Here is a 276,339-nt window from a genome sequence, read left to right as displayed (position 1 = left end):
ACTGTCGTACGTCTATGTTACAGTATGGGAGTTACGACTGTCGCACGTCTATGTTACAGTATGAGAGTTACGACTGTAGTAGGAACGGGTCCCTCACATTTAATTGCAACAAGTTGACTAACGTGTGCCCTTGCTAACGCGTGACCTTGGCACCGTGTGACCTGTGTTGCTGTATGGCATGGTCAACTGTGTGTCATAGAGGTTCAGCAGGGTGGACATCCACCCAGACAATCATGGACATGCCCAGCCATCACTTACCTATACGGCGATGTTTTTATACAACATCCCGGAGCGATGGCCTCCAGAACTACCCGTGAAGATAAGGGTTAAAATGGGCCTGCAACAACCCATGCTTGTCGTAAGTGGCTGCTAACGAGATCGGGTGGTCAGACTTAGTTGACGCATGTTATTGTATCTCAATCGATCCTCAAGCTGTTGATCACGGGAATGTCTGGTCCAAATAGATAATTTAGAGACCGCTGTCATAGAGCGGACTCCGGCGTTAAATAGCTGACCGACCAACCGACAGACAGACAGACAGACAGACCGACCGTCATAATAACCAGGATGTCTCAGTAAAAGAGTCAAAAGTCAGAAGGTTACTACAAGTTTTCATTTCCATCATGCATGGTTAGATAAACAAATATTGCTTAAGCTGTGGAGCTGATTAACTTAGTAAGATAAAAACAAACTGCATAATTCTACATATACAATCTTCAAACTAGTCCTGCATAAGAATGTGGAGGGAACAAATGGACAACAATCTTTGTTTTTGTAAGGCATGAATTGTGCCTAAACCTTAGGTTTAGGGTGAACCTTTGATCTTTCCCCCTCGTAAAACACCTCCACGTCCTGCGACACACCGAACCGGAAGTTCAGCGACCCAGACACATCCCATTTGACTTTTCTGTTTTCGGTGTCAACATTGACTCCAGGGGGTTTCTGAAATTTTTGTTCATCCAAGATGGTGGCCAGGTCATTCTCCATGACACGCTGAACAGTTCCGTTGTCATCCATGATTCGTACCAGAACCCGTCCTTTCATGACGACCGTGGCCTTGAAGGTAAACTTCTGCTTCTTCTCAATAATGTTCAGGACAGCTACAGTTGTCTGGCCTGGAGGAGCACTCACCTTGGAGTTGATGGACCAGCTGACGACGTGTTTCACGGTGTTCTCGTCCTCGGTCTCCACGCTCACGCTCGACCCAAAGCTGCCGGTAGCATTGGAGACGTCATCAGGAACCCTTATCTGTATTCCAACGTTGCCATTTCTAGTGAAGCCGTTTGTCAAAGAGGTCGTGACCGTTGCCTCTGTTTGCCTCTCCATCATGAAGGTGTGCTCTTGGGTGGTGCCTGTACTGTTCTTGTATTTGGACTTGAACAAGACGCTGGATGGGGAATCGGATCCTGTAGCCTCCTTGACAGGATTGGTTGAGGGCTTGATGGTGGTGATACGCAGTCTGTGGGTGTCAACCTCCAACCTGACAGTTTCGTCAAGGTCGCCTCGCCTCCTGGCCCAGTCTTCGATAGGTGTGTGGAGATCGTGAACTGGCATGGTCTGGATAAAATATACAATGTGTAAAAATGCCCAAACGTATTCCTTTTTGTTATTACACCTTAACTTTCAGCACACACAATAAACGAGCTATCTGAGAAATTATTAATATTATATATAAAGAAACACTTTATCTGAGGCACCTAAGAGATTGATTGCTTAAAATGAACCTTGTGCGAAGTGAACATTTGACGTCATTCAGAGACAACAGGTGATTATGTAAATATCATTAGATTTCCATTCAATGTCCATGTAAGTTTGTGATTACTCCAAAGTGATGCTTGAACAGGGGCATGAAGCCTTACACTGAAAACACCTTCTTTAAAACAATGGATGAGAAACACAGTACTGGTCAACAAATACTTACAGGGTGTTGAAAGTCTGTTCTTTGTGGACTCAAGAAGTGAGCGACCTTACAGCTGTCTGCTGAATGGAGTCCCGGCTGTTGTGCCCGCCTTTAATACCACGGTTACGTTTGGAAATAGTGACAACAAACACGCAGCTGTCTGCTGGGTTGAATCCCGACTTATGTGTCCTAGTTTAATACCACGGGTCTGTTCGGGAATAGCGACAACAACGCCCCCGGTGTCTGCAAGAACTTCCCACCCTTGTCTCCACACACACCAGGAGCAAGGGATGGAAATGAATATTTCCGGAAATTCACACAACGTCTAATTTAGACAGGTACATGACGTGGATCCATGCACAATACACACAATAAAGCGAATAACCTGATTAGGGAGACTAGGGAGAGGTGAGAAGTCTGTGCTCTCTGCGTTTGTCTCAAACTGAAACTCATGTCAGTATATTACATCAGGGAGACTATATAAAGATTATCCCTTATTACATCAATGTCGGAGAAATGTCAGTCTCAATTATAAGTATTGGGTATGAAAGAGACTGTGGATTGTAACAGTATTATCGTAGTAGGTGCAAATGTACAGTAAAAATGGGCAGGATAAGGTAACCATTTTCACAAAATATTTTTCTAGCACGCCTGAAAGTTAAAATGGTTAAAATTATTTACATGTGGTGACAGAAATGGAAGAAAACCGTGAGTGAGTGTTTTGTATACCTTGTATCAATAGCGGTCCTCCTGGTTGTAGAAGCTGCTCAGCCACAGCTTCTCTTCGCCTCATTACGTTTATAAACAATCATATATATCAGAGTAGATCGTTGTTCGTCTTAGCAATATTAATGCCTTCGTGGATCAGCACTAGGTCTGACAATAAACAGTGTTTGTCTTAGTAGGATCCATACGGATCAGCACCAGGTTTTTCACTAAACAGTGTTTGTCTTATGAGAGTCCATGTGGATCAGCACAAGGGCTGACAGTAAACAGAAGGAGATTCGTACCTGGGCCCGCAACTGACAATAAATAGGGAAGTATAAGAACCCATACATGTACTGATATGGCGGATCAGATTAACTAAATATGGTGGTTCGAAGCTCACAGAATTCATAAATTTGTCCTTATTGGCTCAGATCGACGGTGCACTGTCTGATGTAGCATAGATGCTGTAGTGGCCATTGGCCACCCAGCTCAGTAATGTCGTCCAGTGGCCGCCCGGATCAGTAATGTCGTCCAGTGGCCGCCCAGCTCAGTAATGTCGTCCAGTGGCCGCCCGGATCAGTAATGTCGTCCAGTGGCCGCCCGGATCAGTAATGTCGTCCAGTGGCCGCCCAGCTCAGTAATGTCGTCCAGTGGCCGTCCGGCTCAGTAATGTCGTCCAGTGGCCGCCCAGCTCAGTAATGTCGTCCAGTGGCCGTCCGGCTCAGTAATGTCGTCCAGTGGCCGCCCAGCTCAGTAATGTCGTCCAGTGGCCGCCCAGCTCAGTAATGTCGTCCAGTGGCCGCCCAGCTCAGTAATGTCGTCCAGTGGCCGTCCAGCTCAGTAATGTCGTCCAGTGGCCGCCCAGCTCAGTAATGTCGTCCAGTGGCCGCCCAGCTCAGTAATGTCGTCCAGTGGCCGCCCGGATCAGTAATGTCGTCCAGTGGCCGCCCAGCTCAGTAATGTCGTCCAGTGGCCGTCCGGCTCAGTAATGTCGTCCAGTGGCCGCCCAGCTCAGTAATGTCGTCCAGTGGCCGCCCAGCTCAGTAATGTCGTCCAGTGGCCGTCCAGCTCAGTAATGTCGTCCAGTGGCCGCCCAGCTCAGTAATGTCGTCCAGTGGCCGCCCAGCTCAGTAATGTCGTCCAGTGGCCGCCCAGCTCAGTAATGTCGTCCAGTGGCCGTCCGGCTCAGTAATGTCGTCCAGTGGCCGTCCGGCTCAGTAATGTCGTCATCTTACGTTTACATATTACAGATAACCTGATATATATGACAAAAAATATCAGTCTGTGTTTGTAGTTTGGACAATCATTGCATATCACAGGTGTTCATAGCTTGGCCAGTCATTATGTATTACAAATAGATCTGTTCGTGTTCATAGTTTGGCCAGTCATTATGTATTACAAATAGATCTGTTCGTGTTCATAGTTTGGCCAGTCATTATGTAATACAAATAGTCTGAACTAAATGACAATGGCATGCGATGATTACATCGTCATATCGCACGTGAGCCGTGCCAATTTACACTTATCTTACCTCACACATATTTGTTGCTTTCTGTTTGGCTGAGCGCTCTTCTATTATTTTCAGTGTACCCTGTTTACAAGCACGTTGCAATGCAAAGCACGCCGTTGCCAATGGCAATTCATTCGGTACTTCTTTATCTCGAAAGTTATCTCTTAATCTCGAATATAATGTACGGAAATTAACTGAAGTCGATGGAAGGGTGATAACTCTAAATCTGTTTTCTTTTGCGCCGTCTGCAGTATCTAGCGGTGGCTACGAAAAGATTTACCTCGCTTTCCAATGAATGAATTTCGACGAAACGTTCAATACAGAGAAGAGAAATTACACCCTACGACTTTACTCAGACGATACCTTAGGGAAAAACAGCAAGATGCAAGATTCGACTTGTTTTATTCTTACAAGTTGAAGTGAACGATCCGATACGCGTGCTTAAAACAGTTCAAAATTAACATTGAGGTGTTCAGTACGATACGTACGTTGTTCACTGGTTGCTCGGGGCCCGTGGGTTGGTGTACATCGAGGATACATCAACCCATGGTCCCCTCGTGACCAGTGAACAACTTATATTATCAGATGGGTACACAATGTACGCTGTCTAGACTACCAGTTATCAGACTACCATTTTTGAAGAAGTCGCGGTAACTGACGTTAGGCGGCTGACTTTGTGTGCTGACGATTAGGTACTTGACTTTGAAGGTGTGGGTTCAAATCCCGGATGGGACTCGACCAAAACAAGTAATTGAGTTTGTACTTTACCAAGAAAGTGTAATCCCAAATATGACATATGTTACCACGGACATGCACGTCTGTACTAAATGACAGTGAAATATATCTCTCTGTTTTTGTAGTTTGGCTAATCACTGGTAGCTAAAGAAAAAAAACCACACACATTCTCATAGTCCGAGGAAACGTATTTCATGTAAATATGTCTGCTGAGTCATTTGAGAAAATATGCGCATTAACCAGACAGAGAGTTCTACGTTTGTTCCCAAAATACCGAAGTCCCCTGACAATGGGAGACAGGTGTGTTTGAAAGACCGTGAAATTCCGAATGGGCATGCAGCGTGTCAGGCGTGCACATCAAAGCTTAGTAACAATCCACTTGTTTGTCCACGTCATACCGTATCTGAAAATAGAACTGACATGCAAGCACATTGCATTATGCCTACACGAGCCACGTGGCACTATAGCTGGCGGTGACCTCTTGAACTGTACCATATGTTGTAATGGGGATTATGCTTTCTCAGTAAAGTACAGGTTCTAGTACTTATCTTGGGTTGAGTCTGATCCGGGATTAGAACAAACCTAATCAAGAACAAACCTAATCAGAGTTCGAATTCCCGATGGAACAAACTCGAATCTACAAGAATCTGTACTTTACTGAGAACGTGCAATCCCAAACAACATGTGTTGCGTTTGTCCACTTTCAGAATGACATTCTGCAGTTAGCTCTTGAACCGTTTGGTCTCATGTGGTCCAGAGAGTCGGTCCAGGGTGTTTGAATTTTCAGAATAATGTCTGATTTGATTTGTAAAGACAACAATATGAAAATTCAAGGCTCATTAGATAACATTAAACTCCCACTTGCAGAAACATAAGTATCAGTTAGGATAAGATAAATCTCCCTGTAAAAAGTATGAGTTAGGATTAGATACACCTCACTATAATGAAGTATGAGTTAGGATTAGATACACCTCACTATAATGAACTATGAGTTAGGATTAGATACACCTCACTATAATGAAGTATGAGTTAGGATTAAATACACCTCACTATAATGAAGTATGAGTTAGGATTAAATACACCTCACTATAATGAAGTATGAGTTAGGATAAGATACACCTCACTTTAATGAAGTATGAGTTAGGATTAGATACACCTCACTGTAATGAAGTATGAGTTAGGATTAGATACACCTCACTGAAATGAAGTATGAGTTAGGATTAGATACACCTCACTGAAATGAAGTATGAGTTAGGATTAGATACACCTCACTGAAATGAAGTATGAGTTAGGGAAAGATACACCTCACAATAATGAAGTATGAGTTACGATAAAATACACCTCACTATAATGAAGTATGAGTTAGGACTAGATAAACCTCCCTATAACGAAGTACAAGTGAGGATGACATCAACCTGACTATTACGAAATCGCCTTGTTTTCCTGTGTCAACCTGTTGCTACAATGTTCGCCGTAGATGGTATATTAGCAGTTCGTCGTCTCTCGACTATTTTGTATTTGCTGATGTGTGTGTACAGCTATCTCATGACAATGTAACTGTCACTTGCTGGATGGATGGTTATGTTATGTGACGCTGTACTCTTATGTCATATCTGTCAAATGAATGTGGTACAGTCTGGCCATTTTCAACACATTCCATATCCTGACACATCGCCTTATAAAGGGGTTAAGGTTTACGCCACACTCAACAATTTTCCAGCTATATGGCGGCGATGTGTAAATAATCGAGTCTGGACCAGACAATCCAGTGATCAACAGCATGAGCATCGATCTGCGCAATTTGGGAAGCGATGACATGTATCAACCAAGTCGGCTAACCTGACCACCCGATCCCGTTAGTCGCCTCTCACGACAGGCATGGTTACTGAAGACCAATTTTAACCTTGATCTTCACGATCCTCGTATGAAAGAGGAACGCTGCGGTGCACATGGTATATGAATACTCAATGATCAGTTTACACGAAGAGTGACTAAGTATATGCATACAGAGGTACATAACATAGGTGGGATTCGATATTCAAAACTGTTTCCAAAATGAAGACAAAGCAGGGACCAGCATTTTCACTGCAAAGTACGACATAAAGTACAGACAAAAACAGTTTATTAAACGTTTCTAACAATATCATAAAAAACATTATCTTTTGAAACGAACCAATCAGACAATACTCAGTGTAATTTGAATTCAATTTCTTGTGTTGTGGGGAAACTGATCTACAGCTTACCGCTGGCTTGGTTCAGCACAGAGTATTCTGAGACAACAGCTATATGTCTTTTTGCCGTTGACGCAAGTCTAAATGTAGGTGTGTATTTTAGCATTCACTAAATGCTTTTTCTTTTTCGTTATTTTTTCACGAACAAAGAGTTACTTGCATCTTCTTCTAATTTGTCACATAAACAATGTCACATGTACAAGATACTTTTGAGTAGAACCTGACGTCTCCTGTACTGGTGTGGTCGTTCTCTGTTTCAGAGTATTAGCAGTAAACGCACTCATGTTTGTTCATATCCGTTGCCACTCGAAGCATCCGCCCATTCAGTAATAGTCATTTTGTAACTGGAAGATTCTATTTTTCCAAGGGGCACACCTCACAGTCCTGAGACACACCGAATCGGAAGTGAAGTGTACCTGATACGTCCCAGGTCACTTGTCCAGTCTCCATTTTGATATAGACACCAGACATCAGGGATACAGTCTCGTCGTTAGACAGGATGGTTGCAAGCGTTGACTCCATCACTTTTGGATGTTTTCTTTCGGCCCTGTACACGCGGGCAATAACCCGACCCTTCATGACGACAGTCCAGTCAAACTTAACTTTATATTTCGTTTCCTTGATCCTGACCTCTGCCACTACCGTCTCCCGCGGTGCAACAATCACTTTGGTCTGGGACGACCAATCCACCAAGTGTTTAACAATGCTCATGTCGTCTGTTGCGATGGTCACTTCTGTGCCGAAGCTGCTGGTGGCGTTGGTGACGACATCTGGAACCTTCACCTTTATACCAACTTTGCCATCAGCGGTGAAGCCTTTGGTCAAGGTGCTGATCAATGTGGCTTCTGTCTGCTTCTCCATGATGAATGTGTGTTCCTGGGGGACATTTGTTTTGTTAGTGTACTTCGATTTGAACACGACCCCCGAATGCAGGTCATCTTCGTTTACTTCTTCCTTATCTTCGCCATGTCCTCCTTCTTTATCTTTCTTGTCTGATGGCTTGTCCTCAGTGATCACTCGGAGTTTTGTTGTATCGATTTCAAACCAAACCAGGCCCTCTTTCAAGTCATCTTCGGAAAAACCGCCATATTTTTTTACCCAGTTTTCCAGTGATTTGTTGAGATCATGAAGTGACATTTTCTGAAAAGAAAGAAACAAAATGTGTACAGCTACCACCAGACACACGTCAATTCAATGTAATACCAGAAAGATAGTTAACAGAATTTCTCATCATCATATTCCAAGATTTAACTTTTTTAATCGGTCACTGAAACATACTACGCTCCCTATACACATCGTGCTAACACTGGGAGGGGAGGTTCCAGGTAGACTATTCTCCCTTGAAGTACCGGTAAGAACCTTTGTTTGGCAAAGGAGGCAGTTTACTGATACATTGAACGAGTATATATATATATAAATAACTGCCTCAACAGATCACTATCACTCACCAGGTAGGTTTTCCGATGTCGGTGTAACAGTCGTAGACGTAAGAGGGGTGTTATAAACTTGGCAGTAGTCTGAAGACTAACGTGTAGACAACAGTTCAACAGTTTATACCTATACAGTTGCTTAAATATAGAACCAACGTTTGTAGATGGTCATGGAAAATGGTAAACTAAAATACATCCACGCCAGGAATCGCCCGTGGTTTGTTCAGAATGACCAGCTGATACATGTCCTTAGCCCAATCTCTCTGACCACGTGACTACAGTATTGACGGCGAGAATAGTTATTGAACAGATCGAAATGACATCTACACGCTGTTCCCTGCTCACCGGAGCCCCGATATTTTTACTATAGTTTTTGTCTATGTAGACAGGTTTGTGCTGGTAACGTACTCTTTGGAAACGTTTCTTTACTTGGTCTGCCCTCTCACAGTCTCTTCAACACTCGCAAGAACATCCCAAAGTCAATATTTCTGACTTTTACGTCAGTATCTGATCACCTTATCGATATCTTTGTGCCGTTCAGATTGACTTCCAAGGATCGAGGTAAAACAGTTCAGCAAGCATTAGCTGCGCGGATATATGCGCTATGTAAATATCCTGTAAACACTTTAACACTGTTTAGTGGTTTGTAAATCTATCCTAGATTTGGAGTCGTCAAAGAGAACGATATCTTTGCGAGCGGTTGCATATCCGACATCTACTCTAGTTATTGGAGCTTATACCTTCTTAACGTTTACATTATATGACTTGATCGTTAATATATTGGTCACCAAAATTGGTTCAGATTAATCAAAACCGGACAAAGGGCATGGAATGTATCATCTGCTTCTGTTGCGTTTTTCGAATAATCAATGAATAATGAAAAACGTAAACTATTTTGGTAAAACATCCCATCATAAAAATGTGAGTAAAACCACTCGGTTTCCCGTCTATATGACTTCGAAAAATTCCAAAGTAAAGGTCCGTTTTCTTTCATGAGCAGGTGATGTGTATTGCATCCATGACTGATCTCAACTTGAGAGACGTTCAGCCTGGTGATAAACACCGTACTGCCTGGCGTGCTGAGCCCCGCGGGGTGCCTTGGGTGTGATACAGATGGGGACAGCCCGTGTTCACATTGCTCAGGCCTTTCAGTTGCTCTTATGTCACTGTAAATCAAAAGATGCAGAGTCACAGAAAAGCAAACATCAGAGAGGCCAGGGAGCAGGACAAAGCTAACTATGTCCAAACAGTGACTGGTTGTCGCGTATCTTACATTTAAGTAGTTGATTCCTGAACGACCACAGTCAACTGTTGGTGGCAAGAATGTGACTGACAGAAGGTCACGTGCACTGATGAGACCTGGATGTAGTTGATGCCTAGAGTAGACAGAGATCAGACGTCATCGTGTTGCTTTCGGCAGGCCATACTTCATGAGGCAGTTTTATAGTGTAGGGAGGAATGTATTGGCAGGAGAAAACAGAAGTGGTCATCGTTCATTGATATGTGACAGCTCTACATTTACATTACGTGGATGATATTCTTCACCCCAGTGCCACCAGTGTCCTTCATTATCATGACAGCGCAAAACCTATGTAGAACTTCCTTGCAGGCGTGTTCCTGCAAACCTGAAGAGACTTAGCAGACGTTTTTAGCAACAATCAGGTGTAAGCCAAGGCTTTTTAACAATCGTAGGTACATAGCTGTTTGGAAATACTGGACGTGTGTGTTCTATATTCTTAATTACCTAAATGAGGGGAACTTGCTGAGGGACCATCACTGCAAATAGTTTTGAGACAGTCCCTGCTACTTAACAAACACTGTAGGGAATACCTTTCTGCGGGGTGTTGATACTTGATTCCTTGGACAAATACGAAGTCACCACCTAGCCGGCATGACTGTGCCATGATCACCCAAACTCGCTCCTCTGCTTTATTTAGGGTGTATTCAGTAGTGACAGTGTAGAGATATAGAGAGGAGATCGTGTGTACCGACTAGTATACACGAGATATGACTTTCATAAAGCTGTATACTCTCCTGATCTGGTATCAAGTGAGGTGATTTCACAAGAGGCGGGATGTGGGTTCCGGGTTGTTTCAACCCAGGCATTTTCACTCGGGTCGTTTTGTTGTTTCATCCATTTTTCATAATATACTAACTGCCAAAAGAAACGCCATCAACTAAAAAAAACCGACTGTAAATTGTCACAATAATTGTCATGGTGTTTGAAAATAGCTAAATGACGTGTCTCGAACACATGGTGTCTATTCCCTAGGTACAGTTGCACTTGCATTTTGTCAAATACACGAATAAAACGGAAACTGTGCTCAAGGATACCCGTATCACAGTAGGTCATAAAAGCTAACCAGGTTTATTTTCTTGCATTATTTTAATCGATTGACAACCAGGAACATGCCTCGGAGCAGAGTACTGCAGTACTGCAAACAGGCCAAAGAGTGACAGGCTGAAGGTCTCTACCCAACATGAAGACCGGTATTTACGGATGTTGAGCATGAGGAACCGATACGTCACTATGACGTCATCAAGCGCGAACAGTATTGGACATCCATTCAGCAGACAGAGTGTGACCAGACAGCTCCGCATTCATGGTCTCTAATCCGATCGACCTTTCAAGGGCATGACTTTGACGTTCCAACACCGACGTGCCAGACTGAGATGAACCAGGACTGTACCACACTGGCAGCAGCGAAACTGGTGAAGAGTAACGAAACGAAGTTCCAGCTCTTCAAGATCTTCCCTAATTGAGCACCTTTGGGAATAACTGGGACGTCGTATTCGAAAATGCCCAAATCTGCCTTACCGATCTCCTGACACTTCCCCAGATCGGTGCCTAGATCTCCCAGAGACAACTCCTGGTCAAATACAGTACACGGGTGCTCTAATTCCATGTCAAATGGTTGCAGCAGTCCAGTGATGAACTCATCTTTGGCTTTATTTGTTATTATGTATGTATGTATTTTTGTGTTTGTGTTATGTATTGCAAGTATCATTTCAGTATGGCTGTTTCCTGAGAAAAGAAATAACCTAAAAATAAAACATGTGATACGAATATTAAGATTTAGAGCCAGTTTTACGTTGGTTAACATCGTCACGTAGTTTGCAGATTACTGCATAGTGTCATTAACGGTCATAACTGCATTACACATCTCTGAATAATAGGTTTGCTCAACTCCGCTTGGAATGTTTGTATAAACTTGACGTAAGAACCCCCTCCCTATAGCTGGAACATTGCTGAGTGCGGCGTAACACGATATGATACAGGTCTATGACGTCAAGCACTTTGGTGAAAAGTACGAGCATCGGTTTTGCGATGACTTGCCGCAAAACCGATAGCTATTTCTGTTTTCTAACCCCTCTCTTATTGCGTATGCATAACAGATAAAACCTAGACTTGCGTAATAAGTGGACACACAGTTAAAAGGGGCCGTATGAACTGGTTTGAAAATGGATCCAATCGTTCGCCTATTTGCTCACGACAATGCTTCAAATCTGTGGTTATGAAATTTTATTGAAATAAAACGCCGTGAAATTATTACGAACTTGAAATGAATGTACATGAGGTTCTCTAGTAGCCTGACATACTGCGCATAAGCTAGAATAGAAAATAGCTCTTGGGTGTATTGATTGTCATGTTCGATATGGTGGGAATTCCCCTGTCTATATTTACCGGCAGACTCAGGGACATAGGTATTGAAAAGAATGCTGAATACAGGGATCGACAGGTATAACTGGAACAGTGTCGTGTAGGTCTCGAGGTGACCTTGTTACGTGCAGGTATTTCGGGTAGCTTGTGTGCAATGACAAAGATAAAATGTCCAAACAAAAACAATTTGATTCTGTTATGGCTTCATGTAACAAACACCTCGCCCCTTACAACTCTGATATCCAGCCAGAAGCATGCAGATATCAGTCGAGGTGGAAAGCTGTTCGGGTGGTCGGGTGGTCGGGTGGTCGGGTGGTCGATTGATCGGGTGGTCGGGTTATCTAGTGAGGTATGGTGTTATTGGGGCAGTGGGGTAGCCTAGTGGTTAAAGCGTTGCTCATCACGCCGAAGATCCAGATTCGATTCCCTACTTGCGCACGATGTGTGAAGCTCGTTAAAGTGGCACATACAATACACGCTCACATGAAAGTTAGTAAACGAGTGCATTTAGTCCGGACACAACCACAAATGTATCTATCTGACGTTGCTGCCTACAGCGAGATATTTGGAACTGATTCATGAACACATAATATAGTTTGAATCTTACATTGGGCTCTAAGTAGTCTCAGTATGATATCTTAGTTAGCAGAAAAAAAATTACATCCAAGTGATTGTATGCATATTACCACACTCAACGTATATGCTGGCGAACTGGCTTAACCGCTAAGTTTAAATCCACCTTTAAGCGTCACTACTTCAGTCTGTATATTGGTTATTGTATTAAGGCAATACTGAAACTGAAACAGGTAAGTCAGTAAATTCCTTCTCGTCATTGAGACATGGAACAAAGATATCGTGCACATAGAATAAAAGACTGGACGTCAGGTTCCGAGATATCTTGTCCAAAAGAGCCAATGACAAAAAGACACGAGTGTGGACTTGCAGAACAAAGAATATCAAATCTATATTTAGCCATGAGGGTACGAGCCATGAGTGACACGGCGGTCTATTAGAAATGAAGCTTTTAACAGTGATCTCCTATGTAACAGTTTTATAAACTTCAACTCCACTGAGGAGCTAATAACTGTGATGCAGTGCCCTGAAATACAACATAATCAAGCCAACTTTTCCATAGGATGTTCCAGGATGGACGTCAGGTTCCGAGATATCTTGTCCAAAAGAGCCAATGACAAAAAGACACGAGTGTGGACTTGCAGAACAAAGAATATCAAATCTATATTTAGCCATGAGGGTACGAGCCATGAGTGACACGGCGGTCTATTAGAAATGAAGCTTTTAACAGTGATCTCCTATGTAACAGCTTTATAAACTTCAACTCCACTGAAGAGCTAATAACTGTGATGCAGTGCCCTGAAATACAACATAATCAAGCCAACTTTTCCATAGGATGTTCCAGGGAATTAAATATGTTAACACTATATGTTGCTATATTTAGCATAATTACTTATTCAATACAATATGTATACGTAATGCGCGCGTGTGTGTAAATGTGTGGCTGGGTTATAAGGGTGTGTGTTTCTGTTAGCGGCAATAGTATGGATGCGAAGATGTGTACTTGTATGTATTGGTATGAATGTGGCTGTAAGTATGTGTTTGTAAATGTGGGTTTGACTGTGATGCGGGTGTATCTGTACATGTGAGTAAAACTGGTTGTGGGTGTATGTATATTCGTTACATATGAGTATAACTGTGGTTGTGTGTATTTGTATTGGCATGTATGACTGTGGAATGTGGGTTTCACTGTGTTGTGCGTGTATTTGTAAATATGGGTTTGACTGTGTTGTGGGTGTATGTATTTGTAAATGTGGGTTTGACTGTGTTGTGCGTGTGTTTGCAAATGTGGGTTTGGCTGTGTTGTTGGTGTATGTATTTGTAAATGTGGGTTTGACTGTGTTGTTGGTGTATGTGTTTGTAAATGATGGTGTAACTATGTTGTGCGTGTATTTGTAAATGTGGGTTTGGCTGTGTTGTTGGTGTATGTATTTGTAAATGTGGGTTTGGCTGTGTTGTTGGTGTATGTGTTTGTAAATGTGGGTGTAACTAGGTTGTGCGTGTATTTGTAAATATGGGTTTGACTGTGTTGTTGGTGTATGTATTTGTAAATGTGGGTTTGACTGTGTTGTTGGTGTATGTATTTGTAAATGTGGGTTTGACTGTGTTGTTGGTGTATGTGTTTGTAAATGATGGTGTAACTATGTTGTGCGTGTATTTGTAAATGTGGGTTTGGCTGTGTTGTTGGTGTATGTATTTGTAAATGTGGGTTTGGCTGTGTTGTTGGTGTATGTGTTTGTAAATGTGGGTGTAACTAGGTTGTGCGTGTATTTGTAAATATGGGTTTGACTGTGTTGTTGGTGTATGTATTTGTAAATGTGGGTTTGACTGTGTTGTTGGTGTATGTGTTTGTAAATGTGGGTGTAACTAGGTTGTGCGTGTATTTGTAAATATGGGTTTGACTGTGTTGTTGGTGTATGTATTTGTAAATGTGGGTTTGACTGTGTTGTTGGTGTATGTGTTTGTAAATGTGGGTGTAACTAGGTTGTGCGTGTATTTGTAAATGTGGGTTTGACTGTGTTGTTGGTGTATGTATTTGTAAATGTGGGTTTGGCTGTGTTGTTGGTGTATGTGTTTGTAAATGTGGGTTTGATTGTGTTTTGTGGTTAAGTATTTGTAAATCTGAGGCTGTTTTGTGCGTATTTATTTGTAAGTGTGGGTTTGAATGTGTTGTGGGTGTATATATGTGTACATGTGAGTATAACTGTGGTTGTGGGTGTGTATATTTGTATTGGCAAGTATGAGTGTGGAATGTGCAAACGAATGCATGTAGATACTACCTGTGCATGTTTATCTATATGTGAGTTCTTGTGATTAATACTAATACTATGTATGTGCCTTGTGTTATTGCAGCTTATAATTTCATGTAACGTATTTAATCATTTTATCCATCCCAATGCTGTAATGCTCTTTAAGTCTCTAACAGCCCTGTAAGACATGTGTTTCATACATTTATGTATACATTATATGTTTGTACAGCATGAGGCATTTATCAACAACAGCTCTCTCTACAAAACTGAATATAACCCCACCAAGGCGCGGAAATCAACGAAGCGTAAGAAAAAGCATTTGAGGGACTGCACATGCGCGAGACATTTGTAAAGAAATACATGGATACTGTTCATTTCCACAAAGGGAACGTTTCAGCACCCAAGGCGCATTCAAGAGTGTGTCTTACTAATTGTTTGATATTGCGAAAAAAGCCTCAGCCCTTCCTGGGACGATGGCGCCTTAACAACAACGTCATTGGCAATTGAATACATGCTATCGCCTCGGATGAAGTATTTAGGTGTAAAAATCTTATGTATAATATAATAATCTTGCATAATTCAATGTAGATTTTCGAAGTCGGTAAAATGTGATATGGTTGTAACTTATAAACGTTAGATATACCTTGACAGTATTGTAACTATGGAGAAATTATCTGAGGAAAATGCAAATATCACAGGCAAGGTATGAAACGTTAAAGTAAGAAAAAAAGTTGTCCTCAAGCTGACTCCAGAGAACACAAATGTGAAAACTGTCAGGAGTAGACTGCTGACTGTTACTGGTGGCATCAGGTGATCGCGGATAGGACAGGCATTGTTATATGACGGCATCAGCCATTCACGGAGGTTTCATAAGAAAGTGAGTGTTTGTAGCCTGCCTTGGCTGTACATCTGACATGGGATGATGCATGGAAACAAACCAGACAATCAACGAGCGAACTTCCCCATTTTGTTGATATACATCATTATTTTGAATTTTGTGCGTCGTGTACAATTGCTGTCATAATCTCACGAAAAGTGTTTCAGAAACCCAACAATCAACATCACGTTTCATTTATCGACCCAAACAGTTATCAGATGAAGATGAATTGATGATTGTCTGTTGTCACTGCCATGAGAAGTTCTACAGACACACCGTGAACGGTTCCCCTACATTAAAACATTCTACATACTGCAGTGATGAGAAAGTATATAAAGGCGTCCTTCTCAGTAGCGCTGATATGTCCGTGGTGACAGTGGTCTGTATACACCATGACACGTCGCCCATATATGCCATGGACCAGGGAAAATTGGGTCTTTCCCTTTATCGACGTAAAACTTGGTATCTACAGTTCTGACAAATTCTGCCTTGAAAACAATATTTCAGGTACATTTTAAGCTTGTGGATTGTTGAAAATCTTCTTATGTTTACCACACTCCGAACTCCTGGATATAGAATTGTGGCCACAGATACAAATTTATATGTGTCATGTCTCTTGGTCACCATGTAGCAGTAGTTTTTATCTATTTTTATGATGTCATTGTCAATTTGGTGTGCCAAGATATCCCAACTAAGTGTATACTGAAACGTTGAAATGAAGCAATACTTTTTGTAATTCATGGATTACATCGGTCTCCTCTATAATTTCATTGTCATGTACATAAACGCAGAGAGTGGAAAATGAAATATAATCTGTGGTCTTAGAAACAGATAAACAAAAAGCACACCCATTCAGACTAGCATGTGTTGTCACAGGTAATAAAGAAAGCCGTACACAATGAACAATAGTTACTACGTCAAGTTCCAAAATATCTTGTACGGTGGTCCAATGAGAAACTGGCAACTGTTGTATAAATTGCTGATTGGACATTACTGCTTGGAGAGAGGTAGAAAAAAATGGAATTTCCAGGTCTATATTTAGCCCCTGGCTCACATGACTGTTATGTACCTGTATACGTACATGAGTTTGATCGCTGATTGTTTCAATGTAGGTGACATGGAGAAAGCGCTGTTACTGCAGCAAACTGACAAGCTGTGCTACAGTCAGAATAACTGACAAATATCAACACGTCAATACGAACATGACTTGAAATATGGTTTTTATTTGTCAACGTCATTGACTGACAGATTACTGTTATGTTACCAGTTTGTATTATTAACTACCTTTCATCCACTGAACATGTATGATGTTGGGTTATGAAATATGTCCATAGTTTAAAAGATATAATATAAACATTACAACATACGTCATGAACGTGAAATTTCCTATCAACTGGTATTGCTGGTATAAACGTGTATGCACACGTGCAAATACGAGGGGTTATCACGATGTGGTAACCCTAGCTTTATTCTCGATGTCCAGTGTCTTAAAAGCTTCAGTGTTTTTTCAAGGGATCATTAGCAAAGCCATATCCAACATTTAACATAAGTTGGTAATGTGGTTTAAGTCATCACAACACACTGGGGTAGGATGTTTGCAAAGCGACTGCACGAAATGAAAACGATCATGTGTCAATTGGTACCTCTTGAATAATGGCTTGCCTCAGATAATATCCTATGAAATATGTTCATTATAGTATTAGATGACTTCCCGTCATTATCAACAGTCAAAACATTTGGATTGCTTGATTTAGATTTAGTTACGAAGACAAAAGTCAATCAAAATGGAGACTGTGAGGCTAGGAGTTTGTTATTTGATGATTACACATGTATTGTATGTAATGGATGTAGTGTCGTATGTAGCATACAGTGAGTTTGTTATTTGATGACCACGCATGTGTGGTAAGTAAAGGATGTAGTGTCGTATGTAGCATACAGTGAGTTTGTTATTTGATGATTACACATGTGTGGTAAGTAAAGGATGTAGTGTCGTATGTAGCATACAGTGAGTCTCTTATTTGATGATTACACATGTGTTGTATGTAAAGGATGTAGTGTCGTATGTAGCAAACAGTGAGTCTGTTATTTGATGATCACGCATGTATTGTATGTAAAGGATGTAGTGTCGTATGTAGCATACAGTGAGTCTGTTATTTGATGATTATGCATGTATTGTATGTAAAGGATGTAGTGTCGTATGTAGCATACAGTGAGTCTGTTATTTGATGACCACGCATGTGTTGTATGTAAAGGATGTAGTGTCGTATGTAGCATACAGTGAGTCTGTTATTTGATGATCACGCATGTGTTGTAAGTAAAGGATGTAGTGTCGTATGTAGCATACAGTGAGTCTGTTATTTGATGATTATGCATGTATTGTATGTAAAGTATGTAGTGTCGTATGTAGCATACAGTGAGTCTGTTATTTGATGATTACACATGTGTGGTAAGTAAAGGATGTAGTGTCGTATGTAGCATACAGTGAGTCTGTTATTTGATGATTACACATGTGTGGTAAGTAAAGGATGTAGTGTCGTATGTAGCATACAGTGAGTCTGTTATTTGATGATTACACATGTGTTGTATGTAAAGGATGTAGTGTCGTATGTAGCAAACAGTGAGTCTGTTATTTGATGATCACGCATGTATTGTATGTAAAGGATGTAGTGTCGTATGTGGCATACAGTGAGTCTGTTATTTGATGATTACACATGTGTGGTAAGTAAAGGATGTAGTGTCGTGTGTAGCATACAGTGAGTCTGTTATTTGATGATCACGCATGTGTTGTATGTAAAGGATGTAGTGTCGTATGTAGCATACAGTGAGACTGTTATTTGATGATTATGCATGTATTGTATGTAAAGGATGCAGTGCCGTATGTAGCATACAGTGAATCTGTTATTTGATGATTACACATGTGTTGTATGTAAAGGATGTAGTGCCGTATGTAGCATACAGTGAGTCTGTTATTTGATGATTACACATGTGTTGTATGTAAAGGATGTAGTGCCGTATGTAGCATACAGTGAGTCTGTTATTTGATGATCACGCATGTGTTGTATGTAAAGGATGTAGTGTCGTATGTAGCATACAGTGAGTCTGTTATTTGATGATTACACATGTGTTGTATGTAAAGGATGTAGTGCCGTATGTAGCATACAGTGAGTCTGTTATTTGATGATTACACATGTGTTGTATGTAAAGAATGTAGTGTCGTATGTAGCATACAGTAAGTCTGTTATTTGATGATTACACATGTGTTGTATGTAAAGGATGTAGTGCCGTATGTAGCATACAGTGAGTCTGTTATTTGATGATTACACATGTGTTGTATGTAAAGTATGTAGTGTCGTATGTAGCATACAGTGAGTCTGTTATTTGATGATTACACATGTGTTGTATGTAAAGGATGTAGTGCCGTATGTAGCATACAGTGAGTCTGTTATTTGATGATTACACATGTGTGGTAAGTAAAGGATGTAGTGTCGTATGTAGCATACAGTGAGTCTGTTATTTGATGATTACACATGTGTTGTATGTAAAGGATGTAGTGCCGTATGTAGCATACAGTGAGTCTGTTATTTGATGATTACACATGTGTTGTATGTAAAGAATGTAGTGTCGTATGTAGCATACAGTAAGTCTGTTATTTGATGATTACACATGTGTTGTATGTAAAGGATGTAGTGCCGTATGTAGCATACAGTGAGTCTGTTATTTGATGATTACACATGTGTTGTATGTAAAGAATGTAGTGTCGTATGTAGCATACAGTAAGTCTGTTATTTGATGATTACACATGTGTTGTATGTAAAGTATGTAGTGTCGTATGTAGCATACAGTGAGTCTGTTATTTGATGATTACACATGTGTTGTATGTAAAGTATGTAGTGTCGTATGTAGCATACAGTGAGTCTGTTATTTGATGATTACACATGTGTTGTATGTAAAGGATGTAGTGCCGTATGTAGCATACAGTGAGTCTGTTATTTGATGATTACACATGTGTGGTAAGTAAAGGATGTAGTGTCGTATGTAGCATACAGTGAGTCTGTTATTTGATGATTACACATGTGTTGTATGTAAAGGATGTAGTGCCGTATGTAGCATACAGTGAGTCTGTTATTTGATGATTACACATGTGTTGTATGTAAAGAATGTAGTGTCGTATGTAGCAAACAGTGAGTCTGTTATTTGATGATCACGCACGTGTGGTAAGTAAAGGATCTAGTTCTTTGTTTAAAGTAAGTACGAGAGGAGAGATCTTTGAAGTTGACCCCTCGCTAATATAATTCTGAATTATATTTATTTTGCCGCATCCGTCGCTCTTATAAGCACACTTTAGAACTAAAATGGACTCTATAACTGCACTCCTCTAAAAGAAAAAACAAACAATTATCTGTCTGTCTATCAGCATCTCTGCCATGTCATCTAGTTATGTCGTCTATAGTTAGGAGTCGGAAATCCCGCAAGTTACAATACTGTCGATATCTCTTTGTTCATCTCTGGCGATCATGCCCCAATGACGCGTGTGAGCTGGGGCTATATTTATATCTCGCACCCAGAGCCACACGTCAGCACCCGAATCGACGGCTGTTGCTAGAATGGACATGTACGCAGCGAGAAAAGTGTAAACACATGCATTATTTTGGATGAGATACGTACAATATACAGTATGCCACTTTCACCAAGAGAAACCATTCATGTGATCTTTAACTGCGGGTCACCTGTGACTTTACTGCAAGCTCCTATTGGGAATCAGACAAATTCTAACATGCAGATATAAAGGAGTGCACTTCACTCATCAACTTGTAGTTTTACTTGCTTGTAATGAATTAAAGTGACAACCTATTAAAAACTTTAAGGAATAATAACAAATAGATATTGTTGCAAACATTACTTGAAGACTGACCACTTACGTTGTAAATGCTTGGCACTCATATACTGGACAAAATAGTTAGGGGTATAGGTAAATTTTGAAATTATGAATAATGATACATTTACCCATTGACATACTGTTGAAATATCAATCATAAAAATACCAAAGTTCTAAACATAATTTGTCCAGTAGAGTTCAAACGTCACCTCTTGAAATATAGCATTGTTGTAATGTATTACATTTGAGTTTAATTGGCGTATAGCCCAAAACAACTCAGCTCAATTATGGAAATTCGTTGGATTAATGAAGAGAGAGAGAGGGGGGGGGGTTGGAGGGAGACAGACTGAGACGGAGAGGGAGTTAGACACAGAGAAGGGGAGGGGGAGTAGGGCGAGGGGCGCAAGGGAGACGGAGCTTTATTCCACCTAAAACCGAGCCAACGTACGCATGTAGTAACAACACATATTTTGTGGATACGGTCCCATTTGTCCTGTCACGCTTTACTTTGTGAACTGGCCATCAGGTGCCCGACTCTGACGGCATGGGTTCTAAGCCAGGACAGGACTCAACGCAACAAGGCACAAGAATATCTTCTCTACTGAGAAAGTGTAACATCCAAATGAACAGTTCAGTCCAAATGACTTGATTACAACTGAACTTTCATACACGAGAGACCTTTCATAATTCACAAGGAAAGGGGTGATCGTGAATGTCATGGAGAAGAATTTATGATGTGAATGACTCCCTCCCTCACATACAAAACAACCCCCGCCATTCCCCAGCCCAACCTCCTCCGTAATTAAGTGTAACGTTTTGATATTTTTATGTGCAAAATAGATGACACCCTAGCACGTGTGTGCAAAAGTGATGACACCCCCTAAATTAATGACCCAAGCCTTCTCCCAAGTCTAAGAAGAGGCAAGTAATTGAATTCCTTTGCTTTCGACAGAACGATACAGATATATGAATAAAGAAGATTGTGCACAACGAACAATAGATGACACGTCAGGTTCCAATATATCGTGTTCTGACGGCCAATCTGAAACAGTCAAAACTGTATACAGATTCTGGTTGGACAAACCTCAGAACTGATATTGTTGGGACTTCACATGTCTGTATTTAACTCATACAGACCTACATGCACCGCTGAACATGTGAACTCTGTGTTGTCTGAATACATCCTGGGTTAGCTAGATCTGACAGCCGCCAGAATGTTATGTTTCAAATATACCAACTTAAATTCGGTGTTCTTAACCACCACTAAATGGTAGCCTAGTGGTTAAAGCGGTCGCTCGTCACACCAAACACCCGGTTTTGATTCCCCACATGGGTACAATGTATAAAGAACATTTCTTTATATTCATATTACTGGATAAAAACGTCATAAACCTAAACTCACTCACTCACTCAAACGAGACACGTATTGACTTCATAGTTGAGACATGGAGTGTGTAATGTATTGCGTGCGTGACGTCACGCCGGGAGGTGGACAGTGGAGTGTGGAAAGAGTTTCACATTAATTCACTATTTATTCCCTTGTTCGACTTTCCCTCCATAGATGAAACTGATACACAGTGCCCCCACTTGCGCATGGTGATAACAGCGTTTATTTACTTTCTCCTCCATCTCTCATCATTCACGTAGTCGGAGAAACTAGCTCTGATGCCCAGTGAGCATAACATCGCCAACACTTATCGAGCAGGACGCAGCCTCACAACGCTCTCGTAAGCCTAAGATCTCGTAACTAAACCTCCTATGTTACAATATAGGAGGTGCGAATGCTGCGAGACATCTTAGGCTTACAAGAGCTTTGTGAACTGGGCCCTGGTATGCTATAACTCTGTATATACATATACTCCCTTGTGGTACATATATCGGTCACATGTCGCCCGTCTGTTGGAGAACTGCCTGATATTACCAGTATATTACAATGTGCTATTCAAACGATAAATATTGCTTTATTTCTTACTGAGAACAAATATACTGGCTACATATACGAAGTATGTGCATCTTTTAAATAAACTCTACACACTTTCATTCACACCGAACATTTTCCTTCGTTATTCGGTTACAAAAGGGTACACTGTAGTGTAATAATGTGTATAGAAAACAACATAGGATCCATGACTATGTAACTTAATTTTGAGATTGCTGTCGTCAGAACCATGACATGCATGGTTAGGGACTGATAATATAGAAAATAGGATCGACATGTACGATTAGTGTCATGTACTGTGGAAGTCCCCCAATACATCGCAATACGTATCGCAATACGGGTAGCTGAATCACAAATAAATTGAAATGCGGTGTATTTGACAATACGTAGCTCTGGCCTACTGAACCCGTCTGCCTAACTAGTGGCAACAGATTGCAGGTTGTTCTATCTAGGACTATAGTTACACGTCGGTACATACTTCAACACAGGAAGATGAGATTACACACGGGTATGAAGGACTGTCACTTCTATTTTTAGCCTGCACTATATCGCAGTGTCAATGACTTATATTATGCGCTCAAGCATGGAGTGAAGGTAGATGGGAGAAGTCTATATTTACACGGGACTTTCCAGGATCACCTGACGTAACTTGTCACATCAGTAATAAAGATACAGTTGTATCTATGTGTCCCTTCATCTCCGACCTACACCTGTTTACTTTCCCCTTGTCGACTCTATTTTCTACGTTTGTCCCTAAACATATATTTATGGTTCTGATAACAGCAATCTCAAAATTAAGTTGCATGGTCAGGGATTGTATCTTCTCTTTTCATACAAATCATAGTATTATAGTATGCCGTTCTGTTTTTGAGCAACAAAGGAAATATATGTTGTGAATGGATAATTATTTCACAACATAAAGATAATAACAAAAAGGCATTATATGTTACTTGTCCAATATACCAGAAGTAACATTGCAATATGTATCGTTTGAAAAGTGTATTGCGACGTACCGCTATACCAGTAAAAAAATGCAACCCTACTCGGTTACCTCCCCTTTGTTTGCTTCCGGTGTTGTCGACAGGATGCTGTAGGTTGTGAGATAATTCCATTATGTTTCTAATTGATAGTTGTGTGCTGAATCTTTGGCTAAAATTCACTAGTACTGTACACTAGGTATGTGAGTGATGGCTGCTGAGATGTAGGAGGGGATTACTTCGGATCAGGGAGCCTATATAGAGGGGGAGAAGAAACTCCTCGAAAAGCCGCCGAACTTATGTCTCGGGTCCTTACGTAACCAGTGTAGCCAATATGGTGGCATCGTAGTATTTAAGATTGAGCCCGGTTTATTTTCAAAAGCTGATTAAATTCCCTGAGTGTTGTAACAACTGAAATCCTAAATGTAGAAGATAGGTTAACTATTTTGTCACTTCAGTTTAAGTCAAATAATTGGTAGTGACCGTATTAGAGTTAAGTTTCAAGTCGGAATGTTATAGTTCACTGGCTTCTATTCTCGATTTACCGCGAAGATAGACTAAATTGTGCCGATAAAAATTCTTTCACACTTTTAAATTTTAGAAGGAAAACATACCTTTAGCTGAGACGTATTTCCAAGTAATAGTGACAGTTTTATGACTTAAAAATTGTTAGGGTGTAATTGAAGTGTGTGAAAAATATGACATTTCGCCGATCTGCCATTGAAATGCTACAAGCCATTGTTTGAGTGTTTCTAGTTATTTTTTCAAAAACATCTTTCACATACACCTGTAATTCATATGAGGGGAATATACTATCAGGTAAAATGTGTTTGCAAGTAATAGTGATAGATTCATAATCTAAGAAAGAATGTTAGGTGTATTTGAGGTGTGTGGAAAATATTCGCATAGTTCTTGCTCTTAATTCTTACCATAATTCATTCATTCATTCATTGTAAAATTCCGACTGATACAATAAACTGGCTGAAGTTCTGTTAAACGCAACTGAAGTTGCGCTGGGAACGAGCCAAGTCACTGTGTGCGTTGGAGCATGACAAGGCACACGTTAAAGGGGCACTGATGCGGAGCGAATAATGTTTCTCGCCAACGGTCTATTTACGAAATCAAACCGCAAATTGGTCAGCGCCCGCTCCTTCGACCATGACGGACAAAGGAACTGGGCTCCTGTCCATATTAGCAGAATTTCTTCACCTAAACAGTCGGGAGGCCGGATGCCCATCATATGCCACTTGTTTAAAAATATCCATGGTATTCCTTGTCTGATCGTAACCAAATATCCCAGCAGTGTAGTTCTTTTCGGATGCTTGGATGGTATAGTTACTGATCCAATTTGATCCTATTTCAGTGTTTTTAACCTGATATTTAATCATGTTACATGAAAATATGATGTCTACAGGCACGTAGCAAGCCATTTGTTTCAGTACGGAAGATTGCAAGGCTTTATATTTAGGTAATTCTGAGTGTTGGTTCAGCTGTGATAGCAAATATCATACGAAAATTTTGGTAGCTATGGTAGCTACAATGGTTTATTATTTATGATAATAAAAACACACAGTTGATATGCCTTTGGTAGAGAAATCTGAAAATTTTCTTACGTAAAAAACCCTTATTTCACCTATTTACCCAAGTACACAGCAAATGCCCGTGTGTATTCCTTATGTAACGAAATTCCGTTGGTATCCTCAAAACAGTTTCGCCCAATAGTGTTTTCAGGCTGCATGCGACACAGAGATTACATCTTCCTTGCTGTAACTCGCGTTTGATGGTGTAAACCTACACGTGTTATTTGTCATCATTCTCTGGATGGTCAATTAATGAATTTATAACAGGTATAATTAGTAGTAACACAACTTCGGTTACTCAACAAAGGTTCCCATTTGGCATTTCTCATGTCTGGAGTAAATACTCAACATTATAAATTAAGGTCTGTAATGGCAAATGTATTGTATGTTATGTAATATGTGCATGTAAGTGATGCAAGAGGGTTTATCAACTAAGTTACAAAAACAAACATCGATCAAAGGATTAACCGATAACTCACTGATTGATTAATTACTTTTATCTTCTAGCGGATTTGTCAAAAGGCAGTGTGTGTAGATGACTACACCTTGTCGTAAAGTGTAAGTGCAAAAACAACATCCTCCCTTCAAAGAATTAACCACCCTTGCGTTGATTGATTGATTGCTCATTATTATTTAACGAAATTACTTAGAATAGTGGACATCATACAATTAGTTGCCAGGTGTGCTATCTTGGGAGACCAATCAGAGGTTTATCTGGTTTTCACCAACGAAAGACGTGAAACGATGTGTTACTTTTTCGCAAATGAGACAGTTGTAAGACACGCGACACAGAGCAGGATTATTTACCAGCTGCAGCTGAATGGAATACGATTTCTTTTACGTGGATATTGATGGATACATTCCTGAACAAGGTAGTAGCCTGACATTGTTGCTATAAAATTAGTCTGTTTTACATTCATTTTTTGCATTTTGTTTTAATTCATTTGTTGTAGCATTCAGCAGAATCTGTATGACAGAAAACACACACTAGATCGCGTATGTGTGTGAAATAAGATCCACATTGGCATTCTATACAATGTATAAATGTTGCTGTTATGTTAGAAATTTACTATGAGTATAAGCAGATCGTGCGTTCTTTTATTAATTTTCAGAATCATACAAGTATGACAATAAACTAACTAAGGTTATGAGACAAAATATAGAGACGTTTTCCGTCCTAATAGTTTTTTACCATTTCTGCCACGGGCAGATGATTAACCTTCAAAGTGTTTCATTTGTTTTCATAATACATTTGGAAAGAAGTAAAAATGACTTCACCTCAGTTGATCTGTCTATAATTAAACTATCAATTGCGCTTACGGACTGCGCAGCAGAGGTCACGAACCAGTCACGAATTCTGGGATATCATCCGGGTACTCACGAGAGAAAAACAATAACAAAAGTTTACACCAGTCCACGGAAATTGCTCCGCATCAGTGCCCCTTTAATCAGTACAAATGGTAAAGAAGGCAAGCGAGTGACCTATCCCTGTTGTAGAGTATCCCTGACAAGATTGAGATCTGGTTTACTAAGGGCAGGGATACTCTACATATATATACTCTATATAGGTTCCCTGCTAAGGGTAAAAGTGAATGAAGGCAGATTGCCGAATTTTGATTTTTGTTTAAAGGTCACATGCAACGTAAAACACAACTTTGCAGATTCTGATACCTTTCGGTGGTCGAAAACAAATCATCAAAAATGCCAATTCAGCCTGTAAACTTGAAAAAAACGCGATGAAAAAACGATTCACTAAATTTGCCCCAGCGCCGGGGAAAAACGTGGTTTCAACTGCTGTGCTGCGCTGCACCCATAACGCATGCGCAGTGAATAGGTTTGCAGAGCTTGAAACAGTATGCATTCCCGGAGTATGAGGTCATGACCCGTTGTCTAATCTTGGTTGTGGACACAAACAAGTAAATAATCTACTCGTTACATAAAAAAACATTGATTGTGGTAAGTAGCCTTTGTCACAGAGAAAGTTCAATATCTGGTTTATTGACACCTATATGTCTGCCTGTCTGCTAAAGGCAATATGCAATACACAGCTGCAATATTAATTATTGACCACATGCAATTGGAACTTCAGGCTATCAGGCTATACGCCATAAACAAAATGAATTTATTTATGACTCGTGCACCCGACTCCTGTCTCTGCTACATTATGTAATTAGGCAGGGGTTATACTTGTACGCATGACATGTGTTTTTGTCTGTGGGTTGCAAACAAACTACATACATTTTTGTCGGATGACTGGATCAGACGGAAACTGGTGCAAACTCTTGTCAGTTTCAAGTCATGCTTTGTACTTGGACGAATGAGTTTCCAGCCACGCAGTAGTTCACCGCAGTGGTAGTTCATTGGATCGAACGCAAATTCAGAGAACATGTATTTACAAAACCCAACATCTCTATGAACATTCTTTATGGATAACAACTTCTTCTAGTGTATATGATTTTGTTTGACAACGGTAAATGAATCCATACTGAAACGACGCATCAAGTACAATAAACAGTTGTTATCCATAAAGAATCTTACTTTCTTGTGACTCGTCATACTTCTAAAATGCCCATCAGACAGATCATCTTTCTGTACACACAATGAACCCTCAGCGTATCAGCAAATGAACCGGCCAATCGGAAGCCGTCGTTACACTTGAGTGCACCCCCACTCGCTATGACTGGGTTCGGTCTCCCGAGGGCATCGATATCGTTTCGAGAGAAGTAAGCCCAAGTGTTTATTTATTTTTCTTACAAGCAGCAATGCATACTATATGTAATGATTAAGTGATAATTGTGTTTTAATCATGTTCGATATTTTGGTTGCATGTGACCTTTTAGAATTATTGTGAATAAGACGTTTTATCATTTTCTTCTTGTGTGTCCATAAGGTTAAGCTCCTCATGACGATACACATACGTTTCATAGCTTTAAACAGAAGGCAAACAACATTGAACGTATAACTATTGCAAATATTATGGGTGAATTATTATGCATTGTCAGACTATCCAGCTTTTCTAATGCTGGTTTACACCGACTATCCAACTATTCCGATGCTGGCTTACACAGACTATCCAGTGATTTCGATGTTAGTTTATACAGACTATACAACTATTCCAATGTTGGTTTACACAGACTATCCAACTATTCCAATGTTGGTTTGCACAGACTATCAGAATGTTGGTTTACACAGACTATCAGACTACTCTGGTGTTGGTTTACACAGACTATCAGACTGCTCAGATGTCGTTTTGTCATTATTGCCACAATCACTGTTCTCGCATTTGTACATCATCTTTATCTGTATTGACACTGTAATACCTTTGTGGAGACCTTGTAATCATTTGTAATCTTATTCATTTAAGATAACGTTTGTTAATCAAATACCATCGTTTTGTGTATGCATTGTTTTCATACCAAGTTCCTGTGCGGGATGATTTCCGGTTCACTTTCGGCCTCAACATGGGTTCCATGGCGTAGTGCCATATGTGGAAAACATGGGGCACGTTGACCACCGACATGTGTCGACCTGACATCAGTTTGACGTGCCCTGGCTGGTGAGTGCATGCCACACGTGGTGCAGCAACGAGAACATTGGGCAGCCTCATCGACGTCACTGACTTCCGTATGCGGTGCTCGCTCCTACGTCAGAGACCACTTAAAGCAGGCAACCGTACACCATCAGAGGACAGATAGCCATCTACTAGGTCAGGTAGCTCCTTGTATGCCCTGTGCAGTATCCTAGCATTACCATGCATCCACGTGTGGTAGAGTACTGGCTTCATGTTGTGTATATTACAGCATGGCTGTTGCAAACATATATATAGATGACCAGGAGTTGCCTACATCACACCTGTCAGTAAAACAGGATACCAACGAACGCCCAGTACCCGCACGGCGATGAAGAGTAGATGGATGGGTAGGATGTTCCTAACATACCCCACTATCCCACTCCCGCAATCCCACCACACACACACACACACACACACACACACACACACACACACACCAAGCACACACACCAAGCACACACACACACCAAGCACACACACACACCAAGCACACACACACACACCAAGCACACACACACACACACCAAGCACACACATTGTATGTGATACCCTTCAACACCAGTTCACGCAAGAGAGGAATCTCATGCTTGAAAGGAGTGTATGTTCACTGTCCTTACATTTAACGGAACAGTTCCGTATAAAGTATTCCAAATGTCAGTTTGAGTTAATGTTCGTGACAAACGCACCTTCTACTTGCAAATCTCCTACCACATCGTTACAGTGACACTGTTAGCCGTTTACCATGTAAATATTCACACATGTAACAGTTCAGTCAGCACTCCTGTTCATGTTTTCACATATGGTCATTGTGACAATCTACGTAATATCTTGCTGCCTTCATATAAACAAAAACACGGCGACTGCGAATTGACCCGATGTAAGAGCCGGATGCAATAACTAGGTTTATAAGGACACAAGTTAGCCGGACTTGACTCGGTCGTCGCCATGCTCACACTGCAACAGTTGTTTGTCTGTGTTTTGATGACATGTTTACCAAGAGTTGGGCAGTCCTTGGTGTCCATCCAGTTGGACGAGCTCATCAAAACCAACGGATTACCAAGCTGTCGTGAGTACCCGAGATCCGGCGCGTCCAACCACAAGACGGTGTGGCTGTTCCTTAGCGACTCTCTGTCCTTTGACTTTTGTCTTAAGAAGATCCAAGAAGTGTTGGTTAGTGACGTCACGATGTCCAACGACGGCGGGAAAGACCGGATATTGGTGGACATTGACGGCGAAAAGATCGGCGACGTGGTGTCCAAGTCTGGGTCCATGTTTGGGATGTACTGGAACGTGTTCTCCAAGTCCGGCCCTGTAGGCGGGCCAACACGTCTGTCTTCCGGCCAACACACGCTGACTCTCACAGTGGAAGACGCAGACATACATGGAGTCGAACTGGATAATGTTCAACTTGGATTCGGCGGAGGTTTGACAGCAGATGACATTCGCTGTCCCAAATCGAATGATCGAAGCATGAAACGACCGTCAAGCCAAGAGTGTCGACCTGAACTGACTGATCCAAACAGGATCACGACCAAACAGACTACACTGAAAGCAGGTTTGTTTAGAATAAGAAAGACGTTATCACCAGGTGAATAATATGTTAATGGCGTACATTACATCTTTCCTCCTGACTGTAGTATAATGTAATGCCACTACACACCAACCGATGTACGTGACTGTGGTATAATGTAATGCTGCTATATACCAACCGGTGTACGTGACTGTGGTATAATGTAATGTTACTACATACCAACTGGTGTACGTGACTGTGGTGTAATGTAATGCTACTACATACCAACCGGTGTACGTGACTGTGCTATAATGTAATGCTACTACATATCAACCGATGTACGTGACTGTGGTGTAATGTAATGCTGCTATATACCAACCGATGTACGTGACTGTGGTGTAATGTAATGCTACTACATACTAACTGATGTACGTTACTGTAGCATAATGTAATGCTACTACATACCAACCGGTGTACGTGACTGTGGTAAAATGTAATGCTACTACATACCAACCGATGTACGTGACTGTGGTATAATGTAATGCTACTACATACCAACCGGTGTACGTGACTGTGGTATAATGTAATGTTGCTATATACCAACCGATGTACGTGACTCAGGTGTAATGTAATGCTACTACACACCAACCGATGTACGTGACTGTGGTGTAATGTAATGCTACTACATACCAACTGGTGTACGTGACTGTGGTATAATGTAATGCTACTACATACCAATCGATGTACGTGACTGTGGTGTAATGTAATGCTACTACATACCAACCAGTGTACGTGACTTTGGTGTAATGTAATGCTACTACATACCAACCGATGTACGTGACTGAGGTGTAATGTAATGCTACTACATACCAACCGATGTAGGTGACTGAGGTGTAATGTAATGCTACTACACACCAACCGATGTACGTGACTGTGGTGTAATGTAATGCTACTACATACCAACCGGTGTACGTGACTGTGGTGTAATGTAATGCTACTACATACCAACCGATGTACGTGACTGAGGTGTAATGTAATGCTACTACACACCAACCGATGTACGTGACTGTGGTGTAATGTAATGCTACTACATACCAACCGGTGTACGTGACTGTGGTGTAATGTAATGCTACTACATACCAACCGATGTACGTGACTGTGGTATAATGTAATGCTACTACACACCAACCGATGTACGTGACTGTGGTGTAATGTAATGCTACTACACACCAACCGATGTACGTGACTGTGGTATAATGTAATGTTGGTATATACCAACCGGTGTATGTGACCGTGGTGTAATGTAATGCTACTACATACCAACCGGTGTACGTGACTGTGGTATAATGTAATGTTGGTATATACCAACCGGTGTACGTGACTGTGGTATAATGTAATGCTACTACACACAAACCGATGTACGTGACTGTGGTATAATGTAATGCTGCTATATACCAACCGGTGTACGTGACTGTGGTATAATGTAATGCCACTACATACCAACCGGTGTACGTGGCTGTGGTGTAATGTAATGCTACTACATTCCAACCGATGTACGTGACTGTGGTGTAATGTAATGCTACTACACACCAACCGATGTACGTGACTGTGGTGTAATGTAGTGTTACTACATACCAACCGGTGTACGTGACTGTGGTATAATGTAATGCTACTACATACCAACCGGTGTACGTGACTGTAGCATAATGTAATGCTACTACATACCAACCGATGTACGTGACTGTGGTGTAATGTAATGCTACTACATACCAACCGGTGTACGTGACTGTGGTATAATGTAATGCTACTACATACCAACCGATGTACGTGACTGTGGTGTAATGTAATGCTACTACATACCAACCGATGTACGTGACTTTGGTATAATGTAATGCTACTACATACCAACCAGTGTATGTGACTGTGGTATAATGTAATGCTACTACACACCAACCGATGTACGTGACTGTGGTGTAATGTAATGCTACTACATACCAACCGATGTATGTGACTGTGGTGTAATGTAATGCTATTACATACTAACCGGTGTACGTGACTGTAGCATAATGTAATGCTTCTACATACCAACCAGTGTATGTGACTGTGGTGTAATGTAATGTTACTACACACCAACCGATATACGTGACTGTGGTGTAATGTAATGTTACTACATACCAACCGATGTATGTGACTGTGGTGTAATGTAATGCTACTACATACTAACCGGTGTACGTGACTGTAGCATAATGTAATGCTACTACATACCAACCGGTGTACGTGACTGTGGTATAATGTATTGTTGCTATATACCAACCGGTGTACGTGACTGTGGTATAATGTAATGCTACTACACACCAACCGATGTACGTGACTGTGGTATAATGTAATGCTGCTATATACCAACCGGTGTACGTGACTGTGGTATAATGTAATGCTACTACATACCAACCGGTGTACGTGACTGTGGTATAATGTAATGCTACTACATACCAACCCATGTACGTGACTGTGGTATAATGTAATGCTTCTACACACCAACCGATGTACGTGACTGTGGTGTAATGTAATGCTACTACATACCAAACGGTATGCTGTTTTTTTCCCCAAAGTTACTGTCTAAGTAAAGTCGACGCGGGGTCAAAATGTATTTAATGGAATGCGAGGCAGATTTTTCCGTAGCCATCAATAGATTTTGCAGACACAAGAAACACAGATTTAGAGTTATCTCCCTTTCATCGATTTGCTTTCATAAAACATCGGCAATTTCCGTGCATCATGCGTGATTCAATGTTATTCGAGATAATGAAGTACTACCACGAAGTTCCGAATGAGTTGCCTTTGGCAGCGGAGTAAATTGAAGTGTACCTAGCTTGTAAGTGGGTTACACTAAAAATAGTAGAAGAGCGCTTTGCCAATGAGAAAACGACATTTATGTGTGAAGTAAGATAAAGTGTATGCTACTACATACCAACAAGTGTACGAAACAGTGTGTTATAATGTAATGCCTGCATATGTCATGGGTTATGTCATCTTAGGAGATGTATTTAAAGTGGTTGTCCTTTTCCAGATCCAACAACAGTTACATCAACCACTACAACAACACAAGCCGCAACTACCCCGGGAACAACTCACAGACAAACATCTGCAGATGGAAACTTCAAATTAACAACGTCAAGTACATTTTCGCCAATCATTGTCACGATTGATGTCTTCTACCCCATTCCCCCGGAGTCTTCAACCACGTCAGCACCGACATCATCAAACACTCCTCGTCAAGTGGAATCGACCACGGATTTCACAGGACCGTTAACGTCATCAGAAACGACTCTGTCAGATTCTACAGATACAAGGGTAACGGCTGTGTCAGATTCTACAGATACAACATTAACGACTGTGTCAGATTCTAAAGATGCAACATTAACGACTGTGTCAGATTCAACAGATACATGGGTAACGGCTGTGTCAGATTCTACAGATACAACAGTAACGACTGTGTCAGATTCTACAGATACAACAGAAACGGCTGTGTCAGATTCTACAGAAACAACAGAAACGGCTGTCTCAGATTCTACAGATACAAGAGAAACGGCTGTGTCAGATTCTACAGATACAACATTAACGGAAGTGTCAGATTTTACAGATACAACAGAAGCGGCTGTCTCAGATTCTACAGATACAACAGAAACGGTTGTGTCAAATTCTAAAGATACAACAGAAACGAATGTGTCAGATTCTACAGATACAACAGAAACGGCTCTGTCAGATTCTACAGATACAACAGAAACGACTGTGTCAGATTCTACAGATACAACAGTAACGTCTGTGTCAGATTCTACAGATACAACAGAAACGACTCTGTCAGATTCTACAGATACAACAGTAACGACCGTGTCGGACTCTACAGACACAACTGAACTGACTGTGTCAGATTTTACAGATACAACAGAAGCGGCTGTGTCAGATTCTACACATACATCAGAAACGACTGTGTCAGATTCTACAGATACAACAGTAACGACTGTGTCAGACCCTACAGATACAACAATAACGACTGTATCAGATTCTACAGATACAACAGAAACGGCTGTCTCAGATTCTTCAGGTACAACAGTAACAGCTGTGTCAGATTTTGCAGATGCAACTGTAACGACTGTGTCAGACCCTACAGATACAACAGTAACAGCTGTGTCAGATTCTAGAGATACCACTGAACGGACTGTGTCAGATTCTAACGATACAACAGACGCGACTGTGTCAGATTTTTCAGCTACAACAGCAGCGACGGTGTCAGATTCTACAGATACAACAGTAACGGCTGTGTCAGATTCTACAGTTAGAGCCGAACTGACAGTGTCAGATTCTGCAGATGCAACTAAACTGGCTATATCCGATTCTATAGACACAACAATAACAGCTGTGTCAGATTCTACAGATACAACAATAACGGCTGTGTCAGATTCTACAGGTAGAACAGAATCGACTATTTCTGATGCTACAGATACAATAGAATTGACTACATTAGGTTCTATAGATACAACAAAAACGACTGTGTCATATTCTACAGATACAACAGTAACAGCTGTGTCAGATTCCACAAATACAACTGAACTGACTTTGTCAGATTCTACAGATACAATAGTAACGGCTGTGTCAGATTCTAAAGATACAACAGTAACGACTACGTCAGATTCTACGGATACAACAGAAACGACTGTGTCAGATTCTAAAGATACAACTGAACTGACTTTGTCAGATTCTAAAGATACAACTGAACTGACTTTGTCAGATTCTAAAGATACAATAGTAACGGTTGTGTCAGATTCTAAAGATACAACAGTAACGACTATGTCAGATTCTACGGATACGACAGAAACGACTGTGTCAGATTCTAAAGATACAACAGAAACGACTGTGTCAGATTCTAAAGATACAACAGAAACGACTGTGTCAGAGTCTACAGACACAACAGTATCGACTGTGTCCGATTTTACAGATACAACTGAACTGATTGTGTTAGATCCTACAGATCCAACAGTACAAGCTGTGTCATATTCTACAGACACAACTGAACTGACTGTGTCAGATTCTACAGATACAACAGAAACGACTGTGTCAGATTTTACAGATACGACAGTAACGGCTCTGCCAGATTCTACAGACACAACAGTATCGACTGTGTCCGATTTTACAGGTACAACTGAACTGATTGTGTTAGATCCTACAGATCCAACAGTACAAGCTGTGTCTTATTCTACAGACACAACTGAACTGACTGTGTCAGATTCTACAGATACAACAGTAATGACTGTGTCAGATTCTACAGATACAACAGTAACGACTGTGTCAGATTTTACAGATACAACAGTAACGGCTCTGCCAGATTCTACAGACACAACAGTATCGACTGTGTCCGACTTTACAGATACAACTGAACTGATTGTGTTAGATCCTACAGATCCAACAGTACAAGCTGTGTCATATTCTACAGACACAACTGAACTGACTGTGTCAGATTCTACAGATACAAGAGTAACGGCTGTGTCAGATTCAACTGATACAAGAGTAACGGCTGTGTCAGATTCTGCAGATGAAACAACGGCTGTGTCAGATTCTTCAGATACAACAATAACGGCTGTGTCAGATCCTAAGGATACAACAGTAACGGCTATGTCAGCTTTTTCAGATACAACTGAACTGAATGTGTCAGATTCTACGCATACAACTATAACGGCTGTGTCTACAGGTAGAACAGAAACGACTATTTCTGATGCCACAGATACAACAGAATTGACTGCATTAGGTTCTATAGATACAACAGAAACGACAGTGTCATATTCTACTGAGACAACAGAAACAACTGTATCAGATTCTACAGACACAAAAGAAACGGCTATTTCTGATTGTGCAGATACAACAGAATTGACTGTGTCTGATGCTACAGATACAACAGAAACGACAGTTTCAGATTCTACGGATACAACAGAATTGACTATGTCTGATTCTACAGATGCAACAGAAATGGCCGTTTCAGATTCTACAGATACAATAGAACCGCACGTGTCTGATTCCACAGAAATGGCTGGTTTAGATTCTACAAATACAACAGCACCGCCTGTCTCAGATTCTTCAGATGAAATAGAAGCGACTGTCATAGATCCTACAGACACAACAGAAATGACTGTTTTAAATAGTTCAGATACAACTGAACTGACTGTGTCCGATTCTATAGATACAACAAAAACGAATGTGTCAGATTCTATACATACACCAGAAACGACTGTGGCAGATTCTGCTGATACAACAGAAACGACAGTATCTGATTCTGTAAATGCAACAGAAAGGATTGTGTCAGATTCCAAAGAGAAAATAGAAAAGACTGTCCTAGATTCTACAGACACAACAGAAACGATTGTTTTAAGTTCTTCATATACAACACAAACATCAGTGTCACATGCCACAAATACAACAGAATCGACTGTCTCGGATTTTACAGATACATCGGCAATGACGTCAGATTTTAAAGATACAACAAAAACGGATGTGTCAGATTCTACACATACATCAGAAACGACTTTATCGGATTCTACAGATTCAACAGAACTTACTCTTCTGTTTTCTTCAGATGCAAGGAAACCACCCGTGTCAGATGCTACAGATACAGCGAAAACGGCTGTATCAGATTCTATAGACACACCAGAAACGACCTTGTCAGACTTTACTGATACAACAGAAACGACAGTCCCAGATACTACAAATACAACAGAAGTGTCTGTCTCATATTCTGCAGATGCCATAGAAACGGACGTCTCCGATTTTATAGATACAACAGAAACGACTATGTCTGCTGTAGATTCTTCAGATACACCAGAAACTGTTATGTCAGATTCTACAGATCTGACTGTGTCAGACTCAACTTATGCAACAGGAACGACTGTCTCAGAATCTTTAACTACAGCAGGAACGACTGTTTCAGAATCTTCAACTACACTAGGAACGACTGTTTCAGAATCTTCAACTACAAAAGGAACGACTGTTTCAGAATCTTCAACTACAACAGGAACGACTGTTTCAGAATCTACGACTACACCAGGAACGACTGTTTCTGAAGCTTCAACTACACCAGGAACGACTGTTTCAGAATCTACGACTACACCAGGAACGACTGTTTCTGAAGCTTCAACTACAACAGGAACGACTGTTTCTGAAGCTTCAACTACACCAGGAACGACTGTTTCAGAATCTACGACTACACCAGGAACGACTGTTTCAGAATCTTCAACTACACCAGGAACGACTGTTTCAGAATCTTCAACTACACCAGGAACGACGGTTTCTGAAGCTTCAACTACACCAGGAACGAGGACTGTTTCAGAATCTACGACTACACCAGGAACGAGTGTTTCAGAATCTACGACTACACCAGGAACGACTGTTTCAGAATCTTCAAGTACACTAGGAACGACTGTTTCAAAATCTTCAACGTCACCAGGAACGTCTGAAGCTTTAACTACATCAGAAACGACTGGGTCAGAATTTTCAGGTAATATAGAAACAACAATACGAGAGCGTGATGAATCAGAATCCACAGAGGCAGCGGGGATTGGCATAACAGAAAGTGTTTTTCTAGAATCTTCAAAAACTACGGAAGCGACTGTGTCTGGTTTCCCGAGTACAAGTAAAACGATTCTGTCAGAATCTTCAGTTAGAACATATACTTCATTCTCAGAGTTTGATGAAGAAACAATATCTACTGTCACAGCAGCCACAGACGCTGAAGAAACATTAGCTACTGTCACAGAACCACCAGGTGATGCAGAAACAATAGTTACTGTCACAGCAGCCACAGGCGATGAAGCATCAACAGCTACTGTCACAGAACCTACGCGTGATGAAAAAACAATAGCTACCGCCACAGCACCTACAAGTGATGAAGAAACAATAGCTACTGTCACAACAATCACAGGTGCTGAAAAAACAATATCTACTGCCACAGCACCTACAGGTGATGAGGAAATAACAGCTACTGTCACAACGGTCACAGATGATGAAGAAACAATAGCTACCGCTAGGGCAGTCACAGGTGACATAGAAACAATAGTTACTGTTACAGCAGACACGGCAATATCCACACTGACAGCAAACCCCACTCCAAAACCCACAATCACAGCAAAACCCACTTTAAAACCTACAATCACAGCAAGACCCACTCCAAAACCCACACTAAAAGTAAGACCCACTCCAAAAACCACATTCACCACCAAACCCACTTTCAAACCCACCCCCACAACAAAATCCACCCCAAAACCCACACTCACGGCAAGACCTACATCCACGCCACTACCCCTGACGGAAACCGTGCCAAGAAACCCGACACCTCCCCCTGGTGTCACCCAGTCTGTCATCCTACGCTGCCCCCGACGCCAACGTATGATAATAGAACGGCGTTACGACTACATCTGCAGGAGGGGCTTGTCTCACTACAACATAATGTCCCACGACGTCAGAGAACTAACATTCTCAACGACCCTTCCAGAGACAACTTCTCGCTGGTATAGACAGTACAGAGCCCCTGTTCACTACTCACTGAATCTAGGTTCCAACCTGGGCCCTTTGTATGGCGACCGCAACCATGTTACCATAAGGACCTTCAGAAGTCGAGGCAAGCAGATGGCTGTCCAGATAGGTCAGATGCGTATTGCATGCACGTCCATAGTGTTTTATGCACCTGTGACTAGATCCAGCCGTCCTATGGGGAGATTCGTCCTGAGACAGGATGGACGCATGTACTTCTTTGCGTCCAGGCCCTTGAGATCGCAACCGTGGTACTACGTCCCGACTCTGCAAAAACATGGACCACTGGAAGTCATGATCAGCTACGTCAACGTTGTGGCCCTGGAGTCTGGGTTCGAACTCTCGGTAGTAACAGCGCACGGCTTAGTGAGCTTGAAGATAGGATTCCATGGACGTGATACCTCGATGACAATACGGACACCTGGCTCTGACGTGTACTCTGGTAATGTTTTGTTGTCTCTTGTTTATCCGTGTTGGACCAGACGGAGAAGGAGGAGCAGAGTGTATGTGACGACTGACGGCAGAGGTTATGTGTCCCTGTTTTACTGGTGGAGACGTCTGATTGGCAGGCAGGTTGTCCTCGTGCAGGTGCTTCAGGACTAGAGTCTCAAAGTCTGTGACTACATTATCTGAAGCTACCAGAGACGTTGTCAACGTCAAAGAGCCACACTACTGTATCACTGGTTCACAATAGGTCTACCTGACCCCCTCACATAGGTCTAACCTATTGTCTGACAAGTCTATCGAGTTGAGTGATAACTGCAGTTTTATCTGCCCTGCTGTTTTCATCGTGCCAAGGAATTGTATATGATATAAGACGATTCTCTACTCAGTCAGTAAACTGGAGTTGCAGTGCATAACAGGAACCAGTCACTGAGTCAGCATGACTGTACCCATTTCTTTCATCACAAGAAGACATCAACACGAGATTTGGCCTATATTATTATATCGCATAATGTATTCGATGCTTACAGTGTTAGTACACAACTATCAGGAAGCCGCTGGAAAAAGTTCTGAATGCTACGTTGATAGAAAACTTGAATAAACTTGTGAGTTAGAGATATTTCGTTGATATTTGTAATTTCATGAATCTTTGCATCACCGGTATTACGCATCATGTGAAGGTTAATCATTATATCTATATTACGATGATTGCAACGTGAGACAGTATATAAGTGTGTTCCACCATGAATGGCTGTAGAAAACTTTCAGCAAAGATGCATCTTCTTGCCACCACATGAGTTCTGGCAGGAAGTGGGTTCAGGGTGTGTTTCAGAGTATTAAATCTCCCTAATGTCTGTGAAACGTTAGCCTGAAAGCCAGTGTAAAGTTGATAAGCTGTAGTTCAGTACTCCCGTATCCTTCTGGATAATTGTTTTTGGATTAATGAGAGTGAATGAGTAAGTGACGGAGAGACTGTGGCACGCCATCAACATAGGTCCCAGGACATTTGAAATTCAAAACGAAGACTACTATGAAACCACTGAAACTTCAAACAGGACATTTACATTGCCAACCGATGGCACTGCTTTCTGTCGTTCATATTTGCCTCGCTGCGAGCATGAAAATTTTTGTTTTCGAATCACTGTTCTTGAGACTTTGTAAAATATACTGTTCGGCACCTTGAATCTTTAGAACAAGATGCACTTCTATGAATTTGTGAATTTGTAAACCTAAGCACGAATCGTGTCCTAAGTAAGACTGTTTCCAAAGGAAAATCTGACCAGAAGGGCAGCTAGTGTACTGTGAACACAGACTATAAACCGACTCTGTATCATTCCGAGGTTTACTGGTCGTGGAATAACGATGACCTTTGTGTCCAGTGTAATAACTCCGCCATGTCACGTGGACAAGTTTGCCATTGTCAGTGTATCAGATATACACAAATTCCCACGTTAGAATGCACGAAAACCACATACAGCTGTGCCATATATCATACCCGTACACCCTCCCCATTAATGTATACCGTGCATTATGTATATTCCCGTATATCCTACCCCTAAATGTGGTGTAGGTTATGTACCATACCCGTATACCCTACCAATTAATGTGTTGCACGTTCATGATATCCCAAGTTGCTCATCAGAAGAGCTAATTCTCCGAGCAAGCATTAATCTACATGTCTTCCATGTAACATAGATAAGCAGATTATATCTGATATACACCTGCTTTACAGAACCTTTCATTGTTTTACCAGAAGCAACTCTGTGTCGTGCCAAAAAAACTGGTTATGTGTTCGAATCCCTTGTATTGATTCTGGTATCTGGTTGACTGTCAGGAGTATGATTATACTCTGTTCCACAAGAATTACTTCATTGCTATACAAAGATAACGAAAATTGAACATGTGAAGTAAACAATTGTATTTTAGCTTTATGGAAAGATTAATTTAGCAGTCTTGGACAGAAAAACAACAGCAACAAAAAAAACAACAACATGGAACAACATCTCAGTGAGAGAAATAAGAAGTAAGTAGGAAATATGTGTGGACAACTGTGTTAGTGGTCTCGGTGAGTTGACAGTTATTTCATTTGCAGGGGGAGAGCCGTTTTCGACACATCCACATTCTGTGAGATCCCATAGTTGAAACGAACGCGCCCCTTCACTGGCCAAGTAACTGAGTACTTGTCAATGTCTAAGTTAGACTTGCACTTGGCAGATAAACGGTCGCCGAGAATAGTGCCAATTGGGTTTTGAACCATCTTTACAAACTCGCCATCTCTTGAGATTCTGACCTTCACTTTTCCTGCCAAAGTGACCTCCACCTTGAAGTCACTTTCAAACATCTGCTCCTTGACCTCTAGCCTCGCTATGGTTCTAGAGCCCTTTGGGGCCAGCACGTTGGTGTCGATAGACCATGACAGCTCATTCTGCTCGGTATGGGTCTTCTTAGACCGGATGATTATTTGGCGTCCAACCGGCGGTTGCCTTACGGACTGGTTCCGGAATGTCGATGCTGAAGCCGACGTCATTGCCGCTGGTGAATCCTTCCGTTAACTCTACTTCAGCAGTTGCGTGCGTCACCTTCTGGGCAGTGAACCTGTGCTGTTGGTCATGCTCCATTCGGTTGTCATAGTTCGACGTAAACACTATTTGGGTGGAAGATTCTTGAGGCCCAATCTGGCCTTTAGGGACGTATTTCAGATCGCTGGTTGTACATGTGACCTCATCCATGAGGACGTCGAGATCGGCGTCTTCGAAGTCTATTTGATCATTGTCATCTGTTGTTAAGACATAGGCATCCCAACCGAATGTCTTTAGAGGTCCCAAAATGTCGGTTAGTTTAGAGCTGCTCATCCTGAAACAAACAAACAACATACAGTATATTCTTCATAATCAGAAAACATGAGCATTAATATTCTACAGCGTAAGACAGGTTGGGCTGTATAATTCCCATGAAGCTGAGAATGACAGTCCCGTGTCAACAGATCCCGTTGAAGAGTGTTAATGTAAACATGTTTCAGCATCCTTGTGGGAATAGACTACTTGCGAAGTACGAGGACTTCTGGCCTAGAGGTATGGCTGTACGAGCAAGGGTAGAGGGCAGTGATGACCGCATCAAACCTTTGCTTAGTGAAAGAATGAAAAAAACACTTTACCTGCCAAAGTAACCACATAACACCTAGTCCAGTACAACAGACATTCTATACATTCTATATATAACATATACGACATCAATAATCTAGAATTTACCGCGAAACTATAATCCTAAATACATAATACTAATTTAAAGATTTGCTTAAAAATATAGGTTGTTTCATAAAAGTTTAATTGGTTTAAAATCTCACGTTATACTAAAATACTCCGGTCACTAATTCACCGTTCAGTCATTGTCGGACATAAGCCTGTCCCTGTTCTACAGGTGCACACATGAAGCCGCAATATTAAAGTGAGTGAGTGAGTTTAGTTCTACGCCGCTCTTAGCAATATTCCAGCAATATCGCGGCGGGGGACACCAGAAAATGGGCTTCATACATTGTACCTGTGTGAGGAATCGAAACCGGGTCTTCGGCGTGACGAACCAAAGCTTTAACCACTAGGCTACCCCACCGCCCCCGCAATATTAAACCACACAAGAAGATAACTGAGCAAGTGCTGATTCTACGGAGGTGCCAGTGTACATATGTGCTAACAAACCTGTAAACAACATATCCAAATATACAAGCAAGGACACATCACTTACCTTGCTCTGTATGTTGCGTTCTTTGCCTTGTGTCCGTGAACGATTCTGGCTTAAGGAAACACTGAGCGAAATCGACGTATTTATGCCCTCTGCTCATTCCTTTTTTCAACAGATTCCTTTAAACTGCAGTCACGCAAAATCCCGAAAGTCAGGGAATACCCACACTTGTCGACTGCCATTGGTCAAAGCATGTTCGAAGTTTCATGGTGGGCGTGTCTTTCATTCCCATGATTCATAGTCAAGATGTCGTGGTTCTATTTATAGTCACTCAGTTTGGGTTGCGCATGACACACGGCAGTGTACCTGTTGGTTGCACATTCACGTTTTGGCACAAGGCAGCTGTATTGATATTATTGTTTTATTTGTTTCACCAGTCATCTTCGTTAAACCGGACTCTTTCAACATTTCGTATGCTGCTTACACATAGTGAACCTCTGTCATCACGGACACCCCACTGTTGCATAACTTGTGTTGCTCATATGAAGCGAGCCCTCCTTAATAACATCTATATTCTTACATAGTGAGTATTACACATATACATAGCGAGCCCCTGTCTTCCGAACACCTTACATAGCGAGTCTCGTGATGATTTAGACAGAACACTCGCTACTCCGCACTGACTCAGTATTGACAACTGTGTTATATCTTTTTCAGTCAAATGTACATGTAACGTAACGCCAGACCGTTAAACACACACACATTCCTATAAATAATTACAGCATGTCGAGAACCTTCAACGAAAACATAATCTAAACAGCAGCAAGATACAATAGCTTTAGTGAGTGAGTTGGTTTTATGCCGCACACAGCAACATTCCATCTATATGGCAGCTGTCTGTAAGTAATGGAGTTTTTACCGGACGATCCCGCTAGTCGCCAAACATGATTTACTGAAGATCGATGCTAACCCGGACTTTCACGGGTTACAGTCGCCTTAACGGTCGGTATGATGATTCGTCAAAGAATACTTCGCGATACTCTGTCGCTAAATGGCGCGTGGAAACACGTGTTATTATAAGCGTAGGTAAGATCTTAGTATTTGCCAGCGACATAACAGGCAATAACTGCCATGCTCTTGTAGCTAGCTGTGTATATACCTCTGACCACACATACCGTCATGTTGTAGGCGGGGTCACTGATCACTGGTCAGTAAGTGGTCACTGAATGGTCACTGTGTGTATCAGTTGGTCAGTAAGTGGTCACTGTATGGTCACTGTGTGTATCAGCTGGTCACTACGTGGTCACTGTACGATCACAATGTGTATCTTGAGGTCATTACATGATCAGAGCACGGTCGCTCTGTGTATCAACTGGTCACTAAGTGGTCACTATGGTCACTGTGTATCAACTGGTCACTAAGTGGTCACTATGGTCACTGTGTATCAACTGGTTACTAAGTGGTCACTATGGTCACTGTGTATCAACTGGTTACTAAGTGGTCACTATGGTCACTATGTGTATCGCGGGGTCACTAAGGCAGAGAATATCCAGATTGTGAAAATCACGCACAATGCTGGACTTGTTGCGACGAAATGTAAGCTGAGGAACAATAGTCACCTCCATGGATGTGGTACAAAATGCCTTTACAGTTCTTCAATATTCTCAGGGTCACTGCAGATGACAAAATGGTTGTAGCATAGGTCTGAACATAGCACACAATTGCCTCATACTGACAATGTACGGTGCTGATCCACAGCAACATTGCTGAACAAAGGTTTGACAACTTCAAACATTTTGTTCCTCGGCTGTCTGTCACGCCACTAGCTCACACAGCGTCATTTTCACAATATCATCGTAAGCGTCCAGAAAACCCCGTTGAATGAAGGTTTATGCAAACTGTGTGACAGGACACTAGAGACAATTTCCACAGTTTATTCAAATGTAAATATATATTCACTGAACAAAGCGAAATGCACACTGCCAGTCTAAACTACTATTCAAGGTGACAAAACACATTACACAGGCAAATGATTTCTGTCAATTACCACATTATGGCGAAACACATAAGAACTCCCGGCCAACGTCCCTTTACATGCATGATAGATATTGTTTGTAGTGCATCGGCCGATGTCTGACATACAGCGCCATTCCATTAACGGGATCGGGTGGTCGGGCCCGCTGACTTGGCTGACACTTGTCACAGGTTCAAAATTGCGCAGGTTGTCTGATCCTACAGACGGCCGCCATATACCTGGTATATTACTGGGTGCGACGTGAAACTATAGTCCTTCACACACTCTTGTTCAAGAAAATGTCACAAGATGTTTCAAAGGACATATCTGTGGTTGTAATTGTTGATATACAAAGAAAATATGTAAACCACAGATTTGACCTTTTAGGTTTATATTCATTTACATTATATAGTGATACAAAGACTACCAGTGTCACTCTGTACACACAGGTGCGCTAGGAGTCACGCTGGTGTTTTCATTACTTCCATACCTCGGGGACAGATTGTTTGATAGCACCTGACGACGAGGGGACCTGTCTGGTACTCAGGTCACCCTGTATTTTGATGTGCCATGTGATGGAGAGGGAATGAGCGTGTGAACAGACAGGTCAGATAACAGGTACAAGAGTAGTACTCAAATGTATAAGTCACGCCATTCTAGAAAACAATGTGTGTGTATATATGTGTAAGATAAATATGTATCAATACTCATTAAATATTTATAGCAGTCACACTAGTTGGTCCACAGTGACTGACTGAGTGAGTTTAGTTTTACACCGCACGCAGCAATATTCCAGCTATATGGAGGCGGAGTTGGTCTACAAGTGACCACTCTACTGTCACACTAGCTGGTCCACAAGTGACCACTCTACTGTCACACTAGTTGGTCCACAGGTGACCACTCTACTGTCACACCAGCTGGTTCACAAGTGACCACTCTACTGTCACACTATAGCCGGTCCACAGGTGACCACTCTACTGTCACACTAGTTGGTCAACAAGTGACCACTCTACTATCACACTAGTTGGTCCAAAAGTGACCGCTCTACTGTCACACTAGCTGGTCCACAAGTGACCACTCTACTGTCACGCTAGTTGGTCCACATGTGACCACTATACTGTCACATTAGTTAACGCGTAAACTGGGCAGGTCGGGAGGTGTCAAACTGACATTTGAACACACAAACTTAGTGGTTACAGCGTTCGCCCGTCACGCTAAGACCCTGGTTTGATTCCCGTCATGGGCACAATGCGTGAAGCTCATCATTTTTTGCATGCTAGCAGTGATATTGTTGGAATATAGCTAAAAGCGGCGTAAAACTAAACTAACTCATTAATGACCACAAAGGACAAAACAGTAAGAAAACACTGGATGATCATATACCTTTTCAGGCCTCAAGTTACTGCTATACTGTTTTGTGACAAGCCTCGGCAAAGATCCGAGCATTCTTAGAGATTATCTCATGTGACTGAGCGCGAGACACACTGGACACAAGGGGGTATGAACCACATTTACTGCTCTGTAGAGCAACACTGGGCTACGCAGTGCCTCATCGGAATTCGCATTGATGCTGATGCTTGCATTTAGTACATATGCTTATTTGTGAACTCCTCACATACTACTGTGGAGCGACCCGTGAAGGTCCAGGTTAGAATAGGCCTTCAGCAACCCATGCTTTCCATAAGAGGCGATTATGCTTGTGGTAAGAGGCAACTAACGGGATCGGGTGGTCAGGCTCGCTGACTTGGTTGATACATGTCATCGGTTCCCAATTGCGCAATTGATGACTGGATTGTCTGGTCCAAACTCGATTATTTACAGACGGCCGCCATATAGCTGGAATATTGCTGAGAGCGGCGTACAACTAAACTCGCTCGCTCGTACTGGGAGCCTGCATCTTGTGCATGGAGTGAGTGAGGGAGTCTCATCAATGTAACATAAGAAAACAACGATATGAATATTGTTGTTGTTTATTGAGTGATCATAATTCTGTTTAACCACAAAAACAGACTGTTTCTACACAGGGCACGGCAAGTCATAAATGGGAAATGCTTTATGTATGGTCTACTGAGCGACATATGTGACGCCTTTGTTTGTAATCATGCACAACATTTGTCTTGAAATGCGGCAGGTATGACGCTGTTGATGTTTGGGCTGACTCTGTTCCAAGACGGCTATTGACGTGGCAGGTTTGTGCTCCTCACGCTGACGTCCTGGGACACCCCAAACCGGAAGCGAAGTCCACCCATCACCTTCCAGGTGACTTTCCTGCCCTGAATAGACATCAGGCCATCGTTGCGTGCGGCAGCTTCGTGGAGGACATCACCCAGTATCGTTGCAATGTCGCCCTCAATCACCTGAGTGGAGACGCCATTGCTGACCCTGACGATGACGCGACCGCGGATGTGAACCTCTGCCTCAAAGGTACAGTTATAGCCAGTCTCGGTGATCCTCAGTTCAGCAACTGTCCTCTTCTTGGGCTGAGCTTTTACTGTGGAGTTCAACCCCCACGAGACGGTATGCTTCACCGTGTTCTCATCTTCACTGGCCACCACGATGTCGCTCCCAAAGCCGCCCGTCAGCTCAGACACTGACGGAGGCACATCAATAGTAATACCAACGTTCCCGTTCTTGGAGAAGCCCTTTGTAACGAACGTCTTGACCGTGGCTTCCGTAGATCGGTCCATCTGGAACGTGTGGTCCTGCACTTCGTCGGTGTTGTTGTCGTAGTTGGAGGTGAAGACTACCTGAGATCTAGGAACATGCGACTGAAGATGGTTGGAGCTTGTAAAGCTGGTACTGGCAGTGGACTGCCTCACCTTGCTCCAGTCTATCTCCATTTGGATCTTTTGAGAGGCACGATAATTGTTGCCAACTGCTCGAGCCTGTTGCTCAGCCCACTCTCTGATAACAAGATCCAAGTCAGTCATCCCCATCCTGTATCTGAAACAAACACGGCGTCTTTAACATGGGATCATACGATGTGTTTAAAACAACTGTGCAGAACTGTGTAATTCCGTCCATCTTGCAAGGTTCAAGCGGGTGGCCGTGGTGGCTGTGTCTGCAAGAGGGTGTCGAGGTTTGCTGGGCAGCTCTGTGGGCGAGAGTCGAGGTACTAGCGAATGTCAAGATTACTAAACGGGCAAGTGTCGCGATTTGCTGAGTGGGGTATGGGAGGGTCGAGATTTGCTGGGCAGGACTACGGACGGAAGTCGAGATGTGGTGAGCGGGGTAGGGGCGAATGTTGAGGTTTGCTGGGCAGGACTAGGGACGGAAGTCGAGATGTGGTGAGCGGGATAGGGGCTAATGTTGAGGTTTGCTGGGCAGGGCTACGGACGGAAGTCGAGATGTGGTGAGCGGGGTAGGGGCGAATGTTGAGGTTTGCTGGGCAGGGCTACGGACGGAAGTCGAGATGTGGTGAGCGGGGTAGGGGCGAATGTTGAGGTTTGCTGGGCAGGACTAGGGACGGAAGTCGAGATGTGGTGAGCGGGGTAGGGGCGAATGTTGAGGTTTGCTGGGCAGCGCTACGGACGGAAGTCGAGATGTGGTGAGCGGGGTAGGGGCGAATGTTGAGGTTTGCTGGGCAGCGCTACGGACGGAAGTCGAGATGTGGTGAGCGGGGTAGGGGCGAATGTTGAGGTTTGCTGGGCAGCGCTACGGACGGAAGTCGAGATGTGGTGAGCGGGGTAGGGGCGAATGTTGAGGTTTGCTGGGCAGGGCTACGGACGGAAGTCGAGATGTGGTGAGCGGGGTAGGGGCGAATGTCGAGGTTTGCTGGGCAGCGCTACGGACGGAAGTCGAGATGTGGTGAGCGGGGTAGGGGCGAATGTTGAGGTTTGCTGGGCAGGGCTACGGACGGAAGTCGAGATGTGGTGAGCGGGGTAGGGGCGAATGTTGAGGTTTGCTGGGCAGGGCTACGGACGGAAGTCGAGATGTGGTGAGCGGGGTAGGGGCGAATGTTGAGGTTTGCTGGGTTGGACTACGTGCTCGTGACGAGGGCAGGGTGGGGTGGGGGGGGGGGGGGGCAGAGGGGAACACAGTTGTTGGAGTCAGTGAATTACGGAGTGGGACCTAACGACCAAAGACTAATGAACACACAAAATAACAAATGAACACCGATACATACTCTCATCATGGCATCCTGTAAGCATGTAGCTAAAATCATAAACAGTACCCACACTTTAATTGCAACTGAAACTGGTAACCATAGTAACCATCAAACATAGTTTGAATATCTTGCGTCAAACCGAAGTACTAGTGCCATTCATCTGTGTGTAACATGCACATACACAGACTAAATTGCAAAAACAATAGTGCATTCAAATGATAACATTACATTTGTAGTACGTAGATAATTAACCAGAGGAAATACACAGATAGTGGGTGCATTCAGCAGTCTGGGATGTTTTAAAACAATTCGTACATTGTTACATTGTTGAAGAATCTACATTAAACATCCGCAAATCTTGACCCTTACCTTAGTTGGAGTGTGTAGGATAGCTATGTAGAATGTACCCGGACTTGATTCCAAACGCCCACCGTTAAACATTGAAGAAAGTAGCTCTATTTATACTCTAGGTATTGTCTAAAAATTAACCTTGAGTCAATGTGCCATAGATTTTTCTATTACGCTCCCATCCAATGGTAGTCGCGAAACTACCGAAAGTTTGGGAGAACCCTGGAATGTCGCATACTGTTGTTCAGAGAATATTCGACGACCTCTGAAAGGGGTGGAGCTTCGTGGTGGGCGTAGCAAGTTTCAGGTGGTGTAATGTCGGTTTTCCACAATCACTGCTGCAATGAGGTGGCTCTATTTATAGCCACTATACCTGTAGATCAGTAATGTACTGCTGCAGACTGTTGCAGCTATAACTCCATAGACTCCCTTATCAAGACTACCAAATGCTCATATCTCTGGATGATAACAATAAACCTACCTGGGTTTTACACATAAGACATTTTCAGTATGGTTTTGGGCTTGTATGGATCTCACAAGAAATTGGCTGCATTAAAAGATTTATATCTATCTTCAAGCAGCGATATTATGACTGCTTCCTTCAATATTGACGCTCCGCACGTGACTCTTCATGTAAATATGTAAATGTAAATACTATTCAAACTTTAAATCTTTGCTTAATGTTAAACTTGCACATACACAGACTAAATTGCAAAAACAATAGTGCATTCAAATGATAACATTACATTTGTAGTACATAGATAATTAACCAGAGGAAATACACAGATAGTGGGTGCATTCAGCAGTCTGGGATGTTTTAAAACAATTCGTCACTTCCGAGTCTTGTCCTGTGACCTCTTACTGTGTGAAAGGAAAGTTCTATTTATATTTCGCTGTAATAAACTGAGATTAGCAGTTGAAACCGGACAAATACACCATATGACCAATGCCCCTGCCTTTACTTTCTGAGGGTTTAAACTATGTTGAAGATGAGCTCCGTGTCCTATTTGACTGTGGTAAATATTCTGAAATAAAACAAAACCAATGTTTTACAACCCAGCAGACTCATCCTCCTAGAGCTGAAACCTTTGTGCGTTTAATTACCTGTAACAACATACACTATCTAAATGCATGAACTGTATTCCTCTCCACTGTATTGAAACTAAGAAGTAAACCCACTACTACAACAAATTGACCTTGTTCTTCTTTCGTTATTCTATATCCAGCATGTGTGTATTCTTTATATTTGCATTATGTTGCATTATCGTCCTTTAGTGAAATAAACTGTCTGCCTGTCTGTCATTGTGAGTTAAGCGTGTCAAAAATCAGTACACCTGCTTTGTATAGATTAGCCTGTCGAAACCAACCCAACAACGTCTTACCGACACTGATTTCTGTTTAATGGCGCCCTGTCGATATTCCACTTCAATAATCGAGACTGGACCAGACAATAAATTTTACATAAAAGATCGAAATGGTACATGCTCACTGTGATTTGGCTAATTGATCAATTAATTATTATAATACGTGTATTAATAAGAGCATCATATTGCAGTGTGGTGTGATTAGTGTGATGTCAGTGTGGGGTGGGTGGGTTTTCGGTGGTGTGTGTGCGGTGTCAGAGTGAGGTGGGTGGGTTTTCAGTGGTGTGTGTGTGTGTAATGTGCGTGTGTATGCGTGCGTGTGGTCAGTGTAGGGTGTGTGGATGTGGTCAGTGTGAAGATGTGTGTGTGTGTGTAGTTAATGTGGGGAGTGTGGGTGTGTTCAGTCTGTGCATGTGGTCAGTGTGGGGTGTGTGGGTTTTCAGTGGTGTGTCTGTGGTGTACATGCGTGGTCATTGTAGGGTGTGTGGGTGTAGTTAATGTGGGGTGTGTGGTCAGCGTGGGATTTGTGAATGTGGTCAGTGTGTGGGTATGGTCAGTTTAGGGTGTGTGGGCGTGGTCAGTGTTCTGTGTGTATTCAGTGCGGTGTGTGTGTGTGATAAATGTGGGTGTGTGGTCAGTGTAGGGGGTGTGGATGTGATCAATGCGTAGTGTGTGGGTGTGAGTGGGTGAGATTTTAGCAATATTTCGGCAATTTCATGGCGGGGAACACCAGCAGTGGGCCTCACACATCGAACATAAGTGGGGAATCGAACCTGGGTCGTCGGCGTGACAAGTGAACGTTTTAAATACCCCACGGCGACCCGAAGTTGTGTTGTCACTGCGGGTATTGTTTCTTCTGTAAGGTTTGACTGTGAACCTGGTAAAACATGACAACCAATAAGCCATCTTGGATTCACTCTAACGTACACAGTGACGTGTTGCCGTGACGTTGTTCTTCTCCAATCTGTTTATACACTTCATGTATTGAAAGTAAAAAATAGTGACACGTCTCACGTGGTGCTATAAATAGATACTGGGATTAACCAAAACACATAGGTAATGTATGTGTGTTCGACTAATATCACTTTTCACACAGAGAGACCGTGAGTGAGACGCATACCGATGTAAGTAGCATTTTTTTGTTTTGTAATATTTTCTATGACACGAGCTACAAAGTTAATATCTATCACATTTTCACTGAAACCAACAGCGCCGTACATACCTTGACTAAAGTCAGTATTTACTGAATGGTAATCTAGTCATCAGCGGTAAACGTCGCCCATTGTTAGTGTCAGTTGCAACTGTCAAAGCGCGCTGTGGGTAAAGCGTCGATTTGGCATGACGTGTTCTCACGCACACATGCACGTGGCCTTGGGTGCGCGCGCGTGTGTGTTTTGAGTTCGGCTTGAAACCCACTCACTGCATCACTCGGTGATGAAGCAATAGCGAGGTTAACAACCGTTATAAGAAGAACCAAACCACCCGATTCCCAGTTTAAACGTCGGTTGCGACACGTTACAGCTTCGAGATCAGCATAACAATAGAAATGAGGATGTTTGTCCAGGAACAGGGTGCTACATTTGTTCCAATCGCTTTTCATTTTTCACTCCAAGTCTGAGTCCTAAACCTAACGCGTTATTCCATTTTCACGACTGGAAGACAACGGATTTAACGGTTTCAACTCTCTTCCTTTTTCAGACATAGAGGATACGGAATGGGAGCATCGGAATCCGCCCCAGAAGACCCGTCAGTGGTGCCACCTCCAGTTGTAGAGCTGGACGCTGAGCTGAAGAAGTGGGCTTGGAGACAATACTCACTCACGGCCAGTGACTCACTTACCAAAAAAGACCTTGAGTTCAAGATCATCTGGGACAGCGTCCACTTCGAAACGAGGGATGTCTCTTATAGGGATAAACAGGGTCCTTCACCATCGCAGACGACGATGGTGTTCAAGTGCGACTACACCAACAACACCAAGGAAACGCAGGAACACAACTTCACCACACAGCGGACCACAGAGGCAACCTCCACGACCGCCTTGATGAACGGTTTCACCAGAGGCGTGAAGAATGGCATCACTATTCCCGTTCCACCGGAAGTCACAAATGTCACTTCCGGTTTTGGAAACGCCGTTGACGTGGAAACTGAGAACAAAAATTCGGTAAAACACTCTATGACGTGGACCGCCAATTCTATCATACGAGTACCCGCAATGTCTCGAACAGTTGCCACTCTACAAGTCAACCAGGAAACCTTCAACTGCTCATTTACTGCAATCGTAGTCTTCAGAGGTCGTGTCAAGATCAGAATCAGCAACATGAAAACCGGGGCCTTCTTGATGACCGTTGAGAATGTGATTGGACAAATTGTTAAGGATGTGTTTGAGGAAAATGGCTATGCTTACGATAGCAGCGACACATCCAGCGTCAACACAGATGGCAGAATGGTGTTTTGGCCTGTCAGCGGCACTCTCGGTTTCAAGTATGGCGTTTCACAGAAGGTGGAAGTTTGCCACGTTGGTAGTCACAGAAAATAATCTGCAACGGATAGGCAACAAATACCGTAAATGTATACTACGGTATACTGTGTGCATACTGTCACTGAGTGCATTTCAATCAGAAACCATACTTTGTTCTTAGCAGACCACTGCTTGTCTCCTATATTAGAAACTAGTACCACCCTAAAGGTTGTGATGGTGATACACGTCACTGCCAAGAGTAAACTGTTCTAAAACAGAACTGTCCCAGTGACAAAATGTGTACCTTTTTCATATTTTAATATCAAGTATTTTAGAGTATTTTACTGTAATATTTTAATATAATTTGTGTATATATTTATATTGTCCACTTTCATTGTCATAACTTTCAAGCTTGGCAGACGTTAATCCGTTAATCTCTTGTAACAACATCTAGTTGCCAGGTAAAGATCTTGTAATTCATATAGCTAACCAAGTCAACCGTCAATTCAATTAATTAGTCTTGTTTCATAGTTCACCATGCCATTGTTTAACAAAAGCATGTAGTTAGGTTTAATTGTTAAGTTAAAAGTCTGAATTATAAATAACTTCATTGAGTCTGGTGACGTAGTCTCCTTTGCTGCGAGGACTTATAAAAGTCGGGTCTGTGTGCATCCTATGTCACACTTCCAGAATAAACTGTGGAAACTACATGAGCGACTCCTCATCTTTAACTATTATTTTATTATGTTTTAAGCTAAGCAACTATGTTTTATTTCGTAACTTAGTCTATTTCAATCATCAATTACGTTTTTTTTACATATTGTTAAGTAAGACAGGATAAATTTATATTAAAGTATAATGTTAATGTTTTATGTTCAGTCTTTGTTGTTTGTGTGAAGCGTTATTTATGTATATATGTTTTATTTATTAAGGGACGAATCATTATAATAATTATCTTTCCTGTCTCCCTTAGTAAATATTCCAACTAACTGTGAATATTGATATGGCTACTGTGTATAAAACTATTATTGTCTTTACATTGAAATACCAATGCAAGGTGAACTAAATATTATAGATAATTGTTCATTCTTTCGTATTTGCAGGTGTGTTGTGATGAATATATTCCTGCCATTAACTGTATTATATTGAATAACACAAAGTGAATGTTTAAAATGAAATGTTGTCTTTAAATTATATTTGATATTGAATATGGGAAGTAATTGTTAATGATTTGTGTATCTGGTAAATGTATATGATAATGAAGAGACTTGAGTTTGTGATGTGTATTATGTATTGTGTTGTAATGGTCACACTTCCAGAATAAACTGTGGAAACTACATCAGCGACTCCTCATCTTTAACTATTATTTTATTACGTTTTAAGGGTTCTTAGTGGTGAGAAAGAGCACTTTCTCACTTCACAGGACACAATGCCTTCTGGACACAACGTTGCTTTCTTTGAATACATCCTTGAGTGCAAACACATTGTATCCTTTGATACATCACATCCTAGATATTGTATCCTCTTAAGTACTCATGCAGTCGTTGTATTCTGTTAATACGTTACATCCTTAAGTGCTCAGCTGCATTATGTTAATACACCGCATCCTCAAGTGCTCAGTTGTTCTATTCTGTTAATACATCACATCCTTTAGTGGACAGTTGTATCCTGTTACGACATCCTTTGATTCCTATGAAACACAACATGCATACCTTTTGGTCATGTGTATAGCAACTGTAGAAAAATAAAATATATAAGCCATGATTGATTTTATAGATTTATTAATTATTTCTATGAACATCGAATTATTTGAAAAAGGCACATGAATTGCGAACTATTACAGGAACCTAATGACATCATTGCAGTGATATGAGAGGGTTTATGGTCTATGATAAACGCAATCAAAGTATGGTGGTGGTATGACGGGGTCCATAGCAAATTTGTTAACGTATTTGTTTGTATTTCAATACTTGCATAAAACATGATATTTCTGTGGTTGCAGTATCATGTCTAGTTCATAAAAAATTAGAATGTAGAAAAATTAGAGAATAACCCCTGAGATACGAGTGATTATACATGTTACCTTCCACGTTATCGCTGCCTTCTTCAACGTTCCTTCAATCAGTTCCTTCAAAGATTTGTGGGTTGGGGTTTTGAGGTTTTTTATTTTGTTTTCATGAAAAATCTGCAACGCGCGATTAAGGAAGGGGTGTCATTTGCGTGCAGTAACCAGTTCCACGTTTTCTTTGCGCTGCATGCTATGCGCACTTGAAGACAACTGTAGACAGGCGTCGAGTTTAAGAAATTTCTACCTCCAACGTCGAAGAGTTCGATCTTAGTTAAGATCGCGATCTTAAATCCGTGCTGTCTTAAGATCATCTTTGTGCATGTGGATTAGGGCAATTGTATGGTGATTGTAAAGTTGATTGTAGGGGCCTAAGATTGATTGTAACTAAGACTGCTCTGTGCAAGCGGGCCCAGGGCCTCGGTCCTGAAAGCGTAAGTCGTAAGTCTATGATACGACCCGTGATGTTTCGGGTTAGAATACTGGGCCCGCTTGCACAGAGCAATCTTAGTTACAATCAATCTTAGGCCCCTACAATCAACTTTACAATCACCATACAATTGCCCTAATCCACTTGCACAAAGACGATCTTAAGACAGCATGGATTTAAGATCGCAATCTTAACTAAGGTCGAACTCTTCAACGTTGGACGTAGAAATTTCTTAAACTCGACTCCTGTCTACAGTGGTCTTCAAGTGCGCATAGCATGCAGCGCAAATACAACGTGGAACTGGTTACTGCACACAGATGACATTCCTTCTTTAATCGCACCTTGCAGATTTTTCATGACAACAAATCTAAAAAACAAACAAGCAAAAGAAAAACCCAAACAACCCCAACCCACAATTCTTTGAAGTAAATAATAACGTTGAAGGAAGCGATAACGTAGAAGGTAACATGTATAATCACTCGTACCTCAGGGGTTATTCTCTAATTTTTCTACATTCTAATTTTTTTATGAACTAAACATGTGATACTGCAACCACAGAAATATCATGTTTTATGCAAATACTGAAATACAAACAAATACATTAACAGATTGGGTCTTGAGTTATCGACCTAATAATCATGAAATTAAAAGATAACACATAAATAAAATTTCCTTATGACATAACACCTAAATGTACCATGATTTGTCACTGACTGTCAGTTGAACATAGTTTGACATCGGTGTTATTTGGAGTAAAATCCCATATATATCCCACAAGCATTAGCTTGCATTAGCTGCATTAAAGATATGAAAGTGTGACATGACTGTGGGAGTGTTTCTTGATAATTATTTTTTCGCTTTGTTAAAAAAAAAATTCACATACCCCAGCTAGTGTATTTTTCCGTTTGAAAAATACCTGTATTATATTTAAAATACATAGATTAAAACTCTTGTCTCTCGTCAGATTCAATTTTCACAAGTAGAAAAAAAACATAATTTTGTACTTTATCCAACTGTAGATTATGTCAATGATAAACTAAGAGAAAATCATTAACCGAAAAGAAATATGTGGATATCTGTTCTGTCACTACAGAACATGCATTGTATTTGGGCATGGCAGATTTTACGGCAACGGCATAATCTGCAAAGGGAAACCACTCCCATCTTGCGTAAAAACTAAAATTAGCTGCCCTTGAGTTATTGAAAAGGTCATGGCCACTGCTAATCGCATGCAGACACCTTTCGTTACTATCCTTTCCTTGTTTATCAAAAAGGAATGGTGCTCATAGTTTTTCCAACACTGAATCGGGTGAGAATTGTACTCTATGATTTCGACTCGATAGTGATGTTGTTCACTACCGCTAACAACGATATTTCTGACGTAAATCGATGTTGCATTCTCCGTGTCGCTGAAGTGTCAAGGCGAATCATACAGTTTTATGTAATATGAAAGCAATCCCCAAACGTAAAGCTAATTATTTGCGTGAAATCGACACCAACTTGGACGTCATTTTGCTACTGACTACAATGATCTTAGCTCCTTACAATTGGTTCCAACCAATTGTAAGTTTTGATTGTAACTTACAATGATCTTAGCCTACAATCGCTTTGTGCAAGTGGATGGCGATTGTAGCCGAAGCCTAAGATCGGGATCTTAAGGATTTACAATAATTATAGCTCCAAGATCGTTTTGTGCAAGTGGGCCCTGGTCTTCAGTAACCCATGCCAGTCTTAAGGTACGACTAACGGGATCGGGTGGTCAGGCTCGCTGATTTGGTGGGTGTACGTCATCGGTTCCCGATTGTGCAGATCGATGTTCATGGTTTTGATCACTGGATCAGGTCTAGACTCGATTATTTACAGAACGCCGAAATTTAGCTGGAATAATGCTGAATGCGGCGTAAAACTAAATTCACTCACTACTTCAGAGTATGGAGTTACGATCATCTTAACGTTATGCTCGCACTGAGGAACAATCCCCATCTCTTATACACAACCTCAATGATTTGAGACACATATACTGTTTATATAGTGTATAAAATTCTCGATCCCGGGACCTTGAGCTCGCAAGATCGCTAGCCTGGCGCCTTAGACAGCTGACGACTGTGTTCCTGTAGCCAGTCATGGGAACGATCAATCAATGATGTTTTGTTGTTATATATAAATTTATATTGACATTACAAAGTCAAACGGACTAGGCTATCATAAATAGAAGACAGAATGACAATGATAATAATAATGAAACTATTAATGCAAGATGCACCTCATATATGTGAAAAGTAAATAGTTTCTTTCCATAACGATATTACATACATTGCAATTGCTGGAAGTAAATACAGGGATACTCTATAACACTCTCTATATAGGCTCCCTGGTAAATATCACAAGAACGAAGCTCCCGTCATGGGGAAATCCCAAATCACAGCTCTTATATGACATTACATGATTGTACAGCAGTTTTACATAATGATGGTTCATAAAGTGCGCCAACAAGACATTCGTGTAATTCAATTTGTCAGTTAAGTCAACTGAACTATGACAGTCATAATCATAACAATTATCTCTATACATTTAGTCAACGAAGATAGAAGAGTATATTGTTATACACATGTATATCACAGATTATTTATTGTCTGAACGTCAGACTCTATTGACAAATAGATGGATATATCTTCTAATTGACAGTTCTGTCCTGCTTTGACATCAGACGGAAATAGTAACAAGCTGGAAGACGTGCTTCGTAAGCTTAACAAATATTTGATTCGAACACATGAGCATGCGCACGAGCACTAGTTATACGTCGATCCTTCTACAGGGTCCAGAAGCACATCCTGTGTGATGCCATATTTAAAACGGAGTTCCCCTGAGATTGGCCACTGAACTGTTTTGCCATTGAGCGTAATGGCTTCTGGGTTGGAGGTGTTGTATTTGATGTTCCGTCTTTTAAGTTCATCCTTCACAATGGTACAAATGTCGTTCTGAACTGTTCGTAACAACGCCTGAGTTGTTCTGTCCTTGATAGGCAGCACAGCAGTTCCTTTGAATGTAACATATGCGGAAAAATCACATTGAAATTGTTGTGCGCTAACCTGTAATTGGGCCAGCATTTTGGACTTTGGTGGAAGTCGAATGTTCGAGTTAGTTGTCCAGGTCAGGGTGTGTTCGACAGTATTCACCTCGTCCGTTTTGATGCTCACCGTGTTCCCAAAACCGGATGTTGCATACGCGACTTCCGGGGGGACTGAAATCTTAATGTCAGTGTGGATGCCTCGAGTAAATCCTCGTGTTAGTAAAGTTGTTGCCTTGGCAACTGTTGTTCTTGAAGTTGAGAAGTTCTGTTCTTGAAATTCAGAAGTTTTGTTGTTGTAATGCGCCTTGAAGACGATCTGGGACTCGACAGGGAACGGTCCTTGCTTTGATCCAAACGCAGGTTCGCTGGTGGAGAAATGTACCCTGTTCCATACTATGTCAATATCGACATCGGACAAACGAAGTGTGCCTTTCTCTTTGTAAGTGTCAGTTTTGACAAATGCATTCCATGCATACGTTTTCAAGACCTCTTCCAAGTCGACGACAGGGGACTTTGAACTATTTGCACCCATTATTAGTCTGTAAATAGACATTGTTAGAGTTAACAGAGTTTCAATACGTAGTTTCACACAAACGCAAACACGCACGCACGCACGCACACCAGTTAAATCATTTTCAAGTTAAAGAATCCAGCAAAGTAAGAAAGGTACTTCGTGCTAGACATCATACATGTGTGTGTAATGTGGAAAAGAAGTTGTTATAATGCATGTGTAATATATGCATAACAAGTCGTAATATAAGTGCTATATAATAAAGAAGTTGTCATCCATAAAATATATTATCTTTCTTATTATTCATCAGCTTCATAAATGCCAATCACGTAGATCGTCTGACAAAGTAATCTGAGAATACTGACTCAAAGCAATATATATCTAACTCACAGTGCATTTATATGGTCTGGTGTGAACACTTACCTGCAACGAGGTACTCGGAGGCTAACTATCTCTGTTGGCCAATGCTTTTCTATTCTTTAATTGTAACTGCCCTGAGTAGACAGCTGTTTTATGTATACTTTACGACGTATTAATAGATCGGAAATTCCATCCACTAGCATGGTGCAACTAAAGCTAATTATAAGCATGACAGTCGCATTTTCCCCACACTAACACTGGCACTGATACGATGAGATAACAGTTACCAGTAACAGAATACTACGTCATGGATGTGACAGTTTATCGTATGGTGTCTGTAATTCAGGTAAAAACAATTACAGTTATCATATGGTTCACTGAAGGTCTCGGGGGTCAAATTCCTTTCTCTTACAATGCAATTGTTTTCTTAGCACCATTTTATGTGCGCCTCACTCACTTAAATGATTTTTGCCCGGGTTTTACTGAGCTCCTTACAGTGATACAAGAAAGCGCATACAAGTTAGGAATAAAGGCAGACACATAATATGGAGTTCTGCATGGGGATTTGTACACAGATTACCACGTGGGGTTTCGTTTGGTGAAATGCACTTCGGATGACGGCATGGCATCCCCAGGGAAAAAAACAACAACGCATTCCGAAGACAGCGTTAAACGTAAACCAACAAAACAGAGAAAAGATGTATTTACTGAAGTCGAATTTAAGTTCCAACTGCGCGATGCAAACACAGCATTTTCAGGTAGAATGTTCACTGAATTGTTGTTTAACTTGAGACCGTTTAATCAAATTTTTTACTTCAACCAAAGTCGCACTCTCAAACTTACCAAGTAAAATATGTATGTTTTCTTGTATCCCATGTGTTGAGATTCTAAACAAAGTCGGAGAACATGGCGAAGAGCCATAGGTACAGTGTTTGATCCATATTGTTGTTCGTGCTGTCATCCACTAGTCGGTGCTCCCAAATGTACATATATAGTCTCCAGTGAATACCATACCATATTTTAGCTCTGGAGAAATTCGTGGAAGCCGCTGAGAAGTACCCAGATCAAGTGAAGTATGACATTGTGGGCAAGTACGTGGACACGTCCGAGGAGTGCGGAGAAATCTTCAGGTTGTTTGAAGAATCACTAAGGAAACCAGGCGAGGTAAACACCAGGAGCTGAACTATCAACAGGTTTTAACTAGCTACACTCATACATCATGCACAACCTTTCTTTATAGGTTGCTGTGGAAACTGTATGGACACTGTATATGTTAAAGGGGCACTGATGCGGAGCAATTTCCGTGGACTGGTGTAAACTTTTGTTATTGTTTTTCTCCAGTGAGTACCCGGATGATATCCCAGAATTCGTGACTGGTTCGTGACCTCTGCTGCGCAGTCCATATGCGCAACTAATAGTTTAATTACAGACAGATCAAATGAGGTGAAGTCATTTTTACTTCATTACAAATGTATTATGAAAACAAATGAAACACTTTGAAGGTTAATCATCTGCCAGTAGTAGAAATGGTAAAAAACTATTAGGACGGGAAAATACCGAACCCTAATTAGTTTATTGTCATATTTGTATGATTTTGAAAATTAATAAAAGAACACACAGTCTGCTTATACTCATAGTAAATTTCTAACTTAACAGCAACATTTATACATTGTATAGACTGCCAATGTGGATCCTATTTCACACACATACGCGATCTAGTGTGTGTTTTCTGTCATATCGATTCTGCTGAATCCTACAACAAATAAATTAAAACAAAATGCAAATAATGAATGTAAAACAGACTAATTTTATAGCAACAATGTCAGAATACTACCTTGTTCAGGAATGTATTCATCAATATCCACGTAAAAGACATCGTATTCCATTCATCTGCAGCTGGTAAATAATCCTGCTCTGTGCCGTGTGTCTTACAACTGTCTCATTTGCGAAAAAGTAACACATCGTTTCACGTCTTTCGTTGGTGAAAACCTGATAAACCTCTCACCGGTCACCCAAGATAGCACACCTGGCAACTAATTGTATGAGATCCGCTATTCTAAGTAATTTAGTTAACCAATAATGAGCAATCAATCAATCAACGCAAGGGTGGTCAATTCTTTGAAGGGAGGATGTTGTTTTTACAATCGCACTTTACGACAGGGTGTAGTCATCTACACACACTGCCTTTTGACAAAAGTATTTAATCAATCACTGTGTTATCGGTTAATCCTTTGATCGATGTTTGTTTTTGTAACTCAGCTGATAAACCCTCTTGCATCACTTACATGCACATATTACATAACATGCAATACATTTGCTGCTACAGACCTTAATTTATAATGTTGAGTATTTACTCCAGACAGGAGAAATGCCAAATGGGAACCTTTGTTGAGTAACCGAAGTGGTGTTACTACTAATTATACCTGTTAAAAATTCATTAATTGACCATCCAGAGAATGATGACAAATAACACGTGTAGGTTTACACCATCAAACGGGAGTTACAGCAAGGAAGATGTAATCTGTGTGTCTCATACAGCCTGAAAACACTTATGGGCCGAAACTGTTTTGAGGATACCAACGGAATTTCGTTACATAAGGAATACATACAGGCATTTGCTATGTACTTGGGTAAATAGGTGAAATAAAGGCGGGGGGGTTACGTAAGAAAATTGTCAGATTTCTCTACCAAAGGCAAAGTCGTCGTTTATTGTTTAGGAATTCAAATAAATCAACTGTGTGTTTTTATTATCATAAATAATAAACCATTGTGGCTACCATAGCTACCAAAATTTACGTATGATATTTGCTATCACAGCTGAACCAACACTCAAAATTACCTAAATATAAAGCTTTGCAATCTTCCGGAGTGAAACAAATGGCTTGCTACGTGCCTGTAGACATCATATTTTCATGTAACATGATTAAATATCGAGGTTAAAAACACAGAAATAGGATCAAATTGAGTAACTATACCATCCAAGCATCATATTTTCATGTAACATGATTAAATATCGAGGTTAAAAACACAAAAATAGGATCAAATGGAGTAACTATACCATCCAAGCATCCGAAAAAAACTACACTGCTGGGATATTTTGTTACGATCAGACAAGGAATACCATGGATATTTTTAGATAATGGCATATGACGGGCATCTGGCTTCCTGACTCTTATGGGTGAAGAAACTCTGCTAATATGGACAGGAGCCCAGTTCCTTTGTCCGTCACGGAGAAACATTATTCGCTCCGCATCAGTGCCCCTTTAAGTTATGAACTTACCCATTTGTGGCAATGACTGAACAAAACAGAAGCATGAGATAAGCATTTTATGTTAGTCATTATTTACACAAAATTACAGATGTATGTGTGGAGGTATCCCGACTGACCCTCTGGGTTAGATCAAGTATCCAACCTGTATTAGTCACAACAGGTGACAAAACACCTCCGAGAGTATGGAGTGTTGATTGCAGCAATGACTGGATTGTCTGATCGAGTCCTCATTTACAAGCAAATGTTCTAAAGCTGTAATTAATAATACTGAGTCTACATGTAGCTAATGTAGACATTATGAAAGTCTAGCAGATATATACGTAGTCTCTGTTTGTACATGTATGCTTGTAGCAATGCTTGTTATTTTGATTTTGTGTCTTGCTTTCCTTTGCCAGATACTAACACTCTTCAGTGTATTGGAGTGTGTCTTCATTCGACTGGCTGATGCCAGTGAGAAGCTCCAGCTTATTGGTGAGAACATCGTACAGCGGATCCTCGCATCCCACATGCGAGTTATCTACTTCAGTCTCAGCCTCAACAACAAGAATCAGCTAATCAAGAAGACGTTACGTTTGCTGACACGTATGGTTGCATTCTCCCCACTGTCAGCCAGAGCTGTACAGACACAGTTTGACTTCACCCATGTCAACATACAACCACTGTGTCAACGACGGGACATCAAGGTATGACAGACAGCCTCACAGTAAAACATTAAAGGCAACCATTCATAAAATGTGACAATCTGCTTGTATGCCATATATACTGATACAATCAGGAAATGACAACGTGTTTGTATACCACGTGTAGTGACATGTATCAAACATAGTCTGAATAATCTTAAACTAAATAGCAATTAATGCTATGTATTTGAGAAGTGACTATGATAAAAGATAATTTACATTGTCCAAACTGAATCAGATTGTTTTCTGTCACTGGTGGTGACTTAATTAATCCAAACAACAGCTCTCTGCACATGATACTGAAACAGCCCATGAATAATGCCAGGTCTTTGGCATGACGAACAAGAGCTGTAACCAACAGTCTATCCCCACTGCCCCAACACTGCTGAGAGGAAATTGAGTTCACTCACTCACTCACTCACTCACTCACTCACTCACTCTCACTCACTCTCACTCTCTCTCACTCTCACTCACACTCACTCACTCACTCGTTTGTATGATATATGGAAAACAGTCAGAATCGATAATTGTTGCTAATTCTTCTCATCAACAATATTTTGTGGCCTGCCATGTCATATAAAGATGTCTGTAGTCATTCAGTCGGATGTGATTTCAAAGTTCCAACAGGTGATTCTGATTTCTCTATCACTGATACTAATGAGGGTCACAAGAATTCAGTTGACAAGTGATTACTCGTCTTTCGCTTCTCTTGTCAGGATTCCCAGGACGTGCGGACATGCTTCATCCATTTCATCATGGCGTTCCTCCTGATCGGTGACGATAATGTAGTTAGGCAGATGGTAGAACAGAGAGGTAGGTTGACTTACTATGTGACAGTGGAAGAACACCAGCGATTGTTGTGTAAAGTTCAGTTTGGGAACCTCCTGGAAATATATGTCTGTGTTAGTAGCAATGTAGCCTCTCTCACCTTCATGATGCTGGTCTACACCATGCAGGGAAATATGTGTCTGTGTTAGTAGCAATGTAGCTTATCTCTCACCTTCATGACGCTGGTCTACACCATGCAGGGAAATATGTGTCTGTGTTAGTAGCAATGTAGCCTCTCTCTCACCTTCATGATGCTGGTCTACACCATGCAGGGAAATATGTGTCTGTGTTAGTAGCAATGTAGCCTCTCTCTCACCTTCATGATGCTGGTCTACACCATGCAGGGAAATATGTGTCTGTGTTAGTAGCAATGTAGCCTCTCTCTCACCTTCATGACGCTGGTCTACACCATGCAGGGAAATATGTGTCTGTGTTAGTAGCAATGTAGCCTCTCTCTCACCTTCATGACGCTGGTCTACACCATGCAGGGAAATATGTGTCTGTGTTAGTAGCAATGTAGCTTCTCTCTCACCTTCATGATGCTGGTCTACACCATGCAGGGAAATATGTGTCTGTGTTAGTAGCAATGTAGCCTCTCTCTCACCTTCATGACGCTGGTCTACACCATGCAGGGAAATATGTGTCTGTGTTAGTAGCAATGTAGCCTCTCTCTCACCTTCATGACGCTGGTCTACACCATGCAGGGAAATATGTGTCTGTGTTAGTAGCAATGTAGCCTCTCTCTCACCTTCATGACGCTGGTCTACACCATGCAGGGAAATATGTGTCTGTGTTAGTAGCAATGTAGCCTCTCTCTCACCTTCATGATGCTGGTCTACACCATGCAGGGAAATATGTGTCTGTGTTAGTAGCAATGTAGCCTCTCTCTCACCTTCATGATGCTGGTCTACACCATGCAGGGAAATATGTGTCTGTGTTAGTAGCAATGTAGCCTCTCTCACCTTCATGATGCTGGTCTACACCATGCAGGGAAATATGTGTCTGTGTTAGTAGCAATGTAGCCTCTCTCTCACCTTCATGACGCTGGTCTACACCATGCAGGGAAATATGTGTCTGTGTTAGTAGCAATGTAGCCTCTCTCTCACCTTCATGATGCTGGTCTACACCATGCAGGGAAATATGTGTCTGTGTTAGTAGCAATGTAGCCTCTCTCTCACCTTCATGATGCTGGTCTACACCATGCAGGGAAATATGTGTCTGTGTTAGTAGCAATGTAGCCTCTCTCTCACCTTCATGATGCTGGTCTACACCATGCAGGGAAATATGTGTCTGTGTTAGTAGCAATGTAGCCTCTCTCTCACCTTCATGATGCTGGTCTACACCATGCAGGGAAATATGTGTCTGTGTTAGTAGCAATGTAGCCTCTCTCTCACCTTCATGATGCTGGTCTACACCATGCAGGGAAATATGTGTCTGTGTTAGTAGCAATGTAGCCTCTCTCTCACCTTCATGACGCTGGTCTACACCATGCAGGGAAATATGTGTCTGTGTTAGTAGCAATGTAGCCTCTCTCTCACCTTCATGATGCTGGTCTACACCATGCAGGGAAATATGTGTCTGTGTTAGTAGCAATGTAGCCTCTCTCACCTTCATGATGCTGGTCTACACCATGCAGGGAAATATGTGTCTGTGTTAGTAGCAATGTAGCCTCTCTCTCACCTTCATGACGCTGGTCTACACCATGCAGGGAAATATGTGTCTGTGTTAGTAGCAATGTAGCCTCTCTCTCACCTTCATGACGCTGGTCTACACCTTGCAGGGAAATATGTGTCTGTGTTAGTAGCAATGTAGCCTCTCTCTCACCTTCATGATGCTGGTCTACACCATGCAGGGAAATATGTGTCTGTGTTAGTAGCAATGTAGCCTCTCTCTCACCTTCATGATGCTGGTCTACACCATGCAGGGAAATATGTGTCTGTGTTAGTAGCAATGTAGCCTCTCTCTCACCTTCATGATGCTGGTCTACACCATGCAGGGAAATATGTGTCTGTGTTAGTAGCAATGTAGCCTCTCTCTCACCTTCATGACGCTGGTCTACACCATGCAGGGAAATATGTGTCTGTGTTAGTAGCAATGTAGCTTCTCTCTCACCTTCATGATGCTGGTCTACACCATGCAGGGAAATACGTGTCTGTGTTAGTAGCAATGTAGCCTCTCTCACCTTCATGATGCTGGTCTACACCATGCAGGGAAATATGTGTCTGTGTTAGTAGCAATGTAGCCTCTCTCTCACCTTCATGACGCTGGTCTACACCATGCAGGGAAATATGTGTCTGTGTTAGTAGCAATGTAGCCTCTCTCACCTTCATGATGCTGGTCTACACCTTGCAGGGAAATATGTGTCTGTGTTAGTAGCAATGTAGCCTCTCTCTCACCTTCATGATGCTGGTCTACACCATGCAGGGAAATATGTGTCTGTGTTAGTAGCAATGTAGCCTCTCTCTCTCACCTTCATGACGCTGGTCTACACCATGCAGGGAAATACGTGTCTGTGTTAGTAGCAATGTAGCCTCTCTCACCTTCATGATGCTGGTCTACACCATGCAGGGAAATATGTGTCTGTGTTAGTAGCAATGTAGCCTCTCTCTCACCTTCATGACGCTGGTCTACACCATGCAGGGAAATATGTGTCTGTGTTAGTAGCAATGTAGCTTCTCTCTCACCTTCATGATGCTGGTCTACACCATGCAGGGAAATACGTGTCTGTGTTAGTAGCAATGTAGCCTCTCTCTCACCTTCATGATGCTGGTCTACACCATGCAGGGAAATATGTGTCTGTGTTAGTAGTAATGTAGCCTCTCTCTCACCTTCATGATGCTGGTCTACACCATGCAGGGAAATATGTGTCTGTGTTAGTAGCAATGTAGCCTCTCTCTCACCTTCATGATGCTGGTCTACACCATGCAGGGAAATATGTGTCTGTGTTAGTAGCAATGTAGCCTCTCTCTCACCTTCATGATGCTGGTCTACACCATGCAGGGAAATATGTGTCTGTGTTAGTAGCAATGTAGCCTCTCTCTCACCTTCATGATGCTGGTCTACACCATGCAGGGAAATATGTGTCTGTGTTAGTAGCAATGTAGCCTCTCTCTCACCTTCATGATGCTGGTCTACACCATGCAGGGAAATACGTGTCTGTGTTAGTAGCAATGTAGCCTCTCTCTCACCTTCATGATGCTGGTCTACACCATGCAGGGAAATATGTGTCTGTGTTAGTAGCAATGTAGCCTCTCTCACCTTCATGATGCTGGTCTACACCATGCAGGGAAATATGTGTCTGTGTTAGTAGCAATGTAGCCTCTCTCACCTTCATGATGCTGGTCTACACCATGCAGGGAAATATGTGTCTGTGTTAGTAGCAATGTAGCCTCTCTCTCACCTTCATGACGCTGGTCTACACCATGCAGGGAAATATGTGTCTGTGTTAGTAGCAATGTAGCCTCTCTCTCACCTTCATGATGCTGGTCTACACCATGCAGGGAAATATGTGTCTGTGTTAGTAGCAATGTAGCCTCTCTCACCTTCATGATGCTGGTCTACACCATGCAGGGAAATATGTGTCTGTGTTAGTAGCAATGTAGCCTCTCTCTCACCTTCATGATGCTGGTCTACACCATGCAGGGAAATATGTGTCTGTGTTAGTAGCAATGTAGCCTCTCTCACCTTCATGACGCTGGTCTACACCATGCAGGGAAATATGTGTCTGTGTTAGTAGCAATGTAGCCTCTCTCTCACCTTCATGATGCTGGTCTACACCATGCAGGGAAATATCTTCATGTCCAATAACACACAAGTATTGACTGACAAAATTTTACTCCTGATTCTAGAAGTACTCGCTGTTTTTTCGCAACAGATATCGCAACAGATATCGCAACAGATATCGCATGTTCCAAAGAGACGCTGTGAGAAGATACATAATACAAGTAATGGGAATCAGGTGGTACACAGTTTTTAGTGAGGTGGAAATGTGCATCAGTATGTATGGAATGAACACAGAGAACATCACAGATGCACTACAATATCCATGACAAGAAATATGTAAATACTTTACAAAGAATGGCAGTGAGGTTATACCAGCTGCTTGTCGTTTTTTCAGTCATGCTTCAGAAAATTATCAACGGCCTTGTGACAGACAAAGTGGAAAATGTTCAAATCGTTCTGACAACCTTGTTAGATAAGGTAAGCTTCTCACCAAATCTCACTCTGGTTTGGCTAGTGTTCTTGGAATTCTTGTAATTAATTGTTTCAGAGTTACCTCCCTTTCTTTGTCAACATCCTGCCTACAGTCAATGTGGGTTGAGTGGCCCTTAGAAGGCTGACGTGGTAACTTGACTGCTCAGCAGCTCATAGAGTTAGGCGATTACTATGAATCACAGTAAACAAAATCATGTGTCAGGATGCTTCACAGAGTGCTTGTAGTTCATGATGTTTACACAATCTCTGATGTCAGCAGCCTGTCCAGTGTTGTCAACATGTTGTTTGAAGGTGTCTCCAAATTGACTTATGATGTCAACAACAGGACAATGTTGTCAACATGTTGTGTAGTGGTGTCTTCAAATTGACTAATGCTGTTTACAGGTTGTCCACAGTTCAACCATCACCAAGACAGCCAAGATCCACCTGTTTCCTGAGAACATACTCAAACAGCTGAGTCAGCTGTATTGGTGGCAGGGCCCCCAGCACTGGAAGGGTGTCAAGGACAAGAGGGAGACAGCCAAGGTCAGAATAGGCCTAATAACAGTAATAATGCTTGATTTGATCAGTGGATACAGGATGTGTTCCCTTGTGTAATTTATGGCTTGACAGACTTAAATTGATTTTATGAATATTTGCAGGGTTAAGATGCCTACAGGGTGTTACAATTAGTGAAAGTTCCTAACGAGAAGAAGAGGCATCCATGCAAAGTGACTTTGTTGAATGTTTGTCACCATACCAAGACCGTGCTGACAATATGAATCACTTGATTGTCCAGTCCACACTTGTACTAGGCTGCCATCCAATTAATGTGATGTTGCAACGTGTGAAGTGAAACAAATATGTGTGTCTCAGGTAACTGGAAATCCGGTAACTAATGGGAGTTACCCAGTTCAAAGTTTGAACAAGTCTGTGTCAAACTTCGTTTTATTTTTGAGCTAACATAGTTTAATATGTTGAAATTACTCTTGTCTCTTTGATATATAATATTATTAATAAAACAATTCTGTTTGAGGTCAGTATAACTTTTCAGACCCCAGTGAACCCAGAGGAGAGGGAGGCAGTACGTCAGGTTGTGCACACCTTCCTCACAGACCTCTGCTGCTCCTTCAAGACAGGTATCAACTTTTACGACAGCTCCCTCGGGACGTCAGGAAAGTAAGTCCCATTTATACCCCCTTCTAACCCCCCACCCCATCCCCTTTCCTTCTTACTTATTATTGAACATAAGGGCAGTAGGGTAGCCCAGCAGATCAAGTGTTTATTTATCATGCCTGAATGCCGAAGACCTGGGTTTGATTTCCCACATATGTACAGTGTGTTAAATCCATTTTTGTTGGTATGTTACCAAAAGGTTTGTCAAAACCAGTTGTATCACCAAAACAGATCAACAAAATTACACAGAGCAACACGGACCCATGAAGATCAGGATTAAAATTGGTCTTCAGTAACCTTGCTTTTTGTAAGAGCTGACTAACAGGATTGGGTGGTCAGACTCGCTGATTTGGTTGACACATGTCATTGTATCCCAGCTGCGTAGATTGATGCTCATGTTGTTGATCACTGGATTGTCTGGCTCAGACTCCATTGTTTATTTCCCACCACATATAGCTGTAGTGAGACGTAACACTAAACTCACTCATGGTCAGTCAGAACAACACAATGTTCAGGAAGCATGTGGTGAGTACATGACATGCACATAGACGGCCATGTTCCTCCCAGAGAAATACTTTACAAGCATCACCACCAAAAGACACTAACACATTCTCCAACCGACTTTATGCTTAACTCTATGTTAACATGTTTGAGGATATAGCCATTCTGTTCTCTTGTGTTGAACATGAAAGTCACTTGGCTCTTCACTTTGGCTAAGATCATGACCAGACCATCCAGTTATTAGCAATGTTACATATATCAGTCTTTGCTGATTTCAAGGAAGCAATGTATAATCATTGATTTGCTTTAACTAATTGCTTTTTATCACCAACAATCACCTTGAGTCTCAACCAGTTACGGTATGAGTCTTCATTACATGACATTCTAGATTAACTCTTCATATTGTGATTGTCTTCAAGGAATCAGAACCACATCCTGACTGGGTTCCTGTCCTCACTACAGAGAGCCTCCACTGACTCCTTGTCTGCAGACCTTGTCATCAGTGTGCTGCGAGCCTGTCCTGACCAGCTGCATCACTTCCTGTCGTCACTGGCGCCAACACTCAATCCCAGACCTTCAGCTGCCTGGGTCTCAAGCATGGACTTGCTCATACAGGTACAGAAACATGTGATACACAGTAAAAACAGTGCAGTAAAAAAGTAGAAAGTATGTGGAAACAGTTAAAAATCAAGTAGAAAGTATGTGGAAACTGCAGAAAGCAAGTTAAAATTGGGTGGAAACAGTTTTAAAATCAAGCAGAATGTATGTTGAAACACAGCAGAAAGAAAGTAGTGCAGAAACATTGTACGAAGAGAATATGTTGCCAAAAAATTGTTAAAACAGTGTGGGAACAATTTTTAAAAAAAATAGAAACAATACAGGTACAACAGGGAGGTAGTGTGAAAATAGTGTACTATACAGAAGAGTAAACACAATGAGAAACTAGATGGAATCTGTGTGGAATCATTGCACAAATTTTTATATGCAGTATCAAAAGGGCATAAATGATGCAGAAATGAAATGATGCAGAATTAGTATAAAAATGGACTGAACAAAGCAGAAACAGTACACAAACATTATGTAGAAGCAGTGCAGAAACAGTGCAGAAGAGAAGCACAAACAGCCTAGAAACAGTGCAGAAGAGAAGCACAAACAGCCTAGAAACAGTGTGGATACAGTACAGTAAAGGCCTCTGTATACAGTTAGACAGTGAATATACATGATGGAAATGAATAAACAGTATTGAAATAGGGTTGAAACAGTTCAGGTACAGTGTACAGTCAGTATGTGCAGTGTTGTGAAGAAACAGTGTAGAAACAATGCAGTAGCATTACATTATCATTGCAAGACTTGGTGAGATATTTATCTGAATAAGCACTGTGCTATCAATGTCAACCTTGCACCCTCTTCGTAGTTCCAACTTGACACTTCAATCATCTGTTTGAAGCAGTATGAAGCACTTGAGGGAATGGTAATGAATATATCAGAAAGGAGACATCCCCACTTTGCTTCACAGTGTCTGAATTTTACAGATTTATGAGGCCCAGCCTACTGAGCTCAGCTTCCTGAGCTCAAAACTCCCGAGTGCAGACCTGAACCCCATCACGATGTCCTTGGTGTTGGTCCTGCCACCAGACAAGGTCATGTCGACCTTCAGCTGGGGTCTCAAGGTCAGTACTGCTAATATAGATATTGTTGTCTTTGTGTTGCTATTTATGTCATTCTGTAGGAATAAGTAAGAAGTCTTTAGATGCACTGAAGTTTAAACCTAGGGTCTGTTGTCACCTTTACAAGCAGTATGTATGGTGGCAAAGAATAGATGTCCGAGTTCATTTTATGTGAAGCCAAAAGGAGAGATGTGGCTGAAAATACACAGGAGTGTGATAAAATGGTATACATTAAGTCATTGAATTGCTGGTATTGTTTTGGTGCTCATACATTGTAATATGCAGTATATTGTGTTACCACAGCAATCCCCTCAGCCTGTCAGGCACAAGATCTTGGACTTCCTGAAGGTGGCACTGCAGAGGGCGCTGCTTATCCTGACCAATGTCAGGAGTCTGGAGGATTCTTCTGACTCCTCCCTTGCACAGCTGGGCCCTCGACTCAGGGAGTCTCTATTAAAGGTCAGTTGAAGGTGATGCAGAGAACAAGCTGCTTTCTATCTGTCTGTCTAACTATCTGTCTAATATATTGCTGTACACACTGACCCTGCAAACTGATTGCAGAAGCTCCCAGATGCTGCCACCCTGCTGGGCTGCTGGACGAAGATGATGGCTGAGAGACCCCAGGCCAACGAAGAAGCATGGAATGAGGGTGTGTAGTTAGTGCAAGTCTGAAATAACCATTGTCTTTGTGTGTTTGGTACATTATTACTAGTCACAGTCAGGCTGCTACTTTCCAGTGTTGAGGCCTATGACTGATTTTGAATACATCACAAATGCCAGGTAGTACTTTGTGTCGCTGAAGACGTTACTTCTTATCATTGTTGACGGCATATTGACCATATTAAGTTCAGTACTAGTGGTTGCACTTCTTCCTGATAATACCATGTATGAGAGGGACTCTTTTTCAGAAGAAGTCCTCCTTGGGGTACATATAAGCATTTTTATGTCCATTAAAAATCCCTACGAAGGTTGTAACTATTTTGATAATAAAATATTTTCAAAACAAAAAAATCGTTTTTGTCTTGTGGGACCACCTTTACAGGGCCCCCCAGGCCCCCTACAGCCAAGAGCAGGTAACTCTGGCTGTCTACCTCGCACCTCACTTTTCATGCTGTCATTCCAGTGAACGGTCACGTCCATTCAGAGTAGCGTCAAATCCTACAAACCCGAAAAGATGAGTGAAAAAGAGTCAGCAACTGTATGTATGGTTCCTTTCATTTCGCAAGGGCGTTAGTTGGAATTTGATGGCTGAAATTTTTCATTCATAAATTGTTGTAACTTTTACCAGATAGGTCCTGTCTTCCTGCCGTGTGGCTGGCAAGATGGCCGTCTTTATGGCTTCTCTTTTTTATAGGAAGTGTTTCGCCTGCGTCACATTTTCCTGTATGTTGCGTGTTAGTATGTTCTTACATGCTGGGATGTTTTAACCCATTTTTTGCGTGTTTCAGTCAAAATGGGTACTTGAGTTTACGACTTTTTGTCTTCTATCATGGTGTCACACAATTATATGTACACGCCTGTAGATTGCATTTAGCCACTTATACAATGTGTTAAGCTGGGTTAAATGTACTTTATTTTGGGCTTAGCAATTTATTATCGCCCGTGCGTTTATATTTTGCATATAATATGTTTAATTGTGTATGTTTTCTGTACATCAGTTACCATTGGGTTGGTTCTGATTGTTACAGTTCCGCCCCTGCACTTCGTGTGGGAATACACTTCCACCTCAAGATCCACATCTAATTTGTCTGAGGTGCTTAGCGGAGGAACATCATGACGATCAAGTCTGTGAAAAATGCAGGGCTTATTCACCACACACAATCAAGAGCCGGGCGGCCGACTTCTTGTTTTATAACAACCTGTTACAGACGGGGGGTGATATTTGGGCTCAGGACCCGCCCTCCAAAAAGGGCAAGGGTAAGGGTAAAAAGAGCTCTAGCTCCTCTTCAGAAGGCCCCGGGGTCAAGCGGGCTAAGTCGGGGGATGTTCCCTCCTCTTCTCCTCTCCCCTCTACCTCTAAAGTTCCACCCCCCGCACCACTCACGTTATCAGATATTTCGTCTCTTTTACAGCAACAGATGTCATCTGTCCGGTCCCTCATCACGGATGCGATGTCCGATCTCCGGCAGGACATCGGCATCCGTCCCTCTGATCTTGGGGGGCCGGGGTTGTCTATGGGGGGTACCCAAACCTCGGGCCTAGGCTCGGGCACAGGTACTGTCCCTGGAGGAGTGTCTGATCCAAGCTCAGGCTCCGGTGACGGCCTCCTCGCTGGGTGTTCTGCACCGAGCTCCGGCTTGGGTGCAGTTCCGCCTCCCGGCGCTGGTCCATCAGGTCTCGTATCGTTGGTTACCGGTAACCTCACTAGTGGTTCCCGAGCACCAGCTTTGCCGCCTGCCTCGGTTCCACTCGGTGCACCAGGGGTCCCTGCTTCGGCAGCCGATCCCACGGGGTCTCGGCACCTGGGTTCGTCGGTAACCCATGGGTCAGTTGGTTCGGGCAACTCGGCTCTTCTAGATCCGTTGTCCTTGTCGGCGGGCTCCTCGTGCGTTTCTTCGGAGGTATCCCTCGGTACGGGGGAGTCCTTTGTAGAGATGCGTAGCAAGGTGGCCATCGACGAGGGTGGCGGTCTGGAGCAGTCAAGGGAAGCTCACAGCTTCTCGCTCGGATCGTCCCTGCGGCAAGTGCGCGAGCGTATCGGGGTTGTTTTGCCGCAGGTGGTCGTCCCTTCGGACGCACCCGATCCCGCTGAGTTTTGCCTTCCTGGGGAAGCGTTTGCTCCGTGTAGGGTGGCTGAGACCCAATTGCATATTTTACCTTCACTTATCAGTGAGGTAATTAATCCTCTCCTGTCGGGTAGTCGCTCACAGTTCGATCTTCCGGAGCTTAACCGCCGCTACTCGATGGGGGAGGATGCGCTGTTTGACCCTCCCGTTGTCGACGAGTGCGTGTACGCGTGTCGCGCTTGGGGGGTCATCTGGCCACAGCCAGGCGTCGGCTCGTCAAGGTCGCCACTTGCCACCTTTTACCTCATCGAACCAGGTGTTGCGCTCAGTTTACCACTCCTTGAAGAGCAATATCGGAACGCCGTGCTGCAACTTAAGGTTGCGGTGCACTCAGCCTCCCTCTCTGTCCTGCAGAGGCAACTGGTGTCACAGGAGGACGGGGAAACATCCTCGTCCACGTTAGAGCGGCAACTTACGGAGGTGCATTCACATTTGGCTCGCGACTTGATGCGCTCTCGCGCGAGTCAAATGATGTGTGCTGTGATGGGCCTTCGTAGGCTATGGCTGTCTGTCGCCAGGTATTCACCGGATACACAGCAGGCACTGCTGTCTCTGCCTTTCCGGCTGGGCTCGACTCTGTTCCCGGGGGCTTTGACAGTAGTTAGGGAGGCCGCTGAGGCAGTTAGTCAATTCAAGGACTCTAAGCCCTTGCTTGAACAACCCTCCACCTCTCGCGCGCGGCCTTCGGTCCTGAGCTCAAGCTATCCTGCGGCTCAGGCTAAGGATGCGCCAAAGTGGACTGCTCCACTGCAGGCACGCAAGAGCAAGGGCAAGGGTAAAGGCAAGGGCAAGGCAGCTTCTCAGCCGCCTTTCCAGAGGAAGGGGAAGTCGGCCCCGGCTTCCCAGTAAGCGTACCTCCGGAGCCCTTGGTTGTCCCGTTGCAAGCGGCAATCTCTCTGCCGTCGGCCGGGACACTTTGCCTTCTACCCGAAATTCCTGTGGGTGGTCGCCTTCCTTTATTCCTCCGGGAATGGGAGAGAGTCACGTCCAATCCCTGGGTCCTGTTCACACTCAGGGATGGCCACATGCCACATTGGAAGCGAGAGCCTCCTTTTACTGGGATTTGCTGCACTCCGGTGCCGAAATCGCCAGAAAAGGTGGCAATCCTCTGTGCCGAAATTCAGTCTTTACTGGACAAGGCAGCCATAGAGATGGTTCCATCGGGACAGGAGAATACAGGGTTCTACTCCACTTATTTCCTGGTGACCTAAAAGGACGGAGGGTTCAGACCCATTTTAAATCTCAAGGGTTTGAACAATCTGATAGAGGTGCCGTCTTTCAAGATGGAGACACTGAGGTCAGTGATCTCGCCTGTGGAGGCAGGGGATTGGCTTACGTCAATCGACCTCAAAGACGCCTACCTCCATGTACCGATGCATCCCGAGTACAGGAAATACCTTCGGTTTTCCTTCGACAGGGTTTGCTACCAGTTTCGCGTGCTCCCCTTCGGCATCTTCACAGTGCCAAGGGTGTTCACCAAACTCATGCTAGTACCAGCTCAGGTCGCCAGGGCGCAGGGCAACTTTTGTTTCCCGTACCTGGATGACTGGATCCTCAGAGCGCTCTCCCAACACCTAAGTCGAGAATCCACACAGTCAGTGATGGATATTCTCACCAGGCTAGGTTGGGTTATCAATCTAAAAAAATCTGGTGCCGACGCAGGATCTGGTTTTCTTGGGGGCGAGGTTCGAGACAACCCAAGGGGTGGTTTCTCTGTCCCAAGAGCGTATTATCAAGGTACAGGGCATAGTGTTAAGGTACCTACAGTCCCTTATTGCCTCGGCACGAACGTGGCTTCAGTTGCTAGGCAACATGGCGGCGATGGTGGACTTAGTCTGGCATGCACGTCGGAGAATGCGTTCCATTCAGCAGGTGTTAACACAACAGTGGTCCCTCTCGGAGAGCTACGAGAAGAATCTGGCTGTTCCCCAGTGGTTGATACGTCACTTGCGGTGGTGGACAGATACCGGGAATCTATTCAAAGGTTTACCTCTGATGACCCCAGTACCGTCGCTCACAGTTCAGACGGATGCCTCCCTCACAAGGTTGGGGGGGATGCGTCCTGGGTCACCTCACAGTGTCGGGACTACAGTCCGACCACGAGGCGACCTTGCACATCAGTGTGCTAGAGTTGAGAGCTGTGATGTTGGTGTTCGAACGCTTTGTGGATCAGGTTCGAAGCCAAGTGGTTTGTCTAGAGATGGACAACCAGACAGCGATGTCCTACATTCTGAAGCAAGGCGGCACTGTGTCTCTGTCGCTCCTTCAGGAGGCGTGGCAGTTTCTACTATGGTGCGATCAGTTCAGCATACGGGTTATGCCTGTCTATCTCCCAGGGGTCGACAACGTGCGTGCAGATGCGCTCTCACGATGTGTTCTAGCTCCCCACGAGTGGTTGCTCGATCGGGAGATATTCGGGATTATCTCCCAGTTGTTCGGGTCGTTCTAGATGGATCTGTTTGCCTCTTGAGTGACGAACCAGATTCCGGGTTTTGCTTCTTGGATTCCTGATTTGAGAGCGATTGCCGCCGCCGCCTTCCAGCTGGACTGGACAGACAGGGTGTTGTCAGTGTTTCTGCCAATTCCCCTGATTTCCAAAGTTCTGTCTCAGCTTGCCACCCAACCAGCGCGGTTACTAGTGCTTCTTGCACCTCTGTGGCCGTCTCAACCCTGGTTTCCGGTAATACTCAGGTCGCTAGTGTAGCCGCCTGTACTATTACCGCTGCGACCGAACCTACTATCCCAGGACGGCCAGCCTCACCCCAATCCCAGGATTCAGTGGGTGGCCTGTCCACTGTCCGGAATCGTCTCCAAAAGAGCGGAATTCCTGCATGAGTTGCAGACACAATTCTGACTTCGTGGAGGGATTCCACAAATGTACAGTATGAGGATAGATGAGCCTGTTATGCGTGCTGGTGTGGAAATAAAGGGATTCTCGATCCCTTTTCTTCGACTGTAGTTGAAGTATTGGAGTTCTTACAGTCTCATTTAGAATCTGGCTTAGCCGCTTCTACGATTCGAGGCTACTCCATGGCTATTTCAGCCTTCCACAGACCCGTTGATGGTGCCTTGTTGGGACAATACCCCCCGGGTACAGCGTTTTCTTGCAGGCGTGGACAGACTGCGTCTGGTCATGAAATTTGTCTGGAGTATTTGAATGGTTACCCACTCCTCTCGTTTATGACCTGGACAACCTGTCGTTACAACTGTTAAGTTGGAAAACGACTTTTTAGTGGCGGTTACGTCTGGTAGACATGTTAGCGACTTACACATCAAGTTTTCAGACCTGGAACTATGTTCCATAAGGATCGAGTTAGCATTCGCTTACTGGATTCATACCTCCCAAAAATTTGATCATTCGCTTCAAATGACCGCACCTATCGATCTAACTGGGTGCATGCTGCCTGCGTGGTCTGATAATACATACCGTAAGGTTCATGTATTAGACGTTATGAAACATCTTAAAGTTATATTAAGAGAATAGCCTTGCTCCGTAAGGAGAAACAGCTATTTTGCTGTTGTGGTGGCGAAATGGCTGGCTACCCAACTGATACACAGACGGTATCCCGATGGATTGTATCGGCAGGCTGCAAGATCTATATACATAAAGGCTTATCTCCCCAAAAGGGGTTGTCAGCTCACTCAGTGAGAGCAGTGGCCACGTCAGAACTGTCATTACCAACTGAAAAGACACTCACGAGAGTGTGCTCGGTTCGGTCAGTCAGTTCCCTGCAGTAGACAGAATAGTTCTGCTCAAGCTGATTAAGCTTTGTTAGATAACTATATCTGTTTGCACTCGGTGGTGGGTAACTATCCATTCCCATTTGGCGGTGGCATTTGGTGATGGTTTTTTGGTCCCCCCCCTTTGGCTGGATGCCTTACTTTCCTTTCCATTTCCCTGCTTAGCTTGCTTGTGCGGTATGGACAAGGTTCAGTTTGGTGAGTTTCCCGTACGTCCAGGTCTCCAAACTTTGATTTGTGTGGGCGGGGTTTGTCATTTGGGATTTCCCAACTTCTAGCCAATGGGCATGTAAGCTTTGACAAGCGGGTCCTCAGCTTTGTCACATCCCCGCCTTGATTGACATCAGCAGTCAGGTGACCAGTTTGGTGCCTTTTCTATTTCCGTGTGGTTGTAGATTTGCACTTCGATCGAATGGACTGTGCTGTCAGACAGAATACCACTGCCAATTGCTTCTCTTCGGGAGTCTGTTTAATGCTTATATGTACCCCAAGGAGGACTTCTTCTGAAAAAGAATTATACAAACCTGTAGAGGTTATGAATTCTTTGAAGAATGTCCTCCTTGGGGTACGGCCACCCGCCTCCCGTTATTCTGTCTGATACGTTCAGCATAAAAAGTGAGGTGCGAGGTAGACGGCCAGAGTTACCTGCTCTTGGCTGTAGGGGGCAAAAACAAGTTTTTTGTTTTGTAAATATTTTATTATCAAAATAGTTACAACTGTCATAGGGATTTTTAATGGACATGAAAATGCTTATACATACCACAAGGAGGATATTCTTCAAAGAATTCATAACCTCTACAGGTTTTTATAAGTTTATATTAAGAGAACAGCCTTATTTCTAAGGAGGAACAGCTATTTTGCTGTTGTGGTGGCGGCAAAGCTGGGTATCCGGCTAACACACAGACGATATCCCAATAGATTGTATCAGCAGGCTGCATGGCCTGTATGCATAAAGGCTTATCTCCCCAAGAGGGGTTGAAATCTCACTCATTGAGAGCAGTGGCCACTTCAAAATAGTATGCCACAGCTCTGCCCATCGAGGGGATCTGGTCAGTGACTATTTGGAGTCGATCACGATCATCCATCATTACCAACTGGACAGACACTGCTCAGTTCAGTCAGTCAGTTCTATGCAGTGGACAGAACAGCTTTACTCAAACTGATTAAGCTTTGTCAGATGACTATACTTATTTGCACTCAGTCATTCCCATTTTGTCGGTGGTGGTATTTGGTGATGGTTTTTTAGTCCCACCCACCCCCTTTGGCTGGATGCCTTACTTGCCTTTCCATTTCCCTGCTTTGCTTGCTAATGCGGTATGGACAGGGTTCAGTTTGACGAGTTTCCCATACGTCCAGGTCTCCAAACTTTGATTTGGGTGGGTGGGGCTTGTCATTTGGGATTTCCCAACTTCTGGCCAGGGGGCATATAAGGTTTGACAGATGGGTCGTCAGCTTTGTCACACCCCCTGCCTTGATTGACATCAGCGGTCAGGTGACCAGGTTGGTGCCTTTTCTGTTTCTCTGTGCTTGTAGATTTGCACTTCAATCAAATGGACTGTGCTGTCAGACAGAATACCACTCCCAATTGTTTACATTCAGGGGTGTTTAATGCTTATATGTACCCCAAGCAGGACTTCTTCTTAAAAGAATTATACAAACCTGTAGAGGTTATGAATTCTTTGAAGAATGTCTTCCTTGGGGTAGGGCTACCCGCCTCCCCTCATTCTGTCTAATACGTTCAGCATGAAAAGTGAGGTGAGAGGTAGACGGCCAGAGTTACCTGCTCTTGGCTGCTGGGGGCCCTGTAAAGGTGGTCCCACAAGACAAAAACAAGTTTTTTGTTTTTTAAATATTGTATTATCAAAATAGTTACAAGTGTCATAGGGATTTTTAATGGACATGAAAATGTTTATCAAGTACTAATGTAACATAACCTCACCATCATCTGTGTCAGATGCTCCTAGTGTGGCCAGTATCAAGTACTAATGTAACATAACCTCACCATCATCTGTGTCAGATATTCCCTGCGTGATCAGCATCAAGTACTAATGTAACATAACCTCACCATCATGTGTGTTAGATATTCCCATTGTGGCCAGTATCAAGTACTAATGTAACATACCCACACCATCGTCTGTGTCAGATATTCCCTGCGTGGCCAGTATCAAGCACATTGTGAGGCTACAACAGGTGATGTGCCTCTACCAGGAGATGATCCCCACCCTGTTGTCTGACAGCCCTAACCATGTCAGCAGTCTCCTGGAGGGGGTCAGGGAGGTCACTGACAGAGGAGAAGACGAGGACAGGATGCTGCCCCAGTTGTACCTTTTGAAGCTGCTTGCAGGAACCAATGCCAGGCAGCTGCCTTGGGCTAAAGAGGTATCTGACTGTCTGGACAGCCCCCTGTGAACCATGTAGTTATTTGAGGGAGGTTGTGATATACATGTCAGTGTTTGACCTGAAACCAGATGACTACTGGTTGAGACATTTTAGACAATTCATCAAGAATAGGTGTGTGAGGATGTAGGATTTCTTGCCAAATCACTGAATGAAGTATCAACCGCCATCAGTAAAAACGCGTATATGTGAGAAAAACTGCAATGATGATTCAGTGTGATATGGCTGTTGGTGGTTGGTCATCTTTGACATGTGATGATGTTCCAGAATGCCGCGCGGCACAGTCTGATGTATCTGCTGCTGGAGATGACCACCAAGGTGTCCGCCAGCCGGAAGCTGAAGGAAGTCACACAACACCTGGTGGGAGAGGTAGGTGCTCTACAGTGTTATTTAGAGTTATCACCCTTGTCTTCTTAAAGCCCTTTGTCAAGAACATTTGTTATATACAATTTAGGTTCTTGGTTTGTAGGTTTGGTTTGTGTTTTGTTTAATGTCACATTGAGCGATATTTCAGCTGTATGGTGGCAGTCTGTAAAAAATCAAATCTGGCCAGACAAACCAGTGATCCACAACACGAGCATCGATCTACGCAATTACAGAGATGCCAACCCTTACACTTGTCGTGTGATTATTACAATTTTGACCAGTTAATCATGCCATGACACTTCACATGCAAAAATTACGCTTTTCTACTGGTTCTAGAAAAATGAATAATGTGGATAAAATTTCTCAAAAAAGTGTAACGCACTAATGTATGGGTTACAAAATGGCCTTACACAGATAGAAATCACTTATTCTTAGAATCAAGCTCATTCCAATTAATTTGTAAGGAATTAAAGTATCTTGAGTCACCTGACCAATAATATTTGATGCTTGGAGTTTGATAATGATGGGTGTCATGTATTTCTGTCTAGAATATTCGTTTTGTGAAAACTTGCACTATATCAAAGCAACTGGAAAACAAGTATTACACTTTTGGGGGTTAAAATACACTTTTTGACATCCAGTATTATACTTAAACCCAAAATAGGGTGGGCATCTATGCAATTAGCATAGGATGACAGGTGTCACCAAGTTGGCTGCGTGACCAGACAATCTCGTTAGCCAGCTTTTACAACAGGAATAGGATACTGAAGATCAATTCTAACCCGGATCTTCATGGGTCTACAATTGAGAAAGTGAGCTACGCTGTACTCTGTGATGTCATGTGAAGTATTTGACTCTGTCTTTAGCTGCTGCAGAGTACTGGACTCTTCCAAGACCAGGACCAGGAACTGGCCATATGGCTGCGTCATCTTGCCATTACCATGGAAACAGATGTAGTGGACTTCACTGCCAGAATGATGACCATGTTTGTAAGCAACCCCTACCCCTACATGGACCGAGTGACAGACATCATGGCCGGGGTCGCTGTAGATTACCTACAGCAAGCAGACCCCGGAATCCAGACGGAGGAGAAGACAATCACAGGTGAGAATTGTAATGTCAGGTGTCCATGCTGTGAAGGTGATCAGACTTGGCTAGCCTGATGGATCATGTGTTTGTGTATCATTCGAAGTGTCAAGTTTGAATCCCAAGTTTGGTACAGTGTGTGAAACTATGGTTTTCATCTCAAGTCCCCTTGTGTATATGAGTAGCTCAGTGGTGAAGGTCGATCTTTTATATTGGAAGACCTGATGAAATACAAGCAATGCTCATGGCATATGTTCAGGCTTTGTGTTGTTTGCTATGGACATATATTTATTCCATTGTTTACTCAGTCCAAGATTATATGGTCTCTAATGGTTTTAAAGTCATTGTCTTGAGTGAGCAAACATGGCAGTTTAAGAAAGATTACCTTCACATCATATAAACATATTGGTTGTGGTATAACTGTGGTGTGTTCCCTGTGCCGACTGCCGGAAAGACGGGTTACTAACAAATGTAGTATCTTCATTTCAGAGATCTTAGCTATGGATTTGGGAGAAGATTGGGACTCGTCAACAAACAAAGATGTGGAAATAGAGAAGTCTGATAAGCGACCAACTCAAAATAGGTATGTCACTGATAATGTAGGAGGAATTTAGAAGCATCCCATGCCCATGAGATGACAGGATCTAGCTGCTGACATACTGCAGTCTACAACTTGAGACATATACATGATGTGTACATTACATGCTTGTATCCTACAGCCTTGTGCCAGCAGGGTTGACAAGAATTGTGAGATATGACTGCCCCTTTAAGCTTCATGATAAATGAATCCAGAGACTTGGAAATTTGATGTGTCCAAGACAAGTTATGATGTGTTAGGTTATTTTCGGCACATCCTGGTGATACTTGAAGTAATTATCCAATGGATAGCATTCTCAGGAGGATAAAGCCAACAGATATTTTAGGTATCCGTTTGGGTCATATATGGATATCATTGCATATGCAACGAGGGGTCATATGCAAATTTTAGGAACTAATTTCACAGTGTATACAAACATGGCATCAAGGTTCGCCGATCATGTCTGGAATGATGGCCATGGTTACAGTACTGTCAATGTTTGGATCCCAGATGGGTGGATTAGATTACAAAGCAAAGATAGAAATTCCAAAGGTTAATTGAAGGTTTCTGAAGTTCCACACACATTTGTTGTTATATTTCAAAGGTAAGCAAAGACTGACAACATTGTTGACAACAATACATCTTTTAAAGGGGCACTGATGCGGAGCGAATAATGTTTCTCGCCAACAGTCTATTCACGAAACCAAACAGCAAATTGGTCAGCACCCGCTCCTTCGACCGTGACGGACAAAGGAACTGGGCTCCTGTCCATATTAGCAGAATTTCTTCACCTAAACAGTCAGGAGGCCGGATGCCCATCATATGCCATTATTTAAAAATATCCATGGTACTCCTTGTCTGATCGTAGCCAAATATCTCAGCAGTGTAGTTCTTTTCGGATGCTTGGATGGTATAGTTACTGATCCAATTTGATCCTATTTCTGTGTTTTTAACCTCGATATTTAATCATGTTACATGAAAATATTATGTCTACAGGCACGTAGCAAGCCATAAGCCATTTGTTTCAGTACGGAAGATTGCAAAGCTTTATATTTAGGTAGTTTTGAGTGTTGGTTCAGCTGTGATAGCAAATATCATACGTAAATTTTGGTAGCTATGGTAGCTACAATGGTTTATTATTTATGATAATAAAAACACACAGTTGATTTATTTGAATTCGTAAACAATAAACGACGACTTTGCCTTTGGTAGAGAAATCTGACAATTTTCTTACGTAAAAAAAACCCCCTTATTTCACCTATTTACCCAAGTACACAGCAAATGCCTGTATGTATTACTTATGTAACGAAATTCCGCTGGGATCCTCAAAACAGTTTCGGCCCATAAGTGTTTTCAGGCTGCATGCGACACACAGATTACATCTTCCTTGCTGTAACTCGCGTTTGATGGTGTAAACCTACACGTGTTATTTGTCATCATTCTCTGGATGGTCAATTAATTAATTTATAACAGGTATAATTAGTAGTAACACCACTTCGGTTACTCAACAAAGGTTCCCATTTGGCATTTCTCCTGTCTGGAGTAAATACTCAACATTATAAATTAAGGTCTGTAATGGCAAATGTATTGTATGTTATGTAATATGTGTATGTAAGTGATGCAAGAGGGTTTATCAGCTGAGATACAAAAACAAACATCGATCAAAGGATTAACCGATAACACACTGATTGATTAATTACTTTTATTTTCTAGCGGATTTGTCAAAAGGCAGTGTGTGTAGATGACTACACCCTGTCGTAAAGTTATCTTTTACGTGGATATTGATGGATACATTCCTGAACAAGGTAGTAGCCTGACATTGTTGCTATAAAATTAGTCTGTTTTACATTCATTATTTGCATTTTGTTTTAATTTATTTGTTGTAGCATTCAGCAGAATCTGTATGACAGAAAACACAAACTAGGTCGCGTACGTGTGTGAAATAGGATCCACATTGGCAATCTATACAATGTATAAATGTTGCTGTTAAGTTAGAAATTTACTATGAGTATAAGCAGATCGTGTGTTCTTTTATTAATTTTCAGAATCATACAAATATGACAATAAACTAATAAGGGTTATGAGACAAAATATAGAGACGTACATTGGCTTCGTTATTTTTCCGTCCTAATAGTTTTTTACCATTTCTACCACTGGCAGATGATTAACCTTCAAAGTGTTTTATTTGTTTTCATAATACATTTGTAATGAAGTAAAAATAACTTCACCTAAGTTGATCTGTCCATAATTAAACTATCAATTGTGCTTACGGACTGCGCAGCAGAGGTCACGAACCAGTCACGAATGCTGGGATATCATCCGGGTACTCACGGGAGAAAAACAATAACAAAAGTTTACACCAGTCCACGGAAACTGCTCCGCATCAGTGCCCCTTTAACCTAAGACTTACTGGGAACTGAATGACCTAGCACAGTCATCCGAGTGATCAGGAGAAAATTATGTCACAAGGCTTGTGACTCAAGGCATTACTGCATTAGGAATAAACACTACGTATTTGGCTTGTCAAGACTTGCTAAATGGACAGATTATTCCTAATGCAGAATATTAACCATCCTGAAAGACACACACTTGATAATCTATATGTCCTCTGAATGGCAGGTTCCCCTTCAGTCCACTCACACTGATTGGCTTGGAAATGTTGAACACAGATGCCCAATACATCAACAACAAAGGAGGTCAGTGACAGATGTGTGTCAGTGACAGATGTGTGTGTGTGTCAGTGACAGATGTGTGCGAGTCTGTGATAGATGTGTGTCAGTGAGAGACGTGTTTGATTCAGTAAAAGATACGTATGACTCTGTGACAGATGTTTGTGAGTCTGACATGGGTGAATCAGTGACAGATGTATGTGTGTGTCACTGACAGATGTGTCATTCAGTGACAGATGAGAGTCATTGACAGATATTTGTCAGTAACAGATATGTTATTGACAGTTGTTAGTCAGTGACATATATGTGCATCAGTGACAGATATGTGTGAGTCAGTGACAGATGTGAGTCAGTGAAAGTTGTGTTAGTGACAGATATGTAAGGGACAGCTGTGTGTGTCAGTGAAAGTTGCTTTAAATCATGTACATATCAAAGAGGCACATGACCTCTGTCACAATATGTAGGATATGTGTTTTTCATACCTGCAATCTTGCATCAGTTTTGGACTACTTCTCTGCTGCCATGTTGGATATCTTCCACACTCAAGTGGACCCAACTGCTTACGCCACCCTAGTGAACAGACAGAAGCCAGCCAGCTCCAGACACACTCAGTACATCACTTCCTGGATACACAGTTCCAAGGTATGATGGAAATAAGGAAGGCACCTTTTTTCATGAATAGTAAGAACTGGTCCCCACAGCATAGAGCTTGTCTATGTGGATCGAATGGTTGGGCTCAGTATCTTGGCGATCAGCATATCAGTGAATTCTAATGAAGTGAATCATGGTCCACACTCGACAGCCTATATCACTGTCAGTATTTATTTTCGTAGAGCTTAATTTGTCTTTCCTATTAAATAGTTGATATTCCAGTAGTGCCATTTGATAGTAAATTTCACCTACCAATTGACATAGTACATTCACTCCTATCAACATGATCCCCATGGTACCATTTTCAAACAACTTATAATCAGAGCAGTAGTGAAAGTGCTGGGATGTAGCCACAGTGAAGACCATTTATCTGGTTGAATGTGTATTCTTGGTCAAGCCATTCATTAATGACAATGTTGGCTTGAGATATTAGCAGGTAATGTCCCAGTTAAATATGTGTATTCCATAGGCAGATCCAGAGTGCAACCTCTTTCTCAAAAAGCTATTTCCACCCCTGTAGTTTGAATATTAAGGAGAATGAGGACCTTGATCATTTGTATCAGCCTTGGAAGCCACTGAAGTCTGACAGAAGTTCATCCAACCCCGCTGTGCTGGTGCAGGTGCTGTGGAGTGACCCCCATGTGGCTGACAAGTTGACAGACTCCCTGGTGTCCGCTGTGGAGAGTGTTGGTGTGAGCGAGTTAGTACTGCTGGCTCAACAACTACTTCTGTGTGTCAGGCACACTGTGCACAACTTGCAGCAGGTAGAACATTTACGCTAGTGATAGATCTCAGCTGGTGGGAGGAAATCCTAAAACGAAATATAACGACTTAGTTCAAACTAATAACCAGTAATGTTCACTCTGATAAAAAGACTTAAGTAACTTTTAAGAGTCACTGTCATTGTAATAGCATTTAAGTCATGTTAAAATGTTCAAGGAAAATTTCATGATCTGTTTCTTCTGACACTTCATGGAACATGTTCTTTGGGTGTTAAAAACTCTATTGTTTTAATTTTCAATTATGAGAATGAATATTAGCCTTTCAGTTTCAGTTCACAAAATGATCATAGCATTTCTTCTTCCAAAGATGGAGAGCTCTGCCGAGACATCACTCATCACATACTTCAACCTTCTGAAAGTTGTTGTGAGGAAGATGCTCTTGTATTCCCAAGATACCAAGTCCAAAGAAAGTGGGGAAATATCAGCTGAGTTTGAGATACTTGAGGCCAGTCATAAGTCTGGCCAGGACATGTTGACCAGTGTCCTCCAGACAATATTCCAACACCCAACACTGAAAGCAGCCTTCCTTGGGTCCAGCTCCACCCAAATATTGGATGTTGACTCTCTCATTACCGAGCAGATGATGGCGCTGCTGATGAACCTGAAGGATATTGCGGGAGACCCTGCCTTGAGGAACATTTTCAGTGTGTATGCAGAACAGGTTTTAAAGTCATTACAGGCTGTTCTTACAGAATCCAGCACAGAATCTCGACAGCTTCTGTTCCGGTGTGTGGAAGCTCTCATACCATTCTTAGACCCTGCTGGCTATTTCAGCAGATTCTTGGAACAGCTGCTGGAGTTTCCATCCAGTGTTCTTGTATCAAAGGGTAAATCAAAGAAACTTTCCAAAGCTGGTGAGCTTGTGATAAATCTGGCCACAAAATCACTTGCTGAATTGCAAGAGAGGTCTAAAGGGAGACAACTCCTGCCATTTGCAAAAGTATCAACCTTGATGGATTTGATGACCGCATCCAGAGATGAATTTTTGGAGGATTTTTGTCGTAATTTATTGAAAATCCAACCTGCTTATTGTCTGGCTGTGAGTAGTGAGCTGTGGAACTATATGCTTGATAACTTAACCAGTGGTCGAGTTGCTATGGTTACAAGAATATTGTGCCAGAACATGGTGCTGAGGATGGAGTTTGAGGACTGGCTGCTGAGATCTGCAGATCGAGTGAGGGAGGACAGGGGACTCTATGGTGAGGTCATCGCGACCTACCTGCGTCTGGTAGGAAGGAAGGAGTCAGGTACTGTTTTGCTTAATTCCTCTGACATAGTTCCAGATTAGTGTGATGGGTCAGGAAAGACTAGGGGACACTTTAGGCATGTATACAGGAATCTTTTATGTTATTAAAGCTTGAGAGTAGCAGCTGGAAGAACAGAACTCTTGCCTTAGACATTTGCAGTGAAAGTGCCCATAGCCCATCCTTAAAGGGAATGTCTGTTTCACATTCTGTCTTATGTGGTAAGGCATATGTATGTCCTGAATTTCTCATCAAACAAATCCTTGGTGTTTATGGATTAGCATGAGTGAAATTGTATCTGTTATTCCATCACATTCCAGACCAGAGCCCTAGTAGCCTTCAGTGTGAGAAAACAGTGGAGAAGATGTACCTGACCAGCACTGCAGACCTTCTCACCGAGACAGATGCTGCTGTCATTAACGTTGTCTGTACTCTTATCCAGGAGAACTGTATTGGTGAGTCTGTGCGGGAACACTTAAGATCCACCATTCCTTCCAGGTTCAGTCTTTGATCTCTCTCCTTGACGTTCAAGTGTCACCACAAATCACACTGTTTTCTGTTAGTTTCCACTGTTGTTTACAGTGGTCTTGGCCTACAAGTGATTTCTGCAAGTGGATGGTGATTGTAGCCAAAACATGAAATCATGATCTTAAGCATTTACAGTAATTGTACTGCAATGAACTTTTTTTTTTAAGTGGGAATGTTTTGTAATGCAAGTAGTGTGATAGATGGCATCTGTTTGACCAATTGGAAGGAATGTTGGTTTTACGAAAATTCCAGGCTTCTTTGTCAGTTCTCTTTCTTGCGTGATGATAATGCCATTTATCATACCTCACACATAAATGTCATTTTCTGATTGGCTAAGCGCTCTTCTATTTTAAGTGAGGTATATTGCAGTGTACCCCGCTGCCAATGACAACTTATTTGGTACTTCTTGGTAGTTCTTCTTTTTCTCAAATAACATTGAATTAAGCATGATTTATGGAAATTACCAGTATTTTCCGAATACAAATTGATGGAAGGCAGATAACTCTAAATCTGTTTTGCTTCTGTCGTCTGCAAAATGTAGCGATGACTATGAAAAGATTTGGCTCACATTCCAATAAATAATTCTTTTTCGTAGAGATCCTCCTTGGGGTACTTATAAGCATTTAAATGTTCTTTAAATTCTTGCGACAGTTGTAACCATATTTTTGAAATAAAAATATGTACAAAACAAAAAACATCGTTTTTGTCTTGTGAGACCACCCCTACAGGGCCCCTGGTCCCATGACAGCCAAGACCAAGTAACCCATAGGCTATAGCCTCAAGCCAAACACTTAAGCTTCCTTTTCTGTCGCACGCCTGTGAAGACATGCTCAGACGTTCTCCGAAGTTCTTGCATATTTAGCAAAAGACAAGTTCAAGGATGAGTACCTCAGAGACTCAAACTGTATATATGGTTTCTTTATTAGACATATGGGCGCTCTATGAATCATTTTTTACAGTATACTTGTCTAAAATGTTGTGACTTTTTCTGTCCCTGTCGGTTAGACTTGGCTGGCAAGATGGAGGACGGTAAGCTTTTTCCCGTCAAAACTTTTAAGTTTTTCTGGTGGTCTTTTTAAGTAAGCGTTTGTTCAGCTATACTGTTTCATTCGTTTTACTATATATTATACACATATTTACTTCACCTTTGTGTTTGTTGTAAATTATGGTGTAGTGACACGTAGCTTTTAACTTTTCTACGTAGGTAGTACTAGTTAGTTAGCTTTGCACCCATGCATGTTTTGTTTCATCATTGTTACATTACACAACACTAGGGGTTATTTGTTGTCTTGCAGTTTAAACCCTGCTCAACATGCATATCATCCATTCCTGCCAAAGACCTCCATGATGCATGCTTGAGGTGTCTTGTCGAGTGTCACCATGATGACCAGACATGTGACGTTTGTGCAGGATTTACTCCCCTAACTAGAAAGTCAAGCCATGCAGACTTTTTGTTCTACTCCAACCTGCTTAAGGCGGGGTGGGATATTTGGGCTCAGGATCCTCCTTCTAAGCGTTTGCACAAGAAAAAGAGTGCAGCTTCCTCCTCGGAGGGGTCAGCCAAGAAGACCAGGGTTGCTAGCGCTGCCCAGCCACTGGGGGCATCGGCACCCCATCCTATCCCTGGGCTGTCGAGTAACCCTCCGGTGGGGGGGCTCTTTTCAGGTGCCCAGGCGACCAAGTTCGGGCTCCAGCAGGGGCTTTCCAAGTGTCTCGACCCTTCTTACTCCCTTTGTTCCCTCATGTTCGGTTTCGGTAACGCCCTCGGCAGGTTCGCTTTATGGCAAGAGTCCCCTGTCCGAGTAGCGTGATAGGATTTCCCAGTTGTTCGGGTCGTTCCAGGTAGATCTGTTTGCCTCTGGGGCAATGAATCAGATTCCTGTGTTTTGCTCAAGGATATCGGATCCGAGAGCGATAGCCAACGACTCCTTTCTGCTTGATTGGACGGAGTGCTGTGGGCGTTCCCACCAGTTCCTCTGATCTCACGAGACCTCTCGCAGCTGGCCGCATAACCAGCTTGGCTACTTGTGCTTCTGGCATTGCTTTGGTCGGCTCAAAGCTGGTTTCCGGTAATTCTCAGGTTTCTGGCTCGGCCTCCTGTACTATTACCCTTTTGACCGGACTTGCTATCACAGAACGGAGCGCCGCACCCGAATCCCAGGATTCAGTGGATGGCCTGGCCGCTGTCCGGAATCACCTCCATGCGAGAGGAATTCCTGCACCAGTTGCAGACACAATTCTGGCTTCACGGAGGGATTCGACAAACGTTCAGTATGAGGATAGATGGACCTGTTATGCGCGCTGGTGTGTCGACAGGGGGATTCTCGATCCCTTTTCTGCAGATCTAGTATCTGTGTTGGAGAATCTGGCCGCTTCTACAGTTAGAGATTACTCCACGGCAATATCTACCTTCCACATTCCTGTTGACGGTGCATTATTGGGGCAGCACCCTCTAGTTCAGTGCTTCCATGCAGGCGTGGACAGAATCCGTCTGTCTGTCCAGCAGATTAGTCCCCCGTGGGACTTGCCAGTCATTCTTGATCGGTTGTCCGGTCCTCTTCTTCACAACCTGTCGGCTCTTTCCCTCCAGCTGTTGACATGGAAGACTGCTTTTCTTGTGGCGGTAACTTCTGGCAGGTTGGTGGGCGACATACATGCTTTGTTCGCCAACCCAGAATTAACAGTGTTTCACAAAGACAGAGTGAGCATCCAATTGCCAGATACTTACCGTCCTAAGAGAGATGGCACCTTTCATGTAACGGTGCCTATTGAGCTCCCTGCTTTCACGCAGACTTCGCCACCTGGTACCTCTCTTTGACGTGCTCACGTCTTAGATGTTAAGGCTTATATCAAACGAACAAAGAACATTAGGAAGAATGATCAATTGTTCTGCTGTTATGGTGGTGGCAAGGCTGGCCTTCCGGCAAGCAAGCAGATCATATCTAGGTGGCTTGTCTCTGCCATTTGTATGGGATACACCTCGGAAGGTCGTATACCCCCCGAGGGTTTGAAAGCTTATTCGTTTAGGGCTGTGGCGACGTCTAAGGCATATGCGTCTGCCTGGCCCATTGAGGAGATCTGCTCCGCGGCTATTTGGAGCCGACCGAGCACGTTTTTAAATTTAAAGAACATTTAAATGCTTATAAGTACCCCAAGGAGGACTCTATTCACAAGAATCTGCAACCTCTACAGGTTTGTTCGAATTTTGACAAAATGTTCTAATGTAGTCACTGTAAATATTAAGAAGAGAATTATACTGCAGTGACGGTACTAAGACAGTACCTGCGGGAAAAACAGCAAGTGGCAAGTTTTGAATCTTTTGATTCACAGAGGTTGGCTGAAGTGTGCGGTTTGATACCCATGCTTCAAACGGTTCAAAATTGACATTGAGGTGTTTAGTAAGATATATACTTGGGGCCCATAATGTGATGTACCGTCAATGTTTGTTTATGATCCTCTCGCCTTTTGGGCTCAGGAAACATAAACAAACATTGACGGTACATCAACCCATGCTTACATTGTTTCCCTGGTCCTGACTCAATAAAAGAAGAACTGAAGAACTCGTTGCACTGTTAAACAATGCTTGTTGATCAACTTGCTTAAGAAACTGACGGGGATTGCAACAGGTACAAACCATGGATGCTGATATCAAACAAAGGAAACTATCGTAATCACATCAATATGTTTACAGAGGAGAAGAAGGCAACCAAGATTTTGTCTGAGTTGTCATCAGGTCTGTATGGCTATGAGGACACCCAGAGAGGCCATCTGGAGGTGTTGGTGTGCTTGTACCGCCGGCAGATGTCAACTGTCAAGGTGAAGGGGGACACATGGACAGGGGATCTCCTTGGACTCCTGACGAGGACACTTGTACTGAGTGCAGGGAGGAAACATGGGAGGGACCAAAAAGTAGAGGATTACATGCTCCAGGTCATGGCCCAGGTTATACAGGTGAGAAGACTCTCAAGGTCGTAGCTCAAATGATACAGGTAAGCACACTCTCAAGGTCAAGGCTCAGGTGATACAGGCTAGCACATTTTCAAGGTCAGAGGTCAGGTGATACAGATGACAGGTGACTTCACTCTCAAGGTTGTAGCTCAGGTAATACATGTTAACACACTCTCAAGGTCACAGCTCAGGTGGTACAGGTGAATACATTTTCAAGGTCAGAGCTCAGGTGGTACAGGTGAGTACACTCACAAAGTCAGAGCTCAGGTGATACAGGTATTGACTTTATCACATGTCAATACAGCATCTTATAATCTTGATGCTTGAAATTTTTTATCAAAGTCATGATGTGGTTATTTTTCAGAATGCTAAAAGTGTGGCAAACACAGACAAGATTCTGGTTGAGTGGTTGGACTTTGTCAAAGTTGGTCTCAAGTAAGTGGAGAAATTACTTACTGGAGCTCTAGATTCATTATTGTACAGTCAAACTGAAAATTATCAATGTTCTGATCTGATGTATGAGTCAGTCCCAAATACTTTATGATCCAAGTTTTACACTTGGATTTAGTATGGCCTCTGATTCTAGAAATATCTGGATTCGGTTTTATCAGCTCCCAAAATGTAATTAACCCTCTCTGACCTTCATAGATTCTCACAGATTATGCCAGCACACCATAAAAGACAAATAAATTGTAATTTGTTTTAAGAACTAATGTTAATCCATCCCTAGATACATTCATCAGTGAAAATACACTATTGTTGCCTGCATGACACTATATACGACACTGCAGAATATATATATTATACAACAACTCATACCATATGACAGAATATGCAGCAACATGCATCATATACCACAACATATGTACAGCAACATATATACAGCAACATATATACAGCGACATATGTACAGCAACATATGTACAGCAACATATATACAGCGACATATATACAGCGACATATATACAGCAACATATGTACAGCAACATATATACAGCGACATATATACAGCGACATATATACAACGACATATATACAGCAACATATGTACAGCAACATATATACAGCAACATATATACAGCAACATATATACAGCAACATATTACCATAACATATTCCAGTCATGTGGTGTCAGTCTCGAAATAATGATCAATCCAGTGATCAACAGCATGAGCATTGATCTATGCAACTTGGATCCAATGACCTGTCAACTACAGCATATAGAATAACATATACTACAACATATAGAATTATGCTACAACATACAGAATAACATATACTACAACATATATATGACTTGTACTACAACATATAGAATAACATACAGTGCAACATGTACTTTAAGAACCTCCACAATATATATATGTGTTTGTGAGTGAGTGAAATTGTAAAGAGTATAGCACTGTTCCAATCTTCTCCCCACACCTGGTTCCCCAAGGGGAATCTGAACCCAGATATGCCAACACTGTCACCTCTGGGCTACTACTGCTGATGCTGTATCAGTCTCCCTGCAGTTACTACATCAGGTTGAAAATGTTTGTCTGTCAGCGTTTGCAGTGGCTGTTGGTTGTATGTTAACTGTGTGAACTTTGACCTATATTTTGCAGAGTTCTATTTTGTGAACCCAAGCTACTGAAGGTGATTGACAGGCTGGTTCCACTGGTGTATGTAGAGTCATATGATGTGTCTCCACCAATCACAATGCTGTATGAAATGCTTATGAGCCACTCACACTTCATGCTGGTCATGCTTGGGGAGAAAGGTCAAGAGGTCAAAGGTAATAACAATATCCTTCAGACTGATGTGATACTTCCGACGTGGCCATGAAGTGATGCTGTAAGTTTCACGGTAGTTTATGTAATTCCAGACTACGCTGTTTTTATGAAGTAGAGACTTTTTTTCTGCTGAACAAAAACAGTAAACCAATGTAATAACTATCAGATGTTAGTTGTCACTGAGACTGCACAAAGGTATGAGGACATCCATCTGCAGTGCACATGGGTACTTGTCAAAGGTGGGCTGACAAACAAGATACTTGAAGCTTGAAAATCAATTCAAATTGGTAACTTCCGTCCTACCCACACTTTGAAAAGATCAATCTGAAATGTTCAAAGTGACCAGAGGACAATTCTGGAATGTGTTATGGATGGTGGACATTGTATGGCAGTCAGTCTCATGAGTTACTTTTGAGATGTGTGTCCCCTAAACAGACAGGTTGAGACTGAGATTGACATACTGTATGGGTATTTATATAGTTCTGTTGATAATCTCATCTACATGAATGCTCAATGTGCTTTGATTTTCCACGGTCATCGAATGTCAATCTCAAGGAACATTGTATTTTCAATTTCCACTCTCCAGGGGATTATTCAACTTGTGCAGTCACTAGGCACATCAATTCGACATGGCTTTCCCATTCTTATGAGGTACCCAGTTGGGTGGACTGGGACACATAGTCACAATACTTTATCCATGTTTTACTGCATGCTTCCGTACCTACAACTATGTGTCTCCATGTGTTCAGACCTGTGAAGGTACCAGGGTAGAATAGGCCTTCAGCAACCCATGCTTGCCATAAAAGGCGACTATGCTTGTCATAAGAGGTGACTAACGGGATCGGGTGATCAGACTCGCTGACTTGTTTGACACATGTCATCGGCTCCCAATTGCGCAGGTCGATGCTCATGTTGTTGATCACTGGATTGTCTGGTCCAGACTCGATTATTTACAGACCGCCGCCATATAGTTGGAATATTGCTGAGTGCGGCTTAAAACTAAACTCACTCACTCCATGTGTTCATGCAGCCAACATTCAGTCATTAACCAACAGACAAGCCTATTTCAGTGCGTCACCCAAGTTAAAGTGATGGTTTAATTATCTGAAAAACCTTCCTGAAATCAGTATATTATTTAAGGTGTATGGATTATATATGTCAAGTAATACCTGGACTGTAATCACCATTATTGGATCTAATAAGATTTAATCTAAAAAGAAATACCATTCTTCAGACCAGATGGTGAATCTTCTGTTGACTCTGGTTGAAACCAACTCAGAATGCTGTGACCCCAGCCACTACACTGTCTTACAAGGGGCATATGGAGCGACACTGTCACATACAGGTAACTGTTGTATACATCTGTGACCCCAGCCTCTACATCATGTTACAAGGGGCATATGGAGCGACACTGTCACATACAGGTAACTGTTGTATACATCTGTGACCCCAGCCTCTACATCATGTTACAAGGGGCATATGAAGCCACACTGTCACATACAGGTAACTGTTGTATACATCTGTGACCCCAGCCTCTACATCATGTTACAAGGGGCATATGAAGCCACACTGTCACATACAGGTAACTGTTGTATACATCTGTGACCCCAGCCTCTACATCATGTTACAAGGGGTATATGGAGCCACACTGTCACATACAGGTAACTGTTGTATACATCTGTGACCCCAGCCTCTACATCATGTTACAAGGGGTATATGGAGCCACACTGTCACATACAGGTAACTGTTGTATACATCTGTGACCCCAGCCTCTACATCATGTTACAAGGGGCATACGAAGCCACACTGTCACATACAGATAACTGTTGTATACATCTGTGACCCCAGCCTCTACATCATGTTACAAGGGGCATATGGAGGAACACTGTCACATACAGGTAACGGTTGTATACATCTGTGACCCCAGCCTCTACATCATGTTACAAGGGGCATATGAAGCCACACTGTCACATACAGGTAACTGTTGTATACATCTGTGACCCCAGCCTCTACATCATGTTACAAGGGGCATATGGAGCCACACTGTCACATACAGGTAACGGTCGTATACATCTGTGACCCCAGCCTCTACATCATGTTACAAGGGGTATATGGAGCCACACTGTCACATACAGGTAACTGTTGTATACATCTGCGACCCCAGCCTCTACATCATGTTACAAGGGGCATATGGAGCCACACTGTCACATATAGGTAACTGTTGTATGGTGGCAAATGAGACACACTAGACAATATGTGTATAAAATGTTTAAAATATTAGATTAAGCCCATAAATGAGTATCAGGCGCATGAAAGAATAAGGTAAAATAAGCCTGTTGTATTCATCTGTGACCCCAGCCATTCCGAGACGATTCCATGTCAGTATAATACCTTGCTATTGCCTCATCTCGCTCATCACCATGCTGCTTGTGATTGCAGACCAGAAGCTGCTGAAGATCATGTTCCTGTATGAGAAACATGGCAAAGGGCTGAGTGATGCCAGGTATGAAGACAGTGATCACTTTCTTCAAATAAACACTGATCCCAGGAGCATATTCCACACTTTCGTAACATTGTGCAGCTGTTGAGAGTTGCCTCCCTTGTGCCAGGCTCTGCTGGTCATGGTTTTGACTCTGGACTGTGTCTGTCTTTGTCTGGAGATGATTCAGTAATGTTGCTACAATGAAATTAGATCACAATGCATTGCAGACCATTGTGATTTCATGGGTTAGTGACATCACTATTGTTGCTTCCACTCATTATCTTTACACCTTTAGGTGTATGGTTATTGTTGTTTCATTAGGACAGGAATATCAGCCTTGTGTCTTCAGCTATATCCTTGTCTCCTCCCCTCCCCCATGTGCTGTGTCTTGGTTTGGATGGTTTCTGTATAGCTCTGCTGGAATCAGAATGCATTTGACACTTGTTCACAAATATATGAAACCTTGATATTCAGGGCTCATTGCGAAATATGTAGCACAAGACAAAGTGCCTGAATGACAAGAGAAATGTGGACTGGAGTTCTGTTGCTCCAGTCATGTGCTTATATGTCTAGTTATGTTCAATATTAATTTCAATAGTGTTTTTGTTATCACATTTGAGTTGTAATGCTACTTTAATAATGCTGTTTAGTAAACCTGTTACGTATGTGAATGAACACCGTAGCTGTTACATTGCAGGCCATTCCTGTGGGGACCAAAGGCGGTAGAGCACTATGCCCTGAGAAAATCCCTGGCTTCATCTCTCCTCAAACAGCCGTCCATGGAGCAAATCGTGGATGCCTTCAATGTCCGTAACATGTACAAGTCAGCTCTACACTTCCCCATTTGCAGGAAGCTCACGGTAAAATGCAACATTTTGGGGTTCAGAGTTACTTTATATACTGGGGACATTTTTTGTGTGATAAAGGAATTATTCTTTTTTATTTCATTAAGTGGTCTCAGTGTGTTATTTGAGAGCATGTGTGACAACATCTGGTGGCAAGGGTCGGTGACTTTACTGTTGTACAAGTGGAAGATTTCTGATTGCTATAAGGCAACAATCATGAGTCTGTTGTAAACATGTCACACTCATCCAGAGATACAAGATTATTTGACCTTGTCTAAATTTATAACCAAAATTATGATGCTTGTTGTTGTGTACGCTCATGTTGTATCTGATGTTGAACAAGTACTGGTTTTATCACAGTCAGCTGTGTTGCTTCCCCAGAAGTTTGAGGCAGTAGAAATATATTTGCAGAATTATGTCCCTTGGTTGTGCCTGGATTCACTTTTGAATCCAGAATTTGTCATGATGATAAATATTTGTCTTAATCATGGAACCTGACAGTAGTTTATCAAAGAGGGTAATGTTTAAACTGAAGATTTCAAATTTTCACATTGTGCTGGACACAACTTAAATCTCTTTGTGTCTTTGTAGCCTGCAGTTGTCATGGAATCAGAGGAGGTCAAGGCTACTGTTGATGTTTATGACCCTTGCTTTGTGCTGCCATTGTTCTGTGGCCTCCTGAGGTCGGGTATGTCATCTGAAGTAGATAGTCATCAGCACTTTGGGTCTGCTTATTGTCAGTCTTCAAGTTCTTCACTGTCTAATTCTTTTTAGAAATTCCTGAAAGAAAATAATGTCACACTTAATCTAACATGACAAAATTTTAACATTTGTCTTCCCATGACAAGCAGGCCCTTGAGCTGTATCAAAAGGCTAGTTTCCACAATTGCTATCTCAAGCCTACCTTTATGTTCTTCATTTTGAGTGAACAACAATCGTGCATGCCAATAGTGCACTTGAGAATAATTTACAATATCAGAACTTGTGGTTGCTGTTAAGGCCAGAGCCTTCACCAGCTGAATCTCCACTGAAATCTTTACCAGTCTTTAGCTGAAAGAAATAGGCTTGAACAGTTTCACAGTTTTCAGTCAACTGGGTATCATCTTCCACGGAGTCTCAGCAACATATGGCAGAGGTTTTTTGACATTCTTGTTGACACGGTCATAATCTTTGATGCATTGATTGAATATGACTCCTTGAAGTGGGAAATATTGTTTTCACGTTGGGAGCTAACATGATGTCTCATTATGTGTGTCCTTCCATTGTATTCCACGCCTAGTTCAAATAACTGGCAGTAGATGAATCAAGAGACCTTACCGCTTTTCTGTCTCCATATTTTTGTAGATTCCCTGGTAGACTGTCGGAAGTTTGTGTCAAGTCACTGTCTGGCGTATACACTCACTGCTCTGAGCAGCCATGAACCCAGCGTACGGAAGGCTGCGTACACTGTACTGGCTCGCTACGTCGACCATCTGTCCGCCGTCAAGTTCCATGAACGTCTACAAGTGACTTACCTGCTGGACACTTTACGGAACAGCGTACAGGAGCCGAACCAACGTCTGACCTGTCTCATCACGCTATTCCTGGCCCGCATCTCACGTCTCATGCTACATCCAGGTACGTTGTGCTTTTGAACATTGTGCCTCTAGATGGATAGCTTCTGGGTTTCCATGGCAACAAGTTTCATATGTTTACTCCTGCAAGTGTAAATTTGCTGTAGATGTTGATACCTGCATTGATGTTGATGACAAATGTTGAAGGAATGTAGTGAGATCTGAAGGTAAATAGTGATGGTGATTTGATAACATGCTCTATGAGTAAATACTCACTAAATGGAACATGAACGTAATGGTATCAGAGGTCATGTGTTTTAACTCAAATTGGTTCAAGACTCATTTCAAGACTATTTGATCAGTGTTGATCAGATTTTGTACACCTGCTGTATGTTCTTACTAGCATCAGGTACACATATAGTGCAAGTTTTGATAAATTTTAAACTATGTCTCTACAGATGAACACATGTACCGGCAGATGAACAACTTCTTGCTGCTGAAGCCGAGTCTAGACACTGAGAATGTACCTGAGTTCTATAAGCTCTTCAACAGTGCTGACCTACAGGTAACCATGGCAACACTGTACAGTGTTACCTGTCACAGAGCTTCCTGTTTCTACCTGTCAGGATGAAGGTGGCAGCATATTCCTGCTTTTAGTTTATAATCGGAATCCTGATCTGTCCAGTGTGATAGTGTTTCTACCTGATGTTCAGTTCCTAATTCATACGATCTACAGGCTCTCTCTACCTGGTTTAGACCTTCCTGTCGACAGTGGTTCAGCACAAGAAGGAGGAAAGTACATGTGTTATCTGGTGATTGTTCATCATTTCAGTACAGGAAGGAAAGGACGTGGATTTTAAGTCTCCTAGGAGATGGTCTTCGGGAGATGTCTGACTACAAGACGATGGAGCGGCGGTTCACCTTCAAGTTACTGCAGGGGTTCTGCGACTCCGCCATGAGCGACCAATTCTCCCAGGTCTGTATGCAATAGTGAAGTAGTAATTTATAGTCTCAGGTTAATTGTGTAGTGCTACAGACCTTGATGTTGGTGCTGTATGTAAGCGAGACTTGGTGTTCCCATCAGAGTGTTAAATAAAGTTGCATTGACCTTGTTTCATCTCCAGTGCTTGTCATTTAGTGGTTTCACTTGGAGAAACTGAAGGGTAATGAATGCAGTGTTAAAAAGTAAGACAGGTATTGTTTTTGCTACATTATACAATTAAATAATGTGAATTGCCAATTTGTTTCTGTTACTGTTGAAATGCGTAACTTGCACAATTCAGGTGACCCTGTCTACTCAAAGATTATCCCTCCCTTCATTGTAGTGATGTTGTATTTCAGGTGCGTGTGTTGAGGATCATTAAAGCAGCTTGTTCGGGTAGACCAATGGCAGTGGATCTGGCCAAGAACCATGGCATCCTCACCTGGATCAGTAGTATCCTCATGAAACGGTAAGACCTGGTTCAGATGTGAGCAGATGTAGCTGTGTGATGTGTCCAGTGGTATTGTTAACTGCACCATTAATAAAAAATCACTCACTCACTCACTCACTCAATGCCATCCCTTCACTCACTCTCATCCTTCCAGACTGCATGATGTGGAGCACTGTGAGTTGCTGGCGTCCATCCTCCACACCCTGTGGTCCACCATGGAGGAGAAGAGGGCCAGGACGCTGCCCTCACAGTTTGTCCGGGAGATTTTGCTATGTTGTAAGAGGCTCATCACTCACATCAGGTAGGAGAGAACTTTCAAACCTCCACTGGAATGTAGCTACATCAAGGGTAACACCTTTTCATGGTGCCTTTCTACAAAATACTGACCCGTAAAAACTAAACCCACTCACTCCACAAAATACTTGACATTTTTTTCATGATAGATGATGAGGCCATATATAATACTCAAATCTACAAATTTCTTCTTTGAAAAGGTAGAGCTTTGATATTTCTGTTAAGTCCCTAACATCAGTTCTTTTGTGATATCACTAACAGTTGATGAGTTGCTTCCTGATTTTTATGTGAAGCACAATTCCCTGTGCTGTGCAATTTGACATTGATGTATTTGTGCGCTTGTTCCAGACAGCATGAGTTTTCTTGCCATTCGCTCCAGCTGCTAACAGAGACAATGGTGTTGTCCCTCCAACACCTCACAGATCTCACAGGGGACACCGCACAGGATGTGTCCTCTCCTGTAGAAACAATCACAGTCAAGGAGGTTCTTCTGCTCCTGCTCAGCTATAGCCAGCTGCAGAACGACCTCACAACAGCTGCACAGCTGAAGAACATACTCAGCCCTCTAGGCATACACATACAGGTCTCCAAGGCAACAGATGAGAGGAAACGCAACTACTACCAGGTGGAGGAGGTGGACCTCATAGAGGAAGAGGGAGGGAACATGGAGGTAGATGCAGATGGTGAAAATATGGCATCAATGGAGAAATCAAATCCAGAGTCTATGAAAAGTAGTGAAACATCAGATGTTGGTGAAAAGGATGTAGATAGAGGGAGCAGAGTGAAGGTGTTGAACAATGTGTGTCGGGTGTGTCTGTATTGGGCTCCACAGAAATCTGTGTCTTCTTCATCTGTAGCACACCAGGATAGCTGTACCAAGTGGGCACAAGAGGAGGATGTGCATGTGTCCGGTGCCGTTGTCACCATGGCATGGACTCTCAAACACCAACCCAGTGCCAAAAGCCCAAAACTAAAATCTGACATTCTATCCTGGGTTTTAAGTATTCTGTGTAATGAAAACAGTTTTGGTCAAGTCTGCAGGAAAGTTGTTACTGACTTGTCACATTTCTCGTGCCAGTTTTTGTCCAGTTTGTTGTCGGCATACAACAGTGTGTTAGATTTACCTTGTGAGACGGAGGGACAGCTGGATTGTGACATGTCTGAGGCATCTGCAGATGGCAGACAAGCAGAGAGTACAGACTGTATGCAGTCGTCACTGACGCTGCTCAACAAGATTGCTGTGTGTGTGTTGGGGGAGGCAGGTGCAGGAGCAGAACAGCACAAAGCTCTGGATGCAGCTATATCACTGCAGGATGATGCCTCATGTAAGTTGCTTTGTTTCAGAGTTTATGAATGCAAGGTTTTACAGTGTAGTAGTATTCAAGCCAGGTGACACCAAGTAATTGATCCACATGTTGTAGCCATGTAAGGACCAGTTTTCTATACAGGAGCCTTCTCCACTTGGCGTATATTGCTCAAATGTCTAATGCTGGATTGTTTGGCTCAAACTTGATTGTTTACAGACAGCAGTCATGTAGCTGGAATGTAGCGTAGTAATGATCCTTCAGTGTCAAATTGTTTCTGCAACTGTTTCTGTCTTCAGTGTCATCCCAGGAGAAGACATCGCTAGTCCTTCGGGAGTGTCTGTTAAAGACAGTTGGTCAGTCTGCACCGAGTGTCACAAGCACAGACACTGGATGTGGTACAGCTGGATTTGATGACATTACACAGGATGTCACACGGGACCTAAATAAGCCTAGGGCAAAAACTCCAAAAAATAAGAAAAGAAGACATCTATATTCCCAGGATCTTAACTCCAGTTCATTACAAGAACATCAGTCTCCTGACAGTGCAAAGAAGAAAAAGAGAAAATAAGTTTGAGATTCTCTAATACTGAATAGTGGTCTTTACATTAGACACACCAATCCACTGGTTGTCAGGGTCTGTCACAGAGTGTTTCATAGATATATGTGCATATGAAAGATGACAACAGCAGTTTGATGACAGTTATGTCCATCTATACACACCCAGCCCTGATTGCCAATATTCAGTGAGTGTCATACAGGCTCCAACGGCGGACTCAGATCATCAGGTGGCTTAGTGGTGGGAGGTGTTGCGAACTCCATGTGACAAAGTAATCAATACCATTGTCAAAAGTTTATATGCTCACTTCTCCTCATCATGATCCTGAGTCTGTCATCAGTTACACATGGACATCACTGTGTAATACCAGTAAACATTTACATCACTGTGTAATACCAGTAAACATTTACATCACTGTGTAATACCAGTAAACATTTACACCATTAAACATTTACGTGACTGTGTAATACCAGTACACATTTACGTGACTGTGTAATACCAGTAAACATTTACTTGTCTGTGTAATACCAGTGAACATTTACGACAATGTGTAACACCAGTGAACATTTACATCACTGTGTATTGCCAGTGAACATTTATGTGACTGTGTAATACCAGTGAACATTTACGTCACTGTGTAATACCAGTGAACATTTACGTCACTGGGACCAGGAGGACCTGGAGTTCAGTTCATGTTACCAGCAGTCTGAACTGGAGGAGGGCATGTTTAGCCAGTAAATGAGGGACAAGTGATCAATCTCAGAACACAAATATATACATGTGTATCATGGTATGCTTATATATGATAGTATGTCATAGAATGATTTCCTCTCATCTGCATCGACTCAGAAGGTGATGTTTCATATTGATTATTGATATTGATATTACACACACACCCTACCCCCCACCCCACTTCCCATTACATTGGTATCACACTTTGGTTACGGCAGCATTTTCCCCATTATACATCTGTACCACTCCCTAGTTAGATCTGTATAACACACACTCATAGATCTCCCAAACAAACAACCATAACAAAAGAATATCTGTGTCGCATCTGTGTGTAGACAGTCAAATCTGGACAAACAGATGATTAATTGCAAATGCAACAATCCAGTGTGTTGACATAACATGCATGAGACAGCACAACCTGGACTATGATAACAGCGCCATTTACACTGAGGATAACTGACAGAAAATACATCACAACTGAATAATCAGCAATCAAATTGTAAAGACGTGAGTGTTTGCCCTCTTTCATCAGCAGACTACACAGTCATACCACCGGGTCAGCAGGGTTCAAATGGTATTGCAAGATGTGTACACACTTCCCTAGAAAATATGTTAGATGTATTCACAGACTGTTTTGTATGTGCTTACATTTTTGTATAACAGAAATTTAAATCCTGCGATCACCCTATAATCATTGGCGTTGAACTTCAGCCATTTTAACTGTGGAATAACATTTGGTAAACATGAGTGGTGAATGATGACCATAAGAGTTTAAGTGCATCACTTCTTGCGGGAAATCTTGCCGATGTTGCTAGGTTTGGGGACCATCTCGTTGGAATTCCCAGACGAGCTGCTTCGACGTGATGGAGACTGGTCTCCAAGTCTCTCACGGCGCTTGCTTTTTGTTTCGTCTGAAAATAGTATTCAAACATGGGACTTCAAATCAACTGCCATATTGCTATTGTCCAGGGAATCCTATCATAGTCTGAAACGGAAAACTAAATTATTTTGTATAATGTTTTCATATATGGGGTCCTTACATTAGGTCCTGACAACATTTGATCAGCTTAAAAAAGACTGCCGAAAGATGATGGCCATCCTGAGTGAAGATTTGAATGACATTTGCACAATGGTAATTGAAGCAAGTTTTGATGAGTATTTCTGACCAACAACTTTAAATGAATCACGTGTACCATAAACATCAAAGACACATGCACAACTTCAGTGTCTTTAAATAAAGGTGACGATTCATGTGAAAACCCATCCTCGTTATCATCACAGCCAAATATTCATGTTTGGGCTGTCAGTCATGCTGGGAAATGAAACTGCACATGCGTGATGGGGTAAACTTCACTCGCTACTTTTATGTACAAGAAATAATCACTGTACCCAGAACTAATCGGAAATTTGTCTATCACGATGCTTAAGCAATGGCTACATCAGGGTCTCCGCCAGTGTTCGAACCTACATCCCTTTGGGCTGTTCACCCAGACTCCAGCGTCGAGGTGAGCATGATACTGTGTACATTTCATCCACACGTTAACGGATGCGGGAACATCAGAGCTAGCAGGAATGACTGCTCACCTTATGTAATCCTACCATCTCATTTGACAGCTAGTTTTATAACAGTGGCGCGCAATCCACCTTGTATCATACAGAAGTCCTTTAGTCCATCCCGTAAGATGGTCAGGTAAGCTGCCGCGAACTTTGTCATTCACTCGGGTCAAAGAAGAACGTGAAGCTTATTTCTGCTAGAACGTTGCTAAATGCATCCTATAATTACGGCACTTCAGCCTGCCTGAATACATGTATGATAATCAATCTAAAATATTCCAAACAAGGATGAACTTTTTGATCTCCTAATTTACAAATATAGGGCAGTCTGGACAATATTTACGCTTAAATGTTCAGCCAAATTACAGTATTTTAACCGTTAGAGGTATCAGTTCTTAGGATCAGTGATATTGTTCATCTAATGCTAGTACAACTGTACACCCACATTGTCGACTCCCTGTTGGCCGATCAGGACAAGTCGCCGAGTTCAGAGTCTTTCTCTTACAACTAGGAGTAAGCCTAATATGGCAGAGATACGTGAGAGCAAAACAAATGAACTTAATCACAAAAGACATACCGTGCTGTTGGTGGACGTCACGGCTAAACATGTTTTAATTCCTGTTGAATCTGAATAGAGGAAGACGAGTCATGTTATTCACAAGCCGGGATGAGCGCAACCAGAAAGCCAGAATCAGACAAACGAAGGAAAAGGAATGACGTCATTGAAAGGAAATCGCGTTATATTAAAAGAAAACCAAAAGTTCAAATTCGTACAGTTACTATGGCATACCGATTTAACTCATAATATCGACCAGAAATGACGCGACAGGTGTTTTCAGAACAGGCAGTGACCCCAAGGCAGGAAAATGCCAGAACTTGAAAATGTGGTCCAAAAAGTCAGCAAATATACTTCCGTTTTCCAAGTTTACCTATGTAGATCTATATGGATTCATTCTACCAAGTATGTAGCGTTACCAGACGCCAGATTCTACTATTCTGGTGCATACAGTCTGATGTATTATAGGTAGGATATTCAAAGGTTATGGAGTTTTCGCTGTTTCATATTCCATGTATAGCCGCTGTATTGCAGCTGACAGGACTGGAAATGGTCCCCCGTCGTCCCAAATGTTCTGAATCTTTGATAGAGGCATGGCTACCGGACCCGTTACCGCCTCGCGCACGTGCAGTTGCATTTCCAGCGCAGGACCTGGGTGTAGGCCTGTTGATAGCTTAACTAGGAATGCATGCCTGTAATGTACACATGTAACAGGGACATACACAAAGATAAATGATGGTTAATATCAGGATAACCGTATGAACAGATCCAAAATAGACTGATGGGAAGGAAGATGATAGCAAACACAACACATGATGAAATCTCGGTTAAAGGAAATGCAGGATTTCCTGCCCCCAAACAAATTTCCTGGTACATTTGTACTTACTTCCAGACTTCTTGGGTTTGTCCGCAGCAGATGTGTGTTGCTTTAACTTTCCTTCAGGACATATGGGGGGAAGTGGATATGTTTTTAACACTGTTCACATCAATGACACTTTTTCAATGTATCACTTCAAAAGACTGAAGATACTTCTATTCAGCAGATGCGTTATGAAACAATGGCAATAATCAGTACGACAGTACCTCATTCACTCATTCATTACTAGAGATTACAACAGACAGAATACCGCCCAGTAAAGGAAACGAAAAACAAATAATACTAATAAAAACCCACTAATTGCAACATACCCTTTGGTTTTTTGTTTTGACTCGCTCCCAGATATGTGGTAAATTATTTTAATGTTTAAATAATACTGATGTCAGACATGATATGACCCCCATGTGTGTGGAGCTTACTCTCAAGTGAGGGGTATGTCTTGTCCCAGTCAACCAGGAGAGGCAGGATGTTCTTGATGCTGTCATCAGGCCCCTCTGTGAGACAAGTGAAAAACTGAATACAGGGTAATGTTCATCACTGATTGCACAATCATAGTAGAATCTGCAGCTGACCACTGACTACTACTTAGGGTGCAGTCAGCATGCTTCAGTATTACATAATGTAGTGTGACACAATGTCTACTAAGGGTGCAGAGAGCAATGTTGCAAGGTGCCAATACATGTGAAAGGTACAGTCACAAAGACAGTGTACAGAGTGCCAACTAAAACCATTGGTGATATGTGCCAGAAAGTGTTGCAAGTGGCACATTTGAGGCCATGTATCCCATTTGTCTAATGCCTGGCCTTATCAATAAAACAAGCAATGAACATCATCCACGCCAAATAAGACACAACACCTACAAAAGTGCTAGGATGTGTGCTGGACATTGTCCTGGTGGTTAAGTTACAATCAGATCTTGTTTCTAGATGTATGCTCTATGGCCTAGGACTACATGTGATGAATGACACATTCATAGTGCAGTAGCTCCTTTACGCATGCAGTTTCCTCCAAAACACAGAAGTTATCAATAAACATTAAACAGACCTAGACATGGCAGATGTTTTCCATTCTTACTTTCTATGAGAACTGGCATGTATATTCCCCTTGGAACTGTGTGACTGAAGATGTTGTCAGTTGTGCTCTTGGTGTGGATGTATGCTAGGTTGCCGTTTTCATCACACAGATCAATAATTGCTGAAACAAAACGGATAGGATAGTTACTTGGTTTCACTGTTTACAGTTGTAAAACTACTATATAGTTTACTTTGTTCTTAAGCCTGCCTTTCGTAACAAAGACATGACCTGTATGTGACGTTCACGCTGTTGTAGATAGTGTTAGGAGGCATATCGCTGTTTTGCACTCGGACACAGTACACGACTCTCAAAGACTAGTCCTTGTTTGATGGTTATCAACAGACAACGTAATCGTATGGTGGTTGGACGCCGTCAGAATACCATCAGGACGATCGTAGCGCTAAAACAGTCGTAAGTCAAGTTTGAAGTGTGGGAGTTAAGATCATCTTAGCGCAACTATCTCTCTGAGGAACACGCCGCAGCATCTTCTGGTGAATGGCCACTGCACACTGTCACAGCTAAAGCGGTTAGCAGACGGCAATGTAGGATAGGAAAACATCAATTAAAGAAATTTCGAACTCAGGTAGCAGACAAAGCTTTAAACTGAATGATTTGTCTTACCCGTTTGATCAAAGTTACATGTTGCTTTGATGTAGTCGATGAATAATTTAGCTGTGCAGTTCGGATTTACAACTATCATCTGTTGTTCTGTAAACAAGATATGACATTGTGATTAATCTCATTGGACTTCTTTTTGTAACTTAAGCTGATGATAATCAATGGCTGAAATGCAATAAAAAAAAAAGGGTGCCGGAGAAAATTCTGTACCGACGGCCTTACGAGTAACTATGGCAACCACATAACTGTTTTATTTATGAATATGTTAACACGACATACTTCTACTATCTAGGTCTACTTTCATAAATTGACCCGAGCCACATTTTGACGCCATACGGGGTATCGTATTAGCTTATTTAAGATTTATTAGCGTCAGAAACATTTACAAATACACAACGAACAATATTTATTTGCACTTACCACCATAGAGAAGACGAATAAACATAGTTATCGTACTAAATATAACCAGTCCTAGAAACGGAAATGTCTTACGCCACCTACAACTGGTTGGAGTTATCTCCCCTGTCGACATTGGTTGCAGACTATTTATAGACTATTAGGGACGGTGGGGTAGGCTGGTGGTTACCGCGCTCACTCGCCACACTTATGGACCGTATTCGATTCCCCACTTGGGTACAATGTGTGAAGCCCAGGGCTCGTACCCCGCCGTGATACTGCTGAAATAGTGCTAAAAGCGGCGTAAATCCCAACTCGCTCATACACTCACTCACTTCGTTACACTCAGTGCTCCGTAAACAGTGTGACACTGTACTGATTTTTTGCATTCATTCGATCATAGTGCTACCAGATACTTGGTGAGAGATATCAGTTTATATCATGGCACAAGTGTAGCCGAAGTCGGACGCCTTGTCCACATGTCCAAAGAGGTTAACCCCGTCAGCAAGCTGACAAGGTAAGGATGTCATCTGTGGGATGACTCCACGCCCTGTTACACAAGCAACACTGGAGGAGTACTAACGGATGATCGAGATCTACATCTGCAGAATAATGTAGAAAAACGTACGCAATACACTGTGACGTAATCCTTCATTTATTGTTGCCAGACACAATGCCATTTGACTCACCACATCATGTTCAGAAATCACAAGACCTTACTCAGTACATGTGGCCGATGTTGTTTACTTGGAACGGGGGCCTGGAAACGGTGCTGTTTTCTGGAAAGTAAACATTTGTACTTACTTAAACCAGGGAGAATTGTGGAGTATCCCCTTTGAAACGGAGATAGCTGTGCAGTCCTTTTACGCATTAAAGCTTTGTTTTCGAATACTTTAACATTAAATCATAACAGTGCCCCTTTCTTGTGCCCTCAGATTGTTCTTGCAGTGCCATTTTCTGATACAGACGATTGATTGATTAATGCATATAATTTGTCACGCCCACGCAGTGGCCACTGGAAACAAGGTATCGCATGAAAACAATCATGATTAGAGATGAAAGCAGTGAGTGAGTGTAATTTTAGCAATATTCCAGCCATATCACGGACACCAGAAATGGACAGTACATTATTCTCGTGTGGGTCTTTAACGTGCCGTAGCCAGCACTTTGACCACTACCTCGTCTCCCGTGATGAGAACTGTTATCCGGTTCGTTATGGACAGGCATAATCTAATATAGTCTCCCTGTTGTGGTGTAGCAAGTTTAAATCCTTAAAATAGAATGTAGAATTCCGTAAGTCAGTGATCAGTCAAGGAGAGGTTTCAATATTTATTGCGAGGTCAAGAGTGCTGATAGGAAATCACTGACCTCGTTTCAATGTGAAAGATCACTGGTCAGTGTTGGAATTCTTTTGCGATTGGCCCAAACCTATAATAGGTGTTGTAATTACGAATTTGAAGTAGTAGTCACGTGACCGTGACAGGATTATTACACCAGCTTATTTACGGTTTGTTTTACAACTGCAATCTGGATGTCAAATAACTTCCTACAGCTGATGTCAGCCGGCCGTGACACAATAGTAGTTGGGGCTGGATGTATTATAGTTGTTGTCTGGATGTCTTTTCAGTGGTCATTTAGGAGAGAAACATCATGTGTTGGCCAATTTCCGGGTGTTATTGAGTATTTGAAGCACGGGGATGCATCTGGAACCGACGGCGTTAGTCGGAGGTTTAAAATGAAATATTCCCGTGCTTCAAATACTCAATAACACCCGGAAATTGACCAACACATGATGTTTATCCACATTGTAAACAAAAAAGTAAACCAAAGGGGTTTTACTTCACTTCCCTCACACCCATTCCTGACCCCACTGTGGGAGGTACAGCACTTTCCTAACACCCATTCCTGACATCACAGCAGGAGGTATAGCACATTCCTCACACCCATTCCTGTCCCCACTATGGGAGGTACTGCACTTTCCTCACACCCATTTCTGACATTATTGTAGGAGGTATAGTCCTGACATCACTGTAGGAGGCATAGCACTTCCCTCACACCACTTTCTGACCCTGCTGTGGGAGGTACAACACTTCCCTCACACCCATTCCTGACATCACTGTAGGAGGTATAGCACTTCCTGTACACACATTCCGGATCCTGCTTTTTGACTAACAGTTGAAAGTTTGATACAAAAAGACAAAACTTCCATTCATTCAGTACCAAAGTTTATTTACAAACAATAAGGCATTCACAGATTTTGAAATGGTCAGATCATGAAGAGCATTTTATGAAATGAAATCTTTTCAAAATAAAGTATTGTCCATATGAACAAACACATAATTGCTACTAGTGTTCAGATATAATATTTTCTCAAATTCATTTCTGTTTTTTTGCATTATTTTGATCGAACTAAATGCATTTTCAGATGTACATTCATCCTTGATTCAAGATTCCTATCATAAGACAGCTTTCAATGGCTCTACTCAATTTGTCTTAACCATTAAGACTCTCTGTATACCTACAGTAGGAGTTAAAAACAACTTGATCCTGTCTCTGCCATACAAAGTAAACATTTGGATATAAAGCTAAGGTATAGTGGACGGACATGCTTGTGCAGTCACTTGTGACCATGGTGGTTAAGGGGAACAATTTGTCTTCTAACACATACAGGTGTATAGACCCAATCTTATTATGATAAAGGTCCTTGTATGTTGTTATAGGATTGGGTCTATATTCTCATATGTCTTTCTTATGCTGTTTCTAGGCAAGACACACTGGTGTGGACAGTGTCACAGACAGCAACTAAATCATTTCTCATCAGAATATCTGTGCACCAGAAATATCAAATGTTATGGAAGTTTAACAAGAATGCATGTTTCTCTGTCAAGATGATATGTATACAACTCCTGAAGCCATTCATAAAATCCTGAGACGTTAACAGCAATTCTCTTTGTTGCCTTGATGGACAGTATGATGACACGTTACACTTCCTTCAAAGTCATAACAGACAGATGATCTCTTTCATATCAAAATGGACACGACTGTGTAATCTATTGAGAGATGTGCCATTATCTCCTCTTCTCAAACTCCCGGCGGATCCATTCTGAGTCCTGGTAGAACCGTGGGTCACCTAGCTTCAGCGCCGTTCTCTTGTAGAAGTAGTAGTAGAGGATGGCCACTGCAAGAAGGAACACAGTAGGCTTAATGCATGGAAGGATCAGAGTGGAATATGTCCGCCGTGTGATCATGGCAAGAAATGTATGTCATTCTGATACTGTAACATGATCTCGTGAGAGGAAAACATGTGACACAGGGAGAATGTTACATGTGTGTAATGGTACATGTGTGAAATGGTACATGTGTGTAATGTTACATGTGTGTAATGGTACATGTGTGTAATGGTACATGTGTGTATTGGTACATGTGTGTAATGGTACATGTGTGTAATGTTACATGTGTGTAATGGTACATGTGTGTAATGGTACATGTGTGTAATGTTACATGTGTGTAATGGTACATGTGTGTAATGGTACATGTGTGTAATGTTATATGTGTGTAATAGTACATGTGTGTAATGTTACATGCTGTGTATTCCATGGGCAATAAAACATCTGTAAACTAATCAAGTTGGGAAAGGAACCTGGCGTTCATCTTGTCACCAACATCACACTGCATGTCGACATCCATTTGCCAGGGTTATTGATTCCCATCTGTATAGATTATGAAAGAGTACTGGGTTTGTACTCAGTGAGATAATTGCTTATTATTTAATGATTCTGTGGGCTAAATTAAAACGGAATCTTGAGTAAATAAAGATCTTAGGAGCTGGTGTTGAACTTACACTCTGTCAAACCATAGAATTATCTCAGTAAAACAAGAATGAAACCTACTGGTTCTCTGAATGATGAAGAGGACCCGATACCCTGTAACATCCCAGATATACTTGTCAGGGTCATCCCACCTCAAGGTCTGAAATATACACGGAGATCATCTCATCCACAGCATGTGTCCAGAAAGTCTCTATCAGTGTCTGCAAGTTATAAAGCTTATCACAAAGGAAAGTCTGATGAAACTGGAGTAAGGCTACTTTGATAATTGATCATACATGTATTACCTAGGAAGCAAGCCTCAAGCTGCACTGGTTTGTGTGAATACTCACATCTGTACTCCAACATGGAAGCAATGACCTGGGAATAATGTCAGACAAAATAATGAAAGATGAAATGCAAGCTTAATGGCTGCACTGCAATACTGAAGTAGATATGACATACATGCAAATGTCTTGTCCGGAAAATCACAAACAATTCTAAACATAGATTCATGACATTAACAAAAGCGAGTCTTTCACAATACATCTCACTGACTGACCATGTCAAACTAGCACCATGCACTGCATCCTTCTGTCAGAACATAGACAGCATGTGGCATACTTAATTACCAGTCTATCGATTCTATTCAGTGACTTTTATGATTATAATTAGTTGCAATATTATTGATACCACAAGAGCATAATAAGAAACCTTTATCTGAAGTTATAGTTGCAACTGAGTTAACAAAATTCATGGCATGTAACCATGACAACGTGGTTACAAGAACATGTACGCAGAGGCAGTGTGGAGTGTGCATCAGGTGCAGTGATGAGCGCAGAGTGCGTGAATGGTGCAGAGACAGGGAAGTATGATGATGATTTGACAGTCTCCTGACAATTCAATGCTTACTATTCCTAAAGCGTCTTTCTAGCTCTGTAAATGGACAAAGTTTGTGAACTATTCAGAACATCACCACAGATCAAAATATGAGGAAATAGTAACGATAAGTTAAAACATCAAACACCCATATGTACAATACACCTAGCATTATTTGAGTCTAACAAAGATGTCAGTTAAGCTGCTGTCAGCAATAATTGTGTTGGAGACATCAACTACGAGCTTCAGATGTGTAGCATCTAGTGAGTTAAACTGACTGTCACTAGACTACCCCCATGTCTTCAAACACAAGAGTGTCAAAATGGTCACACCATCAAACTGTTGATAGGCTGGGGTGGAGGTTTATGTAACAAAACACGTACAACATGAATTTTACACGGACCAAATACAACACATACACGTCTATACAACCATCGTGAAGAATGTCACTAACTACCACGCTGTAGAGCAACCATCGTCAAACTGAGGGAAATGATAGCAATAACCACAACATGTTGTTAATGTGATCATCGTTTAGTCTGAAATCAACTGGAAGGAAAGTTGACAAGATTCAAGGTCACACAGCATGCTTGCTTGTTTCAAGGAAAGATAACCCTTGTCAGACAGCTGAACATTGTCATTACTTCACCTAGTTGTCCTCTTGGAATTTTTGTTTGATTTTAACTTTCTTCACATATCATTTGGTAATAAAAAGAAAATATTCAAACATTAATCCAAAAGAGAAGTAAATCTCACTAGATGTCAAAGTGTCATGTGTGGAGTAATTGTGCTTCTGTAACAACACATATTATCTGATGATTTCTTTGCCAACTTCGTCAGGTTCAGTATAGTTTCAACAACTAAATAAACAAGTTCAGGTTTCCGCTACAACAAAAGGACCAAAGCTACATGACCCTAAAACATGCATTCCTGACAACTATTAATGTTATAGGGAGGAAACTACCAGTTCTAAACACTTGTTGCATGTTTTGGACCCATGGTTGAGGCATCACATACTTTCAATCTGTGCAGCTTGATGAGAAGAATTCAGGTTCTTGTGGTTACCAGCAGTCTTGTTAGTAGATTGTATTTTTGTGTAAATGCTGTGTACAAATTAAGAAACAGAAAACTGAAGGAAATGGAAATCGTGAGAATTGTTTGGAATATAAGTGTACTGCATCATGCAAACACATCACCCATCAGCAGAAATATGGTTTCAGTTAGAAAGTGTCTTAACATAAGCTGGCAGGCAGGCAGAAATAGTATTATTTGATGTTGTTATCTTGTTCGCTTCTCGGTGATACGCATAATGAGAAAAATGTATGAAGTGAATTATTGACAATATTTCAGCTGTGATTCTTGTCTGACAACGTAATCAATGAAAGAAAAAAAGTGATATATACACATGAGACAGAAACTGATTAAAAGCTGCACTGAAGGGTTTGTTTCACTTGGAATCATACCTGGGAGTCATACAATACCTACAAATCACAAAAAACATTTGGGCTATGTATCCATACTCCTAGTCCATTAATGTTGACATAACAACAGAGATATATGTATTCTTGAACATAACTAGCATCGTAATGCAAAAACATTACTCCAGTTTTCTCAACAATGAAATTTAATTATTTTACCTGCTTTAACTTAAAAATTTCAAGGCAAACAATGTCATGTTTTCAAGATGTTTCTAAACTGAACTGTTCATCACTGAAACATTTAAGCTGTATCTACATTGTTACTTCTAATACTGAAATTGACCATGTTGATAAGGATAAAATATTAATAAAATAAGCAAGAGAAGTCAACGGTTCAAAGCTGCTTAAAAGGTGCAATATATGAAATACATGGATACAAAAATGTTGTCAAATATAAACAAATGAATCATTAATAGTCATATTCAACAAGACCTTTCAAAACATAAAGACTGAGAAACGTCTCGCTAATGCCATGATAAACTGTGCTTCAGTACGCCTGAATTACCCGGTCCAACATTCACACGACATAGACATGTATAGACAGTTATAAGAGCACGGGACAACCCATTGATCACAATCATGCTAAATGTGGGATTCAAACCAATGATCAGCAGATCCAAGAGATGCAACTCTGTATAGTACATTGTAACATGACACTCCTTACACAAACATACTAAGCGGCTGTGAGGCATTGACAAATGTTAGGACTGTTATGATTCACTTGCATATTCCTGAATTGTATTCCTTCATGAGTCCACATGGTTCTCTGCAGTCACTAGAATCAAATATTCATAGCTGCTCTTTAATGAGTGATTTTCACTTGAACTTGCCTGTTATTTTAAGAGTGAGATATGCAAACTGAAATATCTCCAAAGCAATGCAGGATAAAGTCAACACTGATCTATTTAACATGACAGTTAAGTGGCCACTGGTCACCTGTGTCACAAAGTAATATTGACAACCAGGTCATAATATGTCAAACGATTGGTTTCGTCATCATTTCAAACAATATAATGAATAAAACATCATCTTGTTAAGTGTTGTGGTATTTGTGAAAAATATTTGAAAAACTCCTGTGTTCATGACATGAATTAAAAATGATTGTATTCACATCACTGAGTATTTGCTGCAGTCCTACTGTATGTGCGATACAATGTTGTCCATGTTGTATGATGATGATTCAATACCAAGCCAACATTATCAGCTTATGAATAGGAAAATGTCACAAAAGCACTGGAACACTAAAGAGTAACTTTCTAACAGTAATTTAGCTCTTACTTTCTTCAGAGGGCAAAACCTATAAACTAAACTAGAAATGTTCAGCAATATCAAAAGGAACTCTCTATCTTGCTTTTTATTTTAACAGCAAACATCTCTTGAAATATGCATCATACATGTTACATATACATGACATGCAGTTTGATGTATTAAAACAAAAACATTTCAAATATGAATACAAATGTGTCAAATATATTTCATGCAATGCTAGCACATAACTTGCTTGTTAACTTTGCAAGCTAAATACAATCATCTTTCAAAACACACAAACAATCAAATGTGAATCAATAAGACCCATGTATATACTTCAAAACAGTTAGATGACATCAAACACGTTACATTAACATTTTGTCTAGTGGTGTGGTCCCAACCTTACACTACTCGACCCTCTGGACAAGAAGGTCAAGTTGGGAGTTGAGTTGGTTGATTTTCGGAATGCGTCAAGTCAGGTCGTGTCAGGTCGAGTCGGGACGATTCAGGTCTGCCAAGGTTTTGCAAAATTTGGACATGTCAAAAATCCTTCCCGATTTCCTTCTGACGTTCAGTCCGAGATTAGGTTGAGACCAGGTCAAGGCAGGTCAATAAAAGGTCGAGTTGAGATCGACACTAGGCTAAGTTTGACGGGTTGAAGGTCGAACTAGCCTGACATGACAATCTGCGTTCTTCTTCGAGTCGATATGTACTTGGCCTCAACCTCCACTCAACATAATCAAGTACTGGAGGCTGTATTTATAATTGTTTGTCATCTTCCCTGTCAGTGGTAGCACACCCTCTACAATCTGCTGCCACCCAGAGGTCCACCCTGAGCACACCACCTCTCCTCTCCAGGACAAGATTAAATTGAGATGGGGGTCGAAATTACGTTGTTGAACAGGTCGAGGTGGTCGAGTACATGTCTAGCTGGACAAGTTTAAGTCAAGTCTTCTCAACCTAGCTGACCTGAGTTGAAAGAGATCGACTGAAGTCAGACTGACATTGAACTGAGGTCACTATGAGGTTGTTGTGAGACTGAGGTCGAGATGTCCTCATGTCGAGATCGTCACTGGGACTGCACCATAAAATCTTGACAACAGTTTATCATACTAAAGTGGTAAAATAACAAGTTAAGCCTCAACAGCAATATTTGTTTTTTGTATGAAATAGCTATGTGAACATTTCCTAACATCGAAGGAGACCAAGTCCCTTGTCATGTAATATGTTAACAGATAGATTAACATTAATGCTGATCTATGCTTTAAAACTATAATCTCACCATTCCCCAGACATGCAGCCCTACGTTCAGCATGAAGTAGATGAAAGTCACGCAGATCGGCACACGGAACTTGTTGACTAGGATATTCACAAGGCCTGCTTGGAAGATGTATGTATTGAAGAACAGGAGGAATACCACAATAACTGCGAACAGGATGCAGATGTCTTGAATACTGAAATAATAGAAAGAGAGATGAGTCTGGACAAAGGCCATGTAATTTTTTTTTTTGTTATTAAGTTACAAGGAGACATACCAGCACTGGAACCTGTGTAATACTGCACAATATCAAAAAGATATTTTAATCATTAAAACATTGTGTTATCCGTCACCTGTCTATTCCGTATGTCGGCACCTGCCTATTTCGGTAACTAAAAAGAAGTTGAAGTGTAAAATAACACTGTCTAAACCAGCGTGGGTACCAGCTGACCAATCCAGGTCCCATAATCCTATACACTAATTAATCCCCTTGGCATCCTACACAATCAAGAAGTAATGATTCTTCAGGGAATCAAATGTTCTGATTTTTTCTGGTCAAATTGTTGATTTGTACTTGTTTTTTTTGAGTAATGATAAGAGCGGAATATATGTCATCAACTTTGTCTTAATTTGTGGCAAAATTACAAAGGATCAAAGGCATTACAGAGATAAAGAGATTGATGAGTGTAAATGGCAGCCATGTTTGAAAGTTATTGTCACTGTCTAATCCAGTACTGTCTATCCAGTCCAAACCAGCATTTTATTTCAGTCCCATGTGATGCCGATTTAGACAGGTATTACTGTATATTGCTGCACATCAGTGTTTTAGGAAGGAAGCCCTAAACATTGCAGGTTGCGGATCTGATCTGATGATGTCATCATCAGAAGGTGCATTTCTGCACTTAAAATTGTAGCATACACCAGACATTGTGACTTTTTATCTGTGACCTTATTTCATGTGACCATCATTCCGATCATGCACCAGGCGCCTGCTTCTCCATGCCTCTGTTGAGTTGAAATACACAACAGCTACAATGATCTTGTATCTCAAGAAACAACTGATGTTCAAAGTATGTTTATTGCATTGTTTTTATCAAGATAAACATAATAAAGGTAGAATCAAGTTCTGGTGACACAGCATTTTTAAAGTTGAACATTTTGCACAAGAGACATTTTATTGATATGATACAATGGATATACATAACTTGATCCAATTAATACATTTGACAAGACATCACTTCTACTCACACAAACATAATGAGCAGGATTACATTCTGAAATCTGAGCATCTCTGTGAAGGAGTTGAGAACCAGATCCACCAACAGCAGAAGATACTGCAGGTACAGGATCGGTTGGTACCGACTGACCATCATCTTGACGGTGGATGAACTTGGCTATGATGGGTTAGTTTATAGCTTCATCACTGAAGTGTACCCCATCTATTTTCTGCTGTGACATTAACAATGCATATGGTTACATTGCAGATTCTGAAAAAGACAAAAAAGGCTTCCATAATGACAATCTGACTTGAAAACAGTTTATAACCATAATTCACAGTATATTCAAATCAAGTAATCAAGTTTGCAATATCTCCTAGCATTTTCTGTCAGTAAGTGACCAAGATTTATCCTTTACAATAAGAGCAAAAGCACTTTCTGCTTCATGTCAAACATTCAGAAAGTATCAATGTCAAAACACTGTTGCTTGTTGTTTGGAAGACATTACTTACATGGCCTGCCTTCTAATTACATGAGGCAATAGTTTAAATGTCAGAGTCAATTGGATACTTGTGAATTTTGCTTTTCCCCAGGAAATATTTATACCAAATAATATATCTCTCATTTATGGGCCTAGATCAATCAAATTTCCTATCACAGGGAGTTATACGCTAAACGCCTAACCGCAATATAAAAATGATAATAAATAAGTTGTGTAACTATGTACACAGATTTCAACCAAATATAGCATATCAATAAAAAACAACCACAAAAAAAACCCCAAAACATCTAAATAACTGAAGGTACCCACCAAATGTCAATATACATAGAGGATACTAAATGACCTTCCGTGTAATACCATTTTTATTAAACGAGTTAAAGATTTGGTATCAAACGAGCAAAAGCAAGTTTGAAACTAAATCTTTAAAGATTTTAATAAAAGTGATATTTCATGGAAGGGAGTTTAATATTCTGTTTCTTACTTGCCAACATAAATTGACAGAAATTGCTGTAAAAATATTTCACTGCAGTATCTTCGACGGGCGAGTAATAATTCTTTTCTATTATCATGGATGATGGGTCATCTGTGTAATTAGAGGAAAGAGGATCTAGAGTTGTGCCCCTTCCTGATCAAAAACCCAAATTAGAAACTGACTTGCATACCTCACCCAAAATATACATTCAGTAAACTTAGAACAGGTATGAAAAACAATCAGTTATTACCCATGTGGTCAACATATGGGTAGTTGCATACTAATCTCATATGTCACACGAGTGTTGTATCTCGTTGACCTGTGTCGTTTTGCGTTGACCTGTGTCGTAACAACTTGATCTGAGATTCTAACGATTTGGTTGGATAACCGATGACCTCTGATTTATGTCATGTTGTGATCGAACTTTGTTTCCATTCATAATAAACATGTGAATTCATTCATTCTACAACCTATATGCATTGATTGTGAGTTGAACAGAGACTTTGTATCCGTCAAAAAACATAAATGCAATGTTTCCACCAGTGATGTTACTGGTAAACAAATATAAGATGATCCACAACCTGACAAATGACCCCAATTTGCATACAAGGGAACGCCCCACAGAACGATCCACTTGAAACAAGAGGGAGACAGGTTGTCTGATAAATATCGAGAAGTTCATTTTCCCCGTGCGTTTCATGCATGAATTGTTATAGCACACTCGATTTGGGAACAGGTACAATCCCAACGAATTGAATCAACACAATATACTGAGCAAATATGTTTAGGACCACGGGGTGCTATCGAATACAGTGCGTAGGGCAGTTCTGGATCACAAACGAAAAACCAACTGCATGCGCCTCCGCAAAAATTTATCTGAAGCACCTTAGGGCAATTTCTGACTGAACAATGTTTCATGTTACTTACACCAAAATATGAAATTAATTCGGTCCTGATTGACTTTAGAAATATCGCAAAAGAAACGCTCCGCCGTTACGGCAGTTCCGAATCATTTCAGGGTATTCCAGATCACGTGACATAACGAGGCAGTGTTCGGTTTTTGGTGCTCGTTTGAGGCAACAGGGGTCTGTGTCAAACAGTAACACGCGTTTAATTAAATAAATGCGCTAACAATATTCATAATGTTTGAAAAATGAATAATTAACAAACATTGCAGTTGATAACAACATCCACTTGGCAGATAGTTTTAACACTTGCTGCTCATAACAACATACTCCAGAATCATGATTCCAGGTACCAGTGTGGGCTGAAAAATATTTTCTTGGGGTTAATACATAAGTGGTTTATGGTACTGATCTCTTCAGTATTGATATATAGTATTTTGTCGTGACTTTTACATGCGACTTTAACTTGTAAAGTACAACTATCGAGGCAAAATAACCCATTTTTTCAGAACCATTAAAGCTTTATTCAGTCAAGATTGTTAACATCACATCATCATTTACTGATTGTAAAGCTAACCAGTATATTCTATTAATACCAGCCTATTTGAACTCTTTATGGGTGTCCGTGTATCTTCTTGTGTTTAAAAATGAAACAAACTATAGCTCGAGTCTACTCCAACCTCATTGCTTCCGCCTCTGGCATAATTCATCACTAAAATTCTTCAAGTTATTAAAAAAAAAGAATAATATGACTTGAAAACAAAACAAAACAATTTCAACCCCAAAGCATTGTCAAGTTGGTTATTTCCAATATTCTTAATCTTTTACCTCACAGATAGTTCTGTACCGCAAATTACGTTTTGGCAAAATGAAGGCCAAAACGTTTTATGTATCTACTCTGTGCACAGAACATCTAAGACAGACCCTTGAGTGAGTATATATTTTAAATAAAGGCAACCGAAGTAAGATCGTGAAACTAATTACTTTATTTCAACAGTAATTAACATTTTTCGGCGGTTGGCAGTCCTGAGGTGATCCCTATTTTCTGGTGATCCGGAACTGACTTAAACAAGTGGTTCCATAAACAGCTCATTTCTCCAAAAATATGGCAGATGAAGAGAAGATTTTTGTTGCTTTTAACAGGTGAAAAGTATATGCATGCAATGGAGAGTTAACGTGAAGCAACTTGATTCTAGTCTTATTTGAGACGGGCCATTCCGAATGAGTTACCTTTTCCTGATGTGTCAACGACAAATTACGCAATGATAGGTATCTTCATTACAGGGCGTGCAAGTAAACTTCTGGTTCAGATCAATTAAAACAAAATATATCACCTATAAGAGCAATGTCTCGGCTTTAAAATGAGAGATTGAGTGAAGAAATCTATCGAGATTTACAATTTCTGTACGTGGCAGTGATCCGGAATAGCCGTGATCCGGAATACCCTTACCCACTGTATTTCGAGACGATGAAGAACAACATGCATCATGATGTCGGTTATTAAGTGAATAACGTCATTACAGTGTGACATCATGGGAAAGTGTAGAACAGTACAACATTCTTCCGCAACGTCTTTCTGAAACCGTTTTCAATTTGAAACCATAAAACCTCTAAAACGGTATTTTATCATTTTAATGCATATAAAACGTGGATAATAAAAAACATACCTCGCTCGGTCTCATTACATACGAATTATGCTCGTGACCCTCCTGTGGTATCTGACGGAGCGAAAGCGAGGTCCGATACCTTAGGAAGGACATTTGTTTCGTTTAAGTCGTATGTAATGAGACCTAGTATTCTCTAGTGAACTTATTTTAGTGTTGGAATATTACACTGGGGAAGGAGGAAAGTTGCCATGTAAAAAGAGTGAGTACGAGCAGAACTCTTTCCTGATCTAGGACGAAACCCATACCGTATCTCGAAATCATGCAGGTTGAAAGTCCATTCGCTGAAACAAAGCTTGAATTAATATTGTGATGACAGCTCTGTTGTTAACCTGAATCCGACATGTTTACACTCGAAACGAACGTCCCGTACATTCTCGCGAGATATACATACTTTTTAACTGGTACTACTGATATAATGCGCGATCGCGCTCTTGAGGCTTATTTTGAAATATGTACGCATATAAAAAGCCATGCATATTCTGTTTATCGTTCCCACAACAAAATATGCACATTTGGGTTTTTACTTACTCCACATGTCTCTGTTTAGCATCAGATTACAAGGCCTGATTTTATTTCACATTGGAACGTGAAAGGCATAGGACAAATCTGAAACCGGGATCATATCTACCAGACCGATCCAGAAAAATATACGTAGACAAATGCATGGTCTTTGAAGAGAACATGTGCTACGAATAGAAATAAATAGCCCAGATGAGTTCAGGTGAGCAATGGGATGCAGAACCCATTGGACTTCTGGCTTAATAAATAGGGCTTTGCATTACAGACAGAACTGATACGCTTGTATCGCGTCTCGATATTACCAGCTGTATAAACATGCACCGGTTATACGTCCCAATTTCGACAAACCCAGTTCGCCTAACTATACAATTAAAACTTCGACAAAGTCTTTGACTAATTATGTCTGACATAGAGCCCCCGGAGTCTTCTCTATGATGCTATTGTAGAAGAGTATTTTAGGTACAAAGTGGATGCTTCATCTGAGGCCACGTTGATCTTTGAGATGCTCACGTGCCTCAACATGACAACACTCCCTCATCACATCATTCTCCCCAACAGCATCAATAATGAACAAAAATATTGCCAATAGACCATCTCTCTCCCCCTCATCCCTAAAGGAACAAATCCCGTGATACTAGTTAATAATTCCTTTGGCCATGATGTTATGTATATACGGTAGTCTTGTAATGGTTGGTAGTGCTGATTGTGTTTTACACATAAACGAGCAGTACTGCCAGTTATTATCGGTCACAACATTGAATGGCCACAGAAAATGTGTTTTATCCATTCGTCATTTGTATTCTCAATATGCACAAATAACTTTTTAAAAATGTTTCTAGAACTATATCCAGTATAGGTGAGCATCAGAGCCTTTCCTTTGTGCAGAGACCATATAATAAATAATACATGACACTATTATGGATGACAACTTCTTTAATTCTTTTAACACGACGTTTCAAGGCTAATTCTTGCCCGTTCATCAGTGTCTTGTATTACCTCACCAACTTCTAAATGCCTTTGAAGAATTTCATATATGGTCTCTGATGTTAGGTCGTGGAGAAGATACTGTGGGTCATACTGTATATTTACACCACCAGGGAGAATATACCTGGTACCACAAAACAAGGTGTGCGCACTGTCAGATGTTCATCAAATGAAGGAATGGGTATAGTCTCTTGTACTCGTACGGACTTTCCGGATTTTACTGTTAACGGGATAAAACATTGTGCAGGAAACGCGGGAAAGAAAACGTAGTTTGACTAATATCAGTGATGATCTCAAATACGACAGTAATGCTTTTGTTCATCAGTTTTTACGTTCGATCGCAATTATTGTACGTTAAACTGCAGAGACACATTGTTTTGAGTTGATTGTGTTTCAAAATATAACAGCACACGGCACAACTACCGTTCAAAATATTGTCCCGTTTTCGATCATAACTTCATTTCTTCATTTTCTCAAGTATTCCACAAGTACAATATCTCGTTTATCGCTCTCATGACAGCACGTGCAATATGACCGAAATAACATTTAATGAGATATGTCATTCATTGCTTGTGATTCCCATGAAATTGTTTTATTAGTCTTTCATAACGTACATGCAAAATTTTGTCTGTAACGACATGAATGTGCTCTGTTTTCTGTCTTTAGTTGTTACTGTGCAGTTGTGGTAAAGTCAACATCTAATTTCCCCACGATGAGTGAGTTTAAGGTGCATCACCATGTCAGTGAACTGATGAACCTCCTAGGGTGAGTTGTTCTTCTCTTCCCATTTAAATTATGAGGTTTGAATTTATTTTATTTTTTTAAATTGGCGAATGAGTGGCTAAGTGTTTGCTTGTGGCATCAAACGTCCACTTTTGCTTACCTTAACAGTTATGATTCTTTTATGCTGGAATGTTGCTAAATGTAGGAGAAACCATTTCTTGTTCAGTTATTTAAGAGGTTGTCTGTGGAAAGCTGGACAGAAAGCACAGAATCAGTGGCAGTACTGTGACTTAAAGTTCCGAGTCACTTCTCTCAGGTTTCTGTAACTACTGCTTCCCTGTTACCATGGTTACTGTTGTGCAGGCAACAAGGGCTTCCTAATGTATTCAGTCATGATTCTTTACAGAGATATTCCAATACTACACACTTGCATCAGTGAATTATATTAGCATTATTACAGGACTTTGTCAACATGGTAATCCTTGTTGTTCTCATACGGTTCCAGGGTTCGTTCCACTGACTCTGTAGGTGCTGAGGTCTACACAGAGATGCTACTGAAGAATACCACCCCCTACATCACAACACAGGTACCTGACACTGCATAGTACTATCCTTCATTACAACAAAAGACTGTTTCTCTTGTTTTATGACTGCTGTACAAATGAAATTCACATGAAATGTGTTTTTGACAGGTTTCAGCGCATCATGCAAAGAGGAAGATTGCAGAGTCAACCCAAACCCCCATCGAGTTCTTTGCGAAATATGATGACATGAAGTCGAGAAAGTAAGTTCGAAGCGTGTTATTGTAGGGTTATAGCTAACACGGCACCACAGCAGAACGACACCTAAATCGTTTGGTGAAAACGGCTACTAATTGAGGGGCTAAGACGGCTCCATATATAAAACATAGTTATATTGACTTTATTGTTATGTTGTCATAAAGTTGTTTTAATATGTTTTAATTGTTAAAATATTTAAATGTTTTATTTCATTTTACATCAAGTTATCAAGCATTCTTGTGGGTTGTTTGGTGGTCCTGAAAAGGACCGTTGAGAATGAGTGTTTGTAACTCAATGAAGGATGGGTCCATGAATTGCTGCACATCTTGTTAGAAGCTGGGATAAGGACAGCTCACCATCCTTGAACAGGCTCCACACTCTGAACGCCTCATCCTGCCTTGCCGATGAGTTCTTACGGACATAAGCCTTCAATCGTCCTTCTTGGATGAGCCTGGTCTGGAGGGGAAGGAGGTTGGCTTCTTGGTGCAGTTCTGGGACATTTGTAACCGTTTTCGCCAAGGGGAGGTTCTGTTGTGTCCAAATGGTGCCGTTTTCGCAAGGTGCTGTTTTGCTTTGGTGACGTTTTAGCCTGCACCCTTACTGTATGTGGTGTCTCAACACCACCAAAGCTAAATCAAGGTGTGATCTCGCTTTGTATGCACAATATGTTCAGTGTAGTGAGTGAGTGAGTGAGTTTAGTTTTACACCGCACTCAGCAGTATTCCAGCTATATGGCGGCGCTCTGTGAATAATCAAGCCTGGACCAGACAATCCAGTGATCAACAACATGAGCATCGATCTGCGCAATTAGGAACCGATGACATGTGTCAGCCAAGTCAGACCACCCGATCCCGTTAGTCGCCTCTTACGACAAGCATAGTCGCCTTTTATGGCAAGCATGGGTTGCTGAAGACCTATTCTACCCCGGGATCTTCACGGGTCATGTTCAGTGTAAGGCATATTGTGAAACATGTCAGTACTATCACTGAATTCTCTGTTGTTGCAGTGTTCGAGATCTGGATGCACTTGTGTATTTCTTTGCCAAGTTGTGTGAAGAAGAACAGGTAAGAGCTCCAGGATGTCACATAATATTGCATGGGCAAACTGTCAGGGTAGCAAAGAAAGACTTCCTTCAAAAGCATGATCTTCCCAATATGCCCAGTATGTGTACCTGCAGCTGCTGTTGCTGCTGCTGCTGCTGATGATGATGATGATGATGATGATGATGATGATGATTATCACTTGGCTTTAAACAAATTGGTATATTATACCATAAACTAAATGTTCATTTTGAGTGCCTGCCAAAAGTTTAGGTTCTTCTGATAACGTGTGGTCGACGGAGGTTACTTGATATTGGAAATAAATGTTTCTGTGTTTTCTAGACCAAAGAGTTCCTGGCGAAGAACGCCCATGACAAGGCAGATGCTGCAGGAATGACCCTGTTGCCTCATGGAAAGATTACGTCTCAGTTGCCAGCCCCCGGAACCAAGATGACAGAACAGGAGTTGTCTGAGGTAGGGTGCTTGCTCAGTCAGTCTCAAATGGAAAGTTTGCATAACTGATTCCTCATGTGTACAGTTTCACCATGATTACATCCTCAGATCAAGGACAAGTTGCTGAAAGAGGCCAAGGCGGTGTCAGCAACAACATCATCTGAATTCCTGAGGAAAGCTATTCGAGAAAAACAAATGAAGAGAAATGGTAAATACAAATATTTATATTTTTAAAATAATGTGTTTCTTGTTGATGCAAATGTCATAAAGATATGCCATGTGTAAATTATCAAATTTGAACGTTTCAGTGAACATTCCTCTGCAGCCAGAATGGCTGTTTCAGAGGCCATCCTTGACCTTGGACTTCATGGTGGGAGTGGATGGACCCACTGATCACGTGAGTCACCAAGCTTTGTACTGAACATAATATGAGAAACCTGTAAAGAAACAGGTTTTTTTTTTCGAACAATTTCACACTATCCACATAATTTGGGGTTAATCCTGCAGTAAAATTCTACAGTCACACTTCTGTGTGCTTTCCACTACGTGACCTATGGGAACGGTCCATCCTTGATGTACCCTTGCTGTGTGTACCCTGTGTGTACCCCCATAACCCCATCCCCCACCTCCGGCTATCTCTCAGCTGTTTATTCCCTTAATCCCTCCTTTTCTCCCTTCAAGCCCACCCACATTCCACCTTTTGTCCATCTCTTGATCGCCTCTATTTCTAAACTGCTTTCTCCCACAATCACTTTCTCTTTCCTTTCTCATTCACTGTCTCCATACCTTCCTTTCTCCATCATTAGCAAAGAAAGATAACTATCACAATAGTTGTTTCCCGTCAATAGTCACCCTTAGTGATTAGGTGCCTCACTTGGAGAGTGTGTGAATCATCTGGGACTCAAGCTAAAAGCTTTAATCTTTACTTTACTATATAGTATAATCCCAAACATAACATTACATTTCTCCACTTTCTAAATGGCATTAAGTATTTAAGAAACAGATGTACAATGTGGAGCACTTAATCTTCCTGTTCGTGTTTCAGAATATTGTAGCTCTGGGAACATTACCAGTAGCTCTTCAGGAACAAGCCATCTTGGATGATATCCTGTGTTGTATGCAGGTATGTCGACATCGAGGCTCAGGCCCTGTATACAATATGTACAACGTTAGACAAGAAGTATCTACATTGTCTGTAAGATACTCAGTGTCCATTATGCAGGCCTCGAAATGATTTGTAGTGTTTAGTAGATATAGTAGACCCATATGGAAACACAAAGAATAGTTTACATGCAACACAAAACACAACTTTGTAGATTCTGAAGTTTCCAGGAGGACTTAGAGTAACAAATTATCATTGATGCTAATTCAACTTAAAAAATTGAAAAACAACACCATGAAAAAAATCCCATTTGGAGTTCAAAAGATTCACTCATTTCACCCCAGCTGGTGTGAAAAGTTGTTTCAACAGCTGTGCTGTGCAGGCGCTCATAGTGCTTGGACAGTAAATTGGTTAAAGCAGGATGCCTTGATTATAAGGTCGTGAGTAGGAGTCGTCTAGTGTTGGTTCTGTACACAAACAACAAATAGTAAATAATCTACTTACTGCATAATGTTGATTGTCTTACCTCTGTCACAGACAAAACTCAGTGTCTGTTCTATTGACACCTATATGTCAGCCCGTTTGCCTGTCTGATAATGACAATATGCAATACACATCCTCAGTCGTTTTGAGGGTAGTAAACCCAAGTGAAAAAAACTGCACTTTTGATTTGCGATTGTACACATATAATTTTGTTTATTTGTTTTTTCATATCAATGGTGTTTATGATATGTCATGAATAAATGATAATTGTATATGAAGTTAAGTTTATCATATTGAGCTGCAACTAAACTTTAAGATATGATTGAAATTCACTGTGCAACATGTTTGGAGACAATGATCATTCTGGTCATGATTACAGGGCATTGAGGGAAAGTATATCCTAGCCAGAGCCCTCACAGAGAGATATGCTCCGAAAGAGTTCATGATAGACCAGAGTCTAGGTGAGTCACTGCAATATATATCTCATGTTATTGTGGTCCATGATAGACCAGAGTCTAGGTGAGTCACTGCAAGATATATCCCATGTTATTGTGGTCCATGATAGACCAGAGTCTAGGTGAGTCACTGCAATATATATCTCATGTTATTGTGATCCATGATAGACCAGAGTCCAGGTGAGTCACTGCAATGTATATCTCATGTTATTGTGATCCATGATAGACCAGAGTCTAGGTGAGTCACTGCAATATATATCTCATGTTATTGTGATCCATGATAGACCAGAGTCTAGGTGAGTCACTGCAATATATATCTCATGTTATTGTGATCCATGATAGACCAGAGTCTAGGTGAGTCACTGCAATATATATCTCATGTTATTGTGATCCATGATAGACCAGAGTCTAGGTGAGTCACTGCAATATATATCTCATGTTATTGTGATCCATGATAGACCAGAGTCTAGGTGAGTCACTGCAATGTATATGTCATGTTATTGTGATCCATGATAGACCAGAGTCTAGGTGAGTCACTGCAAGATATATCCCATGTTATTGTGATCCATGATAGACCAGAGTCTAGGTGAGTCACTGCAATATATATGTCATGTTATTGTGATCCATGATAGACCAGAGTCTAGGTGAGTCACTGCAATGTATATGTCATGTTATTGTGATCCATGATAGATAGACCAGAGTCTAGGTGAGTCACTCCAATATATATCTCATGTTATTGTGATCCATGATAGACCAGAGTCTAGGTGAGTCACTGCAATATATATCTCATGTTATTGTGATCCATAATAGACCAGAGTCTAGGTGAGTCACTGCAATGTATATCTCATGTTATTGTGATCCATGATAGACCAGAGTCTAGGTGAGTCACTGCAATATATATCTCATGTTATTGTGATCCATAATAGACCAGAGTCTAGGTGAGTCACTGCAATGTATATGTCATGTTATTGTGATCCATGATAGACCAGAGTCTAGGTGAGTCACTGCAATGTATATCCCATGTTATTGTGATCCATGATAGATAGACCAGAGTCTAGGTGAGTCGCTGCAATATATATCTCATGTTATTGTGATCCATGATAGACCAGAGTCTAGGTGAGTCACTGCAATGTATATGTCATGTTATTGTGATCCATGATAGACCAGAGTCTAGGTGAGTCACTGCAATATATATGTCATGTTATTGTGATCCATGATAGACCAGAGTCTAGGTGAGTCACTGCAATATATATCTCATGTTATTGTGATCCATGATAGACCAGAGTCTAGGTGAGTCACTGCAATATATATCTCATGTTATTGTGATCCATGATAGACCAGAGTCTAGGTGAGTCACTGCAATATATATCTCATGTTATTGTGATCCATGATAGACCAGAGTCTAGGTGAGTCACTGCAATATATATCTCATGTTATTGTGATCCATAATAGACCAGAGTCTAGGTGAGTCACTGCAATGTATATCTCATGTTATTGTGATCCATGATAGACCAGAGTCTAGGTGAGTCACTGCAATGTATATCCCATGTTATTGTGATCCATGATAGATAGACCAGAGTCTAGGTGAGTCGCTGCAATATATATCTCATGTTATTGTGATCCATGATAGACCAGAGTCTAGGTGAGTCACTGCAATGTATATGTCATGTTATTGTGATCCATGATAGACCAGAGTCTAGGTGAGTCACTGCAATATATATCTCATGTTATTGTGATCCATGATAGACCAGAGTCTAGGTGAGTCACTGCAAGATATATCCCATGTTATTGTGGTCCATGACAGACTAGTGATGCTTGAGGAATTGTTCTCTTGGTGAATGATACTGTCTTGAAAAATTCTGAGTTAGAGAAAATGGTTTTGAAGAAGCTACTTGCTATGTATAACTAAACATGAACTGTCTCTGTATCTACAGATCCATCCCTGCAGGAGCTGGTGAAGCGGGTGCTACCCATGTGTTCCAACTACTCAACTGTTGTCAGGTTTATAGAAGGTAGCATCACATCTCTCTTTCAGAAGATGGTTGTTCCACGTTGGTTACATCTTATGTCTGTTGAAGAGACATGGAGTAGTCTTAAAGCATGGGGATACCAAGGTTTAAATCATTATGTCATGTTATTATGAAAGTATGTCTTGTGGATACAATAGTTGAAATCATGATGTCGAGTGGATACAACAGTTTTAATCATAATGTCATGTGAATACAATGGTTTAATCATTATGTCATGTGGATACAATGGTTTAAATCATTATGTCATGTGGATACAATGGTTTAAATCATTATGTCATGTGGATACCATGGTTTAAATCAATATATTATGCGGTTACAATTGTTTAAATCAGTATGAAAAGTGAATACAGTCTCTTAAATCAGGATGTCATGTGAATATATAGGTTTAAGTCAGTATGTCATGTGAATATATAGGTTTGAGTCAGTATGTCATGTAGATATAAAGGTTTACATCAGGATGTCATGTGCATACAAATGTTTAAATGAGTATGACATATGCTGACAGAGGTTTAAATGAGGATGTCATGGATACAAAGATGTAATTCAATATGTTGTTGATACAAAGGTTTACGTCAGGATGTCATGTGGATACAAAGGTTTAAATCAGTATGCCATGTAGATTCAAAAGTTTAAATCAGTATGCCATGTGGATTCAAAGGTTGAAATCAGTATGTCATGTGGATTCAAAATTTGAAATCAGGATGTCGTGTGGAAACAAAGGTGAAATTCAGTATGTCATGGATACAAAGGTTTAAATCAGTAGGTCATGTGGATAGAAAGGTTTAATCAGTAGGTCATGTGGATTCAAAGCTATAAATCAGTATGTCATATGGATACAAAGGTTTAAATCAGTGGGACATGTGGATACTAAAGGTTTAAATCAGTGGGTCATGTGGATACTATAGTTTAAATCAGGATGTCATGTGGATACAAAGGTTTACATCAGTAGGTAATGTATGTGGATACAAAGGTTTAAATCAAGAGGTCATGTGGATACAAAGGTTTGAATCAATAGGTCATATGGATACAAAGGTTTAAATCAGTAGGTCATGGGGATACAAAGGTTTAAATCAGTGGGTCATTTGGATACAAAGGTTTAAATCAGTAGGTCATGTGGATACAAAGGTTTAAATCAATAGATCATATGGATACAAAGGTTTATATCAGTAGGTCATGGGGATACAAAGGTTTAAATCAGTAGGTCATGTGGATACAAAGGTTTAAATCAGAAGGTCATGTGGATACTAAAGGTTTAACTCAATTGGTCATGTGGATACAAAGGTTTAAATCAAGAGGTCATGTGGATACAAAGGTTTAAATCAATAGGCCATGTGGATGCTAAAGGTTTAAATCAGTGGGTCATGTCGATACAAAGGTTTAAATCAGTGGTTCATGTGGATACTAAGATTTAAATCAGGATGCCATGTGAATACAGATGTTAAAAATCAATATGACATATGCATGCATATATACCATATCATGTGGATACAATGGTTTAAATCATGATGTCAAGTGGATACAACAGTTTTAATCATATTGTCATGTGGATAGAATGGTTTAAATCAGTATGTCATGTGGATACACATGTTTGAATCAGTATGTCATCGGCATGCAGATGTTTGAATCGCTGAGTCATGGATATACAGTACTTTTTTAATGACTTAAGTCAAGTTGGTCACTGCAGCTAATCTGCTATAGTCTGTCATTGTTTTGATGAATGAATCCCTGATGTCTGTTTCAGAGAAAGCAGCATTTGAGTACGGTCTAGTGAACCATGCCCTGAGTGCAGCCATGCGGACATTGATCAAGGTAGGTAACTGCTGCGGGCAACAATAGTTGAACATATCTCATCATTACCATTGCTCTAAACTTAAATAAGTGTGAATCTGATGAGTTGAGTGAATCATTGTCACTCGGTGGAGGTCATGTGTGTGTTCACTGATATAGATGTATGACATGCTGCTGAATATACATAAAAAACTTGACTCACGTTCTCTTCTGCAGGACTATATGGTGCTGGTGGCTCAGCTGGAACAACAGTACAGACTGGTGAGTACCCTCCTACACCTTATATGGTCGGTAAACAACAGTACAGACTGGTGAGTACCCTCCTACACCTTACATGGGTGGTAAACAACAGTACAGACTGGTGAGTACCCTCCTACCCCTTATGTGGTCGGTAAACAACAGTACAAACTGGTGAGTACCCTCCTACACCTTATATGGTCGGTAAACAACAGTACAGACTGGTGAGTACCCTCCTACACCTTACATGGGTGGTAAACAACAGTACAGACTGGTGAGTACCCTCCTACACCTTATGTGGTCGGTAAACAACAGTACAGACTGGTGAGTACCCTCCTACACCTTATGTGGTCGGTAGACAACAGTACAGACTGGTGAGTACCCTCCTACACCTTATATGGTCGGTAAACAACAGTACAGACTGGTGAGTACCCTCCTACACCTTATATGGTCGGTAAACAACAGTACAGACTGGTGAGTACCCTCCTACACCTTGTGTGATTCTTGTGTGGTTAGTTAACAACAGTGTGTGATCCCTGTGTGATCAGTGTGTGACTATTTTCTGAATCCTTTCTGAACTTCTGTGGAAGAATGTGCTAAGCTTCATTAACAGTTTAAAATGATTTCATTTAGAAGAATAATGTATCTGATTTACATGATTTGCTGCAATTTCAAAAATTTATAAAGACTATAACCTTCTAGCACTTAACAGACAGCTTGGGTTTTCTGGGTAATAATTTGCTGTGCTATGAGAATACATAGTGTGGAGACTAATGCTGTATAAATGAGCTGGTTGCCCATCTGTCATTAATGTCTGCAGTTCCCATGTAGTGCCTATGTAGAGTGACCCATGGTTATATTGCAGGGCACGCTGACCCTCCAGAAGCTGTGGTTCTACATCCAGCTCACATTGAGGACCCTAGAGATCCTGGCATCTGTCTCCAACTCCATCAACAGGGTAGGGACTGCTACTGCTGCTGCTGCTGCTGCTACTCCTGGAGTTATGTTAGCATAGGATACTTCAACTGTTTGGTTCTTTCATTCATCTCTTATTGGGTTCAAAACTCACAAAGTGAATGTTTATTGTATGACTGCAGACCCTTGACCACAGCCCATTTCTAGTTACTTACAAAACCTTGGGCAAAGCCACAATTATACATGTGTGTGTGTGTCTTATCTGAATGCCAGAAAATTAACTTTGAAATGGTTCATGTGAAATGTGTCTGTGGTTGCAGGGCGAGTGTATTGGTGGAGCTGTGCTCAGTCTACTGCATGAGAAGACGTCAACTCTCATCGGGTAAATACAAGTGTGTAGCAGGGGATACCTGGAGTAGAAAATATTGTCTGGTTCAGACACAGTGACAGGCTGATATCTTCCCAAGATGGGTAGTTTGATGGCCATGTGGTCTCAAGTCACCTGTGATACTCCAGCATCTGCTGATCAGGTTGGAATCCCTGGTGAACGTTGAGTATGATCCGTTGCTCTTGTCAGAACTGTGTTCAGGTCTGTGTTCACCACAATGGGTTTCACTGCCATGGGTTTCACTGCCATGGGTTTCATCGCAGTGGAAAATTATGCAATCTGTGGAATTTGTTTTTAGAAGATGAACGATGTTAATGATTGTAGCATAATATTTACAAAACTCATTAGCAGGCACTGTTTGACACTGGAATTGTGTCCTTTAGCAGAAATGGGAGTTTGTTTGTGGGTTTGTTGTTACTGTACATCATGACACTCCAGGAGGTAGACATCAAAGGTCACCTTGTTAGGAGTGTCTGTGGGATAAAGTGGAAGGAGACTTCCAGTGAAATTGTTTGAGCAATGTAAACGTAAGTAAGAGAACAAGAGGAAAACTTAACTTGTCTAGTTTGGATCTTCAAAATGTTTTGATTTTTTTGTCATACTTTGTTTAAGGTGCTTGTTACGTTAATTGTTATATTTACAACAGAGGGAGTATATGGTTTCGTGAACACTGTCTTATCTTCCAGTGACGCTAAAAGTCAGGAGCTCTGCCTCTACTTAACACAGTCGGTGAGTATAGCGCCTACGTCTGGCAAACCATGAAACTTACAGGACTGACAAGAAAGCTCACACATGTGCGAAGGGAAATTACCCAGGATTTGTTTATCAGAATATATCCTCACCTGTTTGGTTTATTGAAGTCACTTCTGTAGATAAGCCAACTTCATTAGTCATGCAATATGTCACCACAATGCCGAATTGCAGGTGGAACTGTTTCTGAAATTACATTCAAGTGGAGGTACTCAAAGCATCGTGATTTTTAGTGGCTGTTACCCAGTGGCTTGTGTACTGCATTGCTCTGTACTCCTCTGTGAAGCAGGTAAGAATACTGTGTGTGCATAATTATTGTCAACAAAAGGATTGCATTCATGTCCAAACTTTGTTTCCAGGCTTGTGTTCCTTACTTTGAGATCTTGGAGAAATGGATCTACAAGGGCATTATATCAGACCCTTACTCTGAGGTGTGTACATGTCATTACTCTGGTTTGTACTTATCTTTACTCTGAGTTTTATGTAAATTCTTACCGTGAGGTTTGTATAAATCTTTACTCTGGTTTTGTGTATATCTTTGCTTGTTACTCTGGTTTAATGTATATCTTTTCTCTTTACACAGGATGTCTGTGAATCCTAAACAATTCAGTTGTCAAGGGTTGCCAGTTTGGATGTTGTTTAGAGACTGATATCAGACTGGCTGTAGACCCCAGTGTTCAGTTTGTAGTGAAAGTTCACAGAGGATTGACCTGATGTAAATTGTATGATGTTGACAGACATGGTGAACTAATATAGATGTAATTTTTGTCCTGTGGAAAATGCCAAACGAAGATCTGGGTTAGAACTGATCGCCAGTAACCCATGCTTGTTGTAAGCGGTGACTAACAGGACCAGGTGGTCATGCTTGCTGACTAGGTTGTCTCAAGCTGTTGATCACTGGATTGTCTGTTCCAGACCCGATTATTTACAGATCACTGCCATATGCCTGGAATATTGCTTAGTGCCACGTAAAACTATTCTCACTCACTCTGAAGAATAGCTGTGGTGATGCTTGGCACAGTATTTCTTTTGGGCGATAGGTATGGTGAATAACACTAATATATAGATATCAGAGTTCTCCAAGTATTCCTGGAACTGTGCAGTTGCTGATCTATGTTTTAGTTTCTGGTGGAGGAGAATGAGACAATTCAGAAGGAGAAACTCCAGGAGGAGTACAACGATGCATATCCTTTCTTGAGCGTGTCAGACGATCTCTCAGTTCCTCTTGAAACCGTAGCGTCTGAGTGGGTTAGAAGGCTGAGTTTGTGTGCTGGCAGTTAGCCAGGCTCTGAGATTGTGAGTTTGAATCTCGAAAGGGACTCAGTCCAACGAAAGTATTAGAATCTGTACTTTACTGAAAAAGTACAATGCAAAATAAAAAGAACAAACCGAAAAGTAAATGTGAAAAGAAAAGACAAAATGTGTCATGCTTGACCACTTTCTAAATGGCACCATATGTTCATGTGTTACTATTAGTCAAAGGAAAAATATCTCATTTCTCTTAAAATGTTTTTCCTCTTATCTTCTGAAGTGAAAAGTGATGACAAAGTAGATAAACATGCTTTATGAATGACAAAAGGAAGTGCTCTCTTAAGCTGACGTGTATTCCTTAACAACCCCACCTACTGGGAGCAGCACTACACCATCTGTAGAGAGAGAATCCCTGTGTTCCTGGAGCAGATGGCTGACAAGATCCTCAACACGGGGAAGTACCTGAACGTCGTCCGACTCTGTGGTAGGTTCTTTCAATCACCGTTACGTCAGCAGTGAAGGTACTGCATTAGTCGTTCATACGTGTTGTAAGAGGTGACTTTACCTATCTGGTGGTCAGACTTTCAGACGTAGTTGACGGCATGTTGCTTTATCCTGAAACATGGACTGTTGCTCATAATATCGACCACTGTCTTGTCTGTCCCAGACATCGTTGATACTATGCCTGTACTGACTAGTCCCACTTGTTACAGATATACATGCATCTACTACATGAAGCAAATTTACTGTAATTATGTTTGAAATACCTGTAGTAGACTTGATTTGTATGATATATTTGGGATTACACTTTCTTAATAAAGTACTGATTCTAGTACTCTTTTGGCGATTGGGTGCCTTACTCTGAGGGTTTATTGGTGCACAAATCTGCAGTCAAGACTTGTATTTTTGTGGAAGTCATGGTGGCTGAGTCACTGACTTTGTGTGCTGTCGATTAAGGTGCCTGACTCTTGAGGATGTGGGTTTGAATTCCAGATGGGACTCAGCCTAAAGAGTACTAGAATCTGTTCTTTAATAAGAAAGTATAATCCCAAATATAGCATGCCACGTTTGACCATTTTCTAAATGGCATTGTGTAATCATTTATTTGCATGAGTTTTAGTAAAGAAAGAACAGGTTTTTATAGCTTTAACTTAGGATGTATTAGTTGTTTAAGTTCACATTTGCTGTATTTGAGTCGAAGGGGTAGTTTTGAGTTGTTTGTGTTGGATACGTTGTATCCCATGAAGCGGGGTTTCTCTGTTGTCTCTGCCACTCAGTTCACTGTGCCAAGTTGCCTCCCTTGAAGCACTAGAACCATTTGACCATTCCTGGTTCGAATCCAGATTGACCCCAGTTGTGTTCTTGGAGTGTAACATGAAACCCATGCCCTTTGTTGTGACATTCATCTGTGTCCTGTGTTGACAGCCCGTGATGTGAAGTGTCCGTATGCCGAGGAGATTGTGTACACCTTGAAGGAGAGGAAGTACTACGACCAGATAGACAAAGCATACCACTACGCCAGCCGACTGCTGCTCGATCTGCTCATGGAGGAGAAAGAACTCATGGCACGCATCAGGTGAGGAATTTGTTGGGGTTCGGATGGTCTGTGGTCTTCAAAGCATAGGCGCTCACCACGGGTAAGAAAATCCATTAAATAAACCCTGGTGTACTATGCAGGCCCCATACAATATAACATGTAAAGGTGCAGTCTAAGTAAACTTATCCTCAGTACTTTTCGTTACACTCCACCACTGAGTCTAACAAAACCTTATGGGAGGTCGTGTCAGGTAACCTTTGAGATTGACCAATCAGAACACAGCATACCAAATCGTGAAAGTGCACATTCGCACATCCTTTATGAACTTTTTATCTCAAAAACGTTCGTACCCGAACGATTCCGAATGCTATTTAGCATACGATCGCTTATGGGTGATGCACACGGTGTACGTACTGCCATGACAACGGTGAGTAAACAGTCCCTGAAAATAGTGTTTTTGACAATATTCAAGGATGGTTTCTTGCGGAAATATTAGCTAATGGTAACCATGTCAACAGAAACCCCAAAGCGTATATACTGCAGGTCAAATAACTGTGTTATATGCTGATTTTTGTTTGTGGAGAGATCTGTGTCGGTGACCTGAATATTTTGAAAGTCCCTCCGATCCCTAAATAGTAGCCGTTGTCTGATTGGTTAAATCTATTTAACCGTCTCGCATTTGATTGGACTGTCAATGATTGCTCAAAGGTTACTCAAAGGTTACCTGACGCGACCTTCTACTAGGTTTTGATAGACTCAGTGGTGTAGTGTAACAAAATACACTGAGACGAAGTTTACTTAGACTGTGTAAAGGTGCATCAAAGAAATGATTGAAAACCGGACAATTATGCACACATCAATCAATATATCCTATTTTAGAGGTCTCATAAGTATGAAAAGCTGTTGTCCAAATTTCCATGTGCTGGAAGTATACAAAATTAGGTCGTCAGTGCATCACTTCACTAACTCTGGCAATCTGATTGGCTGAAACGTTGCCCTGCATGAATGGATATTTATGTTTCTTTGAAAAAATGTTTTCACACATTTTTATAAATTATTCTTACCAAGACAAAACAACAGACTGTTACATCTTAGATGAAAGACATTTGAATTTCCCTCTCATTTTCACACGTGCATTTGTTGTCATGTTTATCAACCAGTGTGATTGCGCTGATTTTGTTTACTTCCAGCACAGCAAGTCGGTCTTTGGTGATTTAATATAAACCAACATCTGCACCCCATGGAAAGCATGTGTATATGCCTTCTACACACATCAGAAACATGGACAAAGGCATTTGATGCTTGTACGACCTTTAAGATGGGATATATTGATTGATGTGTGCGTAATTGTCTGATTTTCAATCATGTCTTTGATGCACCTTTGCATCTTATATTGTAGGGGGCCTGCTTAGTACACCAGGGCTTATTTAATGGATTTTCTGACCCGCTGTGGGTGCCTGTGCTTCAAGGCTAGAAAAATATACTTCAGAACTGATGATTGCTGTAAACAAGGAACTGGCCAGAAATGAAGTCGTTGTTATTTGTTTGCAACTGAATGTGACAGCTACCACACAAAGATATCTAACATGATGCAGTACTTTTTATTATCTCTAAAACAAACAACCTTGTGTTTTATTGGATGGATAAAGCTCTTCTTACTTTTGTATTTCAAGTCAGTTAAACAGAACTTCCCTGTTAGGGGTAGATAAAGCTTTATTTCTGTGTTTCAGGTAATTAAGGCACTACTGTATTTCAGGTCAATGAAGCACTACTGTGTTTCAGGTCAATAAAGCATTACTGTGTTTCAGATCTTTGAGGCACCACTGTGTTTCAGGTCAATAAAGCACTACTGTGTTTCAGATCTATGAGGCACCACTGTGTTTCAGGTCAATAAAGCACTACTGTGTTTCAGATCTATGAGGCACTACTGTATTTCAGGTCAATAAAGCACTCCTGTGTTTCAGTTCAATAAAGCACTACTGTGTTTCAGGTCAATAAAGCACTACTTTCTGCTGGACAAGGGAGACTTCATGGTTCAGTTCATGGACATGACAGAGGAGGAGATGAAGCAGAACATAGAGGATATCCTTGACGGGACAGTAGAGTCAGTTGGCTTACAACAGTGTCTTTAACACTGATTCAGTTTGCTCAAAATATTGTAGATATTTACAGTTTCAGTCTATTGTTTTAGAAATATTTATGTGGAGTATTTGGCTGTTTATCTGGTGTTTATGAATTATGATGCATGTTTAAAAGTAATTATGTATTTTGTTGTATGTTTAATGTCTAATTTACCATACTGGCTGTTCAAGTTCCTTAGCTTCCACACATATCATGCCGACACGTCTTGAGTCCCTCCTGGAGCTGGCCCTGAGGACAAGCACAGCAAATGTGGACCCTTTCAAGGATGACCTCAGGTAGTGATGGAGTGACTGGTTCTTGTTGAAGGATGACCTCATGTAGTGATGGAGAGACTGGTTCTTGTTGAAGGATGACCTCATGTAGTGATGGAGAGACTGGTTCTTGTTGAAGGATGACCTCAGGTAGTGATGGAGAGACTGGTTCTTGTTGAAGGATGACCTCAGGTAGTGATGGATAGACTGGTTCTTGTTGAAAGATGACCTCAGGTAGTGATGGAGTGACTGGCTTTTGTTGAAGGATGACCTTAGCTAGGAATGGAGAGACTGGTTCTTGTTGAAGGATGACCTCAGGTAGTGATGGAGAGACTGGTTCTTGTTGAAGGATGACCTCAGGTAGTGATGGAGAGACTGGTTCTTGTTGAAGGATGACCTCAGGTAGTGATGGATAGACTGGTTCTTGTTGAAGGATGACCTCAGGTAGTGATGGAGAGACTGGTTCTTGTTGAAGGATGACCTCAGGTAGTGATGGAGAGACTGGTTCTTGTTGAAGGATGACCTCAGGTAGTGATGGATAGACTGGTTCTTGTTGAAAGATGACCTCAGGTAGTGATGGAGTGACTGGCTTTTGTTGAAAGATGACCTTAGCTAGGAATGGAGAGACTGGTTCTTGTTGAAGGATGACCTCAGGTAGTGATGGAGTGACTGGCTTTTGTTGAAGGATGACCTTAGCTAGGAATGGAGAGACTGGTTCTTGTTGAAGGATGACCTCATGTAGTGATGGAGAGACTGGTTCTTGTTGAAGGATGACCTCAGGTAGTGATGGAGAGACTGGTTCTTGTTGAAGGATGACCTCAGGTAGTGATGGAGAGACTGGTTCTTGTTGAAAGATGACCTCAGGTAGTGATGGAGAGACTGGTTCTTGTTGAAGGATGACCTCAGGTAGTGATGGAGAGACTGGTTCTTGTTGAAGGATGACCTCAGGTAGTGATGGAGAGACTGGTTCTTGTTGAAGGATGACCTCAGGTAGTGATGGAGAGACTGGTTCTTGTTGAAAGATGACCTCAGGTAGTGATGGAGAGACTGGTTCTTGTTGAAGGATGACCTCAGGTAGTGATGGATAGACTGGTTCTTGTTGAAAGATGACCTCAGGTAGTGATGGAGTGACTGGCTTTTGTTGAAGGATGACCTTAGCTAGGAATGGAGAGACTGGTTCTTGTTGAAGGATGACCTCAGGTAGTGATGGAGAGACAGGTTCTTGTTGAAGGATGACCTCATGTAGTGATGGAGAGACTGGTTCTTGTTGAAGGATGACCTCAGGTAGTGATGGAGAGACTGGTTCTTGTTGAAGGATGACCTCAGGTAGTGATGGAGAGACTGGTTCTTGTTGAAGGATGACCTCAGGTAGTGATGGAGTGACTGGTTCTTGTTGAAGGATGACCTCAGGTAGTGATGGATAGACTGGTTCTTGTTGAAAGATGACCTCAGGTAGTGATGGAGTGACTGGCTTTTGTTGAAGGATGACCTTAGCTAGGAATGGAGAGACTGGTTCTTGTTGAAGGATGACCTCAGGTAGTGATGGAGAGACTGGTTCTTGTTGAAGGATGACCTCAGGTAGTGATGGAGAGACTGGTTCTTGTTGAAGGATGACCTCAGGTAGTGATGGAGAGACTGGTTCTTGTTGAAGGATGACCTCAGGTAGTGATGGAGAGACTGGTTTTTGTTGAAGGATGACCTCAGGTAGTGATGGAGAGACTGGTTCTTGTTGAAGGATGACCTCAGGTAGTGATGGATAGACTGGTTCTTGTTGAAAGATGACCTCAGGTAGTGTTGGAGTGACTGGCTTTTGTTGAAGGATGACCTTAGCTAGGAATGGAGAGACTGGTTCTTGTTGAAGGATGACCTCAGGTAGTGATGGAGAGACTGGTTCTTGTTGAAGGATGACCTCATGTAGTGATGGAGAGACTGGTTCTTGTTGAAGGATGACCTCAGGTAGTGATGGAGAGACTGGTTCTTGTTGAAGGATGACCTCAGGTAGTGATGGAGAGACTGGTTCTTGTTGAAGGATGACCTCATGTAGTGATGGAGAGACTGGTTCTTGTTGAAGGATGACCTCAGGTAGTGATGGATAGACTGGTTCTTGTTGAAAGATGACCTCAGGTAGTGATGGAGTGACTGGCTTTTGTTGAAGGATGACCTTTGCTAGGAATGGAGAGACTGGTTCTTGTTGAAGGATGACCTCAGGTAGTGATGGAGAGACTGGTTCTTGTTGAAGGATGACCTCATGTAGTGATGGAGAGACTGGTTCTTGTTGAAGGATGACCTCAGGTAGTGATGGATAGACTGGTTCTTGTTGAAGGATGACCTCAGGTAGTGATGGAGAGACTGGTTCTTGTTGAAGGATGACCTCAGGTAGTGATGGAGAGACTGGTTCTTGTTGAAGGATGACCTTAGCTAGGAATGGAGAGACTGGTTCTTGTTGAAGGATGACCTCAGGTAGTGATGGAGAGACTGGTTCTTGTTGAAGGATGACCTCAGGTAGTGATGGAGAGACTGGTTCTTGTTGAAGGATGACCTCAGGTAGTGATGGAGAGACTGGTTCTTGTTGAAGGATGACCTCAGGTAGTGATGGAGAGACTGGTTCTTGTTGAAAGATGACCTCAGGTAGTGATGGAGTGACTGGCTTTTTTTGAAGGATGACCTTAGCTAGGAACGAAGAGACTGGTTCTTGTTGAAGGATGACCTCAGGTAGTGATTGAGAGACTGGTTCTTGTTGAAGGATGACCTCAGGTAGTGATGGAGTGACTGGCTTTTGTTGAAGGATGACCTCAGGTAGTGATGGAGAGACTGGTTCTTGTTGAAGGATGACCTCAGGTAGTGATGGAGAGACTGGTTCTTGTTGAAGAATGACCTCAGGTAGTGATGGAGTGACTGGTTCTTGTTGAAGGATGACCTCAGGTAGTGATGGATAGACTGGTTCTTGTTGAAAGATGACCTCAGGTAGTGATGGAGTGACTGGCTTTTGTTGAAGGATGACCTTATCTAGGAATGGAGAGACTGGTTCTTGTTGAAGGATGACCTCAGGTAGTGATGGAGAGACTGGTTCTTGTTGAAGGATGACCTCAGGTAGTGATGGAGAGACTGGTTCTTGTTGAAGGATGACCTCAGGTAGTGATGGAGTGACTGGCTTTTGTTGAAGGATGACCTCAGGTAGTGATGGAGAGACTGGTTCTTGTTGAAGGATGACCTCAGGTAGTGATGGAGAGACTGGTTCTTGTTGAAGGATGACCTCAGGTAGTGATGGAGTGACTGGCTTTTTTTGAAGGATGACCTTAGCTAGGAACGAAGAGACTGGTTCTTGTTGAAGGATGACCTCAGGTAGTGATTGAGAGACTGGTTCTTGTTGAAGGATGACCTCAGGTAGTGATGGAGTGACTGGCTTTTGTTGAAGGATGACCTCAGGTAGTGATGGAGAGACTGGTTCTTGTTGAAGGATGACCTCAGGTAGTGATGGAGAGACTGGTTCTTGTTGAAGAATGACCTCAGGTAGTGATGGAGTGACTGGTTCTTGTTGAAGGATGACCTCAGGTAGTGATGGATAGACTGGTTCTTGTTGAAAGATGACCTCAGGTAGTGATGGAGTGACTGGCTTTTGTTGAAGGATGACCTTATCTAGGAATGGAGAGACTGGTTCTTGTTGAAGGATGACCTCAGGTAGTGATGGAGAGACTGGTTCTTGTTGAAGGATGACCTCAGGTAGTGATGGAGAGACTGGTTCTTGTTGAAGGATGACCTCAGGTAGTGATGGAGTGACTGGCTTTTGTTGAAGGATGACCTCAGGTAGTGATGGAGAGACTGGTTCTTGTTGAAGGATGACCTCAGGTAGTGATGGAGAGACTGGTTCTTGTTGAAGGATGACCTCAGGTAGTGATGGAGAGACTGGTTCTTGTTGAAGGATGACCTCATGTAGTGATGGAGAGACTGGTTCTTGTTGAAGGATGACCTCAGGTAGTGATGGATAGACTGGTTCTTGTTGAAAGATGACCTCAGGTAGTGATGGAGTGACTGGCTTTTGTTGAAGGATGACCTTTGCTAGGAATGGAGAGACTGGTTCTTGTTGAAGGATGACCTCAGGTAGTGATGGAGAGACTGGTTCTTGTTGAAGGATGACCTCAGGTAGTGATGGAGAGACTGGTTCTTGTTGAAGGATGACCTCAGGTAGTGATGGAGAGACTGGTTCTTGTTGAAGGATGACCTCAGGTAGTGATGGAGAGACTGGTTCTTGTTGAAGGATGACCTCAGGTAGTGATGGAGAGACTGGTTCTTGTTGAAGGATGACCTCAGGTAGTGATGGAGAGACTGGTTCTTGTTGAAGGATGACCTCAGGTAGTGATGGAGAGACTGGTTCTTGTTGAAGGATGACCTCAGGTAGTGATGGAGAGACTGGTTCTTGTTGAAAGATGACCTCATGTAGTGATGGAGTGACTGGCTTTTGTTGAAGGATGACCTTAGCTAGGAACGAAGAGACTGGTTTTTGTTGAAGGATGACCTCAGGTAGTGATGGAGAGACTGGTTCTTGTTGAAGGATGACCTCAGGTAGTGATGGAGTGACTGGCTTTTGTTGAAGGATGACCTCAGGTAGTGATGGATAGACTGGTTCTTGTTGAAGGATGACCTCAGGTAGTGATGGATAGACTGATTCTTGTTGAAGGATGACCTCAGGTAGTGATGGATAGACTGGTTCTTGTTGAAAGATGACCTCAGGTAGTGATGGAGTGACTGGCTTTTGTTGAAGGATGACCTTAGCTAGGAACGAAGAGACTGGTTCTTGCTGAAAGATGACCTCAGGTAGTGATGGAGTGACTGGCTTTTGTTGAAGGATGACCTTAGCTAGGAATGGAGAGACTGGTTCTTGTTGAAGGATGACCTCAGGTAGTGATGGAGAGACTGGTTCTTGTTGAAGGATGACCTCAGGTAGTGATGGATAGACTGGTTCTTGTTGAAGGATGACCTCAGGTAGTGATGGAGAGACTTGCTTTTGTTGAAGGATGACCTTAGCTAGGAATGGAGAGACTGGTTCTTGTTTAAGGATGACCTCATGTAGTGATGGAGAGACTGGTTCTTGTTGAAGGATGACCTTAGGTAGTGATGGATAGACTGGTTCTTGTTGAAAGATGACCTCAGGTAGTGATGGAGTGACTGGTTCTTGTTGAAGGATGACCTCAGGTTGTTGTTGAAGGATAACCTCAGGTAGTGATGGAGAGACTGGCTTTTGTTGAAGGATGACCTTAGCTAGGAATGGAAAGACTGGTTCTTTTTTAAGTATGACCTCATGTAGTGATGGAGAGACTGGTTCTTGTTGAAGGATGACCTTAGGTAGTGATGGATAGACTGGTTCTTGTTGAAGGATGACCTCAGGTAGTGATGGAGAGACTGGTTCTTGTTGAAGGATGACCTTAGCTAGGAATGGAGAGACTGGTTCTTGTTGAAGGATGACCTCATGTAGTGATGGATAGACTTGCTCTTGTTGAAGGATGACCTCAGGTAGTGATGGAGAAACTGGTTCTTGTTGAAGGATGACCTTAGCTAGGAATGGAGAGACTGGATCTTGTTGAAAGATGACCTCAGGTAGTGATGGAGTGACTGGTTCTTGTTGAAGGATGACCTCAGGTAGGGATGAAGAGACTGGCTCTTGTTGAAGGATGACCTCAGGTAGTGATGGAGAGACTGGTTCTTGTTGAAGGATGACCTCAGGTAGTGATGGAGAGACTCACCCTTTTATCACAACCAAAAACAACACAAACATGCGATGGTAGGATTAAATGTATTCACATCATCACAGGACAGGCTGATGAATTGGACAGGTTAATGAGGTTTGCCATCATAAGCTAAAGACAAACTATTTACTGATTCATTGAATACTGACCAGGGTTTTGGGGTTTCAGATAGCTGAAGTGTTAGGTCTGAATGCAATAAAATATTCTGTTATTCAATGTTGAGAGGTATTGTTCCCACTGTTTCAGAGTTGATCTGCTCCCGTATGATCTCATCACACAGCTCTTCAAGATCCTTACAATCGACACCAAGCTGGAGAAGGGTAAGGTTCAATATTTGACACCTTCTAGTTGTACTTCTAGATGCACCTTTAGTTTGGTGAATGAATTTTTGATGCACCACATCAGTGGTTTTTATGACTTATTAAAATATGTAGAAAAAACTACTGAATACTGCATATCATTTGCCTGCTTTGAAAGCAAGTGAAGTGAGTTTACTTTTGGTTAGGCCTAAGGTTAGCGTTCCAGGTGACATGACACTAAACAATATGTCTGGTAGATATGCAGTATTCTGCAGGTGTTCCAAATATGTCAGTATTTGTTACACCATGCCAGTGGGTATTGAAGTGTGCAGTCAGTTTTTGTTACACCATGCCAAGTGGGTATTGAAGTGTGCAATCAGTATTTGTTACACCATGCCAAGTGGGTATTGAAGTGTGCTGTCAGTCTCTTAATATTGTGTTGTTCATCCCAAGTGGGTATTGACATGTGCAATCAGTACGTCAGTATTGTTTCAGACTACAAGGTGGACCCAACAGATCTCCACCTGTCCGGCCTCGAGTCCTTTTCGTTCGACTACGTTGTCAAGTGGCCAGTGTCTCTTGTACTAAACAGGAAGGTAGAACATAGCCATTGACTGCTGGAATAAATTACAAACATGTCATGCAATTGCTTGAACCACTTCAAAAATAATTTTAACAAAACCAAAAGGCAATACATTGCGAACAATGCCGCCTATTGCCTATTGACAGTGTTGTTAGAGGCCACAGCAAATGACACATGTTACAAAACTGCATGGCTTGGATATATTCTAATTTTTAAATTTATCCTATCTCTGTCTTGCTTCGACGCCTTTGAGTGGAATGAATGAGAACTTTCCCTGTAGGCCTCTCTTGTGTTCCCTAGGCTGCTCTCCACATAGAACAGGTCCTTAGTCCCATGCTGAGCATGGAGCACGCTCCCCTATCTACCTACGTGACTACCTCAGAGTGGTCATTCTTCTTCATCTTGCACCACTGTGAGAGTTCTCATTCTTTTTCATAGAGATCGTCCTTGGGGTACATATATGCATAAACAAAGACCGGACTCTAGGGAGGAGGGAATTCTGTTTCAGTACGTAATTGTAGCGATATTAATGACAAAAATTAGCTTATGCAAAGTTCTCACCTATGTACTCCTGTTGAGCTTCTTTGAAGAGAATCGTCCTTGAATTCTGTTCACTGATTTATTCACCAGAAGGAATGATGATACGTTCTTGGATGCTTACCTGGTTGCCTGCGCATGCGCGTGAGAGGGGTGACTTCACGTGGTTAGGGGTCATATAACGAACAAAGAAGACTTTTTGTTTATTGTACAATATTTGATTAAAACATTGATACAACTGTCACGTGACATTTTCCGGCAGCAGAAAATGCATATATGTTCCCCAAGGACGATTCTCTTCAAAGAATTGGAAACCTTACAAGTTAATGTGAGTAATTAAGCCTACATTGTTTTGGGGTTTTTTTTTGCTTTTTTAGCATTCAGTGTAAACATCAATTTCTTCCTCGGATTCCCACTCATCATCTGGCGATTGTATTGGCCTGTGTACCTGGATCACTCATCAAGAATGTGCTCCCTAATCTAAGATGTTTTTGGAACATATACTTCAACAGAGCACAGTCAAAAACGTTGCATTCAACGACATGTATTAACTGCTCGTCGCTCAAAGGTTCCATTGTTGGAAGGTGATGATTTTATTGGTATGCATCGTAAGGTGTCTACCACGCCGAATATGTTCGACAGTCTGAATGGATTCAGCAGGCTGAACCATTTCGCCAAGGGGTATTGGGTCACAACAGCGAGTCAGTTCGCCAATTATGACTGTTTCTTATCACTAAAACAGCTCACACCATTGAATCAATTCACCACACCAGAATGGTTCATTTCCCCATAACAGCTTTTTTGCACTCAAATGATTCACCTCGTTGAACCATTTCACCTTGACAAACCGGTTGATTGATTGTTGTAGATCTCTCCATTGGCTGAGATCATTGAAACATTACCGAACCAATCTAAACCACAACGTCAATTCTGATCACGGAATGATCGAGATAACATCAACATTCTAGCTCACCATTCTGAACCAGATCACTAAGCTGAACCAATTTACCAGCCTGGATTATTTCACCATGCCGAATCGATTCACAATAGATGTCGGTGCAAACATCTAGACATATTCCGCTCAGCACTGGCGCATTTACAGAAATCTTGGATAGCCAAGGGTAACTCTCTCAGAGGAGCTACAGCTATTACATCTGCGCACAATGTATGACTATAAATGTTTGAAATTTGAACATTACTGTAGAATTGAGAGAATTAATTCTGTCACCACTGCATCACGTAAGGTTGTTGCTTAATTTCTACAGCATTTACGGGCTACAAAGAAACACAAAAGTACTCATTGTCAATCTATTTGATTGCCATTAATTTGGTTCTTGCTACATATACTGGAGCCAAGGAGCCTACTACACACAAGCTCCCGCATCTGCTACGTTCACTCAGGCTTGCTGACCAATCTAGGAGGTTAAGACCTCTTGTATGTGATTTGTCAGTGTTCAGATCTCATATTTTGGAGGTACATGCACTGGATGTGAATTGTTCGTTTTTAGCGAAAGATCATGGCAGAATGTTTCTGGGACTGTGTTGTGACTTTGTCGCAAACAACCAGTTACCAGGACAGCCAGATGAAATGTTTACTATCCCACCCATGTCAACCATTCTTGGACCTGGACCAGATGATGTTGAATATTTGTCTCTGCACTGTCAGAGCTCTACGGATCTTCCAAGCTGCTTCCCATGAGTGCTGCCATCTTTCGTGAGAGGCTATACATCCCACTGTCTACCACATCCAAGACTGAGGTTTAAGGGACAACTTTGTCCTTCTGGATGTGTGCTACCATACTCAAGGGGCATGCTTTTGCTGGATTTCCACCCCAAGCAGCATCCAATCCACAAGAGACCAGAGTGTTTGTTCAGATAATGTATCGTCTGCTGTCTGCGCATGAAGTGGAACTGCTGGGAAAAGCTTGTTGTGAAACACACGTGTAAACGGAGGCGAGCCGGTGTGGTAGAATGTCGAGAGTGGTAGAGCGTTGAGAGTGGTAGAGTGTTGAGAGTGGAAGAGTGTTGAGAGTGGTAGAGTATTGAGAGTGGTAGAGTGGTGTCATGTAAAATAAGAAGAATAAAGATGCAAATGAGAATGAACAGTGTTAGCCTGTATGATACGTAGTTTCTATACGGACCTACAATGGTTAGTTTTTGTATTTGCAATGTAGAAATGTTCAACAATCTCGCTTGCTGACCTCAACTCCTCCTTGCAATCACATCAGTGAGGTGAGTCCTACCTGGTTTCCTTTGTGGATTTCAGATTGACATGCATAGTTGCATCCTATTGAGTATGAAACAGTTGTGGCCAAACACCACATTGCTCAAGAGCATCCACTCCCTTGGAGCGATTGTGCATGCTAATCCAAGGGGTTCAGGAGAGAACATGGCCTGCATTGTTCATTGCTATCTAAGGTTGTCGTTAAGCCCATACAGTGTGTAATGTCAGCGCTTTTTGACCGAGGGTAATCTGGGACCTGCCATCCAACTGTGGGATAATTGCAAATTGTGATATAGGATAAGTTAAAAAAATTGGAAATTTTAACTATAAATTTGATATTTATATACTTATCCTATCTTACGCGATGTATGCCCACCCTGCCTCCCTGCTACTCAGATTACGGCGAAGAAGAGAAGATCTCTCTGAGGTAAACACGCTGGTAGATAGGGCTCAGCATGAGACTAGGGACCTGTTCTATAAGGAGAACAGCCAGAGGAACACAGGCATATGGACAAGAGAGGCCAACAGGGAAAGTTCTCATTTGTTCCACTCTGCCTCGAAGTGAGAGAAAGAAGTGCAAATCATGAGATAGGATAAGTATAGATATACAATTTAATAATTAAAATTTCAAATTGTATGTAGCTCACTTAGACAACAAACTAGTTCAGAGTAAAAACACTCTCCTAAAACTCATAACACCTGGTGAGCATAAATAATGAAGTGAGGTCAGGAGTTGAGTCAATTCAATAAATACACAAATGATTTATAATAGGACTAGTTGGTTAGCAAGTTTGTAGTTCCCGAGAGGCCACTCTATGGCCACTGACATGATAATGCCATTTTGTTGTGTCAGTTTTATTACCAAATATAATTTGTGTCCAGGGATATATTTGGTTACTATTAATATTCCCAGACCTTCATGGAGACAACTTGCTTTAAGAACCTTCTGACACTGTGTTGTTGTGTTGCAGGCGCTGACACGCTACCAGATGTTGTTCCGTCATTTGTTCTACTGCAAGCACGTTGAGAGGCAGTTGTGCAGGTAGGTGTTATTCTGTGTAGAGTAGACTTTGTATGAACACCTTTTGGCTTAATCTTGGTCCGTGTTGGTTTCAGCCATGTCTGTTTTGTTTGGGTGTCAGTTGAAGTGTTGCCTCTACCTATGCATCATTAAAGACAGATAGAAACAAAAACATTGTCTCACTACAAATCATTGTCTTCGGTATGTCTGTGAGAGACCTCCAGATGGAGATACATTGGACTGAGGAATAGAGTGTTCTGGATTGTGCTTCACTTGACTAGAAACTTGTCTTGACGTGTTCAAATCAACTTGAGTTCACTAGCAGTCATGAAGTGCTGCATACTTTGTTCATTCAGACTGCATTTTGTATGTTAGTTATCTAAGGTCTCTACAGCTATTGTCAGAAAGTAACAGATGTACATGACATTGTCTGATTGAGTTGAAAGTCTTGTGTAAATGCCATCAACTTCCATGATACCTTCGTGATGCAACAAAACAATAGTCTAGGGAGATCCGCACACAGCTGCTAAATGATGACAGGCAAGAAGGCATTGTTGTTATCATTCTTTGGGTGCCCAAAACAGGACAATGAAGATGGAGGATCAAAAACGAACCATAAACGACCAAAGACTGGCACAGATAGAGATCTTGGTGATAGTTTTCAGTAGATAGTGGAATTTGAATGTTCCTCTGCAACATAAATATGCAATGTCTTAGAGGGACCAGCTTCCTCTGTGGTCTGCTCTAAAGTCTCCTCAAAATAACATTTGTAAATTTACTTCTAAAGTGTTGCATGAATTCAGATGGCTATGTTATGGAGATGAAGGTGGCAGAGTTATGATGTGTTGTCAGGAGCTAGCTTGCTAAACACACTGGAAGTGCAGAATGTTGCATTAATTTGAAGAAATCTGCATTGACATGATGCTGTAACTATGATGCACCAAGAAACTGCCATTGTCACTCGTATGAAAGCAGCAAGGAAAAAAATACTGATAACAAATGAAAGGGGGACATTTATGTGCATCAGCTTGTGTTTTTTGAAAAATATCGTGTGTTTTTTTAAGCTGAGAGTTACAAGTGCCGTGTGAAGCTCATATCCTTTTGAACCTACCAGTATTTAATACATGTATTTCAACAGTTGTGAAAGTGAGATAGTTAAAATATTAGCTTGTTGAAATGAACAGTTTGTCTTAATTAGGATGCAGAGATTCAGAAGGTAAGTGATCTCCTCTTTAGTTTCCTGGCAAGACACTCCTGTCAGTCTGAGATATACTAATGTTGAGATCAGTAGCAGTGCTCCAAGGGTAGCGGGACTGGTTTTGTCTATGTTTCCTGTATTTAGATGTCTGAGGGATGATTGATTTAAAACCTCTCTGGAGAGTGAAATCTTTTGTTATGGACTATATGATGGTGTAGAGGTAGAGCCGCTGAGCTGTGATACTTGAGTCTGCTGATTGTATCACACGGTGATTTAGCAGGCTGATACTAGGATGCCACATGGAAGTAATAAAACTAATTCTTCAGTCATAGTAAGTTAGTAACAGATTATTGTAAGAATCCTTCTGAATCAGCTTCAAACAGAACTGTAGATTTTTCAGACGTGTGCCTGTTGCTTTTTTATTTTTTATCAAACATTAGTTTCTTTGAACTGGAAGCCATTTAGGTGATACATTCCTCTTCCAGCTGGTGACTACTGAGGCAGCACTAAAGTCAGCATCATACCATATGCTGTCTGCAGATCATTTCTGGCATTGCGGAGGTCAGGACAGAGGTTATAACCAAGCCTCTTTCCTGAACCCAAAACTCTGTGGCCCACCTCTTTACATTGGCATGGAAGTGTTGTTTAATGTTGTGCTCACATCTGTATGGGTGGCTCTTGGTTGTTTAGCTCTCGTTCTGCGAGGATGAATCACTTTGCTTTTTAAGTTTGACCAATTTTTCAAAGATCCTAGACACTCGTGTTGTGTTACTGACTTGAAACAGTTTGACTCCTCAAGTTGACTCCACTTTCTATTGTGATACCTCTTTGTCATTGGTTTTGTCCACAAGAAAAGATTTCGCTATTTTATGGCTCAGATCATAGGGCCTGTGGCCTTGCTATGGCTAAAAATGGAAGTAACCTTTCCTAGATTTAGACTAAAATATAATCAAGACATACTCATTGTTCGGTCTATCTGTTCATGTAAACTGTTTTACCTGACTCATGAACAGTCATAACCAGATTATGTGTGTAATGTTTTTCTTCATCATTACTAATACCAGGATTAGAGCCACTGGCAAATAATGTATATTCTAGTGCAGATAGATGTAACAATCTCAAAAATATTTTTGACGTTTGTTTGAGATGTTTTTAGGACTACACAGTATTACTGGTAACATGCTTTTTAAACGATACATGTTGCAATATTTTTATCTGAGAATTCTTGTATTGGGTAAGGAACATACATGTATATGAAGTTTGGGGGATAATTTTAATTTTTTATAATACAATCTAGACATACTTTTATTCACAGCAGATGTTAATTCAGTGACAAAACTGTGTACTGCAACTCTGTAAATTGTATGGAAAGGAAAATAGTATCGATGATTATGCAACCTAATTTTTAGATTGTTGTTAGCAGAACAATAACATGTATGTTTAGGGACTTACACTGTAGAAAGTGGGATTGACATGCTCAATAAGTGCCATTCACTGTCAAATACTAAAGGTATTGCAATACAGTTTTGTTGCCAATACATAGTCCTAATGTTTCTAATGTTTAGTAAAGACACATATTTTGTTTACATATCCTGCTTGAAACTGTTTATGTATCTGTATAATTATCCGAGTTCCCGTGCTATGTCTGTTACGTCATACCAAACACCCTACACAATTGTAAGCCATTGCATAGTCCCATGTAACCCAGCAGTATTCACACAGTCACATCTTTCATCCCATATCAAGTACCAGCAATAGTCAGTTTGTGGACCACGTGTTCAGGACACACAGCCTTTGTGACAGCACGTACTTTGTCAAACACTGAGATGGTCTGGTCTGTTCCTGATGCCTTTGCTTAGCGCCTCCCAAACAGGAATCTTTGTTATCTTTCATTACGACGTACATAATCACAATATATTCTAAAGCTTCTTTTAATTCATAGGTCAGACATTTCTAAATTCAAACAAAATATCTGATGTAACTGTTTCCCCTAATGCATAAGGCAGAATGTTATCTTTGGTCATAACGAGAGATGACCATTATAAAATTAATGCAACTATATTTCATTCAGTCAGCTCTAGCTACCAAGCTGGCCTGTCATTGTTCTGTGAAACACAAAGTGTGTGTACAAGCTGGCCTGTCATTGTTCTGTGAAACACAAAGTGTGTGTACAAGCTGGCCTGTCATTGTTCTGTGAAACACATAGTGTGTGTACAAGCTGGCCTGTCATTATTCTGTGAAACACATGGTGTGTGTACAAGCTGGCCTGTCATTATTCTGTGAAACACACGGTTTGTGTTCAAGCTGGCCTGTCATTATTCTGTGAAACACACAGTGTGTGTACAAGCTGGCTGTCATTGTTCTGTGAAAGACATAGTGTGTGTACAAGCTGGCTGTCATTATTCTGTGAAACACACGATTTGTGTACAAGCTTGCCTGTCATTATTCTGTGAAACACACGGTGTGTGTTCAAGCTGGCCTGTCATTGTTCTGTGAAACACACGGTGTGTGTACAAGCTGGCCTGTCATTATTCTGTGAAAGACATAGTGTGTGTACAAGCTGGCTGTCATTATTCTGTGAAGCACACGATTTGTGTACAAGCTTGCCTGTCATTGTTCTTTGAAACACACGGTGTGTGTACAAGCTGGCCTGTCATTATTCTGTGAAACACATAGTGTGTGTTCAAGCTGGCCTGTCATTATTCTGTGAAACACACGGTGTGTGTACAAGCTGGCTGTCTTTGTTCTGTGAAAGACATAGTGTGTGTACAAGCTGGCTGTCAGGTCGTCACAAACCTGATGTGATATTTGATCTGCTGTCACATGCTTGTGGAGTCTGATACTCAATGTCCTTGATGGGTTCAGAATACTTCAAAAGACATGGTATTGGTATTATATGTTGCCACTTGTTTGTTCCTTGTAGTGAGAATCAGTTTACGTTTTTATTGTAAGAAGTCAGTCAAGAGTTCCCCCAGCTCTATGTATGCAGGCATCAGAATTTTCTGCTGATTTTCTGCTGATCTGATTGTGCTAGGGCATTAAATGTTTCATAGGCACCTATTCCCCCATCACCCTGCTCATTTTCCTCTCTTGTCACGTATATTAATGTTCTCATCTGTATTTACCTTGTTCTTTGTTGCAGTGTGTGGATCGGCAACAAGTCGGCCAAGAGCTCCTCCTTACAGTGGTCTCGCTGGTACTCCTCCGCTTTCGCTCTCCGACAGCGAATGCTGAATTTTGTCCAAAATTTCGAATACTACATGATGTTTGAGGTGGTGGAACCCAACTGGCACATCTTCGGCCACAACATGGAGACTGTGAGTGTGAAGGAACTTGTCAGAAAATGTTGTATGATGGCATAAAGAAAGGTAACCCATGTGGTTCAGGTGTTGACCCTGTGGGCTGATTTGATATCACCATCGGTAAAATATCACAGCCCCTTTATCATGTGCTATATGTTGATGAAGTAATCTAAAGCAAATGAATCCTAATTCCCTACTCTGTATTGTGAGCAAGATCTGTCAGTAATGAGTCCAGGTAGGGGAGGTCCTCAGTAATGTTCATGTCGACGAACATGTATTGATTATAGTGGACACTCAGACTGTTAATCCTGATGACTGATATCTTTAAGTCTGTTTTCAAAAGGAAGGTAATTCTAACCTCCATCTTTCAACAAGCCTTGGAAGAACCTGGCAAGGGTTGTGATTGTTGCAGGTGTCGAATGTGGATGATGTGTTGGCATACCACACAGATTTCCTCAACAACTGTCTGAAGGACTGCATGCTGACTAACCCCGACCTGCTGAAGATTGTCCACAAACTGATGATGGTGTGTGTCACCTTCTCCAACTTTATACAGGTGAGTACCACAGTCTGATGACCTGCAGGGGCTTGCTGTTAAAACTGAAAAATATCAGCTCATATCATTTCCATGGTGTATTGTAGTATTTATCTTGTCGTTTAATGTTATGTCTGCAGCGGCTGAATCAGAGCACGTCTGTAGAGAGTGAGGTTGACCGGCTGACCCAGGCTACTCTCCAGGCCACTAGCAGCGAGAGGAGGGAGGAATCCCAGAAGAAGAAGGCCGCTACCAAGGTTAGTTTGTTACACTGATTGCTGTGATCGTCTCCTCACATGTAGGTCAGCAGGCCTGTGTGTCAACTACACATGTAGGTCTGCAGGTCAGTCTGTCAACTACACATATAGGTCTGGAGGTCAGTCTGTCAACTAGACATGTAGGTCTGGAGGTCAGTCTGTCAACTAGACATGTAGGTCTGGAGGTCAGTCTGTCAACTACACATGTAGGTCTGGAGGTCAGTCTGTCAACTACACATGTAGGTCTGCAAGTCAGTCTGTCAACTAGACATGTAGGTTCTGCAGGTCAGTCTGTCAACTAGACATATAGGTCTGGAGGTCGTTCTGTCAACTAGACATGTAGGTCTGGAGGTCAGTCTGTCAACTACACATGTAGGTCTGCAAGTCAGTCTGTCAACTAGACATGTAGGTCTGGAGGTCAGTCTGTCAACTACACATGTAGGTCTGGAGGTCAGTCTGTCAACTATACATGTAGGTCTGCAGGTCAGTCTGTCAACTACACATGTAGGTCTGGAGGTCAGTCTGTCAACTACACATGTAGGTCTGGAGGTCAGTCTGTCAACTAGACATGTAAGTCTGGAGGTTAGTCTGTCAACTACACATGTAGATCTGGAGGTCAGTCTGTCAACTAGACATATAGGTCTGTAGGTAAGTCTGTCAACTAGACATGTAGGTTCTGCAGGTCAGTCTGTCAACTAGACATGTAGGTCTGGAGGTCAGTCTGTCAACTACACATGTAGGTCTGGAGGTCAGTCTGTCAACTAGACATGTAGGTCTGGAGGTAAGTCTGTCAACTACACATGTAGGTCTGCAGGTCAGTCTGTCAACTACACACGTAGGTCTGCAGGTAAGTCTGTCAACCACACATGTAGGTCTGGAGGTCAGTCTGTCAACTAGATATGTAAGTCTGGAGGTTAGTCTGTCAACTACACATGTAGGTCTGTAGGTCAGTCTGTCAACTAGACATGTAGGTCTGGAGGTCAGTCTGTCAACTACACATGTAGGTCTGGAGGTCAGTCTGTCAACTATACATGTAGGTCTGCAGGTAAGTCTGTCAACTAGACATGTAGGTCTGGAGGTCAGTCTGTCAACTACACATGTAGGTCTGGAGGTCGTTCAGTAGTATAGAGAATGATAGTCCGAAAACACTTTTCAAAAACCCCTCTAAAAAGCCTCATTTACTAAATGAGGCTTTGGTGGGACTATTAGCTCTTGCTATTATTGCCCCTACTACAAAGCCACGCCATCACGTTTACCGTGACTTGGCAGGCGGTAACACTGTGCCGTACGGTACGATCAATAATTTGTTGTAAGTTTTGACCGACCATATAGGATCGGTGGCTCGCTTACGGTTATGTTATGTTTATATCGATGAAACAGTTTAATGTGAACCGCCTACGATCTCTTTGGTGTTCATAATAAAGGCTTGCTGGGCTTTTTGTATTCCCTGTGCTATGTACTTTTTTTTCTCGTCCTCGCTGATAGCAGACTTACGAGACTTGGCCCGAATATCTTGTTTCATTCCGTTATATTTTGTGAGTTCAGAGAGGATTGAACTAAACTCCTCTTCTGAGATCTTACTGTCAGAGAGTGCCGTGGAAATTCGCTCACTCACTGTGTTGAGTTTTGCTTCGGCCAGAACCCTGATCTCGTCGTGTTTCAATACCTTACGATTAAGTCTGCGTGATACTAACTTAAGCGCTAACCCTACCAACCCTGTCACCCCAGCCGTTATTTCAATACCTAGCACTATAGGTGCAGCCACGATGGTGGTTAACAACCCAACGCCTGCCGCCCCTAGTCCCATGCTGGTTGCCATAAGGGTAGTGTCAGCCCCGTCCACGATATTGAAAGCTCTATTATATTTTTTACATAATGCTTTCCGCGTGTCACGGTCTTGTTCTAGTTGACGTTTCACATCACATAACTGCCTCAAACGGAACCCATCTACGGTTTCCAACGTCTTCGCTACTTCCTCTACGACTGGGTACAGACCCATCCTATAATATATATTTTGAAAGATTTTTTAATTGGGCTTCAATTAAAAGTCTATCAATGAACTTGAAGTCTACAAGTTCTAGATTACTAGTCAGGGTAATAGGTGAGAGGCCAATAAAATTTCCTGTTGTAATAGAAACCCCATTGAGGTTTATTAAGCGGTTTATAAGACCCGTGGTACCCCATTGTATAACAATACGGCAATATCGGTGTATGTGTTCTTTATCCCAGTGTATTAACAACCCGGGTAAAATTTGTTGTGATATTGGGGGGGTTCTAAAGAAAGACGTAAAGAAGACTTCTATAATGAGGGTGGAAGGGGAAGATATTCTATCAAGATCACTGCTAAATTTTAATTTATTGTCTCTATAAACTCCTAAACCATTTTTTTCGTAACTACTAGATTCTGTGTTTACTAATGTATTCTCCGGAATGAAATCCCCGGGCCAGATACCGTTGTTCCTAATCTTAGAGATATACCCATTATCTAATATCATATTAGGTGAGGTGGGTGTTAAGTTGATCAGCCATTTAGGTTTTTTAAAATCTGGTAACGACACCCGTTTGTACACGTTGTCTTTGAAGTGTAGGATGTATAATTCATCTTCCTCACCAGGCTGATCGAATCCCTCCGTATCTCCCAGGTCGTTAAGTGTAGTGTTGGGATGATGATTAGTCATTATTATACTATTATGATATAATTTCCAACTGGTTTTCTGATAATAATTCAGGGGTTAACTTTATACCCATGAAGTGTATGTTGTCAGGCAGGAAGATATTGATTAGTGATATCTTGTTTTCTACGATCACGTTGACCCCCTGCAGACTGGTCTTGGAGTCGACACCCACCCGCACGTAAACGTTGCAAACTTGAAACTGGTGTCGTTTCACCCACCCGAGTTTGATCCCCTTCACGATCTCGACATCATTCCCCGATGGTTCCCCTAGGTAGACTTTGATGAACAGTGTTGAGTTTGCCGGTAGACTCTCTAGTATCTTAACCACGCCTTCGAATTCAGACACCAACTGCAATTTCACGTTTTGCATGGCCGGTTTACTTGATAGCATGTGGGCTGCTATAGTGTTGACTGGGCTGACGACTATGCTACGTCTCTGAGTTGGGATGTAAGCCACGAGCAGGGTTCCATTGTTCACGACTTTGTTTAGGTGGTTGTCTTTGTTATCCGTGAACACGTAAGGGGAGACGAGTCTAATATTGAGAAACCATTTGTTATCGGGTAACAACACCCACTTGTCATCTTCGGTGAAGACGAGCATATATGGTTTGTTTTTGACGACGGTAGTGCTCTCAACATCGCCTAAGTCGAACAGTTTACCTCCGAATGATGGGTATATTCTCCAGTTGTCATCACCGGTGTTGACGAGGGCGTACTTAGTGTTGGCTGTTGCTCCTGTGGTATCTATCATATCACTTAGGGCTCCACCGGAGGGGATTTCAACGCGTTTGTAAATGTTGTTTTTCAGTTGCAAGGCGTACGATTTACCATCTACTCCGGGAGCGTCGAAACCGCGTGTGTCTCCGAGGTCGGAGATCCCGATATTGACGCATTTTTTCACTCCGGGCCCTTGTGCGCTGGTCATGTTACGTGAAGCGTTAAGCTGAGGTATCCTATATTTACAGGATTATGATTTATATCTAACACCGATATTGTCAGCTCAGGTATGTTGCCCTGGGTTAATCTCTTATACTGCCGTGGTGAAAACGACTCGGTTCTACCGTCGTTGAATTTCTCAGTTTTCACCGGCACTGCTCTCAATATAGTGGAAGGGTGGCCTCCTTGAATGTTATACGTTGTGCTCACCTGACCGAGATGAATGTACAGCTCTCGGTACGGTACTAGGTCGGGTAACTTCGTGCCTGTGACGGTTGTTGTTGGTTTTATCTCGTCAGGAGACATACCGAGTATCCTCGCTAATGGTCGGCCGAGCCTCAAGGAGGTTCTTCCGTTGTTTATTAACACCACTGTACCGTTTGAGTCGTTCATCTTGAGTTCGGCTCCCAGGGGTTTGAAGACCTCGTCGTTTAGAGAGCACACGCTGTAGTAGCCGTCAGTTATCTGGCTGCGAGTTCCACTGACGAACAGCTTATTGTTGCTGATATTAATGTTAGTCCATTGTGGTAGGTAGGTGATATCGCAGAGTGCGACTTCGAGTTGACCTGACGTGTTATCGATCGCGTGCGTCAGCTGAACGGCCTCACCGCTCGTTATTCCTGGAAGTGTTATGTACATATTATAATATATGAATTATAAATTATAATATGGATTTAGCACACTTGAAAATCGTGGTGAATGCAGATGGTACGGGGTTTAAAACAACCTTTATTGATATCTTTGAAAAGTATGTCGTGTCCGTTAATAACGCGCAGGCGGTGGTAAACTGGAATCAAAACCCAATGCAGTTTTGGCAGAACCAACTAAACTTTGCTGTGTGGTGTGCGACGACAGGGTCGGGTGTGAAACCAGACTATGGTATAGACGAACTGAGTAAGGCGGTTATTTTGTTTCATATTTATTATCAAACGAGACGAATATTGAAGGAAATAAGTGCTCCTCTTCCCCAAGATAAAGCGTGGAGTATGACGAATAACCCCTATGATAGACGCGCTTATGAACGTATTTGTGGGGAGTTTGAGATTCCAACGAATAAAGACTTTCGCCTTCCTGGTGTGAACCATGGTCTCGGTATAGTTCTCGTATACTTCTACAGGTCCGGAAAATATTATGCCGGTTCTAAAGATGGTTCATACAACCCAAACCGGCATACATTTACAGGCCCCACAACGAATGAAAAGATCCATGTCAGCTGTATAAAGCAAACCAGTCCTGATGCAGCCACAGCCTGGACTAAAATGATCTCAAAAACATCGAAAGGATTCACTCGTGCTGGTACAATACGCTTGAACGACTCGATTCGAACGTACGTGTGGGCGCTGTTGGGTGCGCAGTCGATGACGCGTTCTAACATCCTCGGTAAGGGAACTGCTTACGACGCTCAGACACAATTCGTTTCCAACGTTGAGGATGCTATCAATTCTCCAGTTGATCTCCCGAGGGCCATCGACCGTTACCAAAACGTGTTAGAATACGCCAGATCGAAAGTCAATTACGTGTTCGGCGTGGGGTTATACATGGCTCCGAGTGATATGCAACTGAGAATAAAAAAAGTGGTGGGTTATAACAACAAAATAGTCATAGCCACGGCGGACCAAAAGTTGGGTATCAACCCCGATATTAACACCCCACATATCCCACACACCCAACCACGTGAAAAGGGTATAGTGGCGCCACCTCCGGAGCCTAAAATTCATGTGGAGGTACCCCCGGGGGTTTCCACCACCTATCAACAGCATATTGATAATAAAACAGCCTTAGTGATTGGTGGGGTAACTTTGGGACTTATTTGGTTAAAGATTTCTTAGCCGCTACGTACACCAGACCCGCCACGGCGACGATGGCTGCCCACAGGTTTTGACTGAGCCACATGGCAGTTTTAGACAGAGCGCTCAACAACCACGAGACGATGCTACCCAGTATGCCGGGAAGGGCTTCGGCGGCTTTACCAGCCAGTTTAGCTAGGCCTTCCCCGAGTTTTTTGATCCAGTCTTTAACACCACCACCACCGCCTGGAGTTCCACCGCCGCCGGCAGGCCCCACAGGGGCACCCCCCACCAGTGACACCACCAAGGTTGATATGATGAAACCCAATGCAGTCAGAATGCTGGCGATGGTGATCCCTTGCTCCCGGAACAATATCCGAATCCTGTTGGCTAAAGTTGTATCTTCATTCAGTATTCTATCGATTGTTTCCCGAATGCGACTGATCTGGGATCGAAGATGTTCACGATTCGAGGAAGCGGCTTCCAATCGTGTACGTCTCTCGTCTTCTAAATCGCGTAGTCGTTCATTGATACGATTCTTCATATCATCGTCGTCAGTTACGGTGAGTTTGGTTTTTTCCCTAGCGATGTGCTCGTCGATTTCGTTCAGTTTCCCCATGTTGTTCACGAGTTCTCCACGCACGCGTTTCACGGCTTCGTCTAAGCCGTACAGTTCCCTTACCGGAAAGTCAAACCCCGGTAACGGTTTGTCCCAGTAGGTGCTCAACAGTTTTTCTATGCTGTCCGAGGCTTCTGTAGCACGCTCTGGCGTCATTTCATCTATAGTGGTGAGGTGGGATCTGGTAGCTTGCAGATCTTCTTTAACGGTCTTAGGTATTGCACCACCGTAATCACGCATGTTTAGATGATCAATGATAAATCTAGCACCACCATTGCGGCTGGCTAGAGTTGACAAGGCCAGTGGTTTTTTAGTGATCTTGTTAAAGAGGTCAACCCCTGGGGCAGACTTAAGACGTAGAACACCCTTTGTATCAACAAAAAAATTCTTATGGTATATACCCTGTGGTTCAACGTAGTTTTTATCACTTTTTAATCCTTCGTAATAATCATTTACCGTTGTTTCCAAGAGTTCTTGGCTCAATGGTGAACTAGTAAATGAGGTCTCCTGCTCATCAGATGCCTGGGCACTAGCGCCCCGCATATCATCCATAGGTATGTCTTCATCCATTAGTATTTAAATATATTTTATTTATATATAACAATGTACGGTAGAAAATTAGATCCTTTCAGAAAATTGAGAGAGCCATTAGGTGCCAGAGCCGTGCGACAGTCGGTGACCATCACCAACAATCCCAGCAAGATAGACCAGAACCAAACTCTGCTGGTTAGATTTCCAAACCTTGGTGAGAATGACCTCATTGTACCAGGCACTGTTCGACTGGCGTTCAATATCACGTTGACCTCCGACAACGACAAACGCGAGCTAGTGCGGAACGTGGGTCGAGCTATCATCAAGAAAACGACCGTCAAGATCAGCGGTAACGAGGTGCTGAGCATCGACGACAGCGATGTGTTTCACTGCTACAAGGATCTCTGGAAAAGCGAGAGAGAACGAGTCAATGATGTGTACCAGGGCATCAGCAAATCAACCCGGGCGCGCATAGGATACGTCTTCACGACAGACCAGCAAGACAAGCTATCGGACGGTGAAAAGGCTATCGCTCTAGCATACGGGAATCGATTCTGCGTGCCGCTCGACTTCGAGCTGCTCACGGGACACGCGCCGTTTTACCAGGCCGCGCTGGGTGATAGGCTCGAATACGAGCTCACGTTTAACGACTATAGCAAAGTAGTGCGTACGCCGAACGGTGATGAGGCCAGTTATGCCATAGACAACATCTCTCTTGAGTTCGACATGGTCACTAGTCCGGAGCTGGCCAGGCAGGTTCGAAGCCAGTACTCTGGGAAGATGGCTATCCTGTACGATCGCGTACTGAGGCATAGATCAGTCGTGCGAGACAAGAGCGACACTGTGTGGAATATCAACCTGAACGTGCCGGCGCGATCGATGAAAGGTATCCTGGTCGTCCCCGTGGAGGATTACGATCCATTCCGGAGGGACAGCGAAAAGTTTTTCAACCCCGAGATTGAAAAGGTGGAAGTTACCATCGAGGGCGTGCCCAACCAGCTGTTCAGTCATGGTATGAGACCACACCAGCAGTGGGATGAGATAAAAAAGCTACCAGTGGGGGATTATATAACAAAGGACCTGGACCTCGGCTCCGTGCAGATCGGTGAATACCTGACCACCAAGTACGCCCTATGGTTGGACATGCGATCCACGGATGATGATAAACTGCACGGTAGCGGGCGTCGTATAGATAACGGCAGCGAAGGGATAACCATCCAGATTAATAAGAAGGCTCAAACCGCTGGTAAGTTGAAATTATATCTGTACGTTATTATGGACGCGCAACTTAATATAGACAATGGGAGATTCGTACAAGCCATCTACTAGTGGGGGAGACCCCCTGGGGTTACCCACTGACCCACACTGCGCTATCATATGCGGGCAGACTGGCTGTGGGAAGACCGTTTTCGTGTTGGATATGTTGGAGGGTTACTACAAGGATGTGTTCGATAACATCGTTATCATGTGCCCTACTCTGAACATGAATAAAACGTACGCGCGACCTTGGGTGATGACGGACCCGGACGTACACAAAATCGACCCTGGAACACGCCTGCAGGACTGGTTGAAAGCTCTTCACGAGAAATTTAAAGGGGAACCGACGCTGTTTATACTGGACGACTGCAGCGCTAATCGCGAGATAACAAAAAAGAGAGACATGCTATCGTACCTGGCCTTCTCCGGCCGTCATGCAAATCACAGCGTCTGGGTGCTAACGCAGAAGTTCAACTCGGTGTTGAAAGACCTCAGGGAGCAGACGCGATGGGTGGCCTTATTTCACTGCAAGGACAGGGATTCGTTCGAGGAGTGTTTGAGAGAGAACGATGTGATGAGTAAATTAGAACGGGAACGGGTGAAGAAACAGCTCGCTGAAACTAAACACGCTAAGCTCGTTCTAAAAACCGACCAACCCGTGGCTTATATAGTTTGCTAAACAAAGCTAAGCAAAGTTAAGCAAAGCTAAGCAAATGCTAAGCATAGCTATGATATTTGAAGTATTTGTCGTGTGCAACTTAACTTTCATTTCTCTGTGTTTTGTCTGCATCGGGTATTATATAGTTAAAACTAAATCTTACTTGTTATATTATAAGATGGAGTGTGAGGAATTGCTCGAACAATTGTCTGTGGAGGGTTCCCCAACTGGGGATTCCCCCAAGCGAGAGAAACTGGTGGCGTTGGCTGTTGGCGGCAAAGCCAAACATTACTTTGGAGACTACACTCCAGATAAAATTAACAAAATGTCAGCCGAAGAAATCAATAAGCTGTACGCTAGATACGAGGCCCGGCTCGGAGCAGAAATGACAAAGACAATAGGATCGGCTATGACCCAGATATACACCGGTATTGTATCACAATTCCTTCCCATTCCACCAGAGCGCCGACTTTACCTGTGGGAGGACCTAGATAAAGACCCTTTTATCGAACACGCCGTGAGCTCTATCAGCTGCGGGCTGTACCACAAATATGGTATGTTGTTGGCTCCAGTGACGGCGGCGATTATCACGGCAAAACATTGCCAATTTGAGAGAAAGAATAATAATAATAGTATAGATGGATGCTGCACAGGAAACCCCAGTGGAGGTACCCCCAACAGTGATGGAGGAGACCCCACCCCCAACAGTGACCCCTTCAGTGGAGGTACCTCCAACAGTAACCAGACAGAAGAATCCTAAGAGAGTAGCTGCCGGTAAAAAACGGTGGTGTAACCAACATAAAGTGACCAACCCAACCCGACTGTTGTTGGCTGTAGGCGTAACTGCTGCCGTGGTTATAACATGGTTATACACCTCCCACAGTGAGCCACAACCCAACAGTGAGGTAACCCCCAACAGTGGGGGTATGGGGGTATCCCCCATGGTAGACCCGCATATCATGTTATAATTTAAAATATTTTATATCATATACATAATGTCTGAGGGGAAAACGTTCGTCAACGACGCATACCACGCCACAGTGGTAGCCAGTTTAGCAGTAGGGTACGCTCGGTTGACTAAAATGGTGCTTAAACAACCAACTATCAAGCTAGATTTCAACCTACAGGATATGGGTATGCTCATAATGAACCTTGGTATGGCGATGGCCACAAAAGACATCCTAGTAAAACAAGGAATAATACCTGATAATATAATGAAATAAATATAGGGATGGCCACGATAGCTATGATGGTCGGTGGGGCGTTAGTGAATGCCCTGGCATTTTCCGGGAGTAATTTCCTCTTCTCGAAACTACGAGATGATCACGCGGCTGAAATACAGGAAGAAAGGAAGCGACACGATCTCGCTACTGAGAAATTACAAAGAGCACAGGCTGAGTACGCTAAAAAACGCCTCCAGAGGATCGATTTTATTAATGAACAACTCACGCGTGAAAACCATGCCGTTCAAACATTCAACGATGTCGATGAAGCAATGAAAGAATACTATCTACTAACTGGTAAACAATTGGAACCGCTCAATAAACCCACACTCGCTCAGTACTACACACCATCCAAGGGACAAATGAATCGTGAACTGGGCTTCATAGTGTTGGGTATAGCAGCTACTGCGTTGGTTGCTAAGCAATTAAACTAAAATACCTATATAAGTAAACATGAGACCCGCTCCATACCGATGCGAATATATACTTATGGGGAAGACCGAGGCCTGTGGTAGGAAATGCAGGAATCAGGGGTTCTGTTGTTTCCATATGGGAAGTCCTAACTACACGTGTTCTGTGTGTGGTATCGGGGTTAAAGGGCACTACTGTTTATGTAAAGCTCACGGAGCGAACGTAGTCAGACATCAACTCATATACGAGAATAAAAAAGGCTACATAAAAGAACGTAGGCGACTGCTCAAGATAGACTCCAATTAGAGATTGGTTCTCTTAGGTGTAAACATGTCTACTGTACATTCTTGAATATGGAAGCCTATCTTACGGTAAAACAATTAAAAGCTATAGCAAAACAGCTTGGATGCCGGCGTTATTCAAACCTGGGGAGAGCCGGGTTAATCGAATTGTTATCAAATAACCAAACACTGATCGATGCCTACATAGATTCACACAAGCTGTTGGAAGACTTACGAGAATTGTGGCCAACAAACCGAGTTTGGTTAATAAGTGATTACAAGAAATAAAATATTTTTTATCAAGAGTGGAGGAGTTACCTCCCCTTACTGTGAACCAATTAGACATTAGTTCTCTTAGGTGTAAACACAATGACTACTGTGCGCGAGCTCAAGAGGGTCGCAAAACAGAGAGGTGTTATCGGGTATTCTAGAATGCGGAAGCCAGCATTGTTGAGATTACTAGGTTTAGAAGTCCCTCCTACGGTAAAACAGTTAAAAGCTCAAGCGAAACAGCTTGGATACACGGGTTATTCAAAATTGGGGAAAGCCGGGTTAACCGCATTGTTATCACATACCCCAGTAGCACGTCCAACTGTAAAACAACTGAAAGCCGAGGCACACGATTTGGGTTTAGGTGGGTATTCTCGTATGAGAAAACCACAGCTTGTAGAATTATTACGACAGAATAGAGCTATTGACCTACAGTTTGTGCGCACTGAGCACGCCGTAGGCAATTATTTGAGAGGTTGGCGCATGCACATTGATAGAAACATAGACATTACAGATATTAAGCCTCTGATAGCTGATAAGGTCAACCAGGAACTAAATAATCTAGGAAGTATCAAGTTTCAGATCACAGTGAAAATGTCGCTCGATAAGCAGGTTGGGAGTACCACTGAGTATGTTCAACCTTACTTCCGAGGCAAACAAGAGGTCGTCACACATGCAGAGACCATTGACACATCAATCGATAATAGTTTTCAGCAGATACGAGAATACCTAGAACGCTACACACACTTAGGGTCCGGGTGGGTTGTAGATAAAATCGATAATGTCTATCTAGATATAGCTAAATACGTGCCGTTCAGAGGTGGGTCATACCTAGCCTTGCCTCCCTACTATAAGAACAAACAAGCCATAGTAAACGTTAAGAATAGAGGAAACGATTGCTTGAGGTTATCTATCAGGTCAGCCTTATTTCCAGCTGCCACTAATCCGAACAGGCCTTCTAATTATCCACAGGACGATGGGCTTAACTGGGATGGTATAGATGAACCCACCCCAATATCCCAGATCACTAAAGTAGAAAAACAGAATAATCTGGCTATAAATGTCTTTGGGCACGAAGGTAATACAACAATAATACACAGGGTCAGCCCGGTGAAGGATTGTCAAGTTATTAATTTATTCATGATTCAAAAAAGTGAAACGTATCACTACACGTGGATAAAACATCTCAGCCGGTTGTTGCACGACCAGTCGAAACACGTTGGGGAAAAACACTTTTGTGTACGATGCCTACACTGTTTCAGTCGGGCCGATTTATTAGAATCCCACCTGGAGGATTGCCAAGGTGTTGGGCAGACGGCCATACGAGTCGAAATGCCTAAGGAAGGTGAAAATATCCTAAAATTCGACAATCACAAGAATCAAATGTCTGTGCCTTATATTATATACGCCGACTTCGAAGCCTTAATTGTAGGGGAATCATCCACTAGTGGGAGTTTCACACACAAAACACAAGAGCATAAAGCCTGTTCGTTTGGATACATTGTCGTCCGTTGTGACGGGGAAACGAAAGCTCCGGTAGTGTATAGGGGTCCTGACGCGGCTGAAAGGTTTCTAAAGTGCTTGCAGGAGGAAGAAAAAATTATTAGGAATGCATTGTATAAAATCGCTCCAATGCGTATGACCAGAGCCGACAAGCTAGCTCACGCCAGTAGCACTAACTGTCACGTGTGCGACTCGCCACTTAACGGTGATTCGGTGAGAGATCACTGCCACATAACTGGTAAGTATAGAGGCGCCGCTCACAACGCGTGCAACCTCAAGCTTAAAATCAATCCTAAGACAATAAACATTCCCGTTGTCTTTCACAACTTGAGAGGATACGACTCTCACTTGATCATGCAGGCCATCGCGAAAATCGATGGTAATATATCGTGCATCCCAAACAACATGGAGAGATACATCTCCTTCAGCTTAAACGGACTTAGGTTCATTGACTCGTTTCAATTCCTCCTGTCGTCACTCGACAGTCTGGTCAAGGCCAACAATACCTTCCCTATCACCGATCGATACACAGACGCCGAGACTAGACACCTGCTCATGAGGAAGGGCGTATACCCATATGAGTACATGGATAGCTGGGCTAAGTTCACAGAGACCAGACTACCTCCTATCGACTGCTTTTATAGCAAGCTGAATGAGGCGTCAGTCTCACGAGACGATTACTCGCACGCGATTAACGTATGGAATAAACTGGGTTGTAAGAACCTGGGCGATTATCACGATCTGTACTTGAGGACAGATGTACTGCTGTTAGCCGACGTGTTTGAAACGTTCAGGCGGACCTGTTTAAAGCAGTATAAACTCGACCCCGCATGGTATTACACCAGCCCAGGTCTGTCGTGGGACGCCTTGCTTAGAAAGACCGGAGTTAATTTGGAATTGCTCACAGATTACGACATGCACCTATTCATTGAGAAGGGCTTGCGAGGTGGGATTTCCATGGCATCCAAACGATACGCTAAAGCAAATAATCAATACGTGAAAGGTTACGATCCTAACAAACCAACCAATCACATTCTATACCTCGACGCAAACAACCTGTACGGCTGGGCCATGAGCCAGTATCTACCTACAGGGGGATTCGAATGGGTACCAAACGTTGATGTTATGAGCATTGCACCAGATTCGAACAAAGGGTATATCCTCGAAGTTGACTTAGAGTATCCCAAGGCATTACACGCATCGCACAACAGCTATCCCCTTGCACCCGAACGTATGAAGGTTAACACAGACTGGATGTCTGAGTACCAACATAACTTGTCAGGTGGTCGTGTGGCGGACGTTGAAAAACTCGTGCCTAACTTAATGAATAAGACCAAGTACATAGTTCACTATCGCAACCTACAGCTGTACCTGTCATTGGGTATGAGGCTGACCAAAATACACAGGGTGCTCATGTTCGACCAGAGCCCATGGATGGAGCCCTACATCAGAATGAACACAGACCTACGAAAAAAAGCCACCAGTGATTTTGAGAAAAATCTCTACAAGCTCATGAACAACTCGGTGTTTGGTAAGACTATGGAAAACCTGAGGAAACGCGTAACCGTGAAACTGGTTAGATCTAGTGAGGAAGACAAGCTCAGGAAATTGATAGCCAGTCCGGCATTCAACCGTAATAAAATATTCACAGACGACCTAGTTGCCATACACATGAAGAAAAGTCACATAAAATTCAACCGACCTGTTTACGTTGGGATGAGTATCCTCGATTTATCCAAACACCTGATGTACGACTTTTACTACAACGAGCTCAAGAAACAGTACGGCGACAGGTGCGAAGTGTTGTACACTGACACTGATTCCCTGCTGATGGAGATTCGAACCGAGGACGTGTACGAGGACATGGGGAAACACCTCGATTTATATGACACCAGCGACTATCCTAAGACCCATACTATACACAGCACGGTAAATAAAAAGGTCCTAGGTAAGATGAAGGACGAGTGTGCTGGCACGCCAATAGCCGAGTACATAGGTTTGAGACCTAAGATGTACTCCATACTGAAAGCCGACAATAGTGAGATCCGGAAGGCTAAGGGGGTTAAGAAGTATGTGGTGAAACAACACATCAAACACGCCAGATTCAAGGAGGCCCTGTTCAAGACCCGTACCTTTAGGCATAAGATGAACACGCTTAGAAGTGATGGACATAAGATATACGGACTGACTATAAACAAGACGTCCCTATCGCCTATGGACACGAAACGTTGGATAGCTATTGATGGTATAAACACATACGCGTATGGACATGAAAAAATTTGAGGCTATTTATTACAGCCCGCGTGGATATTGGAAAGGAGCTAGCGCAGTAGATAAGCTAGCTAAAATGGCGCGAGTATCACCGGAGAAAGCCAAAGCGTGGCTTGAAAAACAAGCCCTGTGGCAGATCTATTTGCCAGCGCCACGCTACGTACCTAGAAGGAGTTTCGGAATTAACATACCTAATAGAATTCACCAGGCAGACCTACTGTTCCTACCTCATGATAAGAGGTACAAGTATGCCTTAACCGTAGTGGACGTAGCCAGTCGTTACAAGGAAGCCGAACCCTTGACCACGAAAGATTCGGCCCAGGTAGCCAGAGGATTTGAACGTATATACAAACGCAGCCCGCTGACTTGGCCAACAGAGCTGCAAGTTGATCCCGGACGGGAGTTCATGGGTGCCGTTTCACAACTGCTAGCCAAACACGATACAAAGGCCAGACGTGGCACGGCCGGAGCCCATCGCAGCCAAGCTATAGTTGAGAGATTTAATAGGACTTTGGCTGAGCGCTTGTTCGGTCATCAATATGCTAGGGAAATGACAACCACTGGAAAACGATCGACCGAATGGGTAGCGAGGTTACCCGAGGTGGTGTCGGCAATCAACCATGAAGTAACCCGGCTCACTGGTAAGAAACCGGCAGACGCTATCAAACTAAAATCAGTGTTAGCAGAGTCGTCTGCTCCATTGCGTGGAAAGGAGAAACAGATACCAGATAGGGCCTTAGTTAGGTATCTATACCAGCCGGGGGAACACGAGGGCGATAACCGTAAGCGAGCCACCGATCCTATATGGTCAGTCAAAACTTACAACATAGATAAAGTGGATATGAAAGCCGACGAACCTAACTTGTACTACTTGAGGGATGGGCCGGGTAGGGGATTTGTAAGAGAAGAATTATTGATCGTACCGTACGGCACAGTGTTACCGCCTGCCAAGTCACGGTAAACGTGATGGCGTGGCTTTGTAGTAGGGGCAATAATAGCAAGAGCTAATGGTCCCACCAAAGCCTCATTTAGTAAATGAGGCTTTTTAGAGGGGTTTTTGAAAAGTGTTTTCGGACTATCATTCCCTATACTACTCGTTCTGTCAACGAGATATGTAAGTCTGGAGGTAAGTCTGTCAGCTACACATGTAGGTCTGGAGGTCGTTCTGTCAACTAGATATGTAAGTCTGGAGGTTAGTCTGTCAACTACACATGAAGGTCTGGAGGTCAGTCTGTCAACTAGACATGTAGGTCTGGAGGTCAGTCTGTCAACTACACATGTAGGTCTGGAGGTCAGTCTGTCAACTAGACATATAGGTCTGCAGGTAAGTCTGTCAACTACACATGTAGGTCTGGAGGTCAGTCTGTCAACTACACATGTAGGTCTGCAAGTCAGTCTGTCAACTAGACATGTAGGTCTGGAGGTCAGTCTGTCAACTACACATGTAGGTCTGGAAGTCAGTCTGTCAACTACACATGTAGGTCTGCAGGTCAGTCTGTCAACTACACATGTAGGTCTGCAGGTAAGTCTGTCAACTACACATGTAGGTCTGCAAGTCAGTCTGTCAACTAGACATGTAGGTCTGGAGGTCAGTCTGTCAGCTACACACGTAGGTCTGGAGGTCAGTCTGTCAACTAGACATATAGGTCTGCAGGTCAGTCTGTCAACTAGACATGTAGGTCTGCAAGTCTGTGTGTCTACATGTTGACATACATTAGGACATTGTGTGGTAAGCTCACACAACACTTGAAGGCCCTCCTCGATGGTTCTCACAACACTTAAAGCAAGGAACTGATTTTCCTCATACATGTTTTAATTAGATCGTGACGGAGCACGTTGATCAACTGGCCAGCAGTGAGAACTTTGAGCGGACGATCCACAACTTTGACACCAACTTCTCCCGTCTTCTGGTTGACCTGCTGGACAAGATCATGGACTTCAGTAGCACAAACTACGAACACAAGCTCTTCAACATTCTGTACAGGTAGCAACAAATCCATGTTATTTATTCTGTCTTAGGCTGCATGAAAAAAGTTAAATGTTTCTTGGGCACAGTTTTGTCAAAATTGACAAGAGCAGTAGGACTTTATAAAAACATTTTATAGAAAAAAAGAGTGATGCAGAAGGAGCGTATCTATATATTTTTTTCTTTCAGAAATATAGCTGGGGAAGTTTGGCACGTGTTAATGAGTAGTAGATTCAGTCACACTCATTCCTACAGACACTCATTCCTACAGACACTCATTCCTACAGACACTCATTCCTACAGACACTCATTCTTATAGTGGACAAATGGATCATCAGGACACTGCCAAGTTAAAGTTATTTCTTGTAAATGGCAATAAAACATTGTTTCAGGCACAAATAAAAGTGACTTGCCAATGCCCAAGAAACATTTCACTTTTTTTATTTAGTGGGTTTGTGTATGTTTATCATTATGTTGATGTAATATTAATGTGGAGACATACAAGTTTCTATGTGGATCTCTTTCAGACTGGATTTCAATGGGTTTTACACTGAGAAGCTGGAGGCCAAGTCTGCGGAGCGGGTCCGTCTTGATGCATCTGTCAGTTCAGGGTCAAGTGAGTGTTTGCATCATTCCAAGTTTAAATGATAACATGTATTTGGTTCCATGAGTATGTTATACAGTTGTAAAGAAGTTGATGTTAAACACAAGCAGTGTAAATCTGACCTGTCAGTTCCTTTAATATTTAGATGTATCCTTGTGGTCTTTGTTTTAGACTCAGTGGACGACTGATTTATACCAGCTGGTAAATCTTGTAGATTAGTTTGGAAAGTTTGTTTGAGTTGCTTGCGATGATATTTGAGTTGAACTTCCTGATGTTGAAATGTTCAAGTTATATTAACATGTTATTTGGAATTGATACAGTTGTACATTTGACTAACTTCCAGCTGACACATACCTGTGGGGACGTCTTTAGGTAACACTGACATTTTGTACCCAGTACCCACTGTCTCACATTCCATGGCAGCAGGAACTGCCTCATCTTGGTGCATGTCCAGCTGTGAATTTCCTACACTACACATCCTTCCCTGCATAACTCCAGCATTTGTCCAGAGAAGGAGGCCAGTCACTCCGTCTGTTTACTATATCTGGGTCAGTTGGTCCAATCAAGCCTGCTTCTATTAAGAGACAGCAATACAGATGGTCAGCTCTGCGCCTTGATGGTGCATCATTGTACCTCAGTACCATCAATCACTGGTTTGTTCAAGATACTGACAGACCTCCATCTGGTACCTGGAATATTGCTGCCTGCCCGGTGGTAGACAATAAGCAAACATACAAATGTGGAAGTGAAATGGATATTGGCTGGTTGTGATGTGACCTGTTTGACCCATGTCTACACTGGCTCCTCTGATAGAGATGAGCTGATTAAAGACTCCCGTGACATGTTGGTGATGCTACTGTCTCACTCACACATTCTTCCAGTCTCATGCACATTCCTCCACTGACACTCTCACATTCCTCCAGTCTCTCACACATTCCTCCAGTCTCTCACACATTCCTCCAGTCTCTCACACATTCTTCCAGTCTCTCACACATTCCTCCAGTCTCTCACACATTCCTCCAGTCTCTCACACATTCTTCCAGTCTCTCACACGCTCCTCCACTCACACTCACACACTCCTCCAGTCTCTCACACGCTCCTCCAATCTCCCAAACATTCTTCCAGTCTCTCACTCACACACTCCTCCACTCACACTCACACATTCCTCCAGTCTCTCACACATTCCTCCAGTTTCTCACGCATTCTTCCAGTCTCTCACACGCTCCTCCACTCACACTCACACATTCCTCCAGTCTCTCACACATTCTTCCAGTCTCTCACACATTCTTCCACTTCATACATTCCTCCAGTCTCTCACACATTCCTTCAGTCTCTCACACATTCTTCCAGTCTCTCACTCACACACTCCTCCACTCACACTCACACATTGCTCCAGTCTCTCACACATTCTTCCAGTCTCTCACACGCTCCTCCACTCACACTCACACACTGCTCCAGTCTCTGACACACTCCTCCAATCTCCCAAACATTCTTCCAGTCTCTCACACATTCTTCCACTCACACATTCCTCCAGTCTCTCACACATTCCTCCAGTCTCTCACACATTCTTCCAGTCTTTCACACACTCCTCCACTCACTCACACACTCCTCCAGTCTCCCACACATTCTTCCAGTCTCTCACACATTCTTACACTCACACTCACACATTCCTCCAGTCTCTCATACATTCCTCCAGTCTCTCACACATTCTTCCATTCTCTCACACACTCCTCCACTCACTCACACATTCCTCCAGTCTCTCACACATTCTTCCAGTCTCTCACACGCTGCTCCACTCACACTCACACATTCTTCCAGTCTCTCACACATTCTTCCAGTCTCTCACTCACACACTCCTCCACTCACTCACACTCTCCTCCAGTCTCTCACACATTCCTCCAGTCTCTCACACATTCCTCCACTCACACTCACACATTCCTCCAGTCTCTCACACATTCTTCCAGTCCCTCACTCACACACTCCTCCACTCACACTCACACATTCTTCCAGTCTCTCACACATTCCTCCAGTCTCTCACACATTCTTCCAGTCTCTCACTCACACACTCCTCCACTCACACTCACACATTCCTCCAGTCTCTCACATTCCTCCAGTCTCTCACACATTCTTCCAGTCTCTCACTCACACATTCCTCCAGTCTCTCACACATTCCTCCAGTCTCTCACACATTCCTCCAGTCTCTCTCACATTCCTCCAGTCTCTCACACATTCTTCCAGTCTCTCACTCACACATTCCTCCAGTCTCTCACACATTCCTCCAGTCTCTCACACATTCCTCCAGTCTCTCACACATTCCTTCAGTCTCTATCACATATTCCTCCACTCACACCCCTTCAGTCACACTCCCTCTACTTTTTTGTTGCTGAATGGCTGAAACAAAGCTGATGTGATGCTAAGACATCAATGGTTCCCACTAACGCTCACTCACTCTCATCTCTGCAGTCATGTTTCCCCCTCACTCACTCATACATTGTTTTTTCCAACTCTCTCTCATTCTTGTATACAGTTACATGCTTTTTCTTCCACTGTGGGCGGTGGTAGCCTCGTGGCTAAAGTGTCCGCTCAGCACATCAAAGACTCAGGTTCCATTCATATGTGGCCACAATGTGTAAAACCAGTTTTGGCGTTAGCTGTGATAATGCTGGAATATTGCCATTGCTAAAAGTGGCGTAGAACTCAGTTTAGCAGAAGAATATTTTCTTTCATCTGCATGCTTGTGTTACAATAAAACATTAAGACAGTCTCAGTTATCTTTATGGTTTTGGATGAAGTAACTTTATATGGAACATTCCTGTTGGTGTGTTTGTGGCTAATGAAGATTTCTGCAAGAACAACAGACTTTGATATCTTAGACAACACATCAAGTAAAAGTAGTGATTGTATTTGCCAGCAGTGTTGCGTGTGCCTGCTTCACATCAGCTTGCTTCCATTCTTTCACTGTCTCCTGAATATTATAAAGTTTTCGGAAAACTTGAAGAACAGTTGTATGGCCATCACAGTTCTGTTTAAGAATTGACTGTGTGTTTCTTTCATTGCATTGAGGTATGAAACTAAAAACCAATGTGCAAACTGTAAAAACCAATGTGCAAACTGTATGAATCCACGTAGCGGATTCTCAGAAAAGTTTGCACATTGGTTTTTAGTTTCATACCTCAATGCAACAAAAGAAACACACAGTCAATTCTTATAAATAGATTCAACAACAAATACTATAGGCTTTCAACAATATTTCTTTAAACATAATCAGATTCATCGAAACTGGTATCTTTGTTACCTCTGATTAACAATTTCGGTGTAAGAATTCAGTAATGGCGTGACATGACTCAGGTGACTCATTTACATAAAATTACATGCCTACCAAACCATTAGCCAATCAGCATAGAGCACCCCCAAACAGCTGTCAATCAACCAAGCTAACATCGGGTGGCAAATCAGAATGGAGCAACACAATGTGACGCGTTCCGGTAACAGCAAAGTTTCAAGTTCAAACATTTGAATTATTACCAGCGAACTGAAAGACTCAGTTTGAAAAGTGAGAATTGGAAATGAAGCCTGATGACATGAAGTTAATGATGACATAAACAACAGCAGTCTTGTATACATAGGCTGAAGTCAGTCAATGAGAAGTTGACTGGTGTAGCTAATTTATCAAATTAACACCGCTGCCATCAAACCACCATTGGTATCGGAAGCGTTAAAGTTCTGTCTAGGACTGGAGGAATCTCTTGAGTCGTTCCGTCGTACATGCAGTCAACATTTTTCCCACTTGGCAGAAACAAACATTAATGTTTTCATTATCCCCGTCACCTAATGTATTGGTGTGCTATGTTTTGATATGATGTGCTGAATAAGGGAATTGTTCAATATGCAATCATCTTTTTTCTACCCTCATAGATATACGTATGTCTCAAATACATTGATAACTTGCCCCATCAATGATATGTCATATGAATACATGCATACGAAAGCTGATTAATAATTCTTTCATTCTGTATTAAATTCTTAATTTCCTTCATTGATTATGTAATTAGTGATGATGGGTAAAGCTTCCAGTAAGAGATGTTTCTTCCCACAGGTTCCTCAGGGTCCTGGCCTACAGCTAACTTCACCAGCCAGAGACCTGACACGGCCAGGTATGTCCCGGGCATACACAGGAACCTGCCTGGGACGTCCTGATTGTTGGCCGTCTGGGAGAAACATGGCATTACTCTGTTCAACATTCTTGTGAAGCAAAGCAAGTGGCAGGACTCCTCACAACAGTGTTTCATGGCCTATATCAGATTTGTGTGTCAGACAGTATTTATGGACTATGCATTGAGTCCCAACTGATCAGCCTCAGACATAGTTTGATGGACATTTAACCATTTAACGTTAATGACAAAGGTCATCATTTGAGGGTCACCAAGTTCAAGGTCAAACATGTTGAGGTCACACACAAATATTACCTCTTAAATATTACAGTGGGGTTACTGGGGTGCTTTGTTTTTATAAAGAATATCTGTCATGCAGATTTCAATGTAACTATTTGTTATGTAATGGAGAAAACTTGTTTGTTGGATTGTTATATGAGGACTTGTTAAATGCTGTAAGTTTTGTATGTGTGAGTTGGATTTGCAATAATGGTGATATTCTAATAATAACCTGAGAGCCATTTGCTACTCTATATGTCCCTAAGTACTGCCACCAAGTATGTGTTTTATTAACTGGTATAGAAATACTGAATCTCAGAGGAAACCTGTCTCTGGATAGTAAATCTCAGTGTACTCTTCACATGGACCAGTTCGACAGAACAGATTTCGTGTCCTTTGGTCAGGTTATCACAAGTTTGCTTGAAACAAAACCCATTTTTTTTTTTAAATTGATTTTTTAATGCGCCTTCAAAGAAAGAATCATTCTCTTTGTAGACCAGACATGAAGGGGGATTGAAAAAGAGCAACTATGTCATGATCCTCCTTTACAGGATATATTGTCAATGAAAGATCAGTTCACTTGAGCAGACAGGGCAGGTTGTGAGTTTACTTTGTGGGTACCTCAGTATGTCTTGTACAGAGACAGTATCTGGGCCTCCTTTCACTTTTTCACTAAGTGAGTGCAATGTTAAAGAATGGGAGTTAAAGTTGACATTGCTTAAGATTGCTTTTTTCGTGAAAAGAGTGCATAGACACTTTAGGACACAACAATGATGGACTGTATATTGCAAATGTTGCTGCACAATGTATGGGTCAAAGATATTTATTTCATAGACAGATGAGAATACATAAGTGAATCCAGAGTAGGGGTGCAAAGGTGCGGACCCCAATTTTGTCCTGAAAGTTTATTAAATGACCATTGAAACTCTTGCTAAAAGGGATAAAAATGAAAGGTGCCCATGCACTCACGCACACACTCAAGGGAAAAATACAGTGCATCCCTTGTCTCAAAAAGCTGAATCCATCCCAGGAATGCAATTCCTGTTTGAGTGGTTTTCTGATTATTTGATTACAGTTTCCTTTTCAAACTAAGTGATTTATCATATGATCAGTTCATATGTATTTGATATTTTGTAAAAGAACTATTCTTTAATTATGTTCTTAATGTCAGTGCCTAATGTTTGATTTTATCTGTTTGAGTGGGAGAGAAGTCAAGTATGTGCATGATGGCTCCCCTCCACCTGAATCAACCAGAGAGCAGTTACCATGGTGACAGGGATTCGTGCTTGCTTTACCATAACTTGTACTTATACATTGAAGTGTAATATAATTACATGTTGAAACACCTGTGTGTCTTGTTTCCTTACTGTGTAATTACTTGAGGAATTGATGGTCACAAGTCTTCTTCCCTTACATCCACAACACTGACTGAAGTGGAAACGTGTGATACGACCATGACCATTGATTGGGTATGGCCTGTTGTAAAGAATGAAATGAAAGAGGCAATGAAAAGAGCAGGGATTTGTCTTACTGCCAATGTGGGTGCAGAATTATTGTTGAATGGACAGCTGGATAAAAGGTGATCATAACTACCTGGTATAGGGTGTACTCTCTGGTGTGGGCAGAGTGTTGTTCTCTACATGGACAGTTAGATCAGAACTAACAGGAATAGTGTTTACTGTCTGATGTGGGCGGAAAGATGTTCTGTGCATGGGACACCTGGATACTGCTTGACTATCAAATATATACATAGAATATAAGTATTGCAAAGTTCCACTAAGCCTCTCAATGTGTTACCATCAACCAGGACACAATAAGACCCCAATGTATCCGCAACCAAACCACATTTTGACCAGGCAGACTATATACATATTGTAGATTGTTGTAAATTATCCCTGTATTAACTTATTGTTTTACCCTTTCGGAAAAAATAAATGGCAAATCTCAACGTCACAAGAACAAAAACATTATTCATGGGTAATCATGGCAAAAACATGGCTCATTTTGTACTGCTTTCACCTATGGGCGTAAAACATATCAAGTGCGGTCATTTCCAAGATCCAGGCATATGATCCTTAACAAACCACATAAGTGTCGATAAACGGAGCACAAGTCAATAGCTAGTGTAAACTCCGCCATCTGCAATTTACACCCCGTCTTCATTTCCTGTATCAGTCAGAAAATCTGAAGATGAGGGGCAGTGCGTTCAAGTCTTGCTCCATTAAATCAAGACTTTGTACTGGAGGATCTCTGTCGTGTTCTTATACCCATAGTATCCCAGGCATGCTCTCTAGAGTTACTAACGCCTCCTGACGAAAAAATCACCCACGACGCGATCCCTACGTGGTCTTCCTTGTACATTAGTCGTTCGGACAGTAGATGGTCCATGTACAAGGCATTCAGGATTAACAGTACTTACACGATACCATTAATGGTAGTTAAATGATTCTAAACATGAACCTGTGGTTACATGGTAATTTGGCAAGTTCAACTTTGGGAGGAATCAGAGCAAGACTTGACAATATATGAACGTTTCTGCTGATAGTGAAGACACAAGATCTTTCTGTTGACTGACAGCTGACAAAGTAATCATTTTGTGCACCAGCTCATAGATTCAATCAGAACGCACAAGACACGTCAGTATCCATGATGAATTGACAAATTATCCAACAGAGTGTATTCGGTACTTGCAAACATAGTACTTGATTTAAGATACATTCTTGCTGCCGTCTTCATCGTTGAAGTCCGCAAAAGGTGAAATCCTTCGAAAGGATGATTGACAACAACACGGTAAAAAGAACCGTTTACATACAGTCACTGTGCGTTCACATAGTTTGTACTCATGATAACTTGCACACTTAGATTGGACTGGCGCCACATTATGGGACAAGTGATCAATGACCACAATGCACGTCACCAATACTTGCTGGCTGTGCTTATGAACCAACGCTGCTTTCAGTCTAACATTGTAACGAGGCAAAATCACTATTTTAAAATGTCATTGTGTCATTTTACAACGAAACTCGTCACTTCACTCCCGTCATTGTTTCTGGGGTTGGGTTAAATCTGTGTTGCTACTGATCTTTGTTTAGCCGTGTGGAGATTGACTCGTCTCATCTGTGGTATCTCTGTCTGTCGGTCTGGGGGTGGACTTCTTGTCATCTACACGTGAGACTGTCTCTCCGTTCACCGAACTGGTTTCAACGTCTTCTTCAAGCCCTCTATGCTGCTCTTCGACCGCTGTGGTGAAGACGTCAATGTCGGACACACTCTGTTGAGACGTTGACGACTGCGGAGAGCTGATGTTGCCGTCTGAAGCAGATGGTGTCTGTTTCTGGGGACTCCCGTCAGGGCGTATCCGTGCCAGAGAAGTCAGGATGTCATCCAGCGATTGTCTGATACGCAAGGAATAGAAACATCAGTTAGTGTCTTGTACAGAACCTAGTGTCTACAGTGTTGAAGAATGTATTATGTATGGGATACTTGGTGTCAGTAACATAACGTAAACCGTAACCTACAGTATAAAGGATATCATTACACAACATCGTTTAACAGCATCGTTTTAAAGGTATCAAAAAGGTAGTGGACACAATCTGATTTCGGGTGGTTTGTGCACGAGAAAGGAGCAGCACTTGTACACGAAATGGAACTCGACGATCTTTCCCGACCGAAGACAATATTTAACCCATGGCACCTCGAGAACATCGCTCTACACCACTAGAATACTTAACCTCAAACGAAGAACAAGTCCGATTTTTTCTTTATGAAATGAAGAAAAGAAACAACAATGTGTACCAAACTGAAGACGCACATTTTGAAAACACTTCAGTGTTTACATCATTCACTTTGAACTTGTCAACACTTTTTGGGTCTCCATATCAAGTAGCGTTAAACGTTTCACATCAGACGACGAGCAGGGAACGTGGTTCGATCAGCTAAGCGGAACTGAGGCGTTGCCCTGTGGATGCAACAAGCTTAGGCCAGGATTTTCAAAGCTCTCTCAGCTTTAAGATGGTCGTAAGTTAACGTTAGTATACGGCAGTTACGACTTTCTAGGTCAAGGATCCAGTCACACAAAGCGACCGTAGAACTAAGGTGATCGTAACTCCCATACATAGACCGATGACTGTCATAGCACTACAGTCGTGGAACAGGGCTCTGGGCCTACTTGCACAAAGTGATCTTAGCGCTACAGCTATCTACTGCCTCTGTTGGAGAATGGGAGTTACAATCATTGTAGCTACATGGCACTACCAAGTAAACTGTAAAATACATGTGAGCATATTTTTCGGCTTTCGGCGACCAAAACTCATATTGACTTGAGTTACCATGGCGTCAAGAGTATTGTTAACATAACGTTATTGGTTTGTAGAGAGAATAAAATTACTCTTCTTGACTAAATGGGCATGTTTTGGTTTTTCATAAGCTTTTTCGGTAATTACATAATGACACAATTATAGACTGGTGAATTCAATCAATACCTGTTTTACTCTACTGCATCCTGATGACAGAGCTTAATGTCGCTACCCAGTACATTGTACAACCTATTGTGTGCTGGTGATAGAGCCTTATAACACTACCCAGTACATTGTACAACCTATTGTGTGCTGGTGATAGAGCCTTATAACACTACCCAGTACATTGTACAACCTATTGTGTGCTGGTGATAGAGCCTTATAACACTACCCAGTACATTGTACAACCTATTGTGTGCTGGTGATAGAGCCTTACAACACTACCCAGTACATTGTACAACCTATTGTCTGCTGGTGATAGAGCCTTATGACACTACCCAGTACATTGTACAACCTATTGTGTGCTGGTGATAGAGCCTTATAACACTACCCAGTACATTGTACAACCTATTGTGTGCTGGTGATAGAGCCTTATAACACTACCCAGTCCATTGCACAACCTATTGTGTGCTGGTGATAGAGCCTTATAACACTACCCAGTACATTGTACAACCTATTGTGTGCTGGTGATAGAGCCTTATGACACTACCCAGTACATTGTACAACCTATTGTGTGCTGGTGATAGAGCCTTATGACACTACCCAGTACATTGTACAACCTATTGTGTGCTGGTGATAGAGCCTTATGACACTACCCAGTACATTGTACAACCTATTGTGTGCTGGTGATTGAGCCTTATAACACTACCCAGTCCATTGTACAACCTATTGTGTGCTGGTGACAGAGCCTTATAACACTACCCAGTCCATTGTACAACCTATTGTGTGCTGGTGACAGAGCCTTATAACACTACCCAGTCCATTGTACAACCTATTGTGTGCTGGTGATTGAGCCTTATAACACTACCCAGTCCATTGTACAACCTATTGTGTGCTGGTGATAGAGCCTTATAACACTACCCAGTACATTGTACAACCTATTGTGTGCTGGTGATAGAGCCTTATACCACTACCCAGTACATTGTACAACCTATTGTGTGCTGGTGATAGAGCCTTATACCACTACCCAGTACATTGTACAACCTATTGTGTGCTGGTGATAGAGCCTTATAACACTACCCAGTACATTGTACAACCTATTGTGTGCTGGTGATAGAGCCTTATAAAACTACCCAGTCCATTGTACAACCTATTGTGTGCTGGTGATAGAGCCTTATAAAACTACCCAGTACATTGTACAACCTATTGTGTGCTGGTGATAGAGCCTTATAACACTACCCAGTACATTGTATAACCTACTGCACCCTTATGATAGAGCTTTATGACACTACCAAGTACATTGTATAACATACCGAACCCTGATGATAGAGTTTTAAAACACTTCCAAGTGCATTGTATAACCCACTGCATCCTGGTAATAAAAGCTTTATAACACTACCAAGTGCATTGTATACCCTACGTATTCTGATGTTGGAGCTTTATAACACAACCAAGTACATTGTATAACCTACTGCACCCTGGTGATAAAAGCTTTAGAACATTTCCAAGTGCATTGTATACCCTACCGTATTCTGATGTTGGAGCTTTATAACACAACCAAGTACATTGTATAACCTGCTGCACCCTGGTGATAAAAGCTTTAGAACATTTCCAAGTGCATTGTGTACCATACCGTATTCTGATGTTGGAGCTTTATAACACAACCAAGTACATTGTATAACCTACTGCACCCTTGTGACAAAAGCTTTAGAACACTTCCAAGTGCATTGTATGCCTTACCGTATTCTGATGATAGAGCTTTATAACACAATCAAGTACATTGTATAACCTACTGCATCCTGAGGATGGCCTTCTCCTGGCGGGTGAGTCTGTTCTTGACTGTCAGGAGATTCATCTTGTTCGCCTCCTGGCCCTCCCAGATGTACCGGATATTCCTGTTCATGTCATTAAGGGGAGGCGACTCCCATCTTTCCAGGAGGTCATGTGGTTGTGACACCACTTCAGATTCGCAGTACTTCCGGATCCGGTAACTCTGTGGGTCACACACGGGAAGACTGACTGTTAATACTACTCATGAAGGCTGTGTGTTGAAATAACGCACATTCCATACTTTAACATATTCTGACTTGAACATAGTCCATACCTAGTCCATACTTTAACTTACATAGTCCATACCTAGTTCATACTCTAACTTACATAGTCCATACCTAGTCCATACTCTAACTTACATAGTCCATACCTAGTTCATACTCTAACTTACATAGTCCATACCTAGTCCATACTTTAACTTACATAGTCCATACCTAGTTCATACTCTAACTTACATAGTCCATACCTAGTCCATACTCTAACTTACATAGTCCATACCTAGTCCATACTTTAACTTACATAGTCCATACCTAGTCCATACTGTAACTTACATAGTCCATACCTAGTCCATACTCTAACTTACATAGTCCATACCTAGTTCATACTCTAACTTACATAGTCCATACCTAGTCCATACTCTAACTTACATAGTCCATACCTAGTTCGTACTCTAACTTACATAGTCCATACCTAGTTCATACTCTAACTTACATAGTCCATACCTAGTCCATACTCTAACTTACATAGTCCATACCTAGTTCATACTCTAACTTACATAGTCCATACCTAGTCCATACTTTAACTTACATAGTCCATACCTAGTCCATACTTTAACTTACATAGTCCATACCTAGTCCATACTCTAACTTACATAGTCCATACCTAGTTCATACTCTAACTTACATAGTCCATACCTAGTCCATACTCTAACTTACATAGTCCATACCTAGTTCGTACTCTAACTTACATAGTCCATACCTAGTTCATACTCTAACTTACATAGTCCATACCTAGTCCATACTCTAACTTACATAGTCCATACCTAGTCCATACTCTAACTTACATAGTCCATACCTAGTCCATACTCTAACTTACATAGTCCATACCTAGTTCATACTCTAACTTACATAGTCCATACCTAGTCCATACTCTAACTTACATAGTCCATACCTAGTCCATGCTCTAACTTACATAGTCCATACCTAGTCCATACTTTAACTTACATAGTCCATACCTAGTCCATACTCTAACTTACATAGTCCATACCTAGTCCATACTCTAACTTACATAGTCCATACCTAGTCCATACTCTAACTTACATAGTCCATTCCTAGTCCATACTTTAACTTACATAGTCCATACCTAGTCCATACTCTAACTTACATAGTCCATACCTAGTCCATACTCTAACTTACATAGTCCATACCTAGTTCATACTCTAACTTACATAGTCCATACCTAGTCCATACTCTAACTTACATAGTCCATACCTAGTTCGTACTCTAACTTACATAGTCCATACCTAGTTCATACTCTAACTTACATAGTCCATACCTAGTCCATACTCTAACTTACATAGTCCATACCTAGTCCATACTCTAACTTACATAGTCCATACCTAGTCCATACTCTAACTTACATAGTCCATACCTAGTCCATACTTTAACTTACATAGTCCATACCTAGTCCATACTTTAACTTACACAGTCCATACCTAGTTCATACTCTAACTTACATAGTCCATACCTAGTCCATACTTTAACTTACATAGTCCATACCTAGTCCATACTTTAACTTACATAGTCCATACCTAGTTCATACTCTAACTTACATAGTCCATACCTAGTTCATACTCTAACTTACATAGTCCAATCCTAGTTCATACTTTAACTTACATAGTCCATACCTAGTTCATACTCTAACTTACATAGTCCATACCTAGTCCATACTCTAACGTAAACTGACATGGCTACATGGAAACAAGAAATGGATTACTTGTATGTCACAAGATTGCATTCACAAACATGCATATGGAGGCTGGGCGGTGTTAAAGTAGGACACAGTAGACATGGTGTTTGTGTGCGTGCGTGCGTGCGTGCGTGCGTGAGAGCGAGCGTGCGTGCATGTTTGTTTAGAGTGGATCTGAAAGATGTTTTCAGCATGATCCATGTGGTATCGCCAACTTGTGGTGTATTGTCAGGGTCGAATACTTATAACGCCATAACTGCAACCATATGAATATTTCGGGTTCTAGGTGGAGTCTCATTAGGCTTTACCTGCGTTGTGATATGTAGAAGTGCGTGTGCGTGTGCGTGTGCGTGTGCGTGCGTGCGTAGATCTGACTGTTCTCCTCACATGGACTCACGGACTCACTCTCCGTATGTGTATACTGTTGAGCTCCACCCTTGCTATGATCCACGCCCTGTTCAGCTCCAGTGCACGCTGCGCGTCTGTCTGCACATTCTGGTAGGTGTCGCTGAGCTGAGCGATGAGGATGTTGAGGAGGACGACGATGCACGTGAAGAGGAAGATGACCATGATGATGCAGCTCAGCGTGCTGTGAAAGGACGTAAGTGCAGTCAGCCATGTGAGCAGTCAACCATGTGTGCAGTCAACCATGTGTGAACATCCCCCTATTGGCCTGACCACTTGTGGTCATCCGGTACGTGCACGAATAGCAACAAAAACGCTTCGTAGAAGACGTTGAGCAAGAGGGGTAATGGTGATAAGAAAACAAATTGTCTCGCTACAGCGGTTTATAAAGGATACCTCAGCGTGAAATGCATGCTTTCAACCAAGGACGGTCAATGCGGGTGCGAAAATTATGGTTTTGCTGCACTGTGGGTGTGTTTGTGCGATTGGACGTCAAATCTCATGATATCATCTTATCTGGGATCATTACGTCATTGCACCATGAATGCTCCACAAGCATGAATGCTTACTATTATGAGATTTCATTTTTTTCGTCTCTTCTGTTCTTCAGTGTATGTTGTATTGGGGATTTCACTTCCTCTATACAAATTCTAGTTGTTTTGGGAGGGTAAGTCCCATCCACGATTGGGACCCAAACTGTCAAAGTGAACATGTAGAATTCAGAGCGATTATAACGCACGTTACATCTGACCGCTTTCTAAAAGACAGAGAATATTCATAGCTTGACACAGACGACAGAAGTTACGGTTGTTGTGATCCTCAGGAATGATCGGGAAAAGCCGTCCTTAAAACTGCTATTACACCCTCGTATGATGCCCACGTACCTGTATCCGTCTTGGCCGTAGTAGGCGACGATGGGGTCGGACTCGATGAGGATGCGCACTCCGGTAAACATCACCTCCCAGAACGTTCTGTGAAGACGACACCGAACCACATTATTGATGTATTGTTTATTCTATCCTGTTTATTGTAATGACAGAATGCACCCAGGAATTATTGTTTGATTGTTCGTATATTGTTTGAAGCAGAAGACGGAAATACTGCAGCTGTCTGACTGCTGTAAATAATCCAGAATGGACATGACAACCATGTGATTGTAATTATGAGGAATAATTCTCGCTATCAGTCATCTATAAACCATAATCAAGTTTATTCACGAACCTTCATGTTACATGGGAACATAACTGTCAGTACATACCCCGTCTCAGGGTGCACCTGTAGAGAGTTCTCTCCCCTGAGCGCTAGGATGAAGGACCCGCTAAAGGCCAGTAAGATGACGGAGAAAAGGGCGGTGAACTGGACGAAGTCGTGCCCTAGGATTCGCTTTAGAACAAGGGCATATGCACCCGTCTGCCTGAACAAGGGATAAGTACAGTGTACACCAGGAAGAATGCTGGGCATTGCGAGCGGTAGAAACCAATGGTCAGTTATGTGCCCAGTTATGTGCCATATACAACTGTTTGCCCACTGGTCCCCACCCCAGGCTCCATCCCATCCAGCCTCAATACCACCCTCGATTAAAGTAAGGTGACAAACAGCCTGTTGTTGATCGCGAGGTCTTCTCTCCCGATTACATGAAAACAGCACGTGGGGAGCTTCTGATATGATCTTCCCAAACGAAGTGGACAGTGGGCCATACTTGAAGATAGCCGCAGACATAAAGATCAGACCATAGAACATTACAGCAGATATGACCTTACCTGATGATCTTCGAATATCCCAAGTGCAAACAGCAGATATGAACAATGTTGCATATGCGAAGACTTTCAGATGCCACATCAGATATGTCTTTACCTGAAGACTGCTGCATACTTGAAGACCTTGAGAACCCACAGCAGGTACCCGACGGAGAAGACGTGCCACTGCTGCTTGGAGTGAGTGAAGCGGAGCGGGATGACGGACAGCAGCAGACACGACGAGGTCAAGTCCAGCCAGTTGAACTTGTCGCGCCAGTAGGCCAGTCGGTGTCTGGGAAATACCGGCATACATAGACACATCATTTATTGGAGCCAGACAAACTTATTCATTGGTGACATTCTTTATGGTGTCATAAACACCTTTACTCAGACACCCAAACTGATTTCGTATAGAGACGAATCAACGTTGTGTAGAGGGATCAGAGAAAGATAAAGCAACAGCTGGTGTTAAATTTACTTTGACAGATAAAAAGAATGTCTTTTTGGAAAACAACTCACCTCCTCATCTGATTGACTTCAAGAATAAGACTGAAAGCCACCGAACCACTCGCCCACAACTCGGCTGCCGCACGCGCCTTGTCTCGGGGGTCTGGGTACTGGGCGGGGTCAGCTGTCAAGGTCGCTACAGCCAGAGAAAAGGTCAGGCAGAGCAGGGTGAAACAGTATATGATGCTATTCACACTGCAGGAAAAAGTAAGTCAATGTCAGAAACGGGAAAGAAAATGCAACACATGTGATTATTCATAGTTCAGTACTTTAAACTGATAAAAATGTTCAAGGTTCATGATGGTTGGTAATGTACAATTTCCTATAACACGTAACGTCATTGCCTACGGGGAGATAATCTTAAATCATAATTACATCAATGAAGTCGCTACATTAATACAGTTTACGTACGCAAAGCGAAGCCTGGCGTATTCCTTCCACTTCCGCCGTATGAGAAGCCGTACGCAGTCATGGAACACCACCTCCTGGAGAGAGGGAGATACAGTGATGGCGACAGGGGGAACATGGCGTATACATCACAGTCACAAGTACAGGAACTGTCTCGCAGTCAGAGGTCTATCCCCCGACAGCCTTGAATAATGCTAATATTAAAGTATTGTCGGAAATAGGAAAAATGTAGGATATTTTGAATTTATCTCTACAACTTAAGTAGTTGATGTGTGAAAGTGCGAAATGTCCGTTAAACTAAGTTCGGTCTAACTACTGTGGTAGGGAGAGAGACAACGTAATAAAAGGACTTTACTGAGGAGAAATTAGTGCAGAAATGTGCAATGCAACTGATTTGGAACAAACCATGGCTGTATACACATTAGTGTGCGATGATACTGTATTACAAAGGACACGTTTCAAACTATCATTTTGAAATTAGAGTTAACCTCATAACAAACGATAGCTGACGTCAAAACATAATAACTTTCAAGCTGAAAACTATTAAGGGTGTAGCTACCATAGAGTGTCACTATTTCTATAAAAGACCCGTGAAGGTCCCGGGGTAGAATAGGCTTTCAGCAACCCATGCTTGCCATAAAAGGCGACTGTACTTGTCGTAAGAGGCCACTAACGGGATCGGGTGGTCAGGCTCACTGACTTGTTTGACACATGTCATCGGTTCCTAATTACGCAGATCGATGTTCATGCTGTTGATCACTGGATTGTCTGGTCCAGACTCGATTATTTACAGACCGCCGCCATATAGATGGAATATTGCTAAGTGCGGCTTAAAACTAAACTCACTCACTCACCATTTCTATAAAAACAAACCAGTAGGCGGGGGTCGTCTTAAAAGCAAAACCAGGACCTGTGTAGATCTAGCAGAAGATAGCAGGGGTCGGGCTCGGCGATAGAGGTATCAGCTAAATTATAGTATATGATAATACAATGTTTTTCTATGGGTATCAGATATCATACTCTTATACATATCTCATCATAAACTTTATGAAAGAAAGACGCGTAAAATGTGAATCAACTGATGAGAACTATTCAACACACATGAAAAAAAAAACAAAATATACATTGAAATGGCCCCTTGAGCCAGTATGCAGCACATGAATTTCATGCCAGGCGAGTCGACGGTCCGTCGTCATACCTGGCTGAGCGACCTAAATGCCATATACAGTCTGATCTATTGTTTTCAGCAACTATTCGTATTTTTTTCTGTGTTTTGTCCGATTTTACAAGTAAACATGCTTTTCTGGATAACCTCTTCTGCATCACTCTGAATACCAAATTAGACCGAAGTGAGTTATTTTCACATATCCTATTTGCAGTTGTGTAAATTTTAGGGCTACAGAGTAACAGCTTAAAACCTTTTTTGACCTATTTCCGACATTACTTTAGTTATTCTGCCTGGTATAAAGGGGGCAAACTCCACCTGTGCGGAGTCAGTTTAAAATTCCCTAGTGGGTAATTTTGTTCAATTGCTACATGGGATTTCAGTGTCATAGCTCCATAAAACTTCTATACGTATATACCAGCATGTTCCCTGGGGAAGGGAGATGACCATCTTGATAGCAATTTCTATAATTCCAGTTTCCACCAGTGGCTGCTATGATTTATTGACCAATCAGGTTATACCTCTTATAGGCTGGAATCTGGGCGTTGATAGTCAGTAACTCTTATCTTCAGGAGGTGAATGATCACAAGCAGTCACGTGCTGGCACACACATACACACAAACGCTTATGTAAGTGTGTAAAAGTGCAATATTCGGGATGTTAAACTACAATTATTATGCCTCCTCGTGAAATCACCCACCATCACACAAAGCATGAGTTGTATCACAGTAAGCAGTGCACCAGCTGTATCATCTGGAGGCCAACAACCACGTGCACGAGGTATCATCACTTCGTCGTTTCGAGATGAAAGGAATGATACATGACAACTATCTGACTACTTCTCTGCTCGCTCACAACACAGACACTCTTCGAAACATATTTACCTTAAGATTCCCCTTAGCGATGAGATTGAGGCAAGATTTGGACTCGTCATCAAAGTCTTTGTGGGTGGGTGGTCTCCCTTCCTCATCGGCCTCCAGCACGTGGTAGAACACCCTCACGTGTCCAGTGTCACCGATTGGGTCCATGAGACAGTCCAGGACACCCATAGCCGCGTGCTGGGGAACAGACCATTGACGCCGGTTTCATTAACGCTTTGAACTATGTTTGCAATAGAGAAGAGGGTCTGTGGGTAATGAACATGGAACGCTGAAAGTATTTGCCAATGCGTCTCACCTGCATTTCTTTACGAAGCAGGTCATGAAGGGTGAACTCTGACTTCGTGGAGGTCCTTGTGATATACATGTCTCTAACGCTGAAACATGGAACACAGTGATTGGTTAACTCTAATACTGAAAAGTGTAATATAGACAGTGATTGTTGGAAACTTATCCTGAACCATAAAACAAAGGTTAATGGTTGAAAATACTGAGCACAGAAACTGATTGGTTCAACTGACTCACTAACAATACCAACGGACGGAACCTTGGGGAATGGCTTTGTTATGAGAGATGCACGGAGTTTCAAACTTTAGCGTCTCAACTGATTTGGCGTGAACGTTTATATTTGATATGTCAAAGGTATTCTAGTGCAAACATGTAGTCTTTATGTTTCCTATAGCAACGCTGTTAGCTTACACGGCGTTTGGCATGTAGCTGAGTATGAGGGCGGCGATGTCGTCGTTGTTGTTGTTGAGGGCCAGGTGGTAGGGCATGTTGTTGTCCTTGTCTCGGACGTGGGGGAGGGCGTCGTTCTCCAGCAGTTTACTGCACACCCCCTTGAAGTTCCTCTTGACGGCATGGTGGAGGGGGGTCTGCCACGAGCTGTCGCACGTCGAGGGGTTGGCGCCACGTTGTAGAAGCATATTGACAAACAGCTGGACCTGTTGGAACACATTGCATCCGATATATCATAGGTACATTAATAGGAATGGATCTTCTGTTGACGATTATGCAGTTAGTAGACAGTCTATGACGATAGATAACATACAGCGTCTACCCACATCCGGGAGTGGAACCTGGGACAGATGAGTCAAGGTGTAGTACTGACAAACCTTGTACTCTGTTGGGAACTCCGACACCACAAACATGAGTGCCTTCTCTTTGTCGCCATACTTCTCCACCAGTCTGTCCATCACAACCTCCCTCTCCGCCTCCTGGCGGCCGATCAGCAGAGTCCGAGTCTTGACCGCCACCTGGTGGAAGGTGAGGCCTTGGTGAGTTTTCTTACTTTCGTGTAAAGTGTGGGTGGAAGGGGCATTTTTAAAATGGTGTGTGTGTGGCATGAGAGAAATCAAAGTTTATATTCGGCTTTATCATATATATTTTGTTCATATCATGTTGTTTGCGAAGACACAGATTTTAATCCTCCCCTGGTCATACAACTGGACCAAAATTGATCACTTCCGTCAGATTTTGACGGCCCTCCTGAAAGACCTAAACTGGGCTGTCTCAAACCACAGGCAACCTTTGCCAACCTTTGCTCGCTTCGCTCGCATATATGAAGACTAGTCATTTTCTCTGCGCTGCGCAATCCCATTTGCGCTACAGGTTGCCTGTGCTCAAACGACCTATCTCGGCGAAAGACCTACACCAAACGGGCTTGAATATCTTATCCCGGGTAATACACTTTGAACTTTAAAACCACCGCACGTACAGAAAACACTCCCGAAACACCTACCTCTTGTTGGAACTGATCCTCTGTCACCTCCTCCCCAAGCAGTTCGGAGAACGAGGGGGTCTGGGGTAGGTGTGTTGGCGGAATGTGGTTACATGCACCACAGAAGCCAGCGTCCTCGGGGTACACATAAGCATAGTCTGCAGCAGGGAGCAAGGGGTAGATCAACAGTAGCTCGGACACACACACGACATGGTCAGCTGTAGCATAAATATGTTACATTCCCCATCCCCCACCCCCGTTACAGCACACCCCCTTGTGACACATTTGTCCCTTGCTATCATGGCAATGTGTGATATATTGGTCATAGTGACACAATAAGATACTCCTTTGACACTCATATGTACATTATGGTTGTTGTTATATATTGGGCCTATACAGATGATTTATGGGAACAGTACACTGATACTTGTCACACTGACAGCCTAGTCGAAGTGGAATACTGAGTATACAGCCCGCAGAAATAGATTACCTCATAATCAATAACTGGCTCTGCGAACTTCATGTGATGTGGATATTAGGTATTAGGTCATACTCTGCAGTGTATATGAATTGATATACTCGGTGTCATCAGTAAGATTGTTGTAACTACTTGATACCAACGTTTCAGGGTACGCCGCCAACATGTGATATCTCTAGCAGTGATTCCCACAACATTCAATATCCCTACCATGTATAGAATACTCACCTGGATTGCGCATTAGAATGATTAATTGGTTTTGTAAACTTCTTTGTTGCTTTGATGTTGATATTGGTCATTGTTGTCCGAAACAACTATATGTATGTATATATTACTTGTGATGCCGCAGTGATATGATGTTCGTAACTGTTATGCCCCCAACATACGATATCTGTAACTGTAATATTCAGACCAAATATAATATCCTAGTTATATGATATCCTTACCTGTAATTCCCTCAGCGTACGATATCCCTACCTGTAATATCCCAATCAGATGGTATCCCTACCTGTGGTATCGAGATGCCCCAGGGCGATACTCCGGTGTTTATGTCTCCTCATCGTCCCGGCCGTGTTACCATGACAACATAGGTGACGTCAGATATGTCCCACGTACCGTGAGTTCCATGAGGAGCAGGATCACACTATCAATTAAGGACCCAGGTTCATACCATGAAGTCAGCACCTCTAGCCACTAGATACTGCTTCACTATCACTGATCGATGTCGTGTCCTCCTTCACTCGGAGTCGTAGTGTGACTCTTACAGTTACCACAGCCTGAAATACTCGTCAGACAGCCACGCAGCCAAGAAACAACGGATTGTCACAAAGTATATGGCAGTGAAGTAAGCGTAAATCTCCAGCCACCCGTTCTCCAGAATAGCTCCACCCCAGCACTTTAGTCCACCAGGCGTCTATGTTGTGACTGGGGAGGAAGGGGAGGGAAGTTGGGGTAAGCGTCGGGGACAGGATTACTGGTACTGATAATAGGCGCATGCAAGGTAGGACCCTAGATAACGGTAGTAATTTATTGGTACAAATACTTCCTCTCATGGTGTAGAGAGAATGCCCCTGTCATGGACTGGGGAAGTTACATGACCTAGTACGGGAAAGGTCTTGGTAGGTCACAAAGGCGTCTAGTTCAATGGATCAAGCTGTTTATCAACGTAGTGAGTTGTTTGGTTGTTTAGTAGATACTGATCTCAGGTACTGTAGGTGTTTCATGGGGATCAGCGTTGAACTACCACACCGTTGTTCACGTTTACCGCTTACGGTTGGGCAAATAATTCACGTGCGATATTACACGATACTGGAGCTGTGTACAGACTACCTGTCTATTGCTGCCGTTTGTGTAGGTGATAATGTCAATAATAACGATACCCTGATACTGCCTGTTTTATAATTAAATGATACCTCGAATACAAGGAATGTTTAGAAGCGATCCCGGCAGCGAACAGCCACATCACCATGTCCTGTATCACCATGTCATTCACCACCATGTTATTCACCACCATGTCATACATCGCCATGTCATACATCACCATGTCATACACCATCATGTCATACATCAGCATGTCATATATCGCCATGTTATACATCACCATGTGATACATCACCATGTCAGGGTGTGCACACTTCTTATCGTTGCCCAAACAAGTGTACCATTGTCTCAGTAGTATATACTGGACAGTGTATTACCTCTGATTGGGTTGTGAATATTATGGCTAAAGGGGCTTCCATTTCTGCAGTGTTCAGCATCAACGTGTGGTGTCACACAGGAATGCTGCGGGTAGTCGAGTCCGAGTCCCAACCAGGACACGTCATGTGGTCCCTGCCCGATTTCTGGTAAGATTTTGCTTAGGTGGTTTTAAGTTATATAAAAAATAAAGCCCCGACGTCTGCCATCTGATACAGAATTTGACATCCATAATCTCTTCCTCTCTCCAAAGGTAGGTCAGGTAGACAACCATTTTCTCACAGGGATGTACTCTCAGATTTCGAACACATGTTTAATAATCACTCACGTAACATATATTTCATTCAATATACTATGCACCCGTCGTGGCTTTCAAATCGATTATTGCCTCAAGTCTTTACTCCTGCCAAGTTCCGGTTTCACGGAGTGGAGGAACAGGGGCGTTAACTCTAAATGTACATGTTGAAAATGACCTCTCTTCCTTTCACTCACCCGTTACGTCAGAAGTGTTTGTTTAGACTAAACGTTTTAGATTTTACGAAGGTTCTAACTATAACGACGGCAGATAATAAAAATAATCTTCAACAGTTAAATGGTAAAGTTATTCTCTTATAACCGGAAGCGGAAAGGGGTAATGAAGACGAAAGATTGATATGCCACGAGTGGCTCTTAAAATGTTAAATGAAATATATTTTAGTTGAGTAATGATCAAATATGAGGTTGGAAACATGACAGCAAAACCTGTCAGGAAATGGATCTGCCTTTCATGGGGGTGATATGTTATTTTGACGTTAAAAATATTTTTAACCGAATTGAGGGAAGTACGTTGCCAATCATTGCTCGCTTCGCTCACATGTAGGAAATTGCCTACCATAGCCTGCTTCGCTGCGTATAGGAAAACTAGTAATTTTACTCTCTGCAGGAATAATGTGTAACTATACATTTTTATGTTCTTGGATTAAAGCAAGAGAAAAGCCACGCGGAGATATCGTTTCTATGTTTTTATTCATCAGTTAGTGTTTGGCCTCTTGTTTGAGGAATTACAGTATGATAAGTGTCTCAAAGTTGTAGCCTTGAGACAAGCGTGTGACCAGCTGTCAACAAACGTATCTACGTGTATTGTTGACAGCGTCCTGGGATGTGGGCGGCGTCAATACAGAATTATTCCAGCAACTGTGTCGTGTGATGGGTTGACGTGGGTGAAGATGTGTTGTCTGTTCTGTTGTTCTATGTTTTTTAGTTAATGTGAAGATAAATTTGCACTGTTCATGTGATGGTTTACCAACGTCTGGTTGTGGTGGCATAGTCTAAGGGCGACAAACAAATACATCTATCATACTCGTTCAATATACAGGCAAACATCAAACAGAAAAATAAACGACAAAACGGTTTTAACTTTTGGTATTCTAAGGAGTCGAATGGTGGGTTGCCTCCCCTTTGAACAGGTCAGCACAGTCAGCTGAGACCATCCATTCCTCCTTGTTGAGACATATGATGACGTCCAGTAACGGCATGGACCTGAGACAGGCTTCGATGCAGACACGTGTACTAGTCCCCGCTATACTGCTTTCTTAGTGTAAGAGCTAGGCCCGTAATGTACGATTATGGGAATGATTTCTGAATATTATTATGACATAGAGATGGTAGTGGTGACAGATGATGATGGTGACTGGAGACGGTAGTGATGATAATTGCAATGATGGTAGAAACGGTATAGGTGATGATTGCGATGATGGTAGAAACGGTAGTGGTGATGATTACGATGATGGTAGAAACGGTAGTGGTGATGATTGCGATGATGGTAGAAACGGTAGTGGTGATTTTGAAGGTGGGGGAAGTGATAACGACGCTGCTGACAACAATGATGATAATTACGATGAAGATGACAGTGTTGGTGATAATGATTGTGATGACTGAGTGCAGGTCAAGACGACGACGATGATGATGATGACAGGGGTGACGATGATGCAGGATGTGCTGCATGTCTGGTACATTCTACGTGTCTGGTTGCTGTCACCTCATCGCTCCCTTCCGTCCTGTCTTTAGCTTGTCACGTGACTCTGTATTTACCAGATGCTCCAGACACTCTCTGAAACACGATGACACAAACGTGATGTACTCTTGAACACCATTTCCCGACGTATATATAGTATTATCCATTAACTCAGAGTATATGTGGAGGATGGACGTACTGAATGAGCACAAGGCTGTTCTCCTGCCTGACCAGTCTGGCTTGGATGGTCAGAAGGGTCATCCTGTTGGAGTCCAGATGGTCCCACAGGTCCCGGATGTTCTTGTTCATCTGACTCAGCTCAGGGCCGTCCCAGCGTTTGAGGATGTCACGTGGGTTATGTATTTCCTCCATCTCTATGTATGTTTTGAACCTGCTGCTCTGGAACATCGTCACACTCAGTCAGATTGGAACATCAACGTGTGGAGTCAGAGATTAGGTTATGGGAACAATAACATGCGGAGTCAGAGATTAGGTTATGGGCACATCAACATGCGGAGTTAGAGATTAGGTTATGGGAACATCAACATGTGGAGACAGAGATTAGGTTATGGGAACATCAACATGCGGAGTTAGAGGTTAGGTTATGGGAACATCAACATGCGGAGTTAGAGATTAGGTTATGGGAACATCAACATGCGGAGTTAAAGATTAGGTTATGGGAACATCAACATGCGGAGTTAGAGATTAGGTTATGGGAACATCAACATGCGGAGTTAAAGATTAGGTTATGGGCACATCAACATGCGGAGTTAGAGATTAGGTTATGGGAACATCAACATGCGGCGTTAGAGGTTAGGTTATGGGAACATCAACATGCGGAGTTAGAGATTAGGTTATGGGAACATCAACATGCAGAGTCAGAGATTAGGTTATGGGAACATCAACATGCGGAGTTAGAGGTTAGGTTATGGGAACATCAACATGCGGAGTTAGAGGTTAGGTTATGGGAACATCAGCATGCAGAGTCAGAGATTAGGTTATGGGAACATCAACGTGCGGAGACAGAGATTAGGTTATGGGAACATCAACGTGCGGAATCAGAGATTAGGTTATGGGAACATCAACATGTGGAGTTAGAGGTTAGGTTATGGGAACATCAACATGCGGAGTTAGAGATTAGGTTATGGGAACATCAACATGCGGAGTTAAAGATTAGGTTATGGGAACATCAACATGTGGAGTTAGAGGTTAGGTTATGGGAACATCAACATGCGGAATCAGAGATTAGGTTATGGGAACATCAGCATGCAGAGTCAGAGATTACGTTATGGGAACATCAACATGTGGAGTTAGAGGTTAGGTTATGGGAACATCAACATGTGGAGTTAGAGATTAGGTTATGGGAACATCAACATGTGGAGTTAGAGATTAGGTTATGGGAACATCAACATGCGGAATCAGAGATTAGGTTATGGGAACATCAACATGCAGAGTCAGAGATTAGGTTATGGGAACATCAACATGTGGAGTTAGAGGTTAGGTTATGGGAACATCAACATGTAGAGTTAGAGGTTAGGTTATGGGTACATCAACATGCGAAGTTAGAGATTAGGTTATGGGAACATCAGCATGCAGAGTCAGAGATTAGGTTATGGGAACATCAACATGTGGAGTTAGAGGTTAGGTTATGGGAACATCAACATGTAGAGTTAGAGGTTAGGTTATGGGTACATCAACATGCGGAGTTAGAGATTAGGTTATGGGAACATCAACATGCGGAGTTAGAGGTTAGGTTATGGGAACATCAACATGCGGAGTTAGAGATTAGGTTATGGGAACATCAACATGCGGAGTTAAAGATTAGGTTATGGGCACATCAACATGCGGAGTTAGAGGTTAGGTTATGGGAACATCAACATGCAGAGTTAGAGGTTAGGTTTTGGGAACATCAACATGCGGAATCAGAGATTAGGTTATGGGAACATCAGCATGCAGAGTCAGAGATTAGGTTATGGGAACATCAACATGCGGAATCAGAGATTAGGTTATGGGAACATCAGCATGCAGAGTCAGAGATTAGGTTATGGGAACATCAACATGTGGAGTTAGAGGTTAGGTTATGGGAACATCAACATGTAGAGTTAGAGATTAGGTTATGGGAACATCAACGTGCGGAATCAGAGATTAGGTTATGGGAACATCAACATGTGGAGTTAGAGGTTAGGTTATGGGAACATCAACATGCGGAGTTAGAGATTAGGTTATGGGAACATCAACATGCGGAGTTAAAGGTTAGGTTATGGGAACATCAACATGCAGAGTTAGAGGTTAGGTTTTGGGAACATCAACATGCGGAATCAGAGATTAGGTTATGGGAACATCAGCATGCGGAGTTAGAGGTTAGGTTATGGGAACATCAACGTGCGGAGTTAAAGATTAGGTTATGGGCACATCAACATGCGGAGTTAGAGATTAGGTTATGGGAACATCAACATGCGGAGTTAGAGGTTAGGTTATGGGAACATCAACATGCGGAGTTAAAGATTAGGTTATGGGAACATCAACATGCGGAGTTAGAGGTTAGGTTATGGGAACATCAACATGCGGAGTTAGAGGTTAGGTTTTGGGAACATCAACATGCGGAATCAGAGATTAGGTTATGGGAACATCAACATGCAGAGTTAGAGGTTAGGTTATGGGAACATCAACATGCGGAGTTAAAGATTAGGTTATGGGCACATCAACATGCGGAGTTAGAGGTTAGGTTATGGGAACATCAACATGTAGAGTTAGAGGTTAGGTTATGGGAACATCAACATGCGGAGTTAGAGGTTAGGTTATGGGAACATCAACATGCGGAGTTAGAGGTTAGGTTATGGGAACATCAACATGCGGAGTTAGCGATTAGGTTATGGGAACATCAACATGCGGAGTTAAAGATTAGGTTATGGGCACATCAACATGCGGAGTTAGAGGTTAGGTTATGGGAACATCAACATGCAGAGTTAGAGGTTAGGTTTTGGGAACATCAACATGCGGAATCAGAGATTAGGTTATGGAAACATCAGCATGCTGAGTCAGAGATTAGGTTATGGGAACATCAACATGCGGAATCAGAGATTAGGTTATGGGAACATCAGCATGCAGAGTCAGAGATTAGGTTATGGGAACATCAACATGTGGAGTTAGAGGTTAGGTTATGGGAACATCAACATGTAGAGTTAGAGATTAGGTTATGGGAACATCAACGTGCGGAATCAGAGATTAGGTTATGGGAACATGAACATGTGGAGTTAGAGGTTAGGTTATGGGAACATCAACATGCGGAGTTAGAGATTAGGTTATGGGAACATCAACATGCGGAGTTAAAGGTTAGGTTATGGGAACATCAACATGCAGAGTTAGAGGTTTGGTTTTGGGAACATCAACATGCGGAATCAGAGATTAGGTTATGGGAACATCAGCATGCAGAGTTAGAGGTTAGGTTATGGGAACATCAACATGCGGAGTTGGAGGTTAGGTTATGGGAACATCAACATGCGGAGTTAAAGATTAGGTTATGGGCACATCAACATGCGGAGTTAGAGATTAGGTTAGGGGAACATCAACGTGCGGAGACAGAGATTAGGTTATGGGAACATCAACATGCGGAGTTAGAGGTTAGGTTATGGGAACATCAACATGCGGAGTTAAAGATTAGGTTATGGGCACATCAACATGCGGAGTTAGAGATTAGGTTATGGGAACATCAACATGCGGAGTTAGAGGTTAGGTTATGGGAACATCAACGTGCAGAGTTAAAGATTAGGTTATGGGCACATCAACATGCGGAGTTGGACGTTAGGTTATGGGAACATCAACATGTGGAGTTAAAGATTAGGTTATGGGCACATCAACATGCGGAGTTAGAGATTAGGTTATGGGAACATCAACATGCGGAATCAGAGATTAGGTTATGGGAACATCAGCATGCAGAGTTAGAGGTTAGGTTATGGGAACATCAACATGCGGAGTTGGAGGTTAGGTTATGGGAACATCAACATGCGGAGTTAAAGATTAGGTTATGGGCACATCAACATGCGGAGTTAGAGATTAGGTTATGGGAACATCAACGTGCGGAGACAGAGATTAGGTTATGGGAACATCAACATGCGGAGTTAGAGGTTAGGTTATGGGAACATCAACGTGCGGAGTTAAAGATTAGGTTATGGGCACATCAACATGCGGAGTTAGAGATTAGGTTATGGGAACATCAACATGCAGAGTTAGAGGTTAGGTTATGGGAACATCAACATGCGGAGTTAAAGATTAGGTTATGGGAACATCAACATGCGGAGTTAGAGGTTAGGTTATGGGAACATCAACATGCGGAGTTAGAGGTTAGGTTTTGGGAACATCAACATGCGGAATCAGAGATTAGGTTATGGGAACATCAACATGCAGAGTTAGAGGTTAGGTTATGGGAACATCAACATGCGGAGTTAAAGATTAGGTTATGGGCACATCAACATGCGGAGTTAGAGGTTAGGTTATGGGAACATCAACATGTAGAGTTAGAGATTAGGTTATGGGAACATCAACATGCGGAGTTAGAGGTTAGGTTATGGGAACATCAACATGCGGAGTTAGAGGTTAGGTTATGGGAACATCAACATGCGGAGTTAGCGATTAGGTTATGGGAACATCAACATGCGGAGTTAGAGGTTAGGTTATGGGAACATCAACATGCAGAGTTAGAGGTTAGGTTTTGGGAACATCAACATGCGGAATCAGAGATTAGGTTATGGGAACATCAGCATGCAGAGTCAGAGATTAGGTTATGGGAACATCAACATGCGGAATCAGAGATTAGGTTATGGGAACATCAGCATGCAGAGTCAGAGATTAGGTTATGGGAACATCAACATGTGGAGTTAGAGGTTAGGTTATGGGAACATCAACATGTAGAGTTAGAGATTAGGTTATGGGAACATCAACGTGCGGAATCAGAGATTAGGTTATGGGAACATGAACATGTGGAGTTAGAGGTTAGGTTATGGGAACATCAACATGCGGAGTTAGAGATTAGGTTATGGGAACATCAACATGCGGAGTTAAAGGTTAGGTTATGGGAACATCAACATGCAGAGTTAGAGGTTTGGTTTTGGGAACATCAACATGCGGAATCAGAGATTAGGTTATGGGAACATCAGCATGCAGAGTTAGAGGTTAGGTTATGGGAACATCAACATGCGGAGTTGGAGGTTAGGTTATGGGAACATCAACTTGCGGAGTTAAAGATTAGGTTATGTGCACATCAACATGCGGAGTTAGAGATTAGGTTAGGGGAACATCAACGTGCGGAGACAGAGATTAGGTTATGGGAACATCAACATGCGGAGTTAGAGGTTAGGTTATGGGAACATCAACATGCGGAGTTAAAGATTAGGTTATGGGCACATCAACATGCGGAGTTAGAGATTAGGTTATGGGAACATCAACATGCGGAGTTAGAGGTTAGGTTATGGGAACATCAACGTGCAGAGTTAAAGATTAGGTTATGGGCACATCAACATGCGGAGTTGGACGTTAGGTTATGGGAACATCAACATGTGGAGTTAAAGATTAGGTTATGGGCACATCAACATGCGGAGTTAGAGATTAGGTTATGGGAACATCAACATGCGGAATCAGAGATTAGGTTATGGGAACATCAGCATGCAGAGTTAGAGGTTAGGTTATGGGAACATCAACATGCGGAGTTGGAGGTTAGGTTATGGGAACATCAACATGCGGAGTTAAAGATTAGGTTATGGGCACATCAACATGCGGAGTTAGAGATTAGGTTATGGGAACATCAACGTGCGGAGACAGAGATTAGGTTATGGGAACATCAACATGCGGAGTTAGAGGTTAGGTTATGGGAACATCAACATGCGGAGTTAAAGATTAGGTTATGGGCACATCAACATGCGGTGTTAGAGATTAGGTTATGGGAACATCAACATGCGGAGTTAGAGGTTAGGTTATGGGAACATCAACGTGCAGAGTTAAAGATTAGGTTATGGGCACATCAACATGCGGAGTTAGAGATTAGGTTATGGGAACATCAACATGCGGAGTTAGAGGTTAGGTTATGGGAACATCAACATGCGGAGTTAAAGATTAGGTTATGGGAACATCAACGTGCGGAGTTAGAGGTTAGGTTATGGGAACATCAACATGCGGAGTTAGAGGTTAGGTTTTGGGAACATCAACATGCGGAATCAGAGATTAGGTTATGGGAACATCAGCATGCAGAGCTAGAGGTTAGGTTATGGGAACATCAACATGCGGAGTTGGAGGTTAGGTTATGGGAACATCAACATGCGGAGTTAAAGATTAGGTTATGGGCACATCAACATGCGGAGTTAGAGATTAGGTTATGGGAACATCAACATGCGGAGTTAGAGGTTAGGTTATGGGAACATCAACATGCGGAGTTAAAGATTAGGTTATGGGAACATCAACATGCGGAGTTAGAGGTTAGGTTATGGGAACATCAACATGCGGAGTTAGAGGTTAGGTTATGGGAACATCAGCATGCAGAGTCAGAGATTAGGTTATGGGAACATCAACATGTGGAGTTAGAGGTTAGGTTATGGGAACATCAACATGTGGAGTTAGAGGTTAGGTTATGGGTACATCAACATGCGGAGTTTGAGGTTAGGTTATGGGAACATCAACATGCGGAGTTAGAGGTTAGGTTATGGGAACATCAACATGCGGAGTTAGAGGTTAGGTTATGGGAACATCAACATGCGGAGTTAGCGATTAGGTTATGGGAACATCAACATGCGGAGTTAAAGATTAGGTTATGGGCACATCAACATGCGGAGTTAGAGGTTAGGTTATGGGAACATCAACATGCAGAGTTAGAGGTTAGGTTTTGGGAACATCAACATGCGGAATCAGAGATTAGGTTGTGGGAACATCAGCATGCAGAGTCAGAGATTAGGTTATGGGAACATCAACATGTGGAGTTAGAGGTTAGGTTATGGGAACATCAACATGTGGAGTTAGAGATTAGGTTATGGGAACATCAACATGCGGAATCAGTGATTAGGTTATGGGAACATCAGCATGTGGAGTTAGAGATTAGGTTATGGGAACATCAACATGTGGAGTTAGAGATTAGGTTATGGGAACATCAACATACGGAATCAGAGATTAGGTTATGGGAACATCAGCATGCAGAGTCAGAGATTACGTTATGGGAACATCAACATGTGGAGTTAGAGGTTAGGTTATGGGAACATCAACATGTGGAGTCAGAGATTAGGTTATGGGAACATCAACATGCGGAATCAGAGATTAGGTTATGAGAACATCAGCATGCAGAGTCAGAGATTAGGTTGTGGGAACATCAACATGTGTAGTTAGAGGTTAGGTTATGGGAACATCAACATGTGGAGTTAGAGGTTAGGTTATGGGTACATCAACATGCGGAGTTAGAGGTTAGGTTATGGGAACATCAACATGCGGAGTTAGAGGTTAGGTTATGGGAACATCAACATGCGGAGTTATCGATTAGGTTATGGGAACATCAACATGCGGAGTTAAAGATTAGGTTTTGGGCACATCAACATGCGGAGTTAGAGGTTAGGTTATGGGAACATCAACATGCGGAGTTGGAGGTTTGGTTATGGGAACATCAACATGCGGAGTTAAAGATTAGGTTATGGGCACATCAACATGCGGAGTTAGAGATTAGGTTATGGGAACATCAACGTGCGGAGACAGAGATTAGGTTATGGGAACATCAACATGCGGAGTTAAAGATTAGGTTATGGGAACATCAACATGCGGAGTTAGAGATTAGGTTATGGGAAGATCAACATGCGGAGTTAGAGGTTAGGTTATGGGAACATCAACATGCGGAGTTAGAGGTTAGGTTATGGGAACATCAGCATGCAGAGTCAGAGATTAGGTTATGGGAACATCAACATGTGGAGTTAGAGGTTAGGTTATGGGAACATCAACATGTGGAGTTAGAGGTTAGGTTATGGGTACATCAACATGCGGAGTTAGAGGTTAGGTTATGGGAACATCAACATGCGGAGTTAGAGGTTAGGTTGTGGGAACATCAACATGCGGAGTTAGAGATTAGGTTATGGGAACATCAACATGCGGAGTTAAAGATTAGGTTATGGGAACATCAACATGCGGAGTTAGAGGTTAGGTTATGGGTACATCAACATGCGGAGTTAGAGGTTAGGTTATGGGAACATCAACACAGGCAGTCTGAGATGTAGGCCAGGGGCCCGTTTCACAAAACTCTCGTAGCCTAAGATCTCGTAAGTTTTCTCGTAGCCAATGTACCTCCTATACTGTAATACAGGAGCTACGGATGCTACGAGAAAAGTTACGAGATCTTAGGCTTACGAGAGTTTTGTGAAACGGGGCCCTGGGTAGCAACAGCAACAAATGAGACATGCTTTGAGCGTTGGTCCAAAGAACATCTCCCCACTGCACTTATGGAAGGTGAAGAATAAACAGCCTTCGGAGTCAGTTTATACCATTACAGCAGAAAGATCTACCTTTCCCACATATATGCTGTTGAGGTCGACTCTAGTGATGATCCACGCCCTGTTGAGCTCCAGGCCCCGCTGCGCGTCTCTCTGCACGTAGTGGTAGGTGTCGCTGAGCTGGGCGACGAGGATGCTGAGCAGGACGACGCAGCAGAAGAACAGGAAGATGACCATGAGGAAAGTGCTCATGGGCCTGAAGATGACCAGAAAGACCCACATAGTGACAGACGTGGGGACCAAGACCTCGTAACACTAATGATGGTGGACTTGGAATATACGCCATAGTCAGTTAAAGAATACCACATTATTCTTATATTACTCTAGTTAATCTGCCATGCTAGGAATTAACATCATCTGGATCAAGGAAAGGAATTGTAAGCTCAAAGATTGTTGAATACGTATGACATTTACACAAGGTTTCCATTTATGTGATCTCCCATGCTGCACAATCAAGTTATTTCCGTGACAGAAACAGTAATTGTTCACTTACGGATATCCTCCCTCGCCTGAATACTCCACCACAGCGTATGCCTCTATTAATGTCCTCACACCGACAAACATGACATTCCAGTAGTTGCTAAAAAACAGGAAATCATTCGTGTTGTCATCAAGGTACCCCGGAACATGTATACGTATGGATACGAACCAGGTTAGTTGCAATAACATTGAAACACATATCTCCTTGTACATGCTGATAAATGGTAACCATAGTTACCTCCCGTAGTAGTATAGGGAATGACAGTTCTGGCTCACTTTCAAGAAATGTCTCTACAACGCCTTATTTACTGAATAAGACGTTGGTGGGCCCCTTAGCTCTTGCTACTATTACCCCTACTACAAAAAAGTTGGCGGTAATTACTGTGCCTTGGTAGGAGGTAACACTGTGCCGTACGGTACGATCAATAATTCTTCTCTTACAAATCCCCTACCCGGCCCATCCCTCAAGTAGTATAAGTTAGGTTCGTGGGCTTTCATATCCACTTTATCTATGTTGTAAGTTTTGACTGACCATATAGGATCGGTGGCTCGCTTACGGCTATCGCCCTCGTGTTCCCCCGGCTGGTATAGATACCTCACTAGGGCCCTATCTGGTATCTGTTTCTCCTTCCCACGCAATGGAGCGGCCGACTCTGCAACTATTGATTTTAGTTTGATAGCGTCTGCCGGTTTCTTACCGGTGAGACGGGTGACTTCATGGTTGATTGCCGACACCACCTTGGGTAACCTCGTGACCCATTCAGTCGATCGTTTTCCAGGGGTGGCCATCTCCCTAGCATACTGATAGCCGAACAAGCGCTCAGCCAAAGTCCTATTAAATCTCTCAACTATGGCTTGGCTGCGATGGGCTCCGGCCGTGCCACGCCTGACCTTTGTATCGTGTTTGGCTAGCAGTTGTGACACGGCACCCATGAACTCCCGTCCGGGGTCAACTTGCAGCTCTGTTGGCCACGTCAGCGGACTGCGTTTGTATATGCGTTCAAATCCTCTGGCTACCTGGGCCGAATCTTTCGTGGTCAAGGGTTCGGCTTCCTTGTAACGACTGGCTACATCCACTACGGTTAAGGCATACTTGTACCTCTTGTCGTGGGGTAGGAACAGTAGGTCTGCCTGGTGAATGCTATTAGGTATGTTAATACCGAACCTCCTTCTAGGCACGTAGCGTGGTGCCGGTAAATAGATCTGCCACAGGGCTTGTTTTTCAAGCCACGCTTTGGCTTCCTCCGGGGGTACTCGCGCTAGTTTAGCTAGCTTATCTACTGCGCTAGCTCCTTTCCAGTACCCACGCGGGCTGTAGTAAATAGCCTCAAATTTTTTCATGTCCATACGCGTATGTGTTTATCCCATCAATAGCTATCCAACGTTTCGTGTCCATAGGCGACAGGGACGTCTTGTTTATAGTCAGTCCGTATATCTTATGTCCATCACTTCTAAGTGTGTTCATTTTATGTCTAAAGGTACGGGTCTTGAACAGGGCTTCCTTGAATCTGGCGTGTTTGATGTGTTGTTTCACCACATACTTCTTAACCCCCTTAGCCTTCCGGATCTCACTATTGTCGGCTTTCAGTATGGAGTACATCTTAGGTCTCAAACCTATGTACTCGGCTATGGGCGTGCCAGCACACTCGTCCTTCATCTTACCTAGGACCTTTTTATTTACCGTGCTGTGTAGGGTATGGGTCTTAGGGTAGTCGCTGGTGTCGTATAAATCGAGGTGTTTTTTCATGTCCTCGTACACGTCCTCGGTTCGAATCTCCATCAGCAGGGAATCCGTGTCAGTGTACAGCACTTCACACCTGTCGCCGTACTGTTTCTTGAGCTCGTTGTAGTAAAAGTCGTACATCAGGTGTTTGGATAAATCGAGGATGCTCATCCCCACGTAAACAGGCCGGTTGAATTTTATGTGGTTTTTCTTCATGTGTATGGCAACCAGGTTGTCTGTAAATATTTTATTACGGTTGAATGCCGGACTGGCTATCAATTTCCTGAGCTTGTCTTCCTCACTAGATCTAACCAGCTTCACGGTTACGCGTTTCCTCAGGTTTTCCATAATCTTACCAAACACCGAGTTATTCATGAGCTTGTAGAGATTTTTCTCAAAATCACTGGTGGCTTTTTTTCGTAGGTCTGTGTTCATTCTGATGTAGGGCTCCATCCATGGGCTCTGGTCGAACATGAGCACCCTGTGTATTTTGGTCAGCCTCATACCCAACGACAGGTACAGCTGTAGGTTGCGATAGTGAACGATGTACTTGGTCTTATTCATTAAGTTAGGCACGAGTTTTTCAACGTCTGTCACACGCCCATCTGACAAGTTATGTTGGTACTCAGACATCCAGTCTGTATTAACCCTCATACGTTCGGGTGCAAGGGGATAGCTGTTGTGCGATGTGTGTAATTCCTTGGGATACTCTAAGTCAACTTCGAGGATATACCCTTTGTTCGAATCTGGTGCGACCCCCATAACATCAACGTGGGGTACCCATTCGAATCCCCCTGTAGGTAGATACTGGCTCATGGCCCAGCCGTACAGGTTGTTTGCGTCGAGGTATAGAATGTGATTGGTTGGTTTGTTAGGATCGTAACCTTTCACGTATTGATTATTTGCTTTCGCGTATCGTTTGGATGCCATGGAAATCCCACCTCGCAAGCCTTTCTCAATGAATAGGTGCATGTCGTAGTCTGTTAGCAATTCCAAATTAACTCCGGTCTTTTTAAGCAAGGCGTCCCACGACAGACCTGGGCTGGTGTAATACCATGCGGGGTCGAGTTTATACTGCTTTAAACAGGTCCGCCTGAACGTTTCAAACACGTCGGCTAACAGCAGTACATCTGTCCTCAAGTACAGGTCGTGATAATCACCCAGGTTCTTACAACCCAGTTTATTCCATACGTTAGTCGCGTGCGAGTAATCATCTCGAACACGTAGACCAATATTGCCGTATTGTTATACAACGGGATACCCCCACGGGTCCTATAAACCGCTTAATAAGCCTCCCTGGGGTTTTTATTACAACAGAAAAGTCTATTGGTTCCACACCTATTATCATTAATTATGATCTATCCCTTGTAGGCTTCAAATTCATTCGTGAAATATTAACTGAAACCCAATTAAAATATCTTTCAAAATATATATTATAGGATGGGTCTGTACCCAGTCGTAGAGGAAGTAGCGAAGACGCTGGAAACCGTAGATGGGTTCCGCTTGAGGCAGTTATGTGATGTGAAACGTCAACTAGAACAAGACCGTGACACGCGGAAAGCACTATGTAAAAAGTACAATAGAGCTTTCAATATCGTGGACGGGGCTGACACTACCCTTATGGCAACCAGCATGGGACTAGGGGCGGCAGGCGTTGGGTTGTTGGCTACCATCGTGGCTGCACCTATAGTGCTAGGTATTGAAATAACGGCTGGGGTGACAGGGTTGGTAGGGTTGGCGCTTAAGTTAGTATCACGCAGACTTAATCGTAAGGCATTGAAACACGACGAGATCAGGGTTCTGGCCGAAGCAAAGCTGAACACAGTGAGTGAGCGAATTTCCACGGCACTCTCTGATAGTAAGATCTCAGAAGAGGAGTTTAGTTCAATCCTCTCTGAACTCACAAAATATAACGGAATGAAACATGATATTCGGTCCAAGTCTCGTAAGTCTGCTATCAGCGAGGACGAGAAAAAAAAGTACATAGCACAGGGAATACAAAAAGCCCAGCAAGCCTTTATTATGAACACCAAAGAGATCGTAGGCGGTTCACGTTAAACTGTTTCATCGATATAAACATAACATAGGGGAACACGAGGGCGATAGCCGTAAGCGAGCCACCGATCCTATATGGTCAGTCAAAACTTACAACATAGATAAAGTGGATATGAAAGCCGACGAACCTAACTTGTACTACTTGAGGGATGGGCCGGGTAGGGGTTTTGTAAGAGAAGAATTATTGATCGTACCGTACGGCACAGTATTACCTCCAACCAAGGCACAGTAATTACCGCCAACTTTTTTATAGTAGGGGTAATAGTAGCAAGAGCTAAGGGGCCCACCAACGTCTTATTCAGTAAATAAGGCGTTGTAGAGACATTTCTTGAAAGTGAGCCAGAACTGTCATTCCCTATACTACTCCCGTAGATTCTGAAATATGGAAATAATAAACTAATAACGGTTAGCACTATATCTACTCTGCAGGTGCTACAGCTTCACTGTAGTATTGAAGAATGGTACCTTAGACGTTTCTGCAGGTGACCACATTCCTGTCAGAGTCTGCTTCAGGCACAGTGTATCACAGAGAGTAATCTCCATACACTCTCTTTTGACTCATTAACTTTGATTTGGCTTTGGGTAAGGCATGCGTCTTTGATTTGGCTTTGGGTAAGGCATGCGTCTGTAGTGAGTGTTATGTGTGCCAACGCAATATGTACCGTCTACCTGGTTTCGTTGTGTACAGTCAGTGCGTTTTCTCCCTTGAGTGCCAAGGTGAAGGACCCCGTGAAAGCCAGGAGGATGACGAGGAAGAAGAGGATGAACTGGAGGATGTCCCTGCTGATGATTCTCCACAGGATCAGGGCGTACGCCCCCGTCCGTCTGCGGGGAGATGTTCACAAGACACGTACATAGGTGTTGAAAACACTAAACTTTTGGATATAGACGCAGATCTCAAAGGTAATCGAACAAGTTTCTATTCCTTAAAATCAGAATCAGTCTTTTGGCTAGTTTTCGGTGCATCCCGAAGTAACTGTTTTTTTTTATATTTTGTGTTAGTTTGTGGTATGACGTAGAAGTTTGTGCGGCCGATGCGGTTTCATAACCACAATTATGCTCGCGGAATAGCTATCATACTGTCTTGAATATGAAATGTTGCCTAAACACTCTATGAGTTGCGTACATATCTGTTATATTGTACATAAGGAGCGTATGTACATCTCTCATTAGCTACCTGCGGACCTGGTGTTCATCTTTTATCATTTACCTAATATCATTTACCTGAAAGATCACGTATTCACCTGCTATTTACCTGAGTACTAGGTTTTCACCTGTTGTCAGTTAACAGATGACCAGGTGTTTATCTGTTATCATTTACCTGTGGACCCGGTGATGACATTACCTGAAGACGGCGGCGTATTTGAACATCCTGAGTGTCCACAGCAGGTATCCCATGGAGAACACGTGCCACTGTTCCTGTCTGTGTGTAAAACGGAGCGGGATCACCACCAGCAGCAAGCAAGAGGACGACAGGTCGATCCAGTTGAACTTGTCACTCCAGTAGTCCCTTCGGTGTCTATAAACAACATGGCAGCCGTTAACAGATGAGGCATTCTACTAGGAATATTGCTCGGATTGCTAGAATGTCTTTTAGGTATACTGGCGATGTTATTGTTTGTCGAAAGAAGCCTTCACGTTTTAAGATTTTGATTCAGCAAACTATTGCTGAGTTACTGAAAGTCGAGTCTAGTATCAATCTTACCTCCTCATCTGATTCAGCTCCAGGATCAAAGTGGCGAGGACGAGGACGGTCCCCAAGCATTCCGCCACCCCACGGGCAATCTGAAGGGGGCCCGAGTATGTAGCGGGGTCAGAGGTCAGGGAAGAGACAGCCACGGAGAACGTCAAACACAACAGAGCGACACAGAACAGCAAACAATTCAGTCTGTAGACAAGTCAAACACACTACATCAAACGCTACCTCATGTAAACAATGCTGACTTTGTTGAAGCCATTCATTTCTTTATAGTTATGTAATGGATCGAAGGAATCCACCCATCCCCAATACAGAGTGAGTGAGTAAGTGTGTTTAGTTTGCACTCAGCATTATTCCAGCTGTATGGCGGCGGTCTGTAAATAATCGAGTCTGGACCAGACAATCCAGTGATCAACAAAATGAGCATCGATCTACGCAACTAGGAACCGATGACATGTGTCAACCAAGTCAGCGAGCCTGACCACCCGATCCCGTTAGTCGCCGCTTACGGCAAACATAGTCGCCTTTTATGGCAAGCATGGGTTGCTGAAGGCCTGTTGTACCCCAGACCTTCACTGGTCTTCACTACAGAAGTACATACATATAACCTACTGGTACAGCACTAAAAGCCAACAGTAATAATACACTGCTGCATACTGACGTCGGAAGATACGTATATAGTGACCGCCAGACAACCAGCCATAAATACCCCGCGAAACAGATTGCCATGAGAGTAAGAGACAAAATACTAAGGACAATTCTTAGAATGGAGAACTGAAATACAATGATGACATGAGATGGCATTATTTCTCGATTACCGAACATATCGAAGTCAACCCATGTCAATAAAGCGTTATATCTTACTCGAATCGGAGTCTAGCATATTTCTTCCACTTCCGGCGTATGAGGAGACGTACGACGTCGTGGAAGACCAGCGACTGCAACAGAACACGACAACGCATACAATGCATGATGAAGTTTTCTGAGGATGATTAACTGACTTGCCTGGCTGTGTAGGCTCGTATCTTAGAAAATACAGACTGGTTCCTGTCCACCGTCAGTGGTTGGGGTTAACATGACTTGGGAATCTCACTACTGAATTGACAGTTGCTCCGTCGCCCCTCATCTCTGCTGTTTCTGGCCTACCTTCAAACCTCGCTGAGAGATCAGATGGAGGCAAGACTTGTCGTGGGGCTCAAACTCAGGGTGGCAGGGTGAGCGACCTTTTGCATCTACTTCCAGCACGTGATAGAACACCCTCACATGACCACTGTCACCCAGACGGTCCATCATGGCGTCCAGGACGCTTAGTGCTGCTTGCTGTAATATAAATATATAGCTCTAAGAAACGAACCATGGTTGAGGAGTCCATGAAGTGTCACGCACAGTATCATCGTCATGCAGTATAGCCCTTACTTCCAACAGAAACACTGACTACATGCCTGTACCAACATTTGCACCTGTATCTAGTCTCACAAGTTAATTATGACGTCATCTGTTCTTGCAATTAGTCCATCTTTACTGTATGACGTCACTTAGTCCCTTCCACATTTGTACCTCACCTAGAGCCTCTGTCCTGTATGACGTCATCTGTATCTCATTTAGTACGACTTAACTAAGCAGTGTGTTACTGTCATCTGTTTTATGCCATCACTAACTCTCTACCTCCACGTAAACCCTCTGTGTTCTGCCATGTGAACCTTTACCGTTATATATGACATAATTGCCTCAAAGGCCATCACCTGCATGTTGTTGTTGATCAGGTCATGCAGACTGCATTCGGACGTGGTTCCAGCATCCTCGCTTGCTACAAACAGACTTCTTACTCTGCAATCAGACACACGAGATTAGAGAGTGGCCATAGTAACAGTTGCTGAACACATGATACGAGTATATTATACTGGTTAATGTCTACCGACATTGTCACTGATTACTGGATATTGTTAAAAACCATTCGATCCTATATTGGGATGATCGACCTACACACTGTGTGGCATGACCGACAGCAACATCGCCGCGATGTCGTCGTTGTTGTTGCTGAGGGCAAGATGGTAGGGCATGTTGTTGTCCTTGTCTCGGACGTGGGGGAGGGCATCGTTCTCCAGCAGTTTACTGCACACCCCCTTGAAGTTCCTCTTGACGGCGTGGTGGAGGGGGGTCTGCCACGAGCTGTCGCACGTCGAGGGGTTGGCGCCACGGTGGAGCAGGGTGTTCACGAAGATCTGCACCTGAACAGGAACGTCTTGAATAATAAATGTTGTATTCTCAGTGACATAACATGGTGTGTCTGATGGCGAAGAACAGTTTCTACCTTAGCTTCAGTAGGGAAGTGTGAGATAGCGTACAACAGTGCTGTGTCCTTGTTTCCATGGTTACTGATGAGGCGGTCCACGATGGTCTCCAGTTCAGCCTCCTGCCGTCCGATCAACAGCAGCTGACTCTTGTGGGCGACCTGCAGCATAGACGACACTGACGTCCTGACATCGACAAACACCGTCGGTGGCATGTGACTGCATCTCAACAGCAACACACAAACTACATTGCCATCATGACAGTTGACTCTGACAGTGAGACAACCATAGCATACAAATCTTTATGACATGACCGTCGACAGTCTTTATGACCTCTGACTAATGACAGCATACAAACAACAAAATTATCTGTCCCTGTCCCTAACTTTGAGCGTAGGAGAAAACACGCCTCCGAGGTTTGGTAGGAGGAGGAGGAGGAGGAGGAGGAGGTGTCCTCTCTAACAGATATACCGTCAATGATGGATAATGACAATGTAGATGATCATTTAATGATGCTACATAACGATAACTGAAGCGCACGTAAAATCAATTTAACGACAGTAACTATAAGTAGATAATTTAACCCCACCACCTTCGTCGGCCCGATTGCCGTGCGGTAGAGTGTCTGCCTACAAATCTGAGAGTTGCACTTCCAATCACGATAGGGAAAACCTTTGAGCTTTGAGCTGAATCTTAAACGATATTTTTCAATAGGATTTCAAACACACATGTATCATTTGAATGTTGATGTTCATATAAAGTAGGAAAAGTAAAACCTGGGAAGAGGTCTTCCTAGCGAAAAGTAAATCCTGTCCCTCCAAAACAAAACCCTCAAATGCGGTTATTCTGGTTAAACAAGGAATGACTTAATATATAGTGAGCAGCTTCAGGTTTGTATGACGTTAGCAGGCGACCATCTATTGCCAGCAGCCGACCAGTAATCATACGTGTTTCTCCTTAACCATTGCTCTGAGTGGGAATCACTGTGGACGCAGCAATGGCTTCCACGTTGTTCGGTAATTACAAGTGGAACTATTGCAGTTGCTAACTTCGCTTTAGCTAATATTTGTCATAGTTCAGGTTTCTCTCGAATATGTTTTCACTGGATATTTAAAAAGCAGGTGATTTTCTAAAATACCTCTGCTTGAAAGTCGTCTCCCGTGACGTCTTGCCCGAGTAAATCCGACAACGACGGCACTGACGTGATATTTTCGCAGGAACGACATCGGCCATCTTCACACACGTCCACACACCCACCTCGGGAGGAGTAGCGGGGTACCTTGTTCTTACACAAGGGGCAGTGTCTGTCGTCCGCCGTGGGGTGAAGGACAGGGGAGGTAGGCGTCAGGGGGGGAGGTGGTCCAGGCTCGTCCGGGGGAGATGTTGTATCATCCCCTTCATTCTCCCTCTCTGTGGCATCCTGTGGGACGACTCCTGTGTACGACACAACACCGACATAGTGACCCGGTAAGGAATGACATGGTACGTCACTGTCGGTTACATTACAGCACTGGCTTGTCTGACCATGGTCGGACAGACGTTCTGCTGTGTTTTAGTTTTACTTTGCTTTTAACAATATTCCACCAATATTTGCTTCATACATTGTACCCACGTGGGGAATCGAATCCGTTGTTCGGTGTGACGAGCGAACGCTTTAACCACTCGGCCACCTTACCGCCCTGTACAGATGGAGATCGTGTCACTCAGTGTGTATGCCGCAGGGATGCAGATAATCATTCTTTCTCAAACGCTGCACAAAGTCAGGAATATCTGGGCTGTGCTATTGGATCTGAACATAAAGTTTATCATTTTGAATCATGTCATAATCAACAAAATATTTCCGCAATGGTTTTCGTTCTCTGTGCCAGACATGACCGGGTTCGTATACAGGATGATGCACCAGTGATAGTAAATGATCCAGTATGGACCTGACAATCAAGTGATTGGTGAACAACGACCACTGCGTCATGCTACAATGACGCCTTGATCTAAGTCACTGACACCGTCCAACGGATTTCGGAAAGGCTATTCTAGGAATGATAATACCTTTGTTTCAGATTTAAATGCTGTTAAGAATTATCACATGACATTAACGGATGATTTTCAAACTGATATTCACCCAAACTTCGACACGTGCCTGTTACGTCTGTATTTACTGAATGTAATGTTTGTGTAATAATGAGACATTGATGATTAAACACAGTAAGTCTGGAGGGCTGGTCCAGTAGCCGAGCGCGTACAACGTTCACTGGGCAGGTCGGCAGTCAGAGTTCGATTTCCCATCCCCGTGATGTTAGAGAATATTGTGTTGTAAAATAGGAATCACTCTGAGCCGTCTGATGTTTGTCATACCATTCTGCCGCCTGTGGCCTCAGTTCAGGTAACGCAAAACTTCCTCGGTAACGTATATTGCAATTGTGTATAGGGGCAATATATTTCCTTGTTGTTTTTATCACAGCTACGTTTTTCCTCATATGTGAACTAAACACAACACACACACCTACACAAACCTACTTACACACACACACACACACACACACACACACACACACACACACACACACACCTACTTACACACACACCTACTTACACACACACACACACACACACGTATTTCAGTATCAGTGATTGATTGAGTGAGCCAAAAGTCTCTCTCTCTCTCTCTCTCTCTCTCTCTGTGTGTGTGTGTGTGTGTGTGAGTACATGAGTATCTGTGTGTGCGGGTAGGGGGGGGGTGTGAGAGGGGGGTTGGCGGTGAGTGATGGATGATAGAGAGAGGTGTGCGAGTGAGTGGGTGTGTGGGTTCGTGGTGGGTGATTCAGTCAGTGGATGAGTGAGTGAGAGAGAGAGAGTGTAAGAATGGGTGTGTAAGTAGGGGACGTGAATGAGTGTTGGAGTGAGTGTGTGTGTGTGTGTGTGTGTGTGTGTGTGTGTGTGTGTGTGTGTGTGTGTGTGTGTGTGTTGGGGTGTGTGTGTGTGGATGGGGGTGGGTGGTGGGGAATGAGTGGGGAGAAGGGGGAAAGGGTGGGTGGTAGCTGAGTTCGATATTCCAGGTACGTCAAAATGAGTATCAAACTTCAACTACCTATTTGGATTTTTTCAAATGTCTACGATTATCATCTTAATTAAGAAAATATTGGATTCTCACCTTCGACCATGTCACCCAGGACTATGTCGCCGTGGTCAACGTCGCACATGTTTAGTAGGGTCCTTGACAGGCACCGGATCAAGCGTCTCCACCACCGGACAACCTCATAGTCTACATCCTCGCCAAGCAGGAAGCGAGAAGCCTGTTGGCGGTATTAATAACTCGTGTTTTATTGACATATACGTGTACAGCTGCATAGTGTGTCCACTGCATGTTACTGTGAAGCTGCATGACGCAGTAATACAGGTGTATGTCACACAGTAATAGCTGTATGTGACATAGTGACACATGTATGTCAGACAGTAACAGGTGTACATCACACAGTAATAGCTGTATTTGACTGTGACACATGTATGTCACACAGTAACAGATGTATGTTACACAGTAATAGCTGTATGTGACATAGTGACACATGTATGTCAGACAGTAACAGGTGTACGTCACACAGTAATAGCTGTATTTGGCTGTGACACATGTATGTCACACAGTAACAGATGTATGTTACACAGTAATAGCTGTATGAGATATAGTGACACATGTATGTCACACAGTAATAGCTGTATGTGACAGTGACACATGTATGTCACACAGTAACAGACGTATGTTACACAGTAACAGCTGTATGTGACTGTGACACATGTATGTCACACAGTAACAGATGTATGTTACACAGTAATAGCTGTATGTGACAGTGACACATGTATGTCACACAGTAACAGATGTATGTCACACAGTAATAGCTGTATGTGACATAGTGACACATGTATGTCACACAGTAACAGCTGTATGCTACACAGTAACAGCTGTATGTGACATAGTGACACATGTATGTCACACAGTAACAGACGTATGTTACACAGTAATAGCTGTATGAGACATAGTGACACATGTATGTCACACAGTAACAGATGTATGTTACACGGAGCTAGCTGTATGTGACATAGTGACACATGTATGTCACACAGTAACAGATGTATGTTACACAGTAACAGCTGTATGAGACCGTGACACATGTATGTCACACAGTAACAGATATATGTGACATAGTGACACATGTGTGTCACACAGTAACAGCTGTATGTTACACAGTAATAGCTGTATGTGACATAGTGACACATGTATGTCACACAGTAACAGATGTATGTTACACAGTAATAGCTGTATGTGACAGTGACACATGTATGTCACACAGTAACAGATGTATGTTACACAGTAATAGCTGTATGTGACATAGTGACACATGTATGTCACACAGTAACAGCTGTATGCTACACAGTAACAGCTGTATGTGACATAGTGACACATGTATGTCACACAGTAACAGACGTATGTTACACAGTAATAGCTGTATGAGACATAGTGACACATGTATGTCACACAGTAACAGATGTATGTTACACGGAGCTAGCTGTATGTGACATAGTGACACATGTATGTCACACAGTAACAGATGTATGTTACACAGTAACAGCTGTATGAGACCGTGACACATGTATGTCACACAGTAACAGATATATGTGACATAGTGACACATGTATGTCACACAGTAACAGCTGTATGTTACACAGTAATAGCTGTATGTGACATAGTGACACATGTATGTCACACAGTAACAGATGTATGTTACACAGTAATAGCTGTATGTGACAGTGACACATGTATGTCACACAGTAACAGATGTATGTTACACAGTAATAGCTGTATGTGACATAGTGACACATGTATGTCACACAGTAACAGCTGTATGCTACACAGTAACAGCTGTATGTGACATAGTGACACATGTATGTCACACAGTAACAGACGTATGTTACACAGTAATAGCTGTATGAGACATAGTGACACATGTATGTCACACAGTAACAGATGTATGTTACACAGTAACAGCTGTATGAGACCATGACACATGTATGTCACACAGTAACAGATATATGTGACATAGTGACACATGTATGTCACACAGTAACAGCTGTATGTCACACAGTAATAGCTGTATGTGACATAGTGACACATGTATGTCACACAGTAACAGATATATGTGACATAGTGACACGTGTATGTCACACAGTGACAGATGTATGTTACACAGTAATAGCTGTATGTGACATAGTGACACATGTATGTCACACAGTAACAGCTGTATGTTACACAGTAATAGTTGTATGTGACATTGACACATGTATGTCACACAGTAACAGATGTATGTTACACAGTAATAGCTGTGTGAGACAGTGACACATGTATGTCACACAGTAACAGCTGTATGTTACACAGTAACAGCTGTATGTGACATAGTGACACATGTATGTCACACAGTAACAGATGTATGTTACACAGTAATAGCTGTATGTGACAGTGACACATGTATGTCACACAGTAACAGCTGTGTATACAGCTACATATTTACACAGCCTCGGATCACAAAATGACTGTAAGTCACATAGTAGCACAGTCGTAGCAATGGAATGGTGAAAGTTATATGTACATAGTTACACAGCTTTAGATAACATATTACTGTAACAGTGCTTTAAGTCACTTGCCGTCATGTATAACTCACTAGATAGACCAAGAAACAAATGTCTTCACGAAGTTGTGTATATTTCGTATAGTAACTCACCTGTAGGGAACACAGTAACACACCAGTAGGGCACACAGTTACACACCTGTAAGGTACATAGTGACACAACTGTAGTTCAAATAGTAACACATATCTGCTTTGTTTACCTGCTGGTTTCGAGATTTTTAACCCATTAGACACTCGTCGTATACAGTCCTTGTGAATATCTCGGCCAAAGCCTATTAATTGTGTAATGTGAATTATATAAGGTACATGTATATCCTGTACATAGATAGAGAAACTACTGACCTGGCTCTTATATCCTGTACATAGATAGAGAAACTACTGATCTGGCTCTTATATCCTGTACATAGAGAAACTACTGATCTGGCTGTTATATCCTGTACATAGACAGAGAAACTACTGATCTGACTGTTACATCCTGTACATAGATAGAGAAACTACTGATCAAGCTGTTACATCCTGTACATAGAGAAACTACTGATCTGGCTGTTATATCCTGTACATAGACAGAGAAACTACTGATCTGACTGTTATATCCTGTACATAGACAGAGAAACTACTGATCTGGCTGTTATATCCTGTACATAGATAGAGAAACTACTGACCTGGCTGTTATATCCTGTACATAGACAGAGAAACTACTGATCTGGCTGTTATATCCTGTACATAGATAGAGAAACTACTGATCTGACTGTTATATCCTGTACATAGACAGAGAAACTACTGATCTGACTGTTATATCCTGTACATAGATAGAGAAACTACTGATCAAGCTGTTACATCCTGTACATAGAGAAACTACTGACCTGGCTGTTATATCTTGTACATAGATAGAGAAACTACCGATCAAGCTGTTACATCCTGTACATAGAGAAACTACCGATCTGGCTGTTATATCCTGTACATAGACAGAGAAACTACTGATCTGACTGTTATATCCTGTACAGAGACAAAGAAACTACTGACCTGGCTGTTATATCCTGTACATAGACAGAGAAACTACTGACCTGGCTGTTATATCCTGTACATAGATAGAGAAACTACTGATCAAGCTGTTACATCCTGTACATAGAGAAACTACTGATCTGACGGTTATATCTTGTACATAGATAGAGAAACTACTGATCTGAGTGTTACATCCTGTCCATAGATAGAGAAACTACTGAACTGGCTGTTATATCCTGTACATGGAGAAACTACTGATCTGGCTCTTATATCCTGTACATAGACAGAGAAACTACTGATCTGACTGTTACATCCTGTCCATAGATAGAGAAACTACTGATCTGGCTGTTATATCCTGTACATTGAGAAACTACTGACCTGGCTCTTATATCCTGTACATAGAGAAACTACTGATCTGACTGTTACATCTTGTACATAGAGAAACTACTGATCTGGCTGTTATATCCTGTACATAGATAGAGAAACTACTGACCTGGCTCTTTTATCCTGTACATAGATAGAGAAACTACTGATCAAGCTGTTACATCCTGTACATAGAGAAACTACTGATCTGACGGTTATATCTTGTACATAGATAGAGAAACTACTGATCTGAGTGTTACATCCTGTCCATAGATAGAGAAGCTAATGAACTGGCTGTTATATCCTGTACATGGAGAAACTACTGATCTGGCTCTTATATCCTGTACATAGACAGAGAAACTACTGATCTGACTGTTACATCCTGTCCATAGATAGAGAAACTACTGATCTGGCTGTTATATCCTGTACATTGAGAAACTACTGACCTGGCTCTTATATCCTGTACATAGAGAAACTACTGATCTGACTGTTACATCTTGTACATAGAGAAACTACTGATCTGGCTGTTATATCCTGTACATAGACAGAGAAACTACTGACCTGGCTGTTATATCCTGTACATAGACAGAGAAACTACTGATCTGGCTGTTATATCCTGTACATAGAGAAACTACTGATCTGACTGTGGATCTAAATATGGAAACTGTAAATATTAGTTTTTCAAGGATAACCAATAATATGACAAACACTGACAGTATACCTTCACCTCCAAGTATTACTACAAAAAATTGTAGCAGATACCGAACCCAGTGAAGACTTCACACCAGATCAACTTCACATGTCATTGCTGAATAAAGTGTGTATGTCCATATTCCAGGTTATGACAGATTTACGGCACGAGCGGATTACATTATGTATATCCAAAGAGTCATGATAGTGTTTGCTACATTCTGCCTATGCTGTCTGAATTACATCTGAAGCTATCATCTATATTGTATACAAATATGGGTCGGCACAATGCCGAGTATTACACTCTCACTGGAAGAACATCACGATCTACTTACCGGATTTCAGGGTTGCTCCAGAAGTTGGGAGGTACAATCCGGGGCTTCAGGGCTGTCAGGATCACCTCAAGGGTCAGAGGTCGGTACTTCTGGTGGCCACGTGTCCAGCAGAATTGACCAGGAGAAGTTTGAGAGGGAGAGATTCTGGAGTACACTAGCGTACACACAGCGAGAATAGTAGCCGCCAGGACGCGGGAACCTCAGTTCACATCACACCCATCGCCGGCTGGGGAGGGGCAGATATGTGAGAATGCTTGAATAAACACTTGCAGGCCAATTCGCGGTGCAGACTGTCTGGCTTTTCGCCGTATCCCGGGGCTATCCGCCATGACAGACGCAGTCAGCGTAATAAACCCCACATGCAAACACAGGCCTCCATCTTACCCCAGGGCGGCTGCAGCGAGGTGCAAACAATTGAATGTGATGTGATTGTGCTTGTCTTATAACTGAATATTATCCAGGCGAAATGTATTCGAAAACTCGTTGTTTTATAGCAGTAATTTATTATTCCTTCTATGTACTTAAATTTTATGTACGTCTAGTGAGATCACAAGTCATTCAGAAATATTTGAGATTGATTGATGTAATAATTGTTGCAATAAAAAGGTTAAACATCGGCTTCACAACACTTCTCCTTTAATGCAATAATGTTTTTTGCCTGAGTCATGTCTCGTTGTTGTCACGTGGCGTCTGTCAGCAATCTGGCACTGCACCAGACCTCTGCTATCAACAGTGGGTACGAACACTAACAGTATTGCGGAGGCAGACAGCTGAAACACATGAGACAATGTTCATTGTTCAGGTCAAAACAGCTTACACCAAGTCTGCAGGTATGGTTCAGTCATTCCTATTGCACAATATCCGCCCCAGAAACGTATCTTGTGTTGGTACTGATGATAAAAGTTTAAGGTATTGTAGGTCTGTGTTAAAGGTTTAATATGTTGTAGGTCTGTGTTAAAGGTTTAAGATGTCGGTCTGTATTAAAGGTTAAGATGTTGTAGGTCTGTGTTAAAGCAGAGACCATATAATCTATTATATGGTCTCTGGTTAAAGGTTAAGGTGTTGTAGGTCTGTGTTAAAGGTTAAGGTGTTGTAGGTGTGTGTTAAAGATTAAGATGTAGGTCTGTGTTAAAGGTTAAGGTGTTGTAGGTCTATGTTAAAGGTTAAGGTGTTGTAGGTCTGTGTTAAAGGTTAAGGTGTTGTAGGTCTGTGTTAAAGGTTAAGATGTAGGTCTGTGTTAAAGGTTAAGGTGTTGTAGGTCTGTGTTAAAGGTTTAAGATGTCGGTCTGTATTAAAGGTTAAAATGTTGTAGGTCTGTGTTAAAGGTTAAGGTGTTGTAGGTCTGTGTTAAAGGTTAAGATGTAGGTCTGAGTTAAAGGTTAAGGTGTTGTAGGTCTGTGTTAAAGGTTTAATATGTTGTAGGTCTGTGTTAAAGGTTTAAGATGTCGGTCTGTATTAAAGGTTAAGATGTTGTAGGTCTATGTTAAAGGTTAAGGTGTTGTAGGTCTGTGTTAAAGGTTAAGATGTAGGTCTGTGTTAAAGGTTAAGGTGTTGTAGGTCTTTGTTAAAGGTTAAGGTGTTGTAGGTCTGTGTTAAAGGTTAAGATGTTGTAGGTCTGTGTTAAAGGTTAAGATGTTGTAGGTGTGTGTTAAAGGTATTTTTTTCATGTCAGGAATAATTATCGGTCCCTTCACATTTTTAGCTATATGTAACACCGCTGAGTTCATTTCTCGAGTTGCACTTTCATCTTTCTGTATGATGTGGTGGTGGAATCTGCCGTTGTATAAATGAAATGTGTTTAGTAATTATTGTTTTCTGTCTGTTCGTGTTTCAGACACCGCAAGTCGGCGGCGTGCGTGGTCACGAAGACTTACTTCCCTTCCCTTGTAGAAAAACCTGAATTACATGAAGCGTCATAAAATATTATTCTTCCCCCTGCATTCATGTCTCTACGGCATGGCGTTGTGTAGATTGTTTTGTTTGATGTCTAGTATACAAAACGAAGATTCATGTCATCGTTGCTCCTTTATTCCCAAACTCGTATGTCAGTTCTCATAGTTCATGTTCATCAGATTCATAGTTCATATTCAAGTTTTCACTTCTGATATTCAAAGTGCATGACATACACATTGAAAGCCACAATTCTCATCACAAAGTCTCTCCAACCCAAACGAATGAAATGATCGACTAAACAAACGAAAATAGCAGTAAGTGCTTTGAGTATTACACATCTAAAAAACATTACAGTCAATAAAAGAATAAAAATGATGAAATATATATTTACTTTAACAGCTCAGAAATTATATGGAAATTAAATAGAAATTAATCTAAACATTAGAAAGAATTACTAAATGAACCTACACTATAACCTTATAAAATATACTTTAAATTTACTGTCTGAAACAAGAGCATGAAAACTGAGTACCTTTATCAAAACATAGTAATAAAACATGGAAAATTTTAAAAATAGTAATATATTAGGCATTACCAGATCTCAGGCACAAAAACAATGATATATCTTAACGATGACAATATGCACACAACATTTTGTTAGACGCATATCCTCTACTTTTTCACATCTCAAAAAGCCAATGTCTCCTGCACAACCACGTGACAATGAATGACAATAAATAATCATTGTTACCTCCCTTAGCAAGTCAACATGCTCCTTACAGCGAACACTCAGTAAAGAGCTCCCTACAGGCGACACTGACAGAGGGGCTCGTACAATCTCAAGTTAGGTTCTTACAGTAAGGTTGTCTCTGCTTACGTTCTCCATTGATTCTAACTCTACATACAGTCTACAATATTCCTGACAAACATGTCGTTGGGTCATTGTGAATGAAGTACAGGTACAGCTATTCAGCTCGCACACGTCACTGTTAGAACTGGTCTTCAGTAATCCAAGCTTGTCGTTAGAGGCGACTAACGGGATCGGGTTGTCACTCACTGAGGTCGATGATGTATGTAAGCGTATCACACCTGGATTGTCTGGTCCAGCCTCGACTATTTACAGACAGCAGTCAGTTGGAATATTGCTGAGTGTGAGGTGAGGTAATAAGCAAACAAACAAATACAGCTAGTCTCGCTATTCATTTTTATATTACTGTTGAACAGCAAACTATGAACCAGCCAGACAGACAAACGGACGGACGGACGGACGGACGGACAGACAGACAGACAGACAGGCTCGGGGGTCGTATTGCTGTACATGCGATGTAGAGTGGTAACCTGTACTCCAGGGTCGGGAAGGTCTACACATGCTGGAAGTACAGACGATGGAATATTCATGTACGTGGACACACTCCTTTGTACCACTCAACCGAGCTACTCTGTATTTGGTCTCTAGTTGTGTCACATGAATTATACATCGCCAACAGACGCAAAGGTGAAACCGAACCCATTACCAGCGGATTTGTTATTCAGAATACAAGGCCGGGCGGGACAACTCAGGAATGCCTGTGAGTCCTAACTTGACACACAGAAGGGAGCAAGACATATTTTATATCATTGGAAAGATGTTGAGGTGACGAACACGAAAGATTCATGTGCCAATGTGTTCACGTGTTAATAAGCTCACAAACTGGCTCTGAAAATGCATTTCTGCAGAAATTTCTGGCAGAAATTTGTTTTCCTGCAGAAATTTCAGGCAGAATTTTTTATTTCACTACCAGAATTATCTTAATTGAATAAAATTAGAGATACCAGGCATCTTTGGATACCTTATTATGGACTTTCTTCAGATAATGTGTTCTTGATAGTACATAGTGATGGTCATAGTCATGCAACTATCCAGACAGATACCATTCTGTGTAAATACCTGTAATGACTAAATATTTGGAAGAGTGTGTATTAGACCGTCCTTTTACTTGTATCAGATAATTTATGACACATGAATTTATGATCTGAATTGTTGGGCTGTGTTATTTTTGCATCAGAATACGAATATCCGATTCATCAGCAGGAAACTGAAAATACACAGTATGTACACTTCATGATGTTTTGCATGTATTTGTAAACTTCAGGTAATAAAAAAGGATGATGATGATGATGTTAATACCCCCAAGACCGGTATGAGGAATTTCAACAATTCATATCTTTATGTCATTAGATGTTTTGGTTCAGTTCTATGTTAGACTTATTCCATACACTGTTTCAGGCATACTTCTTGGCAAAGAGGCCAGATGAGGCAGACTTTATCAATCAGCACCCGTTCGTTTTCTACTGTTTTAGTTCTTAATGCCGCCGGATCATTTGCTTCGTGGCTACGGTGTTTGTTGTTTTTAGTTCCCACCTGGCCTGATCCAACTGGCTACTCCTTGTTATTCAAGTACGAAATGTTTGTCACAGAATTCAATAATTCTAATCACTTGGTTGTTGTCACTGTTAGCTTGAACATGGTGTAAGAACCTACACAGAAACGTTGCTATATGTAGTTAACACGAAGCTGTTATTAATAAAACCTGATAATAATGAAAGTCTCGCGACGTGCTTGAGTTGTGAACCGAGGATTAAGTTGTCATTACATTAAAAAGACCAGCGGAGTAACACGTTACTGTCAGCCGTCTCTTTCGTGGACGGACAGAATCCCATAGGAAAAACATTCTTTGGACAAAATCCCTTTCAAGAACATGGTACAATATCCCGTTTATATTTGTTATTGCCACCTGTTTCCACCAAGACCCCAGTGAGGTGCACGAGCCAGTAATTATCATCTCATCATAAGACAAGCTAGTGAGATAAGCTGATGGGCATGTTTCCGTAGCAAAGGCCAGTGGTTGAAATGTTAAATTGTATAAATGTGTCTGTGATGATGACAGTTTATATCAGTGTTCTAGTGTACAATCGTCATATTATCAGTTACATGTTTTTCAAACAGGAATAAAAAGAATTATGTTAGTCACTCGTGTCAAAAATACAGTGTCAAACTGTTTGAAAATATTCCAATCATTATGATTCATCCATCCACATCTAAACATATACATTAGAAGAAGTTGTTATCCATAAATACTATATATTGAAATGTTGGGTTTTGTACGTACAGAACTTGAAACTGACAATCTGTGTTTACACCCACTTCCGTCCGGTCCAGTCAACCGGGAAAAATGGAGGCAGTTTGTTTGCAACCCACAGACGTAATAACATGCCATGTGTACAGGAATCGCACCTGCCTGTCTGTGTAATTACATAATGTGACAGACACAGATCCCAGGTGCACGAGCCATAAATCATTGTAGTCTGTTTATGGTGTATAGTCTGACAGGTGTTAAGTTGGTCAATGATTGAAGTTGAGTATTAAGACAAATGTTAATAAACAGACATTGAGTTTTGTCTGTGAGAGACTGCTTGTCATAATCAATATATTTTTCTATGTTTCCATACACTTGATTGAAAACATTGCACTTTTCAGGCTGAACTGTGAAATTATCATTTCTAATGCTACACATTGTTTGAAAACATCGGTTGCAAATATGCAGGTATTGTACCAGTGTATTGTTATTACTGCCACAAGAAACATCCCTTGTTCTCCCACTTCGACAGCAACCATAATCCTTGCATACATCACTTGTTGTGTTTATACGAGTTGGCTTCCCGTTTCAAGCTAATCACTGCACATGTGCTATGGGTGGTGAAACCACTTTTCCCGCCAATGCTGGGGAAACGTTTGAACTCCGATTTCGTGGGTTTTGTTTAATCGCGTTGTTTTCCAACTTTATAAGTTTCAAATTTTTGATAATTTGTTACCGAACGGAATCAAAATCTGCAAAGAACTGTTTTGTGTTGCATGTGATCTTGAACCGATACAAGGTACTGGATAGACTCTATGAGACGTCTGTTGTCCATGCAGCACCAACAGGCATTGTTTCGGTGTATTCCCCGAGTGGCCGCTCTCTGGATTGCGCAATTATTAACCGCGGTGTCCACTCAAGGACACGATAACCGCTTATAGAGAGAACCTCACAAACCACCAATTAACAGGTGTGAAAACTCGGTGGCCACTTCGGCATAAGTCATTGTTTCAACGAGGCAATTACATTTTCGCGGGTATTGTCATTTTGAACACTGATGCATTGTGGCATAGGTATTGTTTATCATCTCATCGAGCATGTTGATGAATTCAAATTAAGCTTCACATGTCTTACATTGTTATTATTGTATGTATCTAGTATATGACCGGTTTCATCTCTATTAGCCTTCAACCCATATCGCATACAAAAACAATATGGGCTCATAGGCATTGGAAAGTGCACCCCGATACTATTAAATTAATCTTTCACGACGTGAATCCACTAAGAAGTTACGACTGTGTTGTAATGAAACGGATGGGAATAATGCATAAGCCTTTTAAACTGTAAAAGCTGATGATGAAATACGGTCAAATTCACACTGTGAAATAATCGGTTGTCTGGTACTAATAGGATTTAAACAGGGGAAAGCAACATCATTTAAAGAAAAACTATATTAAGTTATATAACGATGGTGTTTAATATTATTCAGCTAAGATAATTCTGGTAGCGAAACAAAAATATCAGATCAGTTGATCACGCTGAGTGCCTATTACTTGGAATAAACATGAAACTACCACTCACGCAGGAGCGTCATAAATTATAGTCTAATTTTATCCAATTAGATAATTCTGGTAGTGAAATAAAAAATTCTTCCAGAAATTTCTGCCCGAAAACAAATATCTGCCAGAAATTTCTGCAGAAAAAACAAATTCTGCCAGAAGTTTCTGCAGAAATGCACTTTCAGAGCCAGTTTGTGAGCTTATTAAGACGTGAACACACTGGCACATCACATGAACTGTTCGTGTTCATCGCCTCGAGATCTTTCCAATGATATGAAGTGTCTTTGTAACTTGCTCCCCTCTAGGTGTCAAGTTAGGACTCGTTGGCCATTCCTAAGTTGTCCCGCCCGGCCTTATAGGGTAAACACAACAAACTAACACCGGTGTTCTTTCGCCATAGATCCATTCCGTGAGACCCGATGTCAGCCCTATAAAACACATCTTGCACTGCCTTTGTCGAGTTACGTGTGTGGGTAAAACGTCCAGACCCAAACTCTACTGAGACAGCTACTGCAAGACACATATTAGATGATCCTGCGCACTAAACGCATTTGTGACAAGAGAGGCGGTACAACGAATTGGGCGAGTACACTTGGCTGCTAGAGGTAGCTTGACGATTCTGCACGTGCAATACATGCTAACCGTGACATGAAATCAACACCGCATATTCCTTCTAAGACTGCAATTTCAGGCATAGGATGCGGATATTCCACGCTAACCTTTAGTTAAGACGAAGACAAATAGATGATTGGGGCATTGACAAGCGTTTTAGATATTCGACAATTTTGTTAAAAACAAGACCAGGAAAATGTCATTTGCTTCGTGAAATGGATCGATGGATCTAAACGTATTTGCTCAGTATATTGTGTTGATTCCATTCGTTGGGATTGTACCTGTTCCCAAATCGAGTGTGCTATAACAATTCATGCGTGAAACGCGCGGGGAAAATGAACTTCTCGATATTTATCAGACAACCTGTCTCCCTCTTGTTTCAAGTGGATCGTTCTGTGGGGCGTTCCCAAGTATGCAAATTGGGGTCATTTGTCAGGTCGTGGATCATGTTATATGTGTTTACCAGTAGGTTGTGTAAGTCATAATACAACTAGCAGGGAGTTGGAAATAGTCGGCTCTACTTGACTCCTGATAGTCTACTATTTCCACCCCATATTGTTTCAATTCTGTTCTGTTTCCGGACGATAGATGTGCAATTCCCGGCCTCAGTAACGACACATACGCGATACAGGGTGACAACCACCGTCGACTGGTCAACCTCACCATTCCCGTTAAAGATGGCGCCTTCTCCAAATGTAATGTCTACACGGATGACGTCACCGACCTTGATCAGAGGGCAGACAACTCGAGTCAGTCCCAGTGCAGCAAGTGGGTCTACGACAAATCAATGTTTACGTCCACCATAACGGAAGACGTGAGTTGAAATTTTTATCGTCTTCTTTTTCAGTTCTTGATTTAGCGACACGGGCACCTTCACGTTGGCTTTGCTCGCGGATGTAGCAGCTGTTGGGAGGCTTAAGGGAGATGTGGACGTATTCATCATATGATCACTATTCGTCTCTGCAAAACTTTACTGAATTTAAAGACATGACGTTTATGACGTGAAGTGTTGTTGTGGTACCGGTGTCTTGACGCTATCTTTCGATCCACAGCTGTCCCTGGTGTGTGACAACGTGGTGATGAGGTCGCACTCTAACATGGCTGTCATGGCGGGGATGTTGGTTGGCTCTTTTGGACAGAGTGTCATCAGCGACATGTGAGAGTAACGCTTGATTAGGCGACCCCCCTGACGCCTGTGGTTTCTGTGCTACCCCAATGTGTCTGGTCTTCATAATTTCTCTGTGTCTGTCTCTCAGAAAGATCGTCCACGCCTCAATTCCTGCGTGTCTATCTTAACCTCCGTGTGTCTGTTCTACTCTTTATAAGCCTCGCAATGGCTCTGTTATAGCATGCAAGTGGGACATTATTAGTTCCGTTAATACCTTTCAATCTGTTCTGGCTTATGGTCTTATACTTGTTATCATGGGCAGCTAAATCAGAGATACGTAGTTCATCACCTTGAGCTACCTTGTGGTGTAATGCCATTCATTTTTCACATTCCAGTTTTGGGCGGAAAAAGTCATGCATGATCTTCCTTTTAATGCTCATCTGTGTCGGCTTCCTCAACTACGTCATCCGTGACTTCGCCTCTCTCATCATCATCCGCTTCCTCACTGGATGTGGAACAACATCGGTGGGCATCGCGTGCTACGTCATGGGTATGTCATGATTGCGTCTCAGGGACGTCTGGGTACATCATGGATGCATTTGTACGTCATGAGCACGTAACAGACACGTCATGAGTACACTAGCAGCATGTATATCATGGACACGTCATGAGTACACTGTGAGTATGTATATCATGGACACGTCATGAGTTCACTATGAGAATGTATATCATGGACACGTCATGAGTACACTGTGAGTATGTATATCATGGACACGTCATGAGTACACTATGAGAATGTATATCATGGACACGTCATGAGTACACTGTGAGTATGTATATTATGGACACGTCATGAGTTCACTATGAGAATGTATATCATGGACACGTCATGAGTACACTATGAGAATGTATATCATGGACATGTCATGAGTACACTGTGAGTATGTATATTATGGACACGTCATGAGTACACTGTGAGTATGTACATCATGGACACGTCATGAGTACACTGTGAGTATGTATATTATGGACACGTCATGAGTACACTGTGAGTATGTATATCATGGACACGTCATGAGTACACTATGAGAATGTATATCATGGACACGTCATGAGTACACTAGCAGCATGTATATCATGGACACGTCATGAGTACACTGTGAGTATGTATATCATGGACACGTCATGAGTTCACTATGAGAATGTATATCATGGACACGTCATGAGTACACTGTGAGTATGTATATCATGGACACGTCATGAGTACACTATGAGAATGTATATCATGGACACGTCATGAGTACACTGTGAGTATGTATATTATGGACACGTCATGAGTTCACTATGAGAATGTATATCATGGACACGTCATGAGTACACTATGAGAATGTATATCATGGACATGTCATGAGTACACTGTGAGTATGTATATTATGGACACGTCATGAGTACACTGTGAGTATGTACATCATGGACACGTCATGAGTACACTGTGAGTATGTATATTATGGACACGTCATGAGTACACTGTGAGTATGTATATCATGGACACGTCATGAGTACACTATGAGAATGTATATCATGGACACATGAGTACACTGTGAGTATGTATATTATGGACACGTCATGAGTACACTGTGAGTATGTATATCATGGACACGTCATGACTACACTATGAGAATGTATATCATGGACACGTCATGAGTACACTGTGAGTATGTATATCATGGACACGTCATGAGTACACTGTGAGTATGTATATCATGGACACGTCATGACTACACTATGAGAATGTATATCATGGACACGTCATGAGTACACTGTGAGTATGTATATTACGGACACGTCATGAGTACACTGTGAGTATGTATATCATGGACACGTCATGAGTACACTATGAGAATGTATATCATGAACAAGTCATGAGTACACTAGGAGCATGTATATCATGGACACGTCATGAGTACACTATGAGAATGTATATCATGGACACGTCATAAGTACCTGACGGATATTTCTTACCTATATGAGGCGGAGGACCCCTGTTAGTCCCTGGGGAGGTTACACCTTTTGGTGAACGTTGGTTGGCATTTCTATTTTGTTGTGAAAGAACATTAAACAGCCAATCACACGCGCAGGGATTTGGGACCCACATCGCGAGTTTCCTTTTAGAAAAAAACTGTTGTTTTCCTTTTAGCGTTTTTTAGATCGAAAACTGATATGGGTAACCAATAACCAATTTCAGACAGCAAGGCTCGACAACTACGTAATTAATATACCTTGGGTCATTCCCCGGCACTGTTTAGTTCTTGTCTAAATATATAATCCTCAAAAGAACTGTTTCATTTTTTGTCTTTAGTTCAAAAGAGACTGGCAATTCTGTGCTCCCAATGCGTAAAGAAGCACATAGCTCGTCTCCTCGCTAGTGGTTTATTACATAAGTGCTAGTTTATTCAAAGTGTACGTTCATTGCTTGCTTAAACATGGAGTATATCCTAAAACAGCACGCGTGTACATGTTATCACAGATGTTCCATGGGAATCTTAAGACGGACATTTAATATATTGTGTCGCTTCATGCGCAGAAAAAAACAAATAGCACGGCTGAATGTCGCCGTTTTAGACTCGGTGCATCAAACACCTAGTTGTCTTGTGACTCAAAATTTGGTCAATAGGTTGGTCTAGATCTCCTACACAAAGTTGGGTTGTCGAGATGGTGTCATTCGGTGATATTAAAAAACAATTTTGCAGTTAGAACACGAAGATTATGCAACTTTCATTATATTTGTGTTTTTTGTTATTGTGTTGCATAGGTTCTCTCAAAAACTTTCAAATCGAAAGCATGTGACAAGTGACGTGGGGCTTTTCTATATTGGTGACGGTATTTCTAATTTGTTGTAACGTTGCTCTTCGTGTTAGTGTCAGAGCCAGGTTCAAAGTCAAGGTCAGGGTCAGGGTCAGGGTAAGGGCCTACAGTACAGTTGGTCACATGAAGATACAACGCAAACTGCTCTGTGAAAGACATGGTGTAGCGTGTTTGGGTGGGTCTGTTTCAGCGATGGAACTGGTAGCTCCGACTAAGCGCGTCTACACTGGGATGGGGGGCTTGTTCCTCTGGATGTTGGGAATGGTTCTAATGTCGGGTGTTGTCTACTTCCTCCGCGACTGGCACAACTACGTCCTGGCCCTGGCAGCTCCGTCGGTCATCTTCCTGTCCTACTGGTGGTAAGCGCCTATACGTCTTACTGTTCAGATATAATGATTGTTAGAATGCAAACACAGTGCTGAGAAGAATACGTGTTGTCGCTATGCTGGCCGATCGACCATTTCAGAGCATGTCACTAACCTGTCGGCCGCCGACATCCAGGAGGAACATCGCCATTTTGGCAACGCGTTTATTACGACTGTTACCAGTTAGCAACAATCAAAACACTTACAAAACAAGCACACCAAGCATGTACTTTCTATTGTTATTCAGTATATTTTGAATCAAACTTAAAGTTTGTTGGCAAAGTCCAAATTCTAAAGTCAAACCGAGATACGAAGCTGACAGACAAAGTCAGCGATCTAACCTCCCACTAATGTAAGTCCGACTACGAGGTGATATTAAAAAGTAGTGATCGTAACTATATTATCGATGTGCAATGGGTGTATAGTTTTCATTTTATTGTGAAAGGATCATTAGCAAAGCCATATGCAAAGTTTCACATTTATAGGTAATGTGGTTCACGAAATATGAGTCGTCACACCACATCGGGGTATAATATTTGTCTGGGTCACTTGAACAAGGGATTGTAGTTTTAAATTGCTTGTTTATGCATTATTATATCAAACTTTGATTCTAGTGGACTCCTACCTACATCAAACATACAACATGTTTCTTAATTATTCTTTTTCGTGAAATGTATGATGGATTTTTTTGCAGATTTTGCGTTTGTAGGGAGTAAAAAGATTAGAAGTCAAACAAAGTATGGATCGTGAGGCTGGAACATAAAAAAACCAATTTGGTTGAGGTTGACATATATTGCGTAGAGAAATAAAACATAATAACAGTTGCATCCATAACATTGTCCGGGTGACGCTCAATACGATTTGACATCTCCTGTTACAAGTAGTCTTCTGTGTGGGATGATACTCCGACAAGTGTCAGTTGGCAGATGGAAAGCGGTGAATACACATGTAGAAATATTATATTAGGGATTGCCCCTATGCTACACACATTGTTGGTGACGTACACATTCTGATTAAGTACCACTTGACTTGAAGTCTGCACAGTCTTCATATAATTAACCTTCCTGAGTCTTCAGTATTCATTATATGACATGTATTGATTGTATTCATTGTATGACTTGTATTGATTGTATTCATTGTGTGACATGTATTGGATATTTAAGGATTGTGCCAGAATCTCCACGGTGGCTGATGTCCAAAGGCAGGTTTGAAGAAGCTGAAGTCATCATTCGGAAGTTTGCGAAGGTCAACAAGACAAAACTGCCAGAGGACATGTTTGATGGAAAATGTGTGGAAGAAACTGAAAGTAAGGGCAGACTTTCTGAACTGCTGACGAACAAAACCCTTGCCATCCGCTGTCTGATCATCAACTTCCACTGGTACGTCACCTGGACCTTAAAATGCTTCAACATCACGTACATCTGGCCTGCTTGTCATCTACTGTATTCAACGTTTCCTGAGATGATGACATATTACCCTTGAAGCAGAAGTTCTGTACGGAATGTTTGTTTTCAACAGGGCCGTGTGCAGTTTGGTCTACTATGGCTTGACGCTGAACGTCACCAACCTGAGCGGGAACGTCATCATCAACTTCGTGCTGTCTGGGCTGGTGGAAGCGGTGGGGTATCTGCTGACGCTCTTTCTCCTCAATAGACTGGGTCGGAAGCGGCTCCATTGCATGTTCTTGTTGGGAGGGGGCCTTGCCTGTCTCGCCTCTATCTTCCCTGTGCTGTATGCTGATGATGGTACGTAACTCGTTACCATTTTCTGACAGTTTTAGTGAAATGTTACAGAATTACAGTTCTTTAACAATGTCTTTGATTGACAACGCTATTGATTCTACATGAAGTTTACTCATACATTCATTGAATTCATTGTGCATTAAAGACTATCACTGTGAGTACAGTCCTTGGTGTCTATTGTCCAGAAACCAATTGGACGCTGGTAGCGTTGTCCCTCGTAGGCAAGATGGGCGCGGCAGGAGCGTTTTCAACACTCTACATCTTCACTGTGGAACTTCATCCCACCCCTGTCCGGAACACTGCTGTTGGCGTCGGGAGCATGTGCTCTAGAGTTGGAGGGATCGTCTCACCTTACATAGCAGACCTGGTAGGTTCTGGCGACCCTGTGACACCTGAAGGTCTTGTCACAAAGTAAGGTGACCTCTCATGACCTCAACAAATCACATTTAGATTGGTACCCTAGGCCCTTGTAATGAGATGGTACTTTGCTAGTGTGTCACTCCGAGACGGGTGTTCCGTAGAAAGATTTACGTTGTAAGCGGAACCTGCCCTCTGTGTAACCGGTGTCTTGTTTACACCTGTGTTTGATTCCAGGGAATGCTGGTAAAGGGAGGGTTGAGGGATGCTCTTCCCCTCATGGTGTTCGGTGGTGCGGCGGTATTGGCGGGCGTGTTAACTTTCTTCCTCCCGGAGACCCTCAACCAAGACCTACCTGAGACCATTGAGGACGCCAAGAACCTTGGCAGGTACCTATACCTGGAGCATATATGAGTGGTTTGGTATCATCACTCTTGACAGGTGACACACTGATGCTGTTTGGGCGCCACATAGGTCGGCAGACATCTTTGACACGAAACGAACTTTACGTCGTGTTTTAAAGGTCCAGCAATATGTCCTTGGCAGGTTTAATGAGTAAGTACGCCGCACTCCAGCTATATGGTGGCAACATTCCAGCTATATGGTGGCGGTCTGTAAATAATCGAGTCTGTACCAGACAAATCAGTGATCAACAGCATGAGCACCGACCTACACAAACCTATGACATGTGACAACCAAGTCAGTGAATCTGACCACCCGATTCCGTCAGTCGCCTCTTACGACAAACATGGGTTACTTAAGATCAATTCCAACTTTACGGGTCAACAGGTTTCATGACAGACTTTAGTTAGACGATATGTCTCCAGCTGATGTGCCTGTCCAACATGTGTTTTTCAGATCCGGGTCTAGGAGTGCATCAAATGTGTACAGCATGAGAAACTCGCTTGAAGGCCAGGACAACCAAGTGTTCACTCTGTCTATGAAGAACAAATACTGACATCCATCAACTAAGCCCAACTAAACTACCAGTCAAACAAACTTATCACCCGATGTTGTGGCTCATAGAGAAGACGCCAAGACATATATGATTGAAATATTGTTTATTGTGCCACATTTAACCATATACCAAGCATGCAACAGTATCACCAAAATGCAGTCGATAGTAATCGGGTCAGAGAATCAAGCACAAGGGACGTGGAGACAAAATGAATTTGTACACAATCATAGATCATTCACAAGATGTGTTTCACGTCACCTGAATGGAACTGTCCTTCAGTATCGTGTGTAGTATGCATCAAACTCCTCGGCTGTTGTCGCATCAGTGGTAACGCCGCTGGTCGCAAGATGTCGTCTCTGTACCTTGGAACAGTCACATTTCCATGGAGGATGACAAGTCGTGTTCTCTGCTGACCACAAATCCCGCCCCATACCATGACACCGTCTTCACCAAAAGGATGCACCTCTTGTACACAGTTTGGGGACAGTCGCTCACCCCTACGTCTGTAAACACGAACTCAACATTTCGGGTTCTGATCTGAGGAAAAAAACCCATTCAGATTCGGGATTCAAATGCAAACCCAAATGTAAAGAAAGCTCAGATTTGAGGTTCTGATAAGGAAAACTGCAGTTTGGCTGTTTAAGTTTTTAAGTTACCCATGTACACAAGGAGCACCTTAGAAGGAGGGTGAATATAATGTATAATGACATATTTGTCTTTCTTCGACCTTCATGGGGAGTTGACGCCTCCAAGCAGGGAAGAGACCCAGGGCTGTTGACTATCTCCGATCGTGATCGTTTATGTTCGTAAGTTGCCCAGGTACACAAGGAACAGAGGGGTTTGAAATAATGTATCTTGACATTGTTCGTCTGAATGCCGAATCTGAAGAAAATAGCCAGATTCGGGATTCGACTCCCCAATCCCGAATCCATTTCTAACATAGTGTTGCTATTTCTGCCACACCAATGGTCCCATCATAATCGGCTTGTGAAACACTTGGCATTTCTGTGATGTTCGTCTTGACACTGCATGGTTACACGATTCCACACCTGTGTTCATGCAATTCCGCACAAATATTTTCAGCAAAGTCCATTTATGCTGTTTACGTAATTTTCCATGCCAGCACGAAATTCACTTAATCACGCTCATATGTATTGGTAATCAACCACAGAATGTGTTTTGGTGAATGTTTTCTGAAAACATTTCACTTCATAACAGTATCTATATTTGCGAAAACGTCAATTTTTAAAGTGATAAGTGTTTTTGCCCGGTAGTTTACATCCAACATGTATTTATTTGTCTATCCATTAAACATGAACTACAGTAATCAGTCGTCTGCTCTCTATTTGTCAACATTATAAGCCCGAAGAACTTACCACCAAATGTAGAGGGTACATAGATGGTACATCAACCCCTGGCTCCTTCCGGACCAGTGAACAACGTATGTATCTTTCCGAATATTATTTTGAATTGTTTGTTAGCACGGCTATTAGATCATAATACTAGGTGTGCACCTAGTCGGGAAGCTGGTCGTCATCAACTACCATTGTTGTGATAGACAGTCGATCCGGTAGAGAGTGAGTCCCAAACGTTTCAAGATTTTGACAGTTCCAAGTAGTAAAAGTTTATGAAATTGAATTTTGTATTGTCTCATAAGCCGAATGCTCGTGAATAAAACTCTATATCATTTGGTCATGACACGTGGTATTTTTGTCACGAGAGGGACATGGGTTGATGTATCCGCCAAGTTTGTCCATGTTTCCTGAGTTTTATGAGTGAGTGAGTTTAGTTTTACGCCGCACTCAGCATTATTCCAGCTGTTCTCCGAGCTTGAAGTATCAGTTTGAATCACGGACGCAAATCTTTTTGTAGCCATCGCAAGATTTTGCAGTGAAGAAGAAAGATTAATCCATGTGGGTATAATGGCCATTGGTCCATGAACACTAAATGCAAGGAGGCATTTATGACATACAGACACTGCGATTTAAACATAATATTTGTCTCCTCTAACATTGTATACGTATATATGCATGTCAACACAATATCTTTCCTATGTTGCTGTATAATACTGAGATATTAGAATAATTGGTTACATATTATCATTTGCTGTGTGTGATTCTTTATATACGCTCCCCATCACAAAAAGTTGTTACGAGAACGCTTTACACACTGGTTAACTCCGATTTCAATTTTATGAAACTAAGGTGTTCGTCCGTCATAAACGGACATGCTGTATCTGTTGTGCATCCTGTAATATTCATGTGTGTAAGCGAAGCCTGTAATGGCATCTCTTGTGCTGCCCGCGGTGTAAGGCTGTATGAATAATGAATACACCAGGTACGTCAACATATATCTATTGTTCCCCTTGTTGTGATATTTTGAAGCTATCCTATCAAGTTTTGATATCATGCAGAAACGGATCAATATTACCTAAATACACATAAGATGGTATTTGTACTGTTCGAGGACATGTTTATGAAAACCTGAAGTAGTTACTCCCATCACGGCTGTAGATGTTGACATGACATTGGAGGTCACTTCTGACGTATTGTGGCTGTTTTTTTGCTATCACACATTGTAATGTGAGGAGAGACCGCCAGTCAACCTAGTCAGGAGAGTTGCCGTTATTGCTGAAGGCAATTTATTATCCTGAAACACTGACGGGATCTTGGTTTGCGGGACTACATCGAGTTGGTTTTTCCCTGTCGCAATTTCAAGGTACAGTCCAATATCTTGTCTACTGGCAACACTTACAGATATTATTGCTTTCTCGAAAGAATAGTTAAACTTATGTTTTCAGTGCTTCCACATAATGAATGACATGGTGAATTGAAACTGGAAATATAATTATATCATCGACAGGTAAAATGGTGTACTATGGGTTTGTCACTATAGGTCATTTCGGGCTTTACAGGAACACACTCACCACATCACTAATACAGTTGACAAATGTATAGTAAGATGTTCGTCGCCAAGATACAACCCATTCTGTCACACGGCTCGGATGTGTGAAGATCAGATACCAGTGTTGGTTCTATATACTATAGCCATGTACTTCATATATGGACTTCATATATACTTTACAATCATAGAATTCCTAGCAAAGCTTTTGATATACTGATGTACAATGATGTTTGTGCGTACCAGACCGAGTTATCTTCGCACATAAATTGTTATTTCTCCTGGATTGCACAGATCAGTGGGCATACATTTGGTTTCCTTAAACTGAAGATGGAACTTGCATGCATAATCAACCTTGGTATAATGTCACCAAAAGGCCTCAACATACACTCACTCATCAAAAGAGTAGGGAGACGTCATTTGTGATTCACGATTGAAAAGAACTGGGAGATATATCGGAGTCAGTCAATGATGATTTTATAATAATGGATGTTTTGTTAGTGCATCAACACTTGCACCACACTTCCCTATGGCCATAGTTGTTTGCACAGTAGTCGCTCTTGAAACAGGATTGGTGTATGACGTGAAATTTGCGTGTGTCCGATTTTCATTTTCAAATAAACACAAACAAAAAAAAAACACAGATAGAAAAAACAACTGTGTAATGCAAAATGAATGGTCTACAGTGAATTCGCGGTCGTTTTGAAAACCGTCAAATCAAGTAGTGCACGTGTACGGCACGTCATACGTTGTGTTTTGAGGTGGTGATAAAGAGAAATTGTTGTGCGTTCAAAGGATGTCTGTGTTTGGAACGTGTGTTAATGGTTGTACTTCCATACTGAAAGCTCAGATTCCCCTTCTTTTTTGGGAAGCGTGTACAATATGTATACACGTTACGTAAAAGGGTAATGCAATCTGGCAAGTACTTTACTATTTTAACACAGAGGAAACAACGTCATAAAGTTGTTACAATTTAAGGTTTACAAAGAAATATTGCAAAAGATTAAATTAATCAGGTAACGTTTATGAAATTAGTGATAGAAGACGAACATTCTTTTATCATTCCTAAAAGAACATAACGCACTTCTATCTTTCTAACGTGTGTTGACTACTTGAAGACATTGAAGTGCATATCAACGTTAAACTTCCATGGGAAAACAAACTGTTTCAAATACTGGAGTAATAAGATACGATCATGAGTATGAATCCACGAACCCTTGTATATATCACTTTCTGTGTATTGCAATGCAGACTTGACTGATAAGTTCTGAATCTGGGATTTGGAAAATATAAATCCAAGCATCTATAGAATTGCTGTTTGGATTTAGGTTGTTAGTTGCGAAGCCATATTTCATCCATTGTCTCGTTGCAAGAATCGTTCTCGGTGAGTTTCAAACAGAGCTAGATTACATGGAGAATGATTAGGCGTGATCCATTCTCTTCAGATGTTTGAAACTTTCGGATCCAGCGAGCTGGTTCTTGTTTTTATTGCCAGCGGTTTGGGGACGTACTCCTGGGAAACACCTACTGAAATGTCAGTATGATGCTCAGATCTTTTAGGATTCATGTGATGTCCACCACGAACGATGTCCTTCCTTCAATCTAAGGGCTATCTCATTTTACATGACCAACAGGCATCTGAAGACGCGACATGAAGACGTTTGACGAGATCCTGCGTGAGGTTGGGGAGTATGGATCTTATCAGAAGAGACTGATGTTCTTTCTGTATCTGCCAACAGCGGTGACTGCCTTCCTAACACTCTCGAGCGTCTTCACGCTGTACATCCCCCCTCACAGGTAATGCTCTCCAGTGTCTTCTTGTTGTACATCCCGTCTCACAGGTAACACTCACCAGTGTCTTCACGTTGTACATCCCGTCTCACAGGTAACACTCTCCAGTGTCTTCACGTTGTACATCCCCCCTCACTGGTAACACTCTTCAGTGTCTTTATCGTTGTACATCCCCCTCACGGGGTAACACTCACCAGTGTTTTCAAGTGTACATCCCCCATCGGTTATACATTCAATTACTGGATTACTATTCTGTGCCACAAAGACTGACCATCTAATAGACGCATGAAAACAAAAACACACGCTGACCTCCTTCTCACTTACTGCTAGACACATATTAGATGATCCTGCTCACTAAACGCATTTGTGACAAGAGAGGCGGTACAACGGATTGGGCGAGTACACTTGGCTACTACTGCTAGACACATATTAGATGATCCTGCTCACTAAACGCATTTGTGACAAGAGAGGCGGTACAACAAATTGGGCGAGTACACTTGGCTGCTACAGGTAGCTTGACGATTATGCACGTGCAATACATGCTAATCGTGACATGAAATCAACACCGCTACTGATTAACACCAGTCTCGCTACTGTTTTACACCTGTCTCACTACTGTTAAACAGATTTCAGTTGTAGTAAAAAATGTCCAAGTAAGGAAAACATGGGCAAATAGTTCATTCTCAGGCAAGGAAGATAGCATACAATGTTATCATGTATATGGACAAAAATTGTGCATCCAAAGCAGATTCTCTTTCACAAAGTAGCCTTTGGCAGAAGGTGGTAGGAGTGCTAGTGGACCTACATTTTTCAGTCCCACCAAGTTGCGCAAACCCAAAACTTGCAGTTACAAGCTTGATGATTTCGACCGGTGTGCAGTCCGTCAATTTGTGCAAAGTTTATATGGCGTTAAAAACAACTACCCACCCTGGATACGATGTATGATATGGCAAAGTGCCAGTTGAACTGCAAGGGTTCTAAGGAAAGCTTTCGAAAAAATCTCAAAGACATGGGGTTTAGGTGGCGAAAAAACGCAGTCACACCGTAAACTTTTAATGGAACGTAAAGACATTGTTTCCAAGCGTTTGCAATACTTGCGTGCAACAAAGAAATACAGAGAAGAAAATCGAACACTCATCTTTATTGATAAAACATGGTCGCATGTACACCACATTGTCCCAAAGTGTTGGCAACTTGAGGGTGAAGTCGTAATAAATGGGGATCAACCTCCGTCTGGTACCGGACCTTGGCTTATTGTGGTTCATGCAGGGGGTGAAACGGTTTTGTTCCAAATGCTTTGCTTGTTTTTGATTCCAAACTCAAATCAGCAGACTATCATGACGAGATGAACTTTGATAATTTTTCCAAATGGCTCCAGGAAAAGTTGATCCCAAACCTTCCACTGCACTCTGTCATCGTTATGGATAATGCACCATATCATAGTAAGAAAGTGGACAAATGTCCGACAACCGCCAACAGAAAAGATGACATAAAAGCGTGGCAACGAAGGTACAATATCTCATTTGATGAGAAAATGCTTCAAGCCGAACTATTGTTTCTTGCAAAATCCAACAAATCGGGGGCTGTCTACAGAGAAGACACGATGGTGAAGCAACATGGTCATGATGTACTACGTCTCCCTCCAAACCACACAGAACTAAACCCGATTGGGTTAATTTGGGCAAATGTGAAAAATCTTGTCGCTTCACAAAACTTGCAGTTCACAAAAAGTTCCTTAAGAGTAGCCATAAATGAAAGGATGTCTGCAATTGGTGCAAAAGAATGGTCAGAATGTTGTAAACATGTTAAAACAATTGAAGATGGTTACTGGCAACGCGAAATCGCAGTAGAAAGGGAAATTGACAGACTAGTGATTGACTTAGGACTTGCAAGTGATTCAGACACCGAGACTGATTCAGAGAGTGATAATTAAAGCATAAATCAGTAAGTCCGCCTACTTTTCCAGCATTGTTGTGTCTTTTATAATAATTGACACATACTATATCAGATTTTTACTGTTCCCATACTTTGTCATAAAAAAAGAGTAATCTTTGGTGAGTTGTCTGTATTTTATATTTTTTTAGTCACTGATAAATCTACTGAGTCTGGTACTGAGTAATCCCCAAACCGACAAATTTGTGTACAAAGATATTTCTCACTGACTTATCAATGTCAAAAGGTATTTTAAATTTTCTGTACACAATTTTGGTGACCATAATAAAAATATGACAGAAATTTGGAAATATTGTTTGAATACTAACCATTTCTCTGGAACCGGTTATATAAATTTCCAAGACATGTATTCCCGGTCAATCACCAGCGAAATTGTGGACGAAAATCAGCCCGTACAGAGAAATAGGAACAAAATTATGGGATAAAAATATTTCCCCCTTGCTATTCTGATTTAGCCACCACCATTCAGTAACAGATAACTTTTAACATATTAAAAAGTTAAATGAAACACAATTAACTATACATATGGAAATTAATTAAGCAACACCAAATTCAAAGACACATAAAAACTTAACAAAGTTTAACGAAGTAATTTTGATGATTGATTATTCAATTTTGATGTATTGACATACAGCATGAGCTTTTCATGGGTTGATATGACGCGCGTGAAGCTTGCACAGCGCACGTGCATTGCTTTAACCTCAACTTTCGAAAAATGCACTTTTTCCCTGGGGTGTTTACAAGCGCAGGTTGTCGATTGCATTCGGTTTTTCATTCATTTCAATGTCATGGCACGTAGGAAATTATCAGAGGCCACTCGTTGGCAAATAATCGGCATGAGGAATGCTGGTATGTCTCTAAGACAAATCGGGACTCAAATCGGACGACATCATTCCATAATTTCAAAACTTTTGAAAAAATACTGGGCCACTAATGAAGTTAAAGACCTGCCTAGACCAGGAAGACCCAGGAAGACCACAGTCCGGGAGGACAGAGCTTTACTGAGACTTGTACGGCGCAGGTCCTTCGACTCGAGCTCTCGGTTGAGACAGGAGTGGCTTCCAGGGAGACCCATCTCGAACAGGACTGTTCGGAATCGTCTGAAAGCTGCAGGATACCGGGCAAGGAGGCCAATCAAGCGACCCAGACTGTCTCCAGCCCATAAGGCAGCCCGACTGGCCTGGTGTAATGACCGTTTGCACTGGAACATTGCCTCTTGGAGGAAGGTCCATTTCTCAGATGAGAGCCGGTTCTTGCTGCACATGGTGGACGGTCGTACTCGGGTCTGGAGGCAGAGGAACACAGCAATGGCTCCACGGAACATCCAGGAGACTGTGGCCTTTGGGGGAGGTTCCGTTATGGTATGGGGGTGCATTTCCATGAACTGCAAGTTGGATATCATTACCATCCGTGGCAACCTTAACGGTGTTCGTTACCAACAGGAGGTTCTTGACAGGGCTGTGGTACCTCATTTTGAGAACCATCCTCTGGCAACGAGACCCATATTTATGGACGACAATGCTAGACCTCACAGGGCGCATGCTGTAAATGATGTTTTGCGGCAAAATGCAATTGACAGAATTCCATGGCCTGCCATGAGCCCTGACCTCAACCCCATTGAACATTTGTGGGACTTTATTGGCCGTCGTGTGAGGCAGAGAGACCCACCAGTCCATAATCTCAACGAATTGACGGCTGTCCTGCATGAGGAGTGGAACAGGATCCCCCAGAATCAGATCCGGAGACTCATCCAAGGAATGAGGAGGCGTCTGGAATCGGTGGTGCGTGCGCAGGGAGGACACACTAGATATTGATGAAAGTCGGTGTGCAGACTCTCAGATGACTGTTCTTTCTTTCCATGTGACATTTGTGTTAATACACCTGACAACAACGTCTGTGGATGAATAGTAAATTGTGTCCATTTTTTCATGAATTTAAGACAGTTTTAAGAATTTGGATTTCGTTGCAATAAAGCAAAGTCTTGATACTTTTTCCCTTTAAGTTGTTTGTCAGAGATCGTCTGTTGAATAAAAAAGTGTCAAACTATATCAACCCGGCATATTTTGATTGTCAGAACACTTCAAAGTTGCTCCAATAGAAAAAATTGGGGTGTTGCTTGATTAATTTCCAGGTGTATATATGTAGTTATTAACTATTTAATATTTAGCTGAGGAAAAGTCAACTTTACCCATTAAAACAACACCGCATATTCCTTCGAATGACAAGACTGCAATTTCAGGCATAAGATACAACTGATATTCCACGCTAACCTTTAGTTAAGACAAAGATAAATAGATGATTGGGGCATTGACAAGCATTTTAGATATTCAACAATTTTTTATAAAAAAACCCAGGAAAATGTCATTTGCTTCGTGAAATGGATCGGTGGATCTAAACATATTTGCTCAGTTTATTGTGTTGATTCAATTCGTTGCGATTGTACGTGTTCCCAAATCGAGTGTGCTATAACAATTCATGCGTGAAACGCACGGGGAAAATGAACTTCTCGATATTTATCAGACAACCCTTCTCCCTCTTGTTTCAAGTGGATCGTTCTGTGGGGCGTTCCCAAGTATGCAAACTGGGGTCATTTGTCAGGTCGTGGATCATCTTATATGTGTTTACCAGTAGGCTGTGTAAGTCATAAAACAACTAGCAGGGAGTTGGAAATAGTCGGCACTACTTGACTCCTGATAGTCTACTATATCCACCCCATACAGTTTCAATTCTGTTCTGTTTCCGGACGATAGATGTGCAATTCCCGGCCTCAGTAACGACACATACGCCATACAGGGAGACAACCACCGTCGACTGGTAAACCTCACCATTCCCGTTAAAGATGGCGCCTTCTCCAAATGTAATGTCTACACGGATGACGTCACCGACCTTGATCAGCGGGCAGACAACTCGAGTCAGTCCCAGTGCAGCAAGTGGGTCTACGACAAATCAATGTTTACTTCCACCATAACGGAAGACGTGAGTTGAAATGTCAACTTTGTTTCTTCTTATTTATTACATTGATGATATGAGATATTTTATGACTATTCTACAGAAATTTAAACCTGCACCCCGAGGGTTATATATTATGTTATACCCGTGTGCCGGATGTTTCCTTTTCATGAGGTACATTTGACTTTTGACAGCTCAACTTGATATGTGACAACAAAGTTATGCGGTCCCACTCCAATATGGCCGTGATGGCGGGAAAACTGGCTGGCTCCTTCGGCCAAGGTCTGATCAGCGACATGTGAGAATACTGCTACCGTAACCTGGTTTCCTTTTCTTTTGAAATAATAATGACACATGACCACATGGACACATTTATGTTACATTCTGCACACCGGTAACCTGGTTTCCTTTTCTTTTGACATAATAATGACACATGACCACATGAACACATTTATGTTACATTCTGAACCACGTTCAATCCCATGATTACAAATCTAAGGGAGATGATTGCTCACTTCTCCAACAGTGCTTACTTCTTTGTGGCAGATTCGGAAGGAAAAGGGCGTTGATGATGTTCCTGTGTGTGATGATTTGTGTCGGCTTCCTCAACTACGTCATCCGCGACTTCACCTCTCTCATCATCATCCGCTTCCTCTCTGGCGCTGGGTCGACGTCGGTGTATATCTCCACCTTCATTCTGGGTACGGCCATGAGTCTGGGCTGGGTCTGGACTCAGGCACAACATGTGCTTGTGAAGACAGTCAGTCAATACTGTGACGACAAAACTTCCAGGCCGGAATAGTTCGTTAGCAAATAAGAGAATTTGAAAATGAGAGAATATTTCACCTTGAATGTTTCCATCCTAATTCAGATGATTTGTCCATTTTTGTTTTGACTGCCCTGACAGTCATATTGCCTTTTATCGTACGCCCACACAATCTCGTACATATACACACAGCATTACAATTCCAGGACTCTTTACATCTGATACATGTTGGTGCATGAAATACAGTTCCCGTCTGTTTGTTTCAGGGATGGAACTGGTAGCTCCATCCAAACGCTTGTATCCTGGTAACATAGTACTGTTTAACTGGGTGTCGGGGATGCTCCTGATGTCGGCAGTCGCCTATTTTATTCGGGACTGGCAGAACTATGTTCTCACCTTGGCATGTGCCCCAGTTCTCTTCCTCTCCTACTGGTGGTAGGTCTTCTCCATCTTCTTTCTTCAGCTCGTGGTAAGGTATCAATCCTTCTTTATTGATGGTGAGGTCCCGATCGTCTTCTTTATTCTACTGTGGTTAGACCTTGTCTCTAAATCTCCTTTGCCTGTGGAACCTATCTGATCATATTATTATAGTGGCGGATAGATACTGACCTAGACTCCATTCCACAATGAGTGGTTCAACCTTGTAAAGGCTAAAATGCATTTATGGGATGTGGCCCTGGTCATCTGTGGCTGGTGGTGATACGGTAACCCATGTTCACGTCTACTGGTGATAAGTTCTTGACCTCCTTCCTTTGTTACTGGGGTTGGGGTCCTGTTCTTCTTTGTCTTCTACTGACCACGTGGTCCTCTCCCATACTCCACTTCGAAAATATTCATCCTTCACGGATGTAGGGACAATTAACTGATACAATTATACCATGGTCGTGAGCCAATCTACCATGCCAGCCACAGACTTGAATTGTTGCATGTGACGTGGGCATATGACCTGTTACCAGTAAATCAACATTTAGGAAGTAAGTTATTGTCAAGGCGTCTCTGCCTTTGTTCACCTCTGTTGCAGGCTGATGCCCGAGTCCCCGCGGTGGCTCATGTCCAAGGGGAGGTTCAAGGAAGCAGAAGTAATCATCAGGAAGTTTGCCAAATACAACAAGACAACGGTTCCTGAAAATATGTTTGACGGTAAATATGTGGAGGAGGCTAAAGCTCCCAGAGGTAAACTATCAGAGCTCCTAACACACAGAACCCTCGCTATTCGCTGTTTCATCCTCTCCTTTCATTGGTAAGTAAATGTTTTTTGCCTTCTGCACCTACCTGGTCAGCTCTGTACAAAGCTAGTGATATTCTGAATTGTACTTCGTCATGTATTTGGTTGTATCTTCATACATGTTTATCTAATTGAGAAGCGTCTTTTCGTCAACATTCAACTTCCAAAAAAGACAAACTTTATGGATGAACAAAATTTTTATTCAGGTGACCTACAGTGTCTCCTACAAACACGTACATTAATCATACCGTTAGTTAGCTCCTCTGGACCGAATCTCCAGCATGGATCATGTATCTATGTTTCCAACAGGGCTGTGTGCAGTCTGACTTACTACGGCTTGACGCTGAACGTCACCAACCTCAGTGGCAATGTCATCACCAACTTTGTTCTGTCTGCGCTGGTGGAAGTGGCTGGGTATCTCCTGACGCTGTTTTTGCTGGACCGAATAGGCCGGAAGTGGCTCCATTGTGGTTTCTTCTTGGGCGGGGGCCTTGCCTGTCTCGCCACCATCTTTCCAGTCCTGTATGCTGGAGACGGTGAGTATCTCCCTCTACAAATAACATATGATCTGAGACATATTCATGTTCAGAAAACCATGAATCCGTTGGCTGTCAGATTCTCGTTGTTGTTTTGACGGACTGTGATATACAAAGTCAGATTGTGAAATCAGTCATTTCGTAAAATGACTGAAAGTTCAGTCATTTCTTGAAATGACTAAGGGGTTCAGCCATTTCGCGTCATTTTGTGTAATAGCAATCATTTTACCTCAGTCACTTTTATGATCTCATTTAATTATGTGGTGACTGTTCTGGACAGAAAGTGTCAAACAAATAGGTGTAAATGCTTCAAAGCTAAGCTGAAATGCAACAGTCGCTGCCACAAAAATTTTAACTGTTTGTGACAATAGGTGAAATTGTGATCCACTTGTAGATTATGTTATTAAGCGAAGTTGATAAAAAGACTGAGGTATATTGATTGTTGTCACAAAATGTCGCGAAATGATCCGCCATAATTTCACGAAATGACTGAAAGTTTTAGTCATGATGAGTTCAGGTTACAAAGCTCTGTGATAGTTTCCTCCACACATCTGTATAAAACAGCACCTACGTGTCAGTTTCGAATTCATACCAATAACTTGAAATTCATTCATCAAAACGTAACCAAGTAAGTAGAGAAATGACAGTCTGGAATCAACAAATGTATTGTAAACTGTGTTTAGCATTCGATACATATTTACGCAAAGTTAGTGCAGTGTAAGTTCACAATCGAGTGGCAGTGCTGACGTCAATGGCAGTACAATAACAATGGTAGTACCATATGGAGTAAGACAGTGATAAAATTCACCAAGCGAACTGCAGTGGTCGTATTTCCCAAATAGATCTGTGCTGCATATCCAGGGTGAAATCACTGGTCTTCATCGATGATCTTGAATGTACGGTGAGATGATAAACAAAGGTCCACACACCTGCCATAAAGCTTTGTACCATGATGGATTAGTCTTTGCTGGACCTGAACATTCCAGATTCAATAGTATCTATAAATATCAAATTCAACACAAAACAACTAGATAATTCACATTGTTGGTGATTAATTATTAATAAAATATGTCTCCTAAATATAAAAGGAAACAATGGACAACGACATCACTTAGCAATGAATATAATTACCGTACAACAGTAGATAAACAATCGTGTTTCTATTGTTCAGTATGTCAGGAGGTAAGGAAGTAATTAAATAAGTTACTAGTATTTATGTCTGTATTGTCATCGCCTATTTTGCCCAGAAGCCAAGTGGACGCTCGTCTTGCTGTCCCTGATCGGCAAGATGGGGGCGTCAGGAGCTTTCGCCACCGTCTACATCTATACCGCTGAGGTCTACCCAACTCCTGTCCGCAACGTCGGGCTTGGAGCCGGCAGCATGTGCTCGAGAATCGGAGGTGTTATATCTCCCTATATTGTAGATCTGGTAAGTTGAAGAGACCTGGTAGGTACGTGGTCCATATACTCACCAAACCACCCACAATCAGTGTCATTGTGTCATTTGGGAGCACAATGGTCCAACTAAATCCTTAGCAATATGGCATGTAAGTCTCGAGAGGTGCCTTTTCCTGTACTTGGCTGGCTCTCAGGTTATACGATGTGCGAGACGGGACCCAGCTTATTTTCGGTACCAGATTTCCGATGACAAGCGTGTATTCAAGAACCAGATCGATTTCCAAATTGGGCGACCGCTAAATTTGACTTTACTAGACTTGACCAAGTGTAAAACTATGCTGGGTTGACACAGCTGTTAACAGTCATAATCGTTGGCTGATTTTGGGATCATGTAATGGTTATCAGTTTCATACTGTCAGCTGTACTGACCATTGGAAAGGATATTAAACGTTGTTTTGTCACCGGAAGTACTAAAGTCTGGCGGACTGCCGTGCCCTAACTCCATGATTGTTGGTGACCTCATAGTTCTATCTGCAGGGCATCTTGGTGGAGGGAGGGTTTGGAGAGGCTCTCCCGCTCATGGTGTTCGGTGGTGCAGCGGTACTGGCGGGCGTGTTGACCTTCTTCCTCCCGGAGACCCTCAACCAAGACCTGCCGGAGACCATCGAGGACGCCAAGAACCTTGGCAGGTAACAATACATGTACTACGTCTTAATGGTTGGGTACCTCGGGGAGACGCCAATACCATTTGATATATAATGGAATATAACGCAGATTGGTGCTCGGACAATCTGAAGCTAATCTGCTACCTATATATTTAATTATATAGTTTTGAGTGAAACACGCATTCAGGCTACATAGAAAATGTTTTCTATCATCGTTTGGTTGCCTCCGTTTATGGTTTTTTTAGTAAACGTTGTGTTAGGATAGGGCAACCGTCAACATACTAGGATGCACATAATTCAATATAACGTAGAAAGTATCACCTATTACAGAGATCGTTCATGGAGATATTTCCCTCCGACATTGCCATGGCGGCCCCATCTCACTATGGTAATCTGTGTACATTATCTTCCAGGCCCGGCGGCAAGTCTGCATCAAACGTCTACAAAATGAGACAGTCTTTGGAAGGCCACGACAATGCTGTGTTTGCTTTGTCTATCAAGAACAGAGACTGATATAGCTGTATATTCTACCTGTCTACATACGATAAACAGATATCTGTATTTGGATTAAAACGTGTTCTACCCAATCAAAAGTTTAGTATTACTTGTAGCTGAAGTGCATCGTGACATTTGGATGATTTAATGGCAATTCACATTTACCATGACGTATACCGCCACTCAGTCAACTTGGAGTAGCGTGGTATCGTCTTTTCAAAAGGATGGTCACTCACCAAAAATCATGAATACACGTTTGCTTGTTATTCATGATGAAGTCATTCCATCACAAGCGACAATGATTGGTCGTTGTTGCAACATCGTTATTTACCCGTGCCAGTTTCGATATATTCTGTCGATAGTTTTACATTTAACATCTGGGCATTGCTACTTTGACACGGCTTCTGTTTGGTGATCTTATCTTTGATTAAGTTTGCATTCTCGCCAAAGGCTTTCTCGTTATCTAGGAATGCTGTGTAGATACACGATTCCCTATTAAGAAAAGTTTGAACACGTTAATTAACAGTAAATAGCGAAATGACTGCGCCATGTTCCTTCCGTGCTAACCACGAACTTGATACTGTACAAGTACATACCAACACACTCCTCAGAATGCAGCGTGAACAGTGTGGAATGTATGTATAGTTTATACGTCGAGTATGTGCAGTTTAATCCACGAACTGGTTGGTTATACTACGAGCCGCTTACGGGTCGTATAACCTAATACACTACGACAATGAAGAAAGAACTCCCCGTGAAGGTGAAAAATAGCAATAAAAGTTAAAATTGATACGTACTCATTTTTGTCACAATGCTTGTGCGGGTGTTATACGAACCGTATTTTCTATACTAAACACATGACAAACATGTCTTGCAAGATGTTCCCTGAATTTCTTTGTTTTGACTTAAAGTAGAATGTAAGTATAGGAGTTTCGTCCTCATCATATTACAACAGAATATAATGCTGTGTCTTTCTTGTTATTCGGCACCAGTGTGGGATTTAGTTTCTGCTGTTCCGTGGTTTGCTTGGTGGCACACCAGAGGTAATACGGCCCAGACATGTAGTCACGTGCAGAATTTATCGCCCGTGCACAATTATCACGTGCGTCGGTATCAACATTGGTGGTTTGGCTCATGTCCAGTCGGCCATTGTCATTTCGAGCCAGTATTCATGAAACCATTTGCATTAGGTGAAATTGGGGAGAATCTTTCTATGTTAGATATTATTGATGATGATGAGATGATATCTTCGTCTCAAGTTATTTCCGGTGATCAGTTGAAAGTCGGCAACTACGACTTTTCATCAGATGGCGACGATGTTGTCGCGTCTACCAACTGTGAAGATGACAATATGATTATGAAGATTGCACTCAAGCCCGAAAGATCGCCAGGAAAATAATATATGAAGTCAAATATGTTAATAATAATGGATAACAATTATCCGGAACATTTATCCATACTACAATAGGCGTAGGGACCGTTCATACATTTATGGCTAGTGGGGTGGTGGTGGGTTTTATACAGAAGTATGTTCATTGTGTAAGCGACCATCCTGCAGAGTATGTCCACCACTATATTAGAGCAAGTCTTTAATCTTGAATATTTTCATGTACAGATTTGCTGATCCCCTAGCAACCACCGCCACCAGAGTAATTTTCAGCGGAGCGAAAACTTCGTTCTAGTATTTTCGACAGCATTTATTGGATTTGTAACGAAAAGATACAAAATATAGTTGAAATTAATTCTTTCAATATTTCTGCTAATATGTAGTTGATAAGATACATTTTCTAACTGTCGTCTTTCTTTCTTCTCTAGACAACGAGGGTGGGGTGGGTGAGCAGTTGATCGCACAAACCACTGGGCACAGATGGAATGCAGTCAGGGAGTGTAAAACTGCTGACGAGCAACAGGATGAGACGGTGAGCAACATTCTGAGCAATGGAAGTAAACGGGTCATCAAGGCTCGGCGAGGACGACGTCCGCGACGACCACATGACTGTGACGCTGGGTCTTTGGAATTAACGGCCAATGACAAGGTTACATAATTGTAATTAAAATATAAATAAAGGTTAATTTGAACTTTCGCATGTCCGTGTCTCTTTAAGAAGCAGACGAACAGAAGAAAGTAGTCACCGTAGTAAAACCAATACTTTGGTTGGTTATACTGATATAACCAATACTTTGGTTGGTTATACTATATCCCAGAACAAAACAGGCGTAGTGTAACCTTGGAAATATGTCAAGACCTTATGGCTAAGATTTTAGCTTTTGAATAATGTCCACATATCAAAACTACAATATCCTAAACACGAATATACATCAGTCGTACTTTGGTTTATATCAGTTTTACATGCAACATATTTACTTATGTTAGACCGGGGTGGTGGTGCGACGTAATGTGAAACACGTAAAGCTGGTTTGTTGTAGTTGAGCATGCATAGTCACGACCACGCGACACCACATCCAGACACACATCAATCTGAACAAACATCTCCCGAGCGGACAATAGCCTCAGGTCAAGCAAACAATGACCTCTGGAAGACACATGGTCTGACGCAGCCTGTATTCCGTGGTGTGTCATAGACACGGTCACCATACGTGGGCTACCTCACAACACTTGAAAACACTGATACATCTCCGTTTAAACAAATGAATTCTCTTGTTTGAAGCGTGACGTGACCCTCTGTTGACCATTACCTGTTTCCAGCTGGTACCGCAGACAGAACTATAAGCAACAAGTGACTATAACAGGAAAGGACGCACACACAGTTGTAACGATTTACTAGACCAGCTATCCCTGTCTAGATCAGAGATGGACTGGACCTTGTTTTTGACAAAAGACTTGGTGAAAAGAGAATAGAGAATCTACATAAATTTATTGGGATTGATAATGGCAGCAAATGAATGAAACGCCGGTAAAATATAGACAGCTGGAGTCGCCATATCTACCAGAGGCGCGATTTACACACATTTGTGTGTGCTACCGGTAGAGCAGATCATGTCTACCCTTCTGGTGAAAACCTGATATCAGCATGACCTCAGGGATCGATATATATAATTTACAATGCCTTATTGTTGATCTTGAGTTGACATTATACTTGTGGCCCATTACTTTAGAACGCACTCCGTTGTATTGTTGTTGTACTGTACATGAAACCTCTCTTGTGAATCTGTATACTTTTGCCTTTGTTTCTGCTGAATACAGAATTATTGAAAACCTGAGACTTGTCAGTGTTATATTTTGCTAGTTCTGTGGTGGTTTCTTATACCTTTTGTCACGGCAAATGTTTAACCGTAACGACAGTGTCACCGTGGTATGTGGACTGGAACTCGCCAGTGCTGTATGCAATGCCACGTTACGATACAACAGGAGTTGTCTCCCCTAAACGTCACTAGTATTAGCTTGATAACGATAAAAGAAGCTGTGCCGAGACGTTGCATCAGCTGAATAAGGAAGTTGTTCATCCATAAAGCTTGTCCATATATGCAATAAGAACAATGTTGTGAGATGACAGTCATGCAATGCCAGTCATATCTATACAATGTTGTATGATTCACATGCTCCTTCAGACCGCGAGACAGTAGCTGCCCTCAGTAAGCCGGTGACATTACACATTTGTAGCGTCATATGGCGCTTTTGGAGCTTGCCATTGTCTGACTTATCTATCCCATCTGACTGTGAGGGTTGTTGTTTTATCTCCTCAGATTGTGACCAGTCTTCTTTGACTGTGACTGTGGCGCGTGTAATCTGTCAAAACATGTTTGTGAAGATGTTGGATGTTTATCACCATGTCATATGTGACACTAGGGACAGAAAGATTCTTCTGATCCTCACAGAAATGCAGCATAGATCACCAAAGAAACGTTACACAAAACCTCACAGAAATAGCTGTCAGATTCTCATAGAAATTAGCCACAGATCCTCATAGAAACAGCTGTCACATCATCTCAGAAATGTCTCACAGAAAAGTGTCACAAACCTCACAGAAATAGCCGTCACATCATCACAGAAATGTTTCACAGAAGAGTGTCACAAACCTCACAGAAATAGCCGTCACATCCGTTAAACAGGTCGCATATATGCATACAGGGTCATTTCTTCTCGTACCTATTGACTAGTGGGGATGGAGGCAATCCTTCATCTAGGGATCCCCCAATTGGCCACCTCACAACGCCTCCTGTCGCAGATGTAAACACATAATCTGACGATTCAGTGATTCTGAAACTGCTGACGTCAAAGAGGTCATCATTCCAACTTGATGTCGACCTGGGCTCCTGAGAGGTCAGCATGTTGTCCTGCCCGTGGTATCGCCATCTGTGCCTGGATACGATCAGTGTCCTCGCTTCTTAATGTAATGGTAGTAGGTTCCATGGCGGTAGGTGTCTGTGGCGGAACAATTCTGTCCAGCTGCTCTCTGGAACAGATACCAAGTATCACCAAAAGAAGCACCACTATTCAATAACCAATATAGATCCTCATTTCAACTACACTAGCGTCTTGTACTGTAAGTACGAAAAGTAGTCGTGAAGAAACGGGTACAATTACATCATCTTTTAAACTAATGTTTTCTGATTGTTGTATGGACACTACGTGTCTAAACAAGTAGTAGTAACATGCCTAAAAGTGTCAGAACTTCCTGGTTGCTGAAGCATACTATTATATGATTGTGTGACGGTGGGGAGCCTCGGTCTTAATATTATAGAAAGGTCGCGCTGCACCTGTATCCTGCACCAGCCGAATTGCTTCATATTATGGATACTGTTCGTATAAACATGATGTGGACAACGTTAGCTATAGGACCAATGGGTGCTGAGATTATGAATGGAAACTATAGATACTTTTGTGGCATTGAAATTTCATGTAATCCGAAATGTCTCGGTGCTATGTCCTATGTACACGTTGTTCTCGACCGAGCGCACACTCACAGTATGCGGGTGAGCGTGTATTCCTGTCGGGCAAGGCGGTTCTTGATGGTGAGCAGGTTGAGCTTGTGTGAGTCCAGCCCGTCCCAGATGTCCCGGATGTACTTGTTGAGCTCGTTGAGGGGAGGGTTTTCCCACTTCTCCAACACGTCTAGTGGACTGGCAATCTCTTCCACCTCCTGGTACTTCGTCACACGGTAACCCTAAGTGAACAACATTTACACTGAGTCTGTGCTGCACCAAGGCTTCACTAGCGTTAATCTATAGATAACCAGCTTTCATATGTTTGGTGTTAAACTGGCAGCATGTTCTTCATTGTGCTTAACTCAGTATGCAATCTTTTCTTAGTGCAGATACGGCCTCTATTTATCTATAAACAAATGTCACCTTGTCTATCAACAGTTTTACAATGCTCACAAAAATCTCACATTGGCCAAAAACAATCTGACATTGCCCACAAACGATCTGATATGCTCACAAACAATCTCACAATGCCGGCATGCGATCTCACCTTGCCTATAAACAAACTGTTGAGCTCCACGCGGGCAATAATCCACGCCCTGTTGAGCTCCAGACCCCGCTGTGCATCCCGCTGCACGTTCTGGTAGGTGTCGCTGAGCTGAGCGATGAGGATGTTGAGGAGGACGACGATGCACGTGAAGAGGAAGATGACCATGATGATGCAGCTCAGCGTGCTGTCAGAGGAGGTACAGACGCCGGTGATAAAACACGCACTCAGGTACACGTCCGATGTCATACAACCCGCGTCCCTTATTTCACTCACGTGTCTCTTACAACCCCAAGCCAGAACAAACCTTGATAAATGTCGTTATAATAGAACTATTTGTTTCGTCGTGTTTTCCTTTTCGTGGGTTTCTTGACTTCGTAGTGATTGGAGTCGAAGTTGGACTCGACAAAAGTGGCGATATTTGGTGGACGATAGTACCACAACTTACAATCATGTTTGCATAGTACTGTCAGTAGCATCTTGACTGTTGCTGAGTGAGGCGTAAACCACAATTCACTCACACACTGCTAGTGGTCGTATTACAGGACCATCATTGTGAAATATTTTCGTCATTGTTTAAGCTTGACCTTGATTACTGCGGCCTCCTCTGCCACATCAGATATGAAGTGTGTGTCGATACAGTCACTCGTGTGTTTCCCAAACAGATCAGACTTTCATCAGAAATGCCTCAGGCCCACGTACATATTAATGCAAATATTTAGAATTGGTGCTGCGTTTCCTTAAATTTGATGATATGACGATCACAGACTGACAGCGTCCTTTACACAATGTGCCGCCTTTTTAACAGTAAAACATCAGAGGACGGTAGCATTATTACAAGAGTCCCTCTGTTACTGACTGTGCCCTCGTGTAAATGCGAAACATGTTTAAGACGTATATCATAATAAACAGGATAACCAGAAATATAATGAATTTTCATTTTCAACAGATTGGGACTGACCAAACGCTTGTCTGCACCCGTCTTACGTTCAAGTCAATGTCCATAGATGTAGGGCCACTCACCTGTATTCTGTGTATTCTATGACACTCTCACCCTCGATAAGGATCCGGACGCCAGTGAAGAGGGTGTCCCAGAAGGTGCTGTTCAGGAAGACATAGAATGTATACTCATCATCAACACTGTATAACAAACATGGTGGCAATGTGATATAAAGAATAAAGAGGGACCACTCGTACCTGGTTTCATTGTGAACTTGCAAGGAGTTCTCTCCCCTAAGTGCCATGACGAAGGATCCACTGAAAGCAAGCAGGATGACGGCGAAGACGATTGTGAACTGGAGGAAGTCGTGGGCGACGATGCGCCATAAGATCTGGGCGTAGGCTCCCGTTTGTCTGACGAAGAGGACAGGAAATAGCTAGATTGCCTCATGCCTTTAATACTGAGTTTACTGTTATTACAGAGTTGTTTACAAATCCTTTGATTTCTTGGAATGTGATACCTTTGAGAACTACAACGAAACTGTGCCAAGCTATTTTAAACTTATCACGGTTTAGTGATAAAAATAAGATGCAACATTGAAAGCAGTCTTGAACTGAGAATACAGACACGTCTTAGGGTATTTACCAGAGCAGAATCACCCCAGATATAGTCCAAACCGTAAGTATAAAGCAAAGATTAAATTTAATGTCCAATTAGTCTTCCCACAAGAAGTCTCGAGATACATCATACCATACCCTCTCCTGGGAAATCGAGAACGGCATACTCGAATGTTCACAGGAGTGTGGCAAACACCGTTTGAAAAGTGAAATATACAGGGAATACATTCCACACTCGGTGGTCGACGGTAGAAGTCATAACTTTCAAGTCAACAAATGAACCGATTCCATTTCCTCAAAATTATCTAGTTGAGTAACGTTAACATCGAGCAGCTTGGAGATATGACCTGGCCTCCTGGAAAACATCTTGACTGTCCACAGAATACGGTTGACCATAAGCATAATAATAATTATGTATGTTACAGTCAGTATATGTAATCAGTCATTTCACATAATGAATCGTAACGGTTACATTTCGTGACGTGCCTGTAAGCACTAGACAATACGTGTAAATGGCTGATTCATTTAGTCATTACGTGAAATGACTGATTACACATACTGACTGTAACATTTATCTTTTGCTTGATAACGGTGTTAGAATCTACACCGAAACGTCGCATCCATTGCAAGAAAGAAGTTGTCTATCCATGAAAGTCTTCATCCTCATCATACCAACGTCTAAAATGCCACTTACAGTAGAAGTACGATATACAGGTGAAACAACTGGTCTTACCGAAACACTGCGGCATACTTGAAGAGTCTCAGTGTCCACAGCAGGTAACCCACCGAGAACACGTGCCACTGTTCCTGTCTGTGAGTAAAGCGGAGGGGTGGGACCAGCAACAGGAGACTCGAGGACGACAGATCGATCCAGTTAAACTTGTCTTTCCAGTAGTCCAGTCTGTGCCTGCAAAAAGCCAGATCGTCAGGAACTCGCTGCATGTTGTATGTTTCGACCAATATTAGCCACACCATTATTCCTGATCACCTGCAGTTTCCCGATTTCGACAATGACCCGGAAATGAAGCTTCACAAAAGCACGATATTTCAGCAAAATCGCAGCGGGGGGACACCAGAAATGGGCTTCACAAATTGTACACATGTGGGGAATCGAACCCTGGGCACCACTAAGCTACCCCACCGACCCACATATACGATGAAATATGATGATGTTGAACTCCCTCTACAAGACATCAAGGCTATGTTTGAGCATTGTGTTGTTACTGTGTGACGTACTTCCTGAACTGGTTGAGCTCCAGGAAGAAGGTGATGACCACAGCCAGGTAAGACCACACCTCAAACACCGCACGTGCTAACTGGACACGTGAGTCGTAGACTGTGGGGTCTGACGTCATCACGGCTGAGATGGCGGAAAACGTCATCGAAAATAGCGTGATGCAAAACAAGACACAATTGATCCTAAAACAGAAACATTGTTACATATATGTTCTTGTGTGGAGTGTACGCTTGATTCGGTAGTCCGTGGACTTGTCAAACACTTTAATAGAGTATTCAATGTTGTGACTTTAGTACACTTAGCACACTCATGTCTGGAGGCTCAACATAAGCATTCGAACTAGTCATTAGACTGAGATATCTATATGACTGGTATCATAGTCGTATTTTGCACCCAATTTTTGCAGAGTATGGGCAAAGGTTTCTATCACGGTTGTAAAGTTGTGGCCCCCAGACGGTCCCTAGTTACAGAGCCCACAGGTTTATTGTGTCAAACAGATGGTCCCTAGTTACAGAGCCCACAGGTTTATTGTGTCAAACAGATGGTCCCTAGTTTCAGAGCCCACAGGTTTATTGTGTCAAACAGATGGGCCCTGGTTATGGAGCCCACAGGTTTATTGTGTCAAACAGATGGTCCCTAGTTATGGAGCTCACAGATTTATTGTGTCAGTCAGTCAGATGTCCCTAGTTATAGAGTACCACAGATTTATTGTGTCCACCCAGATGACCCTAGTTATGGTGCCTACAGTTATATCCAACACAGCATGGGTTTTGATATTACTCACTGGAACCGGGAGCGAGCGTAACCTTTCCACTTCTTCCTGATAAGGAGCCTGACAACATCGTGATACACCACCGACTGTGAACGAGGGAAGAGAAGATACATATGTGACCATCGGTACTAGACAACGTGGATTGTTCTTGAGTGCAAATGCTGCTTCACATTCAGTGTGTGTGATCTAATATTAGCCGTAGAGGTTACAGAAGATGATGAGAACATTTGGCTATATCGAATCTTTACCTTTATTTTATTAAAGAAAATTCTCACCTTATACCCTTCCTTGGCAATCACGTGTAGGCAGGACTTGGAGTTGGAACCAAACGATGGATGTCGGGGGGATCTGCCAAACTCGTCAGCCTCCAGCACGTGGTAAAACACCCGCATATGCCCGCTGTCTCCTATAGGATCCATCATACAGTCCAGCACACCCAGGACAGTCTGCTGTAACACAGAACACAGACTATACTTTACTTCGCACCCAGGACAGTCTCCTTTAACACAGAACACAGACTATACTGTACCTCACACCCAGGACAGTCTGCTGTAACACAGAACACAGACTATACTGTACCTCACACCCAGGACAGTCTGCTGTAACACAGAACACAGACTATACAGTACTTCACAGACCATGACATCCAAGACAGACTGACAATAGTATAAGAACCTATATCGAAACGTCGCTCTATGCAATACATAAGAAGTTGTCATCCACAAAGTTGTGTGTTTCATTTTAGAAACACCGTCTTCTAGAATGTAAGTCAAACATTCTGCTGTAAAAGACCACACACCATATAGTCCAAGAGTGTGTGCTAGTTCACGTCTATACTTACTAGCATCTCATTGCGTAGGAGAGTGTGAAATTTGCATTCTGCCTGAGAACCTTTGTCATCCGCCGCTGTATGGAGCTCTCGGACCCTGGTTGAGTTAAAATCATAAGTGTTCGATAAGGGAGATATAGTAATGCAAAGTGTTATGTCTTACAGCAAAATATTTGTGGGGCATGACAAGCACCAGACAGTAGGATTATCCTTGAATGACACCAGTGAGATCAGTTTTTGTCAGAGTTTTAATTAGTCTAAGATTATCGTTGAATGAGAGCGCTGTGTGGCTTGTGTCAGGGTTGTGGTGGGTCTTGGATTATCACTCACACGGCGTTGGGCATATAGTTGAGGATGAGGGCAGCGATGTCGTCGTTGTTGTTGTTGAGGGCCAGGTGGTAGGGCATGTTGTTGTCCTTGTCTCGGGCGTGGGGGAGGGCGTCGTTCTCCAGCAGTTTACTGCACACCCCCTTGAAGTTCCTCTTGACGGCGTGGTGGAGGGGGGTCTGCCACGAACTATCGCATGTCGAGGGGTTGGCGCCACGGTGGAGCAGGGTGTTCACGAAGATCTGCACCTGAACAGGAACTCAACCTCACCAACAAAACATCTCTTCACTAAAGTCGGTAAAGTAGCGAGGCGGCGTTTATGACATAGTAAATCAGGATCATATTACCTCTGAATATGCAGGGACGATACAAATACTGACGTCTCTACTTGGTGTGTTCGTTAACACAGAAGTATTCCAGCTACATGGCCTAACAGCTAATGACTACAACATCCAGTGCACCATGTTACACACAACCATCCATACCTCGGTCCATTATAATTTGAGCTGTATTGCAGATTTCCAGCATCTCTCGCACGTTTACTATGACACCTAAGGAGGTTTGAAGTACACGTTCTTTAATTTGGTAAGTGTTCCGTCTACATCCAACAGCATGTTACCTTTATTTCTGTGGGAATGTCCGACACGACATACAGCAACGCCTTGTCCTTCCCCTCGTATCTGTCAATTAGCTTGTCAATAATCACCTCGGTCTCCGCTTCCTGTCGGCCGATGTAGTGTGTCTGTGTCTTCTGAACAACCTGCAAGAGAGACGGTTGACCAGTACTGACAACACCGCATCTGGTTTAACGCTGCCAGTATCAAGCTGTTTGAATACGACTCTTTAATATCATCTATAGTACCTCTCTCTGGAAGACATCGTCTGTGACATCGGTTCCAAGGAAGTCTGCAACAGACGCAATGATCGGCTGGGTCGAGGCCACAGACGTCCGCATAAGGGACTCACCTGCGTCATTGGAGAATGGCACTGAGATACTCACTGGTGAACACAGACACAAGATCAGGACATTACTACTACCTCAAATTATCCATAATATCTGCTTGTACCACGGTGTCACACCACACGATACCCCCAAGTGTTGTTTTAGTTTTAGTCATTGAGTGTGTAACTAACATTGCTAATAATTATTCTCTGTGCAGAGTTATAAATTATCTCCTCATGTGCGATTAACTGAGAACAATGTAATATTGGTGCTTTTAGTGTGTTGTTGGGAAACTGTTGTTTTTGTCGTGTACGTGGACAATACGACTTGAATAATGGCATCTCTAGGAAACAGCTGCTACAGAACAGATCTTGTTATCAGCACAACACGTACCGGAGGAACTAAGTTCCTGCATCATGAGGTCTTGCGAAGTGGGTCCGGATTTGTGACGCTTGCGAAGTGGGGCCGGATTCTCGTCCCTCCCATGTCGATAGGCCCTGCTCAACATACCTGGAACACCTGCCTAGATCACGTGACAATACCTGTAATCATAGAACATGCATTAGATAAAGATCGAGTAAGTGAACAGACTCGAAATGTATTTCACAAAGTGTTTATGAAACGCGCGTAGAACTGTATTTCCCTGATCTAAGCCTTCATGTACTACACTGACCAGGCTTAAGTCCACTATCAGCTACCAGTCTATCAAAACCCAACATCATTATCAAATACCCTAAAGTCTCCTAAGGCCCAACAACAAAAGTCTGCTGGCACTGAAATCCTCTCATGATTAACAGTTGAAGGTTACTATCTGTTAGTCAGAAAACACTCAACAGTTGAATAGTTGAACAGTTGAACACAACAGTTGAGGTCTACTAAGACCAACAGGTGAGGTTTTCCAACACCGACAGTTGAGGTCTACTAAGACCATCAGGTGATGTTTTCCAACACCGACAGTTGAGGTCTACTATGACCGACAGATGAGGTTTTCCAACACCGACAGTTGAGGTCTACTAAGACCAACAGGTGAGGTTATCCAACACCGACAGTTGAGGTCTACTATGACCGACAGGTGAGGTTTTCCAACACCGACAGTTGAGGTCTACTAAGACCATCAGGTGATGTTTTCCAACACCGACAGTTGAGGTCTACTATGACCGACAGGTGAGGTTTTCCAACACCGACAGTTGAGGTCTACTAAGACCAACAGGTGAGGTTTTCCAACACCGACTGTTGAGGTCTACTAAGACCAACAGGTGAGGTTTTCCAACACCGACTGTTGAGGTCTACTAAGACCAACAGGTGAGGTTTTCCAACACCGACTGTTGAGGTCTACTAAGACCAACAGGTGAGGTTTTCCAACACCGACAGTTGAGGTCTACTAAGACCATCAGGTGAGGTTTTCCAACACCGACTGTTGAGGTCTACTATGACCGACAGGTGAGGTTTTCCAACATCGGCAATTGAGGTCTACTAAGACCAACAGGTGAGGTTTTCCAACACCGACTGTTTAGGTCTAGTAACACCGACAGGTGAGGTTTTCCAACATCGGCAACTGAGGTCTTACAGCATCAGATTCATTAGGCCATACCCTCGAACTGTCTGCCTCGTGTACTCCTCCAAAGGGCCAATGTAATCTGCCTCTACTAGGGCTCTCTTTACGTTAGCTAGTCCTGATATACGTTAACGTATCCATATCTTAGCGAAGTTCAGGTTCTTTCATAGACGACCTCGATGTAAACATCGGCACCGCGACAACGCCGACAATCTATGGTGATGAACAGAACAGGTGTAGATGGAGGTAGCTCGTGGGTTGCAGGCATCTGTTTACATAATTACCATGTTGCATGCCTTTATCGCGATCGATGCCTTGACGCCGCACCCACACACCTGACATAAAACAATCTCAAAAGGTAAATCTGTGGACCACATCCGACTGGCATTTACTACCGTGAATCTGTACAACTGACAGACACCCCTTCACCGCCTCTGGAATACTCAAAATTTAGCGTTGGGCTGTCATCTCTCAACGTCGTCTCTCCCTAATCTCTGAGTGTCGCCTCTCTCTGTATGTTGTGTCTCCCTTATCTCTGTACGTTGTCTCTCCCTCATCTCTGTACGTCGTCTACCCCTCATCTCTGTACGTCGCCTCCCCTTATCTCTGAGCGTCGTCTCTCTCTGTATGTCGTATCTCCCTTATCTCTGTACGTTGTCTCTCCCTTATCTCTGTACGTTGCCTCTCCCTCATCTCTGTACGTCGTCTACCCCTCATCTCTGTACGTCGTCTCCCCTTATCTCTGAGCGTCGTCTCTCTCTGTATGTCGTCTCTCCCTTATCTCTGTACGTTGTCTCTCCCTTATCTCTGTACGCCGTCTCTCCCTCATCAGGGTTGTTTGTGTACTGCCTCCAGTCCGCCAACTGCGTCCTTTTGTCTCCTCCACTGATTACATCCGAATTAACAAGACAACACGCAGAGACATGTTAAAGACATGCCCTGGACATGATGGGCGTCACTGAATGGATCGGATCTCGAGTTTCACCAATGACCATATAATTAATATGGTCCCTGGTCTCACTAAATTACTGCTTTTCCTCGTCTTTTGGTTATGACAATACGTCAGCTGTTTCATCTGACCCTAAACGTTGGATAACGTTTTTATCAGCTACTTCTAATGTGAGAGTGACATTATGGCGGAACCAACTGACCCTAGACGTCAAGCGGCGGAAAACGCAGAATAGTTAACATCCGTCTACACTTGCTTCTAGAAAGGGCGGGCTCAATATGCGCGACTTGTGACTTCACATAATGTTAAACAAAGAAAGACCTAGTCTTTCTACTAGATGATGTGCAGACGAACTGTAAACCACGTTTTACTAAGTACTGACAGAAGTCAATATATCTGTATACAAGGTGAGCAAAGCCTGCCATGTATAAGCGATGGGTTGTGGGGACTGAACCGATGAATCTGCGTGCTTCAACAACATATATATTCATTAATGAGAGTGGGCCTGAGGCACTTCCTGGTTGACTCAGGACAACAGTCTATCCGCCATCAGCCCTTTCCCCATGAGTGTACACTATACAAATAATACTCACCGTAGGTATAGATATGACTTTATATGGTTCCGTCAGTGTGAGAGTATCACATGTAGCACCCAGTCTACTTCCTTCTCCTCAGCACTGGGGCGTTTATCTGTAAACGGCCTTGTGGGCATAGATGACTACACTATGAGTCACATGACTTCTCCAACCGTTCTGTAACACGCAGTCAGCAACGTAACTGTCTTTCAACTCAGTCCAGATCTGACAGAAGAGGGGCACATCTAAATACCGAAGAACGAGACATCACAAAGGCGGTAATTCGGAGTGTTAATGTCATAACATGGTCTGTCTCGCTATATGTCAAGCCGGCACACAGGTGATGGCTACCTTGTCTGGCACAAGAGACGATGAAACGTCTCCATGTGTAACCTTTACTACCATTATATAATGACGACACATGAGTACATGGTGAGAGAGAGAGAGACCGCGCAGTTTTAATGGATGTACCTCACAACTCTTTACAAACAACTGAAACATATTGTGTCAATTATGTCGACACTCGTTGATAAAGGTAATAATTCGAAACTTTATCAACTCGTATTGATATAATTGATATTGGTAGACACTTGGGTGAGATATTCAATATATATGTTACAATAGATATGCCGGACGGCGATGAGGTGTTGTGATACAGGTATGTATACGACTTAATTGACGATCATCTGATTCACTTCTTCTGGAACCAATAATTAATTCCTTACACGCTATACACTCTTCGTATACTTCACTGTACTCCAGACATAAATACCATGACAGCACATAACATTATACTCTCTAATTTAGTCGGAATGCAAACAATTATTTGCACTATACATAACAATGAATATATGGACTGTACACTATACACGATGTAGCCATAACTTGAACAACACATGTATTCGTCGCGCTATAAACTACGCACACTACACAATGTGCATGGTATAACGGACACTACACAATGTGCACGGTATAACGTACACTACACAATGTGCACGGTATAACGGACACTACACAATGTGCACGGTATAACGGACACTACACAATGTGCACGGTATAACGGACACTACACAATGTGTATGGTATGACGGACACTACACAATGTGCACGGTATAACGGACACTACACAATGTGCACGGTATAACGGACACTACACAATGTGTATGGTATGACGGACACTACACAATGTGCACGGTATAACGGACACTACACAATGTGCACGGTATGACGGACACTACACAATGTGCACGGTATAACGGACACTACACAATGTGTATGGTATGACGGACACTACACAATGTGCACGGTATAACATACACTACACAATGTGCACGGTACAACATACACTACACAATGTGAACGGTATGACGGACACTACACAATGTGCACGGTATGACGGACACTACACAATGTGTATGGTATGACGGACACTACACAATGTGTATGGTATGACGGACACTACACAATGTGTATGGTATGACGGACACTACACAATGTGTATGGTATGACGGACACTACACAATGTGTATGGTATGACGGACAATACACAATGTGTATGGTATGACGGACACTACACAATGTGAACGGTATAACGGACACTACACAATGTGCACGGTATAAGGGACACTACACAATGTGCACGGTATAACGGACACTACACAATGTGCACGGTATAACGGACACTACACAATGTGCATGGTATGACGGACACTACACAATGTGCATAGTATAACGGACACTACTCAATGTGTATGGTATGACGGACACTACACAATGTGTATGGTATGACGGACACTACACAATGTGCACGGTACAACATACACTACACAATGTGCACTGTATAACGGACACTACACAATGTGCACGGTATAACGGACACTACACAATGTGCACGGTATAACGGACACTACACAATGTGTATGGTATGACGGACACTACACAATGTGCACGGTATAACGGACACTACACAATGTGCACGGTATGACGGACACTACACAATGTGTATGGTATAACGGACACTACACAATGTGTATGGTATGACGGACACTACACAATGTGCACGGTATAACATAAACTACACAATGTGCACGGTACAACATACACTACACAATGTGAACGGTATGACGGACACTACACAATGTGAACGGTATGACGGACACTACACAATGTGTATGGTATGACGGACACTACACAATGTGTATGGTATGACGGACACTACACAATGTGTATGGTATGACGGACACTACACAATGTGAACGGTATGACGGACAATACACAATGTGTATGGTATGACGGACACTACACAATGTGAACGGTATAACGTACACTACACAATGTGCACGGTATAACGTACACGACACAATGTGCACGGTATAAAGGACACTACACAATGTGTATGGTATAACGGACACTACACAATGTGCATGGTATGACGGACACTACACAATGTGCACGGTATAACGGACACTACACAATGTGCACGGTATAGCGGACACTACACAATGTGTATGGTGTATAACGGACACTACACAATGTGCATGGTATAACGGACACTACACAATGTGTATGGTGTATAACGGACACTACACAATGTGTATGGTATAACGTACACTACACAATGTGTACGGTATAACGGACACTACACAATGTGCATGGTATAACGGACACTACACAATGTGCACGGTATAACGTACACTACACAATGTGAACAGTATAACAGACACTACACAATGTGTATGTTATAACAGACACTACACAATGTGCACGGTATAACGGACACTACACAATGTGCACGGTATAGCGGACACTACACAATGTGTATGGTGTATAACGGACACTACACAATGTGCATGGTATAACGGACACTACACAATGTGTATGGTGTATAACGGACACTACACAATGTGTATGGTATAACGTACACTACACAATGTGTACGGTATAACGGACACTACACAATGTGCATGGTATAACGGACACTACACAATGTGCACGGTATAACGTACACTACACAATGTGAACGGTATAACAGACACTACACAATGTGTATGGTATAACAGACACTACACAATGTGCATGGTATGACGGACACTACACAATGTGCACGGTATAACGGACACTACACAATGTGCATGGTATAACGGACACTACACAATGTGCACGGTATAACGTACACTACACAATGTGAACGGTATAACAGACACTACACAATGTGTATGGTATAACGTACACTACACAATGTGCACGGTATAACGTACACTACACAATGTGCACGGTATAACGGACACTACACAATGTGCACGGTATAACGGACACTACACAATGTGCACGGTATAACGTACACTACACAATGTGAACGGTATAACAGACACTACACAATGTGTATGGTATAACAGACACTACACAATGTGCATGGTATGACGGACACTACACAATGTGCACGGTATAGCGTACACTACACAATGTGCACGGTATAACGTACACTACACAATGTGCACGGTACAACATACACTACACAATGTGAACGGTATGACGGACACTACACAATGTGTACGGTACAACATACACTACACAATGTGAACGGTATGACGGACACTACACAATATGCACGGTATGACGGACACTACACAATGTGCACGGTATGACGGACACTACACAATGTGTATGGTATGACGGACACTACACAATGTGTATGGTATGACGGACACTACACAATGTGTATGGTATGACGGACACTACACAATGTGTATGGTATGACGGACAATACACAATGTGTGTGGTATGACGGACACTACACAATGTGAACGGTATAACGGACACTACACAATGTGCACGGTATAACGTACACTACACAATGTGCACGGTATAACGGACACTACACAATGTGTATGGTATAACGGACAGTACACAATGTGCATGGTATGACGGACACTACACAATGTGCATAGTATAACGGACACTACACAATGTGTATGGTATGACGGACACTACACAATGTGAACGGTATAACGTACACTACACAATGTGCACGGTATAACGTACACTACACAATGTGCACGGTATAACGTACACTACACAATGTGCACGGTATAACGGACACTACACAATGTGCACGGTATAACGTACACTACACAATGTGTATGGTATAACGGACACTACACAATGTTCATGGTATAACGGACACTACACAATGTGCACGGTATAACGTACACTACACAATGTGAACGGTATAACAGACACTACACAATGTGTATGTTATAACAGACACTACACAATGTGCACGGTATAACGGACACTACACAATGTGCACGGTATAGCGGACACTACACAATGTGTATGGTGTATAACGGACACTACACAATGTGCATGGTATAACGGACACTACACAATGTGTATGGTGTACAACGGACACTACACAATGTGTATGGTATAACGTACACTACACAATGTGTACGGTATAACGGACACTACACAATGTGCACGGTATAACAGACACTACACAATGTGCACGGTATAACGTACACTACACAATGTGCACGGTATAACGTACACTACACAATGTGCACGGTATAACGGACACTACACAATGTGCACGGTATAACGTACACTACACAATGTGTATGGTATAACGGACACTACACAATGTGCATGGTATAACAGACACTACACAATGTGCATGGTATAACGGACACTACACAATGTGTATGGTATGACGGACACTACACAATGTGCACGGTGTGACGTACACTACACAATGTGCACGGTATAACGTACACTACACAATGTGCACGGTATAACGGACACTACACAATGTGCACGGTATAACGTACACTACACAATGTGTATGGTATAACGGACACTACACAATGTGTATGGTATAACAGACACTACACAATGTGCACGGTATAACGGACACTACACAATGTGTATGGTATGACGGACACTACACAATGTGCACGGTATAACGTACACTACACAATGTGCACGGTATAACGTACACTACACAATGTGCACGGTATAACGGACACTACACAATGTGCACGGTATAACGTACACTACACAATGTGAACGGTATAACAGACACTACACAATGTGTATGGTATAACAGACACAACACAATGTGCATGGTATGACGGACACTACACAATGTGCACGGTATAACGGACACTACACAATGTGAATGGTATGACGGACACTACACAATGTGCACGGTATAACGGACACTACACAATGTGCACGGTATAACGTACACTACACAATGTGCACGGTATAACGTACACTACACAATGTGCACGGTACAACATACACTACACAATGTGAACGGTATGACGGACACTACACAATGTGCATGGTATGACGGACACTACACAATGTGCACGGTATGACGGACACTACACAATGTGAACGGTATAACAGACACTACACAATGTGTATGGTATAACAGACACTACACAATGTGCACGGTATAACGCACACTACACAATGTGCACGGTATAACGTACACTACACAATGTGCACGGTATAACGGACACTACACAATGTGCACGGTATAACGGACACTACACAATGTGAATGGTATGACGGACACTACACAATGTGCACGGTATAACGGACACTACACAATGTGCACGGTATAACGTACACTACACAATGTGCACGGTATAACGTACACTACACAATGTGCACGGTACAACATACACTACACAATGTGAACGGTATGACGGACACTACACAATGTGCATGGTATGACGGACACTACACAATGTGCACGGTATGACGGACACTACACAATGTGAACGGTATAACAGACACTACACAATGTGTATGGTATAACAGACACTACACAATGTGCACGGTATAACGCACACTACACAATGTGCACGGTATAACGTACACTACACAATGTGCACGGTATAACGGACACTACACAATGTGCACGGTATAACGTACACTACACAATGTGTATGGTATAACGGACAAAACACAATGTGTATGGTATAACAGACACTACACAATGTGCATGGTATAACGGACACTACACAATGTGTATGGTATAACGGACACTACACAATGTGCACGGTATAACGTACACTACACAATGTGCACGGTATAACGGACACTACACAATGTGCACGGTATAACGGACACTACACAATGTGCACGGTATAACGTACACTACACAATGTGTATGGTATAACGGACACTACACAATGTGTATGGTATAACAGACACTACACAATGTGCACGGTATAACGGACACTACACAATGTGTATGGTGTGACGGACACTACACAATGTGCACGGTATAACGTACACTACACAATGTGCACGGTATAACGTACACTACACAATGTGCACGGTATAACGGACACTACACAATGTGCACGGTATAACGTACACTACACAATGTGAACGGTAAAAGAGACACTACACAATGTGTATGGGATAACAGACACAACACAATGTGCATGGTATGACGGACACTACACAATGTGCACGGTATAACGGACACTACACAATGTGTATGGTATGACGGACACTACACAATGTGCACGGTATAACGGACACTACACAATGTGCACGGTATAACGTACACTACACAATGTCCACGGTATAACGTACACTACACAATGTGCACGGTACAACATACACTACACAATGTGAACGGTATGACGGACACTACACAATGTGCATGGTATGACGGACACTACACAATGTGCACGGTATGACGGACACTACACAATGTGAACGGTATAACAGACACTACACAATGTGTATGGTATAACAGACACTACACAATGTGCACGGTATAACGTACACTACACAATGTGCACGGTATAACGTACACTACACAATGTGCACGGTATAACGTACACTACACAATGTGCACGGTATAACGTACACTACACAATGTGCACGGTATAACGGACACTACACAATGTGCACGGTATAACGTACACTACACAATGTGTATGGTATAACGGACACTACACAATGTGTATGGTATGACGGACACTACACAATGTGTATGGTATGACGGACACTACACAATGTGTATGGTATGACGGACACTACACAATGTGTATGGTATGACGGACAATACACAATGTGTGTGGTATGACGGACACTACACAATGTGCACTGTATAACGGACACTACACAATGTGCACGGTACAACGTACACTACACAATGTGCACGGTATAACGGACACTACACAATGTGTATGGTATAACGGACACTACACAATGTGCATGGTATGACGGACACTAGACAATGTGCATAGTATAACGGACACTACACAATGTGTATGGTATGACGGACACTACACAATGTGCATGGTATGACGGACACTACACAATGTGCACGGTATAACATACACTACACAATGTGCACGGTACAACATACACTACACAATGTGCACTGTATAACGGACACTACACAATGTGCACGGTATAACGGACACTACACAATGTGCACGGTATAACGGACACTACACAATGTGTATGGTATGACGGACACTACACAATGTGCACGGTATAACGGACACTACACAATGTGCACGGTATGACGAACACTACACAATGTGTATGGTATAACGGACACTACACAATGTGTATGGTATAACGGACACTACACAATGTGCACGGTATAACGTACACTACACAATGTGCACGGTATAACGTACACTACACAATGTGCACGGTATAACGTACACTACACAATGTGCACGGTATAACGGACACTACACAATGTGCACGGTATAACGTACACTACACAATGTGTATGGTATAACGGACACTACACAATGTGTATGGTATAACAGACACTACACAATGTGCACGGTATAACGGACACTACACAATGTGTATGATATGACGGACACTACACAATGTGCACGGTATAACGTACACTACACAATGTGCACGGTATAACGTACACTACACAATGTGCACGGTATAACGGACACTACACAATGTGCACGGTATAACGTACACTACACAATGTGAACGGTAAAAGAGACACTACACAATGTGTATGGTATAACAGACACAACACAATGTGCATGGTATGACGGACACTACACAATGTGCACGGTATAACGGACACTACACAATGTGTATGGTATGACGGACACTACACAATGTGCACGGTATAACGGACACTACACAATGTGCACGGTATAACGTACACTACACAATGTGCACGGTATAACGTACACTACACAATGTGCACGGTACAACATACACTACACAATGTGAACGGTATGACGGACACTACACAATGTGCACGGTATGACGGACACTACACAATGTGCACGGTATGACGGACACTACACAATGTGTATGGTATGACGGACACTACACAATGTGTATGGTATGACGGACACTACACAATGTGTATGGTATGACGGACAATACACAATGTGTGTGGTATGACGGACACTACACAATGTGCACTGTATAACGGACACTACACAATGTGCACGGTACAACGTACACTACACAATGTGCACGGTATAACGGACACTACACAATGTGTATGGTATAACGGACACTACACAATGTGCATGGTATGACGGACACTACACAATGTGCATAGTATAACGGACACTACACAATGTGTATGGTATGACGGACACTACACAATGTGCATGGTATGACGGACACTACACAATGTGCACGGTATAACATACACTACACAATGTGCACGGTACAACATACACTACACAATGTGCACTGTATAACGGACACTACACAATGTGCACGGTATAACGGACACTACACAATGTGCACGGTATAACGGACACTACACAATGTGTATGGTATGACGGACACTACACAATGTGCACGGTATAACGGACACTACACAATGTGCACGGTATGACGAACACTACACAATGTGTATGGTATAACGGACACTACACAATGTGTATGGTATGACGGACACTACACAATGTGCACGGTATAACATACACTACACAATGTGCACGGTATGACGGACACTAAACAATGTGCACGGTATGACGGACACTACACAATGTGTATGGTATGACGGACACTACACAATGTGTATGGTATGACGGACACTACACAATGTGCATGGTATGACGGACACTACACAATGTGTATGGTATGACGGACAATACACAATGTGTATGGTATGACGGACACTACACAATGTGAACGGTATAACGTACACTACACAATGTGCACGGTACAACGTACACTACACAATGTGCACGGTATAAAGGACACTACACAATGTGTATGGTATAACGGACACTACACAATGTGCATGGTATGACGGACACTACACAATGTGCACGGTATAACGGACACTACACAATGTGCACGGTATAGCGGACACTACACAATGTGTATGGTGTATAACGGACACTACACAATGTGCATGGTATAACGGACACTACGCAATGTGTATGGTGTATAACGGACACTACACAATGTGTATGGTATAACGGACACTACACAATGTGCACGGTATAACGGACACTACACAATGTGCATGGTATAACGGACACTACACAATGTGCACGGTATAACGTACACTACACAATGTGAACGGTATAACAGACACTACACAATGTGTATGGTATAACAGACACTACACAATGTGCATGGTATGACGGACACTACACAATGTGCACGGTATAACGGACACTACACAATGTGTATGGTATGACGGACACTACACAATGTGCACGGTATAACGGACACTACACAATGTGCACGGTATAACGGACACTACACAATGTGCACGGTATAACGTACACTACACAATGTGCACGGTATAACGGACACTACACAATGTGCACGGTATAACGTACACTACACAATGTGCACGGTACAACGGACACTACACAATGTGTATGGTATAACGGACACTACACAATGTGTATGGTATAACGGACACTACACAATGTGTATGGTATCACAGACACTACACAATGTGTACGGTATAACGGACACTACACAATGTGTATGGTATGACGGACACTACACAATGTGCACGGTATAACGGACACTACACAATGTGTACAGTATAACAGACACTACACAATGTGTATGGTATAACAGACACTACACAATGTGCACGGTATAACGGACACTACACAATGTGTATGGTATGACGGACACTACACAATGTGCACGGTATAACGTACACTACACAATGTGCACGGTATAACGTACACTACACAATGTGCACGGTATAACGGACACTACACAATGTGCACGGTATAACGTACACTACACAATGTGAACGGTATAACAGACACTACACAATGTGTATGGTATAACAGACACAACACAATGTGCATGGTATGACGGACACTACACAATGTGCACGGTATAACGGACACTACACAATGTGTATGGTATGACGGACACTACACAATGTGCACGGTATAACGGACACTACACAATGTGCACGGTATAACGTACACTACACAATGTGCACGGTATAACGTACACTACACAATGTGCACGGTACAACATACACTACACAATGTGAACGGTATGACGGACACTACACAATGTGCATAGTATGACGGACACTACACAATGTGCACGGTATGACGGACACTACACAATGTGCACGGTATAGCAGACACTACACAATGTGTATGGTATAACAGACACTACACAATGTGCACGGTATAACGTACACTACACAATGTGCACGGTATAACGGACACTACACAATGTGCACGGTATAACGGACACTACACAATGTGCACGGTATAACGTACACTACACAATGTGTATGGTATAACGGACACTACACAATGTGTATGGTATAACAGACACTACACAATGTGCATGGTATAACGGACACTACACAATGTGTATGGTATAACGGACACTACACAATGTGCACGGTATAACGTACACTACACAATGTGCACGGTATAACGTACACTACACAATGTGCACGGTATAACGGACACTACACAATGTGCACGGTATAACGTACACTACACAATGTGTATGGTATAACGGACACTACACAATGTGCACGGTATAACGGACACTACACAATGTGCACGGTATAACGTACACTACACAATGTGTATGGTATAACGGACACTACACAATGTGTATGGTATAACAGACACTACACAATGTGCACGGTATAGCGGACACTACACAATGTGTATGGTGTATAACGGACACTACACAATGTGCATGGTATAACGGACACTACGCAATGTGTATGGTGTATAACGGACACTACACAATGTGTATGGTATAACGGACACTACACAATGTGCACGGTATAACGGACACTACACAATGTGCATGGTATAACGGACACTACACAATGTGCACGGTATAACGTACACTACACAATGTGAACGGTATAACAGACACTACACAATGTGTATGGTATAACAGACACTACACAATGTGCATGGTATGACGGACACTACACAATGTGCACGGTATAACGGACACTACACAATGTGTATGGTATGACGGACACTACACAATGTGCACGGTATAACGGACACTACACAATGTGCACGGTATAACGGACACTACACAATGTGCACGGTATAACGTACACTA

The 276,339-nt window shown here is 42.2% G+C and overlaps 15 protein-coding genes and 2 pseudogenes across 19 annotated transcripts in view; 7 read left to right on the top strand and 10 right to left on the bottom strand.

Annotated features, from left to right (window-relative positions):
• Positions 1–594: 594 nt before the first annotated feature.
• LOC137287247 (uncharacterized) lies at positions 595–2,091 on the bottom strand. The gene is made up of 2 exons (XM_067819475.1): positions 1,922–2,091; positions 595–1,557 (listed from the first exon to the last, which is right to left on the bottom strand). Exon 2 carries the CDS (start codon positions 1,552–1,554, stop codon positions 793–795), a length of 762 nt encoding a protein of 253 aa, XP_067675576.1. The 5' UTR covers positions 1,555–1,557; positions 1,922–2,091; the 3' UTR covers positions 595–792.
• Positions 2,092–6,958: 4,867 nt separating this feature from the next.
• On the bottom strand, positions 6,959–8,604 carry LOC137286927 (uncharacterized). Its single transcript, XM_067818964.1, has 2 exons — positions 8,533–8,604; positions 6,959–8,224 (listed from the first exon to the last, which is right to left on the bottom strand). Exon 2 carries the CDS (start codon positions 8,219–8,221, stop codon positions 7,439–7,441), a length of 783 nt encoding a protein of 260 aa, XP_067675065.1. The 5' UTR covers positions 8,222–8,224; positions 8,533–8,604; the 3' UTR covers positions 6,959–7,438.
• Positions 8,605–29,762: 21,158 nt separating this feature from the next.
• On the top strand, positions 29,763–39,501 carry LOC137286714 (mucin-22-like). Its single transcript, XM_067818697.1, has 2 exons — positions 29,763–30,372; positions 33,395–39,501. Exons 1-2 carry the CDS (start codon positions 29,763–29,765, stop codon positions 39,499–39,501), a joined length of 6,717 nt encoding a protein of 2,238 aa, XP_067674798.1.
• Positions 39,502–41,245: 1,744 nt separating this feature from the next.
• LOC137287308 (uncharacterized) lies at positions 41,246–43,157 on the bottom strand (annotated as a pseudogene).
• A 3,828-nt stretch (positions 43,158–46,985) lies between these two features.
• LOC137286591 (uncharacterized) lies at positions 46,986–49,752 on the bottom strand. The gene is made up of 2 exons (XM_067818536.1): positions 49,509–49,752; positions 46,986–47,974 (listed from the first exon to the last, which is right to left on the bottom strand). The coding sequence occupies exon 2, from the start codon at positions 47,965–47,967 to the stop codon at positions 47,206–47,208; it is 762 nt and encodes a 253-aa protein (XP_067674637.1). The 5' UTR covers positions 47,968–47,974; positions 49,509–49,752; the 3' UTR covers positions 46,986–47,205.
• A 2,172-nt stretch (positions 49,753–51,924) lies between these two features.
• On the top strand, positions 51,925–54,545 carry LOC137286590 (uncharacterized). The gene is made up of 2 exons (XM_067818535.1): positions 51,925–51,975; positions 52,550–54,545. Exon 2 carries the CDS (start codon positions 52,566–52,568, stop codon positions 53,385–53,387), a length of 822 nt encoding a protein of 273 aa, XP_067674636.1. The 5' UTR covers positions 51,925–51,975; positions 52,550–52,565; the 3' UTR covers positions 53,388–54,545.
• Positions 54,546–58,034: 3,489 nt separating this feature from the next.
• Positions 58,035–59,856, bottom strand: LOC137287527 (aerolysin-like protein). Its single transcript, XM_067819873.1, has 2 exons — positions 59,809–59,856; positions 58,035–59,413 (listed from the first exon to the last, which is right to left on the bottom strand). The coding sequence occupies exon 2, from the start codon at positions 59,404–59,406 to the stop codon at positions 58,594–58,596; it is 813 nt and encodes a 270-aa protein (XP_067675974.1). The 5' UTR covers positions 59,407–59,413; positions 59,809–59,856; the 3' UTR covers positions 58,035–58,593.
• A 463-nt stretch (positions 59,857–60,319) lies between these two features.
• Positions 60,320–103,591, top strand: LOC137286922 (nucleolar pre-ribosomal-associated protein 1-like). Its single transcript, XM_067818954.1, has 34 exons — positions 60,320–60,503; positions 60,770–60,909; positions 63,412–63,699; positions 64,413–64,509; positions 68,642–68,724; positions 69,124–69,264; positions 69,773–69,897; positions 70,815–71,010; positions 71,928–72,065; positions 72,366–72,521; positions 72,624–72,711; positions 80,733–80,968; positions 81,254–81,355; positions 82,219–82,456; positions 82,928–83,021; positions 85,635–85,711; positions 86,184–86,326; positions 86,899–87,099; positions 87,425–88,364; positions 88,682–88,816; positions 92,581–92,840; positions 93,202–93,272; positions 94,445–94,614; positions 95,847–95,957; positions 97,052–97,115; positions 97,792–97,954; positions 98,531–98,627; positions 99,284–99,556; positions 99,951–100,057; positions 100,325–100,468; positions 100,834–100,943; positions 101,080–101,226; positions 101,568–102,544; positions 102,823–103,591. The coding sequence occupies exons 1-34, from the start codon at positions 60,368–60,370 to the stop codon at positions 103,092–103,094; spliced, it is 6,720 nt and encodes a 2,239-aa protein (XP_067675055.1). The 5' UTR covers positions 60,320–60,367; the 3' UTR covers positions 103,095–103,591.
• A 1,003-nt stretch (positions 103,592–104,594) lies between these two features.
• LOC137286923 (uncharacterized protein CXorf65 homolog) lies at positions 104,595–108,938 on the bottom strand. Its single transcript, XM_067818955.1, has 6 exons — positions 108,914–108,938; positions 108,497–108,583; positions 107,876–107,995; positions 107,221–107,295; positions 106,811–106,861; positions 104,595–104,725 (listed from the first exon to the last, which is right to left on the bottom strand). The coding sequence occupies exons 1-6, from the start codon at positions 108,936–108,938 to the stop codon at positions 104,595–104,597; spliced, it is 489 nt and encodes a 162-aa protein (XP_067675056.1).
• A 2,163-nt stretch (positions 108,939–111,101) lies between these two features.
• LOC137287061 (transmembrane protein 138-like) lies at positions 111,102–122,706 on the bottom strand. The gene is made up of 5 exons (XM_067819177.1): positions 122,567–122,706; positions 118,807–119,045; positions 117,583–117,754; positions 112,780–112,858; positions 111,102–112,067 (listed from the first exon to the last, which is right to left on the bottom strand). Exons 2-5 carry the CDS (start codon positions 118,929–118,931, stop codon positions 111,958–111,960), a joined length of 486 nt encoding a protein of 161 aa, XP_067675278.1. The 5' UTR covers positions 118,932–119,045; positions 122,567–122,706; the 3' UTR covers positions 111,102–111,957.
• Positions 122,707–124,031: 1,325 nt separating this feature from the next.
• On the top strand, positions 124,032–178,614 carry LOC137286614 (gamma-tubulin complex component 2-like). 2 transcript variants are annotated; one of them, XM_067818565.1, is made up of 32 exons: positions 124,032–124,129; positions 124,491–124,589; positions 125,053–125,134; positions 125,240–125,331; positions 126,333–126,390; positions 126,709–126,840; positions 126,928–127,027; positions 127,128–127,216; positions 127,865–127,942; positions 128,784–128,865; positions 130,794–130,871; positions 132,631–132,698; positions 132,894–132,938; positions 133,780–133,872; positions 134,150–134,211; positions 134,904–134,946; positions 135,327–135,398; positions 136,090–136,151; positions 136,590–136,702; positions 137,644–137,794; positions 139,746–139,837; positions 140,085–140,172; positions 146,136–146,209; positions 146,684–146,784; positions 150,504–150,574; positions 154,894–155,068; positions 155,466–155,609; positions 155,729–155,845; positions 172,088–172,251; positions 172,761–172,849; positions 173,009–173,038; positions 176,934–178,613. In XM_067818565.1, the coding sequence occupies exons 2-31, from the start codon at positions 124,537–124,539 to the stop codon at positions 173,023–173,025; spliced, it is 2,685 nt and encodes an 894-aa protein (XP_067674666.1). In that variant the 5' UTR covers positions 124,032–124,129; positions 124,491–124,536; the 3' UTR covers positions 173,026–173,038; positions 176,934–178,613. The 2 variants fall into 2 exon arrangements, with proteins under 2 accessions (XP_067674666.1, XP_067674665.1); XM_067818564.1 differs by lacking the exon at positions 173,009–173,038 and having other exon boundaries at positions 124,050–124,129; positions 176,934–178,614.
• A 603-nt stretch (positions 178,615–179,217) lies between these two features.
• LOC137286616 (transient receptor potential cation channel subfamily V member 6-like) lies at positions 179,218–193,742 on the bottom strand. The gene is made up of 14 exons (XM_067818566.1): positions 193,325–193,742; positions 192,360–192,496; positions 191,734–191,874; positions 191,318–191,562; positions 190,917–190,995; positions 190,625–190,798; positions 188,579–188,652; positions 188,180–188,362; positions 187,779–187,952; positions 187,183–187,338; positions 186,809–186,895; positions 185,925–186,108; positions 183,515–183,714; positions 179,218–180,662 (listed from the first exon to the last, which is right to left on the bottom strand). The coding sequence occupies exons 1-14, from the start codon at positions 193,374–193,376 to the stop codon at positions 180,356–180,358; spliced, it is 2,193 nt and encodes a 730-aa protein (XP_067674667.1). The 5' UTR covers positions 193,377–193,742; the 3' UTR covers positions 179,218–180,355.
• Positions 193,743–195,499: 1,757 nt separating this feature from the next.
• LOC137286437 (transient receptor potential cation channel subfamily V member 1-like) lies at positions 195,500–221,535 on the bottom strand. Its single transcript, XM_067818299.1, has 16 exons — positions 221,322–221,535; positions 219,025–219,070; positions 216,408–216,549; positions 214,398–214,693; positions 213,280–213,420; positions 212,952–213,196; positions 212,711–212,795; positions 212,115–212,288; positions 211,833–211,906; positions 210,975–211,157; positions 210,615–210,788; positions 209,939–210,094; positions 205,505–205,591; positions 205,024–205,207; positions 196,704–196,903; positions 195,500–196,600 (listed from the first exon to the last, which is right to left on the bottom strand). Exons 3-16 carry the CDS (start codon positions 216,454–216,456, stop codon positions 196,525–196,527), a joined length of 2,124 nt encoding a protein of 707 aa, XP_067674400.1. The 5' UTR covers positions 216,457–216,549; positions 219,025–219,070; positions 221,322–221,535; the 3' UTR covers positions 195,500–196,524.
• On the top strand, positions 197,375–203,866 carry LOC137286617 (uncharacterized PPE family protein PPE21-like; annotated as a pseudogene).
• A 3,241-nt stretch (positions 221,536–224,776) lies between the features above and the next one.
• On the top strand, positions 224,777–236,481 carry LOC137286712 (organic cation transporter protein-like). Its single transcript, XM_067818695.1, has 11 exons — positions 224,777–224,782; positions 225,481–225,533; positions 229,090–229,315; positions 229,554–229,657; positions 230,005–230,159; positions 232,665–232,833; positions 234,003–234,218; positions 234,358–234,584; positions 234,767–234,948; positions 235,176–235,327; positions 235,797–236,481. Exons 1-11 carry the CDS (start codon positions 224,777–224,779, stop codon positions 235,894–235,896), a joined length of 1,590 nt encoding a protein of 529 aa, XP_067674796.1. The 3' UTR covers positions 235,897–236,481.
• Positions 236,482–238,147: 1,666 nt separating this feature from the next.
• Positions 238,148–252,654, top strand: LOC137286594 (organic cation transporter protein-like). Of its 2 annotated transcripts, none has more exons than XM_067818541.1 (11): positions 238,148–238,233; positions 240,432–240,594; positions 245,292–245,517; positions 245,685–245,788; positions 246,037–246,191; positions 246,523–246,691; positions 247,278–247,496; positions 247,791–248,017; positions 249,265–249,446; positions 249,953–250,104; positions 250,494–252,654. In XM_067818541.1, the coding sequence occupies exons 2-11, from the start codon at positions 240,449–240,451 to the stop codon at positions 250,591–250,593; spliced, it is 1,680 nt and encodes a 559-aa protein (XP_067674642.1). In that variant the 5' UTR covers positions 238,148–238,233; positions 240,432–240,448; the 3' UTR covers positions 250,594–252,654. The 2 variants fall into 2 exon arrangements, with proteins under 2 accessions (XP_067674642.1, XP_067674641.1); XM_067818540.1 differs by lacking the exon at positions 238,148–238,233 and adding an exon at positions 238,453–238,614.
• Positions 252,655–253,434: 780 nt separating this feature from the next.
• The window catches only part of LOC137286438 (transient receptor potential cation channel subfamily V member 1-like), a 38,854-nt gene continuing 15,949 nt past the window's right edge, over positions 253,435–276,339 (bottom strand). For 2 of the 3 annotated variants that reach the window (XM_067818302.1, XM_067818301.1), the window contains exons 2-16: positions 264,769–264,995; positions 262,065–262,213; positions 261,591–261,694; positions 261,348–261,488; positions 260,732–260,976; positions 260,414–260,498; positions 259,848–260,021; positions 259,585–259,658; positions 258,800–258,982; positions 258,297–258,470; positions 257,204–257,359; positions 257,030–257,107; positions 256,010–256,193; positions 255,502–255,701; positions 253,435–254,990 (exon numbers count right to left, since the gene is read on the bottom strand). In XM_067818302.1, coding sequence (XP_067674403.1) covers positions 254,822–254,990; positions 255,502–255,701; positions 256,010–256,193; positions 257,030–257,107; positions 257,204–257,359; positions 258,297–258,470; positions 258,800–258,982; positions 259,585–259,658; positions 259,848–260,021; positions 260,414–260,498; positions 260,732–260,976; positions 261,348–261,488; positions 261,591–261,694; positions 262,065–262,179 — 2,082 coding nt within the window. In that variant the 5' untranslated portion in view covers positions 262,180–262,213; positions 264,769–264,995 and the 3' untranslated portion in view covers positions 253,435–254,821. Of the gene's footprint in view, positions 254,991–255,501; positions 255,702–256,009; positions 256,194–257,029; positions 257,108–257,203; positions 257,360–258,296; positions 258,471–258,799; positions 258,983–259,584; positions 259,659–259,847; positions 260,022–260,413; positions 260,499–260,731; positions 260,977–261,347; positions 261,489–261,590; positions 261,728–262,064; positions 262,214–264,768; positions 264,996–276,339 lie in introns of all 3 variants that reach the window. The other variant, XM_067818300.1, reaches the window with a different exon arrangement.

This window comes from Haliotis asinina, chromosome 6, assembly GCF_037392515.1.
Source record: "Haliotis asinina isolate JCU_RB_2024 chromosome 6, JCU_Hal_asi_v2, whole genome shotgun sequence".
In the NCBI taxonomy this organism is placed as follows: Eukaryota; Metazoa; Mollusca; class Gastropoda; order Lepetellida; family Haliotidae; genus Haliotis; species Haliotis asinina.
Note: the sequence above shows the minus strand (reverse complement) of the source record. Positions and strands in the feature narration are given on the sequence as shown.

Coding starts and splice junctions, on each gene's coding strand:
- LOC137286437 (XM_067818299.1), bottom strand. CDS start 216,456: ATGTGCGACGTTGACCACGGCGACATAGTCCTGGGTGACATGGTCGAA. Junction 211,907..212,114: donor TCTCTCAGCGAGGTTTGAAG/GTAGGCCAGAAA, acceptor GTTCTGTTGCAG/TCGCTGGTCTTCCACGACGT. Junction 210,789..210,974: donor GAGCTGAATCAGATGAGGAG/GTAAGATTGATA, acceptor TGTTGTTTATAG/ACACCGAAGGGACTACTGGA.
- LOC137286922 (XM_067818954.1), top strand. CDS start 60,368: ATGGCATCCCCAGGGAAAAAAACAACAACGCATTCCGAAGACAGCGTT. Junction 60,910..63,411: donor CACTAAGGAAACCAGGCGAG/GTAAACACCAGG, acceptor TTCCTTTGCCAG/ATACTAACACTCTTCAGTGT. Junction 71,011..71,927: donor GCATGGACTTGCTCATACAG/GTACAGAAACAT, acceptor TGAATTTTACAG/ATTTATGAGGCCCAGCCTAC.
- LOC137286591 (XM_067818536.1), bottom strand. CDS start 47,967: ATGGGGATGACTGACTTGGATCTTGTTATCAGAGAGTGGGCTGAGCAA.
- LOC137287527 (XM_067819873.1), bottom strand. CDS start 59,406: ATGGGTGCAAATAGTTCAAAGTCCCCTGTCGTCGACTTGGAAGAGGTC.
- LOC137286616 (XM_067818566.1), bottom strand. CDS start 193,376: ATGAGGAGACATAAACACCGGAGTATCGCCCTGGGGCATCTCGATACC. Junction 188,363..188,578: donor TACGCCAGGCTTCGCTTTGC/GTACGTAAACTG, acceptor TTTTTCCTGCAG/TGTGAATAGCATCATATACT. Junction 187,953..188,179: donor GAAGTCAATCAGATGAGGAG/GTGAGTTGTTTT, acceptor GGTATTTCCCAG/ACACCGACTGGCCTACTGGC.
- LOC137286923 (XM_067818955.1), bottom strand. CDS start 108,938: ATGTTTATTCGTCTTCTCTATGGTG. Junction 108,584..108,913: donor TATTCGTCTTCTCTATGGTG/GTAAGTGCAAAT, acceptor TCTTGTTTACAG/AACAACAGATGATAGTTGTA. Junction 106,862..107,220: donor GACATACCCCTCACTTGAGA/GTAAGCTCCACA, acceptor TATGTCCTGAAG/GAAAGTTAAAGCAACACACA.
- LOC137287061 (XM_067819177.1), bottom strand. CDS start 118,931: ATGATGGTCAGTCGGTACCAACCGATCCTGTACCTGCAGTATCTTCTG. Junction 117,755..118,806: donor ATCCTGCTCATTATGTTTGT/GTGAGTAGAAGT, acceptor CTATTATTTCAG/TATTCAAGACATCTGCATCC. Junction 112,068..112,779: donor CTTCATCATTCAGAGAACCA/GTAGGTTTCATT, acceptor TCCTTCTTGCAG/TGGCCATCCTCTACTACTAC.
- LOC137287247 (XM_067819475.1), bottom strand. CDS start 1,554: ATGCCAGTTCACGATCTCCACACACCTATCGAAGACTGGGCCAGGAGG.
- LOC137286712 (XM_067818695.1), top strand. Junction 232,834..234,002: donor ATCTTCCTGTCCTACTGGTG/GTAAGCGCCTAT, acceptor TGGATATTTAAG/GATTGTGCCAGAATCTCCAC. Junction 235,328..235,796: donor GACGCCAAGAACCTTGGCAG/GTACCTATACCT, acceptor TGTGTTTTTCAG/ATCCGGGTCTAGGAGTGCAT.
- LOC137286590 (XM_067818535.1), top strand. CDS start 52,566: ATGGGAGCATCGGAATCCGCCCCAGAAGACCCGTCAGTGGTGCCACCT.
- LOC137286614 (XM_067818564.1), top strand. CDS start 124,537: ATGAGTGAGTTTAAGGTGCATCACCATGTCAGTGAACTGATGAACCTC. Junction 125,135..125,239: donor CCCCCTACATCACAACACAG/GTACCTGACACT, acceptor TGTTTTTGACAG/GTTTCAGCGCATCATGCAAA. Junction 146,785..150,503: donor CTCTTGTACTAAACAGGAAG/GTAGAACATAGC, acceptor GTTGTGTTGCAG/GCGCTGACACGCTACCAGAT.
- LOC137286927 (XM_067818964.1), bottom strand. CDS start 8,221: ATGTCACTTCATGATCTCAACAAATCACTGGAAAACTGGGTAAAAAAA.
- LOC137286714 (XM_067818697.1), top strand. CDS start 29,763: ATGCTCACACTGCAACAGTTGTTTGTCTGTGTTTTGATGACATGTTTA. Junction 30,373..33,394: donor ACAGACTACACTGAAAGCAG/GTTTGTTTAGAA, acceptor GTCCTTTTCCAG/ATCCAACAACAGTTACATCA.
- LOC137286594 (XM_067818541.1), top strand. CDS start 240,449: ATGAAGACGTTTGACGAGATCCTGCGTGAGGTTGGGGAGTATGGATCT. Junction 246,692..247,277: donor CTCTTCCTCTCCTACTGGTG/GTAGGTCTTCTC, acceptor CCTCTGTTGCAG/GCTGATGCCCGAGTCCCCGC. Junction 248,018..249,264: donor AGTCCTGTATGCTGGAGACG/GTGAGTATCTCC, acceptor TATTTTGCCCAG/AAGCCAAGTGGACGCTCGTC.